We start from the raw sequence: 243070 nt of genomic DNA, 5'->3' as shown, positions 1-243070 counted from the left end.
GTGGTAGAGCGCTCGCCTTGCATGCTTGAGGCCCTGCGTTCAATTCCTCCGCACCACATAAGCAGGAAAAAAAAAAAAAAAAAAAAAAAAGTGGTGCTGTGGCTCAAGTGGTAGAGTGCTAGCCTTGAGCTGAAGAGCTGAGGGACAGCGCCCAGGCCCAGAGTTCAGGCCCCATGACCGGACCCCTCTTCCCCCGAAAAATACTTAGGAATAAACTTAACTATGGGAATGAAAGAACTCTTGAATAAAACATTGAAAAAGAAATTGAAGAGATATAATGTACTATGTAATTTTTTTGTTTCTTTGAATGCTCTTCCCACATGGTATAACCCCTGTGGTCACTGTATTTGATTCCAGTGTCCTGCATCTTGTATATACATTTTTCTAATTTGTGGAGGGGAAGGGAAATAACAGAATGCTGAAATAAGGATACAGATAACCCGCCGGGCGCTGGTGGCTCACGCCTGTAATCCTAGCTACTCAGGAGGCTGAGATCTGAGGATCGCGGTTCAAAGCCAGCCCGGGCAGGAGAGACCGTGAGACTCCTATCTCCAATAAACCACCAGAAAAACCGGAAGTGTCGCTGTAGCTCAAGTGGTAGAGCGCTCGCCTTGAGCTGAAGAGCTGAGGGACAGCGCCCAGGCCCAGAGTTCAAGCCCCACGACCGACAAAAAAACAAAAAAAAACAAAAAAAAAAAGGATACAGATAACCCATTGTAACAATGAGATGTTCAAGACACTGTATTGAAAATGAACTTTACAACTTGGGGTGAGGAGAGGAGTTGGGGAAGTGGGGAGGGAAGGGATGGTAGGGGAAAAATGAAGGAGGGGGTAATAATGATCCATAGGAAATGGACTCATTTCCTTGCTCATGTAACTGTAACCACTCTGTACATATCTTTACAATAATATATATATATAAAAGAAATTGAAGACATCAAAGATGGGCTTTCCTTGTTCATGGATCAGCAGAATTAATACTGTGTAAATGGCTACCTTAGTAAAAGCAATATACAGATTCAATGAGACCTCTACCAAATTCTAGTGTATTCTTTACAGAAATAGACAAATCAACCCTAAAATTCGTATAGAAGCACAAAAGAACCCAAATTATCAAAGGAATTCTGGGCAAAAGAGTAATGCTGAAGGTATTTTAATATCAGACTTCAAATTATAATACCAAAGCCATAGAAGGAAAAAAAACAGCATGATACTGTCACAAAATACGTAGAGAAAAGTGGAATTAGGAGACTCAGAAATTATACAACTACCGCTAATTTTTAACAAAAGTCACAGTTTAAATTAAACGACAGCCTTTTCCACAATGATGCTGGAAAATGACATCCACAACTATAAAATGGAAAGCAGACCCCTGCCTCTCAACATGTACAAAATTCAGCTCAAAATGGGTGAAAGATCTTGATGTAAAGCCTGAACCTTTGAAACTCCTGAAGGAAAAAATGGGGAAAACATGGAGGCGTGGCAAACGATTTTCACAATAGGACTTCAGTTGCGTAGGAGGTAAGAGGAAGAGTTGACAGATGGGATTGCACCAGATTAAAAAGCTGTGTACAGCAAAGGAAACAATGACCAGAATGACGGGACAACCCTCATAACTGGAGAAAATATTTGCAAGTTACTTATTCGACAAAGGATTAATGTAAAAAAAACACACCCAAAATTAAATAACCCAACCAGTCAATCATGAATTGAATAGATAAAAGAACAAATAGTTATTATCTGAAGAAATACTTGACAGAAATGTGTAGCCATAAAAGAAATTCAAGATGACACAGGTCAGACAAGATAAACAAAATAAAACAGATAGTGGCCAGAATTTAGAGAAAAGGGGCCATTTAAACTTTGTGGGCCAAAATGCAAATTGCTGAAACGGCTATGGAAATTAGGATGGAGTTTGTTCAAAAATGTACAATTAGAAATATCTTACAACTCTGCAATACATCTCTTGTGTCTATATAACAAAAAGGAGTGTATGAGCTATACCTGCATAATATATGTATATTATACACATATGTATATATACACATAATATATGTGTATATATAATAATATATAAGAAAATACTACATATATAATACTATGTTACATATTATAGTATACTATATTTAATACTATATATAAATACTGCATATTATATATATGTAATAATACTTCAAACATATATCTATGGGTTTGGACTATTGGCCTTAAAGAAAAAAGAAATTATGCCATTTGTATGAAAATGAATGGAACTGGAGACCATTTTGAGCAAGATCAGCAAAGCTAACAATGCCAAAAATTGAATGTTTTTTCTCATGTGGAATCTAAATGATGTTAATGGTAATGATGAGACATGAAGACAAGAGGCTATCTGGCAAGAGAATCAATTGGCTGGGGGATGGGGAAAGGAGAAAGCTCTATGGAGTGAATACAACAATACCCCTCTCTTTCTCTCATGTTCCCCCACCTCTCCATCTATCTCTCTATTTTTGTGCTGGTACTAGATCTTCAACTCAGAGCCCTTTAGCTTTTTCATTCACTTGAGCCATGGTTCCACTTCCAACATTTTGGTGGTTAATTGGAGATAAAAAGTCTCACAGGCTTTCCTGCCCAGGCTGGCTTCAAACAGCAATCCTATTTTTTTGATGCGTATAGTGCCTAGGCTGTACTTGAACTCATGGCCTCACATAATTCTCCAGCTTTCACCCCTGAGACACATATCTCAGTGCCTGGCTTTTGGCTTTTATTTCGCATTCTACAATTGGTCACCTCATTCTGTAACATAGAATGAGTGTTCTGAGGAGCTGATCTGAGGAAGTTGGCTTTATAAACAGAAAAGGCCTGAGGGAAGCAGAAATAGCACAAACAGCAGATTAGTCACTTCGAAGTCACTTTCCCTTTGGGTTAGAACAGTGAAGACTTCCACAGCAGTCTCTTTTAAGTCCCTCCCGCTCTTCCCTTCCCTTTACCTCCTTTCCCTTTTTGCAAGGCCACAGAACCACTTAGCTTTGGCTTGGTTCAGGGGGTGGGCTACAGCATGACAACTGTGATTCCTTTTGTTCTGTTGGGCCTACTGCTGGATGTTCAGCCCAAACCAGTGGTGTCCTAGAAATTTCCCTTAACAACCTACTCATTTCTCCTTATGGTGACTCCTGCATCCTACCCACAGATTTCCTTCCCACACCTGCTAATCTCTTTGGCATCTGCATTTCATGGTTACTATTAGTATGGAAATAATTAAGCAAAAAGCCAAAACCCTACATAGCTCTGGTAGTTCCACTTCCCTGCTCCCCTTTACAGCAAAGAAATGTAGCAAGTTGCAGTCACCATCTAACATCTCTAAAGCCAGGCTTTTGCCCCCACCATGTTATCTGAATTGCTTTGCTCCCAAAGCCTAATTTATCTCAGACTGCTACAACCAAAGGTCAATTCTCATTTAACTTCTCCATTGCAAAGGACACATTTAGGTATTTCCAGCCCTTCTGAAACGTTTTCTTCTCTCTCTTGGCTTTCTCTTTCCTCTGGATTCTCCAAAGCTTCCTCAGTCCCCAGTCATCTCCTCCGTATAGTGCTGTACAGCTTGTCTTTGGATCTCTCTGAAATTATGTAATTAATGTTCTAAGTCAGTGACTTATCAGTGGCTATCGGTGTGACTGCAGGCCACAACTCATTGACTTAAAAACTTGTGGTAAGCCGGGTACCGGTGGCTCACGCCTGTAATCCTAGCTACTCAGGAGGCTGAGATCTGAGGATCGTAGTTCAAAGACAGCCCTGGCAAGAAAGTCTGTGAGATATCTCCAATAAGCCACTAGAAAACCGGAAGTGGTGCTGTGGCTCAAGCAGTAGAGCACTCACCTTGAGCGGAAGAGTGCAGGGACAGCGCCCAAGCCCAGAGTTCAAGCCCCATGACAGACCAAACCAAACAAAACTGTGTCAGAGAAAAAAAAAACTTAAAGAAATATGTTCAAGGCAAAGGGAATAGTTAATCTTATATAGGAAGGATAAATTTGCTTCAAGAAACTTTTAGTTTCATACATATATTAGGTCAATATGTAAAATTTATTTTGTATCCTGGGTTGAGATCAAAAGTATGAAAATTACTTTTCTATGTAAGAGAAGTAAGAAAGTTACTTCTCTATGTAATCCCATTCCATCCTGTGGCTCTCAAAGCAATTGACAGCATTTGTATCGTACATCTCCCCAAATTCCAGTTTTACTAGCCAGCTGCCAACTGCACATTTCCATGTAGATGCCAAAGGGACATGCTTAATTTAGTGTGTTCCAAATTAAATTCAAATTCTGCCTTCCATTCCTCACCCCAAAATTGCACATAAATTGCTCTTGTGTCCCTTTCAGTATGCAATTCTTTTTTTTTTCATTATGCAATTCTATTTGCTTGATGGTGACACAGGGTTAAAGTAGGAAGTTAGGAAATGATGTCTGAGAACAATGGGATGTTGAAAAGTCCATCAATATTAACAAAGCCCTGTAACATAGAGCTGCATCCTGGTGGCCATGATGACTGACGCTGGTCTGAAGGCTGATTTGATACATTATTAGCTTGGGACAACATGACAGTCTTGATTTGAACACTCTGCCTGACATGTGGAAGAAGTGAATACACATAACCTAATTGCCAGGAAACTCCTCCCCTTCCTAAGAAATGACAACTCCCTAAGTTTGCAGAAAGCTCAAAGTCTTGGCACCCTGGCAACAGCTGGCCATTCTCAAGCCTGCCCATTCTCCATCTCAAGTGTTGCTTTCACTTTAATAAATCTGCTTCCTCTGTGTCCATCCTTTAATTCTTTCTTTCATGAGACCCAATAACCTTCCATCCCTGGACCTGAGGGGTCTAGACTTGGTGACACTTGTACAGGGCAAAAGCCATAGAGTAGCCCTTAGTTTTGTTCTTTCATAACCATATCTAAGCTCTAAATCTGATTGGATTTGCCAGATACACACCAAATACCAAATACCTCATGAAGATAAATTATCAAAAACAGGAAGGTCAAAACAAACAACGAGCAGAGGATAAATAATGAAGCTAAATCTTCAAGCATACTGATAAGAAAAAGCAGTCAGGTACCCTGGCCACTCTACTGGGTAATCCTAGCTACTCAGAGGTATGAGATCCAAAGATTGAGGATCAGAGCCAGCCTGGGAACGAAAATGAGTTAGACTCTTACCTCTAATTCACCACCAAAAAGCCAAAAGTGGAGCTGTAGCTCTAGTGGTAGAGCACTAGGATTGAATGTAAAAGCTCAGGGACAGCACACAGGCCTTGAATTCAAGCCTCAGAACTGGCACATTTTTAAAAAAAGGAAAAGAGATTTTGACTTTTTTGTGACTTGTCCAAATCTCTCCCAAAGGTCCGTGTCTTAAAGAATTGGTGATGTTACCGGGAGCTGATAGAGCCTTTGTGAGATGGAGCCACCTTGAAAGTATGTCCTGGAAAAGGACTATAGGATTGAGACCTCTTGTTTTTCTCTAGCTTGTGGTGTATGAGGTTTACTTTCACCACAAGGAACTGCCTTGTCAGTGGCCCACCGTCCCCCTGACTCCTGATCTTGAACTGGATCCTCCAAAACCATGAGCCCAAATAAACTTTTTTTCTCTTTAAGTTAATTATCCCAAATATTTTGTTACAGGGATGCAAAAATGACTAATACAGATTTGGAAGCAGGAATCTTGAAATCAAGGTTTTCTTTGTGATAGCTTGAAATACCTTAGTTGATTATTCTTCATCTTTCTTCCTTTGAACATTCTTCATTATTACATTCATCACTCTTAGTGAGTACAATCGTATATTACAGTGTTAGATGAAGTGCCATTATAGAGTTATATGTTATACGTATTTGCAGTACATTTTTACATACACCATCACTTTTTTTTCTTTTGGCTGGTCCTGAGCTTTTTTTTTTTTTTTTGGTCGGTCATGGGGCCAGGGCCTCATGCATGAGAGGCAAGCACTCTACCACTGAGCCACCTTCCCAGCCCAAAAGGGTTTGTATCTTTTTCGTTTTTTGTTTTGTTGTTGTTGTTGTTGTTTTTCTGATCAGTCGTGGGGCTTGAACTCCGGGCCTGGGCACTCCCTGAGCATTTTTGCTCAAGGCTAGGGTTCTACTATTAGAAGCCCCAGCTCCATTTCTGGTTTTCTGCTCGTTAATTGGAGATAAGAGTATCATGGACTTTCCTGCCTGGGCTATCATTGAACTGGGATCCTCAGATCTCAGCCTCCTGAGTAGCTAGAATTACAAGCATGAGCCACCAGCACTTGGCTTACATTTTAAAAAATAAAGTCTTACTATGTGTCCCTCATAATCCTCTTGCCTTAAACTGCTGCGAGGATTGTAGCGGAGCACCAGCTATAATAGCTAGCATACCCAGGTATAACATATTTTGTTGTTTACAATGAAACAAACTAGAAATCTAGTTCATGGATTATATGTTTAACCATTTGGTGGAGAGTTGGGTGTGACCTGTTCTTAGGGAAACACTGGTCTCTTGGCTCAAGTCTTCTTTCTTGAGCATCTGCCTGTATCCCACAAACTCTAGGAGGAAGTAGATAATTTCCCTAAAGTATGAGCTCTATATGTGTATATATACATATGTATGTATATATATATGTACACACATATATTTAAGTATGAACAGTGAATTAAGAATCCTCATGAACACAAGAAGGATTTGCTGTTAACCTGACTGCAGGCCAATATACCTTGTGGTTTGAGCATATAGTCTGTTTAGGAATTCCTTTGCTGGAGACTTTATATTCTTCTATGTGTGTTTTGCTTCCTCACTGACAATATCTTTCACAATTGTAGGCTGGGTGGCCAGGATCCAGATCCCAGGACGTGGACACATTTAAGTTGTCAGTTCCCTTAAACTCAGGATACTGAGCTTCTATACTAATACCCTCTTGCTTAAGGCTATGAGCTTAACGTTTACTGAGCAGTATGTATTGTCAGCTTTCAAGTGTTGTGAGGCATCACTTCATTTTATGTCATAACTGCTTTTCTGTTTATTATTATTATTCTGTTTATTATTATTATTCTATTCTGTTTATTATTTTTATGAGATTAGGGTCTCACTATTTATCCCACAAACTTGCAATCTACCTAGCTAAATCTCAATTGTTGGGATTTTAGGTGTGTACCACCATATAGACAGATGATGGGAAGCTCAGAAAGGTCAACAAAATCGCCTAGGTTTCATGCTAGATTTGGCTGCAAAGAGTAATGTTTCCTTAGCTCTTCTGCAAGATTCACAGATGTCTCCAGAACTATATCCTGCCACTTCTTCAGGATGGTGGCAGAATCGCTGGGGGTGTGGCTTAGTGGTAGAGTGTTTGCCTAGCATGCGTGAAGTCCTGGGTTCAACTCCTCAGTACCACATATACAGAAAACGCCAGAAGTGACACTCAAGTCGTAGAGTGAGAACCTTGAGCAAAAGAAGCTCAGGGACAGTGCCCAGGCCCTGGCCTTAAAAAAAAAATAAAGGAAGAAAGAAAAGAAAAGAAAAACCTGGAGGGTGGCAGGTCCACAAACTACTCCACCAAATCTTTTGCTCACCAGGAATGGTGTAGGCAGACAGTACACCAATGGAAGGTATTGGTCCTGCCTTTATGAAGATCACCTGCTGCCCGAGGCAGTCCACTGGATTATGGCAACTGGCCTTGATAATCTGTTTTCCACAGGAAAGGACCTGTGTTGAGAAATTAATCATTATATTTCCCTTTTTTAAATCGCTGGGGCTTGAACTCAGGACCTTTTGCTCATGGACCTCTTGAGCCGCTCCTCCACTTCCAGCCTTTTGCTGGTTAATTGTGTCTCATATTTATCTGCCCAGGCTGGCTTTGAAACATGATCCCAGATCTCAGCTAGGATTACAGGTGTCACTTCCTGTGCCCAGTCATACCTTTGTACTGTCATGTTGCATTCTAGGTGTGTTTAAAAAAAATGAGATTTTTGACCCTGAAACTTTGTTCTGTACCCTGACAACTAAGTATGCAAAGTGGTTAGAATTATTGGAACTTGATTAGCTAACAATAGACCACTTCTATACAATAGAAAAATGATGAAATATTTGTGGATTTCCTTACAATTCACTCATGCATTCACAAACAAGACAGCATCTGCTAGGCTGTCATTATTATGTGAGAACTAAAATTGAAAATAAATGAAACTTGTAACAAGTTTGACTTAGGGAAGGTGGAGTTGGTAGAAATAATCACTGGCAGGGCTGGGGATATAACACAGTAATAGAGTGTTTGTCTAAATATGGTGAGGCCATGAACAAACCCTTAGCATTGAAGGAAGAAAAAAAAAGTGACTAAAATTGAGAGTTATAATCAAGAAACTTTGTTTTGTGGGGAAAAGCTGATTCAAGCAAACTGTGGCCCAGTGATAGAGCTTTTGCCTATGTGAGGTTTTAGTTTCAATTCCCAAATATGAAAAGAAAGAAAAAAGAGAATCAAGCATTTATATACACGCATTTACAGAAACACTAACCGCAGTGAAAATGAAAATAATGTGAAGTGAAAGTCGGGAGTTTTTTTTTTAAGATTTTTTTTATTGTGAAAATACTGTACAGAGGGGTTACAATTACATGGGCAAGATAATGAGTATATTTCTTATCAAGCATTGTACCTCCTCCTTTGTTTCCCCTTCCCATCCCTTCCCATCCTCCCCTGCTCGCCTCCCCCATCCTCCCCGCACCCCCCACCAAAGTTGTGAAGTTCGTTTTCGACATAACGACTTGTACATCTCATTGTTGCAATGGGTCCACCTGTATCCCTATTTAAAGGATTTGTTTTTCCCCTTCCCCTCCACAAATTATACCAACATCAAATACAGTGAAAGCAGGGGTTATACTGTGGGGGAGGGACATACAAAGCAACAAAGAATCTTATAAATGTGTTAGAAACAATCGCATAAAATGAAAAAAAGCCATTTGAATACTTATCTTGGGGTTCATTTCCCTAACATCACCTTATCTGAACTTTTCTGCTTGACTCAGACATATACTAGATATTGCAAATAAGGGAAACCATGGGACCTATGTTTCTTCACTGAACACAATTTTTCCAAGTCTTTCCATTTCCTAACAAATGGGGCAATGTCATTCTTTCTGATGGAGGCATAGAATTCTATTGTGTATATACCACATTTTCTTGATCCATTCATCTACTGAGGGGCATCTGGGTTGGTTCCAGATCTTAGCTATGGTAAATAAGGCTGCAATAAACATAGTTGTGCTGGTAGTTTTAGTATGGTCTTGTTTGTGATCATGTGGGTAAATGCCCAAAAGTGGGATTGCTGGGTTCTACGGGAGCTCTATGAAAGTCGGGAGTTTTGTAAGCCTTCCTTACCCCGCAGCTGCCAAGGGCAGACTAGGGGTCTCAAGCTCCATTTTACTTCAGTGATGGCTAACAGGAGGCGAACGCCTATAAGGCCGTGTCTCTAGGTCTCCTCGCTCGCAGCGGATAGGCGATCCCCCCCCCCCCCTCCTCCTCCCCGGGCAGCATAGAGTCACGAAGGACAAACATCGGCTCCCGGGCGGGCGCGTGCACAGCCGCGGGCGCGCGCACAGCTGCTGCCACGCAGCACTCCCGCCCCCACGCGCCGTCGTCGCCACGGCAACGCCTCTCGGATAGACACGTGACCCATCAGTCACGTGACGACCCTGTCGGCGTCTCTCCTCTCCCTCCCCCCCCCCCCCGCCCCCTCCCCCGGCGGAGGTGTAAACAGGCGCCGCGCTGGCCGAGGTGCGGCCCTGCTGCGTCCGCGTCGCGGGCATGGTCCAGGCGGGCAGTGGCGTCCGCGCCGCGAACTTCGCGCCCACCTGAGGGGACACCGGCGGTCTCCAGACCCGCGCCCCACGCCGGGCCCAGCCGCTTCCGCCCGGACGCCGCGGGGCGAGCGGCGGCAGGGAAGGGGGTGTGGCTGCCCGGCGCGCCGTCCACGACAGGTGGGCCGCGGGGCGGTCGCTGCGGCCCAGGCCTGCCCGGGGCGGCCCGGGCCGGGCGACGACTGTGCGCCCGCGGAGCCTGCGGACTCCGCTGCTCAGGCCCCGCCGCTCGCGCCGCCTCTGGCCGGTGCCGTCTCTGTGTCCCCGGCAGCCGCGAGGCCTCAGTGTCCACGTCCGGGAAATGGAAGTCTGGACGCGAGCCCGGGGAAGGACGGTCCGCGGCTGAGATGTGACGTCCAGACAACGCCGCGCAGGTCGAGCCGCCGAGGGAAAGCAGGCGCAGGTCATTTGCCTTTTCGGTACTTGGGTTTTTTTCTGTCTTTTCAATCCGTATCTGAAACGAAAGTGCATTCTCGTTCATCAGGGTGAAGTTTGGAGTAACAATAAAAAGCCACCACCTTAGGGACTTTCCAAAAGGCTTATGTTAATTTTCTTTCTTTTGTGCCGGAACTAGGACTTGAACTCGGGGCCCGGGCGCTGTCCCTTTAGGTTTTTCCGCTCAAGGCTAGTGCTTTATCACTTGAGCCACAACCCCGGTTCACACTTTTTGGTGATTAATTGGAGGTGAGTCTCAGGAACTTCCTGCCCAGGCTGGCTTCGAACCAGCATCCTCTTTAGGATTATAGCTGTGAACCACTAGCGCCGGATTCCTATTTTTTTTAATGAAGCAAAACTGTTTTAAGGAAAATAATAGCAACACTTATTTGCAAAAAAGGATGACAATTTTCCCCAATCCCTGATAACTCTTGACTCTAAGGATCAGAGTTGAGAGATATCATCATGGGGGGAGGGGAGGGAGCGAGAGAGAACTGTCTCTGATGGGATCTGAAGAGGAATTTGAGTATTTTAAAATATTTTCCCCGAACTCTGTTGGGTTATATTTATGCAGATAGATATTACTAGTATATCCTTAGTTGCTGCCAAAGGTCTCTTTCTATCCCTTTGTGCAGTCAATCTCAGGGAAGTGTGTTTGTAAAAATGAGAGTCACCCTCTTTGCTGGTTTATTTGAAAATGGAAGACTTATTTGGGGCTAAGATGGATGGATATTTCACAAATCCCCATGAAAAGTGAATTAATTCATAATTGATAAGTTCTGAAGAGTCATGCAGTAGATCACTTATTAGATTTTGAAACCCTGGAGAGCAACAGAAATACATTTTGAGAGACTAGGTTCAAGAGAAAATAACTTTTTGTTTCATATGGTATGTATATGAATATATACTAATTAACCATATATTAATATATAATTAATTTATATATTCATATGTTAATATACAAATACAGAATGTGAGGTGCACAACCAAAAGCAGTTATGAAGATTTTTATTTTTCAAGTTATGAGCTGGGTGTTCACACCTGTAATCCTAGCTACTTAGGAGGCTGAGATCTGAGGACCACAGTTCAAGGCCAGCCTGGGCGGGGGAAATCTGTGAGACTCTATCTTCAATTAACTACCAAAAAACCCAAAAGCGAAGCCTTGGCTTTAGTGTTAGAATGCTAACTTTGATCAAGAAAGCTCAGGGACAATACCCAGGCCTTGAGGTCAAGCCCTATGACCAGCTCCCATCCCCCCCTCCCCCACACCCCCCCCAAAAAACAAAAAAACAAGAAAACTTACTATAACCTGAAGGCTGAGATTTAAAGGGAAAAGGCACTTTCACACAAGTCCCAGAGGTGAACAAAAATTCAGGAATTGGAGGTTATTCTAAATGGAACCCAAGGTGTAATATGTTTTTTCTTTTCAAAGAAAATACTTCTTTGACCTTTGGTTCAAGCTTAGGCAAGTCGCTACCCTTCCTTTGGTTCTCGGTTTCTAAACCAAAGTGGAGAAATTGTCAGATAAAAAGAAATTTCAGATAAACATAAAATATATAGGACATACTTAAAATTATTTATCATTTATCTAAAACAGCAAGTTAGTGTACTCCTGTAATCCCAGCTACTGAGAAAGCAGAGGCAGGAGTATCATGAGATTGAGGCCAGCTTGTTGATTGATTGAATTAAATCTGGCTGCCCTAATTCCAATATTTTTGTTCTATTTAAATATCACCAGGAAGAAACTAGCTCCAGGCATAGAAAGGAATGAGTTGACTTGTTAAGTGTCCCTTTCGTGTCCACCACCAGTGGTTTATGCCTTAATCCCAGCGATTCAGAACACTGAGACTTTCAGGATCAAAGTGTGAAGCTAGCCTGGACAGCAAAGTCTTGGAGACTCCATCTCTAGTAAACCAGCAAAAAGCAGGGGTGGAGGTGTGACTTGAAAGGTAGCAAGCTAGTGAAGTGAAAAAAAACCAAGCAAGGGCAAGACCCTAAATCTAAGCTGGTACAGACAGGCAGACAGACAGACAGACAGACCAACAGACTGACTGACACACAGGCAGGCAGGCAGGCAGACACACGCACGCGTACATACACACACACACACACATACATACATACATACATACATACATAAATCCCTGTTAGGGATTTAGTAGCAAAGGATATTCCTAGCTGTTGTAAGGCTCCATAGTGTTCAGTTTCAACCCTCCATTTCTTCTAGAAGTACAGAATATCTTGGTTTATACTTTCGGTGCTTTGTAATTTAAAATATTTAAGAGCAAGTAAAAATTGTGTTCATATTTCTGAAAATAACATAAATTTGAATCTTCAAATGCCAGATACAATTTTTTTGGTAAAAAGTTTCTTCCTTTACCTGTTCTCCAGTTATATGTCTTGACTTAAAGACATTTTTTAAAGCAGCATATTATTCTAACAGTAAGCGATCTCTTTCTCCCTCTGTCCCCCCTTGCTCTCTCAGATTACTTTATGTAGTTCAGGCTGACCTCAAACTCAATATCCTCTCGCCATAGTCTCTTCAGTTCAGGGATTGCAAATGTGCCCCACCATGCTCATCTGATAAATGATATTTGTGGAAGTTCTTATGTCCTTATGATTCTGATTTCTGAATTTGGGGAAGTTATCAGTGCATATGATATCAACATTTTATGTTTTGCCTTAACTGTTGCCAACTTTGTTTTTCCTATACTAAGAACATCAATGTTAATTTTTTTCAAGGAGTATGATTTTTTTATTGTTGTTGTTGTTGGCCTTGGTGCTTGAACTCTGGGCCTGAGTGCTGTCCCTTAGCTCTTCAGCTCAAGGCTAGCGCTCTACCACTTGAGCCACAGTGCCACTTCCAGTTTTCTGCTGGTTAATTGGAGATAAAAGTCTCACAGACTTTTCTGCCAGGGCTGGCTTTGAACCCTGAACCTCAAATCTCAGCCTCCTGAGTAGCTAGGATTTCAGGTGTGAGCCATTGGCGCCCAGCAGGGGCTTGAACTCAGGGTCAGGGCCTGGGCACTGCCTGTGAGCCTTTCTGTGCTCAGGCTAGCACCTTACCACTTGAGCCATGATGCCACTTCTAGCTTTTTCTGTGTATGTGGTACTGAGGAATCGAACCCAGGGCTTCATGCATGCTAGGCAAACCCTCTACCACTAAGTCACATTCCCAGCCCCAGGGAGTATATTTTTAACTTCTTACTTCAAAACAAAACAAAACTAGGCCAGATCTAATTTCTTTACTCACTTCATACTAAATACCTGAATTTTTGGATTCATTCAGTAGTCAGTAACAACAAAATCAGTGACTTCTATGTTCTCCAGGGACATGTTTTTGATAGAGGAATAAAGAAAATGTAATCCAAGGGTAATGTGATACAAAAGCTGTGGGAATAGAGGAGGTGTATATTCTTCAAGCTGGTAAGTTAAATGGCAAAATTCCCCAGAGGAGGTGCTATTTTATTCAGGTCAGTGAGATGAAGTAGAGTTAGGAGGATGGATGGACAAAAAGGTGGAAAAAAGAAAGTAAGAGCAAGCCATCTATCTTTTCTCTTCTGCAAAGCATATGTTTTGTAGGTTGTAGGGCTGAGGCAGGAGGATTGTAAAGTTTGAGGCATAGCAGGGTTTCATAGCAAGGGGGAAAAAGGCCATGTGCAGTGGCACACACATCTTTAATCTCAGCTACTCTAGAGGTGGAGGCATGATGATGGCGACTTCAGGGCTTGTTTGGGCAAAAGTATAAGCTAGAACCTGCCTCAAAACCAAAATATGAATGAAAAAGGCTGTTACATGACTCAGGTAGTAGAAAGCTGCACCCTTAGGTTTTATCCTTAGTATCCTCTCCCTCTCAAAAGGCACTGTCCTTCAAAGCAATGTTTGGCAGTATGAGCTGTTTGGCAGTATGAGCAGTTTGGTTGGTGTGAATACCTTCGCTGCCTTAAGTGTGTTGAGATTGAGCTACTTCAGTGTCTTTCTAAATTTTCAAAACCTCCAATTATTAGTGAGACTGTAAATGCATACAAAATATGGCAAATGTAGGAAAATAAGCTCCTTCCCCCTTCCCTTTCCCCCTCTGTTCCTTCCCTTCCCTTCCCTTCTTCGTTTCTGCTAGGTCACTTCTGTTTTTTTTCTTTTTTGCTTATGTGGTGCTGAGGAATCGAACCCAGGGCCTAATGCATGCAAGGCAAGCACTCTACCACGGAGCCACCTTCCCAGACCAACACTCCAGCCTCTTTATGGATTATTTTCTGTGTGATTCTTTTCACTTACAGTTTGGTTACTAAGTTTCATCTGTGTTTTTTTCACCCCAAGGATAAGAATTTCTCATACTCTCCAGTGTCCAGTATGAGAAAAATGTCTAATAAAGATCCAGTGTTCTGAGAATATAAAGAACCCTTACATGCTGATGATACAAAACTGGACTAAGGATTTCAATAGATACTTTTTCAGACACGAAATACAAATGGTCAATAAACACACAAAAGAATGTCACCAGGGGAATGAATGTTAGTTAAAATCAAGCTGAAATGCTGCGACTCACCCACCAGGAAGGCTGCACTAAAAGTCAGGTAATAATAAGTGTTGGTGAAGTTGTAGAGACATTCGGTCTTTATACACTCTTGTAATGGGTGGTAATGTAGTGTGATATAAAGTAAGTCTGTCTATTTCTCAGTGGCTAGACATGGGGTACCACATTCCATATCAGTTCTCTCTTGGGTGTATACCCAAGAGAAATACAAGTATAACTACACCCATAAAAACTTGCCCATCAGTGCTCACAGGAACAGTATTCATTGTAGCTCAGAAGTATAAACAACTAAAACCTGTACCAAGGATGAAGGGTTACAGAACATGTGCTATACCCATACATTGGAGTATTACTCAGGCATAAAAAGGAATGATGTACTGTCTGATGCTGCAACATGGATGCCCCTTGCAAACATGCTAAGTAACATTTGATAGGCACAAAAGAGATTGGACTTCTATGTCTTATTTGAATTACTTATTTGAATTATTTTTTTTAATGAACATGGCTTGGCAAAAGATTTTTTTTCCCTTTGGTTTGTTTAGGAAGATGTTTTCATCTTTTTTTTTTTTCTTCCCAGTCCTGGGGCTTGAACTGAGGCCCTGAGCTTCTTTTGCTCAAGGCTAGCATTCTACCACTTGAGCCATAGTGCCCCTTCTGGCCTTTTCTATTTATGTGATACTAAGGAATTGAACCTAGGGCTTCATGCATGTTAGGGAAGCATTCTACTATTGAGCCATATTCCTAGCCCTGTTTTCATCTTTTTAACTGTTAAGTAGACATTGGGATATTTAGAATATGTGTAGAATGTAGATACTCCCATTCTGTAATCATCACGTAAGTGCAACCTGACCTTAACTTTATGTCCTTGGTCCCCCTCTGGGATGTTGCCTTTTTACCTCCACCTGCTTCAGAGTGCTCACCACTGAGCATTCCTAGCCTTCACTTGCTTTTTTTTAAAATTTAATTTAATTTTATTTGTGAACATACTGTACAGAGGGGTTACAGTTACATGGGCAGGATAATGCGTACATTTCTTACCAAGCATTGCACCCTCCTTTGTTTACCCTTCACATCCCTTCCCAGCCTCCCCCCTCCCCCCCATTCCCAATCCTTCTCCCCCCCCTTTGCCCCCCCCCGCACTGATGTTGTAAAGCTCGTTTTGGACATGACAACTTGTACTTCTCATTGTTGCAACAGGTCCACCTGTATCCTTAAACAACTGGTTTTTCCCCATCTCCTCCACAAGTTATACTGACATCAAATATAGTGAAAGCAAGGGTTATACTGTGGGGGAGGGACATACAAAGCAACAAAGAGATAATCTTATAAATGCGTTAGAAACACATGCACGAAAGAAAAAAAACATTAAAATACATATCTAAGGGTTCATTTTCCTGACATCACATTATCTGACCTTTTCCACTTGACTCATACATATACTAGATATTGCAAATAAGGGAAACCATGGGACCTATGTTTCTTTGGGCCTGGCTTACTTCACTTAATATAATTTTTTCCAAGTTTTTCCATTTCCTAACAAATGGGGCAATGTCATTCTTTCTGATGGAGGCATAGAATTCCATGTGTATATATACCACATTTTCTTGATCCATTCATCTACTGAGGGGCATCTGGGTTGGTTCCATATCTTAGCTATGGTAAATGATGCTGCAATAAACATTGTTGTGCTGGTAGCTTTAGTGTGGTCTTGTTTGTAAACATTTGGGTAAATGCCCAAAAGTGGGATTGCTGGGTCATAGGGGAGTTCTATGTGAAGTCTTTTGAGGAACCTCCATACTGCTTTCCAAAGTGTTGAACAAGTTTACATTCCCACCAACAATGAAGTAAGGTTCCTTTCTGTCCACATCCCCTCCAGCATCTGTTGTTGTTAGAGTTCTTGATTTTTGCTGTTCTAACTGGGGTGAGGTGATATCTCAATGTTCACTTGCTTTTTTATGCCACACAGTATTAGACTTGACAGTCATCTGTACGTATCTTGTTTTATAACACAGTCCTTTTTCCAAGAATCACTGACATCCAGGAGTCCTTCTGGTGCTATAAAGCTTTCCATGCACACACACAGCCCTTTATGTAATCACTGTGCATTGTGACTTTATGCGATGTTAGAAATGTTTTGTGTTTTCATGGTCCGTACCATAGGCACTAACCACATGTGATGACTGAGTGCTTAAAATGCCCCATCCTCTTTTTTGTGAGTGCTACATTATAGAGAAATCCCACAACTGGTTCTTTATGCTCTTGATGACTGACTGGGGTGGTTGTTTTCTCTGTTAGGAGTTGTGTTACAAGAACACTCTTGTGAGTATCTCCTTATATACACAAGTAAGGGATTCTCTAATTATACCATCTGGTGTCTGCCTGTGATGTTATAGGCGGGCAAATGCAATTTTTCAACGATTCTACAAGTATCAGGATATTTATTTATTTTGAGACAAAGTCTTAATATGTTTCCCAGGTTGGCCCTGAACTACTGGGCTCAACCTGCCTCAGCCTACTTAATAGTTGGGACTACAGAGCCACTGTGCCCAGCTCTGTTTATCTATTGTTGTATAACAAATTGCCATAAATTAAGAGGCTTCAAACAATACAGATGGCATTACTTGATGCTTCTGTAGGTTAGAATTATGGCAGCCAGCCGGGCACTGGGGGTTCACACCTATAATCCTAGCTACGCAGGAGGCTAGGATCTGAGGATTGTGGTTCAAAGCCAGCCCGGGCATGAAAGTTCCCATGAGACTTTTACCTCTAATAAACCACCAGAAAACTGGTAGTGGCACTGTAGCTCAAGTGGTAGAGTGCTTGCCTTGAGCTGAAGTGCTGAGGGACAGGGCCCAGGCCTGGAGTTAAGCCCCACAACTGACAAAAAACAGAAAAAAACAAAACAAAAAAAAGAATCATGGCAGCTTGTTGGATTATCTGCTCTGCAGCTCTCTGGAGCCACAATTAGGCTACTGGCAGAACTGTACTCATCTGGATGCTCTGGGGATGAATCCACTCCCAAGCTCCCTTAGATTGTTCACTTCTACATGGTCATAGAACTGAGGCCTGCTTTTCCTTGTTGAGTGTCAGCCAGTGGGCATTCTTGCCTTGCTTTTCCCTGCTAGATATCAGTCGATGGCATTTCTGGCTTCTAGCAGCCATTCACATTCCATGCTTTGTGTACCTTAGTGCCTCCTTCAGATACAGCAAATGGGGATTAGTCCTCTTACTTTAGATCTTATGGCCTTCTCATCTGCTTCATCTCTTCCTCCTCCTCTAGGTTTCTTGCCTTTTAAGGGGTCATGTGATAAGATTGGTTGACCTAGACTGCTCTGCTCATTTGAGTGTGCAGTTCCTTCTTGCTGTTCCCAGATGAGTGTAATTGAGTAACTGTGACAGGAGTCTTGTGGGGAGGGATTTCTTTAGGCTCCTGTCTAAAAAATATATAAATTGTTTTCTGTACTAAAAGGGCTTTACACCAGTGGTGTACCACATCATTGCCAGCACTTAATATTGTCAAATATTTAAAGTTACCATCTAACGGTTGATAAATAATATGTCATGGTAGGCCCTTTTTTTTTTTTATTGGTGATGGGCCTTGGAACAGGGTGTTGCATATACTGTACGAACTGAGCTACTCCCTAGCCCCTCATTGTGTTTAAATCTGTATCTATGAATTCTTAGTTTTGTTGTTTTTAAAAACTTCGGCATAATGTTAAACTATATGTTTTGCTTTTGTGCTTTATCTTTTACATCTTGTAACTATGAGTACAAAGATTGTTGCCCAATCCAGAACACTGATACCTCTAATACTTCAGAATTTGAAGCTCGGGAGTGTCATGTGGGGCCTTTAGAACCTTTTAGTTTTAAGATTTTTATATTAGGGCTGCTTATATGGTAAAGTATGTCCAAATATGCCCAACTTCCCAAACTATGAAATCTATATTCTTGTCCCAAGCATTTCTGATAATAGCAGTCAACCTGTATCACAATTGCTGTATTATTTCATTGTAACTTATATTTCTTACTTAGTTCTCCTTGTGAATATGTTAAAAAATTGTTGGGGGTATATATCAATAGGGAGAGTTGCATGTACATTGTTTGAATCTAGATATAAGAATGTTTATCCTTGGGGCTGGGAAGGTGGCTCAGTGGTAGAGCGCTTGCCTTGCATGCCTGAGGCCCTGGGTTCGATTCCCCAACACCACATAAGCAAAAAGAAAAAAATGCCGGAAGTGACGCTGTGGCTCAAGTGGTAGAGTGCTAGCCTTGAGCTGAAGAGCTGAGGGACTGCGCCCAGGCCCAGAGTTCAGACCCCACGACTGGACCCCCCCCCCAAAAAAAAAGAATGTTTATCCGCCAAGTTGCAAAGAGTAGTATTTTTCCCCCTATTCTTCTCTGTATTTCTTTGTTGTTGCTTTCATCCAGTCTGACAATGGAATATCTGTTATCTTTAAAAAGAATTGCAGAGGTAGTTGTGTATGGTGGTGTGTACCTGTAATCTTAGCTATTCTGGGGCTGAGGTAGGAAATTTACTTGAGCCCTTGAGTTTGAGACCAGCCTGGACAATATAGCAAGACCATGTCTCAGCCAGAAAAACAAAACAAAACAAAACAAAAAGTCTACACTGGTAATGGTGTTTAAAAAATTCTAGCATTGGGGGCTGGGAAGGTGGCTCAGTGGTAGAGTGTTTGCCTTGCATGCATGAGGCCCTGGGTTCGATTTCTCAGCACCACATAAGCAGAAAAAGCAGGAAGTGGTGCTGTGGTTCAAGGGTTCAAGTGGTAGAGCGCTAGTCTTGAGCTGAAGAGCTGAGGGACAGCTCCCAGGCCCAGAATTCAGGCCCCATGACTGACCAAAAAGAAAAAAATTCTAGCATTGGAAGTGCTATTTCACTATGTATTTGAACATAAATGCAGTCATGTTGCATGTTATTTTGCAGTATACTTTTTTACTCATATCAACATAGATGTAGATCAACATTTCCGTGTGTGTGTGTGTGTGTGTGCGTGTGTGTGCGTGTGTGTGTGTGTGTGTGTGTGTGTGTGTGTGTGTGTGTGTGTGTGTGCCAGCCAGTATCTTTGCCAATCCTGGGGCTTGAACTCAGGGCCTGGGCCACTGCTTGAGCTCCTTTGCACAAGGCTAGTGCTCTACTGTATGAGCCACAGCTCTACTTCTGGCTTTTTGTTGGAGATTGGATTTTAGAGTCTCACAGACTTTCCTGTCTGCACAAGCTTTGAACCTTGATCCTCAGATCTCAGCCTCCTGCGTAGCTAGGATTACAGGCCTGGTGCCTGGCCAGTATTTAAGTTTTTGACAGAAGAATTGTTGTAAGGTGAACCTGCCAGTAGCCACATTTTGAAATATAGAAAATTGGAGTCTTTATTATACAGTTAACAGGCTGCAGGCAGCCAGTTGTTACAAAGGCCTGCAGCATGCAAATACACATAACACAGCTAGGAAACATGCTAAGAGGAAAGAAGTAACAAAAACAATATCAGCAAGCCAATTCAGCTTCAATGGAGAGCTGAATTGGGACGCCATGATGACTGGAGACGAGCCCGGAGGCAGGACATAGGAGATGATCGCAGAGACACATGTGGCATGGCCTATCGGTGGCTAGGCTGGTCCGGGCCTAAATAGGTTGGCACAGGGGGAAGATCCTCAGGAAATTCCCAGTTCCAGACACTGGACTCACAGATTCAATAGCCAATCAGACAAGTGTCTGCCCCTGCCTTCAAGGATCTGGGCACTCCTATCACCTGGGAGGTAGGTGATGGGGTGTATGTGTGAGGGGTTCTTCTCCCAGCATGAATACAAGATGCCAGAACCTACAATCTACCATGTATCCAATATGGTGCCGGCCAGACCTCCATACTTCATCACTATTATTTCACATATACATGTATCTTAATCAGATCGACCCCTTCATTTACTTTTTCACTGAAAGCTGGTGCTCTACCATATACCTCTATGTTCAGCCTTCATTTACTTACTTTCTCATCCCACTACCCGTTGTTACTTTCAGTGAGTTTCATTTTGTTGTCTTCCTTTACAGATTGCCAATGTATTTTGGTATTGTTTACCCTTTGAATATTCTCTCCTATGAATCAAGCCTTTCAGATGGTCCCACAATTACCTGTTCTATTTACAAATAAATACACGATTCTCTGTGTGTTTACACATGCTTATCTTTTTGATCTAGAAAAGAAAATTCAGCCAATTTTTAAAAAGTATTTGGTTCTTCCCTACTATTCATTTGCTCAACCAGTGGCATTTGTTTCATTCTTTTTTCCTGGTTTCATTTATCTTTCTCTCTGTGTGTAGGATTCCTTTGAGTTTCTTCTAAAGTGTGGGTTTAGTGGTCATAACTTGCTTTAGTTATCATGGAAAGTTAGTGTAGTTTTTCCATACTGGGTTAGCAAGCCTAATGCTTGCTCAAAGTACCAAGACCTGGTCCTGTAACACCACTCAGATAAAGAACTTGCGATCACTTGCATTTTCTTGTATTTGGATTGGTGTTCTATATGAGTTGAAGGCAGGGCTGGTAATGGATTATTTGTTTACTTTTGTTCTGCTTCAACTTTAGAAGCTTTCTTCCGGTGCACTTGGAGCCCCTGATAGTCGCTCAGCACTCTTTGGTCTGTGGGCCAGTCAAGGTCCTTCTTGCTGCCCAGATCCCCTGTGTATACCCACTGGGGCAACAGACAAGTTACTAGTGGGGTGTTTCCCTGATATGCCTGATTATGGTTCTCTAGCAGTGATGGACATCTAAGGGACTCATGCTCTGTTTGCAATTGTTGCTTCTCTCAGACCTTGCCTGAAGATAATCTTCTTCTCTAAAGCTACTTCCTACTGTCTTAAGCCCCCTCCTTGTGTGGCTTAGTCTTTAGGCTTGCCTTCTGGGCTGCTGCTTTTGAGGAGCTAACTGATAACTCTGCAATTCCTGAAATCTGAGCCCTCCACCCGCTGAGGTGAGGGCCCAGTATCCTTAAGTGTCCTGCAGATACTGAGACTGCTCCCCAGCACTGTGGGCCTGCCAGCAGCTTCCTGAGCTCTCCCAGAACTCCTTGCTAGCCTGAGTTGAACCCTTTCTCTTTGTCAGCCTGAGGTGACAGTCTTGTACCTTAGTCGTGTGGCTAGATGACCAAAAACTCCTTAAACTTCCATTCCCCTATCCCCATTTGTGGCTCTTGCCCAAAATCTGTTTTGCCTTGGACTGTTTGCTGTGGTCTGTGTAAGCTGATCACTGTCTACAGCTGAGAATCAATCTTTTGTTTTCTGAAATCCCTTCTCCAATGAATTTGTTGGGTCTAACGCCTAAGTTGTGTCTTCCTCTCTCTGCCTGCCTATGATGCCTGGCTGCATATCTCAGGTCTTCAAATGTTCCTTAATTTTTCAGGCCCTCTGGGGTTGTGGCTCAGTTCCTAAGCCTGTCTGCCAGCCATCAGTGTAAACTAATCACTGAGTAATAAGAGCTTCCTGCCAGCAGAGGCTAGGTCTTTTGTATTCTGGTTATAATGTTGCTGTCACCGAGGTGGGGCTTTGATAACTGTCACCACCTGGACACTGGCTAGTGCTGGATCACAAAAATCACCAATTGCTTCTGTGTTTCAAGTCTTCAGTTGTGTGTCAGTCTCAGAGCCCAGCTGGCTACAGGTGGCTTGCTAGCAGCAAATGTAAACTGGTACCTGGGTTACTCACTCACAAGAAGGGAACTGGGATTTCTAAGATTTGAGGAGTACGACTGTCCTGTTTACCTGGCCTGTCATTCTGGCCAAATCCCAGCACAGTGTGGTTTGGGTTATTCTCACAGCTAGCTCTGTTAATCTGTTTTGGAGGTCACCTGGTTGTTTACCTTGTGAGGGCTTCAGCCTTAATCTCCCCCAAGGAAGATGGGGCTGGAGCTGCCAATTGTCTCCTAGTTTCCCTTTGGCTGCCTGTCCCACCACACTTTTCAGCTGTCCGGTGTCTCGTGTTCCTCCTCAGTTCTGCTTTTCTGAATAGTTTCTCCTTCCTTTTCCTAGATTTTTGTTATTCACTGAGTCCTTTGGAAAGCCTGTACACTGCCATCTTGCTCTGCCCCTCTTCTAGGATTCCACATTTATAAAAATCATGTGCATGATTCTATGGACTCACAAGCTTTAGATTCTATGCATTGCCTTTTCATTTTGATAATCGAAGATTTGGCATCTTAAATTTTCTTATGTTCCTATTTTTTGTGAAAATCAAGCAGTAATCATTAATCAGCACTTAACCATTGACAACTACAGAGCCAGGTAGTAGGCTAGGACTAAATTTCCCTTGTTATGTGTCTTTTGGGGGAGTGATACTGGGAATTGGACTTGGGGATCTTCCATGCAAGTCAGATGCTCTACCACTGAGCCTTGAGCCCCTTCTTAGGTTGGCTGTTTTGAGGTAGTCCCTTTAAGCCCTGGAAGGCTTGGGTTGCCATCCGCCTGTTTGTGGAGAAGGGTGACCAGCATGTACCACTCTGCTGAGCCTTTGTGCTTCCCTTGTAGTTGGAGTAGACTCAGGACACCTTGCCCAGTCATTGGTTGAGAAGGAGTGCATACTTCTTTTTGCTTGGGGTGGCCTCAAACCTCAATCCCTCAATTATATCTCAAGCATCTAGGATTTCAGGATGGTTAATTTTTATTTTTTGTTATTATAAAGGTGATGTACAAAAAATAGAAAAGAAAAAAAAGAAAAAAAAGCAAAAAAAGCTGATGTACAGAGGCATTAGATATGTCAGGTCATGAGTACATTTCTTTTTGGACATTGTCACCCCTTCCCTTGCTCTCTCGTAGTTTTTCCCTCCCATCCCCACCCATAAGCTGTATAGTCATTTTCAACATACATGTGTTTTCCCCTCCCTCCCCTCTCCCTCCCTCGTGCCCTCCATCTTTCTCCCCTCCCTCCCTCTCTCTCTTTCCTTCCTTCTTTTTTCTCTTTCTCCTTCCCTTCCTTCCTTCCTTCCTTCCTTTCCTTCCTTCCTTCCTTCCTTCCTTCTTTCTTTCTCTTTCTTTCTTTCTTTCTTTCTTTCTTTCTTTCTTTCTTTCTTTCTTTCTTTCTTTCTTTCTTTCTTTCTTTCTTTCCTTCCTTCCTTCTCTCTCTCTCCTTCCCTCCTTCCCTTCCTTCCTTCCTCCCTCCCTCCTTCCTTCCTTCCTTTCCCTCCCTCCCTCTTCCTCTTTCTCTTCCTCTTCCTCTCCCCTCCTTTCTTTCTTGATTTGCTTCCTTGCTTTCTTGCTTTCCTGTTTGCTTGCTTGCTTGCTTGCTTGCTTTTTGTCCTGGCACTTTTGAGCCACAGCTCCACTTCTGATTTTTTTTGGAGGTGTTTAATTGGAGATAAGAGTCTCTCAGACTTTCCTGCCCTGGCTGGGTTCAAACTGTGATCCTCAGATCTCAGCCTCTGAGTAGCTAGGATAACAGGTGTGAACCACCAGCACCAGGCCATGTATCCCCCCCCCCACTTTTTTTTAATGTTTGAGGAGGCAGGTATGAGAAAAGTCTGTGAGACTCTTATCTCCAAACTGTAGAGCATGAGCCTTGAGTAGAAAAGCTCAGGGACAGCACCCAGGACCAGCATAAAAATATGTTTAAGGTACATTCATTTTTATTATCCTGAATAACTTTTCATACAAGTTCTTGTTTTTGCTCAGTGTTCTACCATATGTCTTGTATCATATGTCATTATTTTGTTAGACTCTATGCTTTTCTGGACTTGTTTCCTCAGAGCTTCCTTTATCCTGCATTAATCTGACCTTGAGCTTGCTGATTAGTAGGAAGTACTTACATATTCAGTTTATGTTCTAGCAAATTTTATTACAAAAGAAATTAAGAAGATAAATTATTTGATGGGCATTACCTTCCATCCTAATGTCAGTTTATGGGAGGCTTTTTCAAAATAATTGAATGTTTTCCCCCTTTTTATTAATCTTGGTAGTTGAGACTCTTGTCCCAAAAGTGTATTCCACAGTAGCTACGTTTGTATCATTTCAGTGTTCATGAGAAATGCAGACTTTTCAGACCATATCCCAGGTTCAATCACATGATGATTTGTCTGCAGGCAAAATTTGGAAAAGTACTGGGTGTATTATGCTGCACTCACAATAATGACAACAAAGCATTTATCCCTGTGATTAAAAAAAAAAAAGCAACACAAGTTGGTTATACCTTTTCTATTTGTAACTGTGCCATGCGGCCTCCTCCATGGCAGCAGAAGACAGAGCTGGAGAATCACCTTGAATATTGAATGGATTTTTTTTTTTTTACACACAGCAATACAGTCTGGCCTTATATTGCTTTTGCAGGGTTCAGTTACTTGACATCTAACATAATTGCAAAGAAGGCTGTGAGATTTGCTTTCTTGATTGTCTTGACTGTTCAGGAACAAGACACTGTGTCATGAGTAAATGACATTGACTCTGCTTCAGGTGATTGACTATTGGGGTCCCCAGACTCTGATTCTTCTGATGTATAGGGTATACTAACCACCAATCATGACTTTCCAGTCATGACCTTCTAGTCCTGGCCTTCAGTTCAAAGTACAGGATCTCTGACTCCCTGTAAGAGCCTCTGGGAAAGGAGAGTATGCAGCCCTGCTTAGGCTAAGATTCCTCACAAAGTTCCATGCCATAAATGAGCTCCATATTACTCCCAGAAGGATTAGCTTGTTGTGAAGTGAGTATCTTTAGGATAGTCAGTACAGAAGTTGATGCTTTAATACAGTAACCTGATTTTCAAGTTAAAGTAGCCTTGCATTTTATGCCAGTTTACTTACTAAGTAATTTAGTATTTAGTAAATAGAATGGTACTTACTGTACGTTTTAAACTTTTATCCTGATTTGTTAAGAAATAATTAACATACATGTTCTTGGGAAGGATTATTTTATGTTTTTGTGTTGGTCCTGGGTATTGAACTCAGGGCCTGGGCACTGTCCTGAGCTTTTGTGCTCAAGCCTAGTGCTCCAGCACTTGAGCCACAGCTCCACTGCTAGCTTTTTGGTTAATTAGAGGTAAGAGTCTTGTGGGCTTTTCTGCCTTAGCTGGCTTTGAGCCACAGTCCTCAGACTTCAGCCTCCTGAGTAGCTAGGATTGCAGGTGTAAGCCACCAGCACCTGGTGGGGAAGGTAACTTCTATAACAGAGTCTGTTCAAGCATAAACTTTTTTGGGGGCAGTACTAGGGTTTGAACTCAGCATCTAGGCAGACTACTACTTGAGTCATGTCTCCAGTGCTTTTTACTCGTACTACTTTTTAGATACAGTCTTACTTTTTGCCTGGACTGGTCTGAATTGTAACCTTCCTGTTTATGCCTGTGCAGTAGCTGGAATAACAAGTATATGCCATCACGCTAAACTTTTTCTGTTGAAAAGAGTCTTGCAAAGTTTTTCATTCAGGTGGTCCTTGAACTGTGATCCTCTTGATCTCTGCCTTCTAAGTAGATATGATTACAGGTGTGAGCCACCTGCACTGGCCCCCAACAGTAAACATTTTAAGGAATTAATGGAAGTCTTGAATTTGTTAATTTAGTTGTGGCAATTTTAGAGAGGTACTTACTCAGCTTACATGTGGACTTGCTGAAGGATGCAAGCTCTGGAGGGGTGTCACTGGGTGCTTTTTGCCATATGACCTTGGACTTGGGTTTCTGTGTCCCTGTGGTGGGGAACACTCACCTGAGCACATACCTGCTGCCCACGTTTGGCTTTTTTTTTTTTTTTGTTCTAATCATATATAATAATAAACATGCGTTTTTCATGAAGTGTGATTTTTTTTAACTTGTTGAACTGAAAACATTTTTTAAATCATCATAAAACTTTTCTATATGTGTGCCAGTACTATGGCTTGAACTCAGGGCACATTTTCATAGCTTTTTTGCTCAAAATCGGTCCTCTACCACTTGAGCCATACCTTCTGGCTTTTTGGTGGTTAACTAGAAGAGTCTCATAGACTTTTCTGCTTGGCTGGCTTCAAACCATGAGCTCAGATCTCAGCTTCCAGAGTAGCTACGATTGCAAGAATGAGCCCTGAGCCCACATAAAACTTCTTTTAAAATTTAGTTTTGTTGGGCTAGGAAGTTGGCTCAGTGGTAGAGCACTTGCCTTGCATGCCTGAGGCCCTGGGTTCGATTCCTCAGCACCACATAAGCAGAAAAAGCCGGAAGTGGTGCTGTGACTCAAGTGTTAGAGTGCTAGCCTTGAGCTGAAGAGCTGAGGGACAGCACCCAGGCCCAGAGTTCAGGCCCCATGACCGGACCCCCCCCCCGAAAAAATTTAGTTTTGTTCTGTAGCATCTTACCTTATAACTTGGGTAGTTCTGAGGGCAAGAGACTGGAATCTTGACCACTGACAAGTCTTGCTTCTCTCTCTGCCTAGTTTACTCATTCATAAAAGTGAGATTGAGTCTGCACTGGTTTATTTCTTAAGATTCCTCCTTCTAGCTATTCTGGCTTTTTGTCTCCCATTAACTATTTGACCTGAAAGCTAGCTGAGACACTGCTCATGAGGAGAAGATATTTCATAACTTGGAGAAGAAAAAGTCTCTAGGAGGGGAGAATAGGGTGATCTGAGAGAAATGTTAAGGCTGATACACTGAGGATGATTAGGCTTCTTTCACAGTGATTAGACTTTATCTTCCTTCTTCCCCCACCTTCTCTCCTGCCCTCCCTCTCTCCCAGAGTCTCATTGTGTAGTTCAGGCTGGTTTTACACTCACAATCCTCCTGCCAGGCTTTTGAGTGCTGGGATTACAGGTGTGTGCCACCATGATTATTCTTGTCTAGTGATGAAATGGACCACCTTAAAGTGGTGAGTTACTGCTTAATACCAAAAAGACAAAGGTTAAGGTTAGACAGTCTAGTAATACTTAAGAGATAGGTCAGAGTTATTTAGGCCTCAGTCAGGATAGCACCAAATGACTTCTCTAACCTTATGATTGATTTCCTATGGGTAGAAATCATGGCCCAATAAAGTTGTTAAAATGATTTAAAAAAAATGTGTTGTGTGACTCAGTGGGCCTGCCTTTAATTCTATTATTATAGTGAAAATACATTGATCCTTTCACAGTGACTCATATAATAAATTCATCTTTACCTAACTTTTTGTTGTTGTTGTTGTTGAAGAACAGGCTAAGTACTGTTCATTCTTGGCTTTAAAATGTTGCTTGTCCTGAGTGTTATGTAGATTTTATAATGATCTGGAAAAGCAGTACTATATTTTCTTCATTTTGATTAGTCTTTGAATGTTTGCTATGTTTCTCTGAAGCTAAGCTGGGCACCGTGAGTTTGGGATCTTTGCCCTGTTAGGAGACACAGCTAAATTTTCCATCCTCTCTGTGGATGTATTGCCATCTTCTCTAGGGGTATTTAGCAGTCTGGGCAGTTTTGATAGTATTATCTGTCTTCTCACTGGCTACCATGAAGCTGTCTGAAGAAATGCAAGAAGCCTACGGGAGCAAGAGGGAGGGGCAAGGAAGGACATACCTACTACTTTGCTTAAATTATTGGGATGTTCTCTTATTTCCTGTATTTAAGGTAGACTTTCCTTATCCAAAGGAACAATTCTGTCACCTGCTGTAGCATCTGATTGAGACTGTGTGCATTTGTGTTTACAGCTCCTAAATGATTGTAGATTTCTGTTTCCCATGGGGTTTTCTTCCTGATTAATTGTTATTAGACTTACAGAAAGCATCCGTCAGTTGATGGCAGAGTTGCTTGCTGTAGCATGTTGACATTTGGGACTGGGTGGGTCTTTGTTGTAAGGAGCTGGCCTGTGTACTGTAGATACTACTGACCCTGGCCACCTCTGCTATGTGCCCGCTGTACTCCCACAGTGGTGACAATCCTAAGACACTACCAGAAGTCCCTGAGTTGAAAATTCTCTCTATTGAGGACCTCTAACTTAAGGATGCCTCTGAGCTAGCCCTTTGCCAGGTTAAGGTAATACTACTCCTGTCTGTATCTCAGTGTTCATAGCCTTGCTCACATCCTTCTGTCCCCTGACTGTTCTGCCCTGCTAATGAGGTGGAAAGTTGCCAAGTAGAAGATGGAATCAGTGGGGACTAGAACAGAGCTGGAATCAGGTGTGGCCTTGGGTAGTGGCTGAGCACTGCAGCACACTGATGGGTGGGTCTGGAGTGGTAGCTGATGATTAGCTTGTTAAATGCCTTTTGACTTGGAAGTGAGTGGATGGTGACATTTGTGGTCCTTACACTGAACTGGAATCAGGTATGCAATGTCTGCCTGCCTTGGGAATCTGGATTAGGGAAGGAAGTGCAAAGGATGTTTTTTTTTTTTTTTTTTTTTAATGTTTTTATTTGAAAGAAGCAAAGAAAAGTAAAACTGCTTCTCCATAAACTGCCATATTTAATTTAGTTTCAATTTTAAGGTAACTGTAATAGCTGGAGTCCATTTCTTTTACTTGTGTGAAACAAAGTGGGAATTTGTAAATATGAAGCAGCATGTGGATGCTTGCTTATGAATGCAGCTGTGAGAGGTGCCAGGCTCCCGACTAGGGTGAAGGTGCCAGGCTCCCAGGGGCTGAGGGAGCTGAGCAGGAAGGTTGGGAGGGACATGACCATGTGAGCAGTGAGGGCTCTGTTTGGGAGGGTGGACAGAATAGGTGGGATGAGGTAGGCAAAGTGGATCTCAGATAAGCTGGAGACTGGGACCGGTGTTCAGGCTCTTCATTTATATTTATTTTCAGTCATGTTTTTAGCATCTGTAGTCTGGGCTTTAAGAAATTGCTTTATACTTGGTTAAGATAATCTAAAATGCCCCTCTTTGTAAGCTTTATATTCTTAGAATTTATTTGACACAGTTTTTCTTTTTAATGTTGTGTGCCCATGCGTGTGTGTGTGTGTGTGTGTGTGTGTGTGTGTGTGTGCGCGCGTGTATGTATGTGCCTGTATGAAGTGCACTAGTGCTGGGGCTTGAACTCAGGGCCTTGGTTCTTATTTTTGAGCCTCAACTCCACTTCATATTTTTAATATCTTTTAATGATGGAATATTCCATTTTGTGGTTTACTTAACTACTTCTTTATTGTTCAACATGTAGATTACTTTAAAAATTTTGCTACTATAAATATCCTTTAATGAATATCTTTGAGTATAAATTTTAATTCACAGTTAAGACTATTTCTTTCCAATAGTCTGTACTACAATAGTGAAGATATTTTTAGGCTCTTGATTCATATTGCCAAACTGCTTTCCCAAAAGTCTCTAATTAACACTCCCACTAGCAAGTTTTAGTGTTTACTTTTTTTTTTTTTTTTTGAGACAGGATCTCAAGCCTTCAACATGTCACCCTTCTGCCTCAGCCTTCCTGTGCTGGGATTATGAGTGTGAGCTACTACACCTAATCTGCTAACGTGATTTTTTTTTTTTTAAAGAAAATTACTAGTTACCAGGTGAAAAAACATCTCTTTGTTGTCTTGCCTGGTTATTAGATATTTTTCTTTTACCCTTAAAGTTCATTAGCTTATTTTGTAGGTTGGCCATAAATGATCCTTTTCCCTTGATTTGTTTGAGTGTTAGTACTTGCTTAAGCAATTTTTTCCACCCTCCCATTTTAGAAGTCAAAATTCAGGGGCTACTGCATATTAGGAAAGTACTCTACCTTTAAGCTATATTCCCATCTCTCATTTGTTAATGTATTAACATTTTTCCAGTTTTTAAATTATGTCTTGCTATATGATTTCCAGCTTACAAAAAACATATCAAAGGGTATAGGAATTACCACATGTCCCTTACTGAAATTTGTGATTGAAATTTGCTTCATTAGCTTTATCACTCTTTCCTTCTTTCTTTATATGTATATGTTTATGTATTTATTTTCTTTCTACTTATGTGCATACATACATTTAAAAAATTCATTTGAAACTTAAGTTGTATGTTTCCCAATAGCATTTCCACTCATCAATCCACAGTAAAATTATGTCAGGAGATTTAATAACTGGTGGCCTTATGGCAATTCTGTTGTATTGGTCATTTCTATAATAGGCCTAACTGCTCTTTTGTTTTCCCTGCCCAATATCTCATTGGAATCATTCCCTCTTAATGAGGGGCAAGTAGTTCCTTAGCCTCTCTTTGTTTTTGGCATCAGTGTTTTTGAAGGGTCCAGATCCTTCAAAATATTTTATATTAGGGATGTTTTTCTGGAATACCTAATTTGTGCTTGTCTGAAGGTTCCTCATGAACAGATTCAGGTTCTATATTTGAGGAAGAGGGAGCAAAAATGACTTATTCTTCTCAGTGCAGCATATTTCGAGTACACATGATGTTTGCTTGGGTATTGGTCATGACTTTGGACACTTCTTGAAGTTTGTATCTGCCGGATTTCTCTGCTGCCAAAATTCTGTTTTTTTCTTTGAAGTTAGTATGTGTTGATGCTGTGTAAATGTCCTTTTCTCATCAAACTTTAACCCACTAGTCTTAGCATCTGGTGATGACTTTCCAAATCCCTTCTTTTTTCTGTAGCTATTAATTGGTATTCCCTCAGGAAGAGCATTTCTTCCTCCCTCTCTTATTTATACATTTGTGTTAAGTGGTATATATGTGTAATTTTATGCGGTGGCCTGTAGTTCAGTACTTGAATTATGGCTATGCCTATTTCATAGTTGGTGTTCATGAGCCTTTTTCTTTTCTCTTTTTTCTTTGTTTTTGTTGGTCGTGGGGCTTGAACTCTGGGTTTGGGTGCTATCCCTCAGCTCTTCAGCTTGAGGCAAGCGCTCTACCGCTTGAGCCACAGTGCCACTTCTGGTTTTCTAGTGGCTTTTTCTAGTGGTCAGACTTTCCTGTCTGGCCTCGCTTTGAACCACGATCCTTAGATTTCAGCCTCCTGAGTAGCTAGGATCATGAGCCTTTTTCTTTTTTCTTTTTTTTTTTTGGGGGGGGGGGGTCCAGTCGTGGAGCCTGAACTCTGGGCCTGGGCGCTGTCCCTCAGCTCTTCAGCTCAAGGCTAGCGCTCTACCACTTGAGCCACAGAGCCACTTCTGGCTTTTTTCTTTTTTGCTTATGTGGTGCTGAGGAATGGAACCCAGGGCCTCAGGCATGCAAGGCAAGCACTCTACCACTGAGCCACCTCCCAGCTCCTCATGAGCCTTTTTCAAGCTGAGTCTCTAGTGTACTTTTTAATATGTCTTTTGGACTACTTGTTCACTTTCTGGTACAAGTAAACAGGTTGTCCTGAGCTCATTTTTATGCCCTGACCCTTGAATCAGCTTTTAGAGGAGCCTTGTTTAAGGGCTGGGAAGGTGGCTCAGTGGTAGAGTGCTTGCCTTGCACACATGAGGCCCTAGGTTCGATTCCTCAGCACCACATAAGCAGAAAAAGCCGGAAGTGGCACTGTGGCTCAAGTGGTAGAGTGCTAGCCTTGAGCTGAAGAACTGAGGGACAGCACCCAGGACCAAAGTTCAGGCCCCACAAGCGACCAAAAAAAAAAAAATTACAGGAGCCTTGTTCTTGAGAGAGTGGGCCATAGTATTTAGAAATCAAAAAAGTGGTTACATGGGCTGGGACTGTGGCTTAGTGGCGGAGGGCTTGCCTAGCATGCATGAAGCCCTGGGTTTGATTTCTCAGTACTACATAAATAGAAAAAGTTGGAAGTGGTGCTGTGGTTCAGTGGTAGAGTGCTAGCCTTGAGCCAAAAGAAGTTCAGGGGCAGTGCCTAAGCCCTGAATTCAGGCCCTAGGACTGGCAAAAAAAGAAAAAAGTGGTTACATGATGTGTGTATTGCTACTGCTGTGTCACTACTTCTTGCTCTCTCAGTGGACACAATTAGGATGTGATCTAGTATGTTAATTCACATGCATCTTAGTCTACTGGTGCTACTATGACAAAATATCTTGGTAATTTATAATCAGAATTAATTTCTAACTTAGGAGGCTTTGAAATCTGAGAGAAATGTTTTTTCATTTGGTGTTGATGAGGGTCTTTTGTTTAGGCCTCACATGATGTGAGAGCAGAAGGCTCCAATGTGCTTCAGCCTTTTAACCAGTCTCCATTTCATTCATAGGGCTATACCTACATGACTTAATCACCTCCTACCTCTTTTGTTTGTTTCTAGTCTTGAGTCTTGAACTCAGGACTTAGGCACTATCCCTGAGCCTCTCTGTGCTCAAGGCTAATGCTCTACACTTGAGCCACAGCACCACTTCCAGGTTTTTCTGTGTATGTGGTACTGAGGAATTGAACCCAGGGCTTCATGTATGCTAGGCAAGCACTCTACCACTAACCCACATTCTCAGCCCAAAGTCCTACCTCTTTATAAATACAATATATCTTTTTTTTTTTCTTCTGATCCTTAGTCTTGAACTTGGGGCCTGTGTGTGGGCCCTGGGCCTCTTTCTGCTCAAGGCTAATGTTCAACCACTTGAGCCAAGCTCCACTTCCAAACATACTAAATTTGATTAGGTAACTTTTTTTTCTTTTTCGGTTGGTTGTGGGGTTTGATCTCTGGGCTTGGGTGCTGTCTCTGAGCCTCTTTGTGCTTAAGGCTAGCACTCTACCACTTGAGCTTCAGTGCCACTTCCATCTCTTAATACTGTACTGTTGGTAATGTGAAAGCATGTAAAGATATAGTCCATTGAAACATCTGTGTGTACACATCTGTGAATAGCTATGAGCTGGAACTGATACTGCTGATGCAGAGTACTTGGACTTACTTTCCTCTTGTTTTAAATTTTGTGTAAGAGTTGAAGTTTATCCTCCCCTCCCCCCCCCCCAATCTAGCACCATTTGTTGAAAACACTTTCCATTTCTCTTTGAAAACCAATTGACTGTATGTGTTGTCTGTTTCCCCAACCCTTGGTTCTGTTCCCTTGATCTTATTCCTATCCTTAGGGCAGAATGATACATTTGCATGTGTGTGCCTCTCCACCCCCTTCTCTCCTTCTCCCTCTCCCTGTCCCCCTCTCCCCCTCCTCCTTTCCCCCTCCACCTCTCCCCTTCCCTTTCCCCCTCTCCTGTCCCCCTCCCCCCTTTCCCTCTCACCCTCTCTCCATCCCTTCTCCCCCTTCCCCTCACCCTGTCTTCCTTTCCCCCTCTCCTTCCTCCCCCCCCCCCCCCCCCCGCCCTTTATTTGAGACAAGGTCTTGCTGTGTTGCCCAGGCTGTCCTCAGACTCCTCTGTTTACTGACTTCCTGAAGGACAAGACACTGGCACAGGCTGGCTTATTGTGCCTGTATTGATTATTGTGGTTTTGTATGAAATCTTGAAGTCACAGTTCGTCTTTCAACTTGTTCTTTTTCAATTCTGTGCTCTAGATCCCTCGTATTTCTGTATAAATTTTATAGTCATTGGTGGGAATAAAGTTGGAGTTGTGATTTGAGCATCATCAGTATGTTTGCAATATTGGATTTTACATTAGACATATGGTATATATTTATGTATTTCATATGTTCATGTATATTGCTTTATGTATTTTAATTCTGCCTAGTGGTGTTTTTGTATTGTGAGTAAAAGGGACATGCAAACATTTTATTAACTTTATCCCTGAATACTTTGCTTTTGGATGTTACTTTTAAGAAAAAATATTTTTTATTCTCTTTTTGTTGCTAGTAGGTAGAAATAGAATTGGATTTGTACATTACATTCCCATTTGGTGGTCTTGCTAAGTTTATTTAGCTGAATCTTGCTAGCTTCACTTAGATTTCTTATGAAAGTCTCTTTTTTTCATTAAATTTCTTTTTTTTTTTTTTTTTTAGCTTTGACATCAACTTTATTCTCAGAGCCAACCTGGGTAACAATACCTTATCACTTCAAACTTTTGTAGGAATCATATTCCTTCTTACACATACCAAAGCTTATACTCAGCAGTGAGTTCTGGGTTGCAAATGTGGATTTACTATTTGTATCTGTAAGTCTTAAAGATACACACAAGTACTGAAGTTTATCTCTTTGTAACAATTAATGAAAATCATGGAGCTACATTACACCATTCTTTTTCTATTTATTTATTTATTTTTGGTCAGTCGTGGGGCTTGAACTCTGGGCCTGGACACTGACCCTGAGCTCTGCAGCTCAAGACTAGCGCTTTACCACTTGAGCCACAGTGCCACTTCCGGATTTTTCTGCTTATGTGGTGCTGAGGAATCAAACCCAGGGCCTCATGCATGTGAGGCAAACAGTCTCCCACTGAGCCACCTTCCCAGCCAATTTTCTATGTATTTCTATTTTTTTTTTTGGGGGGGGTGGTCCAGTCGTGGGGCCTGAACTCTGGGCCTGGGCGTTGTCCCTCAGCTCTTCAGCTCAAGGCTAGCGCTCTACCACTTGAGCCACAGCACCACTTCCAGTTTTTTTTTTTCTTTTTGCTTATGTGGTGCTGAAGAATTGGACCCAGGGCCTCATGCATGCGAGGCAAGCAGTCTCCCACTGTGCCACCTTCCCAGCCCCTGTATTTCTATTTTTTATTGACTTAAAAAAACCCAACAAAACGGTGTCTTTCTATGTAACACATCCTGGCCTACAATTTGTGATCCTTCTTCCTTAATCTCCTGAGTGCTAGGATTACAAGTATGCACAACATGCCTGACTTACTTACTTTATTGCTGAGTTATATGGTATTCAGATTTGTAAGATTACATCCTGTGCCAATGTCAGCTGGAGAGAGTATTGTGTTTATTACATTGTTACTAGTGTTTGTGTGCTATATCTTTTCCATCCCATTTTTTTCTTTTTGGTGGTACTAGTGTTTTGAACTCAGGGCCTCCTGCTTGCTATGCAGGCACTCTTTTATCATTGAGCCATACCTCCAACCCTGAGTTTTGCTCATTGTGTTTGATATAGAGTCTTGTTTCCTGCCTGGATGCAAGCCTGAGCACAGTTCATCTGTTAGGCTGCCCAATAGTCAGGATTACAGACAAGTACCACTGAGTTTAGCCACTGATTTAGATGGAGTCTCAAAAACTGTTTCTGCGTGGGCTGGCCTTAAACTGTAATCCAGCAATTTTAGCCTCCCAAGTAACTAGGATTACAGGAATGAGCCACCATGCCTGGCCCATCCTCTTACTTTGACCTGTTCCTTTATATTCAGCAAAGGACATCAGTGTAGACATGAGAGGTTGATTTAGCTCCTTCTTTTTCCACCCTAGGCTTACAATGTCTATTTAACATTTATTTAATCTAGTCACATTTAATGTACTTAATGATTACACAGTTGATGCAATTTTTTTTTTTTTTTTTGTCAGTTGTGGGGCTTGAACTCGGCCTGGGCACTATCCCTCAGCTCTTCAGCTCAAAGTGAGCACTCTACCACTTGAGCACAGTGCCACTTCCGGTTTTCTGAGTGGTTTACTGGAGATAAGAATCTCACAGAGTTTCCTGCCTGAGCTGGCTTTGAACTTCGATCCTCAGATCTCAGCCTCCTGAGTAGCTAGGATTACAGGTGTGAGCCACTGGCACCCAGCTGATGCAAGTATTTTGGAGTCTTTATCTTCAAAAATTTCAAAATTGGTTTGTAACCCTAAAATGAATATTTGAAGTGCTTTTTAATATCCATGTTACCAGCTCAAGTCAAACAAAGTAACTTTCTACACACACACACACACACACACACACACACACACGCACACACACACACGCACACACACACACACACACACGCACACACACACACACACACGCACACACACACACATACACACACAGAGTCTTGCTGTGTAATACAGGCAGGCCTCTTATTCACTTTGAGTCTAGGTGATTTCAAATTTTTGATCCTTCTGCTTCCGTCTCCCAAGTGTCAGGTTATAGCTAGGCCATCACACAAGGCTTCCAGCCTGTCTTTTGTTGGTGACTTGCTGCTTAAAAAACTTAGTGCAACACTGCCAAGGAGGCTGGGGAGGCCTCAGGGGGGAGCAGAGGGGAGAGGGTGGTGACCTCCAGCACCACCTTTCTGGACCTTTCCATCTCTCTGCTCAGTACTAGGGCTCCCCGAGTGGGGGTCCCCTAGTTTATGTGCTATAAATATATCGGATGTACATAGAGATCTATTTTCTCTAAAGCATTCCCCTCCCTGCTCTGTTCCCATGGAATCCCAGTATTCAGACTGACTGTTCTAGCCCTACTACTGGGCCAGCAGGAGGTAGGGTGAAGCCTGTCCACCAGGATAGGGGTTCTTGGATCCTTTTTCCTGTGAATGGAGAAAGTTTATTGGAGACCTTCAATAAACTACTTTCTGGGCTTTTTCTAAAAACAAAACAAAACAAAAAAAACTTAGCAGGGCTGGGAATGTAGCTTAGTGGTAGAGTGCTTGCCTAGTATGCATGAAGCCCTGGATTTGATTCCTCAGTACTGCATAAACAGAAAAAGCCAGAAGTGGCGCTGTGGCTTAAGTGGTAGAGTGCTAGCTTTGAGCACAGAGGCTCAGAGACAGTGCCCAGATCCAGAGTTCAAGCCCCAGGACTGGCAAAACAAAATAAAACAACAATTTAGTGCAAAGGTGAACTTCAATGTCTCTGAGTGCAAGAGATGTCACATGCCTTGTGGAGAAATTACTTGTAAGCCTCCCTTTGAGTTGTGTGGTTGCCTCCATCAATAAATTAGCATTATGTAGAAAGAAATTCATTTCACACATAAAACAAGGATATCTGTTGATTGACTAAAGAGTTGTGACTGAATGTTCTCAGGAATATAAGCCTGTATTTCCTTGAGGAGCCGTGGTTCCATCTGTGCTAAATAACTCAGTATTTGTCATGATATATATGGAGTGTTGCTCATATGAGTAATAAAGGATTTTGTTAGTTTGCTGATTGTGTGTGTGTGTGTGTTTCCTGCTACTCTTCATTTTTTTAGGGGTAATTGAGTCATCTATCTATCTATCTATCTATCTATCTATCTATCTATCTATCTATCTATCTATCTATCTATCTAATCTATCTAGTCGTGGGGCTTGATCTCTGGGCCTGGGTGCTGTCCATCAGCTCTTCATCTCAAGGTGAGTGCTCTGCCACTTGAGCCACAGCACCACTTCCGGTTTTCTGGTGTTTAATTGGAGATAAGAGTCTGATGTACTTTTCTGCCTGGGCTGGCTTCAAACCCCAATCCCCAGATCTCAACCTCCTGAGTAGCTAGGATTATAGGTGTGAGCTACTAGAGCCCTGCAATAATTGAGTATTTCTTATTGTTGAACAAATTACTTCTTTGGTGGTTATATTTGCAGCTAGAATATGCATCCTGTCATGTCCTTGTATATGTAGTGATACAGACTTCTCATAAAGTGCAAGAACTTTGCATTATCATAGTACATTCCTATCCTATCCACCAAGCTGTAGTTCACATATTCTTTATGTATTATCATAAGTTCCTAATAGTTATCTGTGAGTTAAACATTATCTTTTAAAGAAACTAGGGGAAGAAATTGACAGATAGATGTTTTGTTTTAGTGTTAGGGAATGAGCTCAGGGCATTCTTCATGCCAGGCAAGCGCTCTGTCTTTGAACTTATGCCACTAGACCATAAAAAGTTCAAGTCTAGGTTAGCCTCAGTTGTGATCCTCCTACTTATGCTTCCCTGTGTCACTGGGGATGACAGGTGCATACTGCAGTAGTTGAGAGACAGTCTTAGAAACTGTTAATGCCCAGGCTGGCCTCAATCCATAGTGCCCCATCTCTACCTCTCAAGGAGCTAGGATTACAGGCTTGAGCCACTGCTCCCAGAAAGAGAGTGCTAAATCTCAAACTGTCCTGACCATGGGGAAGCTAAGAGGGCAGCTAGTTTATAGTGCTGACTCTCACTACAGGCTGAGTGACTGACAACACTGGGCAGCTCTAGAGGGCTTAGGGACTAAGGCAGAGTGGGATGGGGAAGATAACTGGTTAGTCAATCAGGAAGTGGCTCAATCTCCTCCAAGTTTACTTGGCCAGGGTACATTCTATGCGTAAGTAGGAGAACCAAAGCTCAGGCTGGCCTGGGCTTAACACCAGACTCTTTCTCAAAACGTATAGTGTAACAAGGGGGTGGAGGTGTGGCTCAAATGATAGAGCACCTGCCTAGCAAGCATGAGGTTCTGAGTTCAGTCCTCAGTAATGTCAGTATCTCTTTTTTTTTTAAATTGTGAAAATATGGTACAGAGGGGTTACAATTACATGAGCAAGGTAAAGAGTACATTTCTTATCAAACATTGTTGCTTCCTCCTTTGTTTCCCCTTCCCATCCCTTCCCATCTTCCCCCCCCCGCCTCCCTTCTTCCACCCCCCCAGCACCAAAGTTGTAAAGTTCGTTTTTCGACATAACGTCTTGTACATCTCATTGTTGCAATGGGTCCACCTGTATCCCTATTAACTATTTTTTCCCTTCCCCGCTCCAAATTATACCAACATCAAATACAGTGAAAACAGGAGTTGTACTGTGGGGGAGGGATATACAAATCAACAAAGAAATCATCTTATAAATATGTTAGAAACAATAGCAAGAGGGGCTGGGAAAGTGGCTCAGTGGTAGAGTGCTTGCCTTGCATGCCTGAGGCCCTGGGTTCGATTCCTCAGCACCACATAAGAAAAAAGAAAAAAGCCGGAAGTGGCGCTGTGGCTCAAGTGGTAGAGCGCTAGCCTTGAGCTGAAGAGCTGAGGGACAGTGCCCAGGCTCAGAGTTCAGGCCCCACGACCGGACCCCCCCCCCCCAAAAAAAAAGAAACAATAGCAAGAAAGAAAAACCATTTGAGTCTTTACCTTGGGGTTCATTTCACCTAACATCAACTTATGTGACTGTTTCTGCTTGTCTGAGATATATACTAATTATTGCAAATAAGGGAAACCATGGGACCTACGTTTCTTTGGGCAGTATCTCTCGTTTTGTTTTCTGTCTTTCACTTCTTCTTTGTGATGTGTGTGAAACTCTTTAGTAACACTTCTGCTGTTTGTGGAGGAGCAAAAGTAAATGCACGCTAAGTCTACTAGTTCCTTCAAAAGTTCCATACATTTAGTCTACAAGTTCGTTCAAAAGTTTCATACCAGTTGTTAAGTTCTGAATTAACTGCCAGTACATACTTAAGAAATTGGTACATTTAAGTAAATTGTTTCATTAGTTTCAGTCTTCCAGAAAGGAATGACATTATGACTGGTTATGAAATTAAAACAGTTTAAAATTGAGACTAAGTAGTTGAATCAGGCTGTTCTGGGAAATGCTGAAATGAAGCTACTATAATATAGTGCCAAGGTTGAGGGTCAGTGATGATCACTCTAATCCAGAATAAAACAAGGCTCCTCTGCATGCAGCTGCTACTGCCACACCTCCAGGGAATCTTCCTTCAGGAAGGTGCTCATCAACTGGATTTGCAGGGACTGTTTGTGGGGTAGTACCAGGCAGGCTCAGACTCTCTACTGGTAGGAATGGCAGTTTTGTTTCATTATTAAGTTTTAGTGGAACTGAAGCTTTATCTGTGGGCCTTAAGCTTGCTAGGTAGGAACTCTACCACTTAGCCACATCCTGCAGTTCTTCTTTTTCTTCTTTTTTTTTGTTGGTAGTGGGGCCTGAACTCTGGGCCTGGGCGCTGTCCCTCAGCTCTTCAGATCAAAGCTAGCTTTCTACCACTTTGAGCCACAGCGCCACTTCTGGCTTTTTCGGCTTATGTGGTGCTGAGGAATCAAATCTCATGCATGCAAGGCAATCACTCTACTACTGAGCCACCTTCCCAGCCTACCTTGCAGTTCTTTTTTTCTTTGATTTGTTTTTTAGATTGGGTCTTGTGTTTTTGCCTGGGGACAGCTGCCAACATCCATCCTCTTCCCTTTATATCATTATTACATGTACTCCTTCCTTTGCCCAAATTCCTACATGTTCCCATGTAATCCCAATCCCTGATTTATTTGCTGAGATGGAGTCTTGCTAACTTTTTTTGCCTGGGCTTGCCTCCAACTGTGTTCTTGATCTCAATCTTCTTAGCATGTGCCACCTACCATACCTGGGCTCTTTTGTTTTGTATGAGACAGAATTTTTCTCTGTAGTCTATATTGGCCTCAACACTTGCAATCCTTCTGTCTCAGTTTCCAAATTTCTGGGTTTTCAGGTGTGCTCTACCATACCTGGAATTTTTTTTCTCTTGAGGATAGTCTTGATGCTGCTGAGTACTATGGGAAGTTCTACAGCCTATGCATGGGAGTGGCCCAGACAGAGTGAGGGTGTTGATTCTGCCTGGGAGAAGATGAGCATCCTGGTGGTTATCAGCAGCGCACAGCAGTGATGATGCCAGACTCTGTGGGGTGGGCCTGAGCAGGAGTGATGATGCTTGTGCTGACTGACTGCACTTGGCTTCTTCAAGAGCAAGCACTTATTCTGAACAGACTATACCTGCTGTCTGCATTGAGCAGAAATACTTCTGTTTTACTGTTTATTTAGATCAGGAAGATCTAAATTTGTAAATCTGAATTTGTAAAGTCTTCCTATGCCTTATCCCTAATCCTCTGCATTTGCCTCCTTCCATCATCATCCATAGAAGTTTGTACTAGGACAAGACTAAAATGATCTAGTAAAATGTATATAACTCTTAAGGGTAGAGTGAAGCAGATTTATTTTGGTTTCTTTCTTTTTGTGCCAGTCCTGGGGCTTGAATTCAGGGCCTGGATGCTATCCTTAAGCTTTTTTTGCCCAAAGCTAGTGCTCTGTCACTTGAGCCACAGCTTCACTTCTGGCTTTTTAGTACTTAATTGGAGATAAGAATCTCATGAACTTTCCTGCCTGGGCTGGCATCCAGCTGAGATCCTTAGATCTCAGCCTCTTGAGTAGCTAGGATTACAGGCATGAGCCACTAGCACCTGGTTTGGTTTCTTTTTTAAAAGTGTGTACTTATTTTCTACCATGTTCAAATGCCCTTTCATCATGGAGAATTGATTACTCTGTATGTGTGTGTGTATGTGTGTGTGTGTGTGTGTGTGTGTGTGTGTGTGTGTGTGTGTGTGTGTGTGTAAGTGTAAATGGCTTTATCATGAAGATGGGGAGGGAATTATGTACCGTTTTCTTCTATTCCACTTTGTCTTGTTTCCTTGCATATTTAAATATATCCTATCATTGTAGGTCTTTCATAAGACACTTGAGGCTTTAGGATCATTAGTTGACTTCAGAGTTCTTCCCAAGAAAACTAGTTGAGTGGCTTAGATTTGACATAGTTCTAGGACTTAGCTACCCTGCTCGTGTCAGCTGGTCTCCTTGTGTCTGTCCCGTGTTCCTCTTGAGGACAGAACATTTCCTCATCCTCACAGCTTTTCTCTATTTCTTACTTTCTGTCTGTGATGCACTTGTGAACCTTGAAGATTGTCTTACTCCCATGTATTCTTTCAGCTTTATCTTCCTAGAAGTGCCTGTACCCACTGTGGACTCAGCCCAAGTTGTGCTGATGCCACATGCTCAGCCAGCTTTCCTCAGCCAGCAGCTTGCTGTCTTGGGCAAGTGCTTGTCTGTCTGCCAACCCCTCCCTTGACTGGCAGCCAAGACACAGGACATGCATGTGTACCTCTAAGCTGTTGAGTTCCTTTTAGAGCCATGAAGGCTATGAAAATGAGAGCTCTCTAACCTAGAAAAGTAGTGATCATATTGCAGAAATAAGTTTAATGAATTAAGAATTTCTAGGTTGCTTATTCTTGTGTGAAAGTATGCTTAATGTGCACTTGAAATTTGTTTCTGGGATTCTGGCCAAGGAGGAAGAGAAGGTTAACAGTGATATTTATGAAAGTCTTAATGTCAGAGATTTAATGTTCACATGTACTGAAGTAGTATCAGTATCCATAGAGCACCTTCAAATAAGCGAAAAACAATTCTTTATATGTGTGAGTTTAGTAATACAAGAAAAACGGCTTTAAATATTAAATATTTCTTAAATATTCATTATATTGTGTCCTGAAAAGTCAATGAAAAGTCTTAGTATGTTTGCAGATGGTCTACCACCTGCAGATGGTGATGTCTACCATCTACATCACCTATGTATCACTGACTAGTTTGGCTTTTAATTTTTCCTTTGTTTTATTGTATTATTTGGCAATATTAGGGTTTATACTCAGGGTCTTAGGCTAGCTAGGCAGAAGCTCTACTGTGAGACATGCGCACAACTTTTTTTTTTATTGTTAATAAGGTTTGAGCTTTTAAAATTACAGATGTATAGCACTATGCCTAGCTTTTGTTTGTAGAGATGGGTCTTGCTATTTCTAGGCTGGTCTTGAACTGTGATTTTCTTAATCTCTGCTCTGGAGCAGCAGCTGGGATTGTAAGCATGTACTACCATATCTGTCCCTTTATTTGTTCTTTTTAAGAACCTTAAGTTTAAAGGCACAGGCAGAGGGACACAAGGAGGCCTGCTAATTGAAGAAACTAAGAAAAATCTGGGCTAGTCCTTACAGCTTGCTAGTAGTAGCATAGGTTCTGGGCTTAGTCTTGTTACTGGTCATCCAGTCTTACCTTTTGCTGGCAAGGGACCCTGCAAATGCTAGTCCACTTCCATGACTCAGTTTCCTCATAGAGTTTCCCTCATAGGGTTGTAAGGATTGCTTTTTTTTGTTGCTTTAGTACATGGGAGTATGTGGAAGTAAGCTCTGTAATGTATGCTTGTGCTCAGGCTCTTGAGTGACAATCCAGGTCTCAGAAGGGTCCTCTGACTTAAGTTCTAAGCTTTTTTTTTTGGTTAGTCGTGGGGCCTGAACTCTGGGCCTGGGCACTGTCCCTCAGCTCAAGGCTAGCACTCTATCACTTGAGCCACAGCACTACTTCCGGCTTTTTCTGCTTGTGTGGTGCTGAGGAATCAAACCCAGGGCCTCATGCATGCGAGGCAAGCACTCTACCACTTAGCCACTTTCCCAGCCCCAGTTCTAAGCTTTTATACTGTGCTGACTGACTGTGATTTGTGCAGGGTGTTCACTGATGTCTGATCCTTTGATTTGTGCAAGGTATTCACTGACTTCTGGTCTCCAGCTGTTAGGACAAGGCTGAGGTTGTAGCTCCTAACATTTGAATCCCTCCTGAGTAACTGCCACTGCTACAATGATTGCATTTAGGCTGTACCTTTTCTAAGACATATTTACTTGGAATATTGATACAATTTTAAGGATTTGTTAAAGTATTGATGTGACTTTATTGTAAATTCTATATTCATTTTGTACTGACTTTTGCCACATATTTCTTCCTTTTTGGCCTCAGTATGTTCTACTTTGCACATATTTTTCAAAGTACTAGTTTTAATTGAAAAAGAAGAAAATCAGTGAAGATAGCAAAGGTGGAAGTTCTTTGGTGATTGTGTAGCCGTTTCCCTTCCCTTTATCTCCAGCCCCACTGTGAGTAGTTTCAAATGGTGTTGCACACCCATGTGCACGTGTTTGTGCATACTCAACCTACTGCTCCTGGGGAAAGAGAGGAGAGCAGCCATGAGGCCTGGCAGTTGAGTGCAGCTCTGTTCTCAGTGCAGACATCCTGTATGGGGCAGAGTGATCTCATGTCTACTGCTGCCAGCATGGCCATCACACTGCTGCTGTTGCTTCCTGGCCTGTGGATTCCTTGAGGTTCTGTTAATCTACAGAGCTTCTTTTTTTTTTTTTTTTTTTTTTCTGGTCATGATGCTTGAACCTCAGGCCTGGGCACTGTCCCTAAGCTCTTTTGCTCAAGGCTAGTGCTCTACCACTTTGAACCATAGCTCCACTTGGATTTTCCTGCCTGGGCTGGCTTTGATCTGTGGTCCTCAGATCTCAGCCTTCTGAACAGCTAGGATTACAGATGTGAGTCACCAGTGCCTGGCTACAAAAGCCTTTTTGAAAAACGTCTTTGGCTTGCCTTGCTGGAAGACAGGTTGTCCTCCAAACCACTATGTTCTATGATCTGTGGCTTTCCTATTACCAAACCTGGGTTCCTTCTCACAGTAAGTGTCCCCCTCTCCACTTCCCAAAATTTCTAGGTTCTTTTTTTATAAATTGGTCCTTGGCTGGCCTGACCTTGCTAATATCCCTCTAGGATCTCATTGTCTTTCTTGGAATTGGTCCAGTAAAGGCTAGACGACATGTTTCAGAGAAGTAATGTGTGAAAGTAATTTTGAAAAAGGAATAATTAATGAGGGGTTCAGCTGATACCAAAATACATTAGAATGACAGTAACAGGCAAATGTATCAGTGATATTATACATATATAAGCTATTGTTAGCAGACTCTCTTTGCCCTTCCTCTTCTTCACATTTTAACTGAAGTCCATTGAAAAGAGAAAGGAGGCATGGCCTAAGGACTTGATCTAAGGTGTCTGTTAATCTGTTCCCAGTGTTAGTCACTGTTGAAAGTGCCTAAGGAGTGGATACCTCCATGGATAAGCCCCCAGAGGGCTGCTTTAGTACAGGTGCATGTCTCATCATCTTAGCTCTTACCCCACTGAGAATGACCTTGAAGCCCCACTGGAGCCAGATCTATCTTTCCTTTGTCAGGGGCTCATGTGGGTGTTCTGTTCACAGTCATGCTTTAGACCTGTCCTATTTCTTTAGGCACAGACTTTTGTTTTCCTACTGCTATCATTGAGCTAGAGGTCTACAGAGGATAGCATCACTAGTGTCATACTTTAAGTGTTGTTATGGTAACTAGAGGTACCTGTTGGATAGGCCAGAGACAGTGTTGGGTAGGTAGAAAGTATTGAGATGAAGGAATTGATAAGGAATCAACATTAGGGAATGGATATTATTAAGAAGGATCCGCTTAACTGGGTGTCTGTGGCTCATACCTGCAATCCTAGCTACTCAGGAGGCTGAGATCTGGATTGCAGTTAAAAGCCAGCCTGGGCAGGAAAGTCCGTGAGACTCTTATCTCCAATAAACCAATAGAAAACCAGAAGTGGTGTTGTGGCTCAAGTGGTAGAGTGCTCGCCTTGAGTTGAAGACTGCAGGGACAGTGCCCAAGCCCAGATTTCAAGCCCTGTAGCCAACCCCCCCCTCCAAAAAAAAATGAGCTGCTTGAGGCTGAGGGTATAATTGGATCATAGAGCACTTACCTAACAGGGCCTGGGTTTGGTCCACAGCACCTTATTTCTCTCTTAACTCCCCAAAATAGAATTTAAACACCTTTCGTTGTTAATGGATATAGTTTCAGTGTTGCAAGATGACGTTTCTGGAGACCCATTTCACCATAATCTGAATATACATAACAATATTTAACCCTGTACATATAAATGATCTTTGTCTGCCCCATCCCTAATGATGTACTTGGCTCTATGTCTCTCCATGTTATACTTGGGCTGGGATTTGACCCAAGGTCTTACAGATGCTAGGCATCTGTTTTACTGCTGATATACATCCTCAGCACTTTTTTTCCTTGGTGGTACTGAGTATTAAACCCAGGGCCTTTGGGTGGCATGCTAGACAGGTGCTCTACTACTTGAGCTGTGCCCTGATGCTCCCAGTTATGATGACTGTTTTCTGTCTTGTATGTTTTTGTCTTCCTTGATTTTGTTTCTTATTTTGTTCTAGAGTATATTCTTGGGAAAACTGTTTTCCGACTTTTCGCCTGCCCCAAGATACTATTATTCTCCCATCTGATTTGTTTGATTTATCAGAATTCTCACAGAGTTTTGGTGTTGTTGAAAAATCTGATTTCGATTTGATTTACAACCTTTCATAATATAACTACTGTCTCCCTGCAGAACAATTTGTCTTTGGTATCTTAGATCTTTATGGTAATAAAAATACATTGGTGAGAAGGTGGAAGGAAGGGATGGTAGGGGAAAAACAAAGGAGGAGGCAACAATGCTAGATAAGAAATGTACTCATTACCTTGCTCATGTAACTGTAACCCCTCTGTTCAGTATTTTTACAATAAAAAACAAAAAAAAGCTGAAAAAGAAAAAATACATTGGTATGGACTTTTTGTTTTTTTAAAATTCATTGTATCAGGAATTAGTTGAGTATTCAGCCTAGGAACTTGTGGGTTGTTGGGATTTTTTTCTAATTATTTCCCTCCCTGTGCGTTCTCTATTCCTTTCTAAATTTCTTTTGGGACAGATGTTGGCATTTCTGGATAGATCTGCAGATAGCCTTATTTGTACAAGTCCTTATGTTTTCTCTGTCTCTTCTTTTCTTTTCTTTTCTTTTCTTTCCTTTTCTTTTCTTTTCTCTTCTTTTTTGGGTCCGGTTGTGGGGCCTGAACTCTGGGCCTGGGCACTGTCCCTCAGCTCTTCAGCTCAAGGCTAGCGCTCTACCACTTGAGCTACAGCACCACTTCTGGCTTTTTTCTTTTTGCTTATGTGGTGCTGAGGAATCGAACCCAGGGCCTCGTACATGCAAGGCAAGCGCTCTACCACTGAGCCACCTTCCCAGCCCCTCTGTCTCTTATTTTCTGTTCTGCTTTTTTGTTGATACTACTTTCTAGACAATTTCTGCTGTTTAATTTTCTAATTCCTGTGTTGAATTTTTAATTTCCTTATTCTTAACTGCATTATCATTTTTAATTTTTATTTTTTCTCTTTCATAGGTTGTGTTTTAGCTTTTATGGATATTAGATTACTGATATCTCTAAGTATTGATAGCTCTATTTTAAAGCATTTTGAAAGTTAAACTTTTTTAGTTCCCCCATTTTTCTTCTTTGTATGTTTCATGTTTGGTTCCTTTCCTTTGATGATCTTCTGAGTTTGAGTACTGAATAAGAAAAGGCCAAGCAGAGTTTCTGTGAGGTGGGAACGCGGAGGTTAGGTTGTAGTAAACTGAGTTTTACAGAATGAGGAGGTGGAGACTGTAGGTGCCTGAGAATGTTTGGTTATAGAGGGAAAGAGGATAGTACCATTGAACAGAATTTATTGCTTTTGAAGGTGAGAGGAACAAAATGTACTTACTGTTCTGTTCTGTTGGATTTTATTATTTGTAGTATTGCCTAGTGATGTAAACGACCAGTTGTCTATATTTTCCTTGGGGAACTGATGTAGAGGGAGCTCTAGGAAAGAGAGATGAAATGGAGGGAGGAGCCTGGCTGACAGAGTGAGGAAGCCAGGAAGCCTCATGCTTTGCGGTCACAGAATGTAATTTACTTACTTAATGCAAGGATTAGGGCCTGAGGGTAAGTTTGTAAGATTGGTGGGGGGAAATTGAGGAACTCTTTAAACAGTGCAAGTGCCTAATCTTCACTGTCAGATCCTGGGCCTGGGGGCTCTTTGCATGGGCTCCCCACATAGCAACATCTGTTCAAAAGAACAGTCCATCCTCCTCTGATAGAAAGCAGGCTTTTGCACTGTTTTGGAACATGGGATTTCTTTTAAACCATGACCAAAAAGAAAACTACATCATTCACTAAGATCTCTTGATTATTATTAGTATCTGTGTTCTTAAAAGACAGTAGTTCTGCCACAGGTATGTTTCTAACATAGCATCAGGGACACAGGTACTGAAAAAAGCCATGTGAACAACAGAGAGTTTGTGAATGTAGACAGATGAACAATAAGCAAGTACTATCCTCCTCTTGTCTACTGTGTTGTTAAGTAAGCAAGTACTAACCTCCTCTTGTGCACTGTTTTGTAAGCCAGCACTAACCTCTTCCTGTGCACCATATTGTAATGCTATATTCCTGCTTCTAGACACTTTATGTTCTAAGTTACATCTCTCTTGATGTATAAGGCCATTTCATTGCAGCAGATTTTATAGGAAATTTGCTAACTAAAAGTAGCTTGAGAACAATAGGTGTGTGAACAGAGGAAGAGCCACTTCATAAATGAGGACACAGAGCCAGTAAATGAAAGCATAAATCATCACTTAACATCTTAGAAATAAAGGAAAGGAAACTGTTTCAATAACTTTTTCAATAAAGTTCTACAAAAACCAGGTTGGGCACCTGTAGCTCACGCTTGTAATCCTAGCTGCTTAGGAGGTTGAGATCTGATGATTATGGTTTGAAGCCAGTATGGCCAGGAAATTCTTTGAGATTCTTATCACCTGTAAACCACCAAAAGGACAGAAGTGGAGCTGTGGCTCAAGTAGTAGAGTGCTAGCCTTTAGCATAAAACCGTAGGGACAGCATCCAGGCCAAGTTCAAGCCCCAGGAACAGCATACACAAAATTTTTTTTTTATAAAAAAAGATAACTTTCTGTTCCTTCTACCACACATATTTTATAGTCTTTTGTTTTCATATTCATTTATTTTTAATTATTATTGTATATAAAACCTTATTTTTAAAATGTTAATTTTATGCTTGGAAAGTCATTCTTTTAGTTTCTTAATGTATTAATTTGCAATTGAATTTAATGTTTTCCTCATGTGCATAGATTTTTGCAGGTTTTTTCTTTTTCTTTTTAGCATTCAACTTTTATATCCACCCAAATTCATTTCTATCAATGAAGTGTAAATCTTCGTTGAGATTCATTTATTTAGTAGCGAGTTAGTTGCCTCTTTTGTTGGCTTTTGAGTTCTTTAGTACTGTTCAGTTGTTTTCTGGACTCTTTAGTCTTGTGCTAATTCTTCTCTGTTTAATAATAATTGTCTCATAAGTTTTCAGTGTGTAATAGAATATATCTCCCTTGTGCTTCCTTCCTAACACTTTTGATTAATGGGGGTGGGGGGGAAGAGGGAAGGTGTGTGGTGTGTGTCCTGGGGCTTTAACTTAGTGCCTGGGTGCTGTTCCTGAGCTTTTCTGCTCAAGGCTAGTGCTTTACCACTTGAACCAGCTTTTTGGTACTTTACTGTAAGAGTCTTACAGACTTTCCTGCCCAGCTGGCTTTGAAGTGTGATCCTCTCAGATCTCTGCCTCCTGAATAGCTAGGATTACAGGTGTGCTAGGGTTACAGGTGTGAGGCACTGGCACCCAACGATTAACTCCTCTTTTTTTTTGTTTGTATAAATTTTTTATTGTGAAGATACTGTACAGAGGGGTTACAGTTACATGAGCAAGGTAATTAATTAGTACATTTCCTATCAAGCATTGTTACTTCCTCCTTTATTTTTCCCCTAACATCCCTTCCCTCTCCATTTCCCCTACTCCTCCCTCCCCGCCAAGTTGTAAAGTTTGTTTTCAACATAGTGTCATGTACATCTCATTGTTACAATGGGTCAACCTGAATCCTTATTTCAGCATTTTGTTATTTCCCTTCCTCTCTCCAAATTAGAAAAAATGTATATACAAGATGCAGGGCATTGGAATCAAATACAGTGAAAACAGAGGTTCTACCATGGGGGAATAACATACAAAAGAAACAAAAAAACCCCACATAGTATATTATGTATACATTAAAAACAACAGCAAGAAAGATAAAACCTCTTGTGTCTCTATCTTGGGGTTTATTTCGCTTAGCATCATCTTATATAGTCATATGTACATAGCTTTTGACCTTTTTTGCTTGTCCTAGACATATACTAGTTATTTCAAATAAGAGAAACCATGGGATTGTTGGGTTTTTAAAAACAGGTTGCTGAGTAAGAACCACACCATGCACGTGGTGTTCAGGTAAGGTGTAGGTTTATTCATTGTTCCGGCTGGCATCAGGCTGTGTTGGCACTCCACATGGCTGGGAACAGGCTGGGAAAGAGGGCATCTGGCCCTGGGCTAGGCCTTATCTAGGGTAGGGGCCGGGAAAGGTGTGGCCATATCGAATCCAGATGTGACCTCAGCGGATGGAGATGAGACCTCTTCCAGGTGTGCCAGTTGCCTAGGTAACACAGGTATTGGGCAGAGACTTTGCTTCGAGGAGGGTGGAGTCTGCTTGCCATCCAGGAGCAGACCTTATAGGGACCTATGTTTCTTTGGGCCTGGCTTACTTCACTTAATATACTTTTTTCCAAGTCTTTCTATTTCCTAACAAATGGGGCAGTGACATTCTTTCTGATGGAGGCATAGAATTCCATTTTGTGTGTGTGTGTGTGTGTGTGTGTGTGTGTGTGTGTGTATCACATTTTCTTGATCCATTCATCTACTGAGGTTGGTTCCATATCTTAGCTATGTTAAATAATGCTGTGATAAACATAGTTGTGCTGGTAGCTTTAGTATAGCCTTGTTTGTGATCATTTGGGTAAATGCCCAAAAGTGGGATTGCTGGGTCATAGGGGAGCTTTATGTGGAGTCTTTTGAGGAATCTCCATACTGCCTTCAAAAAAGTGGTTGAACAAGTTTACACTCCAATTTAGGATGCAGTAGGGATCTCTTTTGACCATATCCCCTCCAGCATATGTTGTTACTAGATTTCTTCATTATAGCCATTCTAATTGGGGTGAGGTGGAATCTCAATGTTGTTTTGATTTGCATTTCTTTTATGGCTAGAGAAGTTGAGCATTTCTTCATGTGTCTATTGGCCATTCTTATTTCCTCTTCAAAGAAGTTTTTCTGAAGTCTTTAGCCCACTTATTAATCAGGCAGTTGTTTCTTTGAGGATTTGTTGTTGGGGGATTTAATTTTTTGAGTTCTAAGTTTATTTTAGATATGGATATGAGGCCCTTCCTTGTCCATTGTAGATTAATTTATTCTTTTTTTTTTTTTTTTTTTTTTTTTTTACGGTCGTGGGGCCTGAACTCTGGGCCTGGGCACTGTCCCTCAGCTTATCAGCTCAAGGCTAGCACTCTACCACTTGAGCCATAGCAGCACTTCGGCTTTTTTATGCTTATGTGATGCTGAGGAATCGAACCCAGGGCCTCATGCATATGAGGCAAGCACTCTACCACTGAGCCAACTTCCTAGTCCAGATTAATTTATTCTTAAACAAAATTTTAGAACATTCTGTCACATTGTTTTGTTTTTTGGGTTTTTTTTTGGTCGGTTGTGGGGTTTGAACTCTGGGTCATTTTGTCAAATTAAGTCTTTTAGAACTCTTATTAGGTTTATATTAGATCTGTTTTAGCTTGAGGAGAACATACCTTTATATAATATTCAAATATATGCCCAACTCATTTTTTCCCTTATACAGTATTCAAATACACACTCAAACCATTAAATGCTTTTCATTAAACTTTTTGGTTTTGCATTATTAAATCTTTCATATTTGTTTGTTGTTGTATAAGAATGTTGTAACATACATATGTATATGCATATATAGAGTGCACTGAAATACATTACTGACTTTTATACAAATGTATATACTTTAACTGACATTAGCAAGTCTTAGGATATTTTTTACTTTAGTTTTCCTATTGAACAATAGTTAGAGATAGGATCTTGCTCCATGGTCCAGTCTGGCCCTGAATTTCTGGGATCAATCATGCCTCAGCCTCCCAATGGTTGGGATTACAGGCCTGTTTAAGTTGTTACTATATTTGCAGAAAAATGTAATCATGCCTTAAAATATAATTACGTTATTTTTCTTTTTAGTTAATTAGAATAACCTTTTCTGTATATGTTGTATTGGTTTGAGATAGATACTATTTTTAATGTTACTAGAAATTCTCCATTGCTGCCTTTTAAAAGTCTTTAAATTTTTATATTGATGTTGAATTCTACCATTTGTGTATAGTATCTAAAGATATGAATGAAAATTCTACTGATTTTTCTTGGAAAACAAATTATATGCTATGTGTTCAGGCATCACAAATATGCTATGATTCCCAGTGTGTATTGGGAATATGCTTTGATTTCTCTCTTTCTTTTTTTTTTTTTTCCTGTCAGTTGAGGGGCTTGAACTCAGGGCCTGGGCACTGTCCCTGAGTCTCTTTGTGTTCAAGGCTAGCGCTCTTACCACTTCAGCCACAGTGTCACTTTGTTTTAAGTGGTTAATTGGAGATAAGAGTTTCATGGGGACTTTCCTGCCTGGGCTGGCTTCAATCCTCAGATCTTAGCCTCTTGAATAGCTAGGATTACAGGTATGAGCCACCAGCACCTGGCTTGCTTTGATTTTTTCCCACAGACCTGTGATGCCCAGTATGCCCCCCTTGAATCCCCTGTGTATCCTTGTCTTATGAATGTACAGTTAGAAATCAGAGGATAGAGTAAGGTGCCACAGGAGACTGGCACCTTGATACCTCGGGCAGAGAGACAAGAGGATCACCCTTCCTGGGGTAATTGCTTATCATGGAGCTGTGCCTGGTATTCTTACCTTCTGGATCTGGCTGTTACTTTGTCATCTGTGTTTGTCTATAAACGTTGTTGTTGGGATGGGCTTGACCATCTGGAAAGCACAAGGAACAGTGATTGTTAGGCCATGCTGGCTGTCCTCATGATCAGGCATCTCCTTGCTGTCAAGTTGCCTAAACATCTTAAATAAATGGTACAGGGGATTTGAGGTCCCAGTTTTGTTTTATTAGATTGAAGCATAAGGAAACAGAAAATAGTCCTGAAAAGACAAAGCAAACCAACAGGCCTATAGAAAGCAGTGAGAAAATGGCTGAAAATGCTTGGAAAAGCCTGCTGGCAGATGTACTGTGTACCACGTACTAGAGCCTTCACATTTGTGCACATAGACACAGTCCTATTTGGTCTTCACAGTAACTTTGTGAAGTGAATAGAGACTATTTCTTTCTTTCACAGAGAAGAAATAAGAGTTGAGAACTTCATCAGTTAGTCTAGCTTCACATAGTGCCAAGATGTGAACATGTGTATGTCTGTGTGTGGGTTTGTGCTGGGATCAGGGCTTGAACTCAGGGCCTTGAATTCTTACTCAGTGTTTGTGTTCACAGCTAGCACTTTTCAGTTTCACTCATGCCTCTAATCTAGCTTTTTTTTTTTTTTTTTTCCTGCCCTCCCTGCTTCAAACCTTAACCCTCTGGTCTTAGTCTTCTGAGTAGCTAGGCATATAGGTGTGAGTCACTGTTGTCTGCCTTTCATTGCTGTTGGTAATCTAGATAAATTAAATTAGACAGCAGGAGATTAAAAATAGAAGCATTTATCTTAGTCTGCTTATTCCCTATTTTGTTTAAAATAGCTTTATTGACATACAGTCTTCATCCATTAAAAGCCACGGATTTTTAAAGTTTAATAATTCTGTGGTTTATAGTTTGCTTAAGAATTATATAGTTAGGAAGTGGCGCAGTGGCTCAAGTGGTAGAACACTAGCCTTGAACTGAAGAGCTGAGGTACAACACACACGGCCAGAGTTCAAGCCCCACGACGAACACACACACACACACACACACACACACACACACACACACACACACACACACACACACACACACACACACACACACACACACACACACACACACACACACACACACACACACACACACACACACACACACACACACAAATAATTATATAGTCATCACCTTAGTCAATTTTGGATTATTTTCATTACTTAAAAAAAATCCTTTCAGAAATGACCCTAGCACTTATATTCACCTTACTTTAGCCTTTAGAATCTATTCAATTTTTGTCTCTGTAGATTCATCTACTGTGGACATTTCCTACAAATGCTGTCATATGGTCTGTTATGGTCCTTTGTGACTGGCTTCTTTTACTTAAAATAATATTTTTTCAAGGCTTATTCATATTGTAGCATGTATCAATACCTTATTTCCTTTTATTACTGAATATAATTCCACATTTTAATGATCTAATTATTTGATGTACATCTGTGTTGTTTCTGATTTTGAGCTATTAATGGATAGTGTTGTATAAACATCCATGAACAAATCTTGGGACAACATTTAGGTGTAGCCATGTTTTAATTCTTTCGGGAGTATATGACATGTCATACAGGACATGTTCAGCATTTTGAAAATCAGCTTGCTTTCCAAAACAGCTACATACATTCTCACCTGGAGTGTAGGAGAATGTCAGTTTCACTACATCCTTGTTAACACTGGAGACTTGTTTTTAATTAGTATATAATTAAAATGATATCCCATGGTTTTGGTTTACATTTCCCTTGACTAATGATTTTGACTAGCTATTTTTCTTTGAATTGTCTTTTTGTTACGGATAGTGAGAATGTTTTTTGTATTCTAGCAACACATCCCTTAGCAGATGAATGATTTATGAAAATTTTCCACTGTTTGGAAAGTATGTTTTCTCTTTCCTCTTAAAATTTTTTCTTTCAAGCCGGGCGCTGGTGGCTCATGCCTGCAATCCTAGCTACTCAGGAGGCTGAGATCTGAGGATCGCGGTTCAAAGTCAGCCCGGGCAGGAGAGACTGTGAGACTCCTATCTCCAATAAACCACCAGAAAACTGGAAGTGGCGCTGTAGCTCAAGTGATAGAGCGCTCGCCTTGAGCTGAAGAGCTGAGGGACAGCACCCAGGCCCAGAGTTCAAGCCCCATGACCGACCAAAAAAAAAAATAATTTTTTTTCTTTCAAAACTTGGTACAAAGGAGTAAATAAATTAATACAATGATACTGGACTAATGGTAGAGTTTTAATGGAATAGAATGTAGAGTCTAGAAATAAACTCATAAACTTTTTTTTTCAAACAAATGATATTTGTACAATTGAATAGCCACTAGAGTAGGGATGATGCTAAATCTCTTTCTCATAAAAGTAGACACCATATAATAATAATAATATTATTCTTCAAAAAAACCACCATTAGCCAGGCACTGGTGGCTCACGCCTGTAATCCCAGCTACTTAGGAGGCTCAGATCTGAGGATCACAGTTCAAACCCAGCCTGGGCAAGAAAGTCTGTGAAACTCTTATCTCCACCAGAAAACTGGAACACTGTGGCTCTAATGATAGAGCACTTGCCTTGAGCTGAAGAGCTGAGGGACAGCACCCAGGCCCAGAGTTCAAGCCCCACGACTGACAAAAAAACAAACAAAAGTCAACCTGGATTATCCATTCATCCCAGCACAATTTGTTAAAAAGAATCTATTTTCCTCCATACCATGGTCTTGTTGAAAACCAGCTGACTGTAGATAGATGGGTTTATTTCTAGACTATAAATTCTATTATACTTAAACACTATTCTTAGTCCAATACAATTGCCTTGATTTACCCTTGCTTTATACTAAGTTTTGAAATTGGGAAATGTGAACAGTTTTGGCAGTTTTGAGCCCTTTGAATTTCCATATAAATTTTGGGACTAGCTTATGAAATTTCTGTAAAGAAATCTGCTCAGATTTTATGGGAATTATTTTAACTCATTAGGTCTATTCAGGGAAAACTGGCATCTTCGCCCTTTCCCCCTTTTTTGTGGTACCGAGGATCAATTCTAGGGCCTTCCATTGAGCTATACCTTCAGTATGGGAGAATATGAAGTCTTTTGATATGTGAACATGAGATTTCCATTTGTAGACCCACCTGTCTTTGTCAGTCTAGTTCTTTAGATATATTTACTTTATAGATGTTTTGTATTTTGCAAGTTAATAAGTTTATGTCTAGATTATTGAGCATAGTGCAGAGGGTTAACTCTCTTAAAATAATGAAGTGACTTTATATAAAATAGATAATAGAAATTATGCAAAAAATTGAGACCCAGAATCACAAGAAATCAAAGAAAGGTTGGACAAATGGGACTGCATGAAATTACAGAGCTTTTCCATGGCAAAGGACATAACTAGCAAGATCAATAGAAAGCCCATGGATTGGGAGAAGATCTTCACTAGCCATACAACAGACAAGGGTCTCATATCTAAAATATACCTGGTACTTAAAATTTTAAATCCCCCAAAAACAAATCTTCAAAGAAACAACTGCCCAATAAATAAGTGGGCTAAAGATTTAAAGAGAAACTTCTCTGAAGAGGAAAGAAGGATGGCTAATAGACACATGAAGAAATGCTCAACCTTTCTAGCCATAAAAGAAATGCAAATCAAAACAACATTAAGGTACTACCACCTCACCCCAGCTAGAATGGCTATAATGAAGAAATCTAATAACAACAGATGCTGGAGGGGATGTGGACAGAAGGGAACCTTACTACATTGTTGGTGGGAGTGTAAACTTGTTCAACCACTTTGGAAAGCAGTATGGAGGTTCCTCAGAAGACTCCACATAGAGCTCCCCTATGACCCAGCAATCCCACTTTTGGGCATTTACCCAAATGATCACAAACAAGACCATACTAAAGCTACCAGCACAACTATGTTTATTGCAACATTATTTACCATAGCTAAGATATGGAACCAACCCAGATGCCCCTCAGTAGATGAATGGATCAAGAAAATGTGGTATATATACACATGGAATTCTATGCCTCCATCAGAAAGAATGACATTGCCCCATTTGTTAGGAAATGGAAAGACTTGGAAAAAAATTATATTAAGTGAAGTAAGCCAGGCCCAAAGAAACATAGGTCCCATGGTTTCCCTTATTTGCAATAACTAGTATATGTCTGAGTCAACCAGAAAAGGTCAGATAAGTTGATGTTAGGGGAATGAACCCCAAGACAAGTATTCAAAAGTTTTTTGTTTTTGTTTTTTTTTCCTTTCATGCAATTGTTTCTAACATATTTATAAGATGATTTCTATGTTGCTTTGTATGTCCCTCTCCCACGGTATAACCCATGCTTTCACTGTATTTTGATGCTGGTATAATTTGTGGAGGGGAAGGGAAAAAACAAATCGTTTAGGGATACAGGAGGACCCATTGCAACAATGAGATGTACAAGTTATTATGTCGAAAAATGAACTTTACAGCTTTGGTGGGGGAGGGGAGGATCGGGTGGGGGGAAGAGAGGGATATGGGAACGGATAGGAAGGGGAAACAAAGGAGGCAACAATGCTTGATAAGAAATGTACTCGTTATCTTGCCCACGTAATTGTAACCCCTCTGTATGGTATTCTCACACACAAAAAATATAAAAAAATTGTTTGAGTAATACCTATCTTATGCTTTCATATGACCCTTTACATAAAAAGTGTCATGGCCTGCTTTGTGGTTTATAAATTTACATTTATCCAAAATACATCTGTCATAGGAGAGGGCGTGCTTCCAGCAAACTTACTGGTCTACTCTTTAGAGGAGGAGATGCATATCAAATGAGTAGCATAAGTGGCTGTAAGGAGTGAGGCCAATCAAAACAAAAAAATTTAAAACCCTTTTGCTTTCTATTCCTCTCACATGAAAATTCCTTCCCAGGCTTGTCATGTACTCACACTAGTGATGTAATAATGGTGATTATATCAGAAGCACTGTAGGCAATATTGGCATGACTGGTAGTGGGGCTCTGGGCATGATGAGTCTTGCTAAGTATTCCAAGAGGCCACATGGAATTTGTTATCTGTGACAGAGGATGAGGACTTCAGTGATTAGTGATGAAAAAACAAAAAAACAAAAAAACTGCCCACTACTGGTTCTTAAGGCAACTCAGCCTCTTCTGTATAATGTGCTAGAATGTTCACATTGAGACCATGTGCGGGTACAATGCTCCATCCATGCTGTGTACATCAAGGCTTGAAATCGAGTAGTTACTTTTAACATATAGACTGTAACATCACTTACCCATTTTTGGTTTTGTTTTTGGTTATCAATGACCATCATTTTGAAACTATTTTCTTTTAGCTCACTTGTATATGTTGGTCTTTTGCAGTTTCTTGTTCTTCCTGTTGCTTGTTACTTTGAGCTGTATGAAGGAATCCATTGTGGGAGTCCTGGTACTCTTCTGCTTGGCTAGTGTACTGTCAGAGTGTGGACCAATCTCACAAACACCTTTGACCAGTGTAGGTTTTTAGTAGAGGTGGAGTAAATGTCAGATGTGGCCTTATGGTTGTCAGGCCCTCTTGCTTACCCTCCCTGCTTACAACCTCACCTGTAATGTGTGGTAAAATATCCAAATTTGAGATTCACTGTTTTGGTTTAAGGATTCTATCCTCCTAAAATTTAACAGTATCATTACTTTAAACCTTACAGAAAGTTTATTTTGTATAGAGGGTTTGGTAGATCTCAGTGGAGGCAATGAAGGGAAAGAATAAGAGAGAACTCATAAGGCAATTACTAGGAAGGATTTAGGAAAAAGCCAGAAAAGAGCCAGGGGTGCCTGGAATCATTGAAGGCAGCTTATACAGACACTTTCTTTTACATACACACAGTCTTTTTTATGGCTTTCAGGAATGTCCATGACTTCTCCCCCTTTCTCAGCTTGTCTGGGAAACCCTTCCCAAAGGAGTTGTCCAACCTAAGGCTTGTCAGATATTAGGCCATGGACTAAATGTAGCTAGAACCTGTTTCTGTAAGTGACATTTTATTGGAGCATAATATCGTAGGTATAATGTGTGTTGCTACAACAAAATGCTGAAACTGGAGAGGGGTTTAATTTGCCACAGTTGTGGAGATCCATGAGCATGGTGTTGGTGTTCCCTTCTAGTGAAGGCTTCTTGCTGTATTGTAACATGGCGGGGGGGGGGGGGGGAGGGATGGAGGGAGGAGATGGCATCATATGATTGGAGCACAAGAAAGGGGCAGGAGAGGAAAAGGGGAGATGTTTCTAATACTGAGAAAGAAAGCAAGAGAGCAAACCAAACACCCTTTATAACAGCATGTTCTTGAAATAAGTCCTGAGGCCTCACTCATACTGTAAGATAAGCACTAATCCTTCTTAAAGACATAATCCATATCTCTTATAGACACCAAGACGTAAGCACCATTACATCAGGGACCAAGCTTTGAGCACATTAGCTTTAGAGGGATGAAGCATATCCAAACCATAGCACATGACCACTTTTAACCAGAGGAAAAAAAAGTTTTAATAAAATGTTCATTTTATTGAATTAGCATGCACTAGTGATAACAAAGGATGCCCTTGTGATCATTCTGCACAGGTACATGGTATACTTTAAACTAAGTCCCCCCAGTGTATTCCTGTTCTCCCCCTCACTCCTCCTACCTTGCCACATACTACTTCTGTTTTTCTATACACAGTCTGGCTGCATTCATGCTAAATGTCTGAGTTCAGTAGCTGGAACAGATTTGGTCCATAGTGCCTAGCTTAAACCTTTACCGGAAATGTTTGCGAACAACTGATCTAGAGAATCTGTACTTTTGGAAGGTTAAGCCTGAATCAAAGACTGTGTGAACACTTGTTTATTTTGTAGCAGTGGTAGCCTGTCCCCTGCCCTCTCCAGACCTTGTGCTGAGAATCTAACCTACCATGCCTAGCACCTACTAAACAAAGCACTCTACTTTGAGGAAGAGCAGGGGTTTGTTTTGTTTTGTTTCAGGATTTTCTTACATAGCTGAGGCTGTCTTTGCCGCATAATCCCTCTCCCAAGGGTAGCCAATTTAAAGAAAATTCATTACTTATAGATTTCTTACATGTGGTTTTGCCAAGCATGGTATAAATAAATAAATAAATAAATAATGTCAAATTTCAAAAACAAAATGTTAAATGTCCACTCACATGCACATTTTATAGCTCAGTTTCTGTGGAGAACCTCTGTCTTGTGTTACTAACACCAGTTAGTTTAGTTGTATGATTTACTGAGTATTTCCTTGCCTTTAATTTAAAAAAAAGTCTGCCTCCCAGCAAGCAAATAGTACCCTAAAACAAAGTGAATTTAAGTGAATGTGCTAATTAATTGAAGTGATAAAGTGAAAATGTTAGATTTGTTTGGAAGTGTTCTGTGTTTAGTGGAAGATGGGGCATTCTGAGAAAGATGAATCTAACATCCACAGCACAGTGCTGATACAGTACTGAGCTCTGTGCGCCCTGAGCATTCTGGGCTTTTCCGCTACAGGTTCTCTTTGGAACCTGTACCTGCATGTATCAAGGGCCTACTGTGTTTATATCAGGATTCACAGAACCAGAAGATAGAATGTCAAATCATGAAAATATAATTAATTTCAAAAATATTATAATAAAGTGGAGACATCCCTGATATTCATATACCTGATTCATAAGCCTCTTTCAGGTTCTTTTATCACATGAGGAAAAAAAATGTTAGAATTTTCCTTCAGCCGTGTGTGTGTGTGTGTGTGTGTGTGTGTGTGTGTGTGTGTGTGTGTGTGTGTGTGTGTGTGTGTGTGTGTGTGTGTGTGTGTGTGTGTGTGTGTGTGTGTGTGTGTGTGTGTGTGTGTGTGTGTGTGTGTGTGTGTGTGTGTGTGTTGGGGTGGGGAGAAAAAGGGGGGTCCCTGGTCCTAAGGCTTGAACTCTGGGCTTAAATGTTGTCTTGCAGCTTTTTTACTCAAGGTTAGCACTGTCTCACTGGAGCCACAGCACCACTTCTGTTTTTTTTTTTTTTTTTCTGGATAATTGGAGATAAGTGTCTCACAGGCTTTCCTGCCTAGACTGGCTTCAAACTGTGATCTTCAGATACTATATCTCTTAGCTGGAGTGGGTGTGAGCCACTGGCCTCCCAGGTCTTTTATAATTTTTAAAGACCAAGCACTTGTCATTGAAACTTAATTTAAATGTGAATATAAATATAAAGTGCTAATTTTACTCTTAGTGTTTTAGCTCAGTTATGTTTCTTTTTACTTCTCTCAGGTTGAAGTCCATGGCCCAAAATGACTCTTTCAGTCGAGACTCCCTTCGGTAAAGAGGGAGACCAGATTGGAGGCTGGGATGAGCATGCCACTGCACCAGATCTCTCCCATTCCTCTCCAGGATACCACTTCTGCTAGAGTCCACAGAAGCAAGACCAAAGAAAAGGATAGAGGGGAACAGGTAATGAGAGAACATCCTTGTGGTTTTATTATTTTCATTACATAACTAGAATAATACTTGAGCTTTGCTGCTGATATATTAGTAAGCACACAAATAGTTGTGGTTGGAAGAATCTAGTTTTTGGTAGGCTTCTGGGTTTTTAGGTTTGAGTATAAACTTACTCTGCTAATAAATGGGTAATAAGTAATTAATTTACTTATCTTCCTTGGTTAACTGTTCCTGGTTATTATTTGTAAATTACTGAGATGAACTTCTTTGGGTTCTCAGATTGTGATATAAAGTATACATTTATTTGAATAGAAGTTTTAAGAATTTTGTACTTGGTGCAAAGGGTAGTTAAAATTAACACCACCTGGCTTGAAAATTAAATATGTACTAGCCTAAATAAGGTTGGTGATTAAGTACTAATCTCAACCAAAGAGCTTAAGGTCTGGAGAAAATGGCATTTATGTAGAGAGGTATGGCAGTGACCTGGAGTTAGTTAGAAAAGGGGACATGTAGAGTCACCCCAGTTGAGGAAATGCTACATGCTGGATGACCAAAGGTTAGAGCCAGGGGATTTTGGAGAGGTTAAAATGGAATAACTTGAATGTAAGGGTTCAGTTGATGTCAAATAGGAAGTTAGAAAAGTTAGTGGGAAGTTACCTTAAGGAATTGGATTTATGTTTTCACAAAATGAATTATCAGAATTTTTCTCTTAAAACTTTCAGTTTGAGGGCCTGGGAAGGTGGCTCAGTGGTAGAGGACCTGCCTTGCATGCATGAGGCCCTGGGTTTGATTCTTCAGCACCACATAAGCAGAAAGAAAAAAGCCGGAAGTGGTGCTGGGGCTCAAGTGGTAGAGCGCTAGCCTTGAGCTGAAGAGCTGAGGGACAGCGGCCAGGCCCAGAGTTCAGGCTCCATTATGGGACCAAAAAAAACCAAAACAAAACCAAACCAAAAACCTTTCAGTTTGAGAATGAATGAATTCAGTGAGTGGTAGGGAAACTGTTGGTTACCGGATTGTTTAATTGCTTACTCCAGGTTTCCAAAACTTTTTCTGTGTGGCTTAACAATAAGGATACATTCTGAGCAATAGCATTGTTAAAGTGATTTGTCATTTTGTGAAAACATTCATAGAATGTACTCACACAAGTAAGATGGCTAAAATGTCACTAGATGGTATGGTTTTGCACACCCCACCCTTGAATGAAACAGCACCTGGTACATGACTGCCATTTATACTTTTCAGGTCAGACAGTCACAGATATTCAGTTCTGCAACTGTAGTGGTAACAACACTTGAGGACAATGTAAATACATGTAAATATAAATGTTGTTTACAAAATCAGATGGAGATTGGATTTGGCATTCAAGTCTGTTAGGAAAATGGGGGAGAATGGAAAAGGAATAGGTCGGACTTGCTCGTCAACAGGTACGACTATTTACTGCCAGCGAGGGGCACAGAACTTCCTGCAGGTTTGGAAGTTGTGCAAGGGACTGGGTTTGGGTCCAGGTTTATATGGGGCATAAAAAGGAAACAAAGGAGTAAAAATCAGGCTGTACTTACTGGGAAGTTAGGGCTGAGTACTTTCAGTTAGGTCTAGAATGGAACATCCTGCCTTGGGTGACAGGGACTGTCAGCCAGGTCTAGATTGGAATAACCTGCCTGCAGACAGGCATGTGGTCAAGACTATTCATGTGTACCTGTTGCCTTTCTTGAGTTGGGAGAATAAGACAGGAGTCAATCCTTCAAAGTCAGTCCTTCATTTCTCTGGCCTAACAACTTGATGGTGGTGACCTTGTGTAGAATGTGGAGTAAAGAGCATTAGAAGACATAGTTCAATTATTAATCAGTTGGCTTTGGTGAGTATAGGTGAGGGGAGGGACAGGAAGGAAGCCGGTGATTTTCTGCTTTTTATCTGCTCGATTACAATGTGTTTTACAAGTCGGGCACTCATGTCCTGTAATCCTTGCTACTTAGGAGGCTAAGATCTGAAGATCACTGTAAAAAGCCAGCCCAGCAGAAAAGTTCATGAGACTCCTATCTCTAATAAACTACCAAAAATCTGGAAGTGGATCTGTGGCTCAAGTGGTAGAGTGTTAGCCTTGAGCAGAAGAAACACAGGGACAGTGCCCAGGTCCTGAGTTCAAGCCCTAGGGGAGAAAGAGAGAGAGAGAGAGAGAGAGAGAGACACACACACACACATATGAAAAGTGTGCTTTAAAACAAGGGAAGTTAGTTCTTGCTATAGCTAATCTCTATCTGAGACTAAAGAATCCTTATTAAATCAAGAATTAATGAACCTCATTTGTCTGTACTAAGGTTTAGATTGAGGGCTTGCCTACCAAGCACTTTACCACTGGAGCCAAGTCCTAAGTCGCATTTGAATTTTAATAACTATAGACGATGGGGCATAAAATTTTCAATTTCATAAATATTTTTTAAAAAATAAATGTTTTGTTCTTGTTGGCCCTGGGGTTTGAACTCCAGGGACTCATGCTTGCTAGCTAGCATGAGGAACTCTTCCTTTTTTTTTTGGCTTGAATGCACTTTTTAATAAAATTTATTTTATTTTGATCTTTTTAGAACTTTTGATGGTACTGGAGTTTGAACTCAGGGACTCATGCTTGCTAGCATGAAGAAGTTTTTAAAACAAAGCTGTCATGCGACAGATTGATAGATAAACTCTTGAAGTTGAGTATAGGCCATTCATTCTCCTTTGCTGGCACAGTGGTACAATTTCTCCTGCACTTGAAAGAGGAAGAGAAGAGAGAGAAAAAGAGAAGCTCTGCAGAGGAACCACTTCTTCCACACTTCTCACAGCGGCAAAAGTGGAATTCATCCCACATCTGTGAATTTGTGTGTGATCCTCTCTATAGCACTCATTGCTTGAGCCTGTGCTCACTGTTGTACAAGGAGTTATGATTTTCACATGATAATACAGTAGATGTGTGGGGACCTCTGGGGAGATAGGAGGGATGTTTTTGTAACCTATAAAGAGTATTTGCTACTCTTATGCACTGGGTAAATAGGTGTTTTTACTCATTTTTTAAATTTTTGAGTGGTTGTACAAATCAGTTTATAATTAGGGTAAATAATTTTTGAAGAGTATTTTTAGTATTTTATAGATACTGATCCATTGCTTCTCAGACAGGTTGGTATTTGGAAGCCTGATTTAATTGTTATATTGGTATCATTTCAGAAGAATCATAGATTTTTTTGGAAACAACATGGGTTTCATTATGATACTAATTGCATTCTTTAATTCTTTTCTTTTCTTTTTTTTTTGTCGGGTGTGGGGCTTGAACTCTGGGCCTGGGCGCTGTCCCTTATCTCTTCAGCTCAAGGTGAGTGCTCTACCACTTGAGCCACAGTGCTACTTTGTATTCTTTAATTCTAACTTTCTTGCACAATAGTAAAGACTTTCCTCAAAACATACGTAAATAGGATTATACCTAAGCAGGCTTACCTAAACAGAATTATTTTTTCATTAAAAACTTTTTTTTTCTGTAGTTAAGATTAAATGTGTGGCTTTTACAATGGTAGACAGGCTCTTTCCACTCAAGCTAAATCCCTAACCTTTTTGCTCTTTTGGCTTTTCAAATAAGATTTCAAATTAACTTTCTCTTGTCTGGTCTCAAACTCATACTCCTCCTACCTCTACCTCCTAAGTAGCTGGGATCACTGGCATGTGCCACTATGCCTAGCCTTGCAATCATATATATGATGTTTTTTTTGTTTTGTTTTGTTTTTGTTTTTGTTTTAGTACTGGGGATTGAACTCAGGGCTTTGCACATGCTAAGCAAATGATCTACCACTGGAGCTACACCTCCAGCTTTCATTTTTTAGATCTTCTTTTTTTGTCTGCTTACATTTTATTGGCCCAGGCACGTTCCACGGCTATCTAAAACAGGCAGGAAAATGCATTTTCATCATATTCCTCACAAATCCTGGTAACTATCACATATACATCAGACAGAAAACATCATGCATTGAAACTGACCAATGCTTGCTGTAGAAGACCACTCTTGCCAGCCTCATTTTTTAGAACTTTAAGACAGTCATTCTTTGTAACCTAAGCTGGCTTCAAATTTGAGGTGCTCCAGTCTTGTCTCTTGAGTGCCAGGGTTACAGGTATGCACCACCACTCTCTGCTTTACTCTATATGTCTTAAAAGTCTAAAAGACATTCATTTGTCCACCAAGTCAGTGTTTGTAAATACATATTTATTTGACAGTCATTGTAAGTTATTTTCCTTTTTTAAAATTTAAATTGTATTGTAAAGGTGATATACAGTGGGGGAAAGAAGATGCTTGCAGAGCCATTGACCTTCTCTGAATTTCTAGAAATAATTGCCTCTCAATACTGCAAGACTGTTCTGCTGAGGTCAGAAAGGTGTTATTGCTATGTCTGATAAAAAATATTTCACTCTCTTTTTTTTTTTTTTGCCAGTCCTGGGGCTTGAACTCAGGACCTGGGCACTATCCCTGAGCATCTTTTGCTCAAGGCTAGCATTCTACTTGAGCCACAGTGCCACTTCTGGCTTTTTCTGTGTATGTGGTACTGAGGAATTGATCCCAGGGCTTCATGCATGCTAGGCAAGCACTCTGCCATTAAGTCATGTTCCCAGCCCACTTGAATATGATTTTAAAAACTTGCACTGCTGTTCCTAAATTAGGAAGAGCTGTTGGTGCTGGAACCTTATCACTTTTGCCATGATCTGGAAAAGCTGAATGTGTACTCTGCCTTCAGCCATTTGTCTCTTTTCCACATGTAAATTTTGAGCATGAGTGCTAGACCTAGTCATGTCTGGAACTCGGACTGTAAGGTTGTCTAGAAAAGAACACATTCTCAGTTTTCTACCCTTTTTATAAGGAGATTCTGAAAGCATGAGTTCTTTGCATATGTTTCTGAAAGGAAATAACAGAAAAAGTAATTCAGTGGTAAGCTTACTTATAAACAGTAAGCTATATAGTAAGTGAAATGGTATTTTTCTCTGAGATATTTAAGCAATATTATTTGATGATAGTTTCTTGCTTCAGACGCTAACAGGGATTTTACTATGAAATATCAGAAAGATTGTCAGCTAAACACATTTACATTTGCTTTCAAAATACATGAATGGGTGCAGCTAATACTGAGCTCATGTTGACCTCGCATATAGAAAGATGGTCTCACTGCTGTTAAGTCACAACAATATTTTGAAGCATATCCATCACATTTTTTCCTTTTCATTATTGTTTCTTTTTCTTTTTCTTTTGGTTGGTCGTGGGGCTTGAACTCTGGGCGTGGTCGCTGTCCCTGAGCTCTTCAGCTCAAGGCTAGCACTCTACCACTTGAGCCACAGAACCACTTCCGGTTTTCTGGTGCTTTATTGGAGATAAGAGTCTCATGGACTTTCCTGCCTGGGTTGGCTTTGTACCGCAATCCTTAGATCTCAGCCTCGTGAGTAGCTAGGTTTACAGACATGAGCCATCAGTGTGCCCAGCTTCATTCTTCGTTTTCTCTATCAGAAAAATGATCCCTGTTTAAATAATAAGAACCTAATATAAGTCTAAATATAGCAAACTTTCCAGAGCTGCCAATTTCCCATTTGTTGCTTGAACCTGCTCAGCGTCTTCAGGGCCTTGTTTGGGTAGCCCTATGAGGGTGTTCTCTGTGGTGCTGAGCCACAACTTTCTGATACATGGTCTTACTATGTAAATCAGGCTAATGATAAGTTTGTGACCTCTCTTGCCTAAGCCTTCTAACTTCAGACATTGTAGGCCTGAGTCATCATGCCTGGACAAGCCACTGCTTTTTCAAAGGAAGTTATTTTGTGTATTTGGCTCATTGAGATTTGAAATCATGTAGAAAAGTCTCTAGCTTTTTTTTTTATTTATTATTTCTACTCTGCTTCCAAGATCAAAATCCCATTATGTAGAATTTTACCCATCTGTCAGGAAGAATATTATGTGAATATTAGGGAAATGGATGGGTTTGAAAAAATTATGTTAAGTCAAGCTTAGAGAGACGAAGAACAGGGGCTGGGAAGGTGGCTCAGTGGTAGAGCGCTTGCCTTGCATGCATGAGGCCCTAGGTTCAATTCCTTAGCACCACATAAGCAAAAAGAAAAAAGCTGGAAGTGGCGCTGTGGCTCAAGTGGTAGAGTAGTAGCCTTGAGCTGAAGAGCTGAGGGACAGCGCCCAGGCCCAGAGTTCAGGCCCCACAACTGGACCAAAAAAGAAAGAGAGACACAAAGAACACGTGTATTTTTTTTCTTGTGTGGAAGTTAAACCTAAATTATAAACATATATGAAAACATATACAGGGTCATATGCATTTATACACAAATTGACAAAAGTATACACAGGGGAAGATTCCAGTGGTGCCACTCATTTGAATATAACTTACATTAAAAAAAAAGCCAGGAAACTGCAACATATTTTTTTGGGGGGGGGGGAGAAATGAAGAGAAGAATGGTGAATAAATGCAGTGATCACATTTGATGCACATATATGAAAATGGAACTGTAACCTGAGGGGACGGGTGGGGATGGGAGAGATGGGGAAAATAATGGAAGGGGTGACATTGGTCAAGATATACTCATAAAGTGACATGTTGAATTAAAACACCTTCTTACAACTGCTTAAAAATTTTTTTAAGTTCCATTGTAAAGCCTCAATATTCTGGTTAATTTTAAATAGAGGTGTGTTTAAACGAAGAGATGAATATGCATCTGAAATATACCTGTTTCATAATTTACATGGCTCCTTGAGTCATTCATCTACCTTCCCTGCAAGGGCCTGAACAGTCCATTTTCTAGTTTTAAAAAAGAATACTAGAGACTGGGTAATTGATAAAGAAAAAAAGCTTATTTAGATCACTGTTTTTGGAGGCTGAACAGCTTCTGTGAGCTGCTCCATGTTTGATCCATGGCAAATGGATACAAGTAAAGATGTAAGAGGGGGTGAGGGAAATACATTTGAAACCCCACTGTCATGGTAACTAAACCACTGATAGTAGTCGTTTTAATCCTTTCATGATATAGATTCTTCCTATCCCAGATCCTCTTAGAGGACCCCACATCTCAATACCTTAGACTGGGGGCCATACCTAAATGGTTTGGTGGGACAAACCATTTTCAAACCATAGCTATATTCTTGTGCATGGAAATCAGGATTATTGTCTCATCTGTGTAGCTTTCCTGGAGTGCTTTTTTCAAGCCTGTTTTGGAGAACGTTTTTCATGTCTGGTAATCACAGCCATCATTAGAACAGCCTGGGAACTTCTGAGTTTGCTCAAGTACAGATGCCATTGTCACATGAGAAGTCAGTGGTGTGGAGCAGGGAGTTACATGATTGGAAATTGTCTTCTGTGAAGTCACCCTGTGGTTTTAGGGTATTGGTGTAGGGAGTCTGATAAAACCTGCTTCAAAGGTCATTGCACTAGTATGGGTGATGATGACCACAGAAGTAGTGCTGGGACCAGGCAGGAGATGGACAGAAGGCAGGCTGGTCAGCGCTGGTGGCTGATGAAGTAGGTGAGCTCTGGCTTAGGAGGTCACATACTTACTACCACAAAGGTAGTGCTGGAGCAGCAGGACAGCAGGAAAGATGGTGAGTGTGATGATGAATATGCGAGTCTGAGGTCCCTTGGGGTAGACCAGGTGGAGATATACCCAGCATTCAGTTTTCTGAATCCTTAGAAGTCTATCTAAACAAGGGGATCAATAGAAATTTTGCTATAATCTCACCACTAGGCTGAAGCAGGCATGTTGCAAATTAGAGGCCATCCTGGGCTACATAATATGATCCTGCCTAAAAACAAACAAGAAAGGAGAGGGAGGGATATTTCACAGTAAAGCAAGCCCTAGATAGGTAGATGAAAATTTAAATCTGAGAAGAAAAAGGACGTATGACAGTGTGCCTGGAGTGCCTCCCCAGCTGTCCTGAGATACACCCTTGTTATGACGGTGGATAGTGACCAGTCTTCTTGGAGCTTGCTGCATTTTAGAACATTTTATCTTTTTCTTCCATACCAGTTTTGCATAGGGAATAGTATAAGTGATGAGAGATCAACTCTGTCGCGATGCCCCAACCAGGAGGAATCAGAATTCATTTTGAAATGCCTGGTCTGTAATGTGAATCCATCACCTGACATGTATCAGCTCCTAGAGAGGCTGTTCTTGGGGAAATACCTTTACTAGTACTTGTGTAGGTTTTAAGGTCTTCCAGAATAACTCTGTTGGTGGGAATTTTAAACCCAGAACAGAGAGAAACTTATGAGGATATAAGTCAAGGAATAGATGGTAATCATTGGCAGTCAATAGAGAAAACAAAGTGTGTGTAAGTAACATGGTCATTTTATTTATTTATTTATTTTTTTTGGTGGTTGTGGGGCCTGAACTCTGGGCCTGGGCGCTGTCCCTCAGCTCTTCAGCTGTAGACTAGTGCTCTACCACTTGAGCCACAGCGCCACTTCCAGCTTTTTCTGCTTATGTGGTGCTGAGGAATTGAACCCAGGGCCTCATGCATGCAAGGCAAGCACTCTACCACTGAGCCACCATTCCAGCCCCAACATGGTCATTTTAAATTGAAGGATTGATGTGATATTGGCCAGTAATTCTAATACTGTTGATGTTCAACAAGAGAACAGAGAATACAATAATGAAGGTTGAGGGGGAAATAAGGACTTTGTAAAAGTTTAGCTTCTTATAGGTAACATGTGAATGTTCAGTTCACACTTTATAAGCCCTTCTTACAGCAGAAGTTCTCTTCTTATGTTATATTTATATGAACATCCTCCTTAGTGGGAGGCCCTGAAGCTTGAGGTAGAATTGTGTATGTGTGTAGTCCATAGAAAAATGTTAATAACTAGGGTAAGTGCTGATCACATCATGTGATTAACTGTTCACAAATACTCTGGTGCAATTTGTTGTTTGTGTGGTATCACATGTTCATGCCATGCTACTTCCTCTGTTGGCCACCTTGTTCTAAACTGTGCAGTTTCCTTTTAATTTGCTTTGTAATCCAGTGCTCCTAACATTATCTCAGGCCAAACTTGTGGGTCATTAAGAATGCTAAATAACTCTGTTAACGGGGAGTGCTGAGGAGAAACAGCCTGGGCTGCGGTATTACAGGATTCAGGCTCCAGATAGGGTTAAACAAGATCATCTTTAGGGCTCTGGTTGTTGTTGTTTGTGGGATTATTATTATTATTTTTTATTCTTTTGAGACAGGTTAGCCTATGCTGCCTTTGAACTACAAATCCCTCCTGAGTCCTGGAATGGCAGATGAACACCATGTGATCTACATCTCTTATTAGTTTTGAGGATTATTGCTTTTTCTAAGGACCCTTAACCAGACTTGATTCTTTAATGTTTGCAGTTCTGTGTTAATTTTTAAAGTACTGGGCACCAGTGCTCACGCCTATGATCCTAGCTACTCAGGAGGCTGAGATTGGAGGATTGCTGTTTGAAGCCAGCCCAGGCAAAAAAGTCTGTGAAATGTACCTTCACTAAACTACAAAAAAAAAAAAAAAGCCAGAAGTGAAGTGGAGCTGTGGCTAAGTGGTAGAGCACTATCCTTGAGTAAAAGAAGCTCAGAGACAGCACCCAGGCCCTGAGTTCAAGCCCCAGGACTGGCACATTGTGTGCGCACACACATACACCATGTTTGATTTTATAAATAATCTGAATACTTTTTAAAATGCCTTCAGCTGCAAGTACAGACTGAGAAATCACGTAAATGGATACACATATGTAAAAGGGCGGGCTTCAGGTGTGCCTGATCCAGTGCACCACTGTTGTACTCCAAGCCAAAGATTCTCTCAATACCATCCATGAATAGATCGTGCTCTGTGTGTTAGTGAACAACTGTTATTGTTCTTTCTCAGGGTGAGGAAGGTATTTCCCACGTGACCCAGGCAGATGTCACCTCAGGATCCCGGTGAAGTGAGGTCTTGCTGGCTGGTCCACTCAGTGAGGAATACTGAGAGCAGCATTTCTTTTTTCTTTTTCTTTTTTATTTTTTGGGTCCAGTCGTGGGGCCTGAACTCTGGGTCTGGGCACTGTCCCTCAGCTCTTCAGCTCAAGGCTAGCACTCTACCACTTGAGCCACAGCACCACTTCCAGTTTTTGTTTTTTCTGCTTATATGGTGCTGAGGAATCGAACCCAGGGCCTCAGGCATGCAAGGCAAGCGCTCTACCACTGAGCCACCTTCCCAGCCCCTGAGAGCAGCATTTCTGAGACACAGGGCAGGCACCAGTAGAGGGGCAATGTGGAAGAGAATCGTGGCTTTGCTGAGGAGGAGGAATAAAGGAAGGACCACTAGCCCCTGTGCTACAGTGCTTTAGTTTGGGCATTTTTGTTCCACAAGTCTTTAGAATTGGAACTATTTCTGTCGAGGCCACATTAGGATTTTTTTTTCTTAAGTAATATAGTTTGAGTTTAAAGCAAAGTAAAGCCAATTTTCAGGAAATCTATCCATTTAGACTTGACATATGAAGGACAAATAAGTTCAGCAAAGAAAACAGAATGATCTGAGAGAAATCAGAGCTTCCATTTGTCATTTATACTGTGCAGGAAAAGGAGAGTGAACACAGTACTGGATACCCTGGTAGCCTGGATGGCCCTGGGAACCCTCCCTGCTCTGGGACAAGGAAAGCATGCTAGAGAGGATAGTTTTAGTGTATCGGTATGTGTGAAGGAAGTGAGCGGGAATAGAGCTGGTCTTCTTACCTTCCTCAGCTAACAGGGAGTGAGGAGGGACAAGAGGGAAACAGTGAAGAAACAGGTCTGTTTGGGGACACAGTGTGAGCCTTGTGTGAGGATCTCCCCTTCATCACTTAAGTGGTAGGTGAGGGAATGGCAAAGGGGAAAGAGAAAAACCTGGCTGACCCAGGGGCCTGGAATCCTATAAGGCATTGAGAAACAGTAAGGGTAGGAAAAGGTGATAACCTTTCCTTACCAGTTTAATAGTAATGGTCAGCTGGGTGCTAGTGGCTCACACCTGTAATTCTAGCTAACTGAGGAGGCTGAGACCAGAGGATGGAAGTTCAAAGCCAGAGTGGGCAGGAAAGTCCATGAGACTCATCTCCAATTAACAACCAAAAAGGCCAGGCTCTGCATTTAAGTCCCAGGACTCAACCCAGCCCTGTTCCCCCCTTCTACCCCCTCCCCCCGCAAAAAAAGAAAAGGAATCATGGCCTACAGTCTTACAAGAAACTTGCTAATTTTTATTTTTAGTGATCCTGGGGTTAGAACTCTGCATCTTGCACTTGCTAGGCAGGTGCTCTACCATTTGAGCCATCCCCAGTCCTAAGATTTTCTTTAATACAAGTTTTGGGTGACAGTGGATCCTTCAGAGTGAAGACCCACAGAAAAAGGTCTGTTTTTTATGCTTAAGCTCCAGGAAGATGGCCAGCTATATGGAAATGAGCTTGAACAGAAAAGTGGGATCTAATGTAATTGACTGATTGAAGTGAGGACTGAAGCTGGTCTATGCAGATTCTTCCTGATTTCAGTGGGTAGCATTCCTTTCCTAAGAGTATGAGAATCTTAGGATTTCAGACAAGGCTGGTAAGAGAATTTTTTTATTTTATTTTTTAATGGCCAGCTCTTACTCAAAAAGGCAGGGAAGGATTGAAGCCATATTTGTCTGTTTTACAGCTGGCTCTGCGGAGTGGGGTTCTAGTTTCTGTGTTCTGTCTTAGGAAAAAAAGAGAGCAGCAGAGAGAAGGGCCAGGTAGGGTCAGAGACTTTCTTCTGTGGCTTTCCAGGGTCCTTCAAGTTAAAGAACTCAAACATGTCAAAGCCTCCTTTTTCCCTTTACCACATTCCATGCCTTCTCCTCCCGCATAGAGAATGCAGCACCTATAAAAAGCTCATTTTTGGGGCAAATGGAGAGATTCCTCAAAGAGAACATGGGGTAAGGGTGGCCTTTTCACTAGTGGCAGGCTGGCAGAGAAAGGCCCAGTGTGCAAATGGGATGAATGTAGTCTCTTCTAAGAAATTATTTTCACAAAAATAATTCCTGAGTACTGTAAAATAGTTTAATAAGATCCTGAGTTTTATAAAATAGAAGTGCAGAGGTGATCAAAATAACAATGAACTGAAAAAGAGATACAGGTCCAAGGAAACACATAGAAACTAGTTTGTAAATCAGCTAGTAAATTACAAGCAGCTAAAACATTCTCATAGCCAGAAAATTAAGTTACAGAGGGAACAAAAGCTTGAGCTATATCTAATGAGTATGAAAAAGAACTGTTTCTTAAACAAAGTAGCAGTTAGATAAACATGAGGATGTAGGAAACAGGTGGTGATTGGACTTTTAGAGGCAGAGCTGAGATAGGCCTTTGCATGTTGGGTTTATTTTGTAAATTTGTGTGTGTGTGTGTATGCATGCACACGTGTGCGTGCGCCAGTACCAATTCTGGCTGTCCCTAAGTCCCCCCCCCCCACCTACCTTTCCATTTATTTATTATTTATTTATGCTCAGGTTAGTGCTCTATCACAACTCCACGTCTGGCTTTTGGTGGTTAATTGTAGATAAGAGTCTTATGGGCTTTCCTGCTCTGGCTGGCTTTGAACTGTGACCTTTGGATTTCAGCATCCTGAGTAGCTAAGATTACAGGCATAAACCACTTGCGGTGTCTGGCCAGGAATTGTGTTTTTAGTTGCAGAGAAGTGACTGCTTCAAATGTCTGTCATTTGGAAATGTGTAGGCATTGACAAATTGGGAGAAATGGAGAAGGGAGAATGTTCATCCGCTTTCTAGAAGACTACCATTGATATAAGAAGTTTATTTATAGCTTAAGACCAGGAAAAAACCCCTTTGAAGCAGTTTGTTTCCTGGCATTGATACCCTTCCCCCAGCCTGGGGTGATTTTCCTTGGTTTTCAGGAGCAGACTTCTTTTTTCCCTAGATGTAAATACTGGCCTAGTGCTCACAGGCAAGCCTGCTACTTTTCCTACAGCTAGCCTTATGTGGGACAGGTTTATGGAGACATCTGTGGTTAATAATTTACCTCTTCTATTTTTTAAAAAAAGTGTCTCAAGTAATTCTGGGTGATAGGTTAACATACCAGAAAAGCAAACAGACCAGAAGCTTTTGCTTCATTGACTGAACTTCCATTCCTTGCACACTCACTAGCACACTTAGAATCTTTCTGTTGTATATTGTTGTAGGGGACCAGAGAGCAAAAGCAGCACTGGTTGATGGAATGGACTTGTCATGAATTATTCATGCACTATCTCAGACCTTGGAAATCAGCTGGAGGAAGTAGTTAGTCTAGTTTGATCACTGGCGTGCAGTGCTGGAGGCTTGGGCCAGTGCTCTGGTGGGGGGCATGGCATGTGCTTTCTCTGACTACTGTTGGCCAGCAGCTGCTGTGCTGGCAGAGCCTGACCCCCAAGGTGAAGCTCAGGCACCATGCTGCAGAGGGGAGCTGCCCTGAAAGCACCCTGGTGCTTCCCGGATGGAAAATGAAGCTTCAGGTAGGAGAAGTGCTGAGTCAGCAGCACCCAGGTGTCTCCTGTGATTTGGGGATGCTGGTAGGCCTTCTGGAATGCATGAACAGATTTCCGAGTTGCTCAAGGGTGTCTCCCTACAGGGCATCCAGCCAGAGGAGCTTGCGGGCTACTTTGTCAAGGATGTATATTGTGTCTAACAAAACTATTACTTGAAATTGTGAAAAGTAATTTTAAGCCAATAGATGTTTAAATGTAATGTTGCAGCATTTTTAAATGGTACCATCCTACTTTTGATATAAAAATAAGTCTTTCAGTGATTAGTATTAGCCACTTAATTTTAAATCATGGAGTTAAGGCTTTGGCACATCCTGAAAAATATTTACTTAGTTTACAATTTGAATGGGCACAGCTACAGTCTCTGTTACTGTTTTCTAGAGGAAGTATTGTTTGTGGGAGCTTTCTCAGTGCTTTCAGCTGGAGCATTCCTTCTAGGGAGCTAGGTTAGCTTCTGTAGGCTAGAAATGCATAGAAGACAGAACAAAGGGTCTTTGTTCTGTTTGTTATTATTTACCATGCATGAGGCATGTGCCAGACCTTGATTCACTTGGCAGGGCTATTGTACTTTTGCCGTTTGCTTTGTCTGATTTTGTAGGCATGCTGTGTCTATTAACTTTGAGGGGGAGGATTATTCAATACTCTTGAGTTTGCAGGTGGGGGTGGGGGCAAAATCAGTGAACCATAGCGCTAAATAATCTGTGCCAAATTGTATGTACTATTTTCTCTTAGTCTGTGGTACAGGGGATGGAACCAAAGGCCTTGTGCTTACAGATATTCTAACCTGTGAGTCATGCGCCCCAGCCCTTTTGTTTCTAGAATTTTTCTTAATAGAGTCTTGCTGTTATCCCAATAGACCTCAAACCATGATGCTTTTGCTTCTGCCTCCTGAGTGCTGGAATTATGGTATACACCACCTTGCTGGCCCTGGACATACTATTTTCATCAGTAAATATAATTTACTGTTTTAACTCTTAAATATTCTCTGAACATACAAGATTCTGATATTTAATCCAATCAAGAGATTAGAGTCTATATACTGTTTAAAAATTTGTTTTGTGTGTGTGTGACAGTTTGCTTATGTCCCAGACTGTTCTCAAACTCACTGTGTAATTTAGGCTGGCCTTGAACTCATGAACCTCCTGCCTCAGCTTCTGAAGTGCCGAAGTGTTGGCATTCTAGATGTGAGCTATTGTACTCAGCTCTACTACACTGATTTAAGTGCTGAGAGTAGCAATCGTTTTTTTCTTTCTGTTGTTTTTAAAAATATTTTTATTATTATCATAAAAGTAATATACAGAAGAATTACTGTTATATAAATATAAATAAATAAATTTAGATAAATAAATATAATGAATACTTTTTTTGGAAAATGTCACCTCTTCTCTCTCTCTCCCAGTGTCTCCCTTCCCTTCTCAGTTCCTCCCTCCCCTCCCCACTCACAGGTTGTATACTCATTTTCAGCATAATGCCTAGTAAGTACCATTGCTGCAGTTGTTCCTCACTATTCTTCAGGCCCTAGAACAGTACCATGGCTCATAGTAGTTAGTAAAGAATACATTCTGTGTTGAAGATCTTTAACAGCTGTGGATAAAGGCTGCTTGTTCACATAACACTGTAGGAAGAAATATTACAGTTTCTATAATAACATTGTTAGCAAATGAATTGTAATTGGTATTGATGTGGATTATTTCACTCTCAAGTTTTTGTGTATATTTGATGCATTATTTTTAAACAGCACATTAATCTGTTTATTTTACTATTTATGTAATACTTAAACAACAGTGATCATAAAGACTTCTTGTTTTCAGTAAAACCTTATTTTAGTATTCAAAAAATAAAAATACTTACTGGAAAATATATTTGAAAAAGATTGTGTATTCTTTAATATATATTAGGAAGGCCTGTCAGGTGCATATGTATATTCATTTATTTATATTTGTGGGCATGTTAAACTGCAGTAGGTATGGTGCTTAGTGACACTAAGTAAGGTACCATGTTCCCCATTAGATAGACACATCACAGAATCCCAAAGGAAAGAAAGGTGTATCTGTTCATCCCTTCCCCCTTTATAAGCCCACTTATAAGAGAAAGCTGAACTCCAGACTAGCTGGAAAGCCCAGAACAATGTTAGGATCTTGTGTTGGTCATCTCAGATATTGTCTAGTATTTGTTACTTGCTTATAGTCAAAGATAAAACAAGAACTGAAGCAGACAACTATATTACAAATTTAGATTGTGTTGCTTTAGATTGTGTTGTGATGATTACTTATGCATTTTGCCTTATCTTAAATTCTGTAGCCCATTAATTGAAATTTAGTTTTGTAAGTTGAAGATTTTCCCCTTTTTGTAATGTAATTGTTTCTCCAGACATTAAATTTACATTTAAAAGTCATGGTCACTGAATGTGTCCTAAGTTTTATTTGAAGTTTGAACTTCATATGAACTGATATTATTGTACTATTTTTATTTCTTAAGACTACTTGGATATTACTTTTTGTGCTGTAAATTACATTAATTTCTCCTTGCTAATGTCTATGAGAATTGCCATAACAAACACCATAGGCTGAATGGACTTTAACAACAGAAATTTATTATCTCAAAATTCTGGGTAGTGGAAAGTTGAAGATAAAGTCCCAACGGATGGTTGTTTGGTAAAGGACTCTCTTCCTGGCTCACCCATGGCTATTTCCCTTGTTCCTGAATGACCTTTGGTCTGTGTGTATTCTTGTTGCCATTTCCCTTCTTTTTTTTTTTTTTTTTTTTGTTGGTCGTGGGGCTTGAACTCTGCCAGGCGCTGTTCTTGCACTCTTCAGCTCAAGGCGAGAGCTCTACCACTTGAGCCACAGCACCACTTCCGGTTTTCTATGGTTTATTGGAGATAAGAATCTTACAGACTTTCCTGCCTGGGCTGGCTTTGAACCGAGATCCTCAGATCTCAGCCTCCTGAGTAGCTAGGATGATAGGCGTGAGCCACCGATGCCTGGCTTGTTTTTCTTCTTTTGAGGACTCTAGTCCTAATGAACATATGGCTCATTTAACTGTAATGTAAGTAACATAATTTACTTCCTAAAAATCTATCTCTAGCTAGAGGCACAGTCATGAAGTTTAGGGCTTCAACATATAAATGTGTACTAAATGAAAACAATGACATTTTCTTAATGCAGTTTCTCATTTCTAATGAGATTTGTTAAACTTTCACTATAATAAAATTCCAAAATTTGAAATTAAAGCTTTAAGCCTCATGAAGCATTTGTAAGCAGAATAATTTTAGTGTCTACCTTCCCCATGTTAGAATTTGTTTTAAAATTTGAAAGTCTGGTCCAGGGATAGGTTTGTAATCCTAGCTACTCAGAAGGCTGAGATCTGAGGATTGTGGTTCAAAGCCAGTCCGGGAAAGAAAGTCCATGAAACTGTTATCTCCAACCAACCACCAAAAAATTCCAGAAGTGGAGCTGTGACTCAAGTGATAGAGCACTAACCTTGAGCAAATAAGCTTTGGGAAAGTACCCAGGCCCGGAGTTCAAGTTCCAGGACTCACACAAAACAAAAACAAAAACACAAAAATTTGAAGGATTATAGTACTCTTTCCCATTACATCTTCTCTCCACCCATTGCTTAAGTTGGTATTTTAAGTAAGCAATTGTTTGGCCTCCAAGAATCAGTGGTAACAGACAAGATTGGTTCACTTAGAGCTGAGCCAGGGAAGTGTAGGTTTGACTTCTGACAACCGTGTTTGAACATCAGTCCCACTGTGTACTCCGGAACCTCTGGTAATTGCTGAGTTGAGGGAACTCAGGAAAGTCATGAATTTCTCTGAGTTTGGGTATTTTCATTCTAAATGAATCTAAGTAAAATAGAATGGTTGCTGTGAAAAACAGGTTGGTGGTTTCTCAACAGCTAATTAGAACAACCTACCCTGTGACCTATATATAGTGTCTATGATTTTTACCCCAGAGAACTGAAAACAGATGTTGAATCAAAAACATGCATGTGAGTGCTCACCAGCAGTGCCGTTCATAGCCAGAACCCCAACACCCACTAGTAGACGAAGGATAAGCAAAATGTGCCAAATCCATATATTAAAATATTCAGCCATAAAATGAGTAAATCACTAAAACATTGATTGAACTTTGAAAACATTATGCTAAGTGAATGCATCTAGTTACTGAAGACCATATATCACATGGCTCTATTTATATAAAATGTCCCAAACAGGCAGATCCATAAAGCACAGTAGTGACTACCAGGGGTTTGAAGAGAGAGGGCTTCGGGCTGGCAAGGTGGCTCAATGGTAGAGTGCTTGCCTTGCATGCATGAGGCCCTGGGTTCGATTCCTCAGCACCACAGAAGCAGAAAAAAAAAAGGCCGGAAGTGGCGCTATGGCTCAAGTGGTAGAGTACTTGCCTTGAGCTGAAGAGCTGAGGGACAGTACTCAGGTCCAGAGTTCAGGCCCCATGACCGGATCCAAAAAAAAGAGAGGGGGCTTCCTCTGATGGGCTTTGGGATTCTTTTTAGGATTATGGAAACATTCTGAAACTAGATAATGGTGAGGGTTGCATAGCACTGTATATGGTGATTGTATACTTTAAAATAGTTGAAATGTAATTTTATGTTTTATTTGCCATGAGAAAGAAGAAAGATGAGTTCATAGAAAAAGATGTAAAAATTTTCAGCAACAGATAAAATCATGATTTTCACAAGCATATCTTAGGAATTTTTACTCATATGAGAATATCACACATGTTCTGCCAGTTCAAATGAAAAAGTCAAATCAATACCCAGTGGAGTAAGAGACTATATTGAGATTATATTACAAATGAAGGCAAAACTGGTGTGTTCCATATAGTGTGAAGTCAACTACAGTGATTCTCAGATAGGACATCATTTATCTGTCAGGTGCCTACAGTTGAGAAGTTGCAAATAGGTTCCCATTGAAACAGTTTCCCACTATAGTCTTCTCTCTTCTAATAAAAAAAAAACTCATAGAAGAGTTATTATTGATCACAGCTTATCTATCTGGCCTCGAGTTTTCTGGAGGAATCTCAAGATGGATCTTTCCTCTCTCTCTCTCTCTCTCTCTCTCTCTCTCTCTCTCTCTCTCTCTCTCTCTCTCTCTCTCTCTCTCTCTCTCTCTCTCTTTCTTTCTTTCTTTTCTGTTGTGGGGCCTGAACTCTGGGCCTGGGCGCTGTCCCCCAGCTCTTCAGCTGTACACACACCAACGCTCTACCACCTGAGCCTCAGCCCCACTTCTGGCTTTTTTCTGCTTATGTGGTGCTGAGGAATTGAACCCAGGGCCTCATGCATGCAAGGCAAGCACTCTACCACTGAGCCACCTTCCCATCCCCAAGATGGATTTTTCTAAGCTTCTTATTTGTAGTTGCTAAGGCTAGGAAGTCAAGCCAGTAACTTGTTACCAGATTTCACATGTAGCATCTATAAAAAAAATTCTTATTTCCTAAGATCTAACAAATTTGGTTAAGGCTCTTGGGCCTCGTCTAAAGTGGTTTCCTTAACTGTAAGACTCAGAACCCTGTCAGCCAGTTTTTCAAAAGAAGGTTTTTCAAGCATGGCTCTGTGAAGTCAGCCTTACTAGTTTCTTAAGTGTCTAGCCATATCTGATCCAATGGGCATTTGTTTCCCATCTGAGTGTCATTGTAAAAGCAGCATTTACAATTACATTATTTTAAGGGTATATTGAACCAAACAGACATACTGCAAGACTTAACTACAAGTTATGTAGTTAAACAGAATAATAATTCAGTTGATTTGCTCAAGTAAGCAAAAGGCTTGAATAGAGATTTCTTTCTAAAGAAGATGTGTAAATGACCAAGAAACATATGAAACATAATATTACTAATCCCTGGTGAAATGCAAATCCAAACCACAATGTGATAACACTTTTTCTACTGCTAGGATGTCTATAATGTATTCCAAAAGTGTTGGTAAGAATATAAAAAAAGCTGAGAAGGTGGCTCAGTGGTAGAGCACTTGCCTTGCATGCATAAGGCCCTGGGTTCGGTTCCTCAGCACTACATAAGCAAAAAGAAAAAAGCCAGAAGTGGTGCTGTGGCTCAAGTGGTAGAGCGCTAGCCTTGAGCTGAAGAGCTGAGGGACAGCACCCAGGCCCAGAGTTCAGGCCCCACAACCCGACCAAAAAAAAAAAAAAAAAGAATATAAAAAAAGTAGAATTATGTATACAGTTACAGGAATCAAAAATGGTATAGCCACTACAGAAAACAGTTTTGCAGGTACCAAAGTAACTAAAGATGGAATTATTAGCATATGATTCAGTAATTCCACATCTGGATAAATTTGGAAGCTGGGTCTCAAGGAGTATTTATATACCTGTGTTCCTAACAACATTATTTACAGTAGCCAAAGAATAGAAGCTATGCAAGGAGAATCCATCAAAGGATGAATAGATGGATAAAATGTGGTCCATCCCTATAGTGTAATACTAATCTTCAAAAGGAAAGAATTCTGTCATATGGATGATTCATGAGGTTGCTATGCTAAATGAAATAATCCAGTCATGAAAAGACAAATACCATATTATTTCACTTATATGAAATATTTAGTCAAATATCATTTTTATTAATCAAATATATTTTATAGATTTTCTTCTAAATTCTTTTTTTGGGGGGGGTTGGTCATGGGGCTTGAACTCTGGGCTTAGGGTCTGTCCCTCATGTCTTCAGCTCAAGGCTAGCGCACTGCCACTTGAGCCACAGCACCACTTCCAGTTTTCTGGTGGTTTATTGGAGATAAGAGTGTCATGGACTTTCCTGCCTGGGTTGGCCTTGAACTGCAATCCTCAGATCTCACCCTCCTGAGTAGCTAGGATTATAGGCGTGAGCCACCAGTGCCTGGCTTCTTCTGAATTCTTTGACTCACTGTTATTGCAGATTTTATTTCTACAAGTGTTACTTTTCCAATTTGTTTCTGGTTTGTGTGCGCATGCGTGAACATGCGCGTGTAGCTGTGTAGATGGTGGAGCTTGAACTTAGGGTCTGCGCCTGGTCCCTGAGCTTCCCCCCCACCCCTCAATGCTAGAGCTCTACCACTTGAGCCACAGCTCCAATGCCAGGTGTTTGGTGGTTAATTGGAGATAAGAGTCTCATGGACTTTCCTGCTCAGGGTGGCTTCAAACTGTTATCCTCAAATCTTAGCCTCCTCACTTGATTAGCTAGGATTACAGGCAGGAGCCACCAGTGCCTGTCTTTTTCTGTTAATACAACAGTAACACATAACTCTAAAATTTGACTCTAATATTTTAAAAAAAGCATACCTTGAATTATTTCAGTTCTTTTAAGCTTATCAAGGTTTGTTTCACAATCTACTTTGAAATCTGTCTACATAGTGTTCTCTGAGTATCTGAAAAGTATTCTGTAGATGCCTTTTCTCTTATTGATCTACATAGTTAGTCTGACCATTGACTAGTACTGTAGGTGGTATTCTGAAGTCTGGTTATTATCTGTCTTCATGTAATTCTGTCATTTTTTGCTTCATGTACTTTTTGGCCTATCAGATTAAGTATATATATGTTTATAATTGTTAAATATTCATGATGAATGTACCATTGGATAATAAATCCTTCTAACTATATAAAATTTCCTGTCCTTTTTTTTTTGTCTCAGTGTACTAATAAAGCTTCTCTTTTTTTGCTGGTACTGAGATTATTTTTTGGGTGGGGGGGAGGTCTGGTTGTGGGGCCTGAACTCTGGGTCTGGGCGCTGTCCCTCAGCTCTTCAGCTCAAGGATAGCACCCTACCACTTGAGCCACAGCACCACTTCCGGCTTTTTTCTTTTTTCTGATGTGGTGCTGAGGAATCGAACCCAGGGCCTCATGCATGCAAGGCAAGTGCTCTACCACTGAGCCACCTTCCCAGCCCCTGGTACTGAGATTTGAACTCAGGCCTAGTGCTTTCACTAAACTGCCTGGCCCATTCATGGGTAACACTCTACCACTCGAGCCATACCTCCAGCCCAGTGTCTTACAGTTTAATTTGAGATAGAATACCACAGACTTTTCTTCCTAGGCTAGTTTTTGATCATTATCTTCCAAGTCTCAGCCTCCTGAGCTACCAGTGCCTAGTGTTTTTACAGTTGTTGTTTTTATCATGTATGTGTGTGTGTGTGTGTGTGTGTGTGTGTGTGTGTGTATCTATTTCCTTCTTTTTACTTTAATGTTACTTATAATATTGAATCTAAACTGGCTCTCCTGTACTTAGCAAAACAATTCTGTGTGCATCTACTCCAACAACTCATCCTTTGGTTGCATTGCTAGTCCATTTCTATTGAGTACTAGCTATGCTGGGTTTGTCTTGCATGTTACCTTCGCTTTCTGTGCCTCAGGCACTGTTTATTACTGTGCTCCTCCTTTATTGCTTTTCTTTTTTCGCTAAGTGATTATTATTAATTTTTTTTGTCAGTTGTGGGGCTTGGACTCAGGGCCTGAGTGCTGTCCCTGAGTTCTTTCACTCAAGGCTAGTGCTCTACCCCTTTGAGCCACAGTGCCATTTCCAATTTTCTGGTAGTTAATTAGAGATGAGTCTCACAGATTTTCCTGTCTGGGCTGGTTTTAAACTATGATCCTCAGATCTCAGCCTCCTGAACAGCTAGGATTACAGGCATGAGCTACCAGTACCTTTTGAGGCCTTTTTTGATTTTTATTTCCTTTTAAGAAATTCTTCTTTTTCTTTTTTTGGATTGTAATAGGATTTGAACTCAAGGCCTCACACTTGCAAGGAGATATGCATGAAACTGAGGTGACATCTAGAGAACTGTGCCCAGGCCCTGAATTCAAGCCCCAGGACCAGCACACAACAAACAGGAAACGCCTCTTTTAAGAAGCTTTTCTTTAACAGTTCTATCATGCACAGAGGTGGGAAAGGGCTCTGTCTTCCTCACATTGTTTTTCCTGATGGCAGCCAGGGTGCTGTGCAGCTCCTTTAGCCTCCTCCTGGCATGGATGTATGTCCCAGACTTTCTTGATGAACTCCCTGGAGATACCGGGCAGCTCTGTGGTGTGGTGTTCCCAGAGACAAAGCCCACCTGCCTTTCAGGTCTTGTCCTTGAACTTGAGTAAGGTGCATGTGGTGGCACTTGTGCCTTGGCTTATTCACATTGTCTTTTATGGCTCTTGTTGAGGTTTACACCCACAGGGTGGTGTGGACCATGGCTTCTGTAATAGTGGGCTAAAGCAGAACAAAGCACCACCACTTTTGATGGTACCTTTGGGTTTCAACTTCCATCTGCTGGTTTTCAAATAATGGATCATGTTAGTTCCCTCAGCAAGATCTCAGAAACTCTCTTCTTTTAGCCTACTTCTCTACCTTTGCTAAATCAGAATTTCAGAGGTGAAGTGCCGTCATGGAACATAGTGCCCCTCAGGATTTGGAAGCAGCATGTGGATGCGGGTTCCAGTGGTCTTCATGGCTTGCCGCTGGGTGAGGGACTTCTGTTCCATTAGCACTTTGGGACTGCTTATTTTCATTTTAGGTGTTGGGACAGTTTCTACTTTCATCGTTAAGTACTGCGCAGAGGAAGAGAGCCCCAGATTTCTCAGGTGCCATTACTTGGAATAGAGCTTCTGTAACCTGGAATTAGGGAGATGAACTGGGAAAGGCTGGAGGTCTGCCCCTCTCCGGGAATACTGGACTTGTTCATTGGAAGCTGCGGGGAGAGGAGCCATTTTCGCTTGGCTGTATCTTCTCGTAGCCTTTGTCCAGCTTTTGTCCAGCCGAGGGCAGGAGGGAGGGAGAGGTGTGGAGGAACTGAGTGCCAATTTCTCATTGTCCTTTATAGATTTTCTTCTGTAGGAAGGTTTTTGCTATCTTAGTAACGAAGTGTACCTTGTTACTTTTAGTTTTCTGTTTGTACATGTTCCAGTACTTTTTTTCTGCTGTCCTCTGTCCCTCCAGTGCCCCCTCTTGATCTCTTTTCTCTGCTGTTGCACTTCTTAGAGTTAGTTCCCTTTTGTTTATGGTGTTAATGAGCATTTCTCTGTGGTTTTAAGTACTTATTCACTCATCATGAGTTACATGTGTGTTTTCCTTTTTTGTACCATTCTGAGACATGAACTCTGGGTCGCTCAATTTTGCTTCACTTTTTCGTTAATTGGAGATAAGAGTTTCATGGCTTTGTTGGCCCGGGCTGGTTCCAAACCACATCCTCAGATTTTGGCCTACTGAGCAGCTAAAATTATAGGCGTGAGCCACTGGCACCTGGCTTCATTGAGGTTATTATTTTACTATCTTTGGTTTTACTTTATTTCATTATCTCTAGTTTGTTGATCATTTAGAACATGGTTATAACAACATCTTGATGTCTTCTTTTTTTCTAATTGTTGTCAGTTTCAGTTTAACTATTCTCTTCATTGTGGATTGTGTACTTCATTATACATCTGGTGTAAGGCATTTCTACTGCTTAGTAAGTAGGGATTACCTCAAAGAAAAGTTTTTATGTTATTGAATAGTTGAGCCAGTGACTTTGTTTTTTGTTTTTTGTGTTTTTTGTGTTTTTTTTTTTTTTTGGGTCCGGTTGTGGGGCCTGAACTCTGGGCCTAGGCGCTGTCCCTCAGCTCTTCAGCTCAAGGTTAGCACTCTACCACTTGAGCCACAGGGCCACTTCCAGCTTTTTTCGTTTTGCTTATGTGGTGCTGAGGAATTGGACCCAGGGCCTCAGGCATGCAAGGCAAGCCCTCTACCACTGAGCTACCTTCCCAGCCCGTGACTTCGTTTTTGATAGAATACTATTTTTACTTGAAATAACAAGTGGTATTCAAACTGTAGTTACTGTGGATAGACTTTTTCCCAAAGTGGAATTTCTACTTAAAGGAAAGCAAATAACCGTTTAGGTTGCTGATGATAAAATTAAAGGTTTTAAAGCAAAATTATGTTTGTCACAGTGTGTTTGGGTACTTTTCAATATTTAGAAACTTTTAAGTGCTTTTTGCTTATTGTATATGATTTATTACTACATGATGAAATAAGTTGACATTTAGGAGATTTGCATCATTATAAGTGGTCAGTAATTTCTTAAGTACAATGTTATAAAATCATGGACAAAGTACAATGTTAAAAAATCATGATTGGCACCTGTGGCTCATGCCTGTAATTCTAACTACTTAGGAGGCTGAGATCTGTGGGATTGCACTCAGGCATAAAAATCCACAAAATTCCATCTCAGTAAAGACAAGCTGGACATACTGGACTTGTCATTTCAGCCTCAGGTGCACACCTGGGCCAGAAGCAGCGCTGCAGGCATGGCTTGATGATGGAGTGTCAAATTAGCAAGAGCGATGCCCTGAGTTCAAAACCCCAGTGCCACCACCAACAAAAATAGTAATCTAAGTACAAGACAGGCCATCGATTTTCAGTGTAATGGTCATCGATGTACACCAGTACCTTTCCAGAGTCCACATGGCAGATCTACATTTCCTTTGTTTTTGTGTAGTATAAACAATATCTAGAATTCTTTCAAATAGACATTAAAATATAGCAACTTTTAAAACTATATAACTATTCTCAAGCTAGGTTTTCTTTATTTACTTTCCCCCACCTTCCTTAGGGTAATAGCTGGCAGCCTGTGAATGACGCTTAGAGAAGAAGCTTGTACACACACGAATACAAGCTTCCCTGGTAGGTGCTGGGATGACAGATGTGTACCACTAATGTCCAACTTGCAGGACAGGATTGGGCAGGATTTGGAATGAGGTGTGCACCTCAAAGTGTGGTCTGTATACCAGCACCATGAGTCAACTCGGGCATCTCCAGGCACCTGAAACCCCCAAATCACAACCTACATTTTAGTAAGATCCCTAAATGATTAAAGCTCGCAGGGTTTGAGGCGCACTGCTCTAAAGGAAAGAGTAGAAGAAAAAGGGGCAGGAGGCCATATTCTTGTTTAATGTAGGTTAAAGCAGCCCACTAAAGAGATGTGGAGATGAGAGGAAGGTAGAGGAGCTCAGGCACCTCCTTGGAGGGAGGGCGGTCTGTGGAGCCTCCATCTCCTCCGGGGGCAGATCCCCTGCTTCCAATGCTCACGAACAAATCTACTGAAAATAACCTGCCAAGATTTTCTTACTTTTTGACCACTGAAGCTTAATTTTGGTTTGAACTAGAACTTTTTCTTCAGTGTACCCAATATCACTTCTTGACTTGGCCATTTGGCAGACTTTTCTTCTGAAAAATATTTGATTTTATAAGATGGACTGGCATATATATCACCCATCCTATCCTGCTATAATTTAGGTATGTGTTGTTGTTTTTTTTAATGTCACTCTTCAGCTTTCCCCTAGTCAGTGTGTTATTCTTATACATATTTCAAGCCTGACACAGTTTCCCTGTGTGTAATTTAGTGGGGAGGGAGTAACTGATTTGATTAAAGCCTAGTATTTACTTTCTGGAAAATAGCTCTGTTGTAGCCTTGAATTACTTAGATTTCTCTGTTTTGTCCAGATAAATGGGTGTTAAATAGCAATGTATATAGAAGGGAAAAAGGAAGTCTTTTGAAAACAAATTGTTCAAATTCTACATAGTAGTAGACAAGCAGCCTAAATATCAATGGGCCTCTCAGGCTTTAAAACCCCTAGAATCCTGTAGAGCTAATTTCCTTTCCCTCCTTCCCCCCCCCCTTCTCTCTTTCTCCCTTTTTCTCTTTTGTGCTAGCTCCTGGGACTTGAACTCAAGCCTGGGTGCTGTCTCTAACCTTTTTTGCTCAATGATACAACTCTACTTCTAGCTTTTTGCTGGTTAATTGGAGGTTAGAATCTCATGGACTTTCTTACCTGGTCTGGCTTTGAACTTTGATTCTCAGGTCTCAATTTTCTAGCTCGGGTTACAGGCCTGAGCTACCTGCTCCTTTTTCTTTTCTTTTCTTTTTTCTTTTCTTTCTCTCCCTCCCTCCCTCTCTCTCTTTCTCTTTCCCTCCCTCTCTCCCCTCCCTCCCTCCCTCCCTTTCTTCCTCCCTCCCTCCCTCCCTTCCTTCCTTCCTCCTTCCTTCCTTCCTTCCTTCCTTCCTTCCTTTCTTTCTTTCTTTCTTTCTTTCTTTCTTTCTTTCTTTCTTTCTTTCTTTCTTTCTTTCTTTCTTTCTTTCTTTCTTTCTTTCTTTCTTTCTTTCTTTCTGTCCTGGGGCTTCAACTCTGGGTATGGGCACTATCCCTCAGCTCTTCAGCTCAAGGCTAGCACTCTACCACTTGAGCAACAGCATCACTTCTGGTTTTCTGAGTGGTTTATTGGAGATAAGAGTCTCACAGACTTTCCTGATGGGGATGGCTTTGAACCACGAACCTCAGAGCTCAGCCTCCTGAGTAGTTAGGATAAAAGGCGTGAACCACCAGCACCCGGCTTTTTTTCTTTCCTTTTCTTTTCTTTCTTTCTTTTTTTTTTTTTTTTGCTGGTCCTGGGGCTTGAACTCAGGGCATTGCTATACCTGAGCTTCTTTGTGCTCAAGGCTAGTGCTCTACCACTTGAACCACAGCACTACTTCCATAGTACTTTATTGGAGATAAGGGTCTTATAAGGACTTTTCTGCCTGGGCTGGCTTCAGACTGTGATCCTTAGGTCTCAGCCTTCTGTGTAGCTAGGATTGTAGGTGTGAGCCACCAGTGCACGGCTCTTTTTGCTTTTTCTTTTTAAAATATGCATTGTTCTAGCAAGGAAAATAGGATCAAGTTTCACATCAAATTTATTTAAGGGTAAAGAGTAGCTGCTGTCAGCCAGGTGCCAGTGGTGTATATCTACACTTCTAGCTGGTCAGAACACGGAGACCTAGAGGACTGAGGAACAAAACCAGCCTGGGAAGAGAAGTTTGATGAGACTCCTGGATTCTTAGTGTTATATGTCTTAACAGCTATCCCTTTTTCCACTCTAGCATTCATTCTCTGTGGAGAATCTTAGGATATTACTTATTTATTCTCTTAGTACCTCAAAGCTTCTCTGTAGATTTCTAGATGACAGTGTACCTACTGCTCACTGTGTGGCTACAAGGTATTATGACAGTGGTATAAACTGTTTGGCTTTTAGACTAAGAAATCTTCCATTAAGGCTAAGCACTTAGTAATAGTGTCTTATATACTTAAAAAGGCCTGTACTTCTCTTACTACTCCGAATTATAAAATAAGGAAAACAACTAATGATATGCAGAAATTTGTGTTATTTCTATAAAGGCAAAGAAGACAACACTAAAATGTCAGTGCTGGCTGGCAGGCTGCTGAGAGGTCTAAACTTTTTCTTCATGAGCATTCAAAGCCAAGAGCACAGAAATGAAGACAGCCTGAAGTCTGCCCTATTGAGAAGGGGAAGCCAGCTCTCAGTAATGTCTCCTCAGGCATCCTCCTCCTCCCTTCCCACCTTGATGAGCTGTCATTAAGTATGAGCTTATTAGAGTAGACTCACTCCTGAAAAGGGTTTGTAAACAGCCTGCTAGCTTGTGATTGTCCCAATGATTTTACCTTACGACACCTCAGCTTCTGGTGTGTAGTATGTGAACTTGAAAAGAATAAAAAAAATCATCCTAAAGCTATAAGATCTTCTCTTCCTCTTCTAATAGTGAGGCTCATGCCCCAAATACTGACTCCTCAGGAAGCTGAGGTCAGGAGGATTTCGCTTTCAGAGTATCCTGGGTAAAAAATGGTTGTGAGTCTCCATCTTAGGGGAAGAAGCTGGGCATGGTGGTGCACATTTATCCTATCAGCTATGTTGGGAAGTGTAAACTTGGAGGACCACTGTCTAGGCAGGACCCAGGCAAAAAGTGAGATTCCCTCCATCTCAAAATAACTAGTACAAAGAAAGGTTCCGTGGGAGAGCACTTGCCTGAGTTCAAGCCCCAGCATTAACACCCTGCAAAAGAACAGAATGAATGGATTCAGTAGTTATTTTATTTTAAAAAAACAGGTTTATACTTAGATTTTTTAAAGTCATAAATTATAACTTCCCTGTACAACTATTTGAACATTAAAAAATAATTTTTTGAGGTCCCATGTAGAAGATTATTGTGCTGGTTTGCTAAAGCTACCGTAACAGCCACAATCTGGGTGACTTATGCTGCAGTTTCTCATAGTCTGGATGCTGGAAGTATGTGCTCAAGGAACCAGCCAGGAGGTATCCTTTGAGGCCTCTCTGGCTTGCAGATAGTATCTGTTCCCTGTGCCTTCACAGTCTTTTCTCTGTGTACTATAACTTAATCACTGCCCCCCCCATACCTCCTCTACCTCCTTTCCCATCTCCTTTGTGGGTCCTGGGGCTTGAACTCAGGGCCTAGGCACTGTCCCTGAATTTTTGTGCTCAAAGCTGGCACTCTTCACTTGAGCCACAGCTCTACTTCTGGCTTTTTGGTGGTTAATTGGAGATGAGAGTTTCAGGGGACTTTCCTACCCAAAATGACTTTGAACTGTGATCCTTAGATCTCAACCTCCTTAAAAGGTCCTCCCAAATTTTCTCATTGTTATTTCTCAATAAGACCCCACCCCTAAATATGCTCCCAGTTACATGCTGATGTATTGGAAGTTAAGACTTCAGTATGAATATATATGAAAAATACACACATATAAATTTGGGGTAGGGCATATAAGTATTATGTATTTGAGAATGAAAGACATTAAGGAGGGGGACTTTGAAACAAAAGTTGGTGGCTGAACTTGGAGGTGTGTGAGAGGGAAGGATGCTAGTGTAACTCTCAGATCCCACTGCTCTGGGAAGAGGAACAGATAGGAGGGAGAGGATATGCTGTGCCCCTGTTTACTGCCTTGAACTTGGACAGTCAGGTGACCCGGCTTTTTTCCCCAGGTGAGGTCAGCTGTCCTGCTGTTTGGACCATATCACATACGATGAAGCATGCTATTTCTTACCTCTGAACTTGTACTTGAATGTGTTTTTTTAATTTAATTTAATTTTATTTGTGAACATACTGTACAGAGGAGTTACAATTACATGGGCAGGATAATGCATACATTTCTTACCAAGTATTGCAGCCTCCTCTTTTGTTTACCCTTCACATCCCTTCCCAGCCTCCCCCCTCCCCCCAATCCCAATCCTTCTCCTTCCCCCCCTTCCCCTCCCCCCCGCACCGACGTGAATGTGTTTTAAGACAACTACCACTGTCTTATTTTTACAGTTAATTCCAAACTCTTTTCCTGATCAGTTCTTTTAGTACAGTGAACATTGTTTTTATTTTGTTGTTGTTGTTGTTTTTTATTTTTGCCTAGTTTTCCAGTATCTAACACCTGGCCACATGCATCCAGTACATAGTAGTCAGTGTGATTGTTATAATCAGTTACTTGCTCTTTGTACATTTTAATGAAAGCTTGATATTTATCACCTGTTTGGCTTTCTTTCAGAATGAGAAAACTTTGGGACATTCCATGAGTCATTCAAGCAACATATCTAAGGTAGAGTACCTCCAAAATATGTTATTCTGTGTCCACACTTTGCATCTGTTGATATTTGTCTATCTTTTTTGGAGGGGAGAGATGGGGAGGTGGGTTGAACTCAGGACCTGGAACTTGCTTAGCTTTGCATGCTTGACTGATTGGCGCTCTACCACTTGGGCCCTACTTGCAGACTTTTTTGGCCAGTCCTGGGGCTTGAACTCAGGGCCTAGGCATTGTCCCTAAGCTTTTGCTCAAGGCTAGTGCTCTATCACTTGAACCACACAGCACCACTTCTGGCTTTTTCTGTTTATGTGGTACTGAGGAATAGAACCCAGAGCTTCATGCATGCTAGGTAAGCACTCTACCACTAAGCCACATTCCCAGCCCCAGACTTGTTTTTTGCTGGTTATTTAGAGATGAAATCTTGCAGACTTTTCTTCTATCCAGACTGGCTTGAAACCTCAGTACTCTGGATCTCAACCTCCTGAATAGCTAGGATTACAGTTAGGAACCTTTGACCTTGTGATACTATTATCTTTTAAAGACATCAACTTTTGATACAGTTCTGTAGTAAACTTTAAGATCACATGACAATTGTTGCAGTTATATTTCTCTAATGAGGCTACTTTATGTTGAGGAAAGTGTTTAGGGGAAACTCTGTAGAAGAAATCTCAGCAAATAGAGTATCTGTCTTAGGAATGCGTTTGACTGAGTTACACAGAGCCAACAGTGGTAATATAAACCTAGATTCATGGCTCAGGTGGTGAGGTATTTGAAAGTAGGTGGTCTGTGGTTGAGTTGCTCACAGATGTCACCAGACCCCTGGCTGTCTTTTCTTTCCATGTCATTTTCCTTCTGTGTTGTCATCATCCCTCTTGGCACCTTGGGAGCTGGGCCTTCACACACCTTGACTGTGTGTCTGCCAGGAATGAAAGGAATGATCAAGGAATGAAGAGGAAGGTTAATACTTCCCTGGCTGACCCCAGTTACCTCCAGCTAAGAAAAGGAGAACTTGATCTGCCCTCTCACAGCATCTCACCCTGCAGAGTGGTCCCTTTAGCACTTTCTAGAAGCATATCAGCTGTGAAGGTGTGTATGTCCAGGAGGCAGCAGAGGCTCCAACATTGTAAGGGTGCTCCAGGGTTTTCCTCTCAGGGGAGGCCAAGCCCACTCTGTCCCACTGGAATTGCTGCAGATCCCAGGAAATTGAAATCCTAACCATACATAAGCTTTGTGGAGCCTCAGCTGATGCCTGCTCAGGAGGAATGAGATGCACAGGGCAGTGCACAGATAGGATGGACTTCACTCTGAGAGAAGCCTTTCCTTTCAACTCTGAGACTTGGATCTGTTCCAAGTGACAGTTTGTAGAGCAGTGTAGACAGTTTGTAGCACGTGCCCCGGTGAGAAGATAGGGCCCTGGATGCCACCTGGGGTTCTCTAGCTTTTGAGGTTGGCAAAGGCTGGCACTACACTGTAGGCTGTTTTTGGTGTCCTACATAAATGTATTAATATATCATGAATAGTATGTACCCCTCCCCCCATCAGTCAGATGTTCTTGGGGAGAAGTTAGACTAGGCATGTGTAAGGACCACTTTAAAGTATTTCTGCTCTGTATCTTAGCAAGCATATCCCAAAGAATGAGAGCATTGACTCACTTAGACATCTTGACTATTTTCTAGTTATTATTGCTGTTAGACAGGAATGAGATGGAACAAAGTGTCTGGTTGATTGTAGTACAGTCCAGTAGGGAGGCTTGGTAGCCCAATTCTGCTTCAAGGACATGTTGTGGCCGGGTTTGCTTTCCTGGTTCTTAATCCACAGTAGGCCAGTCAGAGGTTTGATTACTCAGATTCCTATACTGCAGAGTAGGCAAAGTATGGATTTCTTAATTTATTGTGAAGAAAACAACTATTTCAGAGACAAGAGACTTACGTGCATGCAGTGAGAGCCAAGGGATTGATCTGGATGAGTTGCCTGCATCAGCTTGAGGCGTGTGTGTGTGTGTGTGTGTGTGTGTGTGTGTGTGTGTGTGTGTGTGTGTGTGTGTGTGTGTGTGTGTGTGTGTGTGTGTGTGTGTGTGTGTGTGTGTGTGTGTGTGTGTGTGTGTGTGTGTGTGTGCTTTGTCTCTTCTAAAGGTGTCTTATCATATTTTCATGTTTCTTTCTTACTAGTTTTTTCAGGTAAGGTATTAGGCCAGCATTTTCCAAGTTTCATTCAGAGGCTCCTGGAGTGTAGGGAAGGGGGGGGGCAGTTCTGAAACATGGAATAAAAAAAGAAAGCATTTTCTGCCTTTCCACCCTCATTCTCTTATAGGGGTACAAGGGATTCCAGGGCTAGGAATTGGGCAAGATGACATCTTCTCCCAGAACACTAAAACAATGCATTCTTATATTTTGAAGTGTCCTAATGCGGCAAGTATTGATAAATGTCGCTCCTGTGAGTACTTTGGGAACCTGCACTGTGTTCAAGTCTGTGAGACTCCTGAGGCATTTTGGAAGTACAGTCTTCCCAAATGTAGCAGTTTGGTTCATTTAGGAAGTATATACATTGAGCACCTATTGTATGCAGGCCAGACTACAGCAGTTTCAAATGTGATGTATTAATCTAGAAACATATTCCTCAACCTTGGTTAGGTGCAATTGGAAGAAATAAACAGGTTCCAAGGCATGGTGAAGAGCCCTTTGTGAGGAGGAGCCAGGTACTTACAATGTCTGTGGGAATGTCCTTGGAGGAGCAGGAAGTGTGTAGCCAGTGCTAGGCAAACAGTAGAACAGAGACCAGGCAGGTGAGAGTTGTGGCGTGGCTTGGTTGTAGAGTGTTTCAGCACAAACAAAAAACAAAAATGAAACAATGCTTGCTTACATTGTGTGTGTAAGGGGGTAGGTCTTACAAAAGGTGACTGGTTTCATTTCCCACCTTCTGCCTCATTTGGCTGTGAAGGAGAAGCCCTAGCATGAAGTTAGGGTTCTGTGTTCTCATCTTGGGCATGTCCCTTTGGCTATAGTTTAACCATTCAAGTTCCGTGCTCCTTGGGCCAAGGCTGGCCAGATTGGCAGCCTGGGCCAAAGCTCTTTTCATGGCTTGTGGTGGATGGGGGTTGGGGGTTGGGTGGGAAGGAAGCATTCTGTAGCAGAGATGGGCCCTATCATCCATTGGGTGGAGTGTCTGACAGGGGCAGCATGCAAGTCTCCCAATGGAGTCGTTTTGCATCCTGCACTGGCCTATATTTGATCATGGCACTGGCCTGTGTGTGGTTAGTTGCCCCATTCTTAAATGATTAAACTGCTCAGTGGGGTGTCCCAGAGTACATTGAGGACTTTGGAGTTATAAGCAGTGCTTTTGCCTTCAGTTCTGATTTCCTCAAAGAATTCTTGGCAATGAAAATATGCTTTGATTATATTTGAAACATTAAATATTTAAAGCATATTACAATAGTAAACTTGTGAGTAATAAGTATCAGACGCAGTGCTTTCGCCCTGCTGTTTATGTGGCTTTAGTCCTTCCTGTGGTTACACCTATAGTTTCTGGGACTGTGAAGCCATTTTGCTCATGCCAAAACCAAATTGTTTTACAAGATTCCAGGTATAGTGTGGACACCTTGGGAAGGCAAGCCTTAAGAAAGCGTTAAGCCACAGCCTTTCCTCTAGCTGTGCTGATCCCTCACTGTGCCCAAAAGGGGAAAGAAAATAATTCTGTGGTGCTGCCTCTTCTGGGGTAATGTTCATGAAGTCATTTATAATGGAAGTCCTTTTGGCATTCAGTAGTTCTTATTGTCCATTCTCCTCCCTGAATCCTATGTTGTATATGTGTTAATGGGAGGTTTAATTAATTGCCTTTGTGAAAGCCCTAGCACAAGAATCCACATAAATTTGCCACAGCAGCCACACACTGGCCTTTCCTCCTTTAATTGTAGCTTCTGTTTGAAGACAAATACAATTGGGAATTTATTTATAGAAACAAGAGTATCATGAACCTTTGGTTTTGACAGTAATTTCTGTACTAAGCAGGAAGTTTACTGAAGTAACCTTAGTCTGTATATCTCAGTATCTGAACACCAAATGAGACTTTGTCTCTGCTTTTTGTTTTTTGTTTTTTTTTTTGGTCCAGTCATGGGGCCTGAACTCTGGGCCTGGCCACTGTCCCTCAGCTCTTCAGCTCAAGGCTAGCGCTCTACCACTTGAGCCACAGCGCCACTTCTGGCTTTTTCCTTTTTGCTTATGTGATGCTGAGGAATCGAACCTAGGGCCTCATGCATGCAAGGCAAGTGCTCTACCACTGAGCCACCTTCCCAGTCCCAAGACTGTCTCTGTTATAGAAAGTTGGGCCTGCTGAGGTGGTGGTTAGGAGCAAAGCACTATCTTAGTTTGAAAGGGGAGACAGTAACTTTTAGCAATTTCCTGAGGAGGAAGCACAAAGAAAAAGGTGATCTAGTGAGCAGGACTTCCAGAATGGTCCCCCAGATAGTCCCACCCTGCTTCCTAAACCTCTGCATGCCCGGATACTCTCTGTTGCTCCCTGATTGTGACAGCACAGGTTGCTTTGGAATAGGGAGACGACTTGTGACTATATGCATGGCCCCAGGGGAAATCCCATGAATCCTTAAAAGAAGAGAAATTGCTGTGGCTGATGGCAGAAGGGGAAGTGAATGAGGTTGATAGCACACTGGGCTTGAGGGGAGAAAGGGTACCACATGTGATGATATTTGCTTGTTGCCCCAGTGGTAGCCACAGTGGGAGGTCTATGGACCTGCAGGTAATGAGTGTTACCTTGAACAGTGTAGCCCAGCACATAACAGTACTCTTGAGCCACAGACACACAATGCATCCATATTCTCTATACTAGTGGGGAGAACCTGAGCTCTTTGACTTATTTTGATGTTTTTTGTTTTCATTGTAGAAATTCAGTTGGATAGCCAGTGGCTTTCAGTTTTACCTTGACTGTGATCCATCATAAGACATAGGTTTTACATTAAAACCCAGTTGATTCATGCCAACAACTGAAAAAATAAAATTCCCTCTGAAAGGCTTAATCCTTACTATGCCAGGCATGCTCTGACTGCTACTCTCTCTGTTCTATTGTGGTTTTTAAAGTTTAGAGCATGAGCCACTAAATCAATTTATTCACCTGTTGTCCCTGATTTGACAAAGAATTTATTAGTTGTTGTACTTATGTGCTACTGGGACTTGAATTAAGGGCCTCATGCTTGCTAGGCAGGTACTCAGCACTTGAGCCACACTCCCAGTAAAATTTTGCTTAGAAATTATCTGCATGGCATGGCACTGCCAAAGGGTCTCCATGAAGTTGGTGTCCTTTCCAGCAGGTGTCTGGTATCCTGCACAGATAGCAGCAGTGCTTCTTAGCCTGCTTCCCTTGTGGGCCTGTTAGGGACACAAAGAGAACATCCTCCCTTTCTAGCCTTTCTGCCTGGTAGTTGGTCCTGCAGGTAGGAATAACTAGATGGGGATCAAGTTGGTGCTGGTGCTTTGCCATCATAAGCAGAGCTGTACAGACCTGAATTCCTGCAGAACTGCTGGCACAGAGTAAGTGTACCTTTGTAATTCTGAGTACTGTTGCCCACAGCTGAGGTTGTATCAGTGCATAAACACACCTGTCCCCACACTACGGCTAACTTAGCTGTGCTACAAACATCATCATTTCCCCCCCTATCATGTCATCTCTTGCAGTTGATTTGTTACGTACTCACAGTGAGAAGGTTCAGCACCTTCCCATGTTTGAAGAGCCATACAGTCCCATTTTTTAATTGAGTTATCAGTAGGAGATGCAGACATGAGACCTGCTTACTTCTTATCCTCCTTGTTAATTCCCTTTAGATATGTGACTTTAAAACAAGCTAGCCCAACAGCCCATTCCTGCGGACCTATACCTGCTGATGGAAATCACATGGATAAATTCACCTTGGCTGGGGTCCTGAGACCCCAGGGTTTTCAAGGCTCTTTGCTGGCACAGGAAAGGCCCAACAAGGGGTTGCAATAGAGAAGAAGGGGCAAGGGAAGGGTGTGACTGAAAAGAAGGCCTCGAGGTTGTCCCATAGTGAGAAAGTGGTATGTTTCTGCCCTGCCTGAGAAGTAAATGTCCTGAGGACTGGGTCGCATAGCCCCTGCAGAGGTGGCAGGTTCTCCCAAAAGGACACAGAGCAGAATGGGGTACCAGAACCACCAAGGAATTATATGAAGTGTCCCCTGCCCCATACTGGGATTTGAACTCTTTGTACTTGCTAGGCAGGCATTCTGTCACTTGAACCACACCCCCAGCCCCTTTTGCTTTAGTTATTTTTCACATAGGGCCTCACTTTTTGCTTGGATTAGCCTCATATCATGACCCAGGACATGTATGACCATGTATGGTGGTTATACCACACTCAGCTTCTTTGTGAGGGCGGAGAGGTCTCACTAACTTATTTCCCAGGCTGGCTTCAAACTGTTGTCCTCTTTAATTTCTTCCCAAGTACTTGGAATTATAGGTGTGAGCCACTGTGTTTGTTTCCTTGTTAAAATCACTGAAAATGGTAGATCTGGTGGGCAAGAAAACTAGTAAGAGACGCACATATAACCAAATTGTCTAAAATTGTCATTCTTCAGAGTCAGCTGAGATTCAGGCTTGGGCAGAACCCCGAGGTTATCTTAAGGAAAGGGGACTTTTTTGTTGTTGTTCAGTTGCTTCACATTTTTCTTCTTACAATTAGGAAGTGTCTTTTGGAACCAGCAGGAAGCCTCGGGGCAGCACACTGCCGCCTTCTTGCACACCAGTTACACACCTAATTGCAGCACCACCCTGTGTCAGTCCCTGTGCTGCAGCGGGGACAGGCCCCACCTCAGAGCACCGCAGGCCCTGCCCATTGTGACCGGGTGACTTTTTCCTCACGGAACTTTGTCTCCCCCCACCCGCCTTGGCCTTTACCCCAGCCAAGTACTAATGCCATGTTACCAGAGACTTGTGAGTTACTTGAAGGCCAGAAGGCAAGTATGAACATTCTCTTTGACTTCAGCCTCCTGCCTGAGGCCTGTCACTTCCCAGATGCTGACCCTGGTTTGGCAGCATTCTCCATATAAGACTCCACCCTTCTAATAGGATCCTCTGAGCCTCAGAGACACCAGAGAGAAGCCCTTGTGGGACTCAGTGTCATCAGCTGAGTTTAACCTGCGCAATGAGGAAGGGAGGTGACTGATTGAAGTGAGTAGAGGAGGCTGTGAATACAGCTGGAGGCTGGTTACACCTTCCTTTCAAGTCTGCCTGAGGTGGGGCGGTGGTAACTTCAAGTCTCTCCTACAGATGTGCCCAGCCTGTGGCCTTCATGATATTTCTTTGGCCTTGCCTATAGAGGCTCAACACAGCTAGCCAATCACTGCAAGAAGTTCATGAATTGCTGGGGAATGAGCAGCCCAGGGTTATGTGTAAGCTAGGAAAGTGCGTGCCAGTGAGCCTTATTCCCAGCCCTTGTGAGGCTTTCCATCTCAGGATGAGATTGGCATTAAGCATCAGAGAACCAGCAAAGATTGGGGATATTAGGGTACTTTAATTGTTTCCCTTACTCTTTCTCTCTCTGGTAACTGACAATAAAACCTTGGTACCAAAGGACTTATGTGCCTAGCTTAGGGCTAGAGAACGCTCCAAGGGGTGAGATCTTGGCATGCTGCCCTGGGGTAGGGGAAGTACTAGAGAAAGATACAGCCCATGCAGTTGGGCCTACAAGACATGGTGTAGGGGTAACAGCACCCTGTCCACGTAAGTCCTAAGACTATTTCTTTTAGGAAGAATCCTGAGACATAGCAACACAGGCTTAATTTAAAGAATGTCATTTTTGTGTCTGTATGTGAATGGTTAAGAATTTTGTCCATTAGTGCTTAACAAAATATGTCTAGGTGGGTACCAGTGGCTCATGCCTATAATCCTAGCTGCTCAGGAGGCTGAGATCTAAGGATCCTGATTCAGAGCTAGACCAGGCAGGAAAGTTCATGATCAGGCTTCTGATTGGATTTGAAATGATGGCTAACCTCAATCTGGAAGGAATACAAGCAGAGGTCCAATTGGCACCCCAGTCCTGGCTCTCTCCAGGTTAGTGCCTGTGTTGCATGAGCAGTGGCATGTGCCATTCTGGTGGCTGTCAGGTGTCACAGGTCATATTGGTAGAATGCCAAGATGACAGCGGAACTTGGGGTACACTTAGAGAGAGTAGAAGCTTGTCCTGAGCCAGGGAATTATGAGCCATGCTGGATTTCCCCTCCCCCAGATCAAGAAACTAGGGGTTTACTCAAAGTGATAACATTGTTTCTTGAGCCTTTCCAGTGGAATAGAGCTGATGCTCACCCTGGCTTGTGTCTGTATTCATAGGCGTACACAGCATATTCATATTGTGCTCAATAACAGCAATAGTCCCTGTAGATTATAAAGGAATTAAAAAAAATCCCTATTCCCTAGTGACAATGTAGCTGTCTTATTGTCATGGTGAAGCATTTTCTCGTGTTTGTGGTGATGCTGGTGTGAGCCTGTGATGCTGCTGGTTACACAGAAGTGTGGCACTTAAAAACTGTCATTGTGTCACTGCTTTATGTACATCCTGTATACTTTGTGCTATATACTATCTACTATATATTTATCGTGTGTTAGAATATATATGCTCCTACTTATTTGGGAGGCGGGGGCTGGAGAACAGTAAAGGCCAGCTTGGGCTAAACAATGAGATACCCTGTCTTAGAAAACAAAGCAAAAAGGTCTACTGTAAGACAGTAGCTTGTGTTAAGCCAGCAGCAGCCCGCTCCCTCTTGGACTTATTGCATCTTTTATTTTTCCTGTATGAGGGTTTGAATTCAGAGTCTTGTACGTGCTAGGCAGGTACTCTCCCTCTTAAGCTTTGCCTTCAGCCTTCTTACTTTACTTTGGTTTTAGATACATATCTTGCACTTTGGCCTAGGCTGGCCTTGGACTGTAGTTGTGATTACGGGTGTGTGCTACCATACTTTATGACCCATACTTGATCTCATGGAGGCCATTTGGAGTGAATGACCTGTGCCATATAGGGTTGTACAAATGTACAACAATAAAATCCTCCGGATACACACTTAGAGCCTGCCTATCTATTATAAGCAAAGCGAGTTTTGGTGGATGTGAGGACTTTAGAATGCCTTGCTAAACAAAACACAGCTAGACCCCCAAGGGGGTTAGCATGGGAAACAGGGGCCTCCTAGCTCCTCTCCTTTGTCCTCACTCCCTACCTCCATCTTATTCCTCCCTTTCTTCCTCCCCTCCCCCATTACCACCCCCCTCCATTTCTTTTCTCACTGTGGTACTTCTCTGTCTCTAATTTGGCAGTACCCTCAGAGGCTCTATTTTGTCAATTCTCTTGATTATGTTCCTTACTTCTCAGGTGTAGGGTTGCATCTCTCTGGAGTGTCCTGGGTTGTGTTGTGGCTGTGTGGCCTCAGATCATGTAGTCTATCTATGGAGATAGAGAGCTGGTAGTGAGGTTCTGTGGACCAGTGCCCTAGGCACCTGTGTGATTTGTGGAGGGAGGAGAACTCTTTCTTACATTTGTGTAGCACCTGAATTTTTGTGTGTATGCGTGCTAGTCCTGGGGCTTGTACTCAGGGCTGTCCCTTTGCTTTTGTTCTTAAAGCTAATGCTCCATCACTTGAGTCACAACTCTACTTCTGGCTTTTTTGGTGATTCATTGGAAATAAGAATCTCACAGACTTTTCTGCCTGTGCTCACTTGGAACCAGGATCCTCAGATCTTAGCCTGCTGAGTAGCTAGGGTTACAGGAGTGACCCACCATCATCTGGCTTTGTGCTTAGTTTCTTAAGTTAATATTCACTAGCTAAGTTAAGATACTTGGGAAATAACCAGCCACCAAACTTGTAGGAGCTTAGAAGTGATGTGTACTGGTCTCAGGTGTTTTGTGGCTACACGTTTGCCACAGATAAAAAAAAAGAATGCTGTTGGAGCTGTTCACCTAGGCACGTAGGAGCCCAATGCATAATCCTTGCAGAGCAGTGGGGAATAGCAAGCACGCTTAGCGTTTTCTACCTACTGCCATTGCCAGGGAAACTGTTTCCTCAACACTGACTGAAGGTGTGTCATTGCAGGCTGGGAGTCCTCCATCTGCATCCGTTCCAGTGTCTGCCTTCTCTCGCACTTCTGTCACACCATCCAACCAGGACATCTGCAGGTAACACTGCTTCAGATGCCACCTTGGCTCGGTTGTCCCCAAATGCACAACAGTGTCTGTAGGTTCTGTTTTCCATTGTTGGCCCACTTGTATGTGCCGTTGCCCAGTTACCAGAGTCTCATTTCTTCACTGTGGTGTCTGTTCTCTTCTAAACTTGTTTCCCTCTGTGCTTTATCCCGCTGTTGTGCATGCAGTTCCGGTGCAGTGTTTTCTGACTGTTGTCACTACAGTCCCGTGCAGTCTGCTGTTGTCTTGAAAGCACCTCTCTGCCAGAGGTCTGTGACACAAGGGCTCCCTGTGACAATTATCTGTAAAGACACATTACAGGCACCAAAGAGGAACTCCTTTGGTTCAGAATGGGTCCAGCCCTTGAAGCCTATGAAGAACTCCAAGGCCAGAAGAACACTGACGTTCTCAAAGTCACTAAACGATGTGGGTGAGAAGACCCAGGATGCCTTGGAAAGCTTTGACTACGTGGAGAAGACATGTTCTGAAGGAAAACTGGCACCCCCTCAACACCCAGGGCTCAGAAAGAATGGGCCCCATGCTAAAGAGAAAAGAGCTCTGGCCCGCCCACCTCTTGGTCGTCCCAAGCACTCTCAGGTCTCCTCCCTTTCTGCCAACCATTCAGCCACCACAGAGGTGGAAGCCAGCAAGGGCAGCCTGCACGCCCCTCTCTTAGAAGAGAAAACAGATGGCGAGTCTGTGTCTCGAAGCCGGCGGCTGCTCCGGTACCTGTTCTCACTCTCCCACAGCTTGAGTGCCAGCAGCCTGCACAGGTTCCATGAGCTAGAGAGCCATGCCATTCACTTGCATGCCACCAAGTCCTCCAGTGGGCTGGCAGGGAGCCCAGACTTCTGCTCCGATGAAATGGGAGATGACGACGTCTTTGAGGACAGCACTTCTGTCATACTGAAGAGCAGGGTCCTGCGGGCGCCCCTGTGCTCAGTGGAGAAAGACAGTGACCTGGACTGCCCTTCCCCGCTCTCTGAAAAGCGCCCCCCCACCTCACCTGTCTCCACCTCAGGGGATGCCTGCAGGTTGGTTTACCTGGAACTGTTCGGGCCGTGTTTGCTCGCACCCTCGTAGTCTCACCTTGCTTTAATATGTGAAGTTTCAGGAAAATGAAGTAATAACCCAGTTGTAGCCACTTACGGAGTAATTGTTTCCTCCAGGAGATTGGAGTATTGATGCCATTTGAAAATCTCATGTTAAAAGATGAAGAAGCTACACATATTAAAGGCCGAGCTGACTCTTTGCAGCTAAAATAAGTAGACTTTGCATAAACAAAACGAAAGAAAATAGTATCTCCAGCTGTCCAGCTTGGTGCTCCTGATTTTAAGCATTTCTAGAGTCTTTATTCTCTGTCTCTGTCTCTGTCTCTGTCCTTCTGTCTCTCTCTGTCTCTCTCTGTCTCTCTGTCTCTCTCTCTCTGTCTCTCTCTCTCTCTCTCTCTCTCTGTCTCTTGTTTTTTACTCCCTTCATAAGTGTGGGGGCCTGGCTCTCCCCCACACCTCCTTTATCCATTTCTTCTCTTAACTCTTAGCTCAGGTATGGCATCCCCGCCCAAAGGTCCTTATTTTGCCTTATCTTCCTGTAAAGCATCCTTGTACAGACCAGAGTGCTCAGGGTTGATTCCCTGTCACTGATTCTGTTCATCCTCCAGGCTCCTTGCCTCAGTGCCAGCTGGCGTAGTTTTCATGATTAAATTTAAAACAAAACAAAACCTGACCCTAAAACAGCTCAAGAGTCTGATCTTGCTAGCTCCCAACTCCTTCCAGGTGTCCCTACGTGGTCCCTGGCAACTGGAAAAGACTCCTGTCCTCAGAGGCCCCTGTTCCATGAGGTTAGCAGTCGAGTCCAGGTGCTTGCTTCCTTGCAGATGGCTGCTTTACATGAACTCCCATGTGGTTCACTGTGGTACTTTGGTTTCACATAGAAATGTTTAGGTTTTTGTTTCGCAGAGAAGATTGTCCTCTGACATGTTATGTTTCCTTAAATTCATCTTTCAATGGCTGTCTCAAGTCTTACCTGAAAATGACTGCTTTGTCATTTCTTGTGTTATTTTCCCTCTCTGTTGCCAAGTGCCATCCTGGCTTTCTCTGCTGGTGCGGTAAGCTGGAACTTTCAGTTGGTGGTAGTTGTTGGCGTTTGTGTTTCTGTGTTTCTGTGCCTGTTACTCTGTGGTGTTCATTTCTCAGTGTTTCTATGGGGTGGGTGGGATCTTCCTTCCACCACCAGACAGTTCCTTCCCTGTCGGGAGCCCTTCTCACAGTGACTGCTTTGTCTTGTGCTGCAGGATCTGCCACTGCGAAGGTGATGATGAGAGTCCTCTGATCACCCCATGCCGCTGCACAGGCAGCCTCCACTTCGTACATCAGGCCTGCCTGCAGCAGTGGATCAAGAGCTCTGATACACGCTGCTGCGAGCTCTGCAAGTATGAGTTCATCATGGAGACCAAGCTGAAGCCTCTGAGGAAAGTACGTGAGCGGGCCACCCGGAGGCACAGTGACCAGGCCTCTCAGCCCTGGGAGCCTTGCCTATGCCCAGTGGTTTAGCAAGTAGGGGGCTGGCGTTTATGTTCTCATTGTAGATCTTTGTCTGTACTGATGTCTGAGCCCCTGCCCCCAACCTGGGAAGATGTTCTTCTCCTCCTGTTGTCATGCTTCTCTTTCCTACATGTTGAGACTGCTAGCTTCTCTGTGTCAGTCAGCTGCCCTTGACCACGACTGTCCCTTCACATCCTGGTCAGCATTTAGCTTCCTGCATATTAGCTGCTCATGTCTAGCCTCTCCAGTTAGGACTACATGTTAGAGGTTGCTGTCTCTCCCCAGCGCTCACCCTGCTGTATCACGCAGTCTTTGTTTTTGTACACACTGGTAATAAGTATTTGCTGGGCGGTAGCAACATGTAGTCATCAGGCCTCAGGTCATTACTTTGTGTGCGTGCGTGTGTGTGTGTGCGTGTGTGTGTGTGTGCGCGCGTGCGTGTGTGTGTGTGTGTGTGTGTGCGCGCGCGCTTGTATGTATTGCTGGGGATTAAACAGAAAGTCTTGTGCTTGCTGCCACTAGAGTCATACCTTCAGTCATTTAGATCTTCAGTTTATTTTTCAGATAAAGTTTTACATACTTTTGCCCAGGCTAGCTTGCAATCTTCCTATTTCCACCTTCTGTGACACCATACCTGGCCAACTTCTCCCTTCTGAGAGGAGCTCTGTTCCTGGCACTGGCCTCCTCCTCCGATATTGACAGTTTGATACGTCAGTACAGAATGTTTTTGGTTCTTCCTGTTTTAAAATATTAATATATAAATTGCCAGTGGAATTACATAGTCAGATAACAGTACATGATGGGGCCAATTTAATGCTTACTTACCTGTTTGTAGAGCTTATCAGGTATGCTGAGGGGGAAGGACTCCTTGGAGTCAGGCCTTGTGTGGGGAGGGTGGGACCTTATAGATGGCTTGGTTTGGGAAACAGTTCCTAAAGGACAAGTGGGCTTGGCAGGCAATGGGAAAGGAGTTTAGAGGGATCACATTTTAGAGAACATCCACCAAGAAGGTGGATTTGAGGCCACGTGGAATGGTTGAGCTATGGGTATCAAGAAATGGCAGGGGTCAAGGTGTTAGAAATTGCATGGTACTATGTTCTAGCTGGGAAGTCCAGAGATTTTGTTAATTATAAAAGCCCAGCAGAAAGCAGACAGGTGTTAAAGAAGTCAGCTGCAGACTGTTTGAAAAACTATTTTGCCTCAGTAAAAATCTTCATTGAATACTCTATGCCAGTCGTTCAAGTGAGTGTGACCACACTTGGATAATCTAGGTGAACCACGAGGCTCTGCTTTCAGCTTACCCTGTACAGGACCATTGGGATAAAGGCAAGAGATAGGCAGAGTGTTTATGCCTTGTTCTTTCTCTGTACTTTTTTTGTTTCCTTTGGATTTGGGAAGCATTAAATGAGAAAGAAACCTGGCTATTTGGAGCAGCTGGGTGAGCTCCTGGAGGAGATGGCACTGGGGAGTGTGCTTGTATCCGGAACTCTGGGTATTGATCTCAAGCCCGTGCAGCCAGAACTCAGAGGAACAAAGGTGGAGCACCTTCTGCCATTGCCTTCCGTGTGACCCATTGCTCTGTGCTGTGGCATCATCAGACCTTTTGTCTGTCTGTCTTTGTTGGTTGGCATGTCAGGGAGACCTAAAATGTAGCAGCTGAATCTGGGGCCAGCCTGCTCCCCTCAGGAGTTACAGGCTCCTTTGTCAGGATGCTCACTGCCTCTTCATGTACGAGTTAATGATGGAGGTTCAGGAATCACTCTACCTGCAGCTTTCATTTTATAGCCAAATGGCTGCGCCAAATAGCTGGTTGAGGTCAAGTAGTTTTAGTACTGGTTCAGAGAGAGAGGGAAGGAGGACTTGAGAGTGGCCAACATCTCAACTCTCCCATGGAGGCGCTGTGCTCTTGAGTCTAAGCCTCACAGGCTGCTTGTCTCCTTTCCAGTGGGAGAAGTTGCAGATGACAGCCAGTGAGCGGAGGAAGATCATGTGCTCAGTGACCTTCCATGTCATCGCCATCACCTGCGTGGTCTGGTCCTTGTATGTGCTGATTGACCGCACCGCGGAGGAGATCAAGCAGGGCCAGGTAACAGGTGAGTGCTGCACACAGGGACCCAGGTCTTAGTTTGGTGCATTACCCAGCTGGGCCACACACATCTGTTTTTCTGGAGGCGGGAGAGGGGAGGTCAGAATCACGCAGGAGGCACCCAGCATCCTTTTCGGTGTGGCTATGGGTGCCCTCGTCAAGTCCAGTCAGAAGAGATGAAATTGCACCACACGGGACTGTCTAGAAACCCCTCCTGAGAAAGTGGGATCCAATGTGAAGTTGCTGAGCACTTTTCCGTCCTGCTTTTGAGGAGAAGAGTTGATGAGTGGAGGCTTCTGGCTGTGGAAGTTCAGAGCTGTGTTTTAGTTGCTTTAGATCTTATTAAGTAAGGTTTTCCAACAGGCTGACTTGAGTTTCTTCCTTCCAGGAATCCTAGAGTGGCCCTTTTGGACTAAATTGGTGGTTGTAGCCATTGGCTTCACTGGAGGACTTCTTTTTATGTATGTGCAGTGCAAAGTGTACCTCCAATTGTGGAAGAGACTCAAGGCTTATAACAGAGTGATCTATGTTCAGAATTGTCCAGAAACAAGCAAAAAGAATATTTTTGAAAAACCTGCACTAACAGAGCCCAACTTTGAAAATAAAGATGGACGTGGCATCTGTCGTTCCGACACAAACTCTCCTTCCTGCACAGAGCCTGAGGACACTGGAGCAGAAATCATTCATGTCTGATGGTGGAGGGTGCCATTCCCTGGACATCCATGAAGAGCTGAAGGATTTGTTTACTGCCAACTGTGTACCTTTCTTGAGTCCTTTAATAGCATAGACTGTGCGGGTGACTTACAGTGGCCTCTGTCTTTCTGACTCTCCTTGGCAAGTCTCCTGAAAGTCCTATGGGGCAGACAGTACTGGGCCCCATTTCTGCCTGCTGCTCTGTAGGACAGGAAGGTGGGATATCCACACAGACACCATGGCTGAGTTCCTACCCACCTTCCAGAGCAGAGCGAGAGAATAAAGGGCCATGCTAGGAAGATCAGCAGGGCCCAAAGTGAGCCTTCCCTGCCCAGAGCCCGGGGTTGGGAATGTGCAGGGCTGGGTGAGGAGAGTCGGGGGATGGGGTAGAAGAGCCCCCATATACAAGCACCTGCCTTCCTTTGTTGGCATTCAAGCAGATGAGGCCTCAGAGCCCAATGGCACATGGTTCACTGAGCAAACAGCACTTTACAAAAGAGAATCTTTATTTTGTGATACCTGTGTCTAGTGGGGTTGACACTTAAAAGAGCATCAGACTCAGAAATCTCCCTTTGTTGCCCTTACCTCCTTTTCATCAAAGTAGATCTAAAACCCTTTTTGCCTTACGTACTTTGAGTAGCAAGATGTCCTCAGTGCCCAAATGACAGACGTGTGGCTGGTCAGCAGGGCAGAGGCTGACCCAGAGCCCAGTTGATGGGAGCGGATGGTTGTTCAGTGGCAGTGAGCGAGATTCCTGCTTCCTGCGGCTTGGAGCCTGGTTCGGCTTGCCGTGCATTTTTGTCAGCACTGAAGAAGGGTTTTGAGATGGAAGCAGAAAAGAAGTGAGTGCTTAGGAGAGACAAGTACTTAGGAAATGTTCCTTGACAGATAGCTGTCTACTACACTGGTATCAGCTGTGCAGAAAGAGCAGGTGCCATAGGCGCGGGCACTCCTGTGCTGGCTCCTACAGGGAGCTCTGAGGAGTCACTGTCAGGGCCGGAGGCAGGCAGGCAGGCAGGCCGGTTCTGGTAGGCCCTGGCATGAGCCACAAACCACTGTTGGCCTCTCTGTCATTGCTCTGAAACCCACACCAACCCATTGTCGCCTTAACCACATAGAACAGACAGGATGGCCCCATACCCAGTCCATTCTGCCATCAGGGATTACCTCCAGCACCATTTTTCATACCACAGACTAAACCAAAATCACTGCCATCTAATGGCCTTTGCCCCTTTAAAAAGCCAGATGAAAATTCTGCTCTTGAAGCCCAGTGTCAGTGCCAGGCAAATAGCTCCAGAGGTAGCTATGCCACATGATGTGAGTGACCCAGAGCCTGAGTCTCCTGGGGTGAGACAGCACAATGCCTGGGTGTCCTGCCCTGGAATGGGATGGAACAAACACAAGAATCGTTTTCTTTGCAGTTGCATGGAGAAGCCCTGTGGTTGGTGGGAAAGGCAGGAGGCAGCCTTCGAACTGGGGGAGGCTGAGAGAACAGGTCCTGTCCTGCTGCTTCTGGATTGAATCTGACTTGCTGGAGTCCCAGGGCCTGTGGGGAGCTGACTCTGATGTCACCCTGTGCTCCCTGCGCCCCAGGTCCCATCCAGCCTGTCTCTGTGCTCACTGTGCCCCCAAAGTGCAATTACCCACATTCCTTCTCAGCCTGGGGACACCAGGCAGCTACAGACTGCCCACTCAGGGGAGCTGAGCCCCAGGCAGCCCTGCCTGCACCGCTTAGGAGCTGCCCAGCTAGGTTTGCAGTCCTGTCTACCCGTCCCTGCCACCCTCCCCGCAGTAGATGTATTTACGAAGAGGCCAGAATCAGAGTTTGAATGTGAGTCCCTCCCACGGGGCCCCTCAGGCTGAACTTGAGAAGCACGGATACTTTCTATAGAGAGGAAAGTACACTTAGGGGTAGCCCTAGCGGGTGTCCTGGGGGGAGGTGGCAGCATCCCTCTTATGGCAAAGGTGCCTTTGGAACCATGCCAACCACATGCTCTGCAAACCCGTCTTCCTCCTTTTCAGGAGGTCTTGACCCCTTTTCTCCTTTGACCAGTGCTGGCATTGCATGCTGCCACCCCTTGCCTTTCTCTCCCTCCTGGATCTAGTTCAGCGCCTCTGATCCAACAGAACCTAGCCTCTGTTCATCAGTGACTCAGTGAAACAGGTGGCATCATGCTGCCCTCTAGTGGGGACTCTGGATATGCGCAAACTCCCATAGTCTGTCCACTTGCCTCTGCTTTTGTGGGGCTGCCTGTCCAGTTTTTGCCTCCGTTTGTGCCTGTCTTTAGTGGGAGGATGGCATGGGGCTGAACCAAACAGTCCTGGGATGAGGCGTCAGGGCCAGGAGGGCTGATGCTTTTAGGCCAGGCAAAGGGGAAGAAGGAAACTGTCTCAGGGTGTCACAGCCAGCCCTCTCTCCAGCTTGGCCTTTACCCCATGAGTCATAGTTCCACTGATGGGCTTCTGACTTTATCTGCCAGAAGTCATTTAGGGTGTGTGCCCACTTTATTTTAAAAAAGAATTCTCTGGAAATGTAAAAGTTCTCTTCCTACTCCAAACCTCTGTGTGTCTCCTTCAGTGCTCTAACTAGCACAATGTGTCCAGAGCCTTGGGAGGCCCCTGTAGGGGGGGGGGAGGGGGGAGCTGGGGCTGTAGAGTGAAGAGCATGCCCCCTCCCCTAAGGTGTGGCTGGATGCAAGTACACTTGTGAGGTACTACCCCTTTGAATCTGATTTGAAATATGCAACTTCCAAGCCTAGCCCAAGGAAGGATGGAAACATAGGGAACCTAAAAGCATTTGTCATTCGTTTTGGAAGTAATTAAAAGTTGTACAGCTGCCTGGTGCACATTTAGATGGTAATGTTTATAGAAAGTTGATTGTTAATAAAAATCAAATTTACACTGGCATGTGTGGTGTAGTTCCTAAAAGACTTCATATTTGAAATATTTCATAGAAAATTTCTAGTGATCTAAATGTCTAGTTTTGTATCCTTTTGTGTATGTTCACTGTTTCTCAGTATTACCACTTGAATAATTATCTGTATGGGGAGTTGTGCTATACAATGGGTGTCTAATTGCAGCAATAAAGCCTTTCTTTACAAAGGAGTTTTGCTAAGAGTGCTTTCCTGTACCTGCAGGCCGGGGACCCTCTCTCTAGGTTCCTGTAGCTTATATGTCAGGAAAGAATTAGTAGTATCCTGCTGGTGTGTTTTCCTCAGCCTTCAGACCCGGGACTTGGGGATGTCCAGAGGGCCAAAGGATGGACAGACTCATGTCCCCAGGAAGCCAGCCTCACATTCAGGGAGTGTCTGGAAGCCATGTCAGGCAGCCGGGGCAGTTGATTGACATTGACTACAGCCCAGCTGAGTAAGAGAAACCAGGGAAACCTGTTAGGGTTCTGGTGACCGCTCCCCAGGCTGTTTCCTGCTTGTGGAAAAGTTCCAGGAGGGATAGCAGCGCCACTGGTCCTCAGATAATGGATGTCCACATGCACAGTCCCTAGGACTGTGGTACTCCAGAGACTCTGGGTACTCCAGAGCTGAGGTGGCTGGAAGCGAGGCTGTTCACATGAGCAGAGGGGTTGTCCATGCCAGGCTGCCTGTCCTTGGGGGCTAAGTGACAAGGGCCTCCATAAAGTGGACTTTGCCCAGAAAACCTTGGAACCTGTTGAGGAATGTCAGTGTGCGGGGCTGAGTGGAGGCCAGGGTGCTCCTAGGCCTGCACTCCCAGTTGGGAATAATGGAAGAGAATGAGAAAGCCACTCCTGCAGGAATTTGAGAGTGATTTGGATGCTTGATGACTGAGGAGTTTGAAGACATGCCAGGTGTGGGCCAGACTTAGTACAGAAAAGCTTCAGGCACTGCCCCTGACACCAGCCACAGTGAGGGTGGGGCTGCCACAGGGCTCCTTTTCTGTCAGGCTCTGTCATACAGGGCAGCAAACTACTCAAAAGCAGCTTCCTGAAGCCAGGCATTTGTGGCTTGCACCTGTAATCCTAGCTACTCAGGAGGCTGAGATTTGAGGACCCTGGTTTAAACCCAGCCCAAACAGTTGTGAGACTCTTCCAACTAGCTGCCAAAAAGCCAAAAGTGAGGCTGTGTAGCTCAACTAGTAGAGTGCCTGAACGAAAAGCTCAGGGACCGTGCTCAGGACTAGCACCAAAAACAAACATTATTTTTGGTACTGGTCCTGGGGCTTGAATTCAGAGCCTTACATACTTGTTTGGCTTTTTTATATTATTATTAAGGCTGGTATTCTACCACTTGTGCCACACACTCCACTTCTGGCTTTCTTCTGGTTAACTGAAGATAAAGAGTCTCACAGACTTTTTACCTAGTCTCCTGAGTAGCTGGGATTATAGGCAAGAGCCACAATCACCTGGCTGCTTCCTATTTTTATAACTAAAACAGTGTCCATTTAGTTAAGACTCTCTTTACACACACACACACACCCCTCTGCAAACCCTGACTCAGTTGAAAACAAGTGTCTAGCTCCTAGGACAGTATCTGAAGTTTGTCAGCTAGATGGGGGAGTTCACACAGAAGGCAACTACAGACATCTGACAAAACTGTGGAGAGAGGCAAGCTCTAGCTGGCCAGCAGAGGTGGTAGCACGTGGATGGTATGTTTGAGAGGAGCAGGAGCCGTAGGGAAGGATGAGGGACTTTCATCAGGTTTGGGCAGGGAGACTTTGGCTCAGATAGAATCACCTCAATTGTGGCTTTATTTTTGGTGGTGACCGGAGTTTAGAGAATGTGGAACAAGACTTACGAACTTTATTTTTGTGACAACCAAAAGTTAATTCACAAGTATGTCTTTGGACACTGGCTGCATGCAAGAAATGGAATTAACTGTGACTAGCACAAGTAATCGAAGTGCCCAGTAGCAGACCTGGACATCCGAACCAGCTGCTGTGCTGGCCAGAAGTGCTAAGCTGGGCCTGGAGGGGCCTTGCTCTAACCCTTACTGCTGTGTGAAGGAAGGCCCCTGGCAATGCCTTCACAGTTCAATCACTAACAATGGAGGAATAAACATGAAAACGCACTGAAGCCTTGTATAATGTGACTCATCCGAGAGTGGTTTGATACCAGGCAGCCCGGGGCCTGAGCTCGGCTCGCAGCTCGGAGGCAGGTTGGAAGCTGGCAGGGCAGTTTGCTTTGTGGGCCAGATGCGTGTAGGTGGTTCAAACGGCCACACTGTTGGGGATGCGGTCTGGAGACAAGTAGTAATAAGGCAGCTTTTTGTTCTTGTTGCGTTCGGCAATCACACTGACGATGGCCTCCAGGCTCTTGCGGAATCGAGCCATGGCCTCCTTTACCGGCTTCTCGATGAAATGCTCCTCGGGGTACATGCCCAGGAAGAGCTGAGGGCCCAGACACCACACACAGGCAGGTCAGTGCACGATGACCTTCACACTGCGTTCCCTCCCGTCACCCAGAGCCTGGCGCCCCGCCACCACCTCTCCTTGGGTAGAGAGGGAGGTGACGTCTACTCTCCATTCCTGGCTGCAGGTGTCCAGAGAGGGCCGATGAGATTGTGGGATGGGTTAAACATGGGTGAGCTGTGTCCTTCACCTTGCCGGGGCTCACCTCATTTTCCTGAAACTGACTCAGCGCCCACACAGCGCCCAGATGCCAGCAGGAGCGGCCGCGGTCCGGCAGCGTGTCCACAATCTGCTCGATGGTCACCACGCCCTTGGCGGTAGGCGGCGGGGCCCGCATGGTTGGGGGAGCATTGGGGATCCAGGAGCACCAGTCGTACTGCGGGAACAGTGCCGACCCAGTGGGCGCCCACAGCCACCAGTCCAGCCCACTAGCCCACCGCACCCGCCTGACCAGGGGGAAGCTGGCCAGGCCGCACCCGCCCCTGACCCGCCCCTTGACCCGCCCAGGGCACCGCCCATCTCCTAAGGCCACACCCTGCCTCCCTGCTGGCCCCGCCCATCCCGCCCAGAGCCCTGCCCTCTCACTGCCCGCCCCTTCTCGAGGCCACACCCTGCCTCCCCGCTGGCCCCGCCCACCCCGCCCAGGGCCCCGCCCTCTCACGGCCCGCCCCTCCTCGAGGCCACACCCTGCCTCCCCGCTGGCCCCGCCCACCCCGCCCAGGGCCCCGCCCTCTCACGGCCCCTCCCCTCTCCTCTCTGCGCACCGCGGAGTGGACCTCAGGCCTACAGGCCGCCCTGGGGACCAGCGACCCGCGGTCCGGGGACCCGGAGGACTGCCCCGGCCGGCACACCTGGCCGAAGTTCACCGCCGCGTGCTGGGCGGAGGCCGTGAAGATGACCACGGTGAGGTACTCGGACAGCTTCTCCCGGCTCCTGATGGACTTGGGGAAGCCTAGGGAGGGGCAGCCGGCGTGAGCCCCCAGGGGGAGACGCCTGACCGGCCCCCACCCCCTTCCCCCGCCTGTTCCCCAACGCCGCCCCATCCCCCGACCCCGGCCAGGGCTGGAGAACCCCTACCCCCGACCCCCGACCCCGGCCAGGGCTGGAGAACCCCGACCCCCGACCCGAGGGCGCAGCCGCTCCTACCAGCTCGCCCCTACCTGAAGCCTTCCTGCCCCGCATGCCGTACACGTAGACGTCCCTCACAAAGTCCTGCAGCTCCTGATCCTCTTCCACCACCTGGTCACTCTCGTAGTAGATGCCCACCACCTCGGCGGTGAACCTGGCCCGCGAGCCCCCGGGAGTGTGTGCGCGGGGCTTCCCCCAGCGCCCTGCCCCCCTGCCCCCGCACCGGCCCTCCCCAGCCCGCAGCTCCCGCACTCACGTCAGGATGGCCTCCCACACCAGCAGCCCGTCGTCGCGGTAGAAGTAGTAGGGGATGTCCTGGGCGCTGTCCATGCCCCGGGCCTTGATGGCCTCGGGGAAGCACAGGGAGGCATAGGTCACGTCCTTCATGGCGCGCTGCACCAGCTGCACGTGCCCGCCGCCCCCGGTGGCGTTGGCCTGCGAGGAAGGGAGAGCTCCGAACGAGGCCAGCTCCCTCCTATCCGTCCAGCCCCTGCCTTCCTTGAATCCTGGGAAAGCTGGGGGCCTGGACCCAGAGGGACCGCCAGTGCCCTGCCAGGTGACACTACGTCTATCCCCACAGGCCAAGGTCCCCAGCACCATGATGACAGCCAGGAGCAACCCGACCCAGTGTCAGGGCCAGGGTCACAGCTGCTCAGCTGCAGGAGGGAGGGTCAGCTCCCACTTGGGACTCCCCAGCCCCTCTGGGGTGCTCCCTCCGTGTTAAGAAATGAGTCAGCAGGATTACAATCCTAGTTACCTAGGAGGTTGAGATCTGAGGATAGCAGTTCAAAGCCAGTCCCAGGCAAGGAAGTGAGACTCTTACCTCCAATTAATCACCAAAAATCCACAGGTGGAGCTGTGGTGCAAGTGGTAGAGCCCTTGTCTTGAGCAAAAAAGCTTGAGGATAACACCCAAGCTGCAAGCGCAAGCCCCAGGACTGGCACACAAAAGTGGGTCAGAAACAGAGAGAGACAGGAAAGGCACCCAGCGCTGTGCTCAGGCACTGAGCAGCTCCCAGGCAGGAAGCCAGGGTGCAGCATGGAAGGGCAAGCGGGTCTCCCTGTGTGCAGGTCAGTGGCCCATGAAGGAGGGAAGAGTGGGCAGAGGTTTCAGCTGAGAGGCTGAAGGAGGACATGTGCCAGGAGGGAGACCTTGGTGGTACCCTGGCTTGCACTGGCTAGTGGATGGAGCCAAAGCTGCCCACTTCCCAGGCCACTGCCTGAGGCCTGGCCTGAGACGCCCATCTAGGCCCCATGGGAGGGAGGGCACCCACCTTGTCAAAGAGGCCATACTCGCAGATGAGCTGCTCCCGGGCCTTGGTGTTGATGGCGATGGTGAACCTCACGTGTGCCACCAGTAGCTGGGCAGGGGAGAAGGACATCAGAGACCTGGGGACTTGCAGCACCCCACCCAGCCCAGGTGCTGGGGACAGGATTGACACCATCTGTCTAGTACTTAACTAGGGCCTGTCATGCTTTAAGCTCTCTGAACTTGACACTTTTCTCCTGGTCATTTTCCTAGAAGGCAAGGATACTATTTTCACCTGTTTTACAGATGAGGAAACTGAGGCACTGAGGTATACTTTCAGCCATCAGGTACTCCAACCATCAGTGCTAGTAGCATTTTGTCTGCCATCCCAGCTAGCCAGGCTCTGGCCCCAGCCCCCAGCCTGGCCCCATGTCCTGCAGCACCATTAGGCTCCCCAGTACTTTGTTCCTTAGGGAGACAGTGCTGCCTCTCCATGGCATCTTATCCCGGGTCTGTGTGCTGCTTGCTCCAGCCACTGTCCCTTGCAGGGATGTCCCCCCTCCCAGGTGTCATCCACACCGCTGCAAGTGCAACAGTACCTGGCTCTTACCTTAAAAATGGGGTGCACGGCAGGCAGCTGGCGGTACATGGCAATACCAAACACCTCTGACACAAGATGCGTGCGCAGGAGGTGGGTGATAGTCTGGTGGATGTGGAAGTCACTGGAACGCACCCAAATTTTCGCCAAAAGCCAGTCATATTTTGCATCGGAAGGGAGAAAAATGGGGTTCTCCTCGCCTGGGATTTGGTTGAGCTGCATTGTTGAAGCAAGAAAACATCTGGTTGGATTTTGCTCAAGACTATTGCTGCAAACCTCGCCTCTCAGAAAATTCCAAAGAACCAGAACATCTTCACAAGTTGCTTCTAGGTCACTAGAAGAGCAGGGAGAGTGGCTGGACACCTGGGGTTCCTGGGGTGAGTGTTCCCTGTCCATACACAACCTGCACAGCCCCAGAGGAGCACAGCCTAACTGGGGACAGGGACCCCTTATATGTGGACAACTGTCCTTCACTGGCTTGGTATAACTGCCCACAGAGGGGTCACGAGGAGTGGCCAGTGGAGGTAGACCTGACCCTGCTTTCTCACCCCTCCCTCCCTCCTATCTCCTCCTCTCTTGACTGCTCCCCTCCTGCCCCTCCTCCTCTCCCGCCCCTCCTCCTGCCCTTCCTCCTCCACCGCCTGCCCCTCCTCCTTTCCTGCAATGAGCGCCTCCTGTGCAAGGGGCTGCAGGCCCAGGCTGGAGCGTGTAGCAGTGACCAGCTCCCCCTCTCCAGTTCCACTCTTTACTACCACTGAGGGGACTTGCTGCTCTGAAATACAAATAGCGACACTAAGACATCCCTTAATACACTAGCACCAGCGCTACGCCTTCTCTCAGGTAAGGACCTGACACTTCAGGAGACCCAGGGGCAAAGAGCAGCTTGCCAGCAGCAGCTGCAGCCAGAGTGCTGGGAAGGGCAGGTAGGGCCTTGGGGGCTTGGCACAGCAGGTAGCTTGAGCAGAGACATGGAGAGACAGAGAGTCGCCTGCCTCAGAAGCAGACTTAGCTGTGTCCCCTGAGTTATTTGGAAGGCGGCTTCCTTGTCTGTCTCTCCCTGCAAAACAGCATTGTCCAATAGAAATATATAATACAAACCACACAGGGAACTCAAAGTTTAGGAAGCCACATTTTAATAAGTAAAAAGAACCAGGTGCTGACGGTTCATGCCTCTAATTCTAGCAACTCAGGAGGCTGAGCTCTGAGGATCAGAGTTCGAGGCCAGCCTGAACAGGAAAGTCTATGAGACTCTTATCTCCAACTAACCACCAAAAAACCATGGCTCAAGTAGTAAAGCACCAACTTTGAGCAAAAAGTTAAGTGACAGCACCCAGGCCCTGAGTTCAAGCCCCAGTACCAGCACAAGACAACTCTTTAGGTTAATACTTCTGCTTAAATCTCAGTAGGAATGTTAGTCATTTATGCAGTGTCTGACTGGGCTGAAGGCCCAGAGAAAGAAATAGCTTGACAGATGTCTGTCAATGTTTACATCAGCCCATTCCAGCTCTCCCCCATCCTGAACCTGTAGTCACCTTGGGTTTCTGCAGAGCCTTACAGACAACCCCCCCATAGTGAGATCACCCCATCCTCTCGTGGCAGCCAGCAATGATTTTTGGGGCCACCTTGCAGGACTAGAACTGAAGTGATGACTGGTCAGACTATGCTTTGACCAAGGCTGATGATTATTTATTTGAAGCATTTTTATTGTAAAGGTGATGCACAGAGGGGACCATGGCTCTCCCGCTCCAATTCTTCCCTAGTTAAAGGCGATGCACATGTTGGTACCATGAAGATGGCTTGAAATGCCGGATTTCTATATATAGCTAGGTTCTTCAAAACCCTCCCTGCCTTTTCATGGCTACCTGTTTGCATTCTCTGGGGCAAACAGCCAAAGAATGTTGGAATCTTGGAGTCAGGCCTCTTGTGTAGGGCTCTGCTGACAGTGCCAGACCTAATTCCCCCCCACCCCAGCCCCTCAACCCTGTCACCATCCATTCTAGACTCCTGAGCCTCAACAGCAAGCCCTGCCCAGGTGCTGGCCCAGGGTTTGAAGTATTTAAACTACTGTTGCTGAGAAGCACTGACTACTCACTTGGGCCTGTGAATGAGTTAATGACAAGCAGGATCAAAGCTAGGCCCCAGCCCCCTGTGCCTCTGTGTCCTTTGAGCTAAGCCTTCCTCTCCTCCAGTCACTGCCTGCACCCTGGGCTCCAGGAAGGACAAGATTTATCATTGATCACTTCTTACAAAGAGGGGTAAAGGAAACTGCCCCTCAAACCACAGCAATACCTTCCTCTTACCATTTTGTGACAACAGGTCAAACTGCTCCAAAGAAAGAACAGCCAGGGGTTGGAAGCGTGGCTCCGTTGGTAGAGCAATAGCCAATGAGCAAAGCACCAGGTACTGAGTTCCAGTCCCAGTTTCACAAAAAAAAGAAAAGGAAAGAAAGAGAGAAAGACAGAAAATTGTAAAAAAAAAAAGAGAAAAATGAGAAGAGCCAGAAGCTCAGAACAAGCAGGTGACACAGGTGACACAGGACAGACATGCACTCAGCAGCCCTGCCAGGATGACACCTTCTAACTTTTGAGCCTCTGAGGACAAGGACTGGAGACCGTGGCCAGCCAGGCCAGGCTGGTGTCTAGGACTGGGTAGACATTAGGCACACCTTCGCCCGCCTGCCCCAGCTTTTGTGTTTGTATCCTAAAAGATGGCTAACGATGAGCTGCAATGCTGTCTTTAATAAACATCCTTTTTTTTTAATCCTTTACCTTGTCTTCCTTCTTTCTTTCTTCCCCCCTTTCCTCTTTCCCTCCATCCTTCCTTTCCTTCCTTGTGCCAATACTGCTTGAACTTAGAGCCTGGGCGCTTTTCCTGAACTTTTTCATTCAAGGCTGGTGCTCTACACTTGAGCCACACCGCTACATCCAGATTTTTGGAAATAAGAGTACCACAGACTTTCTTGCCTCAGCTGGCTTTGAACCCAAATCCTCAGATCTCAGTCTCCTGAGTAGCTAGGATTACAGGTGTGAGCCACCAGCACCTGGCCCACCATGTCTCTATTTGGTGTCTAGGATGGGTGACATGTGACACCCGAGGGTTTCGGTCCTGCAGTGTGTACCACTTTCTTATTTCAGCCTACCTCTTAGGTCTCATGGTTTAATGAGCATTTCTGTGACAGCTAGTGAACTGGAAGATTTTTTCCACATGCAGCTTGATTATCCATTTATATTTCTTTTACCAAGAGCCTGGTTGTACCATTTGCCCAGGTATGTCATCTTTCCCTTGTCAACAAGCAGGAGCTCTTAGGTTGTAGTGATGTCTTTGGCTCAGTTTCTGCTGGTGGCTTTGCGTGTGATGCAAACACATCCTGATGTTAAGCACATCACATAACCAGCCTTTCCCCTCAGTACTCCTTCCTTCCTTGTTTTACTTTCAAAGTCTCCTTAGCCCGACATTCTTGTTTATCTTCATTGTTTTATTTTGGTACTCAGCAGGGGTGCAGTTTGGCTTTTCCTTACTACAGTGGTGGTGTGATAGACCATCAGATCCCACTGTGTGGCCACCTCATCATCAAACCCCTGTGCTGTCACCTAATCATGTCCCCCACCCCCCACGAGGGACCTTCTATTCTTCACCACAATGGTCTCCTTGACCTCCTCAACTGTCTGCCCACCCCCAACTCCAGGGCTAGAATATAGCTCAGGGTATTGAGTCTTTGTCTGAGCTGGCCTCAAACGGAGACCCCTTTGTTACCCCTCCTGAGTAGCTGGGATTACAGGCATTCACCACCCAGACCAGCGAATTTTCTCATATAAATTTGAAGGGTGGTAAGGGAATGTGATACTGGGCTTTTGAACTTAGGGTTTCTCACTTTCTAGACAAAAGCTCTGCCTCTTAAGCTATGACCTAAGCCCTTTTTACTTTAATAATTTTCAGATAGGATTGATGGCCTTTTCCCAGGGGCTGGCCTTGGCCTTGTTTATCGAGTTTTTGGCAAGGCTGGTTTGCAGCCACACTTCTGATGCATGCCCTTCAGGTTGCTGGAGTTAAGGTGTCCACCACCACACCAGTTTTTTCTTGGTTGTTGAGACAGAATCTTTTGAACATTTTTGACTGGGCTGACTTTGAACTGTGAGCCTCAGCCTTCTGAGTAGCTAGGATTGCAAGCATGAGCTACCATACCCAGCTCAAGTATCTCCACTAAACTCTGCTTGGTGGTAATCATGATTTGCACTGCTTCGTCCTCTTTGGTAGTATTATTTTAATAATGCAATTCCAGGGATTGAGCCCTGGGACTTTAAGGACTAGGCACTTGAGCCACACTCCTCGATAGTACTGAGTGTGATTCAGGTCTTGGATGCTGTGCCTGAGCTATTTTGCTTGAGGCTAGTGCTCTACCACTTGACCCATACCCCCATTTCTGGCTTTTTGGTGGTTAGTTGGAGATAAGAGTCCCATGGACCTTCTTGCATGGGCTAGCTTTGAACCATGGTCTGCAGATCTCAGCCTCCTGAATAGCTAGGATTACAGGCGTGAGCCACCAGCACCCAGCTAAATTTTGCTTTTGAGACAGGGTCTTGAAATCTCAGGGGCTGGAGAGGGGGTTGCCTACCTGGATGGCAATGGGGACGATCTTGTTGGCCAGGTTTTTGTAGAGCAGGCAAATGGGTGCTGCCAGGAACTGGTGTGTGCAGGGGTCAGTCTTGTTGGCATCAATGCCATCCAACAGCTCATAGTCCACTACAAAAATGTTCCCTTCCTGCAGGAGAGAAATGGCTCCAAGTTACTTTCAACAGAGATGAACCCAAGTCAGGGCCTGTGAGAGCAGGAAGGTAGGGTACCAAGTAATGGCTTTGGGGGGTCCCGTTCCTTCCCTGCAGCTGAGTGGAGTTAAAATGTATAAATTCAAAGCTGGGTGTGGGTGGCTCATGCCTGTAATCCTAGCTACTCAGCTGGCTAAGATCTGAAGGTCTCAGTTTGAAGTCAGCCAGGGCAGGAAAGTCCATCAGACCCTTATCTCCAATTAGCTATCCCAAAGTCAGAAGTAGAGGTGTGGCTCAAGTTGGAGAGCACCAGCTTTGAGTGAAAAATCTAAGGGAGGGCACCTAGGCCCTGAGTTCAAGGCCCAGTACTGTGTGGGCACTGGCACATGCATAGGCATGCACTATGCACACGCCCAGCCAATGTAGAGTTCATTGTGCTCTAATTTAAAGGTTCACATGGAGAACTTTCACAGGTTAACTTTCACTGGCAGTAGCGAACTCACATTTTCAGGTAACCTACTTGACTCACAGGAAAGGTACTGAAAGTCCACCAAGGATTTGTGTTTAATAAGAAAGTAGATTTTGGAAGCCAGGCACCAGTGGCTTATGCCTGTAATCCTACCAACTGGGGAAGCTGAGGTTGGGAGACTTGTGATTTGAGGCCAGTCCAGACAGAAAAGTCCATGAGACCCCATCTCCATGGAGGAAAACTGGATGTGGTGGCCTGGGACCCCAGCAACTTAGGGAAATCCAACTAGACAGATCACAGACAGCAAGGAAGACCTTATCTTGCTTGGGGGCTGGAGGTGTGGCTTAAGTGGTAGAACCAGCCTGGTAAGTGTGAGGCCCTGAGTTCAAAACCCCAGTACCACTACCCACCTCCCCCCCCCGGAAAAAAAAAAGCTTATTTGGGGTAAAATAGACGAGAGACATCAAACACTCCAAAGTGTTTAGCCACTGTGAGAGCCACGACAGGGTCCTAGCTGGGAAGGGAAGGGGGTGTCACCTGCCGAGAGGGAAGCAGCTGGGGCGTGAGGTCGGCTCTGCAGGGGCGGATGAGGGAGGGATCGCGGGGTTCGCACGCTCCCGTCTGGTCTGAGGCTGGAGACCGGGCACCAGGCCCAAGCTCATGGGTGCGTGCCCCTTCTGGAGCTGGGAATTCCCTCACCGCAGCGGCGCCCTGGGACGCTGCACGCAGCGTCCGCCAGAGGGCGCTCGCGGCTGGAGCGCGGGGTGGGGCCGCGGGGTGGGGGACCGCGCGGTGGGGTGGCCTTGCTGAGCCACCCCAGGCTGCTGGTGGCTGCGCGTTCACACAGCTACGCTGCACAGCACTGTGCAGACCCGGCGCGCCGGGGTGCCCCGCAGAACAGGGGCTTCACCCAGGCACGAAGGAGCTCCCTGTGAAACGGGGTCGCTCCCGCTGCCAACGCAGGGGCCGGGCTGCAGAGCTTGGGGAGCGCGGGGACGGAGGGACCAGCAGGCATTTCAGGCTCTGAAGGAAGGGCTACTGCTTGAGCCATGAGCGCCAGGAACCCTGGCCTGGGAACCCTAAGCTTCTTATGGCCTTTCATCCTTCTGGAAAAGAAGGGTCCTATCCATCTCAGCTTTGACCTTCTGGGCTACTGCTTTCTGGCCCATCTAGGGTCTGTGTGTGAGCATCTCTGGGCCTGCCTGCCTGCCTCCTTCCCTCCTCTTTCTCTCCTCCTCTCTCCCCTTCCCTCCCCTTCCCTCCCTTCTTCCCTCCCTCCTCCTCCCTCTCTCCTTTCCCTCCCCCCCTCACTCCCCCTGCTGTTGCTGAGCCTTGAGCTCAGGCTGTGAGTACTGCCCCTTAGCATTCTTGTTCAAGGCTGATGCTCTACCACTTGAGCCACAGCTCCACTTCTGGCCTTTTGGGGTAGTTAATTGAAGATAAGAATCTCACAGACAATCCTGTGAAGGATCCAAAAGATGGGCTTTGCACTGCAATCCTCAGATCTCAGCCTTCTGAGTAGCTAGGATTACTGGCGCCCAGCCCTGGGCCTCTCTTGTTCAGCGTGTTCCATTTTCCTGGCAGTGAGGTTGGTTCTAGGATGTCAGGACTCAAGCTGGTCCATGAGGGCTGGCCTCCAAGACCCCTGTGGGGACTGTTGGGAAGTAGGGTCTGACTTTCTCCTGGGTGGTCTTTGTTAAATGGGTGGAAGGAAGGTAAGTTTCCCTTTACATAAGGAGATGCTCCTTTGGAAATGGACACTGTGACAGCATCCTGGGCCAGCTCTGTGTGAGCCAGGGAGCCCGCAGTGCTGTGTAAATTCCTTGGGTTAAGCCAGATTGACTTGATTTTTGTGATTTGGAATGAAAGAAACACAACAGAAGGAAAGCAGTCTTGAAGAGCTCTGAAGTAACTCAGAACTAACAAGTGGAATATAAAGTTGTGTCAAAAAAAAAAAGCACACCCCCACCAATAGAAATCCTCTGTTCATGGTTCAAAACGAATTGTACAGAAAAAGATGAAAAACAAAATAGTTCTGGGCCTCTCAGTGGTGCATGCCTAGCATGCATGAAGCCCAAGTTCCATTTCCAGCAAGACAAAACCAAACCAAAACAAGACAGAATAATTCAGGAGTTGTGTAAGCCACATGCATACTATGACTTGCTAGAAGCTGCCAGACAGGTGACAGGAATGTCAGAGGGACTTAAGGACTGCCCTGCTGTGGGAAGAGAGGACAGTTTAAGAGGCAGGGTGTGTTTGCCCAAGAGTCTAGTCACCGTCACCAGTGGCTCTGATGATCAGGCGATTGCCTCATGATCGAGACCACAGGTGGACATCAAAACCATGGAAAGAGTGGGGTAGGTCAACGAAGGAATGGCCACACAGCCATGGAGGAAGTAGGGGCTCCCTGGGGCGGGGGAGTTGGGGAGTGTCAGGGCAGGGGGTCAAGCAGGAACCTGAGTTGGGCAGATGATTTGCTCTGCTCCTTTCAATTCCAGAATGTTCACCTTTTGTGTGTGTGTGTGTGTGTGTGTGTGTGTGTGTGTGTACACACGTGCATGCACGCACATGCACGGCTCGTGCCAGTCCTGAGGGTTGAACTCAGGGCCTGGGCACTGTCTCTGAGCTGTTTTTGCTCAAGGCTGGTGCTCTACCACTTGAGCCACAGCTCTCCTTCTGGCCTTTTTGGTGGTTAATTAGAGATAAAAATCCCATGGACTTAACTGCCCAGGGCTGATTTGGGACTACAATCCTCAGATCTCTACTTTCTGAGTAGCTAGGATCACAGGTCTGATTCTTTAATATTTGTATGATTCTTTAATATTTGAAATCTCTAGCTACTAAAGCAGCTCTCAGATTTCCAACAATTAAATCTATAGCAGGACACTGCTGTGTGCCTGTCATCACAATCCAAGGTCCTGGGGTCTGGGCAGGATTATAGGGCCCTCCAGAATGGGGCTGGGGAAGTGCCCTCCACAGGGAGAGGGCAGGGTATGGAGGTGCTCACTTTAGTAGCTAGCTGAGCATGTACAACAGGGTGACCAGAGCATGTCACCACTAATTAGAAAGTAACATTTTCTGTTTGCTGTTCTAGTTTTCTTCTCACACAAAGCCTGATTCTTTTTCCCATTTTCTCAACCTAGACGAAACCAGTCTCAAAGCCAGCAATCAGCCAGGGTGGAGAGAGAGAGAGTGCTGTCTGGGGATTAGCCTGGTCGGGCCCCAGTGTCCTCTCCAGCCGAGAGCTCCTACCTGGACCTCCTGTTCCAAGCTGAGCTGCCGCTCTAGGCTGCACTCCACCATCTCTGTGGTCACTGGGAGCTTTGCAGGGAGCTGGGTGCAGCGCTGGATCAGCACAGGGTTGCAGCCATTCAGGAACTGATATCCGAACATAAGGTCTTCCTGCCAGTGGTTCATGACCCGCTCTGTGAGGAGAGAAGCAGGGCTCTGGGTGGAGGGTGCTGGGTCTCTGCCCTGCAGGGTACTCCTGGCCAGGCTGACCGGGTCCCTGCTGGGCTCCTTTCCTAAGTCCCTGCTGGGTTCCCTTTCCTGAGTCCCCATTGCACCTCCACTCACCTGCTTTGTCCTCCTGCTGGGTCAGGGACTGGATCAGACAGTGGCACCACGTCGCCCTCCCTGAGCTCGCCCTTAGTGTCCCACAAAACCCTCCCTCAAGACCCCAGGTCTGTTAGCCTGGCAGGGAGGGAGAAGTAGGGACTGGAGGGAGGAGAGTCCCATGGAGGACTTTGCAAGATCATTTGTGTGTGGATTTCTTTACCCAACCAGCCCTGTCTCCTAACGGCCTGTCACGATCTTCCATTCAATCTGCACTCACTGCCATGCTATATTCTACCTGAACACAGCCTGGCCAAAGAACCTCCATTTTTGGTGTGTGTCAGTCCAGGGATTTGAACAGGGCCTTTGGGAGATGTCCCTGCACTTTTAGCTCAAGGCTAGCACACTACCACTTGAATCACAGCTCCACTTCTGGCTTTTTGGTGCCTCATTGGAGATAACAGTCTTATAGACTTTCTTGCTCAGGCTGGCTTTGAACCATGATCCTCAAATCTCACCCTCCAGAAGAGCTAGGATGACAGGTATGAGCCACTGATGCCCAGCCCAACATTGTTTTAAAGTAACTGCTGGAAATAAAACCACTGAGTCCTCCCTTTTCTGTGTCTAGAAGCACCATGGTTAGATTGTATATGTAAGAAAAAGTTGTGGAAGTTTTGAGCTAATGATGAGCTTGTTAGTGCTCAAGCTTGAGCATCCACGGAGGAAAATCCACAGGGCATGAAGGCGACCATGTGAGGTCACCTGCATATCCACAGATACCAGCCTGGGGGGCATGAAGGCAGTGAGGCCTGGCCAGCGAGGCCCGGGCAACAAGAACTTAGAGCCACCGGGACCTCCTGCAACAGAGCCTTAGCGAGATGAAACAGTCCTGCCAACTCCCCGGCACATCTGGGGGAGGAAAATGGCATGCCAGGAGCTCTCAACGCACTCACCAGAGATAGTGTTGCTGATCTTGACGAAGATTTTCTCAAAGTCAGCGAAATCATGCCAAGAAGACTGGAACATGTGCATGAAGCGGTTGATAAACAGGTTCTCCATCCTGCAGACCAGGGGATGGGTCATTGCTGTCCCCTACAGGGGCCTCATGACACCCCAGCTAGCCTCCAACCAAGACTCAGTGCAGAGACATGAGTCCTACCCTCTCCAGCTCATTCATCCATTCACCACACATTCATTCATTCATTCAGCATCTGCTGTTCCCACTTGGTACCCATTCCAGAAGGAGCCTGCAGGGATGGGGCATCCACCTCCTGTGGCAGGACGAGAGGCCCAGATTTGGGAGGGAAAGATTGATTTTAGCGGGAATGAACTTGCATTTATTTACTTTCTGCCTAACCTCAGTCCTACACTTGGTGCTGAGGAGCACGGAAATTCAAAAGCTCATTACATAACGTAGCAACATAGAAACCCCAAGTAGGAGCTTGCAAATTAACAGAAGTGAGATGCTAGTGAATGAGTAATCCTTCTGGGGGCTTCCTGGAGGAGGAGGCTGGGTGTAGGACGCACCCAGGAAGGTGGAGGAGGGCAAGAAAACCTTCCCTGGCTTCTTACATAACCCAAGCAGGGTGTAAGACAGAGGCCAGGGAGTTCTGCCTACTTTTTGCCCTGACCTACCCTGCCTCAGTTCCTCTCTCTGTCATGCCCAGCGGAGAGGCTGGAGGACGAAGGACCCAACTTCCTCCTCTCAGGGGTGCTGCACACCCCTTCAGCCCCACTCTCCAGAGTGGTGAGGAATGAATTCCTGTTCCAGCCACAGGTCTGGGATGGGTTGTTATAGTGACCCCTGGTGGCCGTGGCGGGCTCCCTGCATGAGCGCCCCTTCCCTCATCCATCTCTGGGTGGTGGCCCTTTTCTCAGGGGACCCCCTATTAAGGTGTCTCGACCACGAGGCTGCCTCTGCTTCTCAATGGCAACTTAAGCGCGAACTGGAGTGAGAAGATGGAGGGGGGGCTCAGAGGGACCTCACTGAGTGAGGTGTCCTGATGCCTGATGCAGGGGATCAGGGGTGACAGGCAGAGCCAAGGCCGAACTGGGAGGCAGCATGGAACCTGGAGGATCCAGTGCCCTGCTGAGACTTCAGCCCTTGGTTAGTATTCAGGCTGGACTGAGCTGCAGACACGGGGTAGGTGGTCTGGGTCAGACTGGGTATCCAGGGGCCTTCCCAGCCCTTCTGGCACAACAGAATCTGAGGCCCAAGGACAAGAGTCCTGAGAGTGAATGTGGCTGACAGGCAGAGGTCTCAGGATGTATGTTGTCCCGGGAAGTGACCCTGTGGCCATGTGAGGCACCTGGGCAGAGCCACCGAGGGCAGGGGACGGCTGGACAAGAAGGGACTTTGCGGGAGAGGTGTCTCCTGATCCCGCCAGGCTCAGGAGAGACCTAAGGCCCCTTTGAGTTCTTTGTAGTTCAGCAAATGTTCCCTGCTTTTGTACAGGTCACACTGAGTCCCTTAGGAAGCCAAGGAGGGAGTTCTGGGGCCACAAGGCCAGAGACCTCGTGTGTGTGTGGGCCAGGCTATCAAGAGGTTGCGTTGCTGGAGCCCAGCCTTGGGGTGAGGCCAGCTCCGTGGTGGCCACACACAGTACTCAGCAACCTGGAAGTACAAAATCAAGAGGCTCAAGTCCTCGGCCTTGGGTATCTTCCACAGTTTCATGGGAGGCGTGCCTTGAGCAGCAAACCTGTGGTCCTGGAGGAGAAACCTCCCTTGCAGTGTGTGCTGTCCATCTGGCTGTGGAAAAGGACTCATTTCTAGGGATGCAGAATCACCCTGAGATCCTGCCCGGGTCGAGGATGGCCTAGCACCACATGGGGCCAGGAGTGACCCTGGATGGGCCGATGCCATGGGGAGCTGGGTGAGCCATGGTCTACCCAAAAGGGTCTCTGACCTCAAAATAGAAGAGCCTGGAACTAGGGATGGGTATGGTGGCCCTGAGGAAGCCACAGATCCAGGAAACAGTGAGGCTGGGAGGAAAATATTTACATGTCATCTAGAGGCAAAATGTTTCTATGTGTATTTAGCACCTCAAAGTGTGTGTGTGTGTGTGCATGCGTGCCAGTACTAGGGTTGGAATTCAGGGCCTGGGCACTGTCCCTTAGCTCATTTGCTCAAGGATGGTGCTCTACCACTTGAACAACAGCCCTACTTCTGGTGTTTTGTTAGTTAATCCTTCACTGGATGTGAATGGAGATGCTTAGATCTCAGCCTCCTGAGTAGCCAATGACTGGCTCAAAGATGTCTTTTGCACAAAAGGGGACCTGTAGCCCAGACAGGGCACCTTGGTGCTTTTTCAAGTCCCAGAGTGGGAGGCCTGCCCACCTGACCATAGCTTTCTCCTGCAAGAAGCAGCTGGCCTGGGCTGGACCCCAGCTGTCTGCCACGGGGCAGGGCCGAGCTTCCTCTGCAACCCTGGCCTCTTTCCTTCTAGCAGCTTCTCCACTTTGTGTCCCAATCTGGACTGTTTGGGGTGGGTGGAGACAAGGCTTGCAGAGGAAGGCTGGCCTCCTTCCACGTGCAGCAGATGGCTCGGAGGAAGCTGTCGTCAAGTGACCCGTAAATAGCTTGGAAGCCACAAAGTCCGGAACCAGCGGCTCAGAGCAAAGGCCTGCTGGTGACCTCAGCCACATGCTTTGGTGTTCTGAGGTAAGGATAGCACAGGCTTATCCTGGGTGTGTGGTCCTCAGTCTTCAGGGACCATCAGATTCCCTGTTCTTTTCTTTTGGTCAACACTGGGGCTTGAATTCAGGGCCTGGGCACCATCTTTTAGCTCATTCTGCTCAAGGCTGGTGTTCTACCACTTGAATCACAGCACCACTTCCAGTTTTTTAGTGGTTAATTGGAGCTAAGAGTCTTATCAACTTTCCTGCCTAGGCTGGCTTTGAACCCTGATTCTTACATCTCACCCTCCCAAATGCCTGGGACTACAGGCATAGGGTTTTCAATCTCAGGGTGCCCCGAACTGGACTTCTTTCCCTCTTTGGAAAAGTTCCTTTTACTTTTTTTGGGGGGGGGGAGCACTATCTGGGCTTGAACTAGGCCTACGCTTTCTAGATAGGGACTCTCCTGGTGAGCCTTCTCTCTAGCCCATTGTGATGACTAGTTCAGACAGGGTCTGGTTATGTGCACTGGATCTTTGCTTGGATCCTGATCCTCCTTTTTAGGCTAGCTGAGGAGACAGGCATGTGTTGTCACTCCTGCCTTCTTCTGTTGAGATGGAGTCTCATGGACTCCTTTCCTTTTTCTTTTTGCCTGAGATGGCCAGGCACCACAGTCCTCCCAATCTCAGCCACCCATGTGGCTAGGATGACAGGTGCAAACACCGGTACCCAGCACAGCTTCTTTATGATGGGTACCCATGTTCCCCCCTACAAGTGAAATATACAACACCATGACTGCCTTGAGCTCTCTCCTCAGCCTCTTCCCCTGTGCCCCAAATTCTGAATAAACCCCAAGCTGGACATACCCCACATCTTCTCCACCCCGCAGGCTTCTGCCTGACTCGCATGGGCTACCAGGTGAGGCTCCCACCACACAGCTCTGATCCCATCACAGCCTTTCTCAGACTCTCCCCATTTCCCACTGGATGCAAGAACTCAGACTTCGGAAGGCAGCCAGGCCAAGGTGGCTGAGGAAGCATTCCAGATGCTTCCTTCCCAGGAAGCTGGCTGTGCTGTGGGCGAGGCCTCCTTGGCCTTGTGCTCCCTGGGACCTGCGTGAGCCACGTGTGGCCCAGGCACCTGTCAGGACTCTGTCAGGACCTGCCACCTGGTGCTGGCAGGACAGCCCCATTCTGCCTGGTCCTGCGCTACCCGGAAGGAAGCACTTTCTCAACTTCCTTTGAAGAGGCTAGCCCTTATCATCCTCACCAGCCCTCACCAGGCTGCATGCAGACACTGAATACCCTGCCCCTCCCTCAAAACCACAGCAACTTTCACAACCCACTGGGCTCTGCAAGCAGGCCTGGCTGCAGCACACCTTCGCCAACTGTGCCCTGCTCGCCACAGTATCTTGTCCCATTATCAGGCCCTGTGTGTATCTGCCTGGCCAGCAGCATGGCTGGGCCTCCAAGATGTGAAAGAGATGCTTGGGTGAAGAGAAGGTCCCCCGTGAGCTGCTGTCTGAGGGGCAGCTACTCCGCTGGCAGGTGATGAGGGACTAGTGCTCAGTGCTCAGGTGGGCCTGATTCCGTTACCAAGAATGCATGAAGAACCGGGTGCCAGTGGCTCATGACTGTAATCCTAGCTACTCAGGAGACTGTGATTTGAGGATCCCAGTTTGCAGTGAGCCTAGGCAGGAAAGTCCTTGAGGCTCTTATCTCCAATTAACTACCACTACTACTACTAAAAAGTTGGAAGTGGAGCTGTGGCTCAAAGTGGTAGAGCACTAGCTCAGGGACAGTGTCCAGGTCCTGAGTTTAAGCCCTAGGTGTCACCCCCACACACAATGATTGAAGATGGGTGTTGTTTGGGGAGTCTCTTCTCTGTGTCCAGGGGACTGGCCTAGGTCCTCCTATTTCAGTCTCACACCACTGACTTGGAGCTGTGGTCTCATTTTCAGGGATGACAGAGATTTGGAGATTTTTTTTTTTTGGGTGCCAGTCTTGAGGCTTGAACTCAGGACCTGGGTGGTATCCCTAGCTTTTTTGCTCAAAGCCACTGTTCTACTACTTGAGTCATAGCTCCACTTCCAACTTTTTTGGATAGTTTATTGGAGATAAGAGTCTTAAGGACTTCTGGCCTGGGCTGGCTTCAAATCGTGATCCTCAGATCTCAGTCTCCTGAGTAGCTAGGATTACAGGTGTAAGCCACCAGCGTCCAGCCATTTTGAGCCCTTAACTCCCATTTCCTGCATGTAGACCAGGAAATGTTTCTCCTTCTCTCTCCTTTAACCTGTTATATTAAAATAAATCCTTGTTAAAATGGTCACCTTGTGAGACCCCCCTTTTTCCCCTGAAAAAAAATGCCTTATTACATCTTTAAATCCTTTCCATGAAGAGCTGAACAAGCCTGGCTACTTCCCTCTTTCCCATTACTCTAACTTCCTTTCTGATCATGTGACTCTTTTTCTTCCCCTCTTTCCCCCATCCTCTTTTCTTTATTATTATTATTATTATTATTATTTCTTTCCTATTCTTTTTTGGTCTGAGACTAGGACTTAAACTTGGTAACCTGATGCTTTCACTCATTGCCTAGCACTCTACCAATTAAACCATGCCTCCAACCCTAATTATGATTGTTGCTATTGTTCATGCTTGTAGTCTTAGCAGTTGGGAGGCCAAGACAAGGGGATCATGAGTTTGAGACCAGCTAGGGATACACAGACCACTCAGCTGGGGATGGCTGCCAGTCTGCCTGTTAGGTGTTGGTTGAGACCAGGTCCCGCCCTCAGAGGCTGTCATCTATGGGTATGTGTCAGGAGAGGAGAGGATTTTAGGCTCAGTCAAGTTTCAGGATCACAGGGTGATGGCTTTCCAGACTCCTGAGACTATAGTCCTCTGAGGTGCTAATAAGCAGATTCAAAGCTCCTCCCCTAACCCTTGGGCAGGGCTGAGAGATTCACATTTCTGCCAGGCAACCAGGCCCCAGGCCCAGCCTCCCACTGAACCACCCACCTACTGTCTCCAAGTTCTGGAAACTTACGCCTTGGAGTAGTTGAGAACGAAGTCCACTCCTTTCTCACTATCAAACTGGATATCTCGGGGTAAGTCCTTGTGGCATCTGGCGTCGATACTCAGGGGAAAGCCAGGGTTCCACTCCAGCCAGCTAGTGTGTGAAAGAAGGACATTGCACTGGGCACCGGTGGCTCACACCTGTAATCCTAGCTACTCAGGAGGCTGAGATCTGAGGACCATGGTTCAAAACCAGCTCGGGCAGGAAAGTTCTTGAGACTCTTATCTCCAATTAACCAACATAAAACCGGAAGTGGCACTGTAGCTCAGTGGTAGAGTACTAGCCTTGAGCTGAAGAGCTCACGGACAGAGCACAAGCCCAGAGTTCAAGACCCATGACTCCCCCCCCCCCCAATAAAAGAAGGACATTGGGGCAAATGCAACCCTTCAGTCACTCTCTTCAGTTGAAGCTGGCCAGTGTTGCCTGACATCACCGAGGCATTGCTGTCCCCCCAAATCAACCCTGTGTCCAATGAGGTACTAGCATAAGAGGGGACTCAAAAAATGCTGTTACTGGATCTTGTGTGTGAACTAAAAGCTCCCCAACAACTTTGCACCTGTGACCTTTGTCCTGTGCTAGGCTCTGCTGAAGTCTCCTGGCAATCACCTCATTTCCAGGAGGAAAGAGAAGATCCAGATAAGCATCTGATATGAAGGCAAACTGCCCCTTAAACAAGCAATGGCTTCTTATCATCTCAAAGGAAACAGCCCTAAACTCAGATCACCTTGTTCCTGTTCTGTTCCAGTCATGAAGTGATAACTTCTCCAGAACTCCTCCATGGACATAGGCTGAGCTCATGGCCAACCAGGTTGTACTTGTGACTAGCGATTGTTTGAACTCTGCAAACCTTCTCACCCCTGCCCCCAATTCTCCCTGTCTAACCTGAAGCCAATGTTTGTGCCCCTGAAGATGGCTGAAGATGTGCTGAAGTGTTGTCTTCCCATCAAGCTATCTCAACACCATCTCTCCCAAGTCTGTCCAATTTTTTTCCATAACTTCTTCACCACCCCAGCCTGAAGTAGAAGGGCAGATAAAGCTAGGGAATTATGAATCCACTGTCTGGAGCTGGTGCCTTGGTGACTTACTAGCATAACTATACCATGTTCAGTGGTCAGTGCTGATCTCCTACCTTGCGTCTGAGGAGGAGTCACAACTCACCGGTACTGTTTCTGCCGCGTTTCTAATTCTTTACGTCTGTGCTGCTTGAGAATGTGGATTTGGTCATCTCGAGCCAACTTTGCTGTGGAGGAAGGCCAAGAGTGAGAGGGGCCTGAGGATGAACAGCGGCCACGTCCAGTGTTCAAGTTTTCCCATATACCTGCCCACACCGAGTACTTTTACAGGCATCTCCCATTCACGGAGAGAACACTCAGGTTTAGGAGGGTGAGTAGCTTTGCCTTTGAGATCTGGTCAGGACCCTAAACCTAAAGGGTAGGCTTTCTAATCATTATTAATTTTTTTGTGTGCCAGTACTCAGGGCCTAGGTGCTGTCCCTTAGTCCCAAGGCTGGTACTCTACCACTTGAGCCACAGTGCCACTTCCAGATGTTTTGCTGGAGATAAGTGTCTCATGGATTTTCCTGCCTTGGCTGGCTTCAAACTTCATCCTCAGAGATTAGCGTACTGAGTAGCTTGGATTACAGGCTTCCAGCTTCTAATTTCCTTCCTTCCTTCCTTCCTTCCCTTTCCTTTCCTGTCCTTCCCTTTCCTTTCCTGTCCTTCCCTTCCTCCCTCCCTCCCTCTCTCTCTTTCTTTTCTTCTTCTGATTTTGCTATGTAGCAAAATGTCTTCAAATTTATGATCCTCCTGCCTTAATCTCCTTGAATGTTAATTCATGAACTTTTAATATATGACTTAAATCCAGCCAGGTGCTGGAGATATATGTGTGTGTGCATGCATGTATTTATATGTATCTCCACATGTGATATGATATACTATAGACTCCAGCTCTTTGCAGGATTTTATAAATTCCATTCCACATTGCTAGTTTTTATAAATGGAACTAAAAATTATGAGGTAAACAAAATAAATAGGAATATGTTGGCCATTCAAGATGCAATCCCTGGTTTATTAGATAACACTACTCATAAAGTTATCAAGTTGCTGCAACAGCAACTTCTATAACACCTACTATCAGTCTCTTTTGTCTTTGCCTCATTGAGGACCTGGACCCCCAAATTCTCAGATCAGACTGAGAGCTCCCTGGCTCTGGCAGCTCCACGGTATTGGGGCCCTCAGGAGAAGATGGAGGGGCTCATCCTGCCTTCTGCTCAGGCCATGGGTCAGCTGGCAGGGGAGGCTCCCCCCCGAATCTGACAGTGTGAGCGCTGCCGTTGGCTGTTGTCACTGGTTGTAGGAGGCACTGCTGTGGGTGCTCAATGTTCCTCTTTGCTTTCTTTCTTTTCTTTTTGATGGTCCTGGGGCTTGAACTCAGGGCCTAGATACTGTACCTGAGCTTTTGTGCTCAAGGATAGAGCTATACCACTTGAGTTACAGTGCTACTTCCAGTTTTCTGGTGGTTAATTGGAGATGAGAGTCTCACAGACTTTCCTGCCCAGGCTGGCTTCAAAACGTGATCCTCAGATCTCAGCCTCCTCACAGGCATGCCCAGCATGCCTGTGCTGCCCAGCAATGTTCCTCTTTTCTATTCCATGCTGAAGAACTAGCCTACCTCTCAGGCACCTAAACTCTGAGGAGTTCCATTTCTTTAGGTTCACTGGTGTAAGCTGGAACATGTAGGAATAGCCACATTAAGTTTCACACTGAGAATGGCTGTTCTCTTGGCTTTGGGAGACTCTATCTAATTACTGAAGGGATTTCTGTGCGTGGAAAGGAGGCAGAGTCTTGGCTGTCTGCAACAGAGTGCAGAGGATAGAAGGACTGCTGGGAGCTCCTATGGCTGTGCTGTGAGGATCCTTCAAGAATAGGATGCTGCTGGGCAGTGTGGGTTCATGCCTGTTATCCTAGCTACTCAGGAGGCTGAGAGCCCTGGAAGCCAGGTAGGGCAGGGAAGTCCATGAGACTCTTATCTCCAATTAAGCACACCCCCCCCCCCACACGCACACACACACACACACGCACACACACACACACACACAGATTCAGAAATGGAGCTGTGGCTTATATGATAGAGTGCTAGCCTTGAGCAAAAATGCTCAGGGACAGTGGACAGGCTCTAGTTTGAACCCCAGGACATGCACCCAAACAACAAACTAACAAAAACAACTCTGACATCTAGGGTTTAAGTAGGATGGACAGGAGGGAGATTCAAGAAAAGAACCCTGTCTGCAACCTTCCAGGTTCTGACTACAACACAAAATAACTTTTGTGATTTTTTTTCTTTCTATGAAATTGGGGGGGAGAGGCTGGGAGAAACAAATACTCATTTAGACTGAACCATGCAGTCCAGAAATACTCTTAGAATCTTTTTCTCTTTCCTTTCCTCTTTTTCTCACTCCTTTCTTTCTTTTCTCCCTCCCTCCCTTTCTCTCTCTTTCCCTCTCTCCTTTCCTTCCTTCCTTCCTTCCTCCCTTCCTTCCTTCCTTCCTTCTTTTGCAGGTTTGGGGGCTTGAACTCAGGGCCTGGGCGCTGTCCCTGAGCTTCTTTGCTTAAGACTAGTACTCTAGCCCTTGAGCCACAGCTCCACTTTGAATTTTTTTTTGTGGGGGGGAGAGTTAATTGGAGATAAGAGTATCACAGGCTTTCCTGCATATGTTGGCTTCAAACCATGATCCTCAGATCTCAGTCTCCTGAGTAACTAAGATTACAGGTGTATAACAACAGACACTGGAGGGAATATGTTCTAAAGGGAACCCTACTGCATTGTTGGTGGGAGTGTAAACTTGTTCAACCACTTTGGAAAGCAGTATGGAGGTTCCTCAGAAGACTCCACATAGAGCTCCCCTAGGATCCAGCAATTCCAGTTTTGGGCATTTACCCAAATGATCACAAACAAGGCCATACTAAAGCTACCAGCACAACTATGTTTATCACAGCATTATTTACCATAGCTAAGATATGGAACCAACCCAGATGCCCCTTAGTAGATGAAAAAATGTGGCATATATATATATATATTGTATATATTGTATATATATATATTGTATATATATATATATATATATATATATATATATATATATATATAGACAATGGAATTCTATGCCTCCATCAGAAAGAATGACATTGCCCCATTTGTTAGGAAATGGAAAAACTTGGAAAAAAATTATTAAGTGAAGTCAGGCCCAAAGAAACATAGGTCCCATGGTTTCCCTTATCTGCAATAACTAGTATATGCTTAGGACAAGCAGAAAAGCTCAAAAGCTATGTACATATGACCATATAAGATGATGTTAAGTGAAATGAACCCCAAGATAGGGACACAAGTGGTTTTTTCTTTCTTGTTATTGTTTTTAATGTAATTATAGTGTACTATGTGATTTTTTTGTTTCTCTTGTGGATTCTTCCCCCACGGTATAACCCCTGTTTTGACTGTATTTGATGTGGGTGCCCTGCATCTTGTATATACATTTTTCTAATTTGGGGAGGGGAATGGAAATAACAAAATGCTGAAATAATAATACAGGATGACCCATTGTAACAATGAGATGTACAAGGCACTATGTTGAAAACGAACTTTACAACTTCGGGGTTGGGGGGAGGGAGGAGTTGTGGAGGTGGGGAGGGAAGGGATGGTGGGGGAAAACCAAAGGAGGAGGTAACAATACTTAGTGGAAATGTACTCAATACCTTACTCATATAACTGTAACCCCTCTGTACAGTATTTTTACAATAAAAAATATATTACAAGTGTGAGCCACCAGCACTTGGCTGAATGTGATTTCTTAGTAAAATTCGACATCAGGAACAATGGGAGGTGGCTTGATGACTGAAAGATATTAGTTGGAGAATTTCTTTCTCCTTTGTCCCATTTTTTTTAAATCAAAGGAGGGGCAGGGCAATAATCACCCTCACCTCATCAAACCCCTAAAATGTGAAGAATGGGTGAACTAGAGGCAGGGAATTCTGTGACAGTAAAAGTGCTCAACTCTGTCATGGGTAGAAGCCTCTGCCTTCCTCCTCCTTCTCCTCCTCTTCCTCATACTGTAACAGCTGCCTGGCTTTTCAAGTTTCTTGCTCCATGTGGAGACTGGAGCAAACCCAAGAGCCACAACTGGAAGTGAGGAGGAAGTCTGTCAAAGCATGATAAATGCACACTAAGAGGCTAGTGTATGAGAGGCGGCCATTAGGGTAAAATTGGCCTTAGCTGACCTTTTACATCCACTTCTCTTTCTAGTTTTCTATACCAGGCCAGTAGCATGTTCCAAAGAAAGAAGAGCCACCTGAGGAAACACCAGATTGGGATCTGTGCATCTCAGGTCTCACTTGGGAGGCTGAGTCAGGAGGATCATGAGTTTGAGGCTAGCCTGGGTGCACAGTCAGACCCCGTCTGGGAACCCCAGGCTTCCCTGCGGTCCCATGGGTATGCATCACCCTGTGCCCCTCCTTCCTTGAGTGTAGGAGGTTCTCTGCACTCCAAACCCCACTGTGCTCTCACCGCAGGTCAGCCTGCCAGTCTGGAAAGAGAGGGTACTGCCTGGATGGCTAGAGAGGCCCTGTCCAGGCCTCCAGGCCATGGCCCACAGGTACTTGTTACTGGGAACCCAAGTTGCTCCCTGGCAAAGAGGCCATGATCTCCCCTGCCCCCACAGGACAGTGCAGGGAGGTCACAGCTGGTGTGTGTCCTGGACCTCTCTGCTCCCCGGGAGGACAGGCCTCCTTCTCAGGAATAGGACTCTGAGGGAGGAGCCGTGGGCAGCCTGGCTGCAGGGGCCTGAGCACTCACCACGGCCATCCCTCAGGACGATCTCCCCCTCGCCTGTGATCCAGCGGTAGCAGGGGAACTCGATGTAATCTCCATGTGGGGTCTTCAGGGTGATGTACTTCAGGTACCAGTCGTCATGAAGCCAGTACTTGCGCTTCTCGATTCTGATCAGATGGATCTCACCCAGTTCTTCATCCACAGTCACGTCATAGGAATCAACCTGGCCAGGGAGGGGGGCAGGGACAGGAGGGTCAGCCCCACAGGGCTTACAATCCTGGGCTCAGCAGGGGTTGCAGACATGGCCCCTTGAGCCCCGATACCAGACCACTTCAGGCTGAGCCACCCGCTTGTAATCCTAGTTTCAGGAGGCTGAAGTCTGAGGACCAAAGCCAGGCCCAGCAGGAAAGTCCACTAGACTCTTATCTCCAATTAAACATCCCAAAGCCAGAAATGGAGCTGCAGCTCAAGTGGTAGAGTGCTAGCCTTGAGGAAAAGATCTCAGGGACAGCACCCAGGCCCTGAGTTCAAACCCTAGGACCAGCACCACCCCCAGCTCCGCCCAAAACTCGCAAAAGACCAAATCTCATTCTCTATACTCAAAGAAAAGTAGTAGAGGGGGAGTGGAAGCTGAAGGAAATCTGTGCAAACAGACTTGGTTAAGCAAACCCCCATCCTCCTGGTCACTTCCCTATGGTGTTAACTTCTCCAGGCCCAGCCCCATACCTCTCCCACTTCACAGCAAGTCACCATTCTCTGTGCAATCCAGCATGGAAGAGACTCACTCCATTGCTTTGCAAATCTCCACTTCATTCTGTGGACTCCTGAGACATCTGCTTTTTGTTTTAAGTATATTTGTATTTATGCCAGACACTGGCGACTCATCTGCAACCCTAGATTCTCAGGAGGTGGAGATCTAACAATCATGGGCCAAAGCCAGCTGGGGCAGGAAAGTCTGTGAGATTCTTTTTCTCCAACTAACCACTAAAAAGCTGGAAGTGGAGCTGTGGCTCAAGTGGTAGTGTACCAGCCTTGAGCAAGAGAGCTTAATGACAGAAACCCAGGTCCTGAGTTCAAGCCCCAGTAGTGGCACCAAAAAAACTATTTTCTCCAGCTACTTTATGTCAGTTGAATTCGACCTGGCTGAAAATGGGAAATGGTAGCTTTGTTTCCCTCATACTTTACTTATACAAAATATCTTACAAATTTTAATAGATGACAATTACATGTATTTACAAGGTGATATACTTGAACACACAGGGGTAATGACAAAATCAGTGTAATTAGCATTTCCATCATCTTAAACTTGAATTTCTTTGTCTAAAAAACATTAATAGTCTTCTCTGCTATTTTGAAATTTATGTTATTTCTTTTTTTCCTTCCTTCCTTCCTTGCTTCCTTCCTCTCTCTCTCTCTCTCTCTCTCTCTCTCTCTCTCTCTCTCTCTCTTTGTTGGTGATGGGGCTTGAACTCTGGACCTGGGCACTGTCTCTGAGCTCTTCAGCTTGATCAAGGCTAGCACTCCACCACTTGAGCCACAGCCCCACTTCTAGTGATTTATTGGAGGTAAGAGTCTCACGGACTTTCTTGCCCAGGCTGGCTTTGAACCGTGATCCTAAGATCTCAGCCTCCTGAGTAGCTAGGATTACAGACATGAGTCACCAGTGCCCAACTTACAAATTATTTCTAACTACAGTCTATGGCCAGTAGATGGCCAGAGTTTATCTAACTGTATTTGGGTATCTGTTACCCAACCAGTTTATTCCTCCTACCGTTCCACAGCCTCTGTTCTATTTCCATGTCATCTTGGTGTGCACATGTAAGTGAGAAAATACAGTTTGGTCTTCCTCTGTATGACTTAGTTCATGTAATGTCCTTCAGCCTCATTCATTTTGTCACAAATGACAGAATTTAATTAATTTATTGTGTGCTGGTGCTGGGGCTTGAACTCAGAGCCTCACGCTCTCATTTGGCTTTTTTGCTCAAGGATATCACTCTACCACTTAAGCCACACTTCTGTTCCACATTTTTGGTGGTTAATTGGAAATAAGACTCACAGACTTTTCTGCTCAGGCTTACTTCAAACCACAATCCTTAAATCTCAGCCTTCGGAGTAGCGACAAAAGCCTGGCTAGAATTTCATTCTTTCAAAAAATATATTTTTTGTTTTAATTTTTACTGTTATCATAATAGTGATATACAGAAGGGCTACATTTTCATAAGTCAGAGTACAGAGTATACTTCCGTTTAGACAATGTCACCCTTTCCCTCACTTTCTCCCAGTTTTTCCCTCTCATTCCCACCCACGAGTTGTGTAGTTCATCTTCAACATAGTGTCTAGTGAGTACCACTGCTGCATTTTGATTTCATTCTCTTTATGGATCAATAGTATTCCATTTTAAACACATCCACCACATTTCCTTTATTCACCCATCTGAGATGATGACAGACATCTCAGGTGATGCTTTAGCTTTAGCCACGATCTTTAATGAGCCCCTCAAATTAACTCTTTAGTTCATTTAGCCAAAATTTTCTTGTTAATAAGAACTCCATGCCTGCTCTTGATAGCTCTGTGCTATCAAGCCTTCAGGTTTCATCAACTCCATCTCCTTAGGGTCAGAAGGTGAGCAAGAATGAATGGGAGGCTTGGGTTCGAGGGAGTCTGCACAATTCAAGTCTTCCTGGGACAGGTGTTATACACAGCAAAGCTGAGAACACCCAGGCGGCATTTCTATGTGACAAGGGTAGGCCACACAGGGCCCTGGGGCTGAGCTGCTGGGAGTCCTAGGCATAGTTGGCTTCTGCTCTGCGGACAGAGGTAGACATGGCAGCAGCCCCTATGCTTCTGGCTGACCTAGGTCTCTGCAGTCATTGGTGGTAGATGGGGAGGAAGGGTGAGGTCACTATCACTGCTCAGATGTCCTGATGGCCAGCAGGTTTGGGAAGCCTGGATTAGAAGTCCTCTAATGCACTTTCTTTTTCAAGTTCCAGTACCGAGACTTGAACTCAGGTCTTGGACACTGTCCCTTAGCTTTCTCACTCAAGGCTGATGCCCCACCACTTGACCCACAGCTCCACGTCCAGCTTTTTGGTGGTCTATTGGCAACAAGAGTCTCATGGACTTTCCTTCCCCAGCTGGCTTGGAACTACAATCCTCAGATCTCAGCTGCTTGAGTAGGTAGGATTACAGGCATATGCCACTGGAGCCTGACTCTAGAGGCACTTTCTAAGTCAGATTTCCTTAACCTTTTCCTATGCAGAAGAACTTGGTATTCTTGGCATGATGGGGAAGCCCTCGTCCTGTGTGTGATCCTATCTATCTGCATTTTCACCCTCACCTCCAAACCCAAAGATGTCCTGGAGGACAGGAGGGCTTTCTCAGAGGGGATGGAAAGCTGGGTGATTTCAGCAAAGTTCTTGGCTCTGGACACAGCAGTTTGCATGTGGTGATGAGGCCAAGGCCAGACGCTGTGGCCAGAAACAGGAAGCTTCCTCCCCACACCCCATGGCCTAGGCCCTTAGCTAGGAACAGCTTCAGACTGTGGAGGAGGCAAGGCCCTGGCTGGGATGATGGCAGACTGGGGTCTGTCCACCTCTACAGGAGCCTATATCCTTCCAGAATGCTTCCTCCTGCAGGGAGAGGCCTGTCCTTTGTGGCTACCTGAGGACTATTTCTGCCCCACAGTGTGTCCTGCAGGAGGGCTGGGTCATTGGCCAGCTTACACAGACAGGACCTGGGTAGGTTCTATCTGAACTGTAGGCTGTTGGTGACTTGTAAGGAAAAGCCAGCAGGCCCCAGGGCACAGAGCTGGGAAGAGGGTGACCAGGAGGAGGGGGAGGAGAAGGAAAGGAAGGGGGCATCTCTGGAGGGGTGTCTTCTAGGGATGGGAGAAATGAGAGTTCTGCATGGAGGCATTCCGTGGTCCAGGCAGGCTAGGATGAGAACAGAGGCCTAATGTCCACAGGGCTGGCCAAGGAGCAGAGTGGGACAGAATGGCCCAGGACTGCAGAGATGGACTCTACGGTAGGCCCAACACATGGAAGGGATCTGTAGAGGCCTCAGCCCACCTGTGGCTGAGATGAAGATTCCTAAAGCTATTGCAGAATGGTGGGAGGGTAGCAAGGGGCACACAGCCAGACCGTCAAGTGAGTTCTGCTGTCTGGAACTTCACATCCCAGCTCTGAAGTCACTGAGCCATATAGCCTGGGCAAAACTGCTTCCCTCCAAGTTTCTTCATCTTTTAAGGAAAGCTATAAGTAGCTTATAGGACCATTGAACCATCAGAATGGGGCCATGCCTGTGTGGCCTCCTCCCTCCAAGGGCATAGTTCATCAGCTGTGTGCATCAGCCACTTGGCCCTCAAGTCCCAGCTCTTGGTAGAGGAAGAGTCAGGGCAAGTCCTGTACTGTGAGTAGGAGGGAGTCAGGGCAAACCTGTGCTGTGAGCAGGGGGAGTCAGGGCAAGCCTGGGCTGTGAGCAGCAGGGAATCAGGACAAGCCCTGCGCTGTGGCTCACAGGTACCCAGCAAAGGAGCCATGAGGACAGGTAGGAGGAAGATGCTGAATCTGTGTGTTCAGGTCCTGGGCTCACAGCCTAGAGGGACTTCCCTTGAGGCCAGGAGGGGGTGAGGATGCAGGGAGAAGGTGGGGCTTGTGGGTACTAGCAGAGCAGGCAGAACAGAGGGAAGTGAGTGTATGGTCAGGCTACAGGGGAAGTGGCTTTCTTGTGGCTCTGAGGGTTAGGGGGGACTGGAGGGACTGATGCCAAGAAAGCTGAGGGGGAGAGAGGGTGCCCAGGCCAGACTAGCACGTACCAGAGAATCCAAGGCAGACACCTTAAATGGGAGGGAAAACCCAGCAACTCGTGGCCATGAGGAAGAGACCTAGTAACTTCTCTAAGGGACAGCAGAGTGACAATTCAGCACACTGGAGTACAGTCAGAGGAGAATGGGACCCACTAGCACCCCGTCCTCACCCATGCTTTGTAGGGGCAAAGAGCCCCCAGTTGCACCTGGGGTGAGATTACTAGACAGTTTTCTGCTACCTGATGGGATCTTCTACAGGCTAGTTTGTCTGGTCATGCCAAAGGGTTTGCTGGTCTAACTTCAGGCTAGAAGAACAAGGGTGAGGGTCTCAACCATGACCCGACTCAGGAAGTCATAGGCACAAAGTCTGGTGGCAACGGCTCTAGCATCTGAAGGGGACAGCTACTGGAAGAGTCAGCAGAACTGAGAAAGGCCTCCTAGAAGGACAATACCATTCAGGGGAACGTGTCAAACAGCACAATAAAGCCCCAGGAAGTATGTGGGACTAGCAGTCTCCTAGGCTTTTCTGCCCTAGCTGGCTTTGAACCACGGTCCTCTGACCTCAGTTTTCTTAGTAGTTAGGTTTCCAAGTCTGAGCCACCAGCACCTGGCTGCCTTCCTTTTTACTTTTTTAGATAATCAACAAGCCTGGAGAGGCTCGGTTTGGTTGTGCATAATTGTAATCCCAGCTGCAACTATAACACAATGAGAAGTATTTATGAATGTAAGCATATCTAAACACAGAAAATGTATGGTAAAAACACTGTGGTAATGTTAATCAGCTCCAATATAATCTTTCTCTCTCTCTCTCTCTCTCTCTCTCTCTCTCTCTCTCTCTCTCTCTCTCTCTCTCTCTCTCCCTCTCTCTCTCTCTCTCTCTCTCTCTCTCTCAAATTGTTCTGGTCCTGGTCAGGGTCTGGGTGCTGTCCCCGAGCTGTTTTTCTCAAGGCTAACACTTTACCATTTGAGGCACAACTCCACTACCGGCTTTTTCGGTGCTTAATTAGAGATAAGAGTCTCAAGGACTTTCATACTCAGGCTAGCTTCAAACTAGGATCTTGAGATCTCAGTCTCCCAAGAAGCTAGGATTACAGGCATGAGCCACCAGCACCCAACTCTGTCAGCATTTTAAGAAAGGCCATACATTCATGAGTCCCTATTCCAGACTCCACTGTTGCTGGGTGGGATGGTAAAAAGGATTTCTGAAGGACCAAGGAGGCAGCCCACTTGGGGGCATATCTTGGGGGTGGGGTCTTATAAGACGCTGAGTGGAAGGAGGAGGAGGCTCTGGAACATAAAAATAGTGAGAGGTAGACTGCTGGGCAGACAAAAGATAGAATGGGACAGAGAGATGAGGAGAGATTGCAGTCCAGTAGTTAGGAAGGTGTGGAGCAGAAGGAGAGAAAATGTGCATAGGAAGCAGGGGATTTGGGGACCAGAGATGGAGGCTGGAGGACAGACAGAGCAGGAGACGTTGGAGCAGAAAGAAGGGACAGTTGTAGAGGTGACAAACAGGACCCTTGAAGAAACAGGGAGCAGAGGAAGACGAGGAAGACAAAGGAAGCAGAATTCAGGAAAGAGGTGGGATTGTGAGGCAGGGCTGGTTCTTAAGAGATACTGAGGATAAAAAGAAATACAGTGATGGATTAATATAATCCGTATTATGGCATTAGTAAGCCAGGATATATTATTCTAATATGTTCTTTATATAATGTATTACATATAATAGATATCTTACTATGTTCTTTCTGAATATATAATACATCCTATTTGGGGGGGAATCCTTGAGACCCTCATCTCATCTCCATTTACCACCAAAAAACTTGGACTGGGGCTGTGGCTCAAGTGGTAGAGTGAAAAACCTAAGGGACAGTGTCCAGGTTTTGAGTTCAAACCCCAACACTAGTGCAGAAAAAAGAATTAGTCTTGTCTATGAGTCAGTTGAATTGCATATTGGGGGAGAATATATTGACCATCTATCACCTGGAAACTATTGTGTGGAAATAATCTTTACTGTGGTTATGCTTACTGGCTTTGGTTCTGATGCTAACACTTTTCAGTGTTCCAATGGTACTTACCTGCTATGCAAATACTTCCTCTAAGGTTTTACTTCTCTACCTTACCAGAAAGGGGCAGCTTGTCTTGATTTATTTTTTATTTTTATTTTTTGTGCTGTTACTGGGGCTTGACTTCAGGGCCCTGTGCTCTCACATGGCTTTTTCCCTCAAGCCTCATGTTCTGCCACTTGAGCCATATCTCCATGTCTGGCTTATGCTGATTTGTTGGAGTCTCATGGACTTTCCTGCGCACATTGGCTTTGAATCACAATCATCAGATCTCAGCCACTTGAGAAGCTAGGATTACAGGTGTAAGCTTACAGTGCCCTGCTTAATATATTTGTGTGTGTGTGTGTGTGTGTGTGCTGAGGCTTGAATTCAGGACTTGGGTGCTGTCCCTTCGCTCTTTAGCTCAGAGCTGGCCCTCTACCACTTGATCCATAGCTTTACTTCCACAGCTTGTCTTTAACGGAGACTCAGACTCTGGCTGCAGGAGGAAGTAACTCAGAGCTGTGCAAGACAGTGTGAAGTAATTTTGCATCAACAGGAACTTTCTCAAAAGCTGATTATTTTCCAAAGGACCTTTTGCACCCAGCTGGTTCCGGTGCGGTACAGCAGCCCCTCTTTACCCACTGTTCTGTCATCTTAATGGAAATGTGCTTGCAAATCTCTCCTGAAATTTGCCTCTGGGATTCTTGCAGAGATATTTAATGGCAATGTTATTTGAATGAGAGCTCAGGTGAGAAGGTGGAACAGTGGAAGGGAAGTAAAGAACAGAATAGATCTTTCATTTTTCATCCAATGACTCCACGATAGGAACACCAGTGTCCCCTCTCAGGGGGAGCCACCCAGGGTGCTCCATGCTGCAGTTCTGAGCACACTGTTCTGAGCCTTGTGGTGTGCTGAGAATGAGCTCCATTGAAGCCTCTGCATAAAGAGGAAGCAGTCTGCCCTCTGTCCTCCCTGAGCTATTGCAGGAATCCAAGGCACACTGGAAACCAATGAAGGGGCTTTGGAAATGGCAGTGGCTACCAATACCCCAAAGCATGTCACATCTACTGCACTGTGCAGGGAGCTCAGGGCCAGTTCTCTGACTGCGGAAACAAAGCAATAGAAATCACTCTTATGTCCAACATCTTACTCTTAGAGGAAGTCCAGCCAGATTAAGAGTCTGCTTAGGTTAGCTAAATTTCAGGTCCAATTACATCAAGGCCTTGAGGCTGCAGGGTAGAAATCAACCTACTTAGAGTTCGGAATCTAGGAAGGAACTTGACTATTATTTCTTCTATTAAGGCTCTGCACACTCTGGAATGAATTCATGAATTTTATGTTGAAACGTATGGACTCACCAGCTGTGTTAATCACAGTCAATTCTGAGTGATTTTATATGGGTTTGCCTAATAATAAGCTAAATGGTGGTGGGTAGGCAGCTTGATAGAATTTTATTTATAGTCTGGTTCAGGAACTACAGGTGGTGATGGCAGGGCACAGATATTCTCAGAGCATCTGCAGTTTGTCTAGGCCTACTACCAGCTGCAATTCCTTCCTTCCTTCCTTCCTTCCTTCCTTCTTTCCTTCCTTCCTTCCTTCCCTCCTTCCTTCCTTCCTTCCCTCATTCCTTCCTTCCTTCCCTCCTTCCTCTCTCTTTCTCTCTCCTCCCTCCCCCCCCCCTTTTTTTGCTGGTCCTGAGCTTTGAACTTGGCCTGAGCACTGTTCCTAGGCTCCTTTTGCTCAAGGCTAGCACTCTACCATTTGAACCACAGGGCCACTTCTGCCTTTTGTTTTCTGTGATTAATTGGAGATAAGAGTCTCACTGCCCAGGTCAGCTTTGAACCACAATCCTGAGATCTCATCCTGAGTTACTAGGATGACAGGTGTGAGCCATGAGCATCCGGTACCACCCGCACTTTCTAGGCTCCAGGTACTAGGTAAGGCATTTTCAGAGAAAGCTCTCCAGCATCTGAGGGTAGCAATCTCTTCATCCATTCAACCATTCCCTCTCGCACTCACTAGATTCTTTTCTCCTTCCTTCCTTCCTTCCTTCCTTCCTTCCTTCCTTCCTTCCTTCCTTCCTTCCTTCCTCCCTTCCTCCCTTCTTCCCTTCCCTTCCTTCCTTCTTTCCTTGCTTCCCTTCCCTCCCTTTCCTCCCTCCCTCCCTTCCTTTCCTTCCCCTTCCTCCCTCCTTCCCTCCTTTCCTCCCCTTCCTTCCCTCCCTCTCTCCTTCCCTCCCTTTCCTTCCCTTCCCTCCCTCCCTTTCCTTCCTTCCCTCCCTCCCTCCCTCCTTCCCTCCCTTTCCTTCCCTTCCCTCCCTCCCTCCCTCCCTCCCTTCCTTTCCTTCCCCTCCCTCCCTCCCTCCTTCCCTCCCCTTCTTTCCCTCCCTTTCTCCTTCCCTCCCTTTCCTTCCCTTCCCTCCCTCCCTTTCCTACCTTCCCTCCCTCCCTCCTTCCCTCCCTTTCCTTCCCTTCCCTCCCTCCCCTCCCTCCCTCCTTCCCTCCCTTTCCTTCCCTTCCCTCCCTCCCCTCCCTCCCTCCTTCCCTCCCTTTCCTTCCCTTCCCTCCCTCCCTCCCTCCTTCCCTCCCTTTCCTTCCCTTCCCTCCCTCCCTCCCTTTCCCTCCCTTTCCTTCCCTTCCCTCCCTCCCTCCCTCCCTTTCTTCCTTTCTCAAACTCGGAACCTGACCCTGTGGCTCACTGGCTAGCGCTCAGTCAGCTGGGACACGCTTCCTACGGTTCCCAGTGGCTGGCTTCTGGCGGTGCCTGCTGAAGCAGCCAGCCGCAGGCACCGCAATCGCCTGTTGCCTCGGATCCCCGAATTCCCAGGGTCCGGGGTCTCATGGCCCCTGGGACGGAAGTGTTGTTCCCAGGTGTAAAAACTCCGCGCCTTCCCGAAGGGCTCTGGCGCGGGCCCTCTAGTTTTTCCTCTAGATTGCCGGCCGCCGCCGGGGTGCGGAGAAGACCGCGTCCCCAGGAGCGGGCCCGGGCTCCCCGCGACTCACGACGGGACCGACGCGGCCCGCGTACCGCTGCGCTGCCGCCGCCCCGCCCCGCCCCGCCCGGGCCGCCCCGCTCAGCCCGCCCGCCCGGGCGCACGGGACCGGCGTGGCACCGCCGGAGCAGGGGCCTCCGTGCAATGGAAAAGAAGCCCGGAGCCCTTTCCTCGCGTGGAGGAGCGCGACGCCCAGCCGACCCCCGTCCTCGGCCGGGTGCCACCTCCCCTCCGGTCCGCCGGCCCCCGGGGCGCCGCAGGTCCCGCGCTCCGCCGCCCCGCGCGGCCCCGCGCCCGCCCCGCCGCCGCGCGTCCTCACCGCGCCGCGCTCGAAGTCATTGTAGAAGGCCTTGTCCAACAGGTGCTTCTCGCTGCAGCCGGCCGAGCCCACCAGGCTGAGGTAGATGTAGTCGTCGGTGCCCGCGAACCACTGGCTGCCGGTGGCCACAGTCACCGTGTAGGAGGGCATGGCGGTCCCAGCGGGGCCGGGACCCGCGCTCCAGGGCCGGGAGTCCACGCACTGCAGCCGCCGAGCGTGCGCACCTGCCGGGCCCGAGCCTCGAACTCCCTCCGAGGGAGGGCTGTGCTGCGCTGACCCCGCCCAGGGCCTCGCCCCGCCCCGAGCCAGCCCCGCCCCGAACCCCACCCTGACTCGGGACTCCAGGTTCAGCCTTCACCCCACCCCCTGAGGCACCAACCCCGCCCCTTGGCCCCGCCCCTAACCTCCCCTTAGTTCCAAGCCCCGCCCACTAGTGGCTCCACCCAGACCCCGCCCCGAACTCCCCCTAGCTACTAACCTCACCCACTCATGTCTGGAAAGCTTGCTTAGCTGGTTGTTTTTCAAGAATGGACACATTCTGCGAGAGGCAGTGGGAGTGTAATCTATGGATCACGTCTTGTACACTAGATCTAGTGAATGGGGTACTTCAGGCCAAGGGTAGGTGCTCCATTTTGGGGAGCCCGGGCGCCATCTGGTGGTAAATACGGCTTCCTCCTTCACCTGCCAGGACACAGACAAGGCAGCAGCTGACCATGCCCTTTTGCCACCCTAGGTGAGATGAGGGTAGATTCCAGTGGGATTGATTTTATTCATCAAAAAGCAAACACCAGGCAACCAGCAGAAAACCTGGAAAAGGAGCTGTGGCTCAAAATGATAGAATGGTAGCCATGAACAAAAGCAGCTCAGGTGTAGTGTGCAGGCCCTAAACTTAAGCCCTACCACCACCACCACCAAAAATAAAGGCAATCACCAAAGAGGTTCTCTGGGAATCAGATTGTAAGATAGGAAAGTCTGTGGTACAATTGTTGTGGGTTGAGTGAAGGCTGCCTCTGAGTGGACAGAGGCTCCGGTACTCAATTGTGCCAGACAAAATACATGCTCCAGAAAGAAACGCTATGGGATTTCCCCTTGTTAGAAAACTGAAGGAGAAAGGAACAGGCTGGACTTGATCTCAACAGGCAAAGACGATTTATTGAGGCGAGAAACCTTCCCACAGGCATGGAGATTGTGCAAGGAGCTGGGGTTGAAGTTAGGCTTTTATGAGGTCTGAGCAAGGAGACTGAGGTTATTGAAGAGGTTATTAGGGCTAGGGGAGGTGGGGATTTGCAGTTAGGCCTGAAATGAAAGTAACCAGTCCAGAAGACCACACAGATGCAGTCACATAGAACAAAAGGAGTTTATTGCTAGCAGAGCTGACAAGGCCAATTCTCTCATGGGAGAGGGAGAAATGTCACCTGTCTTTGTTCAGGGACATCTTTATGCAGTCACAGAACTAGAGGAGGGAGGTCACTCTGTTTGTCACTGAAGATAGGGCATAGGCAGGGCAGAGAGTGGGAAACCGATCCATCCAGAGAAGCCTATGGCTGGAGCACCGGAGAGTTTTCTTTTCTTTGTAGGTTTTCTTTGTAGTTTTCTTTTCCTGAAAGGTAGGCCTGGGTGGAGGGCGTTCTGCTGATAGCAGCTGGGGGCTAGAGATACATGGGGGAAGGGGCCTAGGATGGTGACTGTCAAGGCCCACAATGGAGTGTGGCTCAGGTCAGATTGCCCTGCCTGTGTCAAGCATGTCCACACATACCTGGGGTTTTGCTTGATGTTTGTATGCACTTGGCATAATAAGATGAGGGTCAATCCTTCATATTCTGCCTTTACACACATAAGATTGGGCTAAGAGGGAAGAAGTAAGTCCTTCACCCCTCAAACCTAAAAATGGAATGTCTATCCAGGCACCTGGTGGCTCACACCTGAAATCCTGGCTACTCCTGAGGCTGAGATCAGAGGATCTCACTTGGAAGCCAACTGGAGCAAGAAAGTCCAAATGTTACATGGGAATTCCTCTAAGTATGCTGTCTTGGATGGCAGGCTGAGGTTGGAAACAGTCAATAAAATATGCCCCATGGGTTTTAAGGAAGCTTCTTGGGCAGTGGCAGTGTAGCAGGAAGACCCTTACTCAGGCAGGCAAGCCCTCCTAGTCGTCTGGAGTGACAAAGCCCACCACAACAAAGTTGTTAACAAAGAAGCAACTTTATTGAGAAGGTTCCTACACTGACTGGTCAGGGCCGCAGCACAGGCTCGGGAGCTGATACTGCGACCCTGAGCAGTCCCCATTCTTTGGTTTTGAAAGGCAAAATCCATGAGCCTGGTCATGCTCAGGTGACCAATAGGATCATAACACACACAGAGGATTGTACAGTCATACCAGACCACACAGAGTTTAACCTAAGCATGTGCAAAAGGCAGGGTTTACCGTAAGCATGTGGTGTCACCAGTTGGAGCCAGATTACAACCTGTTTTATGGGTCAGTCTTTAACTGAAGGCTTAGTCTTGTAACCATCTCCGACAGATGCAGTCTCCACACTTGCACACCTGTTAACACAATTATTTATGCCTTTTTCTAAAAAAAATATTTTATCTATTTTGCCTCGTTTTTCCAAAACTGACCCTGGACTCTTGATCTTAAAAGTGGGTTGATGGACGAAGGTCCATCTTCTGTAACTTCTTCAAGCTGACTTTAGGGGCGTTGATCCTACCTAGCCAGGAACCTATAACCTTAGCCTATTTTACAAAGAGGCTACTAGGGTTAGATGTCATTAAGAACAACATTTTAACTTTTGACAACTGCACAGACTTTTCTCTAGCTACAACAGTGTAGCCTGTTTAGCACTCTGGTTTGCAAAAGCATCTTTCTGGATGGCTTAGGAATGTGATCTCTAGTGACCCTAACAATGCCTAAGTTACCTGTGCAGGCCTTCAGACAAATATCAATAGAAACACACTCTCAGGTTTATAAACCCCTCCCCCCCCCTTTTTTTTGAACAGATGAATTTCATGTAGCTGGTGTCAGCTCAGTTACTGCCAATTAGGGATTTGGGCACATATAGGAGTTGGGATTTAAACTATCCCCCACATTTTATAATTTTAGCTTTTTACTATGATCACAGAGGATTGGCAAGTTCCTTTCCCTTCCAAGGTAGATAGTCATGGACACTAGGCATGCTTACAAACTATCTTCCCATGATCTCCTGGCTCTGACCAATTTTTGAAGAGCCATATACAAATGACTCTAGGATCTGACATTCCTCCCATCCAAGCAGTGGCTTACTGCCTCTGGATGCTCCACCATTGCTTTTGTCCCAGGAGTGTCTTCTCCACACTGGGATAAATGCCTCATTGGCATTTCCCTTAGCTGGTCGCTGGACTTGAACTTGGGGCCTGAGTGCTGTCCCTCAGCTCTCCAGCTCAAGGCTAACACTCTGTCACTTTGAGTCCCAAAGCAACTCTGCTTGTTCTTTCAGTACTCTGCTGGCTGAGTAGAGGTGACAGTCTCACAAGGACCTTTTTTTGTCCGGGCTGGCTTTGAACCAGTTTGCAGATCAAAGTCTTATAAAAGGCCACTTTACTCTAATTAAAAGCAACAAGGTGGTCAACATAGAAGTAGCTTTGAAAAATGCTCTTACCTGGAACTTATTAAGAGCCAGAGTTACATCTGACAAACTTGTAAGAATCCTCTGTGCTTCGCTCTGGGCTTGCTGGAAATTGTTTAAAAAAAACCTATAAGAGCAAACTGGAATAGCAATTATTTTGGTAATCCTAATTTTTCCTTTGTGCACTTTGAGGCAAATGTTAAGAACAATTTTACTTTTAAACTTTATATCCAAAAATCCATTCCTAATTTTAAGCCTCTTATTAATGTCTTTTAATATTTTATACTTTAGTTTTCATTTGCATTTTGAAAAGATCCCTTGAAATCTTGAGGCCAAGTGTTACTCATTGTCTTTTGGCTACTTGTTTTAAAACAGATACATATTAAAACTTTTAAACTCAAATGACAATTTTTCCTTAATGCAAGAATTACAATCACCATCACTGTACCAAGAAGCTAGACTTAATACCTTTATGACTTTTAAAAACATATCCTAATTGTAGAACATCATTGAAAGCAAGTCATATTATAAAATAAACTTTTTTATTTGTCGGTCATGGGGCTTGAACTCTGGGCCTGAGTGCTGTCCCTCAGCTCTTCAGCTCAAGGCTCGTGTTCTACCACTTGAGCTACAGCGCCACTTCCGGTTTTCTGGTGGTTTATTGGAGATAAGAGTTTCATGGACTTGGGGCTGGGACTGTGGCTTAGTGGTAGAGTGCTTGCCTAGCAGGCATGAGGCTCTGGGTTCAATTCCTCAGTACCACATAAAAAAAAAAAAAAAAGAGTTTCATGGACTTTCCTGCCTGGGCTGGCTTTGAACCATGATCCTCAGATCTCAGCCTCCTGAGTAGCTAGGATAACAGGTGTGAGCCACCGGTGCCCGGCTACAAATAAACTTTTTAACCCTCTTTTTAAGGCCTTTTTATTGGGGGGGGGTCTGGTCATGGGGCCTCAACTCTTGGCCTGGGTGCTGTCCCTCAGCTCTTCAGCTCAAGGCTAGCGCTCTACCACTTGAGTGACAGCACCACTTCCGGCTTTTTTCTTTTTGCTTATGTGGCGCTCAGGAATCGAACCCAGGGCCTCACGCATGCAAGGCAAGTGCTCTACCACTGAGCCAACTTCCCAGCCCTTTTAAAGGCCTTTTTAATTTTAACTTTAACACATCCAAGGGGCAGTTTTAGCAATACTAATCAGATCATCACATCACTAATTTTAACCATCATGTTTCAGGTGTCTATCTGCAGGGAAAAGGGACAGAACAAAGATGGGCCACTTGGCCCCTCCTATGGAATGGGCACACACTCAATCTGACTCTTTAAGGTTAGATGAACTGTGTTTGTGCCAGCTTGCCCTCTTTCACTATGTGTTGACTCCTCCTAGGGCCCATTCCACAATCTGTGGACTTTCCCCAGGGCCTGTCCCACCATGCATGACTGGCTGAACTGCACTTCTACCTGTTCACTCCTCACCCCTAAAGATAGGTCTTCTATTGGCTTCTAAGTTTTTCCCCTTTCTTTTCTCTTGGTTCTTGAATGAAATACACAGTTTTAAACAGACAGAACAGGTAACATCTTTGACACTGTTAAACTAACCTTTACATCTAAATTTCTAATATTTATCTCCAAATTTTAGCCAAGGGAACTAAATCCCAAACAGCCAATGCATTTTTGTTAAGCCAGATAACTTGATTACAGTATGAACAGCCTCATGCATTTTAAAATATTAGATTTTATTTTATTTATTTTATTTTATTTTTGTCCGGTTGTGGGGCCTGAACTCTGGGCCTGAGCACTGTCCCTCAGCTCTTCAGCTCAAGGCTAGTGCTCTACCACTTGAGCCACAGCGCCACTTCCGGCTTTTTTCTTTTTTGCTTATGTGGTGCTGAGGAATCGAACCCAGGGCCTCAGGCATGCAAGGCAAGCGCTCTACCACTGAGCCAACTTCCCAGCCCTAAAATATTAGATTTTAAAATACCAGATTTTCTAATTTTCAAGTTAAAGAACCCTTAAAAAACCTTTTAAAGCAATGTGAAAATTCTTTAAAATTTTTGGGGGGCTGGGAAGGTGGCTCAGTGGTAGAGCACTTGCCTTGCATGCATGAAGCCCTGGGTTCGATCCCTCAGCACCATATAAGCTAAAAGAAAAAAGTCAGAAGTGGCGCTGTGGCTCAAGTGGTAGAGTGCTAGCCTTGAGCTGAAGAGCTGAGGGACATCGCCCAGGCCCAGAGTTCAGGCCCCACGACCAGACTCCCCAAAAACCTTTTTTTTGGTAATGTCCAAACCTCATAACCTTTTGAATTTTAAACTTAAACTCATCCAATTGTTACAGCATGCTGACAATTCTTATCTTGAACATGTTCACATGCATACAAAACACACACATCTTAAAACATGCAAAAATTAAAATCAGTTGTATGTACATTTTCTAAAATCTTCAGATAACAAGTATTTAAGACAAGATTTTCCTTTTTTTATTTAACAGAGTACTTTGTTAAGCTTCATTTTCCCAGGGCTTGCTTGTTTAGCAAGGCATTGTACCAATTGATCTTTTGAATACCTTTAGTTGGAGGAAGGCTGGAGGTGGGGGGGGGGTCATCTGAAACTAAACAGGACCAGCTCACAGCAGTCTACACCCTCCCCTCTGGCAGTCTCCATTGGGAGAAAATTCAGCCTGAAGCTTGAAGGGGACCAAACTAGTCCAGCAACCTTCCAAGCCTCACAGGGAGGAGGACAGAGCAGGTCTGACCAAGCCCAGCTGGAGGCTGGAACTTTCATTCCCCCAGAGATGTTCAAATAAATAACAAAAACAAACACAAAAACTAAGGATCCACTTTTAAAACTGGTACCAATTCTAAAACAGGACAAGAACTGAAGATTGAGTTGGGAACTGATGGGCCCCCAACTCATCCCTACCAGAACTCTGTGCTGTTCCCACTCAGCAAGCTGAATCCAGAGTCCGCTGAGTAAGCTTGCCACTCTCACCCAGAACTTCCCTACCTCAGAAAACATAGAACAGAAACCACACTGAAGTAAACAAGAGAGGCAAGTGGCCACAAAGACAAAATCAGGTCTCAGTGAATGGGGCTATATCTCACCACCATTCACAAGTGGAACTCAAATCCACTTACGAGGGGACTTGAACCCCCTCTACTCACCTCTGGAGGATTTTTCTTTTAGATTCCTGCAAACGTTGACCCAGGGGCCTTCCAAGGTGGAGGAGAATTCCCAGTCATCTTGGGGCAAGGGAAAGAAGTCCCTAGAGACCATCCCCTCAGACTGGCAGGTTCTCCCCCATGCTCAGACCCCCTGGGCCAAGACCTGAGGCTAAGATCTTGTTGGGGCCACTTGCAGGTGGTAAATGGCAGTTTCATAATTGACAAAGAAACAAGTTATAAAAGCAGAACTAGCAGGGTTTTTTTGTTTGTTTTTTTGAAATCTTTAAAATGAAGTAGGACAAGGTCTAGTGGTGTCTGGGAGTGGACTCACTTTGTCCCATATTTTTCCTGTAAAGTAAATCCAATTACAAAGGGCAAGCAAAAGCAAAAGCACATGATTATACACAGAATGAGAGGGATCCCAAAACCAAAAGTTACTTTTTCTGTCAAACTATTTTCTCCACAAGTAAGCCCCTGTCCAACTAGGATGGCTAGGACTGGTGGAATTGAGGGGTACAGGTGTCCCTGGACCTCCTTGGCTGTAGGGGACTCTGCTGCATCCAGTCTCACCCTATTTTTGGCCTCATTCTGGTGCCTTCTCTACCTAGGTCGACCACACTTACCTCGAGGCTTTTCTTGGAATTTCTCTCCAACAGCCAGGTGCCCACACACTGTCCTCTGGTCAGGGACTTCAATCCCCCTCAGGTTGGAGTGGCTAAGAGCTCTATCCCGGATGAGCCCCCATTAAATGTAGTAGGAAGATTCCTACTCAGGCAGGCAAGCCCACCTAGTTGTCCAGAATGACAGAGCCCACCACAACAAAGTTGTTAACAAAGAAGCAACTTTATTGAGAAGGTTCCTACATTGACCAGTTAGAGCTTCAGCACAGGCTCAGGAGTTGATACTGCGACCCTGATTGGCTCCCATTTTTTGGTTTTTAAAGGCAAAATCCATCAGGTAGTGCCTGGTCTTGAGCAGGTGACCAACGGGATTGTAACACACACAAAGGATTGTACAGTCATACAAGACTACACACAGGTGGCCAATAGGCAGAGTTTACTGTAAGCATGTGCAAAAGGCAGGGTTTACCATAAGCATGTGGTGTCACCAGTTGGAGCCAGATTCAACCTATGTTTTATGGGTCAGTCTTTAAATGAACGATCAAGGGTGGGTTAGCTTGTTAAGGGGAGGGGGACCAGGTACATTTTTTTTCATTCCAGGAATTAGGCCCATCAAGTCTAAAATCCCTAAAACAAAGGCAAAGCTCAAAATGGAATCATACCACCTTGGGCCCCATCTCAGGGTCCACTTCAGCAGTTGCTGTACAACTTTCTTTTTCTCCTACAGAATCCCTTTTTTTTAATGCCCTGAACAATATACCAAGGTGATGACTTTTGTTAATCAGATTTCCTTCAATAAGACTAGGATTTCTTGGGCAGACATAGAAGGCTTGGGCCTGTAACTGTCTCTGATAACTGAAGTTTCCCACTCAAGGGGGTTTGTACTTGTTACCACTGTTTTCCCATGCCTGTTTCTTTCTTAATCTACTCTGCCTCATTTTTCCAAAAAAATGACTTTGGTTCATCGATCTAAAGGGAAGTTGATTGGTGAAGATCCATCTTCTGTAACTGAGTAAAGTTGAGTAGAGGCTCTGGCCCTGCCTAGCCAGAGGCCTGAAGTCTTGTCCTATTTTCTAAGGGCTGCATGGAAAATTCAGTTGTAGGCTTGCCAGGATGAGATGTCATTAGGAGCATTTTTTTTTTTTTTTTACTCCAAACCATAAAGGAAGCCATATGAGAACTTAGGGAGGATAACAAGCCACAGAAACAATATAAGGAACAACAAATCAATATTTCCCACATACTAGTACCAAAAATAAAACTAGCAATTTTTAACGAAGTGGTTCCAGAGAACCATAGGTAAGGAGCTTATTAAAGCTAAGAACGAAGTTACATGTGAAATTTAACTCTTTACATGTACATATTTCTTCTTGGGCTGCAGTACGGATGTCTAAAGGTGTCCATTTTTGGAGGACAGTTTGTCTCATCATTTTTAACCTCTGAATTTAACAAATAGAGCCCTTGGAAGTATCATTGAAGGCTTTCTGGATGTATTTGCTGAAGGATTTTAAATGCCATATAACATCCTCCAGGCCAGCAGCTGGAATGGAGAGACATGCCATGTGATCACACCAGTGGGAAAACAGACTTAGTCCATGTATGTTGTAATGCTGGCAGATTTGTAGGTTTCATTGAAGTTTGGACCCATTATAAAAATGAGTTACTGAGAACTGCATAGGGTCCTTTCCATTTAGGTAAAAGTTTATCTGAGGGAGTGTAAAAGCCATTTTATACACCAGGCCAGTGCAACCTGGTTAGCTCTCCAGTTTGCAAAAGCATTTTCCTGTTTGAATAGAGAATCTGATCTTTGGTGACCCTCACAACGCATAACAGTTAGCTGTGAAGGTTTCCAGATAGCTTTTAATAGGGACATGATCTCAGATCTATGTTTTATTGGGAAGTCATCATTAGCTAATAAGCTTCTTTTAAAATGTCTGCATGGACATGTAATACCAAGAAAGTATAGTTAGAATCTGCACAGATATTTATTAAGACCTCTTTACATGAGTGTATGAGGTCTATTAGGCCCAAATAGCCAGGTGTCCATCCAGAAGAGTGTCTTGATCTACGAACACTCCAGCCTTACCCTCTTTCCCTGACCACATGAATTCATGTGGCTGGTGTCAAATAAAATTTTACTGCCAATTCGGGCCTTGGGCAGATACTGGAGGCTAGGACTTTTGTTAATTCTGAACCTTTCCTCATTTGATAGCCCTAGCACTTTACCACCCAGTATAGCAGGTTACTGATAGGCAAGGGTATACATTTCTGTCTACTTACAAAGTAGTAGACAGGTATAGGCATTAGATAGGTGTGCTTATACACTATTTTCTGATGACCTCCTGACTCTGATTACTGTTGAAGGGACAGGCACAAATGACTCCATTCAGGATCTGACACTGTCCTCTCTTATCTGAACAGTTTTTTTCAACTGTCTCTGGATGATCACTCATCTCCTCATCGCCAGGATAAGCTTTGTACCAGGATAATGTCCTAGTTGACATTTTTGCTTGTTGCTGAGATGACCTGTCCTAGTGGGTCGAATCCCAAGTTGGAGGGAGGTGACTGACAAGTCAAATGAAAGTCTTTGCCAATATTCCATTTTATTTCCAATTGAAGTAACAAGGAGATCAATAGAAATAGTTTTTAAGCAGTGCTTACCTGGAGCTTATTAGCATCAAAATTAAATGACAGACTTGTAGGAGTTGTCTGTCCCACTGTGCGCCTGACTATAATTGCTGCAGGGGACTAAACCTGTAAAGGTAAAACTCTATCTTAATCATGATGAAAGTTTTGAAACAGCAACTGATTAAATGTTCTAGTAATTTTTAACTGGATATAGTACTTTAGGATATTCATTAAGATTGAAACCATTGCTACTAAGTCAAACCTTTGGTCTTAATTTCCTCCTTTCTGCACCTCAAAAGAAACATTCAGGACAATTCTTGCTTCCCAGATTCTTTTTAATCCAAAGGCAACCTTTTCTTTTCTCAACTTCCTTTCCAAAGGCTTTATTTTCTAACTTCCCTTTGCTTAAATTTGTATTTAAAATAACCTCTATAAAACTTTTAACTAAAGTTCCTTGGGTCCGGTTGTGGGGCCTGAACTCTGGGCCTGGGCGCTGTCCCTCAGCTCTTCAGCTCAAGGCTAGTGGTCTACCACTTGAGCTACAGTGCCACTTCTGGCTTTTTCTTATGTGGTGCTGAGGAATCGAACCCAGGGCCTCTGGCATGCAAGGCAAGCGCTCTACCATTGAGCCAACTTCCCAGCCCCCTAAAGTTCCTTTTTAATGCAATGTAATAATCCTGTGAAACATTTGTTATCACCCAAATCTGATGACTGTCTTCTCAGTTTGAGTTTAAAACTCTTCATTTTTAACTGCAGGATGACTCTTTGGTGTCAGAGATGGATAGTCACACAATGGACACAGGAGATTTTCCTCAAGGCAATTTCATGCAAAATGATACAATATACTTACTCAACTCAGAGCTAGGCTGCCTGGGCAGACACTTTGCTAGTTTTTTTTTTTTTTTTTAAATCACAATCTAAACTACTTCATCAAGGATTTAGGCTCATATTCTAAGTTTAATTGATTACTAAGATTAGAAAGGAGCTCTTAAAGTTGTACCTCCCTAATTTGGCTGCAGGTCACCAGCACCACAGAGACTAGTTACAATTGAAATAAAAAAGCATATAATTTCAGGAAATATCAACACAAAACAAAACATAAGCACATTAGTTTAACAGAAAAGACTTTTTCTATTACACCTCACACCACCATGATAGGTTTGTTTTTTGTTTTTTTGTTTTTGTTGATCATGGGACTTGAACTCTGAGCTTGGACACTGTCCTTGCACTCTTCAGCTCAAGGTGAGCACTCTACCCCTTGAGCCAAAGTGCCACTTCCAGTTTTCTGGTGGTTAATTGGAGATAGAGTCTCATGGACTTTCCTGCCTGGGTTGGCTTTGAACAATGATCCTCAGATCTCAGCCTCCTGAGTAGCGAGCATTATAGGGGTGAGCCACTTGTGCCCAGCTGACAGGTTTTTTTTTAAAATGAAAACACTTGAACATATTTATACACACCCCCACTTGGTCACAAAGGTCTTAAAACATGCTTAGGTTTTAAAAATGAATATCGGTCATAAGTTTTCTGGAATTCCAGTGGCAAGAGACATTTTGTGCCCATGGCACTATAGAACCATGAGATCAGTGTTAGAAAAATAAAAACTTAAAAACAAATACTTTTGCAAGCAACAAACAAGAGTCTCTTACAGATAACCAAAGCCTAGAGAGACAAGAACAGAATATATTTAGAAAACTTTGCTGCCAAAGCATACTAGCAAATGGATTGACCTTACATACTTCCTAGATGGGCCTCAGTTTTCAGCTAGCAAGGCACATTAGTATAGAAATTGACCTTGTATATTTCCTAGATGTGTGGAGGAAGGGTAAGCATGATGGAATAGTGGAAGTGGCCTGAAGATGAGCCCTTAACCTACCACACTTTCTTACTCTGTTATTCACCCATTTTTAGACTAGAACACTTTATACTAAGGCCAAATTGTATTCCACAGAGAGATTAACTTTACTCCCCTAGAACTCCCTTGAATCCCTGGTGAAAGTTCTTAAGCATACATTGGGGGACATACATGGGAAGAACCATGTTTCTAAAGACTGACACAAGTACAGTTGGTACAGGCACTATAAGAGCAGGGTGAAATGAGATGTACAAGTCGTTATGTTGAAAACGAACTTTACAACTTTGGTGCGGGAGGTGGGGTGGGGAGGATTGGGTGGGGGGGCAGGGGGAAGATGGGAAGGGGAAACAAAGGAGGAGGCTACAAGGCTTGATAAGAAATGTACTCATTATCTTGCCCATGTAATTGTAACCCCTCTGCACAGTATTTTCACAATAAAAAAAAAGAAGAGCAGGGTGAGAAAAGAAAAGCCAGTGCCACTGAAAGTAATCATCCCAGAAGACCACGCAGACACAGCCATGTACAGCAAAAGGAGTTTAGTGTCAGCAAGGGCTGACAAGGCCAATTCTCTCATGGGAGAGGGAGAAATGGCACCTGTCTTTGTTCAGGGGCATTTTTATAGTCAGGGGACTAGAGGCAGGGAGTACTCTGCATGCACAGCTGGAAGATAAGTTTCAGTCTGGGTGGAGGATGGTAATACGACCAATCCTGGAGAAGCCTACAGGAGCCCAGGGGGGAGTTCTCTTTTCTTTGTGAAGGGCAGGGTGTAGTTCAGGTCTGGGTGAAGGGTGTTCTGCTGATGCAGCTGGGGGCTAGAGATACAGACAGAGGGCCTAGAATGGAAACTGTAAAGTCTCAAATAGAGAGGATATAGTAACAGCTGCCATTGAGAGAGAGAACTACATAGGACACAGCTTGACAGATGTCTTCACGAGACCAGATAGGTTTTCTTGTCAGAATCATATGAAAAGGAACAATTCCCAGAAACCAAATTTGGGAAGACCAAAGGAGAGAGTTTACCATGAGTTAACTCACCAAAACCATACCAAAAAACCCTCTGCTGATGTCTCAAGCTTTGAGGGCTTGTTGGGGTATTGATTGTGTCTGATCCACTTCTTCAACAGTCCAGATAGACAGATTTCCAGAAAACAGAAACAGAGACTTACTTATCTCCAGAGGTTTCCTGAGTGACTCCAAAAAGATTTAGTGGTAAGTTAGGTATTCATGGTCTGGCTGTCAGAGTGGTGGAAATTCCACAGGGCTCTGGAACATCTCAAGGGACACCTCTCTTATGGGTTCCCATCCTCTGGAAGCCCGAACACCAAGGCCATCCACTGGTGCCTTGACACTGGGATCTTGCTAGGGCCTCCAAATATTATATAGGAATTCAATCAGTGAGACACACAGAAGCCACACTTTAAGAGGTCGAATTGGGAGTGTTTATTAGAAAGCCAGGTACTGCCTGCAGACTCAAGTCCCTGAATGCAGCTAGCACAAAGCTTATAGAGGCCAAAATCATATGATTGGGGTGGGGAACTAAAACTAACAAAACTGTTATCCATAAGCAAAGCAAACTATGGAGGGGAACAATCAGGGACAATCAAGGAACAGTTATCTGGGGGAAATAATCAAGGGCAAATATTCTCTGCAGCAAAATTTTCCTGGAGCTAAACAAAATGAAACATCTGCAATTCAAAGAATGACCTATTTCACCTATAGGGTTTTCAGAACTGGGTAAAAAGTCCCCATCATTTATTAAAACACTAGGATGGCAGTTACAATAAGATGCTGTTACTTAGTCCCAGTATCCATATTTCAATATTTCCATTTCCTTACCATGATAACATATTTTCCCACTTAATCGCATTTAAAAGTATTTTAATTGCATACTACTCCATATGTCACCAGTGTTCAATTAAACCCTTATTGGACAATTAGGTTCCCTTCACACTTACAGATATAGAACCTGTTCTGAGTTCAAAAAATATGTTTTAAAAGCCTTTCTTAAGATAGGAGCCCAAGAACAGTACTTGAACATTTTGAGATCTTTTTAATTGTTATTTACTTAATTTCCCAAGGACTGTAACTATTTATATTCATACAAAACTTGAAATGTTTATTTCATAAACTTCCCATTCTGTGTCCCAAATATTTCATTGTCTTTACCTTCATTCTTTCTCTTAGCATCTCTTGTGAGGATTCTTGTGTGTGTTTTGTGTGTGTGTGTGTATATGTGTGTGTGTGTATGTGCATGTGTATATATGTGTGCATGTATGTGTGCTTGTACCAGGGCTTCAACTCAGGGCCTGGGCACTGTCCCTCAGCTTTCTCTCTGAAGGTTGGGGCTCTACCACTTGAGCTGCAGCCCCCCTTTGGGGTTTTTGTTAGTTACTTGGAAGTAAGAATCTCATGGATTTTGTTGCCCAGGTTGCCTGCCAACTATGATCCTCAGATCTCAGCCTCCTCCTAGTTAAGATTACAGGTGTGAGCCACTTATACCTGGAAATGTTAATCATGAACTTGATTGATGGATGCCTTAGGGATGAGTAAAGTTCACTTCTGAATGTCTCTTGAAGAGTGTTTCAGGAAACTGCATTTGACAAGTGGGTTCACAACTGATGGAGGGAAGAGGAAGGTTTCCCTGAAGAGGGATGGCACCAAACAATAGACTGAGGGCCCATATGATTTAAAAGTTGAAAAATTGGCTGGGTGCTGGTGCCTCATGCCTGTAATCCTAGCTACTCAGGAAGCTGAGACCTGAGGATCATGGTTGGAAGCCTGCCTGGGTAGTAAACTCTGAGATTCTTACCTGAAGTGAAGAGACTGGGTCTGATCAGCACCATCTTAGCCACATGGTGGATGATAGGATACTGTGTTTAACTGGTGCCATCTTGTCTCCCAGGTGATGGACATGTCTGAATTCTTAGAGGTAGAGGCGGGGACTTGGCCTACAGGTTCTTGGACCTGCCAGCCTTGGGTCATGAACTCTCAAGCTCTCTGTGACCCTGTCCCTGACCTGACCCTCTTTAGGCCCAGAGAAGCTCAGGTACAGGTACATTATGCCATGTGTCTCCTGTCTGCTCCTGTCTCCTCTCTGCTCATGTCCTGGTGCTCCTCCTGGTCAAGATGGCATTCCACTTCAGCTTTTATTGGAGCTGATCTGGTTTCTTGGTATTGTTTTTCTGCTCTTTCTTTCCTCTCAGGCTCTCATGGCTCAGTTTTCTAATAGTGTTAAGAGTATTTGCTGGGCTGCAGATCTTTGGACAAGATTCACCACAAGCACTCCAATTAAGGCTCCAATTTTCAGCCTCTTAACTGTGGCATCTCCCTATCTTGCTGATCAAATTCCCATATAATAATCTTCAATTAACCAAGAAAACCAGAAATGAAGATGTGGTTCAAGTGGTAGAGCACTAGTCTTGAGCAAAAAGTAGGTGGGAGGATAGTGCCCAGTCCTTGAGTTCAAGCTCCAGGACCAGCACAAAAGAAAACAACAACCACCCCCAAAACAATGACAAATGGAGAAAACCCTCCATTACTTGTAGGCTCCACATTTTCTGAGTGAGTGGGTCTATTGCTGCTTCCATGATCACAGACCTTGGCTTCTTCAGCATGGATATACACCAGAGGCTCTCCAGGGAGCTTTGGGACCTGCAGCTTGGGATTGGGGCAGCATCATCCATCTCCATTGTCCTGAAGCTCCCAGCTTCTTGTACTGAGGAGATAATGGGGTTTTCTTGCTCTACAGGGTGCAAATGGCCATTGTTGGCCTCCAATCATGTAAAGTCAATCTAATAAGTCTCCGTTTATCACTGTGTGTATTCTATTGATTCTGTTCCTCTGGAGAACCCTGACTTCTGCAACTGATTTCTTTCTTTCACCTTTATTGTGCTGTGATTAGCATTGAAGTGTAGAGTTCAGCGTTTTGTAGTAATAGTTACAGAGTTTTAAGAACATTATCCTATGAGCAGTCACTTTTCCATTTCTAAGTGCTGGTGGCTCATGCCTGAAATTGCAGTTTAAAGCCATCTGGGGCAGGAATGTCCATAAGACTATTTATTTCCAACTCAGCAGAAATCTAGTAGAGGAGCTTGACTCAAGTGGTACAGCACCAGCCTTGAGTAAAAATTCTAAGAGACAGCACCTTGTCCTGGAATTCAAGCCCCAGTACTTACACTCAGGCACCTTCTCTGTCTGCCCCCTCCCCCACCTCCAACAAATGTTCTTTCTGTTCTCCAGACTTGTCTAATCTGGACATTTTGTATAATTGGACTCACATAATAACATACTATGTGATCCTTATGGTTGACATCTTTCAGTTAGCTTAATGTTCTCATGGTTCTTCTATGTTGTACCATATATTAGTACTTTAATCCTCATTACTCAATAATATTCTACTTCATGTTTATTCTACATTGCATTTGTCCACTTGAGGAAAAGCTCCACTTATAACTTTCTGTTGGTTAGTTGGGGATAAGCATCTCAGGGACTTTCCTGTCCATGCTGGTTTTGAACTGCGATCCTCAGCTCTCAGCCTCCTGAGTAGCTAGGATTGCAGGCATGAGCTAAAAGCACTGGCTACGGCTATGATGCTTGTGTTCCTATGGCCCTGTAGCATAACTGAAGGCAGATATTGTGATAGCTCCTCAACATTGCTCCTTTTTATTTTGTTTAGGATTGCTTTGGCTCTTCAGGATCATTTTTGCTTCCATAAGAATTTTAGGATTTATTTTTCTATTTCTATAAAGAATGTTATTGGAATTTTGATGAGGATTACACTGAATCTGTACACTGCTTTCAGTAATATAACTATTCTCATATTAATTCTGCTAGTCTGTGATAGAGGGTTGTCTTTCCATCTCTAATGCCTTTCTCAATTTCTTTCTTCAGTGTTTTATAATTTTTATTCTAGAGATCTTTCACCTGTTTGGTTGGGTTTACTCAGTTTTATTTTATTTTGAGGCTTTTATGAGTGGGACCATTTTCTTTATTTCATTCTCAGCATATTTGGGCTTATAGATAGAAAAGCTACTGATTTTTGAGTTACTATTAAGAACACTGTTATGTTGCCAAAACTGTTCATCAGGTCTAAAACTTTTCTGGTAGAGCTTTTAGGGATTTTTTCAGGGTAAGACCATGTCATCTGAAAAGAGGGAGCATTTAACTTCTCCCATTCCCATTTATATCCTTTCTCTCACCTTCATGTTTTAAAAAAGCATGTGAAGAAATTCACATCCTGTCTTGTTCCCTAGTTTAGGGGGAATGCCCTTAGGTTTTCCCCTTTTAGTTCCATATTGGGAGTAGAAGTTTCATATAAACAATTTAGTACACCAAGGGTGTGTCCTTCATGTCCTCTGGGGCTTACACCCCATGTCACATGTTTGGACTTCAGCCTGAACTGGCCTTGGGGCCATCACCAATGACGGCCAAGGTCCTGCAAAGAGGGACTTAATTTAATTGCTCCTTCAGGTTCCACTTAGAGCAACAACGGCTATGAAATCCCTCCCAAGGGTCTCCCACAGACAGAGACAACTGGTTAATCATGAGTAAAGAATTCTTTACAGCATTGGCTTAAATAGGGGATAACAAGCTTCAGCTGTCCAGTGGGTGCTGTCACAGGCAGTGTACTGATTGTCCTGGCATTTCCAGCCTCCACTGTGATTGATGGAGAGAGCAAGACCATACATAAAATATGGTAGCTCCACAAAGAGGAAAATATTTTAAGGTAATTATGAGAGTTCTGAGGGTTGTCCATTCCATTAGGTGATATTTGAAATGGGAAAGTTTGCTAATAACTCTGTCTTCCAAATATAAGTCCACAAGACCTGTTGGGTTTTGTTTTATTTACTTGGAACTGGTAATGTTAGACTATTTCTTTCTGGGTATTTTAACTATTTGGTGAATAAATGAAATAAGAGAGTAAATGGTGAGTCCAAATAGGCTGAAGGCTTAGGATTGTACAGCACGTTGGTAACTATTAAAATAATTATAACAGTTTTTGTTTGGTGCTTATTTTTTTCTGTGCTGTTCTCTGTCATTTGATTTAGGAAGGTAATTGGTACCTCAAAGCCTTCAGACAAGACTCTAGCTTTGTCACAAATATTCTATGTGTCTAATGTCCTAGATTCAAATGTGACATTCAAATCCAAAAGGATGAACAAGGTAAGCATCAAAATATCTTTCTGAACAAAGGTGAACATGGGAAATTTTGACATGTTTTAAATTTTAGCTCTCTGTCTCTGAAATACTTTAACACCAAGAACATATAACATAAAATAGAAAGACAGTGGATTAACAATGTGGTATCTGTGAAAAATCCTGAACACCTTTGATAAAAAAATAAGGTATTCAAGTGCCTCACTCATAGTTAAATATCTTTAAACAGTGATAATACTCCATTTGTGAAACTGAAGAATAAATTGGACAGATCATTAAAAGTGAACTGAATTCCTTGTAAAGCTCAATCTATTTTTAGAAAAACCTCAGTATGAACCAGAAATGTCTAATGTCAGGGATTTTGATGGCAATATTGCTGTTTCCAAAGTGACAGAAGGCATCCACCATTCACTATTTTGGTCCTGGAAGTGCACCTCAGTATGTTTGAGAAGAGTGAAGACAACCCCTTTACACACCCCATACCTGGCCTTTGGAAGCACTGCGTTGTGACTGTAGCATGAGTTTAGGCTGGGTCATTGCTGTCTGCCGTCTTGTCTTTCCACTGTGTCCCTGGTAATTACTCTGTGAGTTTGATGAGAATTAAAGCCAATACCCATGAAACCTCAGGAGAGAAAGGTCTTTGTTTCTCTCAGAAGAGAAATGACTGACTGAGGTCTAGGGGAAAATTCATGGTTATTGTCATGAAATCTGCTTGTAGTCCTCACTCTTGATGGGATGAGGACTCTGTCCACTTGCCCTGGAAATCACAGCAAGTATATCTTTATCTGAGCATAATTTGTTCCCTGAATACACTTAAAGTGTTGAAACTTACAGAAGCTCAGCATCTGTGAACTTAGACGCAGGAGGTATATTTGTTCATGTTATCCTGACTAAAGCTAGGTTAAGAGAAAGACTGGGTGTAGGATCCCTGGGTGATAGATTCTCTTGGTGCCCAGTCTTTGAGTATAATGCGGGGGGTGGGGGGTAGCTTGTCTTCTCCTAGGCTGGCTGCTGTAGTGTGCCTCTGGTTGTCACGAACATGCTGGGGAATGGACCATCATGATTGGAGTCACTTCCTGTGGCAAGTGCAGAAACTTTATGCTGGGTATCAGCAGGGCAAAGCCACTCCTGTTCCTTTTCAGCCCAAGTCAGCTTTTCAGGCTAGATTTTCAGTCTGCCCCAGAAATTAACTGCAATTACCTCCCAGATTGTGGTAAACAAGGTGCAGTCATTTCTGCAGATCCCAACCCACCACTGAACAAAGCCAATTGTTTACTCTTTTTGTCTCTAGGAAAAATGTTATGAGCTTCAGCATATTATGTGCTCTTGCTCACCAAAGTGACTGAGCTGTCAGATCCCTTTCTCCCAGGAGGGCAGATGGAAGCTGGCTTCTCCATCCATGTGAGAGGATTGCACATGGACAGCCTCCTTGCTCTGAGTTTTAGCAACGTGGTGCCCTTTAGTGAAGGATGAGCTGCACCCATGTGATGTCAGTGGATGCTTGCATTTCTGGTGGAAGCCTTTAATTTTTGGTGGCCATTGCAATTCTTGATGTTTGACCAAAAGGGGAATTTTTCCTTCAAAACAAACATCTCCCCAGTTTTATTTGAATGAAAGAATAGGAAAGGTGGTAGGTCCTACAATGGTTTTACCTTCAACAATATAGAGTGCAGTGCCTTGAAAATAAAATGCATGCTGAGGATCACCATTCTAGACTGTTCTCCATCATCATTTCAACAAGCCTCATTGGGTGCTTACTAGAAAGGCTGTGCAGAGCCTCCAGAAGCATACATATTGACCTGGAGTCAGGTGGATCTCACCTGATCCCTTAGTGATGAGTGTTGGGCCTAGGACAGAAATCTGTACAGAATCCTGAGAGACACAAAGTAGGGATTTCTCCTCCAAGGAAGGGGCTGCTGGACTATCTGGGTCATGAGGAGGGCACTCTTGTCTGAGGGCTGGGAAGGTGGCTCAGTGATAGATTGCTTGCCTTGCATGCTTGAGGCCCTGGATTCGATTCCTCAGCACCACATAAGCAGAAAAACCCGCAAATGGAGCTATGGCTCAAGTGGTAGAGCGCTAGCCTTGAGCTGAAGAGCTGAGGGACAGTGCCCAGGCCCAGAGTTCAGGTCCCATGACCAAAAAAAAAATTAAAAAAAGAAAGGAAGGAAGAAGAAAGAAAGAAAGAAAGAAAGAAAGAAAGAAAGAAAGAAAGAAAGAAAGAAGGAAGGAAAGAAAGAGAAGAAAAAAAGAAGTCTTAGTGTGTCTCATTGGTCATACTCATCTCAATCATAGCAGTTTCATCTACCAATACCCATTTTCCTTTAAGTACAAATGAAGTCCTATTGTGAATATTACATTTACATTTTCATTCTGTTTTTAAAATAACCAAGAAAATACTTTAAAAGACCCAGACAGTATTATATTAAAGCATTATAATAAATTTATCTATAAAAGGTTAGGTTCATTGCATTTTCAGTTCTAAACAATGGTACTCTAAAAACTTAAAGATATTTGAGTGATTTCCCTTGTACAAATTTTGAGAAAATAGTTGTCTTAGGTGGGAAACATACTTTTTTGGGGGGAGGGGTCCGGTCGTGGGGCCTGAACTCTGGGTCTGGGCACTGTCCCTCAGCTCTTCAGCTCAAGCCTAGCGCTCTAGCCACAGCACCACTTCCGGCCTTTTTTCTTTTTGCTTATGTGGTGCTGAGGAATCAAACCCAGGGCCTCAGGCATGCAAGGCAAACGTTCTACCACTGAGCCACCTTCCCAGCCCCAGGAAACATACTTCATAAGACCTATATCTACATACTCCTGCAAATTCTAGTTGGCATGTAATTTTCTTACTTTGTAATATCATGGAAGGAATGATTGGGTGGTTTATTTAAGTTCTATTTTTTTCCTGCTGAATGATACTTTATGAATTTAACTGACATCTTATATTTACTTCTCATTTTTGCTTATGTCATAATAAAGTGGTCTCTATCTCTTCCTGTCTGTCTCTCTCTAATGGTGCTAGTGAATGGTGAACACAGGGCATGTAATCGGTGGCTTTTTCATTTACAGCAGGCACTCTACCACTTGAGCCACATCTCAAGCCAGGCATTCTGCTGGAGGCATGAACTGGAGATAGAGTACGTAGGGACTAGCCTTGAACTTCAGTCCTCAGATCTCAGCCTCTTGAGTAGCTAGGATTACAGGCACTAAACATGGATGCCAATTCCATGTGCTTACCTTAATCAAGCCGAGTATAAATGTACAGTATCACTGCTGCCATGTTTTTATGCATGAATAAGGCATGGCAGTCTTTCTTAGGCCATCTTCCATCTCTCATCTTAGCCCTGAAGTCACATGCAGCTGTGGGTGAAGAGTCACCTGATACTTCCTGAAAGACCTCTTGCCCCAGGACCATGAGCAACCAGACCATCGTAACAGAGTTCATCTTGCAGGGCTTCTCAGAGCACCATGAATACCACATCTTCTTGTTCTGCTGTTTCCTGTCCCTCTACTGTGTGGCCCTCACAGGTAATGTCCTCATCATCGTGGCCATCACCTTCAACCCTGGCCTCCACACTCCCATGTACTTCTTCCTGTTCAATTTGGCCACAATGGACATCATCTGCACCTCGGCCATCATGCCCAAGACACTGGAAGGGCTGATGATAGAGAAGAGCTCCATCTCCTTTGGAGGATGCATGGCCCAGCTTTATTTTCTTACATGGGCTTTATCTTCAGAGTTGCTGCTGCTCACGGTCATGGCCTATGACCGCTATGCAGCCATCTGCCACCCCCTGCATTACAGTACCATGATGAGCAAGGCTTTCTGTAGCGTGCTTGCTGCTGGAGTGTGGGTGATCTGTGCCTTCAACTCATCTATCCACACAGGACTGATGGTGCGACTGAACTTCTGTGGGCCCAATGTCATCACCCATTTCTTCTGTGAAATCCCTCCTCTGCTCCGTCTCTCCTGTAGCTCCACTTATGTGAACAATGTCATGACCACACTGGCCGATGCTTTCTATGATGGGTTTGACTTCCTGATGATCATTGTATCCTATGGCTTCATCATCTCCAGCATCCTGAAGATGCGATCTTCAGAGGGAAAGCAGAAAGCCTTCTCCACTTGCTCCTCCCACCTCATTGTGGTGTGCATGTACTGCACAGCTGTGTTCTATGCCTACATAAGTCCCATGTCTGGCTACAGTGCAGAGAAGAGCAAGTTAGTTGGAGTGCTGTACTCCATGGTGAGCCCCACCCTCAACCCCCTCATCTACACTTTGAGGAACAAAGAGGTCAAAGCCGCCCTCAGGAAGGTTTTCCTTTTTTTCAGAAATTAATCTGTCAGAAATTAATCTGTCATGAGATGGGTGTGAATGTTGATGGGGTGACATTGATCAGGATGCATTGTATTCATAAACTTCTTTGTTGAGTGGAAATTCTGTTGTATGCCTTCTTAAGGATAATAAAATACTTTAAAAATACTTTTTGCCAGAATGTCTTCTTCTTGGAAGCTCCATTTTCCATGGGGATTGGTCTTCCTGGGTAATATGATGAAGTTTTCTGTGCTGAAATTAAATAAGCCTACCTCTTCCATCTCAGCAGAATGTCTGCATGGATGACTTCACACTTTCGGACATCAGTGACTGACTGAGGGAAGTCTGATGTTGATGTCCAACTCTAGGCTTCTGAGACAGAGTAACTGATGATCTAAAGTGAGACAGAACCTTGGTGGCAGGGGAGTAAGATTGTGTCGGTGTGCATGTGTATGTTTTGATGGTGAAGGCAGGATTGAACATATTTTTTAATGCTTAGACCTGTATAAAAAATCTATTCTTTCCTTTGTTATGGAAAACATTCTAAATGTACATCTGGAAATCACACGTAGAATTTACATGTGCAGACTGGAAAGTGTTCTGGCAGGAGTTTTGGACACTATTGTATTTGGAGGACTATTATCCTAATGGATAGATTTCAGAGCCAGGGGCCTTTGGCCCAGGCCTGTCATCCCACCTACTCAGTAGGAGGTATTGTAAGGTGAACTTATCCTAGAAGCCACATTTTGGAAGATTGGAATAGTGGAGTCTTTATTATACATTAGCAGGCTGCAGGCAGCCAGATGTTACAAAGGCCTGAAGCCCTCAGATACACTTAACACGATTAGGAAACAGACTAGAGAGAAGAAAGAACAAAAGTAATACCAACAAGGCAATTCAGCTCCCATAGAGCTGAATTGGGACACCATGAAGACCAGAGATGAGCTAGGAAACAGGACACAGGAAATGATCATGGAGATATACATAGCATGGTTAATGGCAGCTAGGCTGGCCTGGGGCTAAATAGGGTCCAAACAGGGGAAAGGTTTCCAAAGAAATTTCCACAAGAAATTCCCAGTCCCAGGCAGTGAACTGACAGTGGACTATCAGCCAAGTGTCCACCAGGGATCCGGGCACATCCATCACCTGGGAGGCAGGTTGATGGCCAGGGGCATTTCCTTCCCCCAGCATGAAGATAAGATGCCAGACCCAGCCATCCACCATGTGGCCAATATGCAGCTGGCCAGACTTGGCCTTACTTCATTCTCTCCTTTTTTTCTAGTGTATATTAAATCAAATCATTGATTCTCTGTAGGAGGGCTGAAGGTTTTTTTTTTTTTTTTTTTTGCCTGGGATGTTTACATCTGTAACTTAAGTAGTCTCCAGCAGTTAAAGTTGGCTCCATATAGTTGGTACCCATCGCCAGTCAGGGGACTTTGAATTTTCTTTCCCAGGTTAGATAAGGTATGATTTACAAATCTATGTCCCACACAAAGAATGTCCTGCAACTAGTTTTAAGTTAAGCAGATCCAAAGCAATCTTTCACCAGGAATCAGCTGCCTGTGATGGAGTCAGGCAAGAGTCCAGTCCACTTTCTCCATGGTGGAGGTGGACAGGATGACCATGTACTCTCCTCCAGATGATGTCAGGTCATCTGTGAACTTTACTCAAATGGGTGGGTGGCAACAGCAGCAGCAGCAGGAGTGGTGGCGGTATAACCCAGCAGCTCCAAAGAATTGTCATACCTGCTGAGTTACCTGAAAATTTCTACATAGATTGATTAAAGAAGTTTTACCTAGGGCCTGACTTTTGTTAATCTCCCAATATTTTCCTGGTTGTACACTGGCTTTTGTAGGCTGGCAGCCCATTGGTTTTTAAGGCTGTGGTCCCTGGATAATTTTACCAGGGTGACAACTTTTGGTAACCAGATTATTTTTTCTGGTCGTGGGACCTGAACTCTGGGCCTGGGTGCTGTCCCTCAGCTCTTCAGCTCAAGGCTAGCACTCTACCACTTGAGCCACAGCGCCACTTCTGGCTTTTTGTGCTTATGTGGTGCTGAGGAATCGAACCCAGGGCCTCAAGCATGCAAGGCAAGCACTCTACCACTGAGCCACTTTCCTCGGCCATAACCAATATTTTTTAAATAAGGCTAGGATTTCCTAAGCAGACATAGAAGGGTTAGGCTTGTAAGCATCTTCAACAAGTTCTGTCTTTACTCTTTGTTTGTTTTTTTTTTTTTTTGAAGTTCTGTCTTTACTCTTGTACACTTACTACCACGGTTTCCATGCCTTCTTTTTGTATACTGCCTCATTTTTCATAAAATAACTCTGGTCCCTTGATCTTAATGGCAGGGGATGGGGGAGGGCTGTTGAAGATCCATCTTCTGTAACTTCTTCAAGCTGACCCAGGGGCCCTGACCCTGCCTAGTCAGGAACCTATAATCTTAGCTTATTTTACCAGGGGGTTGCCACGATTAGATGTCATTAGGAACAATATTTTACTCCAAACTAGAAGCCATAAACAATGTTTAACTTTTAACAAGTGCACAGACCGTTTCTTGGTCATGATAAATTATACAGGTCTCTAGGCATTCACATAGAGTGAGACCAAAGGAGGACACTCTTAGGAGAGGCTCACACAGGTGCGATAGCTGTGTGCACCTGACCGTATAAAATAATAGTTATCAAAGTGAACTCATAGAAATGGAAAAATAATGGAAAAATTTTTCCTTTGTTGCTGTTTGTTTTGTTTTCTTCTTGTCTTATTTATCGGTGTTTAGGAGGGTGAGGGAGGCCTAGAAATGGATGGACAAATGCAGCAGTGGTTTTCATTAGATTCTATGTGGAGAATGAACTATAGAACTTGTCGGTGGGGATGGGAGTGAAAAACTGGGAGGGAGGAAAGGGGTGACATTGTTCAAAAGAAATTTATTATTTACCTGACTTATGTAATTGCAACTCCTGTGTACATTACCTTTACGAGAACAATAAATAAATTAAAAAATTGGATGAAGGGAAAATTATGTTGCTACATACTAATAAGATTATTAGCAATAATAATTAACACCAAATAATTACTGGTATGAAGTAGTAGTGATACAAAATCCTCATTTTAAAAGTCCTTTAGGAGATGGAGGTGGGAAGGTGGCTCAGTGGTAGAATGCTTGCCTTGCATGCATGAGGCCCTAGGTTCTATTCCTTAGCACCATAAACAAAATGGGAAAGAATAATGATTATATATATATATATATATATATATATATATAATGATAGTATATTCCTTGCACAAAATATGGAAATATCACAATGAAACCTTTTTGTACAATTAATACACAATTAATAGAATTAAAACATAAAAAGAGTGTATTCACAAGAAGTATGAAACTCAAAAAATTTTTTTTTAATTTAATTTAATTTTATTTGAGAACATACTGTACAGAGGGGCTACAATTACATGGGCAGGATAATGCATACATTTCTTACCAAGCATTGCAGCCTCCTCCTTTGTTTACCCTTCACCTCCCTTCCCAGCCTCCCCCCTCCCCCCACCCAATTATACCCCCCTCCCCCCCACACACCGACATTGTAAAGTTGGTTTTGACATGACATTTTGTACTTCTCATTGTTGCAACAGGTCCACCTGAATCCTTAAACGACTTGTTTGTCCCCATCTCCTCCACATGTTATACTGACCTCAAATATAGTAAAAGCGGGGGTTACACTGTGGGGGAGGGACATACAAAGCAACAAAGAAATAATCTTATAAATGCGTTAGAAACACATGCATGAAAGAAACGAAAACATTAAAATACATATTTAAGGGTTCATTTTCCTAACATCACATTATCTGACCTTTTCCGCTTGACTCATACCTATACTAGATATTGCAAATAAGGGAAACCATGGGACCTATGCTTCTTTGGGCCTGGCTTACTTCACTTAATATAATTTTTTCCAAACCTTTCCATTTCCTAACAAATGTGGAAATGTCATTCTTTCTGATGGAGGCATAGAATTCCATTGTGTATATATAGCACATTTTCTTGATCCATTCATCTACTGAGGGGCATCTGGGTTGGTTCCATATCTTAGCTATGGTAAATAATGCTGCAATAAACATAGTTGTGCTGGTAGCTTTAGTGTGGTCTTGTTTGTAAACATTTGGGTAAATGCCCAAAAGTGGGATTGCTGGATCATAGGGGAGATCTATGTGAAGACTTTTGAGGAACCTCCATACTGCTTTCCAAAGTGGTTGAACAAGTTTACATTCCCACCAACAATGAAGTAAGGTTCCTTTCTGTCCACATCCCCTCCAGCATCTGTTGTTGTTAGAGGTCTTGATTTTTGCTGTTCTAACTGGAGTGAGGTGATATCTCAATGTTGTTTTGATTTGCATTTCTTTTATGGCTAGGGATGTTGAACATTTCTTCATGTGTCTATTGGCCATCCTTGTTTCTTCTTCAGAGAAGCTTCTCTTTAAGTCTTTCGCCCACTTATTTATTGGGCAGTTGTGAAACTCAAAATTTGATTGATACCCTGAAGAATCTGATAATCGTGATAAATACTAGCACCTATGCTGACAATGAGGAAGGAGAGGCACAGGGTGCTTCTCTAGGTGTGGGGTGTGGAATCATAGATGCTGACAGTAAATATGCATGGGTAAAGAGCTTTGATTTGATTTGGGAGTAGAGAAAGACTTGAGTTTGCATCCAGATATTACCAGAAGCACTCAAATCAACTGAGCCCTAGTTCCCTTCTAAGAATAATCACAGATGCTGTCAAAGTCCTGAGGATGTCAGATTCTTGTATTGAGAAGCTCTGGGGTGCTCCTGTTCTCTGGATGCAGAACTCATTTTGGGGCAACCTGGCCTCAAGTTATGTAAGCCAATCTAATAAGTACTCTTTTATATGTGTATATATTCTATTGGTTCTGTTCCTCAGGAAAGCCCTGACTTATAACAATTAATTTCTTCCTTTCTTGTAACTTTATGGAGGGGTAATTAACATAGTGTGCAATCCATACATTTAAATGGTACAATTCAGAACCATTACGGTAATAGTTACATAATTTTAAGAACATCATCCTTTGAGTCAGTTTTCTATTCCCACAGGGCAAATATAAATGTACTTTTTGTCTTCTGGATATTTCATATAACTGGTATTATATAATATGTGACCTTATGGTTGACATCTTTTACTTAGCTTAATGTTCTCAAATTTGTTATATATCCCAGCTTTAATCCTTGCCATTACTAAATATATGTGGAATTGTGTTTATCCACTTGAACCACAGCTTCACATCTGACTATTTGCTGGTTAATTGGAGATAAGAGTGTCATGGACTTCCCTGCCTAGGCTGGCTTCAAATTGTGATCCTTAACCTCAGCTTCCTGTTTAGGTAGGATTACAGGATTTCAGGACCTGGCTAGCACCATGACAATTTTGTTCCTTGGACCCTGTGATAGGAAAAGTCAGGTAGCTCCATCATACTTCTTTTCGTGTTGTTCTGGATTGTTTTGTCTCTTCAGGGACTTTTTATTATTCCATAAGAATTTTAGTGTACATTTTTCTATTTCTTTCTCTCATATTACTCTTCTGAGAACTGAAGCATAATATTGAGTAAGCATGAATAAATATACATCCAGTCTTGTTCCTCAATTTAGGGTAAAGACCTTTAAGCTTTTCACTTTTGAGTCCCATATTGGGTGTAGAAGTTTCATAGAAACACTTTAGTACACCACAGGTGAGTCTTCTACTTCCCCTGGGGCTTAGACTCATGTCCCTTGTTTGGACTTCAGCCTGAACTGGCCTTAGGGCCAGCACCAAGGACAGCCAAGTCTCCTGTAGAGGGATGTAATTTAATTGCTCCTTCAGGGTCCACTTAGAGCAGCAGCTGTGAAATCCTCCCAAGGGCCTCCCACAGAGAAGGACAACTCTGGCTGAAGGTGAGTCAAGAATCCTTTTGGTGATCGCCTTAAATAAGGGACAAAACCCTTTGTTTTGCTAGGTGGATTTGTCTAAGTGGATGATGTCACAGATTCTACACCCATTGTTCAACCTCAGCTGTGGTTGACAGAGAGAACAAGACAATACATATGGTAGCTTCATAAAGGCCATAATTGTTTTCAAGGTAATTACGAATGTGCTAAGCGCAATGAATGAAATGAGAAAAATCTGCACATAACTATCTACTAGATTTTTTCAAAAACTTGTCAGGTTTTGTTAACTTGGAGCCAGTAACATTAGAATTCTTTTTCCTAGGCATTATTAATATTTGTGAAATAAATGAAATCATGGAACAAATAGAGTACCCAAATGAGCTGAGAGTGTACTGTTTTGTTGCATGTTCCAACCGTAAAAATAATCAACAAATTTTGGTTGATACTTATTTTTCTTGGCTGTTCTTGGACACTGAATATAATGCAGAAAGGCAATGGAGAAATTACACAGCACAGAACTGTGAACTGAAATCCCAAAGCCTGGGACTTTACTGCAGCATTCTCACATACATTCTGTGTATTTAAGTCACAAATCCACTTGTGGAACTGCAATGAAAAGATCTAACAAAGCAATTATGAAAATATCATTCAGTTTCAAAGATGAATATTAAAAATTTGACATAACCTGACTTTTTAGCTTGGTATTCTTGAAATACATTTGTGGTAGGAACAAGTAACATATAAAAGAGAAAGACAGTAGATTATGAATGTTGTCTGTGGAAATTCTGAACACTTTTAATAAAAAAATAAAGTATTCAAGTTTCTATTACTAAAATGCCTTTAAATAGTAATGATATTCCATTTGTGAAAGGATGACCAATAAATTGGACTAAGGTATGATGACTAAAAGTGAATTGAATTCCATGTAAAGCTCAATCTACTTTTAGAAAAAATTCAATATAAACTAGAAACATCTAATGTCAGGGATCTTGATGTCATCTATTGCTATTTTCCTAAAGTGATGGAAGGTATCTACCATGCACTATTTTAGTCCTGGAAGTAGACCGCAGGAGGTTTAAGAAGAGTGAAGACAATTCCATTACACACCCCGTGTCTGGTGCTGTGTTGTAACTATAGTATGACTTTAGGCTTGGTCATTGCTATCTGTAATCTTATTCTTTTCACTCGTGTCCTGGTAATTATGCTGTGTGCTTGATGAGAATTAAAGCCAATGCCCTACAAACCTCAGGGAAGAAAGGTCTTTTCTCTGCTGAGAACAAATGACTGGCTGAGGTCAAGGGGACATTTCATGTTGATTGTCATGAAATCTGCTTACTGTCCTGATTCTGGATGGGATGAGGACTCTGTCCACCTGCCCTGGAAATCACAGCAAGTATGTCTTTATCTGAGGGTAGTTTGTTCTCTAAATGTGGACAGCTGCTGCAATTTCTTTTATTCAGAACCTGTGCAGACTGCTCATCCGCACTGGAGGTGCTCCCTTATCTGTCTCAGCAGCTGAGTGAAGACAAGAACTGGGTTTGAGTTTCCAGTGAAGGGGTCTCCTGATGCCCAACACATGGCACTTGATTGTTCTGTGGATATAAGGGACAGATGTGCTCGTCTGCTCCAGGTGCAGCTTTGGCAGTGTGACTCAAGCTTGTCACTAATATGTACTATGGAGTCAACCAACATGGCTGGGAGATATAACAATGTTGCGCCCTTTAGTCAACAACAGCTGCACCTTAGGCAGGCACTGATGGCTCATGCCTATAATCTTTTTTTTTTTTTTTTTTTGTCGGTCGTGGGGCTTGAACTCTGGGCCTGGGCGCTGTCCTTCAGCTCTTCAGCTCAAGGCAAGCGCTCTACCACTTGAGCTACAACGCCACTTCTGGTTTTCTGGTGGTTTATTGGAGATAGGAGTCTCACGGTTTCTCCTGCCCGGGCTGGCTTTGAACCGCGATCCTCAGATCTCAGCCTCCTGAGTAGCTAGGATTACAGGCGTGAGCCACCAGCGCCCGGCTTCATGCCTATAATCTTAACTACTCAGGAAGCTGAAATCTGAAGATCACAGTTTGAAACCAGCCTGGGCAGAAAAGTCTTTGGGACTCATATCTCCAGTGATGTATCAAAAAAGCTGAAAGTGAAGTTATGGCTCAAGTGGTAGAGCACAAACATTTGAGGACACTGCTCAAGCCTTGAATTTAAGTGTCTGGATTGGCACACACAAAAAGATTTGTTCCTTACAAATAAGTGACATAACTTGAATAGTAGGTGATGTTTGGACTTTCTGTGTAGGCCTTAATTTAGGATATGAATTGTGTTTCTTGTAGTTGGACCAAAAGTGGAATTCTTAAGTTAAATATAAACATTAATTGTTTTTGTTTTTAAATGAAGAGGTGAAGGAAAAAGCAAATGGGGTAGGTACCACATTGGATAAGTTGCAGGGGAAGACAGAACCTAGAGCCCAGGGGGCTCCAGGAGGAGCAGTTGAGAGACTTTCCTCCTCAGTGAACACGGGGGGACATGGAAGGGCTGCTAGAAGGAGATTTTCATGATGCATCTCAGGAAGGTCATTCTAGAGAAAGTACAGGATGCACATCGACAAAGAAGGAAACGAAAACGAACCACAATCGGTACCTGCCATGAAATTCTGGTTTCCCTCACCTGTTGACTTTGCCTAAGATACATCTACCAATGTCTATAACCTCCAGAAATCAGGTCATATTTGGGCATGTTATTTCCATTTTTTATACTATTTTAAAAATGATCACCAAGACACCTCAAAAACACCATATAGCAATATGTCAGTATATCATAGGAAATGCATCTTCAGGAATACAGATTAATTTCAAATATTCAGTCATAAATAGTGCCATGCAGATAACTTGAAGATTTTTAGGTGAGGATTCAATGACTTGACAAAGGTAAAGTCATTTTTAAAAATTTTATTGTCAAGGTGATGTACAGAGGGGTTACAGTTACAAATGTAAGGTAGTGAGTACATTTCTTGTTGAACTTGTTCCCCTTCCCTCATTTTTCTCCCACTTCACCCCTCCTTCTCCTCCAGCCAAGTTGTACAGTTCATTTCCAACATATGGTCTCAGAAGTATTGCTGTTGCATTGTTTCCACCTTTGTATTTTGTCTCACCTTCCCATCCCAGAGTGCCAAAATCAAATACTTTGACAATGGAGAATACACCATATGAGAAAAAAAATACAAAAGAAAAAAGAAATCATATAGTACATTGAAGAATTTTTCAATGACATTACTATGGATCGGACTCAGGGGCTGGGCACTGCCCCTTAGCATTTTCTCTAAAGGATGGCTGTCTGCCACTGAAGCTCCACTTCTGGTTTTGTGTTAACTAACTGAGAAAAAGGATCTCATTGCCCAGACTAACTTTGAACCATTAACCTCAGATCTCAGGTTCCTGAATAGCCAGGGTTACAAGTGTTAGCCAACATCACCTGGCTTGAAGATATTGTGTGTGTGTGTGTGTGTGTGTGTGTGTGTGTGTGTGTGTGTGTGTGTGTGTGTGTGTGTATGTGTGTGTGGTGGTGGTCCTGGGACTTGATCGTAGGTGCCATCGCTGAGCTTATGCTCAATTAGAGTGCTCTACCATTTGAGTGACAGCTCAACTTCTGACTTTTTGTGTAGTTAAGCTTCATAAACTTTCCTGCTCAAGCTGGCTTCAAACAAAAATTCTCAGGTCTCAGCCTCCTGAGTTAGATAGGATTACAGGATAGCTTGAAGCTATTTTAAATATCTTTCCAAAGAAAAATTTACAGAAAGAAAAATTGGGGCTCAAATGGAATACAAATCTATATCCAAGAACCCATGCAAATGCTAGGCAACATCTTATGTTGCAAACTTGTTCATTCATGAATAATGAAGGGAGGATCATACATTTAATAATATGCCTTTTTCTTTTTTACTATACTGAGTGGTACTTGGTGAGGTGAATTGTTAATAAAGATTAGAAATCTTGTACTTGCACTTGCTGTTTATGAGCTGAATACTCCTGTTCTTTCTTATATGGTACTTGTATATGTGCCTTAAACAAATCTACAGCAACTATCCAATGTTCAAATCATGTTTTCATGTATGCAGAAAACACAGCAGCTTTTCTTAGGAAATCTTCCATTTTTTTTTTATCCTAGCCCTGAAGTTGCATGCAGCTGTGGGTAGAGACTCTCCTGGTACTTACTGAAAGCGCTCTCAGCCTCAGGACCATGATCAACCAGACACAGGTGACAGAGTTCATCCTGCAGGGCTTCTCAGAGCACCCTGAATACCACATCTTCTTATTCTGCTGTTTCCTGTCATTGTACTCTGTGGCTGTCACAGGCAATGTCCTCATCATCATGGCCATCAGCTTCAACCCTGGCCTCCACACTCCCATGTACTTCTTTCTGTTCAATTTGGCCACAATGGACATCATCTGCACCTCATCTGTTATGCCCAAGGCTCTGGAGGGGCTGATGGTAGAGAAGAGCTCCATCTCTTTTAGGGGCTGCATGGCCCAGCTCTACTTTCTCACATGGTCTGCATCCTCAGAGCTGCTTCTTCTCACAGTCATGGCCTATGACCGCTATGCAGCCATTTGCCATCCCCTGCATTACAGCACCATGATGAGCAAGGCCTTCTGTAGTGTGCTTGCTGCTGGAGTATGGGTGATCTGTGCCTTCAACTCATCTATCCACACAGGACTGATGGTGCAATTGAACTTCTGTGGACCCAATGTCATCACCCATTTCTTCTGTGAAATCCCTCCTCTGCTCCGTCTCTCCTGTAGCTCCACTTATGTGAACAGTGTCATGACCACACTGGCTGATGCATTCTATGGCATATTGAACTTCCTCATGACCATTGTGTCCTATGGCTTCATCATCTCCAGCATCCTGAAGATGAGGACATCAGAGGGGAAACAGAAAGCCTTCTCCACTTGCTCTTCCCACCTCATCGTGGTGTGCATGTATTACACGGCTGTGTTCTATGCCTACATCAGTCCCGTGTCCAGCTACAGTGCAGAGAAGAGCAAGGTGGCTGGAGTGCTGTACACCATGGCGAGCCCCACCCTCAACCCCCTCATCTACACTTTGAGGAACAAGGAGGTCAAAGCCGCCCTCAGGAAACTTGTCCCTTTCTTCAAAAATTAATACACCTGAACTCCAGGAAATGGAAGCAAGAGCTTTTGTTCTTTATTGTTGTTGTTGTTTTCTTTTCTTCTTGTCTTATTCATCTGTCTTTGGGAGGGTGAGGACTGGGGCACAGCAATTGAGAGACAAAGCATGAACAAATGCAGCAGTGGAATTCTCCAGACACTATGTGGAAAATGAACTATACATCTTGTGAGTGGGGGACAAGAGGGAAGAAGTGGTATACAGGAAGGGAGGAAATGATATTGTCCAAAAAGAAATGTACTCTTTACTTGACTTATTTAACTGTCACCACTCTGTACATCACATTTGTAGTAAAAATAAAAATAATGATTAATAAATAAAAATAGCTGGACATGGGCAGCTCAAGACTGTAATCTTAGCTAATCAGGAGTCTGAGATCTGAGAATCGTGGTTTAACGTCTGCCTGTTCAGTAAAGCCTGTGAAACTCTTATCTCCAAAAGCAGGAGATGAACTGTGGCTGAAGTGGTAGAGAGCTAGCCTTGAGCAAAAAGGGCCATGGACAGTGCCCAGGCCCTGAATTCAAGCCAAAAACTCTCCTACTGGGAGGCAGCAGTTTCTGTAAGGGTTGGCCTTTGAGGAAGATCTGATGACTAATGTTAAGTATGCCTGCCTGGGTCAGCACATTGTATTAAGTGTTGAAATGGCTGATGGGTGATTATAGTTGGTTGAGATCAAAAGCCTTCAAGTTGGTTCTGTTGATGTGCCCAAAGGTGGTTCGGGGTCCTCTGGCCGTGAAACAACCCTTCCTTAGGGAGGTCAAATGTGCTTCAGATTTATAGTTGTGTGAAAGTGATTTTCTCCTCTTCTGGTTAAAAATATTTAGAGTTGGGGGCTGGGAAGGTGGCTCAGTGGTAGAGCGCTTGCCTTGCATGCCTCAGGCCCTGGGTTTGATTCCTCAGCACCACATAAGCAAAAAGAAAAAAACCGGAAGTGGCGCTGTGGCTCAAGTGGTAGAATGCTAGCCTTGAGCTGAAGAGCTGAGGGACAGTGCCCAGGCCCAGAGTTCAGGCCCCACGACTAGACGCCCCCCCCCAAAATATTTAGAGTGGTTTGGGGGTCTCACTGCTCACTTTCTCTTTTTTTCTGCTCAGACTCTTGAGTGGCCTTCACTTTATCTTTACTGAATAAACTCTTCACAATCACACCTGATAGCTGTGTGGTCACCCACAACATTTGCAGGATTCTCAAACTGAAGAGTTCCTTCATGGTGACTGTGTCTTGGGATCAATTCTGTGCCTTGTGTTTGACCTCATTTACCATCTCTAGAGCACTATGGTGACTGTTTGTGATGCAGACTTTTTCTTCTGTTCTTCCATTTTCTTCTTACCAACAACAGAGGTGAGACTAACATTTGGATTATCCCTTGGCTTGAAGGTAGAAATTCCACCTTTAACAGTGGATTTGTGGTGTATGAACCTAGGAAAGTCTGAGACTTCTCATGCATTGAGTTTGTTGTCAGCAGTGAGGATCTGGTCTGCCTCATTGCCCTGGAGTGGGGAACATGGATGTGACTGAGCTGTGATCAAAATGTTCTGGGCAGGCAATGCTGTCCTTCCATTGTTCCTGAACAAAAGCTGGTGCACAAATCACCTGTAATAAATAATAAATAATAAAGACAAGTCTTAAGCATGTGTTTTGTGCTATTAGGAAACAATCCTGGAAAAGCTGCTTTCTCCATCAGGATGACAGAAGCAGCAGGTGGGTGATTAACTATACCTTCAGAATTCACTGCAAACATTGTTTACTACTTGACATGGAAGCTGAAAGTAGAGCTTGATTTTTGATTTAGAATAAGTGAATGGACTTTGGCTTCTTTGGGGGGGGGGAAGTATGCATTGAGGCTGATGTTGCGCTGGCCTGTAGATGGTCATGCACTAGTGTTGTTCTCTTGGATAGAATTTGAACCAATAAATTATATGTTGAGTGGCCTTCAGTGGTTTTGAAGACTTCCCATTACATTACCACCAATGCCTCAAGGAGAGTACTGATAGATTTTCATCACATCATAAAGAGTGATTGTTCTGTTTTTGTTTTATTTGAAAATTTTGTATTTTGAGCATTTTAGAGTGTATTTGAAAAAATAAATACTAGAACACTATTGAGAATTGAAGAGTGCATTGTCACATATGCAGAATCTCAGCCTTCAAAAATGAATGACAGAAAAAGAAAATAGTAATGAAGACCAGCAGTTGAAAAGATAATGCAGAGGGGTAGATAGAATGAATGAGTTTAAAACATCTAGTATGTGTGAGTGAAAACATAATGACAGCTGGGCGCTGGTGGCTCATGCCTGTAATCCTAGCTACTCAGGAGGCTGAGATCTGAGGATCATGGTTCAAAGCCAGCCCAGGCAGGAGAGACTGTTAGACTCCTATCTCCAATAAACTACCAGAAAACCGGAAGTGGCGCTGTAGCTCAAGTGGTAGAGCGCTCGCCTTGAGCTGAAGAGCTGAGTGACAGGGCCAAGGCCCAGAGTTCAAGCCCCACGACCGACCAAAAAAAAAAAAAAACATAATGACATCTGTTCAATATTTTTTTCACAAAAGAAAAAAACTGGGGAAGGTCTGGAGGAAGATGGTGAAGGAGAAGCTGGAGGCTAAAAAAGCTCTCACATAGAAAGCAGTTTTAGTGTTCCAGTGAAAAGTCCTAGGCTCGAAGCGTCACACCAAGTGTGCCATCATAGTACAGAGAGTTTGGCCAGAGAGGAAAAATCTAGGCAGCTTGGTTAAGGAGACAGATCTGAACACTTGCTGGTGTCTGTGGTGGCAGTGGTGGTGGCTGCTGCCTCCGCTGCCATAGCAACAGAAGGAACCTGGGACAAAGGCTCCAGACATGGTATGCGAGACAATTCTACTCACTGCCAGCAAGAACTGACAAGGAGCAGAAATCTTCATCCTGCTGATCACAGACAGTTGCAGACCATGGATGGCCTGGAAACCAAGGGATTGGCCTGAGTACCCCAAGACATCCTCACTCCTTCTCACAGAGCAGCAGTGGGAAGGTAGCCCCTCCCCCACCACCAGAGAAGAACTCCATCTTTGATGCTGACGAAGACCGTGCCAGAGCAGCTAGCATGCAACTCAAGTCTTGGAAGAAGACAATAGGAGCCATTCAACAGGTCACAGGAACCTGACCTGCCCGGCTCAGCTCCACCCAGGGGAAAGTTGCCCTTCCCTTCTCCTCACAATTCTCCCTAAAACTATTAATTTCTGGTCTGCTGACTCCCTCTTTGATGTTCTTAGTCCACTAACCCATAGATTTTTGTTGTTGAATTAGATTGTATCTGTTGAAGAACAGACCTGAGGACCAATAAAACTGAAGACCCAGACATGAACCCACAGACCTATAGCCATCTAATCTTTGATAAGGGAGCTAAAAAAAATAGAATGGAAGAAAGACAGCCTCTTCAGTAAATGATGCTGGTAAAATTGGTTAAATACTTGTAGAAAACTAAAGCTAGATCGTTATATATCACCCTGCACCAGAATCAACTCCAAATGGATCAAAGACCTTGAAGTCAAAGCAGACACTCTGAAAACATTACAGGAAGAATAGGAGAAACTCTATGTCTCCTTAGCACAAGCTGAAATTTTCTTAATAGAGACGCAGAAACACAACAAATCAAAGAAAGGTTGGACAAATGGGATTGCATGAGACTGCAGAGCTTCTGCATGGCAAAGGACATAGCTAGCAAGATCAATAGAAAGCCCATGGATTGGGAGAAGATCTTCACTAGCTATGCAACGAAAATGGGTCTCATATCTAAAATATGCTTAGAACTCAAAAAATTAAATCCCCCAACAACAAATCCTCAAAGAAACAACTGCCCAATAAATAAGTGGGCTAAAGATTTAAAGAGAAACTTCTCTGAAGAGGAAAGAAAGATGGCCAATAGACACATGAAGAAATGCTCAACCTCCCTAGCCATAAAAGAAATGCAAATCAAAACAACATTGAGATACCACCTCACCCCAGTTAGAATGGCTTAAATCAAGAAATCTAATAACAAGAGATGCTGGAGGGGATGTGGTTAGAAGGGAACTCTACTGCATTGTTAGTGATAGTGTAAACTTGTTCAACCACTTTGGAAAGCAGTATATAGGTTCCTCAAAAGACTCCACATAGTGTTCCCCTATGACCCAGCAATTCCAGTTATGGGCATTTGCCCAAACGATCACAAACAAGGCCATACTAAAGTTATCGGCACAACTATGTTTATTGCAGCATTATTTACCATAGCTAAGATATGGAACCAACCCAGATGCCCCTCAGTAGATGAATGGATCAAGGAAATGTGATACACACACAGACACAGACACAGACACAGACACAGACACAGACACACACACACACACACACACACACACACACACACACACACACACACACTCACAATGGAATTCTATGCCTCCATCAGAAAGAATGACATTGCTCCATTTGTTAGGAAATGGAAAGACTTGGAAAAAAGTATATTAAGGCCCAAAGAAACATAGGTCCCATGGGTTCCCTTATTTACAATAACTAGTATATGTCTAGGACAAGCAGAAAAGGTCAAAAGCTATGTACATATGACCCTATAAGATGATGTTAAGTGAAATGAACTCCAAGATTGGGACACAAGTGATTTTTTTCTTTCTTGCTGTTGTTTTTAATGTATTATGTATTTTTTTTGTTTCTTTGGTATGTTTCTCCCCCATGGTATAACTCCTATTTTTTACTGTATTTGATGTTGGTGCCCTGCATCTTGCATATACACTTTTCTAATTTGGGGAGGGGAAGGGAAAAAAAACAAAATGCTTAAATAGGGATACAAGTTGACCCATAGTAACAATGAGATGTACAAGACACTATGTTTATGTGGGGGTGGAGGGATTGGAGGGAGGGAGTAGTTGGGAAGGTAGGGAAGGAAGGGATGATAGGGGAAAAACAAAAGAGTAGGCAACAATGCTTTATAGGAAATGTACTCATTACCTTACTCATGTAACCATAATCCCTCTGTATAGTATTTTTACAGTTAAAAACGTATGAAAAAGAAAAAAATTGGGAAAGAATAATAGAAGTATATTCTTTGAATGAATGAAAATATCCCAGTGAAACCTCTTTGTTCAATTAATATATTACGTGTAATTAAAATAAAAATGTGCATTCACAAGAAAAACCATGAAACTCAAGATCTGATTGATACAATGAATGCAGTGATAATCATGATAAAGAGATTATGTCAAAATGGTACCCATGCAAACAATGCAGAGAGGAAGGCAAAGGATACTCCTGTAGTTGGGGTCGCAGACTCATAGACACTAACAGGGGAATGTGCATGGATGAGGAGCTTTAATTTGAAAGGAGAAAGATCTGAGTTCAAGTCTGGACATTATCACAAGCACCCAAATGAACTGAGCCCTAGTTCCCTTCTAAGAATAATCACCAATGCTGCCAAGGTCCTGAGACTTTCAGATTCTTGTATTGAGAAGTTATGGGGTGCTTCTGTTCTTTGGGGTGCAGAAAGTCATTTTGGACAGACTGGCCTTCAGTCATGTAAGCATATCTGATAAATCCCATCTTATAACTGTGTATATTCTATTGGTGGAGTTCCTCAGGAGAGCCTTGACTTATACAATTGATTTCTTCCTTTCATCCAGCTTTATGGAGGGGTAATTAGCATAGTATGCAATCTATACATTTAAAGGGTGTAGTACAGTGATTTTACAATGATATTTCTACCATTTTGAGAACAATATCTTCACCATATCTTCACCTCTGACTTTTTGCTGGTTAATTGGAGATAAGAGTCTCATGGACTTCACTGACTGGGCTGGATTTAAACCATGATCCTCAGATCTTACAATCTCCTGAGTACCTAGGATTACAGAATTACACCTGGGCAGCATGATGAGAGTGTTTTTTTATATAGTAATTTTAAAATGTTTTTTAATTGTAAAAATAGTGTACAGAAGGGTTGCAGTTAGATAAAGCAATTTTTTGTGATTAAATGCTTATATAAATTTCACAAATTTCACAGTATTGTGGGATAGTGATAGTTAAAGCCTCAAACACATTCTAACCTTCATGGGGCAAATTGTCTTTATCATGGTCTATAAAGTTTATGAGTTCTACGAGCTTTGACGATACAATTATTTCTTCTACATCAGGTGATGTGTACATTTCTTTCCTTTTGCTTAGTGTCAGCTGTTCTCTCTTTCCCACTCATTCCTTCCCTCCTATCGCTGCCATTGAGTTGCTTAGTTCGCTTTGATCAATGACCAGTGCAGCAGATGGGTCCCACTGTTATATGTTTTCCCCTGTTTCCTCTGTTTCTGTGTCCTCCTTCTAGTTTCCTTCCGATGTGCATGCACATGAATAGCATATATGTGGTCATCAGCACACCATGACAGTTTTGCCAGTCAGGTATTGTGGTAGCTCCTTTGTATTTTGTTTGGGATTGCTTTGTCTCTCCAGGGTCTTCTTTTGCTTCCAAAAGAATTTTAGGATAAATTTTTCTAGTTCTGTGAAGAATACCATTGGGATGCTGATGAAAATTGCACTGAGGGCTGGGAAGGTGGCTCAGTGGTAGAACGTTTGCCTTGCATGCATGAGGCCCTGGGTTCAATTCCTTAGCACCACATAAACAAAAAGAAAAAAGCCAAAAGTAGCACTGTGGCTCAAGTGGTAGAGTGCTAGCCTTGCACTGAAGAGCTGAGGGACAGCGCCCAGGCCCCACAATCGGACCCTCCACCCCCAAAAAAGAAAATTGCACTGTACATAGCTTTCAGTAATATACTCATTTTCATATTAATTCTGCTTCTCTATGATGAAGGGTTGTCTTTCCACCTTAAGTATCTTCCTCAATTTCTTCTGTGTTTTGTAATTTTTACTATAGAGATCTTTTATATGCCTGGTTGACTTTACTTCTAGTTTTATTAGTGAATGGGATCAATTATTTGGTCTCATTCTCAGCATGTTTGTGTTTTATATTTATTTTTTAAAAAGTAGTGATTTGCAATCCCACTGTTTCCAAAATTGCCCATCACATCTACAACTTTTCTGATAGAGGCTTTAGGGTCTGTTAAGTATAGGACCCTAGGATCTGTAAATAGCAATGATATACTTCTCCCATTCCCAGGCATATACTTCTTTCTCTCACATTCTTCTAAGACCCAAAGCACTACATTGAGTAAGCATGAAGAGATGTACATCCTGTCTTGTTTAGGGGAAATGCTTCAAGCTTTTCGTTTTGAGTCCCATATTGGGTGTAGAAGTTTCATAGAAACACTTCAGCACACCAAAGGTGAGTCTTCCACTTCCCCTGGGGCTTAGACCCATGTCCCCTGTTTGGACTTCAGCCTGAACTGGCTTTGGGGCCAGCACCAAGGACAGCCAAATCCCCTGTAGAGGGATGTAATTTAATTGCTTCTTCAGGGTCCACTTAGAGCAGCAGCTGTGAAATCCTCCCAAGGGCCTCTAGCAGAGAAAGACAACTCTGACTAAACCTGAATCAAAAATTCTTTCGTAATTGGCTTGAATAGCAGACTAAAACCTTCATTTGTTTACATGGATGATGTCTCAGATTCTAATACCCATTGCCTTGGCATTTCTAACCTCAGCTGTTTTTGACAGAGAGAACAAGACCATTACATACATATGATAGTTCCACAAAGGCAACAATTGTTTTCAAGGTAATTATGAATGTGCTAAGGATTGTTCATTCCTCAGGGTAATATATGAAATGAGTAAAATTTACTTATAGCTATCTACTAGATTAGTCCAAAAACCTGTCAAGTTTTTTTTAACCGGGGGACAGTAATATTAGAATTCTTTTTCCTAGGTATTACTACTGTGTAAAATAAATGAAATAATAGAGCAAATCATATGCCTAACTGAGGTGAGACTTGACTCTTTTGCTGCATGTTCCAAACATAAAAATAATCATAACAAATACTGGTTGATACTTATCTTTCTTGGCTGTTCTTGGACACTGAGTACAATACAGAAAGGCAACTGAGAAATTACAGCCTGGGGCTTATCTGTAGCTTTCTCACATACATTCTGTGTGTTTAAGTCACAAATTCACTTGTGAAACTGCAATGAAAAGATTTAACAAAGTAATTATGAAAACACTATTCAGCTTCAAGAATTAACATTAGAAAATTTGACATGCCCTGAATTTTTAGCATGGTATTTTTGAAATACATTTGCAGTAGGAATGAGTAACATATTAGAAAAAAAAGAGTGGATTAAGAATGTGGTGTCTGTAAAAATTCTGAACACTTTTAATAAAAAATAAAGTATTCAAGCTCCTCACTATTACTTAAATACCTTTAAACAGTAATAATATTCCATTTGTGAAACTAAACAATAAATTGGATTAGGGTAAGATCACAAAAAGTTAATTGAATTTCATGTAAAGCTCAATCCACTTTTAGAAAAAATTAATTATGAATGAGAAATGTCCAAAGTCAGGCATTTTGATGGTACCTATTGGTATGTTTCTAAAGTGACAGAAGGCATCCATCATGAACTATTTTGGTCCAGGAAGTGAACCACAGGAGGTTTGAGAACAGTGAAGACAACTCAGTTATACACCTGGTGCTTGGCTCTGTATTGTGACTGTAGTTTGACTTTAGGTTTGGTCATGGCTGTCTGAAATCTTGTTCTTTCCACTCATATCCCTGGTAATTATCATGTGAAGTTAATGAGAATTAAAGCCAATGCTCATGAAACCTCAGGGGAGAAAGGTTTTGTTCTTCTGAGAAGAAATTATGACTGTCTAAGGTCTACAGGAGGTTTCATGGTCATTGTCATGAAATCTACTTACTGTCCTGATTCTGGATGGGATGAGAACCCTGTCCATCTGCCCTGGAAATCACAGTAAGTATGTCTCTATCTGAGGGTAATTTGTTCCCTGAATGCATTTAAGTGTTGAAGCTTATGGGAACTCAGCATCTGTGTACACCATTCAATTCCAGAGGAGGTTTCTTTGTCGAATGTGTCCTGGCTCTACAGCTCAGTTAAGAGAAAGACTGGGTGTGAGTTCCCTGAGTGGCAGATTCTCCTGGTGTCCAGTAAGGCTATTGGCAGTCTTCTGCTCTGTCAGTGTAAGGGGTAGGTGGCTTGTCTTCTCCAGACCTGGCTGATGCAGTATGCCTCTGGTTGTCATGAACGTGCTGGGGAGAGGACCATCATGACTGGAGTCACTTCCCCTGGCAAGTGGCCAAAGCCACTGCTGTTCCTTTCCAGCCTAAGTCAGCTTTTCAGCCTAGATTTTCAGTCTGCCCTGGAGTTTAACTACAGTTACCTCCCAGATTGTGGTAAAGAAGCAAATAAAGGGGCAGTCATTTCTCCAGATCCCCAACTCAACATTGAACAAAGCCGATTGTTTAGTCTTTTTGTCTCTAGGAAAAATGTTATGAGCTAAAGCATATTATGTGCTCTTGCTCACCAAAGTGACTGAGCTGTCAGATCCCTTTCTCCCGGGAGGACAGATGGAAGCTGGCTCCTCCATCCATGTGAGAGGATTGCACATGGACAGCCTCCTTGCTCTGAGTCTTCTGTGAAAGAAGAGCTGCACTCACATGATGTCAGTGGATGCTTGCATTTCCTGTGGAAGTCTTTAATTTTGGCTAGCCAGTGAATTTACTGACCAAGAGCAGAGTTTTTCCTTCAAGAAAAACATCTCCACAATTTTATTTGAATGAAGGAAAAGAATAGGTGGTAGGTCCCAGATGGTTTTACCTTCAACAATATGGGGTGCAGTGCCTTGAAAATAAAATGCATGCTGAGGACAACTGTTCTTGACTGTTCTTCAGCATCCTATCAACAAGCCTCTTTAGATGTTTACCACAAAGACTATGCAGAGACTCTGGAAGCACACATACCAACCTGGAGTCAGGTGGATCTCATCTGAGCAGGTAGTGACAATTGTTGGGTTTAGGACAGAAATCTGTACAGAATCCTGAGAGACACAAAGCAGAGAGTTCTCCTCAAGGAAGGGGCTGCTGGGCCATCTGGGTCATGAGAAGGACACTCTTGTCTGAGTGCTGAGAAGAACAGTGTCAGGAAACCCTAGGAGGGACCCATACTGGAGCCAACTATAGGGAGAGGTAGGTGTGGCTGGAGCTTTCATGGGGAGAGTTGAGGTGAGTGGGATGACAGAGGCAGGAGAGGAGGTGGCTCCAGGAGGAGCAATAGAGAGGATTTCTTCTGTCAGCTCAGCTCTGGGGAGTCTTGGAAGGGTCCTTTGAATGAGCCTTACATGGTACATCCGTCTTCCAAAGAGGACATTTGGAAGAGAGCTTAAGAAGCACCTCAGCAAAGGAGGAAATAAAAATCAGTTTTTGTCTCCTTCCTCATGCTCATCTCAATTGTCAGTCATTTTTCTGCAGACACATCTACCAATGCCTTTTTCTTTTAGGTATAAATGAAGTCTTGGTGAGCATATTATATTTAAGTTCTATTTTATTAATAATCAGGAAGCTGAGTACTGATGGCTCACAGCTGGACTTCTAGCTGCTCATCACCCTGAGATCCCAGGACCCTTATTCAAAGCCAGCCTAGGTAGGAAAGTCTGGAATCTTTTTATCTCTAAATACTCAACCCCCCAAAAAAAAGCCAGACCTGTGGCTGTGGCTCAAAGCAATACAGTGATACACTTGAGATAAAGGAGATCAGAGGCAGCCAGGCCCTAAATTCAAATGCAATGACTGACAAAAAAGTAAAAAAAAAACATTCAAAATTACATGACAGTATTATAACAACGTGATCTTTTTAAATTTATTTTTGTATTATCTTTAAGTAGTTACATGAAGAAGTTCCCATTCTACAAAACAGTATATGAGTACAAAGTGTCTGACAACATTGTCATCCATCTCTCTTAACCCATCCCTTCTCTCACTTTTTTCTTTGAGATTAGTTGATTACATAAATTTCACATATTTCCCATTATTGTGGAATAGTGATACTTAGTCACAAATATATTTTAACTTTCACAAGGCAAATTGTCATTATCATGGTCTATACAGTTTGTGAATTCTATGAGCTTTGACATTACAAGTTATTTTTTCCACATCAGGTGATGTTTACATTTCTTTCCTTATGTTAGTGTGGGCTGTTCCGACTTAATCTCTTCCTCCTCTGTAGCAGGCATCTACTCACAAGACCTCATCTGAGTTCCTGTGTGCCATGAGGGTGTGTGCTCTGTGGGGGAAGGAGGATGACCCTTCCTCCATGTGGGGCAAAGGTCCCACGCCCGGTGTCAGACTCAGGTGTTGGTTTTCGGGAAGTCCCATTCATGCTCCTCCTAATTAATTGTGTAGAACTATGCCTCAAGATTCTTTTTGCTTTTTAACGGAGCCCCACCTGCACCTTTCTTCCTCTTTTATTACCTTGAATGACTCCTTCCAATCACCGATTGAAGGTTGCTAATTGTCCACATTCCCCAAGAAGGTCAACTTTCTGTCCCATGATTATCTTGTGATTGTCCCCGGACTACAAACTTACCTTCTCTGCCCCTATGTCCTATATTAAGTGTGTGATGTTTTAATAAACTTTGTCTATACTCGCATGGTATGGTCCCTTTCTGCCTACCAGACACTGAGTTCCTAGGTCTTGCTGTGTGAACAGCAACACTCGTCCTGTCTTCCCTCTGTTGTATGCATATATCTACCATATATATGGTCTAGAACATGGAGTCGTTCAGCAATGATATGACAAAATGGGTGGCTGTCCTTTGTTTCTTGAGTCCTGTTTGCCATATATTCTTGTATTTTGGCTTTAGCATCCATACATCAGGGAGACCATGTGCCAGTTATCTCTTTGTTCTTGGCTTACTTTGTTCAAAATAATTGGAAGTGAGGGCGATCTGGCTGCAACATCTGTCTCCCCATTGATCACCAGTGTTGATTCGGCTGATCTGGCTGGCTAGGTGGGTGTCCCCTTCCTCCCTCACCACTACATGTGCATATGCTCGGTCGAAGAGGACGACCATCCCCGATAGAGGAGGACTGGTTTTCGGTCAAGGGTATATGCACTCCCCTGCTAGAACCTCGAAACAAGCTCTCAAGGTCCAAAATAATCTGCTGTAGTTCCATCCATTTCCCTGCAAATGCCATTTGTCCTTTCTAATGGCTGCATAATATTCCATTGTATGTAGGTACCTCCTTTTTTGGATCCACTCATCAGTATTGGGGCATTTGGGTTGTTTCCAAATCTTGGCTATTGTGAGCAGTGCTGCAATAAACATGGAGGTGCATGTGTCTTTGTTCTTGTTGTTCAGGGTAGATGCCTAGGAGTGGTATGGCTAGGTCATAGCGGAGGTCTATATTTAGCTTTCTGAGGTATCTCCAGAGTGTTTTCCAAAGTGGTTGTATTAGTATATGTTCCCACCAGCAATGCAGTAGGGTTCCTCTTTCTCCACATCCCCTCCAGCATTTGTCATTGGCTGACTTTAGGATGTGAGCCATTCTGACTGGGGTAAGGTGGTATCTCAGGGTTAGTTCCTTTATAGATAGGGATGACGAACACATGTGTTTCTTTGCCATTTTTATCTCTTCTTCTGAGAAGTCTCTCTTCAGTTCCCTTACCCATTTCATGATTTGTTTGTTAGATTTGTGAGGGTTAGTTTCTTGAGTTCACCGTATATAATGGATACTAGATCCTTGTCTGATATTTTGCTGGTAAATATGTTTTCCCCAATTAGTTGGCTGTCTTTCTAGTTTGGTTGCTATTTCTTTGTCTGTGCAGAAACTTTTTATTTTAAGGTAGTCCTATTTGTCGAGTCTCTCTCCAATTTGTTGTGACCCTGGGACTCTGTTCAGGAAGTTCCTGCCTGTGTCTATAAATTCAAGTGTCCTACTCTAGTCCTGCAGTAGTTTCAGAGTTTCAGGTTTGATGTTAAGGTCTTTAATCCATTTTGAGTTGATAGGCTAGGGTCCACTTTCATTTTTCTGCATGTAGCCACCCAGTATTCCCAGCACCAAGAGTTGAAGAGGTTATGATTCTTTCACTGTATGTCTTTGGCTCCTTTGTCAAATATCAACTGACTGCACATATTCGGCTTTATTTCTTGGTCCTCTAGTCTGTTCCATTGGTCCTCCAGTCTCTTTTTGTACCAGTATCCAGGTGTCTTTGTTATGGCTCTATAGTAGAGCTTGAAATTTGGTATCGTGATCCCTCCTGCGTTGTTTCTTTTGCCTAGAATTGCTTTGGCTATTCTAGGTCTTTTGTTGTTCCATATGAACTTTGGACTGTTTTCACTATTTCAGTAAATTATGTCATTGGGATTTTAATGGGAATTACATTGAATGTGTATATCAATTTTGACAGTATAGCCATTTTCACTATGTTAATTCTGCCTATCCAGGAACATGGAAGATCTTTCCATTTCCTGGTATCCTCTATGATTCCTTTTTTTGGCTTTTATAGTTTTCATGAAATAGACCCTTTACATCTTTGGTTAGGTGATTTCCTAGATACTTTATTTTTTTGAGGTTATTATGAATGGGGTTGTTTCCTTGATTTCCATTTCTGTTTGTACATTGTTGGTGTACAGAAAGGTAGCTGATTTTTGTGGGCTAATTTTGTATCCTGCTACTTTGCCAAAGTGGTTTATAAGCTCTAAGAGTTTGGGAATGGAGCCTTTGGGATCATTAAGGTGTAAAATCATGTATCTGCAAAATGAGATAGTTTAATTTCTTCCTCCCCTAGGCAGATCCCTTTAATGTCTTTTTCCTGCCTTATTGCTCTGGCTAAAGATTCCAGAACTACATTGAATAGGAGTGGGGAGAGTGGTCATCCTTGCCTTGTTCCTGTTTTTAGGGGAATTGGTAGTTTTTCCCCATTAAGTATGATATTGGCCGTTGGTCTATCATATAAAGCATTTATTGTTTTAAGGAATGTTCCTTCTATTCCAACATTTTCCAGAGCTTTTAACATGAATGAGTGTTGTATTTTATCCAAAGCCTTTTCTGCATCAATGGAGATAATCATGTGGTTCTTGACTTGGAGCTGTTGATGTGATGGATTACATTTATTGACTTATGTATGTTAAACCATCCATGTATCTCTGGGATGAAGCCTACTTGGTCATAATGTAATGATTTTTTTTGATATGTTTCTGGATTCTGTTGGCTAGAATTTTATTGAGGAGCTTTGCATCTGTGTTCATCAAAGAGATTGGTCTGTAGTTCTCTTTTTTGGTTGGGTCTTTGCCTGGTTTGGGGATGAATGTGATATTGGCTTCATAGAATGAGTTTGGGATTACTCCCTCTAATTCTATTTCTCCGAAGAGCTTGAGGAGTATGGGTATTAGTTCCTCTATAAAGGTCTTATAGAATTCTGTAGTGAATCCATCTGGTCCTGGCTTTTCCTTGTTGGAAGACTTTTGATTGCTTCCTCTATCTCATTGTAGGTTACTGGCATACTTAATTGAATTATTTCTTCTTGGTTCCTTTTGGGAAATTTGTATTTCTCTAGGAATTCATCCATTTCTTCTAGGTTTTCCTTCCTTTGTGAGTATAGAGTCTGGAAATATTTCTTTATAATTGTTTGGATGTCTTGGATGTTGTAATTTTTCCTGTGGCATCTTTGATCTTATTGATTTATGTTTCCTCTCTTTTTTAAAAGTTAATCTTGCCAGTGGTCCTTCAATTTTATTGATTTGTTCAGAAAACCAGCTTTTTGTTTTATCAATTTTATTTATAGTTTTCTTAGTCACTATTTCGTTAAGTTAAGCTCTTATTTTGGTTATCTTGCTCTGTCTAGCGACTTTAGGTTCAACTTTTTCTTGTGTCTCTAGCAGTTTTAGTTGCATCATGAGATTGTTTATTTATCTGTCTCTGTTTTCTTGATGTGCGCACTGAGAGCAATAAACTTGCCCCTCAGGAATGCTTTCCCTGTATCCCATAGGTTTCTTTGTGATGTGTCTTTATTTTCATTGAATTGTAGGAACTTTTTAATTTCTTCTTTAATTTCTTCTGTGACCCACGTGTTGCTCAGCAGTGTGCGGTTTAATTTCCATGTGTTTGAGTATTTTATACTATATGCCTTGTTATTGAGAACTAGTTTGATTCCACTATGGTCAGATAAAATATAGGGGATTATGTCGATCTTTTCATATTTGCTTAAATTCTTTGCATGAACTAAGGTATGATCTATTTTAGAAAAAGTTCCATGGGCTGCTTACTGGGTTGTTGGGTGGAAAACTCGGCAGATGTCAGTTAAGTCTGTTTGAGATATGACATTATTTAATTCAAAGACTTCTTCGCCAATTCTTTTGTTAGTGGACCTGCCATTTGGTGAGAGTGGAGTATTAAAGTCTCCTACTATTATTGTATTTGGATCCATCATTTTCTGTAATTCTGAGAGTATTTGCTTAACATATTTGGGTTCACCGATGTTTGGGGCATATAGATTGACAATGGTGATATCCTCTTCTTGGATTGTTCCCTTTATTATTATATAGTGACCTTCTTTATCTTTTTGTAGTGATTTTAGTATAGTTTATTTTATCAGATATCATAATGGCAACTCCTGCCTTCTTGCTGGAGGCATTTGCATGGTAGATCTTTCTCCATCCCTTCACTTGGAGTTTGTTTTTATCTTTGGCTGTGAGGTGGGTCTCTTGAAGACAGCAAATTGATGGATCTTATTTTCTGATCCAATCTGCAGTTCTTTTTCTTTTGATTGGTGAATTGAGTCAATTTATATTTATGATTATTATAGAGAGGTATATTGTATTTCCTGTCATTTTATACTTTCTAAGTTTTTCTTCTTTCCTTCCCTCCTGTGTTTACTAAGTTGGTCACCTAGTGATATCTATCTGGTCTGGATCCCTGTTCTTGAATGCTTTCTTCAGATTGTATTCCCACTCAATATTCTTTGTAATATTGGCTCATTGTTTATTAATTCATTTAATTTTTCTTTACTATAAAAATTTTAGTTTCTCCCTCGAATATGAATGCTAGCTTTGCTGGACATACCACTCTGGGCTGGCAGTTGTTGGTTCTCGGAACTTGGATGCTACTTTCCCAGGCTTTCCTTGCATTCGGTGTCTGTGGAGAGATCTGTAGTGATTCTATTTTTTTCCCATTGTAGTATAGCTCCTTCTTTGCTTTTGCTGTGTGCAAGATTGCTTCTTTATTGCTAAAATCTAGCATTTTTACTATAATGTGCCTTGCAGTGTTCCTCCTGGGATCTTGCTTGTTAGGTGTTCTGTAGGTCTCTGTTATGTAGGTAAGATTTTCTCTTGTAAGACTGGGGAAGTTTTCAGTGATGATCCATATTGAATAAGTGTTGCATTCCTTTATTCTGGTATTTCTCCCCTTCGTTCACCCCAATTATATGAAGGTTAAATTTCTTGGCACTGTCTGCTTGTTCTTGGGCTTCCCTTCGGCATGTTTTGGGTGTTTTTTCCATATCTGTAACTTTTTTTTTCCAGTGCCTGCATTTTGTCTTCAGTATCTGGTATTTTATTTTCCATTTATTTTATTTTATTTTTATTTTTCATTTATTCTATTAACTGTGGCTCCATTGTGGTTTGCATGGAGGAAATTGAAATTTGCATGGAGAAGATTGAGCCATTTATAATTTCTATGTAATTCTTTAGAGTACTAATCTCATCTTTTGTCCTGTATCTATTTTTGTGTGTACTTCTTGTTTGAAGACCTAGATCTCTTTTGATAGCTCATTCGTTTGTTCTTTGAATTTCTGATCTATTTCTCATTTTAATTCTTGAGTCATTGCCTCTATCATCTCTTGGATGTAGCATTTGTCTTCCATTTCTTTTTCGCTTCCACTGTGTGGTTGCTGGCCTTTGAGTCTGGTTTACTATCTTTGCTGTTGATGAATTCTGTAATTTTTCACTGATTTTTCGCATGTGGATTCAGGGACTGTTGGAGACCAGTTCCAGGCCCTGATTGTTTTGGTCACCAGCTGACTACCTTTGCTTGGTTCTGGATTTGTTCCTGGATCAATTGATGTAGCTTGCTCTTGGCACTGGGCTCGTTGAGAGTATTTTACTTGGTCCAAGGTTCTGTTTTGGGAGGGGCTGCTTTCCAGCAGCTGGTCTGACTCACTTAGGGCTTACTCCTGTTAGTTTGTGGTGGGCAGACACACTCTGCCCTCTGCTGGGGTGTGTACTCAGATCCTGGCCAGTCAGGGGCAGGCAGTTAAGAGGGCTAGGGTTCCTGCTTATCCTGGTACTGGTTGGGAGCTGTCCAGCAGTGCTGTGGCAGATGGCTGGTTTTGTGCACTGTAGGTTGCTGTTCAACACTGTGTTCCTTGAGATGATTGTGGGCTAGGCTGGATGGTGGTGCAGGCTGGGTCTGTGTTTCACAGTCTTTACCACTGTTTATGCTGTCCCGTTTGGTGTTGTGGGTCTGGGTTCCTGTGGGCTGCTGCCCCGCTCTGGGCTGGACTGCTTCCTGGGCCAGCTCAGGGAGGTACTGAGAGTCTGGGGTCCTTTGTTACTGCTGCTACTGCAGCTACGCAGCCGCTGCTTCTCTTCCAGGCTAGGTTGTTTACAGGGGCCTGTGCAGAGAGGTACCACAGGGCACTGCATGTCTGGGGTTGTTCGCTGCCCCCACACAGTCACCGTCAACCCGAGCTGGGTTGGGTTGCTTCCAGGGACTGCTGGGGCCAGGGGTGGTGGTTAGGCACCAGGGGCCTAGGGTAGTTTGCCACTGCTGCTGCTGCCACCCCAGGCTGGGCTGGACCACTATGCAGGCTGGTAAAGGGAGGGGCTGTGTCCCGCAGCCAGTCTGGGGTCACCCTGGGCTGGGCCCGACGCTTACATGGGCCGGTGCAGAGGGGTTGTTTGCTGCCGCCACTGCTGTGGCCACTGCCTGGGGCTGGGCTGGGCTGTTCCCGCAGGCCGCGGTGGAGAGGGAGTGTGCTGCGCATCTGGGGAGGTTGATCGCCACAGCCGGTGCTGCCTCCGCTGCTCTGCAGCTGGGGGCCGCTCAGGGCTGGGCCGGGCTGTTTATGCCAGCCTGGCCTAGGCGCTGGCCATGGTGGGGCTGGGTCTTGGTGGGGTTCTGAGTTCTGAGGTTTCTGTTTGTGTTCTCTGGGTCGGCACTGGCTCTTGGGAGTCTTCGGGAAGCCTTGGGATGCTTCTGGCTCTGTGGTCCTGGTGGGTCCTGAGCCGCGAGGCTACCCCCTCTTACTCCCCCCTCCCCCCCCAGAAAGAGGTGGGGGAAGGGTCTTCCCACTTTATCATCTGAAGGGGTGGGGGAAGGGTCTTCTCACTTTACCATCTCTGTGTAAGTTCTGGAGTTTTTCCTTTTTCTTTTTTTCACTTCTTGTATAGAAACAGAGCTTTGAAACCCGAACTCTATTTGGTTGGAGAGAGCTGCGGTGTTTCCCTACTGTTCCATCACCATCTTGTTCTCCCCCCCCCTTTACAAATTATCTTCTTAATTGTAAAATATTCTCTAAGGAAATAAACAAGGGAGGAATAAAGGAAAATGACCTCTGTAAGGTCTGCTGGGAGGGTCCCCAGCACACCAGGCTAAATCTGTCTTGCAAATTTATCTTTGAAGTATAGCTTTTTTTAGTTGTCAATAATGATGCTCTGACACTTTGAAGTTGATTAAATGATTTTCTTAGCACATATTTCCAAAAAAGAAATTGTTTTCTCAAGTGGCAAACATAATTTATAGGTCCCATATCTACATATCACTGCCAATCCTAGACAACATCTTATGGTTTTCATTTTGAATATCATGGAAGGTAAAGATTTGGTGCTTTCATCCTCAACAGAAAGAACAGTACTGGAGGAATATCAATACCAAATTTCAAACTCTACTACAAAGCCATAGTGATCAAAACAGCTTGGTACTGGCACAAGAACAGACCTCAGGACCAATGGAATAGAATTGAAAACCCAGAAATGAACCTACAGACCTATAGCCATCTAATTTTCAATAAGGGAGCTAAAAAAATAAGAAAGACAGCCTCTTCAGTAAATGGTGCTGGCAAAATTGGTTAATCACCTGTAGAAAACTAAAGCTAGATCCTTATATATAACCCTGCACCAGAATCAACTCCAAATGGATTAACGACCTCTGAGACAAAGCAGATACTCTGAAAACATTACAGGATGAAATAGGAGAAACCCTAGGTCTCCTTGGCACTGGCTGAAATTTTCTTAATAGAGACACAGAAACACAACAAATCAAAGAAAGGTTGGATAAATGGATTGCATGAAATTGCAGAGCTTCTGCATGGCAAAGGACATAGCTAGCAAGATCAATAGAAAGCCCATGGATTGGGAGAAGATCTTCACTAGCCATACAATTGACAAGGGTCTCATATCTAAAATATACTTGGAACTCAAAAAATTAAATCCCCCAACAACAAATCTTCAAAGAAACAACTGCCCAATAAGTAAGTGGGCTAAAGACTTAAAGAGAAACTTCTCTGAAGAGGAAAGAAGGATGGCCAATAGACACATGAAGAAATGCTCAACCTCCCTAGCCATAAAAGAAAAGCAAATCAAAACAACATTGAGATACCACCTCACTCCAGTTAGAATGGCTATAATCAAGAACTCTAATAACAACAGATGCTGGAGGGGATGTGGACAGAAGAGAACCTTACTGCATTGTTGGTGGGAGTGTAAACTTGTTCTATCACTTTGGAAAGCAGCATGGAGGTTCCTCAAAAGACTCCACATAGAGCTACCTTATGACCCAGCAATCCCACTTTTGGGCATTTACCCAAATGTTCACAAACTAGACCACACTAAAGCTACCAGCACGACTATGTTTATTGCAGCATTATTTACCATAGCTAAGATATGGAACCAACCCAGATACCCCTCAGTAAATGAATGGATCAAGAAAATGTGGTATATATACACAATAGAATTCTATGCCTCCATTAGAAAGAATGACATTGCCTCATTTGTTAGGAAATAGAAAGACTTGGAAAAAATTATATTAAGTGATGTAAGCCAAGCCCAAAGAAACATAGGTCCTATGGTTTTCCTTATTTGCAATAACTAGTATATGTCTGAGTCAACCAGAAAAGGTCAGGTAAGTTGATGTTAGGAAAATGAACCCTAAGACATGTATTCAAATGTTTTTTTTTTCTGGAAGTGGCGCTGTAGCTCAAGTGGTAGAGCGCTCGCCTTGAGCTGAAGAGCTGAGGGACAGCGCCCAGGCCCAGAGTTCAAGCCCCACAACCGACAAAAAAAAAAAAAAGTTTTCAAATGTTTTTTTTCTTTCATGCGATTCTTTCTAACACATTTATAAGATTATTTCTTTGTTGCTTTGTATGTCCCTCCCCCACAGTATAACCCATGCTTCCACTGTATTTGATGTTGGTATAATTTGTGGAGGGGAAGGGAAAAAACAAATTGTTTAAATAGGAATACAGGTGGACCCATTGCAACAATGAGATGTACAAGACGTTTTATCGAAAACAAACTTTACAACTTTGGTGGAGGGGAGGGGGAGAGAAGGATTGGGCGGGGGAGCAAGGAGAGGATGGGAAGGGATGGGAAGGGGAAACAAAGGAGGAGGCTACAATGCTTGATAAGAAATATACTCAAGAGCTGGGAAGGTGGCTCAGTGGTAGAGCACTTGCCTTGCATGCATGAGGCCCTGGGTTCGATTCCTCAGCTCCACATAAGCAAAAAGAAAAAAAACCAGAAGTGGCATTGTGGCTCAAGTGGTAGAGCGCTATCCTTGAGCTGAAGAGCTGAGGGACAGCGCCCACGCTCAGAGTTCAGGCCCCACGACAGGACCCCCCCCCCAAAAAAAAAAGAAATAAAAAAGAAATATACTCATTATCTTGCCTATGTAATTGTAACAGTATTTTCACAATAAAAAAAAGATTTGGTGCTTTCTTTGCATTGTGTTTTTTCCTGCTGAATGATACTTTATGAGTTTAACTGGCACCTTGTGATTGCTGCTCATTTTTCTTTTGTTATTGTTTATGTGATATTCATGTGTTTGTTCTGTCTCTCCCAGTCTCTTTATCTCTATCTAATGGTGGTAGAGGATGTTGAACATAGGCTTTGTTCTCATTGCATCTTTTACTCACCTCTGCACCATTTGAGTTACATCTTTAGTCTGGCATTTTGCTGGAGGCATTAATAGTAGCTAGAGTCTCCCAAACTTGTCTGTGGGTACTAGGTTTGAACTTCAATACTTAGATCTCAACCTCTTGAGAATCTAGGGTTACATGCATGAGCCATGGATGCCTCCAAGCACATGTGCTTATGTGCTTGTCTTAATCAAGCCGAGTGTAAATGTACAGTAACACTGCTGCCATGTTGTTGTGGATGAATAAAGCATACCAGACTATCTTAGCCCATCTTCCATCTCTCCCTAGCCCTGAAGTCACATGCAGCTGTGGGTGAAGAGTCACCTGATACTTCCTGAAAGACCTCTTGCCCCAGGACCATGAGCAACCACACAGCAGTAACAGAGTTCATCCTGCAGGGATTCTCAGAGCACCCTGAATACCACATCTTCTTGTTCTGCTGTTTCCTGTCCCTCTACTGTGTAGCCCTCACAGGTAATGTCCTTATCATCATGGCCATCAGCTTCAGCCCTGGCCTCCACACGCCCATGTACTTCTTCCTGTTCAATTTGGCTATGATGGACATCATTTGTACCTCGGCCATCATGCCAAAGGCGCTGGAAGGGCTGGTGGTAGAGAAGAGCTCCATCTCCTTTGGAGGCTGCATGGCCCAGCTTTATTTTCTTACATGGGCTTTATCTTCAGAGTTGCTGCTGCTCACGGTCATGGCCTATGACCGCTATGTAGCCATCTGCCACCCCCTGCATTACAGCACCATGATGAGCAAGGCCTTCTGCAGCATGCTTGCTGCTGGAGTGTGGGTGATCTGTGCCTTCAACTCATCTATCCACACAGGACTGATGGTGCGACTGAACTTCTGTGGGCCCAATGTCATTACCCATTTCTTCTGTGAAATCCCTCCTCTGCTCCGTCTCTCCTGTAGCTCCACTTATGTGAACAATGTCATGACCATACTGGCCGATGCTTTCTATGATGGTTTTGACTTCCTGATGATCATTGTATCCTATGGCTTCATCATCTCCAGCATCCTGAAGATGCGATCTTCAGAGGGAAAGCAGAAAGCCTTCTCCACCTGCTCCTCCCACCTCATCGTGGTGTGCATGTATTACACGGCTGTGTTCTATGCCTACATCAGTCCCGTGTCTGGCTACAGTGCAGAGAAGAGCAAGTTAGTTGGAGTGCTGTACACCATGGTGAGCCCCACCCTCAACCCCCTCATCTACACTTTGAGGAACAAGGAGGTCAAAGCCGCCCTCAGGAAGGTTTTCCTCTTTTTCAGAAATTAATCTGTCGTGAGATGGGTGTGAATGTTGATAGGGGTGACATTGATCAAGACTCATTATATTCATAAACTTCTTTGTTGAGTGGAAATTTTGTTGTATGCCTACTTAAGGATAATAAAATATTTTTAAAATGCATTTTTTCCAGGATGTGTTCTCCTTGGAAGTTTTAGTTTTCATGGGATTGGCCTTCCTGAGTAATGTGATGAAGTTTTCTGTGCTGAAATTAAATAAGCCTGCTTCTTCCATCTAGGCAGAACACTTGCCTGGAATAACTCAGTTTAGGACATCAGAGACGCCCAAGGGAAGATTGATGTTGACGTCAGACTCCAGGCCTCTGAGACAGAGTATCTGATGATCTGAAGGTGAAACAGAACTTTGGTGGCAGGGAAGTACAATTGTGTGTGTCTGTTTTGGAAGGTGAAGGTGGGATTGGACACATTCTTTTAAAGCTTACGCCTGTATACAAATATATGTTTTGTTATGGAAAGCACTCTAAATGTACATCTGGAAATCACACATAGAATTTAATTTGTGGACTGGAAGGCAGTTTGGCAGGAGTTTTGGGCACCATTGTATTTGGAAGACTATTATACTAATGGATAGAGTTCAGAGCCAGTGGTCTTTGGTGAAGGCCTTTAATCCTAGCTACTCAGTAAGAGGGAGCACATTGTTTAAAGCCTGCTTGGGTAGGTAAAGTCCTTGGGACTCTTATTGCCAATGAGTCATCAAAAGCCAGAAGTGTAGCCATGTCTCCAGTGGTGGACCTCCAGCCTTGAGCAAAACAGCTTAGGGATAATGTTCGAACTCTGAGTTCAAGCTCCAGTATTGTTACTCACATGCATGCGCTCACACACAGAGAGAATAGCAATTATATGGAAAAATTCTAACCTTTGTATCTTATTTCATTCGCCATTTCTAGAGGCTATTTAACTGCAAAACAGTTGCAGTTTATAATGCATACTATTTCTTGTGGTTTTCTCTGTTCTCAACAACATTCAAGGTGAAACACATTTTTTGGGGGAATATTCCTTGACTTGAATATTAAAATTCAGACACAAATGCTCCTGGTGTGTGCTTAATGAACCTAGAAAAGTCTGAGACTTCTCATGCATTGACTTGTCTGTCAGTGAGGATCTGGTCTGCCTCATTGCCCGAGAATGGGGAACATGGATGTGATTGAGCTGTAATCAGAATGTTCTGAGGAGACAATGCTGGCCTTCCATTGTTCTTGAAGAACTGCCAGTGCAGAAATTATCTTTAACAAAGACCTTTCTTGAACATGTGTTTTTTGCTTTTAGAAAAAAGCACTGGAGCCTGGCACTACCGCAGTCCCCAGGCAAAGGGTGAGGTGGGGGAGGCCCAGGGACTGGCCTGCAGCCATTGTCCAGCAGACACTGGCTTACTTGCATCTCTGAGCCCCAGTGCCATGACTTGATGGCAGTAGAGCCCAGATCCCACCTTGCTGTGCCAAGGCAATGGTCCCCATGAGGCTGTCAAGGGCATGGCATCCTTGGGTGGTGGTGTTGTAAGGTGAATCCAGTCCATGAGATAAAGAGAAGTCATATTTTGAGAGGTCAAATTGAAAGTCTCTATTAGAAAGCTCACATTTGCCAGTGAACTATTGTCACAAAGAACTGCAGCCTCACAAATACATTTAACACTGTTAGAAAAATGAGTCATGCAAACAGAAAAGGAAAGAAAGAGGAGAAAAACAATACCAACAACCCAGATCAATACTAATTGAAAACTTAAATGAAAGATTATTAGACTTTGCTAGAAAACCACGCAGACGTCCAGGTACAGAGAACAAAGAAAGGTTTTTGCCAGGAAAGGGGGCCAGCAAGACTCCTTCTCACAAGGGAGGAGTGAGAAGAAGCACCGGTTATTGTCTGAGGTGACTATATAACCTAGAGGGTTTAGGAGGGGCTAGGAGGGGCTAGAAGGGGCTAGGAGGCGGAGACCCTGGTGTGGACACGTGGGCCAGGGGTTTCACAATGGCAGACTAGGATTATGACTGCTGTCCAAGTAGTAGATAAGGGGTCCTGCAACTGCCCAGACCTGAAGGCCATACTCTAAGGGACTCTTGTTGCCTTCTATGGTGGTAACTGCCCCAGAGAAGTGCCATCCCAAGGTAAAGGGGTTTGGAAGTTGATTGCTTACTGCCTTTACTACAAGGACCTAGTGTTGCCTGGGAAGGGAGCATGCTAAGCTGTGGAGAAGGGAAGGAGTAGACTAAGCTATGGGAAGGGAGCTCATTTCACAAACACTAATGGAAGGCTGAACTGGGATGCCATTTAACCAGGACAGAGCCAGAAGACTGGACACAGCACATGATGCCTAGTATAATGGCATTTGTGCTGGTCTGACCCTCAAATTCAGTCTGGTCTGGGGTCAGGTCACAGGAAACTCCAGAGTCTCCCAACTTCAAGGCACAGGACTGACAGACCCAGTAACCTCTCATCCAAGTACCTACCACTGCCTCTAGGAATTCAGGCATGCCCATCACTTGGTAGGTGGGACTTCCCTGGGGTTAAACAACATGATACATTTACATATCCTCCACCATGTTTAGACAACATGGTGTATCTGCAATTCAAGGGTGGCTTGTCTAAGCCTTGGAAGCTAGGTTTATAGCCCCTGTCACCTGGTTAGGCACCAGGATGACTGTGAAAATAAAGTGATTTACTTAGACCTAACTTTCCCCTTACTTTAGTGGTGAACATGTTGAGGCCTTCAGGGGTTGGAGGTAGAGAAGGCAAGTTGGGTAGCCCTGAGAGCTCACCACCATTGTAGGCTCCAGAGTCTGCCGATTAGGGGCCTGGGGTGTCCTTCTTGCCCCAGAGGCCACAAGGACAGATGAAGGCCCTGATGGATCTAGAAGGTGAGTGGAGCCTGGATGTGGCAGGTTGGTGGCTCCAGTGGGTTGCACTGGTGCCCGTGGGAAATGGTAGAGTGAAGGTCCCATGTGGCCGCTGAGCCCCCTGGGACAGACTGGCTACCATGCACCCCTGGGTATAATATGCACAGCTGCTCTCAGCTCCCAGCCTTTAAAAAGGCAACTTTTGGCCCATGTGGAATTCTAGACGTGAAGAGTTGCCCATGCATGATACATAGAGGCAGAGTATCACACTCGTCATTGTCCATTTGTTTGTTAAAAACCATAGCAATGTCTTCTGGAAGAGCTTTGAGTGGTGACATCAGACTGCCTGGTGCAGCTGGAAACACACTGATCCACTTCATTCCACTGGGAGGATATGGAACAGAACAGGCGTGTAAGGAAGAGGAGGGGACCCTCCCAGATGTCCATTGATCTGTGCATCTCATCCCCTTGTGGATGAGTTGACTGTGTGAGCATCATTGATGTTCTGAAGTGCCTGGTGTATTTTTAAAGTAGGAATAGGAAAATGACACAGTTTATAAATGTCTTTTTGCAAAATTCATATGAAATTTATTTGGGGGGAATCGGCGAATCCCTTGTGTTGCAGGCATGGTGCTTGTCCCCGGGGTTCGCAGGAGAAGAAGTAAAAAGACGGCCACATCAGTGCTTGCAGCCTTCCTCCAGCTGAAGACATTCGAAGGTCCATTGGTATCCTAAAGGCTTGCTAGCAAGCAGGCCATGGAGACAAGAGGCCCAGCTAAAGTGCTTTGTTAAAAAGTGTTGTCTTAAATCTTGGTCATCTGTAAGAGATTCTTCTTTTTTGTTTATACATATACATACACGTGTGTGTGTGTGTGTGTGTGTGTGTGTGTGTGTGTGTGTGTGTGTGTGTGTGTGTGTGTGTGTATGTATCTCTTCCCACTAAAATTTTGGAAAATGTATGGCTGATATTTATTTTTGAGTGCTTTTAACATCTTTGTGCACGTGTGTGTGTGTGTGTGTGTGTGTGTGTGTGTGTGTGTGTAAAGAGAGAGAGAGAGAGAGAGGCTGTGAACATGTTTAAGACAAAAACTGTCAGCATGCTGTGGGAAAAAACTGGGTGGGTTTAAACTTAAAACCGGCTAAATGGGTGGGTTTAAGCTTAAACTCCAAAGAAGGTCATCAAGTTTGGGCATTGTCAAATTTCTCAAAGGACTATTACATTGTTTTAAAGAGAAAGTTTACTTAAAAGGGTTTCTAAGAAGTCTTTTTTTTCCCTCTTTTTTTAATTGTGAAAATACTGTACAGAGGGGTTACAATTACATGGGCAAGATAATGAGTACATTTCTTATCAAGCATTGTTGCCTCCTCCTTTGCTTCCCCTTCCCATCCCTTCCCATCCTTTCCACCCACCCACGTACCCAATCCTTCCCGCTCCCCACCCCTCCCCTCACCAAAGTTGTAAAGTTCGTTTTCGACATAATGACTTGTACATCTCATTGTTGCAATGGGTCCATCTGTATCCCTATTTAAACGATTTGTTTTTCCCCTTCCCCTCCACAAATTATACTGACATCAAATACAGTGAAAACAGGGGTTATACTGTGGGGAAGGGACATACAAAGCAACAAAGAAATAATCTTATAAATGCGTTAAAAACAATCACATGAAAGGAAAAAAACATTTGAGCACATATCTTAGGGTTCATTTCCCTAACATCATCTTATGTTGATCTTATGTTTTCTGCTTGACTCAGACATATACTAGATATTGCAAATAAGGGAAACCATGGGACCTATGTTTCTTTGGGCCTGGCTTACTTCACTTAATATAATTTTTTCCAAGTCTTTCCATTTTCTAACAAATGGGGCAATGCCATTCTTTCTGATGGAGGCATAGAATTCCATTGTGTATATATACCACATTTTCTTGATCCATTCTCTAAGAAGTCTTTTAAATGCAAATTAACAATGGGGCGTGGCTTTTGAAAAAGGATTAAAAACAACATCCCTAAAGTTGTTAACACTGTAATGAAGAGTTATCTGGCTTAGCAAAAATGTAACTCTCTTGAGGATTTAGGGTTTATTTCCTTGTAAAAAGGGTTACAGTTTAAAATCCCAACCCCTTGTATTTGTTCAAAGCCCTATGTGGTAGTGAGTTTTGGGCTAACACTAGTCATATAAATTCAACTGTTCAAAAGAGGTTTGGATCCAATAGGGCATGGACCTGAGATCATGTCCCTATTAAAAACTGTCTAAAAGCTTACATAGGTAACTTAGGCATTGTGAGAGTCAGGAAAGGCAGCCAGGAAAATGCTTTGGCAAATCAAAGTGCTAAACAAGATACACTGTAGCCCAAAAGGGTCTGTGAAGTAGTTAAAAGTTAAATACTTTCAAGTTGGAGTAAATATTGCTCCTAATGACATCTGATCGTGGCAACCTCTTGGTAAAACAGGCTAAGGTTTTACGTCCTTGGCTAGAGAGGGTCAGCGGCTCTTCTGTGATTGGAGAATTACCGAAGGTGGATTTTTGCCCATTGACTCCCCTTAATCAATGGACCAAAGTCACTTTGGAAACTGAGGCAGGATAGGTGAAAGGAAGAGACATAGGAAACAGCGATAACAAATGTGAAAGTGTGAGATTGCACTTAAGAGAGATACATTCAGACTGAAGCCTCCTATGTCTGTCCAGAAAATCCTAACCTTATTAAAAAGAAATCTGGCTAACAAAAGTTGTCGCCCTGGTAAATTGCCCCTTGCCATTGCCTGGAAACGGCCTTGAAAACGAGTGAGACCTCAGCCTCCCTAGCCTATTCACTCAGAGAAAAAAAAGACACCCAGAAAAATATTAAGATATTTCACGGAGGTCAGACTACTGCCTTAGATTATGCTTCTTAAATCTTTGTAATCTCCATGCAGAATTTACAAGCAACCCAGCAGGACGTATGCAATCAGACTAGGAGACACTACTATCATCCAGCCCATCCCTTCCAACCTGGAGATTCCCTTTTGGTTAAAAATTTCCTTAACGATGTATTAGCTCCTGCCTGGAAGGGACCCAGCGTCATTATCCTGACCACACCCACTGTGGTGAAGGTAGATGGATTATTATTGCCTGGCTCCATCACATGCAACTGAAGCCTGCTGATTCAGGATGAAAGACACAAGCCACATCAGATGTGCTGAGGCTCAGACCTATACATTGCCCTGATCCTTCACCTTTTTCTAAGGCCTCCAATTGCAGCCTAGGCCCCCAAATCAGTAATTCAACATAAAACCAGTTGGGAATGAAGTAAGGAGATTGTGTCTATGCATCCCCTAGATAATAGGCCTTTGATTTCCCCTGATCATTTCCCTAGATGATTTGCTTTTCTGTTAGGTTTAAGTGTCCTCATCTGGTTTGCTTTGCTCATGTATAACACTTTTGTTAGGTTTAATATAAGCTTTAGGCTAGCTGCATTTAGGGCTGGCCTTTGAGACAAGAGTCCACCAGCAGTCTTATGGCTCTCTAATAAAGACATTTATTTGGCCTTTTAAGTGGTTGCTTCTGTGTTTCTCATGACTGAGTTCCCTTAAAACACTATGTACTGTGTATATTACATATTGATTGGACAAAGGTGTCCTAATTTTATAATATCTAATCTCTAGATACTAAAGAGGTTGTCAATGTATGAAAAAAGTAGTAAACTAAAACATGTTAAAAGTCATAGAAAAGCTATCTTCTGAAAAGGACTAGAAGCAATATTGTAACATCTGTAAGTGACTGTGGACTTGTACCAATGTGATACTGTAGGGGAGTTGGAAGAAATGAAAGGCTCTGAGCTAGATACTCCCACTTAGAAGACACTTCAGATAGCTCCATGTGTGTGGTTTATTCAACATTAATGTATACATATTGTTACATATGTGTGATTTGTTTAACATTACTGAATATATATAGTGGACAATTATGTCTTTATTTGGAACATCTGGTTCTCTAGATGTTTAGACATGAACAGCATATGTCAAAAGTAGTGGCAGTGAATAATTCATTTTGTAAAAATTGCTAAAATTCATGAAGAACTTTTGTCTTTTGGAAGTAGACTGATGAAACCACTTCTCTAAGCAGTATATACGGTGTTGTATCTCAGGGAGGGAGAAGTGCTGAGAGTTTTCTACCAGTGTGATTGTGGTGAAGCGAGAGTGACCATATGTCTGTACATTTTGTTTTTGTTCTGTACATAGTGTATGTAAAGGAGAGATGAGTCCTAAATTATAATATCGAGTTTTGCTGTATGTTAAAGAGGTTGCCAGTGACAAAAGTAGAGTTAGCAAATTAACACACTCAGTCATTTTGTGTAAATATTTATAGGAAGACTTTAAACTGTTAAGAGAACTGAAATTATTAAAATCCAGTTAAGGCTGGGTGCAGGTGGCTCACACCTGTAATCCTAGCTACTTAGGAGGCTGAGATCTGGGGATCATTGTTCAAAGCCAGCCCAGGCAAAAAATTCCATGAGACTCTTATCTCCAAGTAACCACCAGAAAACTGGAATGGGAACTGTGGCTCAAAGTGGTAGAGCACTAGCCTTAGCAAAAAAGCTCGGCAACTGTGCTCAGGTTTGAGTTCTAGCCCCACAACTGATATAAAAAAATCCACTTGAAGCTTTGCAGAAGCATAAATAACCCTGAACACTGGGTTGATGGGCGTAGGAAGGGTTCTAAGTCAGAATCTTCCTTTCAAATTGAAGCTTTTGTTAAGTGTATGTGGTTCATTGGGTACTACCCGTATATGTGATGGAAAATGTAAATCCTCATTAGAAGCATCTAGACTTTCCAGATGCCTAAATGTTCCTAATCTTGTAAATGTAAAGGGCCAACATAAAGAATTCCCTTGAAGTATTCTCCATGGTTGCATTTGTGGAAGTAATTGTTGATGTTTTGGAGACTCTACTGTTGCTGAGTTGTGGCAACAGTAGGTTGGGGAGGAAGTGTGTGGAGACCAGGCTGTCTGTGCCTGTTTGGGTGGTTCAGGTTGTCTAGACTTTGCTCTATATGTGCATTTCAGTAATATTGCTAAGTATTAAGGGGTAAGTCCCAAAGCCAAAAGAAAGCAGTAGAAAAGAATCCCTACATAAATGTCCTTTAGTTAATTCAAGGCAAAATTGTCTTCAGGTAGTGAACTGAATATTAAGTCTTTATCTTGGAGCTAGTGTCTGTGGTGATGGAGAGGAAGAAGAGGAAGGTGAGGGAAGGGCTCTTGACCAGTATCTGCACATCTCAAGCCAGAATTTCAGTTAGAGCCATAGTCTGCATGTGCATGATTGGTGAAATATCTGTATTTGTGTGCAAAGTTCATTATTTTACCATATCTAATCTTTAGAGGTATTCTGAGGTGTCACTTCACTGTTATTGTATCTGTTACAATCAGTATCTAACATCTTGGATGTAGAATTGGGCCATAACTGTGAAATGGAGTCAGGACTTACTTAGAGGCTGGCAGCAGAGGGAAGGAAGAAGAAGGCTACAGGGAGAAATGTGTGCAGGTATGCTCAGATTTACCCTCTGATTAGAGCCACTGATATATGTGGTTGTGACTGTTCCATAGGGATATACAAATTTGTGGAAACATACTTTCTTGTTAATATTTCATAGTATACCATAGAGCTACTAATAAGCTTAGAAACTGCTTAGTATATCTTGCTTAATTTCTCATTTTGAGTTGAACATAAAGGGAATGCTGTATTTTAATCATAACTCTGCTAATACTTTTGTCTAGAAGTTTGTTGCTTACGTTTTCAGTCAAATTTTTGACCCCAGGAAAGGCAGGATTGCAATGTTTTCCCAAACAGATTTAGGTGTCATTTATTCCAGGTTATCAAAATATTCCTGTGGTTTGAGATTTTGAATTGCTGAATCTACAACATTTGGAAAAGTGTGAAATATGCCATGTGATCTATGTTTCCTGAAAGGGACTGGCATGTGCACATGGAGGAGGCAGACCACCAGGTCCAACTGCATTGACTGTGGCTGTGATGACTTTGTTTTATGCTTCTTGTATGTTTTCTGTAGTGCACATGGTAAATAAGGGATATTTGATTAAACATGTATCTAGTCCCCACCACTTGAGGAATAAAGCAAGCATGTTTCCTGGGATAAAAAGGAAAAGGAAAAGAAAACACTGAAAGGCCTCTGTGTACATGATGATAGATGCAAAATGTGAATGTTTCACTCTGTCTTGGGGATTCCCTCAAAAGACACTTTTTTGCTAATTTATACAGAAGGTGAAAGTAGAGCTCGTTATATAATTTAGAATAGGCGAGTAGACTGGTTCTTCATCATACATCTGCTTTATCCTGAATACATGGATTTGGTGGTAAGTATTGGTGCATTGTGGTTGATGTGGCCTTCACCTGTAGATGGTCATGGACCAGGTCTGTTCTCTCTGATAGAATGTGGACCCATAAAAAGTATGTTGAGGCTATCAGTGGTCTGGAAGATTTTTCATTACACTACCACCAATGTCTCACTGTGTATACTGATAGATTTCCTTCCTGCTAGGAAGAGTGTTTGTTCTGTTTTTGTTTTACTTTCTTGGAAATTTTGCATTTTGGACATTTTAAAATGTATTTGAAGAAATCAGTATGATTTACACTCTATGAAGACTTGAAGAGTGCATTTTCACATATGCAGAATCTCATCCTCAATAAGTGAATGACAGTACCATTCTGATGGATGTGTAGAATTCCTTTGTGTATACATACCATGTTTTGTTTATCCATTAATCCACTGAGGGCATCTGGGTTGATTCCATAACTTGGCTATGGTAAACAATGCTGCGATTAACATGGTTGGGCTGGTGGGTTTAGTGCATCCTGGTTTGTGATCATTTGGATAAATGCCCAGTAGTGGGATTTCTGGGTCATAGGGAAGCTGTATGTTTAGTCTTTTTTGAAGAACCTCCATACTGCTTTCCAGAGTGGTTGAACAAATTTCCAATGCCAACAACAATGTAGTATGTGGCCACATCCCTGCCAGCATGGGTTAATGTTAATTTTCTTTTCCTTTTTCTTTTTCTTTTTTTTTTGTTGGCTGTGGGGCCTGAACTCTGGGCCTGGGCACTGTCCCTCAGGTCTTCAGCTCAAGGCTAGCTCTCTATTACTTGAGCCACAGCACCACTTGCAGATTTTTCTGCTTATGTGGTGCTGAGAAATTGAACCCAGGGCCTCATGCATGCAAGGCAAGCACTCTACCACTGAGCCACCTTCCCAGCCCACTGTTAATTTTCTTGTTATGGCCATTATAATTGGGGTAAGGTGGAATCTCAATGTTGTTTTGATTTGTATTCCTTTTATAGCCAGAGATGTTGAACATTTCTTCATGTGTCTGTCAGCCATTCTTACTTCTTCTGAGACGTCTCTCTTTATGTCTTTAGTCCATTTATTAATTGGGTTTCTATGTGTTTGAGAGTGTATTGGGGGGTTAACTATTTTGAGCTCTAAGGATATTTTAGATATTTGTCTGAAAAATAGCTGGTAAAAATCTGTCATTCTGTGGGCTTTCTATTTGTCTTGTTAGCTATGACCTTTTCCATGCAGAAACTCTTCAGTTTGATGTAATCCCATTTATCCAATCAGCTGAGTTGTCCCTCAGTGGATGAATGGATAAAAAATGTGGTATATATACACAATGGAACTCTACTAATTTGTCAGAAAGAATGATATTGCACCATTTGTAAGGAAATGGAAAGACTTGGAAAAAATAACATTAAGTGAAGTAAGCCAGATCCAAAAAACATATGTTACATGGCTCCCCTCATTTGTATAATGTGCCTATAAATCTACAAGCAAACATACTGGATGGTAAAAGAAAAAATACACAGGGTCATGATAAATTATACAGGTCTCTAGGCATTCACATAGAGTGAGACCAAAGGAGGACACTCTTAGGAGAGGCTCACACAGGTGTGATAGCTGTGTGCACCTGACCGTATAAAATAATAGTTATCAAAATGAACTTATAGAAATGGAAGAAAGTGTTTTTTCTTTGTTGTTGTTGTTTTTTCTTTTCTTCTTGTCTTATTTATCTGTGTTTGGGAGGGGAGGGAAGGCCCAGAAGTGGAGGGACAAATGCAGCAGTGGTTCTCACTAGACTCTATGTGGAAAGTGAGCTATACAACCTGTGGGTGGTGATGGGAGTGAAAAACTGGCAGAGGAAAGAGGTGACCTTGTTCAAAAAGAAACTTATTATTCACCTGACTTATGTAACTGCAACCCCTGTGTAAATTACTTTTACAATAACAATAAATAAAAATTATATGAAGGGGAGATTATGCTGCTACACACTAATAAGATTATTAGCAATAATAATTAATGCCAAATGGTTACTGTTATGAAGTAGTAGTGATACCAAACTCCTTATTTTCAAAGTACTATAGGGGAAAATATGTAATAATCTTATTAGATATACAGAGAGTTTTGAAATATTTTAATGAAAGTTACAAAAATAGCACTTAGCCTTTTAAAAGTTGCATATTTTTACTTAGGAAAGCAGGAAGTTGATAGGAAACACAATACATCTCTCTATAATAACCATAAATAATAATGGGCTCATTTCACCAATCAAAAGAAAAAGAACTCCAGATTGGATCAGAAAACAGGACTCATCCCTCTGTTGCCTTCTGGAGACCCACCTCACAGCCAAACATAAGAACAAACTCTGAGTGAAGGGTTGGAGAAAGACCTACCATGCAAATGCTCCCAGCAAGAAAGCACGAGTAAGCTGGCACTGGTGGCTCACGCCTGTAATCCTAGCTACTCAGGAGGCTGAGATCTGAGGATCGTGGTTCAAAGCCAGCCTGGGTAGGAAAGTCCGTGAAATTCTTATCTCCAATAAACCACCAGAAAACTGGAAGTGGCGCTGTAGCTCAAGTGGTAGAGTGCTTGCCTTGAGCTAAAGAGCTGAGGGACAGCACTCAGGCCCAGAGTTCAAGCCCCACAACCAACAAAAAACAAATAAAAAGAAAGCATGAGTAGCTATTGTGATAGCTGACAAAATAAACTTTTCATTAAAATCAATACAAAAAGACAAAGAAGGACACTACATATTAATACAGGGGACAATCCAAGAAGAGGCTATTACCATTATCAACTTATACTCCCCAAACATTTGTGCACCCAAATATGTTAAGCAAATACTCTCAAACTTACAGAATAAAATAGATCCACATACTTTAATACTAGTTGACTTTAATACCCCATTCTCACCAAAGGACAGGTCTACCAACCATAGGATTAGCAAAGAAGCCACCAAATTAAGTGAGGCCATATTTCAAGTGGAATTAATTGACATCTACTGAGTTTTCCACCCTAAAACAACACAGTACACGTTCTTCTCAGCAGCTCATGGAAGTTTCTCCAAAATAAACCATATCATAGTTCATACAAGGAATTTAAGCAAATACAAGAGAATTGACATAATTCCCTGTATCCTATCCAACCACAGTGGAATCAAGCTAGTTCTCAATAACAAAGCATACCCTAGAAATTACTCAAATACATGGAAATTGAAAGCACACTTCTGAGCAACACCTGGGTAAAGAAGATATTAAAGAAGAAATTAAAAAGTTCCTTCAATTCAATGCAAATGAATACACATCACAAAGAAACCTGTGGGACATAGCAAAAACAGCCCTGAGGGGCAAATTTATTGCCCTCAGTACACACATCAAGAAAATAGAGACAGACCAAGTAAACAATCTCATGTTGCAACTAAAACTGCTAGAAAAGCATGAAAAAATTGAATCTAAAGTTACTAGACAGAGCCAGGTAACCAAAATAAGAGCTGAAATTAATGAGATAGAAACTAAGAAAACTATAAATAAAATTAATAAAACTAAAAGTTTTTTTGAAAAAAAATAAAATTGATGGACCTTTGGCAAGATTAACTAAAAAAGAAGAGAGGAAACCCAAATCAATAAGATCAGGGATGCCATGGGAAAAATTACAACAAATACCCAAGACATCCAAACAATTATAAAGAATTATTTCCAGACTCTATACTCACTATGGAGAAAACCTAGCAGAAATGGATGCATTTTTAGAGAAATACAAATTTCCCAAACAACCATGAAGAAATAAATCAATTAAATAAGCCAATATCTTAAAATGAGATAGAGGAAGCAATCAAGTCTTCCAACATGGAAAAGCCCAGGACCAGATGGATTCACTACAGAATTCTATAAGACCTTTAAAAAGGAACTAATACCCATAGTCCTCAGATTCTTCTGAGAAACAGAAACTGAGGGAGCTATCCCAAACTCATTCTACGATGCCAATATCACACTTATCCCCAAACCAGGCAAAGACCTGACAAAAAAGAGAACTACAGATCAATCTCCTTGTTGAACACAGATGCAAAGATCCTTAACAAAATTCTAGCCAACAGAATCCAGAAACACATAAAAAAATCATACATTAGGACCAAGTAGGCTTCATCCAAGAGTTGCAGGGATGGTTTAATGTACATAAATCAATAAATGTAATCCATCACATCAACAGAACCAAGGTCAAGAACCACATGGTTATCTCCATTGATGTGGAAAAGGCTTTTGATAAAATACAACATTCATTCATGTTAAAAGCTCTGGAGAAAATAGGAATAGAAGGAACATTTCTTAAAACAATTAGAGCCATAAACAACAAACCAATAGCCAATAGTAAACTTAATGGGGAAAATGACAACCAATTCTCCTAAAATCCAGAACAAGGCAGGGATGCCCATTCTCACCACTCTTCTTCAATATAGTACTAGAATCCTTAGCCAGAGCAATAAGGCAAGAAAGAAACATTAAAGGGATCTGCACAGGGAAGGAATAAGTTAAACTATCCCTTTTTGCAGATGACATGATATTTTACCTCCATGATTCCCAAAGCTCCAGCCCCAAACTCTTTGAACTTTTAAACCACGTTGGCAAAGTAGCAGGATACAAAATTGACCCATAAAAATCAGTAGCCTTTCTGTACACAAACAATGTACAAGCAGAAAGGGAAATTGAGGAAACAACCCCATTCACAATAACCTCAAAAAATTAACATATTTAGGAATTAACCAGAGATGTAAAAGAATTATTTAATGAAAACTATAAAAACATAAAGAGAGAAATTATAGAAGACACTAGGATATGGAAAGACCTTCCATGTTCTTGTATAGGCAGATTTAATATAGTGAAAATGTCCATACTGCCAAAATTGATATACAAATTCAACACAATTCTTATTAAAATACCAATGACATTCATTACTGAAATACAGAAAACAGTCCAAAAATACATATGGACAAACAAAAGACCTAGAATAGCCAAAACAATTCTAGACAAAAAAGACAACACGGGAGGGATCAAGATGCTGGACTTCAAATTTTACTATAGAGCCATAATAACAAAGACAGCTTGGTACTGGCATAAAAACAGACCTGAAGACCAATGGAACAGAATAAAAGATCCAGAAATAAAACCAAACGCTTATAGTCAGCTGATATTTGACAAAGGAGCCAAAGACATACAGTGGAAGAAGCACAGCCTCTTCAATTACTGGTGCTGGAAAAACTGGCCAGCCACATGCAGGATTGTGGTTCAAAGCCAGCCCAGGCAGGAAACTCCATGAGACTCTTATCTCCAATAAACCACTTAGAAAATCAGAATTGGCACTGTGGCTCAATTGGCAGAGTGCTCGCCTTAAGCTGAAGATCTGAGGGACAGCGCCCAGGTCCAGAGCTCAAGCCCCACAACTGACAAAAAAAAAAAAAAAAAAAAAAAAAAAAAAAAAAAACAAGAAAAAGAAAAAGAATTTTAGGATAAACATTTCTGTTTCTGTGAAGAATACCATTGGAATGCTGATGAGGATTGCACTGAATCTGTACATAGCTTTCAGTAATATACTCATTTTCATATTAATTCTGCTTCTCTGTGATGGAGGGTTGTCTTTCCACCCTCAGTGTCTTCAATTTTTTCTGTTTTGTAATTTTTGTTATAGAGATCTTTTATATGCCTGGTTGAGTTTACTCCTAGTTTTATTAGTGAATGGGATCAATTTCTTGTTCTCATTCCCAGCATGTTTGTGGTTGGTATTTATTCTTAATATATGTTTGTGTATTTATTTATATATTTATTTATTTATTTATTATTTTTGTTGGTCATGGGTTTGAACTCACTCTGGGCCTGGGCACTGTCTCTGAGTATTTTAGCTCAAGGCTAGCACTCTACCACTGGAGCCACAGTGCCACTTCCAGTTTTCTGGTGGTTAATTGGAGATAGGAGTCTCATGGATGGGGGGAGGGGAGTATAGTTGTGGAGATGGGAGGGCAGGGATTGTAGGGAAAAAACAAAGGAGAAGGTAACAATGCTTGATAAGAAATGTACTCATTACCTTGCTCATGTAATTGTAACTCCTCTGTATGGTATTTTCACAATAAAAAAACTTTAAAAAAAAGAGTCTCATGGACTATCCTGCCTGGGATGGCTTTGAATCACAATCCTTAGATGTCAGCCTCCAGAGTAGCTAGAATTACAGGCATGAGCCACCAGTGTCTGGCTGTGGTTGAAGTGCTGATTTGAAATCCTACTATGTTTCCAAAACTGATCATCTACAACTTTTCTGACAGAGGCTTTATGGTCTTTTCAATATAGAACTATATGATCTGCAACTCTTCACTAGTCATACAATGGACTAAAACTAAATTCCCCAACAACAAATCCTCAAAGAAACAACTGCCCAATAAATAAGTGGGTTAAAGACCTAAAGAGAAACTTCTCTGAAGAAGAAACAAGAATGGCCAATAGACATAGGAAGAAATGCTCAATTTTTCTATCCATAAAAAATGCAAATCAAACAACATTGAGATACCACCTCACCCCAGTTAGAATGGCTTTAATCAAGAAATCTAATCACAACAGATTCTGGAGGGGATGTGGCCAAAAGGGAACCTTACTACATTGTTGGTGGGAGTGTAAACTTGTTCAACCACTTTGGAAAGTAGTATGGAGGTTCCTCAAAAGACTTCACATAGAGTTCCCCTATGACCCAGCAATCTGACTTTTAGGCATTTACCCAAATGATCACAAACAAGGTCATACTAAAGCTACCAGCATAACTGTGTTTATCGCAGCATTATTTACCATAGCTAAGATATGGAACCAACACAGATGCCCCTCAGTAGATAAATGGATCAAGAAAATGTGGTATATATACACAATGGAATTCTATGCCTCTATCAGAAAGAATGACATCGCCCCATTTGTTAGGAAATGTAAAGACTTGGAAAAAATTATATTAAGTGAAGTAAGCCAGGCCCAAAGAAACATAGGTCCCATGGGTTCCCTTATTTTCAATAACTACTATGTGTCTAGGGCAAGCAGAAAAGTTCAAAAGCTATGTAAATATGACCATATAAGATGATGCTAAGCGAAATGATCCCCAAGATAGGGACACAACTGGTTTTTTTCTTTCTTGCTATTGTTTTTAATGTATTTAAAATGTACTATGTGATTTTTTTTTGTTTCTCTTGTATGTTCTTCCCCCATGGTATAACCCTTGTTTTCACTGTATTTGATGTCGGTGCCTGTATCTTGTATATACATTTTTCTAATTTGGAGAGGGGAAGGGAAATAACAAAATGCTCAAATAAGGATACAGGTTGACCCATTGTAACAATGAGATTTACAAGACACTATGTTGGAAATGAACTTTACAACCTGGGTGGTGGGGAGGGAGGAGTTGGGGAGGTGGGGAGGGAAGGGACTGTAGGGGAAAAACAAAGGAGGAGGTAACAATGCTGGATAGGAAATGTACTCATGTAACTCATGAACAGTATTTTTACAATAAAAAACATATAGAAAAGAATTATATGATCTGCAAATAGCCATGATGTTAACTTCACCCATTCCCATGCATATACTTCTTTCTCTCACATTCTTCTTCTAAGAACTAAAGCACTACATTGAGTAAGCCTGGGGAGACATACAACCTCTCTTGTTTAGGGAACACCTTTAAGCTTTTCACTTTTGAGTCCCATACTGGGTGTAGGGGTTTCATACAAACACTTTGCACCCCAAGGGTGAGTCTTCCACTACTGCTGGGGCTTGTACCTTGTGTCCCCTGTTTGGGGTTCAGCCTGAACTGGTCTTGGGGCCAGCACAAAGGACAGCTAAGTCCCCTGTAGAGGGATGTAATTTAATTGCTCCTTCAGGGTCCACTTAGAGCAGCAGCTGTGAAATCCTCCCTAGGGCCTCCCACAGAGAAGGACAAACCTGGCTAAATATGAGTCAAGAATTCCTTCCATGATTGACTTAAATAGTGGACAAAAACCTTCATTTGTCTAGATGGAAATGACACAGATTCTACACTCATTGTCCTGGTGTTTCCAATCTCAGCTGTGGTTGACAGAGAGAACAAGACTATACTTGCATATAGTAACTCCATGAAGGTGAAAATGGTTTAGAAGGTAATTGCGAATGTGCTAAGGGTAATACATGAAATGAGTAAAATCTGGTCATAACTATCTACTAGATTTGTCCAAAAACTTGTCAGGTTTTGTGAACCTGGAGCCAGTAACATTGGAATTCCTTTCCCTAAGTATTATTACTGTTTGTAAAATAAATGAAATCATAGAGCAAATGGTGTGCCCAAAAGAGCTGAAAGTTTACTGTTTTGTTGCATGTTCCAACCATAAAAAATCCTGGTTGACACTTATTTTTCTTGGCTGTTTTTGGACACTGAGTGTAATGCAGAAAGGCAACTGAGAAATTACATAGCACAGAGCTGTGTACTGAAATCCCAAAGCTTAGGATTTGACTGTTGCTTTTGCATATTCAGTCTGTCTGGCTATGGTAGGTCATAAATTCTTATGAAACTGCAATGAAAAGATGTATCTCTTGTATATACATTTTTCTAATTAGGGAAGGGGAAGGGAAATAACAAAATGCTGAAATAAGGATACAGGTTGACCCATTGTAACAATGAGATGTACAAGACACTATGTTGAAAACGAACTTTACAACTTGGAGTGGAGGAATTGCAGAGGTGGGGAGGGAAGGGATGGTAGGGGAAAGACAAAGAGAGGTAAGAGGTAACAATGCTGGATAGGAAATGTACACATTACTTACTCATGTTCAGTATCTTTACAATAAAAAATATATACAAAAAGACCTATCGAAGTAGTTATGAAAACTTCATTCAGCTTCAAAGATGAACATTAGAAAATTTGACTTGCACTGAATTTTTAGCTTGGTAATCTTGAAATACGTTTCCAGTAGGAATGAGCAACATATAAAATGGAGAGACAGTGGGTTAAGAATGTGGTGTCTGTATTCAGCTTCATGACTATTACTTAAATACCTTTAAACATTAATAATATTCCATTTGTGAATTAGTGAAGAATAAATTGGACTAAGGCACGATAACTAAAAGTGAATTGAATTCCATGTAAAGCTCAATCTACTTTTAGAAAAAAAACTCAATATGAACCAGAAATATCTAATGTGAGGCATTTTGATGTCATCTATTGCTGTTTTCCTAAAGTGACAGAAAGCATCCTCCATGCACTATTTTGGTCCTGGAAGTGGACCTCAGGAGGTTTGAGAACAGTGAAGAAACTCAGTTATACACCCGGTGCTTGGCGCTGTGTTGTGACTGTAGTTTGACTTTAGGTTTGGTCATGGCTATCTGAAATCTCGTTCTTTTCACTCATATCGCTGGTAATTATCGTGTGAAGTTAATGAAAATTAAAGCCAATGCCCATGAAACCTCAGGGGAGAAAGGTCTTTGTTCTTCTGAGAAGAAATTATGACTGTCTAAAGTCTACAGGAGGTTTCATGGTCATTATCATGAAATCTACTTGTCTTGATTCTGGATGGGATGAGAACCCTGTCCATCTGCCCTGGAAATCACAGTAAGTATGTCTCTATCTGAGGGTCATTTGTTCCCTGAATGCATTTAAGTGTTGAAGCTTATGGGAACTCAGCATCTGTGTACACCATTCAATTCCAGAGGAGGTTTATTTGTCAAATGTGTCCTGGTTTTGCAGCTGAGTTAAGAGAAAGACTGGGTGTGAGTTCCCTGGGTGGCAGATTCTCCTGGTGTCCAGTAAGGCTATTGGCAGTCTTCTGCTCTGTCAGTGTAAGGGGTAGGTGGCTTGTCTTCTCCAGACCTGGCTGCTGCAGTGTGCCTCTGGTTGTCATGAATATGATGGGGAAGGGACCATCATGACAGGAGTCACTTCCTGTGGCAAGTGCAGAAACCTTGCACTGGGTGTCAGCGGGCCAAAGCCACTCCTGTTCCTTTCCAGCCCAAGTCAGCTTTTCAGGCTAGATTGTCAGTCTGCCCTGGAGTTTAACTACAGTTACTTCCCAGATTGTGGTAAACAAGCAAATAAAGGGGCAGCCATTTCTCCAGATCCTCAACTCAACACTGAACAAAGCCGATTGTTTAGTCTTTTTGTCTCTAGGAAAAATGCTATGAGCTATAGCATATTATGTGCTCTTGCTCACCAAAGTGACTGAGCTGTCAGATCCCTTTCTCCCGGGAGGGCAGATGGAAGCTGGCTCCTCCATCCATGTGAGAGGATTGCACACTGACAGCCTCCTTGCTCTGAGTCTTAGCAACGTGGTGCCCTTCTGTGAAAGAAGAGCTGCACCCATGTGATGTCAGTGGATGCTTGCATTTCCTGTGGAAGTCTTTAATTTTGGCTAGCCAGTGAATTTACTGACCAAGAGTGGAGTTTTTCCTTCAAGACAAACATCTCCACAATTTTATTTGGTCCCAGATGGTTTTAACTTTCAACAATATGGGGTGCAGTGCCTTGAAAATAAAATGCATGCTGAGGACAACTGTTCTTGACTGTTCTTCAGCATCCTATCAACAAGCCTCTTTAGATGTTTACTACAAAGTTTGTGCAGAGCCTCTGGAAGCACACATACCAACCTGGAGTCAGGATCTCATCTCTGATCTGGATCTCATCTGAGCAGGTAGTGATAATTGTTGGGCCTAGAACAGAAATGTGTACAGAATCCTGAGAGACACAAAGTAGGGAAATTTCCTCCAAGGAAGGGGCTGCTGAGACATCTAGGTCATGAGAAGGGCACTCTTGTCTGAGTGCTGAGAAGAACAGTGCTAGGAAAGCCTAGGAGGGACCCATACTGGAGCCAACGACAGGGAGAGGTAGGTGTGGCTGGAGCTTTCATGGGGAGAGTTGAGGTGAGTGGGATGAAGGAGGCAGGAGAGGAGGTGGCTCCAGGAGGAGCAATAGAGAGGATTTCTTCTGTCAGCTCAGCTCTGGGGAGTCTTGGAAGGGTCCTTTGAATGAGCCTTACATGGTACATCCGTCTTCCAAAGAGGACATTGATATATAAGGATCTAGCTTTAGTTTTCTACAGGTGATTAACCAATTTTGCCAGCACCATTTACTGAAGAGGCTGTCTTTCTTCCATTCTATTTTCTTTTTTTTGCTCCCTTATCGAAAATTAGATGGCTATATGTCTGTAGGTTCATTTCTGGGTTTTCAATTCTATTCCATTGGTCCTGAGGTCTGTTCTTGTGCCAGTACCAAGCTGTTTTGATTACTATGGATTTGTAGTAGAGTTTGAAATTTGGTATTGATATTCCTCCAGCACTGTTCTTTCTGTAAGGATCGTTTTTGCTATTCGGGGTCTTTTATTGTTCCATATGAATTTTTGGATTGCCTCTTCTATTTCCATGAAGAATGAGGTTGGAATATTGATAGGTATTGCATTGAATTTGTAGATAGCCTTGGAAGTATTGCCATTTTCAGGATGTTGATCTTTCCAATCCAGGAGCATGGGAGTTTTAGCCACTTTCTAAGTTCTGTTTTGAATTCTTTTTTCAAGTTTTTAAAGTTTTCATCATAGAGGTCCTTCACTTCTTTGGTTAAGTTAATTCCTAGGTATTTTATTTTTTGTGGGGCTATTACAAATGGAGTTTCTTTCCTAATTTCAGCCACACTTTTCTCATTGTTGGCATACAGAAAAGCCATTGATTTTTTTTTTTTTAGGTCCAGTCATGGGGCCTGAACTCTCGGCCTGGGCACTGTCCCTCAGCTCTTCAGCTCAAGGCTAGCACTCTGCCACTTGAGTCACAGTGCCACTTCTGGATTTTTTCTTTTTGCTTATGTGATGCTGAGGAATTGAACCCAGGGCCTCAGGCATGCAAGGCAAGCACTCCATCACTGAGCCAGCTTCCCAGCCCGTCTGTGGGATTCTTTAAATACAAGATCATGTCATCTGCAAAGAGGGAGAGTTTTACTTCTTCTTTCCCTATTTGGATCCCCTTTATGTTTGCATCTTGTCTTATTCCTGTAGCTAGGCATTCTAATAATATATTGAAGAGGAGTGGAGAGAGTGGACATCCTTGTCTCGTTCCTGAGTTAAGAGGAAATGGCTTTTGTTTTTCACCATTAAGTATAATGCTGGCTGTAGGTTTGTCATATACAGCCTTTATTGTATTTAGGAATGTTCCATGGATTCCTAATTTTTCCAGAACCTTCATCATAAAGGGGTGTTGGATCTTGTCAAATGCTTTTTCTGCATCTATTGAGATAACCATGTGGTTCTTATCCTTGATCCTTTTGATGTGATAAATTATATTAATTGATTTGGGTATATTGAACCAGCTTTGCATCCCTGAATGAATTCTATTTGATCGTGGTGTATGGTTTTTTGGATGAATTGTTGAAGTCGATTGGCCAAAATTTTGTTGAGAAGTTTTGCATCAATGTTCATCAAAGAAATGGGTCTATAGTTCTCTTTCTTTGATGAGTCCCTGCCTGGTTTTGGGATGAGGGTTATGATGGCTTCATAGAATGAATTCGGTAGTGAACTTTCTCTTTCAATTTCATTGAAGATTTGGAGGAGTATTGGTGTGAGCTCTGCTTTGAAGGCCTTGTAGAATTCCGCTGTAAAACCATCTGGTCCTGGGCTTTTCTTAGATGGGAGGTCTCTTATTGCTGTTTCTATTTCAATGTTTGATATGGGCCTGTTATGATGGTTTAACTCATCTTGGTTTAGTTTTGGCATGTCAATATTTGCTAGGAAAAGGTCCATTTCTGTCAAGTTCTCAAACTTATTAGCATGAAGTTTTGAGAAGTATTTCCTTATAATGTTCTGAATCTTGTTTGTTTCTGTGGTGATGTTTTCATTCTCATCTCTGAGTTTATTTGGGTGTGTTCTCTTCTTTTTCTGATAAGATTTGCTAAGGGTCTGTCAATTTTGTTAATTTTTTCGAAGAACCAACTCTCTGTTTTGTTGATTCTGTGTTTTTTTTGGATTCTAATTCATTTAATTCCTATTTAATTTTAATTATTTCTTTCCATCTACTGGATTGGGGTTTATCTTGCTGCTCTTTTTCAAGGAGGCTCAGATGTCTCATTAAATTATTGATTTCAGATCTTTCCAATTTGTTGATGTAGGAACTCAGAGCTATAAACTTGCCTCTGAGTACTGCCTTTGCTGTGTCCCAGAGGAGCTGGTGATTTGTGTGTTCATTTTTGTTGAATAGCATGAACATTTGAATTTCCTTTCTAATCTCTTCCATGACCCACTCGTGATTTAGCAGTGTGTTGTTCAGCCTCCCTGTGTTACAGGACTTTCTTTGGTGGCTTTTGGTGTTGAGTCCTAATTTTATTCCCTTGTAGTCTGAGAGAATGCAAGGTATAACTTCAATGTTTCTGAATTTGGACAAGTTTGCTTTGTGGCCTAAAATGTGGTCTATTTTGGAAAGTGTTCCATGTGCTGCTGAGAAAAATGTGTATTCTGATGCTGCTGGGTGAAATATTTGGTAGATGTCTGTTAAATCTAGTTGATCTATGCAGTTGTTTAGATCTGCAGTTTCTCTGTTGAGTTTTTGCCGAGTTGATTTATCTAGTGGGGAAAGTGGTGTGTTAAAGTCCCCAACAATTAATGTCTTTGGATCTATGTGGGATTTGAGGGAAAGTAGTGTTTCTTGGATAAATTTGGGTGCTCTGTTGTTTGGCAAATAGATATTTAGAATTGTAATATCCTCCTGAAGGAGAGATCCCTTAATTAGTATGTAGCGACCTTCTTTATCTCTTCTCACGAATTTTAATTTGAAGTCTATTTTATCTGATATTAGGATTGCAACTCCCGCCTGTTTATGGGGGCCATTTGTTTGGTAGATTTTGTTCCAGCCTTTCACATAGAAAATGTGTTTGTTTTTATGGGCAAGATGTGACTCCTGAAGGCAGCAGATAGAAGGATTTTGCTTTTTAATCCAACTAGACAGTCTATGTCGCTTAATTGGAGAGTTAAGTTGGTTAAAGTTGAGAGATAGGACTGAGAGGTATTTGGGAGTTCCTGCCCTTTTATCTACCTTCTTGGGGGCTGTGGCAACTGGGTTCTTCCTATGGTTCTTGGATTCTGAGTTTGGGTGTGATTTCTTGGCCTTTATTGTGGTCTTGTTGGTTTTCTATGTGTAGGACATCTTTAAGAATCTTTTGTAGATCAAAAAAAAAAAAAAAAGAACCTCGGGGAAGGTAGGCAGCGAGGGGATGGTAGGGGGAAAACATTGGAGGGGGTAACAATGTTCAAGAGGAAGTGTACTCATTACCTCACTCATGTAACTGTAACCCTCTGTATAGTATCTTTACAATAAAAAAAAGAATCTTTTGTAGGGCTGGTTTGGTGGAGCTATATTGTTTCAATTTTTCTTTGCTATGGAAGGTTTTTATTTGACCTTCGGTTATGAAAGATTGTTTAGCTGGGTACAGTATTCTTGCTTGATAGTTGTTTGTCTTTAGGGTATGGCATACATCATTCCAGGCTCTTCTTGCTTTGATTGTCTCTGCTGAGAAATCTGAGGTGATTCTAATTGGTTTCCCTTTATAGGTGATTGATCTTTTCTCCTTGACAGCTTTAAGGATCTTTTCCTTGGTCTGAATTGATCCTGTGTGGATTATAATGTGACGGTGGGATGTCTTATTCTGGTCTGGTCTATTTGGAGTTCTAAAAGCTTCTTCTATCTGAATAGGCCTATCTTTTTGCATGTTTGGGAAGTTCTCTGCTAGGATCCTGTTAAACAAATTTCCTAGACCATTAACTTCTGTGTCTAGGTGCTCCTTTATACCCATTATCCTCAGATTAGGCCTTCTGATGGTGTCTTCCAAGTGTTGAAGAGATTTATCATATTTCTTGGACTTGTCTTTGATGGTTGTATGTTCTTTCTCTATAATATCTAGGCTGTCTTCTGCATGGTCTAACCTGCTGTCAAGACTCTCTACTTTGTTTTTTATTTCTTTTCCTTCTAGTTTGTCAGCTTTGATGGCTTCAAATTCTTTGTTGAAACTTTGTTTTAGATCGTGTATGGACTTCTTTACTTCCTTAATTTGGAGTTCAGTGTTTATTCTCAAATCACTTAGTTGATTGGTTATGGTTTCCTTGGACTCCCATTCCTTCTGTTGGGTTCCCTTTGTGGTCTCCCTGACTTCTTTTAGCTCTCTGTTTATGGATTCCATGAATGCCTTCAGTGATCTTTGTGTGTTCTCATCCTGCTCTCTCAATTCCTGTATTATTCTTTGATTAGCTTCCTCACGTTCATGCAATTCCTGTAGATCTCTTTGAGTGTTCTCAGCCTGCTCATGCCTTTCCTGACTTTCTCTTTGTCTGTTCTCAACCAGCTCCTGCAATTCCTGTCTATCTCTTTGACTGATCTCAGCCTGCTCACGCCATTCCTTTATTTCTCTTTGAGTGTTCTCAAGCTGCTCATGCAATTCCTGTATCAATCTTTGAGTAGCTTCCTCATGCTCATGTATTCCTGTATTGACCTTTGGTTTGCCTCCTCTCTCTCCCTATCACGCTCATACAGAGTCCTTTGCAGGTTTTCAAGCTTTTCATTTATCATGTTTACCAGTAGTGTTTGTAGAGCTTTTTGGGAACTCTCCTCTGGATTATTCCTTATCTGTTCTGTCCCCTGATTATCATGAGTGGGAGTTGAGATACCTGGACTTGCCATTTTTCTTGTGTTTTTCCGGCTTGCTCTGCCCATATGGGATGAAAATAATACCAGTTTTGTGCTAGAACACTATCTTAAGGCAAGCATCAACCAAAGTCTATAGTTGCACAGTCAAAAGTCTGCAGATACAATCTAGTTCAACAGATATATCTATTCAACATCAAACAACAATGTATTAATGGGCCACAAACTGCAAAGAAGAATTTGGCAAACCAGAAATTATTAGGTTTAGGGAGAGATATGGGTAAAAATAGGAATAGAGGGATGTGGAAAGGCAGAGGGAGAGTTAACTAAGTCCTAATCTCAAAGCAGGAAATAGGTTGGATAGAATGATAGCAGAGAGAGAGAAAAAAAGAAGAGAAAAAAAGACAAGAAAAAATAGAAAAACAAAAATTAAAAATTAAAAAGTGAAACACTTAAAAATTATGCAAATTAAAAACGTAATATCCAGAGAAGAACATGGATAGGATAAGAGAAGGGGAGGGATAGAAAGGAGATGTGAAAAACTTAAAAATAAAAATGCTTAAAATATTATATGGGTATTAAGAGGTAGTATTGCTATTAAGGAATTTAAGTCTAAGAGGTTTTGAACTGAGTAATAAGTTTCTGGATTAAGTGTGTACACAATGGGGGATAAGGTCTAATAATCGACTACAGGTATATCTGAGGATGAGTAGAATAGCAATTAAGTCACACAAAGAAGAACGAAAGAGAAGAAAAAGTGAAAAGAATGAGAAGGAAAGAAAAAAAGGATCAAAAGGTAAGTAGAGCTAAACAAAAAAATTTTTTTAAAAGAAAAAAAAAGCACACACACACATATACCCCTAAAATAAAAATTATAAGAGGAAGAAAATAAAAGTTAATAGAAAACAATTTTTAAAGTTAAAAATTAAAAATTAAAAAAAAGTTTTAGAAAAATTTTTTAATAAAAGGTACAAAAAAAAGAGTTCTATGATTTTTTGGGGGGGAGGGGGATGGGAAGATCCTGTATCTCCCTTGTGTCTGTAACCAGTCTTTTGTTGGAGTCTCTAATCTGCTTGTAGTATTTAATTTTCCTGTGGCTTGGTTGGTTTCTTAAGTCAGTTTGTTTGAGCAGGCAGAAAAATGCTCTACTTTACCCAGGATTTTGTGAACTTTCTCCCAGGCTAGTTCAATGGGAGGGAAGTCTGCTTTGAGTATCACAAAAGAAGGAGATGGCTATTTCCTCTAGTTTGGAGATCCTGCGTTGAGGCTGGGTTCTGTGTAGAGTTGAGGCCTTTCAGCAAACAGTAGCTTTTCCCAGAGGGGCTAGCTTCTGAGACACTCACAGTGCCTAGCTTGGAGCCATTCCCAGGGTTTATGTTTACTGAATTTCAATTGATTGTCAAGGCTGCTGTAGGGAGGGGCAGCCTCTGGCTCTGTTTACCCAGTGAAGAAAGCCACTCCTGGGGCTAGTGGCCCTGTCTGGGTGACTTTTCCCTGGGTGGAGCTGAGCCTGGCAGGTCAGGTTAAGTTCCTGTGACCTGCTAAATGGCTCTTTTGTTTTCTTCCAAGGCCTGAGTTGGAGCTAGCTGCTCAGCCAGACCTTTGTCAGTATCAAAGATGGAGATCTCCAGTAGTGGGTGGGGAGTGGCCTTCCCTCCTCTGCTCCCTGAGAAGGAGTGAGGACGTCAGGCTTCTACTCGTGCCGGAGTCTTGGTTCCTGGGTCATCTCTGGTCTGCGAACTGCAGGATGAAATGTCTGCTCCTTGTCGGTTCTTGCTTGTGTTGAGTAGAATCCACTTGCCCGCCACATCTGGTGCCTTTGTCCTGGACTCTCTGTGTTACAGGTATGGCGGCTACGGCCTCCGCCACCGCTGCTGTGGCTTCTGGCAAGTGCTCAGATCTGTCTCCTTGCCTGGATTTTCCCTCTCTGGTCTAACTCTCTGTACTGTGATGGCACACTTGGTGTGATTCTCTGGCTTAGGACCATTCACTAGAGCAGTAAAACTGCTTTCTATGTGAGAGCTTGTTTAGCCTCCAGCTTCTCCTCCGCCATCTTCCTGGAACTCCTCTCCCTGTCTCTTTATCTCTGTCTAATGGTGGTAGAGGATGTTGAATGTAAGCCTTGTTCTCAATGCATCTTTCACTCACCTCTGGCACCATTTGAGTCACATCTTCAGTCAGGCATTTTGCTGGAGGCATTAATAGTAGCTAGAGTCTCCGAGACTTGTCTGTGGGTCCTAGGTTTGAACTTCAATACTTAGATCTCAGCCTCTTGAGAATCTAGGGTTACATGCATGAGCCATGGATGCCTCCAAGCACATATGTCTATGTACTTGTCTTAATCAAGCTGAGTGTAAATGTATAGTAACATTACTGCTTTGTTTTTATGGATGAATAAAGCATACCAGACTATCTTAGCCCATCTTCCATCTCTCCCTAGCCCTAAAGTCACATGCAGCTGTGGGTACAGATTTTCCTGGTAGTTCCTGAAAACCCTCTCAGCCTAGGACATGAGCAACCACACAGCAGTAACAGAGTTCATCCTGCAGGGATTCTCAGAGCACCCTGAATACCACATCTTCTTGTTCTGCTGTTTCCTGTCCCTCTACTGTGTGGCCCTCACTGGCAATGTCCTCATCATCGTGGCCATCAGCTTCAACCCTGGCCTCCACACTCCCATGTACTTCTTCCTGTTCAATTTGGCCACGATGGACATCATCTGTACCTCAGCCATCATGCCCAAGACATTGGAAGGGCTGATGATACAGAAGAGCTCCATCTCCTTTGGAGGCTGCATGGCCCAGCTTTATTTTCTTACCTGGGCTTTATCTTCAGAGTTGCTGCTGCTCACGGTCATGGCCTATGACCGCTATGCAGCCATCTGCCACCCCCTGCATTACAGCACCATGATGAGCAAGGCCTTCTGTAGTGTGCTTGCTACTGGAGTGTGGGTGATCTGTGCCTTTAACTCAGCCATCAACACAGGACTAACAGTACGATTGAACTTCTGTGGGCCCAATGTCATCACCCATTTCTTCTGTGAAATCCCTCCTCTGCTTCGTCTCTCCTGTAGCTCCACTTATGTGAACAATGTCATGACCACACTGGCCGATGCTTTCTATGGTGGGTTTGACTTCCTGATGATCATTGTATCCTATGGCTTCATCATCTCTAGCATCCTGAAGATGCGATCTTCAGAGGGGAAGCAGAAAGCCTTCTCCACCTGCTCCTCCCATCTCATTGTGGTGTGCATGTATTGCACAGCAGTGTTCTATGCCTACATAAGTCCTATGTCCGGCTACAGTGCAGCAAAAAGCAAGTTAGTTGGAGTGCTGTACTCCATGGTGAGCCCCACCCTTAACCCCCTCATCTACACTTTGAGGAACAAGGAGGTCAAAGCCGCCCTCAGGAAGATTTTTCTCTTTTTCAGAAATTAATCTGACTTGTGATGGATGTGAATGTTGAAAGGGGTGACATTGATCAGGATGCACTGTGTGTATAAACTTCGTTATTGAATGGAAATTCCTACTTAATGATAATAAAATATTAACAAAACAAATTAGCACATCTTTTCAGAATGTCTTCTTCTTGGAAGCTCCATTTTTCGTGGGGATTGGCTTTCCTGGGTAATGAGATGAAGTTTTCTGTGCTGAAATTAAATAAGCCTGCTTCTTCCATCTCAGCAGAATGTCTGCCTGGGAAGATTGATGTTGCTGTCAGACTCCAGGCCTCTGAGACAGAGTATCTGATGTTCTGAAGCTGACACAGAACTTTGGTGGCAGGGAAGTAAGTGTGTGTGTGTGTGTGTGTGTGTGTGTGTGTGTGTGTGTGTGTGTGTGTGTTTTGGAAGGTGAAAATGGGATTGACCAAGTTTTTAATGTTAATGTCTATATAAAAATTCTGTCCCTTCTTTTGTTATGGAAAGCAATCTAAATGCACTTCTGCAAATCACATATATAATTTACATGCATGGATTGTAAAGCAGTTTGGCAGGAAGTGTGGACTTTATAATATTTGGAAGATTGTCACAGTAACGGATTTCAGACCCTGGGGCCTTTGGCTCAGGCCTGCAATCCTAGCAACTGAGGAGGCTGATATCTGAGGAGGGAACACAGTATTTGAAGCGTGCCTAGGTAGGTAAGGCCCTTGAGACCTTATCTTCCAACCAAAAAATCAGAAGTGCAGCCTTGTCTTAAGTGGTGGAGCTCTAGCCTTAAACAAAAAAGTTCAGGGCCAGTGCCACAACCCTGAGTTCAATCCCTAGGATCTTTACATACACACACACACACACACACATGTACACACACACATACACACAGAATAGCTTTTGGGTGACCCCAATTATATGGGAAAACTACCCTTTGTATCTTATTTTATTCACCATCTCTAGAGACTATTAACTGCAAAATCAATGGCAGCTTGTAATGCACATTGTTTCTTGTCATTTTCTCTATTCTCACCAACACTGAAGGTGAAACATGTTTTTGGGATTTTTCCTTGACTTGCCTGTACAGATTCCAACACAGATGCTCTGATATATGGTCAAGGAACCTGAAAAAAGTCTAAGACTTCTCATGCACTGACTTTGCTGCCAGTGAGGATCTGGTCTGCCTTATTGTCTGAGACTAGGGCACATGGATATGATTGAGTGTGATCAGATTGTACTGAGGAGGCAATACTTTCCATCAATTGTTCCTGAACAAAAGCTGGTACACAAATCACCTGTAATAGAGACTTGTCTTGAGCATGTGTTCTGTGCCGTTAGAAAAAAGTACTGGCGTTAAACAAAGTTAAATTAAACAAATAGAGTATTAATTAGACCAACGGAGAATGAAACCTAACTTGGACAAATAAGTCCCAGGTAACCTGAGAAACATAAGCACAGACCCTAGAAATGGAACAAAGTATAGCCTGGCATTTACTGAAATTTGCAGAGTAAGAATAGCACTAAACTTGAAAAGCATATTCTTCCTGTAGCAAAAAAACTCTAGGCTAGTTATTAAAAGGAAAAGTCCAGAGATTAAGGCCTTGGTAAATTAGCGGGTTAAACATTGGGTTACTGGAATTCAGTAAATAACACTGAAACTCAGAAAGAGCCAGGAGACCTGGAAGGTGGTTTGATTTTGAATGTGGTAAGTAAGAAGTTTGGAATATATTCTGGTCAATATCAGTTAAACCCCTAAACCAGGAACTGAACAAAGGGCAAATTTGGGATATGAACTTTGTCTTTATGCTTTATTGCCTTGGTTACTGGAATTGTAATCTCCATTTGTCATCACCGACTGCTGGCTCTGCTTCTGTAACTTGCTTCCTTGCCAATTGCAAAACTACCACTGGCCAGCTGTGAGTGGCTCCTTGCTGTTTTCTCCTATAGAAGTGTACCTCATTTTGGGCTTGGGGTGGTTCTTCACTGTCCCAGTAGTGGGGAGCAGTTGCCACATGGTTAATAAAGATTCTTAGCCCGATAGACTGAGTACTGGTGACTCCTTTCACCCATCGTGGGTTCCAGTCCCCCTGGCCCTGGGATATTGGGATACTTCATTGGAGCTGGGCTCTACCATGTGGCCCCAGTCTGAGGGTGAGGTGGAGGTGGCCCAGGGACTAGCCTACAGCCATTATCCAGCAGACAATGGGACACTTGCATCCCTAAACCTTACTACCATGACTTGACAGCAGTGGAGCCTAGGACCCACCTTGCTGTGCCAGGCAATGCCCCCCACAAGGCCATCAAGGGCATAGCATCCTTGGGTGGTGGTGTTGTAAGGTGAATCCAGTTTCTGAGATACAGAGAAGCCACATTTTGAAAGATTGAATTGGGAGTCTTTTTTTTTCTTGGTATTTTTTTTAATTGTACAAATACTGTACAGAGGGGTTACAATTGCATGAGCAAGGTAATGAGTACATTTCCTCTGGAGCATTGTTGCCTCTTCCTTTGTTTTTCCCCTACCATCCCTTCCTTTGAATTGGGAGTCTTTATTAGAAAGCAAGTATCTGCAAGTGAACTATTGTCACAAAGACCTACGACTCCTCAAATACAATTAACACTGTTGGAAAACTGAGTCCTGAGAGCAGGAGAGGAAATAAAGAGAGAAAAACAATATCAACAACCCAGATCAATACTATCTGAAGGCTTAAGTGGGATGCCATTTTGACCAGGACAGAGCCAGGAGACCAGACACAGCACATGACACCTGGCATAATGGCATATGTGCTGGTCTGACCCTCAAATCCAGTCCAGTCTGGGGCCAGGTCACAGAAAACTCCCGAGCTTCCCAAGTTCAAGTCACAGGACTGACAGGCCCAGGGACCTATCAACCAAGTCCCCACCCCTGCCTCTAGGAATTCAGTCATGCCCATCACTTGGGAGGTGGGATTTCCCTGGGGCTAAACAGCATGATACATTTATATATCCTCTCTGGGTCTAAACAATATGGTGTATCTGCAATTCAAAGGATAGTTTATCTCACCTCTGGGCCTTGGAAGCGGGATGGACAGCCCCCACTACTTGGTTAGACACTAGGATGGCTGTGAAATCTAAGTGACTTAATTAGACCTAGTCTTTCCCTTGCTTCAGTGGTGGGCATGTCGAGGCCTTCAGGAATGGAGGATGGAGAAGGTGGGAGGCCCTGAGAGCTCACCACCATTGTAGAGTCCCAAAGCCAGCCAATCAAGTGTGGGGTGACCTTCCTGCGCCTGAGGGGGAGACGTCACTGGCCGTAGGATGGACAAGGCCCTGATAAACCTGGAAGGTGAGCAGAACCAGGATGTGGCCAGTACAGAAGTTGGTGGCCCTGGTGGGTTGCGCTGGTGTTAGCTTGAAATGGTAGAGTGAAGGCCCCATGTGGCCGCAGAAGTCTGGGGACAGACTGGCCTCCATGGCCCCTGTGTATATTATGCACAAGCTGCTCTCAGTTCCAAGCCTTTTAAAAGGTGACTTTTGGTCCATGTGGAATTCCAGATGTGGAGAATTGCCTATGCATGATACATAGAGGCAGAAAGTCCCACTGGTCATTTTCCATTTGTTTGTGAAAACCATAGAAATGTCTTCTGGAAGCGACTGTGAGTGGCGATGTCAGACCACCTCTAGGAGGGACACATAGAGATACAGTGCACATTTGTTCCATGCAGAGGATATGGAACAGAGCATGCATGGGAAGGAAGAGGAGGGGACCCACCCAGACATCTATTGATCTGTGCATATCATCCTCTTGCTGTATAGAGCTGACTGTGCTAACACCGTTGATGTTCTGAAGTGCCTGGTGTATTTTTAAAGGAGGAACAGGAAAATGACACAGCTTATAAATGTCTTTTTGTAACATTCCTATGGAAAGTATTTTGGGGGAAACAATGGATTCCTTGAGTTGCAGGCCTGGCGCTTGTGCCCTGGCTCTCAGGAGAAAGAAATGCAAAGAGGGCCCCACCAGTGCTTACAGTGAAGGGACACAGTGCACATTTTGTTCTACTTTCTTGGGTCCTAGTGTATATGAAGAACAGAGGAGTCCTGACTTCATTTAGTCTTTCTAGACTAGACTACCTTTTTGCTAGCATTTATATAAAACAGTCACTGGGAAAGAAATAGGGAAACCTTCTCCGTGAGCAGAATGGCAGGTGCTGCCTGCACTTATTCAGTGATTTGGAGGAGGTGGGAGGGGAGTATTCAGTCTCCAAAGGTAATGTGCTAAGTGTTCATACCTGGACATCCTCAGATGCCAGTTTTCTGTCTGTGCATTTTGTTTTGCTGTGTATATAGTGCATATATAATGGACAAATAAAGTCTAAATTTTTCAACATCTAGCCTCTAGATGTTAAAGAGGTTGTCAGTGTGTGACTAAGTAGTTAATAAAATTAGCACATGTGTGTACATGGTGTTGAAGTTCATAGGAAGCTTGTAAATAACATTTGCATATTAATTTGGTCAAATATTTCTTTTTTTTTTTGTCAGTCATGGGGCTTGAACTTGGGTCTGGGCACTGTCCCTGCGCTCTTCAGCTCAAAGCTAGCGCCCTACCACTTGAACCACAATGCCACTTCCAGTTTTCTGAGTGGTTTATTGGAGATAAGAGTCTCACAGACTTTCCTGCCCTGGCTGGCTTTGAACCATGATCTTCAGATTTCAGCTTCCTGAGTAGCTAGGATTCCAGGTATGAGCCACTGGCACCCAGCTAAATATTTCTAAGCACAACATATACTTGTAGTTGTCCACTCATTTGAAGGCAGGAAGAAGTACTTGAGGATGGCCCAGGGCCAAAATGCTCATATTTTGAAAATACAACTCTGTGAGCACAGCAGGCAAGTTCATGCATAAAAGGTCCAGTCCTGGATACTTAGAAGTGTTGGTGTACTTAATGTAGAAGTAGAGTTACTCTGTAAATAGCTTTACAAAATGTGGGAATTGGAGCTGTGAAACCACCTTTGTGGGCAGTGTAGTGACTGCACTTGTTCATTGGACTGAGGAAGATGCTCGAAAAGGAACTGCTGTGAAGGTCTATTTGTGTGTGAGAAAAGTTCAGCTTATCCCTTCCCCTGAATGGCATGTGTATTTTGCTACACTATGTACTGTGTATATTATGTATAGATTGGATAAATGAGTCCTAATTTTATAATATCTCATCTCTAGATATTAAAGCTATTTCCATATATGACAAAATTAGTTTGTAAACTAACACATGTTGTATCCCTTGTGTTGAAAGTCATAGAAGGGCTGTCTTCTGAAAAGGACTTTAGAAGAAATATTGTAACATCTGTGATTGTGGACATGTATCAATGTGATACTGGAGAGGAGTTGGAAGAAATGAGGCTTTGGGTGAGACGCTCCCATTTAGAAGATACTTACAGATAGAACCATTTTCACAGGTGTGTGGTATATTCAACATGACTGTGCATAAAGTGGATAATTAAGTCCATATTTGGAACATCTGGTGCTCTAGATGTTTAGAAATACACAAAGTATGTTAAAAATGGAGGCATTAAATAATTCATTTTGTAGAATTGTTAACATTCATGATGAAAATTTGGAAGTAGACTGATGAAACCACTTCTCTAAGCAGTATAAATGGTGTTTGTTGTGGCTCAAAAAGGGAGGAGGAGAAGTTCTGAGGGTTTTTTTACCACTGGGTTTGTGGTGAAGCGAGATTGACTATATGTCTGTACATTTTTTCTTTTGTTCTGTATATAAAGTATATAAAGGACAGATGAGTCTAAATTATATCTAGTCTTGCTACATGTTAAAGAGGTTGCAAGTGCCAGGCACCAGTGGCTCATGCCTATAATCCTAACTACTCAGGAAGCTGAGATCTGAGGATCATGGTTCAAAGCCAGCCCGAGCAGGAAAGTCCGTGAGATTCTTATCTCCAATAAATCACTAGAAAACTGGAAGTGATGCTGTGGCTCAAGCGGTAGAGTGCTAGCCTTGAGCTGAAGAATGTAGGGACAGTGCCCAGGCCCAGAGTTCAAGCCCCACAACAACCACCACCACCACCAACAAGAGGTTGCCAGTGACAAAAGCAGAGTAAATAAACTAACACATAGAGTACATTTTGTGTTAAAATTTATTGGAATACTTTAAATCTTTAAGAAGTGAAATTACTAAAATCCACTTGAAGGTGGGCACCAGTGGATCATGCTTGTAATCCTAGCTATTCATGAGGCTGAGATCTGAGGATCGCAGTTCTAAGACCTCCCAGGCTAAAAAGAAATCTATAAGACTGATGTCCAATTAACCACCAGAAAACCAGAAGTGGCACTGTGGCTCAAAGTGGTAGAGCACTAGCCTTGAGCAAAAAAGCTGAGGGACAGTGCCCAGGCTCTGAGTTCTAACCCTACCCTAACTGATACTTTAAAAAAATCCACTTGAAACATTACAGAAGCATAAATAATCCCAATCACTAGCCTGATGGAGATGGGAAGGTCCAGAATCTTCCTTTCAAGTTGAAGGTTTTGTTAAGTGAGTGTGGTTTATCTGATACTAGTATGTATGCTGGGAAACTTAAGTCCTCATTTGAAGCATCTTTTCTTTCCAGATGTCTAAATGTTCATAACACTGTAGAACTAGAGGACTAACATAATGCACTTGAAGTATTCTTTGTGGTTGCATTTGTGGAAGGAATTGTTGATGTTTTGGAGACTGTACTGTTGCTGGGTTGTGGCAAGGATGGTTTGGGAGGAAGTATGTGAAGACTAGGCTGTCTGTGCCTGTTCAGGAGGTTCAGGTTGTCTAGACTTCGCTCTTTATGTGCAATTTAGTAATTTGCTAAGTATTAATAGGTAAGTCCCAAAGCAAAAATAAAGAAGTAGAAGTAGAAAAGAATCCCTACAAAAATGTCCTTTAGTTAATTTTAGGCAAAACTGTCTTCTGGTAGTGAACTGAATATTAAGTCCTTATCTTGGAACTAGTGTCTGTGGTGATGGAGAGGAAGAAGAGGAAGGTGAGGGAAGGGCTCTTGGCCAGTATCTGTACATCTGCAAGCCAGATTTCAGTTAGAGCCATAAGTCTGTATGTGCATCATTGGTGAAATACCTGTATTTGTGTGCAAAGTTCATTATTTTACCACATCTAATCTTCAGAGGTGTCACTGTTCTGAGGTGACACTGTATGGTAGAAAGCAGAGCTAGTGGAGTAGCTAACTCATATCTGTTACAATCAGTATCTGTTACATCTTGGATGTAGAATTAGGCCATATCTGTATAATGGAGTCAGGACTTACTCAGAGGCTGGCAGCAAAGGGGAGGAAGAGGAAGGCTGAAGGTGTGTGCAGGTATGCTCAGATTTACCCTCTGATTAGAGCCATTGATGTGTGTGGTTGTGGCTGTAGGTGTGTACTGTAGGTGTTACATGTCTTGACCTGATAAAACACACCACATGCATCCCAGAGGAGAGGAAAGGTTTGATGTCAGACAGACTGACAGGCTGCTTCTGTTGGTATGGATAGCAGCAGATGCCATTAAGGGGAGTATTTATAGGGAAGGAGTAGGCAAGAATGAGGAAGTCAGGGATCGCAGTCAGTGGGAAATTTCAGGAAATTTATGGTAAGGTGGTTATGTTCATGGTCAGATCAGGTCAGGGTGACTTTAGACACAGTCAGGTAGAACTTATGCCACTATGTTGGTGGTCACAGGATGATCTCTCCTCAGCCAACATTCCCTTTTTTGTTTGCTATCTGCTGGGATCAGAGGTGGTAGTCCATTTTTTGAAGCTGCTTCCTGATGAAAACGGGTGATAACCCGATGGGATGGTCTCCTGAAGGTTCCAGCATCCATCGGACTCATGAGTGGAAATTGACTGTAGTAGCCTCTGTACATACCATGTAGGAACATCTGATTGACACTTTGGTTGGTGAAAAGTCTGACTCATTCCAGAAGCATCTCCTGTAGGCATTTGGAAAGGCAGGGTAGCAAAAATGCCAGCGTTAGTATGGCAATTAGAGGGCCAAGGAATGGCATGAGCCAGGAAGCAATGGGTCCTAGCAGGGCTGAAGTCCTGAAGCCATTTTCTCATCCTCCCTCAGAGAGTCTAATGGAGTTAGCAATTTTTTCTTAGGGTTTGAATACTTTGCTTTACCTTTCCTGATTGTTTAATGTGATAGCAGCATTGTTCACAAAAAACCAACAGGTGCCTCCCTTTTCAGTCATGAAGAGATCTAGGGCCCTTCAGGTTTGTAGGGTTATCTCAGCCAGAGAGGAGGAGATCTGTTATTGGAGCAGGCCAATGGTGGTGGCAGAAGTCTCAAGGGATTGTTACTTCCTTCTCAAGCTGTTGAAATTGATGGGCTAGCTTTAAACTGTGGCCTACTTCTCCTCCAGAGAGGGCCAGAAAGGCGTCGGTGGTGCCAAAGCTTATGCCCACCAGGATGGAAAGAAGTACTGTTCTTGTCTGTCTGTTCGCAGAGATATCTGTAGAGTAAATTCTGCATATAAGGTGAGTTGAGGTGATAGGATGACCAGCAAACAAGGTCCTACAACTGATGAGTTTATACAGGAGTATAAGATTTGTCCACACAAGAAATATCTTCCCAGAGGGCTGGTCAGTGAGGAAGTAGAATTTGCAGTTATATTATGTAAGCAGGAAAGGTTTTGTGGCTGGCTGTGACCAGTCATCATCCAACATGGGTGAGTAAAGCCTCCTGAATGTACAGGGAGGTTATTACTATTTCACGTGGAGTTAGAATGCAAAAATTAAAGTTGGCTGTGGTGTTGGGTAAAAGAACTGCTGCAATAGGAGGATTTGTTAACAGGCTACATATAAAGAAGTTTTGGTGGCATAGTCATTTACTATTTTGATGTAAAACATCAAGGGATAGGTTAATGATCTAGATCCAGGGCAGTGGGGTTCTTTTGAGCTGTCTCTAGGTCTCCTAAACAATATCTACCATATCCATGGTGGAAGTGGGAGTTTGTATGTAGGCCATTATAATTGTTAGTGGCCATGGGGGTCCCCATAGTGTCTATAGCCCAACCCCCAGTGAACGGTAATACATGCCTCTACACTCTGTTGCCATGAGAGTCCTCTGAGTCTTCAATTTTAAAGGAAAGTAAGGGGGTAATATTGTCCTGTTCTCCTTCTTCTGCAGCTGGATCTTAAGGCCATATTCAGCAGCAGTATAATAATTACAGCTCCAGACAGTGTATCCCCTCCAATAGTCATCTATGCAGGAAGGAGAATTACCTTTTCTCTTTTTGTCAGTCATGGGGCTTGAACTCTGGGCCTGGGTACTGTCCCTCAACTCTTCAGCTAAAGGCTAAAGCTCTACCACTTAAGCCACAGTGCCACTTCAGGTTTTCTGGTGGCTTATTGGAGGTAAGAGTCTCACGGATTTTCTGCCCAGGCTGGCTTTGAACCTCGATCCTCAGATCTCAGCCTCCTGAGTAGCTAGGATTACAGGCGTGAGCCACCAGCACCTGGCAGGAAGGGGAATTATCTTTTGTCAAGCATAAGTAAAAGGGGAAGGTGCAAAACTCCAATGAATTCAAGACCCAGTGATGATAATTTTGTCTGCATATTTCAGCAAAATTAAAATTTAAAATCAGTGATGATTTGTAGCCTGAAATCTGGCAAAAGGTAAAATTGTGAAGCTCATAGATATTTTGTCCTGAGGGCATTGTCCAAACTCGATACTGCCACACATACCGCACCCTAGATTGGTTGCCAGCAGCCAGGCCAGTGAGAAGGAGGAGAATTAGGAGAAATAAAGGGAGGTGAAAGGGTGGCTAGGTGAAGGAGGGTGAGGTGGGTTAGAAGGGTTGGGAGAAGGCTGTAAAGGCGGGTCAGAGGTCGAAGGTCGGAGCTTCTTGAAGGGTACGGTTTGGTAGCAAACAACTTGTGCGGGGAACAGGAAGAGCACAGAGGGTTGAGAGCGAAGATGCAGAAAAGCTTGGATGAACTTGACTTCGCCCCATTTTCCTGTGTGCTTGCAACAGTGGTAGAAATCCTGAGAAATGGCAGAGTCACAGGAGAATCCAGGTGGACTGTATTGGAGCCATATTTGATTGCAGAGAAAAACAGAGCACTGGAGTTTAAAACCCGGATCCAATTAGGAAGCAGACACCGATTGTCTCCGGGATCCTGGACTGGGAGTGTCGATGATGATCGAGGTGACCTCGGATGGACTAGACGGGCACCTCTCCACCGTATCGTCCTGGTGAGAGAGAGAAAGGAGACAGCCGGCAGGGTCCTCTCCAGACAGGACCCCTGTGTCCTCGGGCCAGTAGGACTCCAAGAGCCCGGTACTGGGGCTTCAACTTGAGGAAGAACTGCAAGCTGCTGGAAAGAAAGAAACGTCACCCCAGGGACCCCAGGTCCACTTACCCCCATGCAGACGAAGGAAGGCAGACCCAAGGATGGGGAAGCGCTGGGGGGAGGGGAGAGTCTGTGGTGGCTGTATCAGTCCACAGGGATCCGGGACCCTGAGCCATGACAGTCCCCAGGGAGAGAGTGACCGGCGCAGGTGCCCCCAGGATCAAGTCCCCAGGTGGGGGGGGAGGGGCTTCGCTAGAGGGGAAGGGCAAAACTCACCGAGGGAGCCCAGATCTGAGTCAGTCACCAAGGTTATAGATCCTGACCACACAACACCCAAGGGGGAAGTAAGGTTTAATGTCAGACAGACGGACAGGCTGCCTCCAAGGGTGATGGAGCACAGCAGCTGGCATTAAGTTAGGGGAGTAGTTATGGGGAGGGGGCCCAACAAGAATGAGGAAGTCAGGGATCGCAGTCAGTGGTAAATGTCGGGAGATTTATGGTAAGGTGGGTTGATGTTCGTGGTCAGGTCAGGTCAGGGCCATCTTAGACACAGACAGTCAAGTGGAACTTAAGCCACCGGAATGCTGACGGTCACAGGATGACCTCCCCCGGCCAACAACAGGGTTATACAAATCGAGTGGAAACATACTCTCTTGTTAATATTTAATAGTATACCACAGACCTACTAATGAGTTTAGAAACTGCTTAGTGTATCTTGCTTAATTTCTCATTTTGAGTTGACTATCACTCTGCCAATACTTCTGTCTAGAAAGCCTGTTGTCGCTTTTGTCTCCAGTAAGATTTGTATCCCCAGGAAAGGCAGAATTGCAATATTTTCCCAAAACAGATTGCATTGGTGTTGTTTATTCCTGGTTGTCAAAATATTTGTGTTGTTTTGAGATTCTGAATTGTTGAATCCATGGCATTTGGAAAAGCGTGATACAGTCTCAGTTTCCTAAAAGGGACTGGCATGTGCACATGGAGGAGGCAGACCACCAGGTCCAACTGCACTGACTGTGGCTGTGATGACTTCGTTCTATGCTTCTTGTATGTTTTCTGTAGTGCACATGGTAAATAAGGGATATTTGATTAACCCTGTATTTAGCCCCTACCACTTGAGGAATAAGGGGATGTTTCCTGAGATAAAAAGGAAAAGGAAAAGAAAACAACACTGAAAGGCCTCTGTGTACATGATGATAGATGCAAGATGTGAATGTTTCACTCTGTCTTGCGGATTCCCTCAAAGGACACTTTTATGCTAGTTTATACAGAAGGTAAAAGTAGAGCTTGTTATTTAATTTAGAATAAATGAATAGACAGGTTCTTCGTATATCTGCTTTATCTATGTCATGAATACATGGATTTGGGGTAAGTATTGGTGCATTGTGAATGATGTGGCCCTCACCTGTAGATGGTCATGGACCAGGTTCTGTTCTCTCTGATAGAATGTGGACCCATAAAAAATATGTTGAGGCTATCAGTGGTCTGGAAGATTTTTCATTACACTACCACCAATGTCTCACTGTGTATACTGATAGATTTCCTTCCTGTCAGGAAGAGTGTTTGTTCTATTTTTGTCTTACTTCCTTGGAAATTTTGCATTTTGGACATTTTAAAATGTATTTGAAGAAATAAGTATGATTTACATACTATGAAGACTTGAAGAGTGCATTTTCACATATGCAGAATCTCATCCTCAATAAGTGAATGACAGTACCATTCTGATGGATGTGTAGAATTCCTTTGTGTATACATACCATGTTTTGTTTATCCATTTATCCACTGAGGGCATCTGGGTTGATTCCATAACTTGGTTATGGTAAACAATGCTGCAGTTAACATGGTTGGTGGGTTTAGTGCAGCCTGGTTTGTGGTCATTTGGATAAATGCACAGCAGTTGGATTTCTGGGTCATAGGAAGCTGTATGGTTAGCCTTTTGAGGAACCTCCATACCTATTTTCAGAGTTGTTGAACAAGTACATTCCCAACAGCAATATAATAGAGTTCCCCTTTGGCCAAATCCCTACCAGCATGGAGTATTGTTCATTTCTTGTTAATGGCCATTCTAATTGGGATGAGGCAGAATCTCAATGTTGTTTTGATTTGTATCTTTTGGGGGGGTCTGGTTGTGGGGCCTGAACTCTGGGCCTGAACTCTGGGCCTGGGCGCTGTCCCTCAGCTCTTCAGCTTCAGCTTAAGGCTAACGTGCTATCACTTAAGCCACAGCACCACTTCCGGCTTTTTTTCTTTTTGTTTATGTGCTGCTGAGGAATCGAACCCAGGGCCTCATGCATGCAAGGCAAGTGCTCTACCACTGAGCCACCTTCCCAGCCCCTGATTTGTATTTCTTTTATGGG

General features: G+C 43.4%; 5 protein-coding genes and 2 pseudogenes across 14 annotated transcripts; 5 read left to right on the top strand and 2 right to left on the bottom strand.

Moving 5' to 3' along the window:
* The first annotated feature begins 9745 nt into the window (after positions 1-9745).
* Marchf8 (membrane associated ring-CH-type finger 8) lies at positions 9746-109670 on the top strand. 9 transcript variants are annotated; one of them, XM_070020870.1, is made up of 8 exons: positions 9746-10252; positions 61011-61190; positions 91022-91072; positions 101155-101237; positions 101432-102277; positions 103537-103717; positions 105732-105879; positions 106261-109670. In XM_070020870.1, the coding sequence occupies exons 2-8, from the start codon at positions 61089-61091 to the stop codon at positions 106563-106565; spliced, it is 1716 nt and encodes a 571-aa protein (XP_069876971.1). In that variant the 5' UTR covers positions 9746-10252; positions 61011-61088; the 3' UTR covers positions 106566-109670. The 9 variants fall into 9 exon arrangements, with proteins under 9 accessions (XP_069876971.1, XP_069876972.1, XP_069876976.1 ...); XM_070020871.1 differs by having other exon boundaries at positions 9746-10268; XM_070020872.1 differs by lacking the exon at positions 9746-10252 and adding an exon at positions 28989-29043.
* On the bottom strand, positions 34593-34690 carry LOC138826256 (small nucleolar RNA SNORA40; annotated as a pseudogene).
* Positions 109671-111317: 1647 nt separating the features above from the next.
* On the bottom strand, positions 111318-146612 carry Alox5 (arachidonate 5-lipoxygenase). 2 transcript variants are annotated; one of them, XM_070020413.1, is made up of 14 exons: positions 146379-146612; positions 136240-136438; positions 131554-131635; positions 130366-130488; positions 124662-124768; positions 123406-123578; positions 119534-119680; positions 114934-115137; positions 114349-114435; positions 113332-113510; positions 113108-113229; positions 112799-112899; positions 112153-112323; positions 111318-111926 (listed from the first exon to the last, which is right to left on the bottom strand). In XM_070020413.1, the coding sequence occupies exons 1-14, from the start codon at positions 146526-146528 to the stop codon at positions 111747-111749; spliced, it is 2025 nt and encodes a 674-aa protein (XP_069876514.1). In that variant the 5' UTR covers positions 146529-146612; the 3' UTR covers positions 111318-111746. The 2 variants fall into 2 exon arrangements, with proteins under 2 accessions (XP_069876514.1, XP_069876515.1); XM_070020414.1 differs by having other exon boundaries at positions 113332-113423.
* A 21127-nt stretch (positions 146613-167739) lies between these two features.
* LOC138825736 (olfactory receptor 13A1-like) lies at positions 167740-168725 on the top strand (annotated as a pseudogene).
* Positions 168726-178812: 10087 nt separating this feature from the next.
* LOC138825735 (olfactory receptor 13A1-like) lies at positions 178813-179799 on the top strand. The gene has a single exon (XM_070020412.1). It carries the CDS (start codon positions 178813-178815, stop codon positions 179797-179799), a length of 987 nt encoding a protein of 328 aa, XP_069876513.1.
* Positions 179800-197922: 18123 nt separating this feature from the next.
* LOC138825734 (olfactory receptor 13A1-like) lies at positions 197923-202152 on the top strand. The gene is made up of 2 exons (XM_070020411.1): positions 197923-197936; positions 201231-202152. Exons 1-2 carry the CDS (start codon positions 197923-197925, stop codon positions 202150-202152), a joined length of 936 nt encoding a protein of 311 aa, XP_069876512.1.
* Positions 202153-222348: 20196 nt separating this feature from the next.
* On the top strand, positions 222349-230418 carry LOC138825733 (olfactory receptor 13A1-like). Its single transcript, XM_070020410.1, has 2 exons — positions 222349-222359; positions 229497-230418. Exons 1-2 carry the CDS (start codon positions 222349-222351, stop codon positions 230416-230418), a joined length of 933 nt encoding a protein of 310 aa, XP_069876511.1.
* The last annotated feature ends 12652 nt before the right edge of the window (positions 230419-243070 follow it).

This window comes from Dipodomys merriami, unplaced genomic scaffold, assembly GCF_024711535.1.
Source record: "Dipodomys merriami isolate MVZ:Mamm:240054 unplaced genomic scaffold, mDipMer1.0.p SCAF_14, whole genome shotgun sequence".
NCBI classification, from domain to species: domain Eukaryota; kingdom Metazoa; phylum Chordata; class Mammalia; order Rodentia; family Heteromyidae; genus Dipodomys; species Dipodomys merriami.
Note: the sequence above shows the minus strand (reverse complement) of the source record. Positions and strands in the feature narration are given on the sequence as shown.

What these genes read in the sequence shown, in the direction of transcription:
- Marchf8 (XM_070020870.1), top strand. Translation starts at nt 61,089, where the DNA reads ATGAGCATGCCACTGCACCAGATCTCTCCCATTCCTCTCCAGGATACC. An exon ending in ATTCAAGCAACATATCTAAG is followed by an intron (nt 91,073 to 101,154) that starts GTAGAGTACCTC and finishes GTGTCATTGCAG; the next exon opens with GCTGGGAGTCCTCCATCTGC. An exon ending in TCCAACCAGGACATCTGCAG is followed by an intron (nt 101,238 to 101,431) that starts GTAACACTGCTT and finishes TTGTGCATGCAG; the next exon opens with TTCCGGTGCAGTGTTTTCTG.
- Alox5 (XM_070020413.1), bottom strand. Translation starts at nt 146,528, where the DNA reads ATGCCCTCCTACACGGTGACTGTGGCCACCGGCAGCCAGTGGTTCGCG. An exon ending in GATCAGCAACACTATCTCTG is followed by an intron (nt 123,579 to 124,661) that starts GTGAGTGCGTTG and finishes CTCTCCTCACAG; the next exon opens with AGCGGGTCATGAACCACTGG. An exon ending in CGGCGGTGAACTTCGGCCAG is followed by an intron (nt 112,324 to 112,798) that starts GTGTGCCGGCCG and finishes CTGTTCCCGCAG; the next exon opens with TACGACTGGTGCTCCTGGAT.
- LOC138825735 (XM_070020412.1), top strand. Translation starts at nt 178,813, where the DNA reads ATGCAGCTGTGGGTAGAGACTCTCCTGGTACTTACTGAAAGCGCTCTC.